The 267,813-nt window shown below is 39.6% G+C and overlaps 7 protein-coding genes across 15 annotated transcripts; 3 read left to right on the top strand and 4 right to left on the bottom strand.

The window, feature by feature from the left end:
* Positions 1-25,126: 25,126 nt before the first annotated feature.
* LOC100541182 (V-type proton ATPase subunit S1) lies at positions 25,127-80,299 on the bottom strand. Of its 2 annotated transcripts, XM_085218494.1 has the most exons (10): positions 80,092-80,299; positions 73,794-73,920; positions 73,622-73,690; positions 64,437-64,630; positions 63,447-63,490; positions 58,100-58,185; positions 36,039-36,280; positions 35,377-35,430; positions 31,527-31,764; positions 25,127-25,940 (listed from the first exon to the last, which is right to left on the bottom strand). In XM_085218494.1, exons 1-10 carry the CDS (start codon positions 80,181-80,183, stop codon positions 25,731-25,733), a joined length of 1,356 nt encoding a protein of 451 aa, XP_085074620.1. In that variant the 5' UTR covers positions 80,184-80,299; the 3' UTR covers positions 25,127-25,730. The 2 variants fall into 2 exon arrangements, with proteins under 2 accessions (XP_085074620.1, XP_085074623.1); XM_085218497.1 differs by lacking the exons at positions 25,127-25,940; positions 31,527-31,764; positions 35,377-35,430; ... (3 more) ...; positions 64,437-64,630; positions 80,092-80,299 and adding an exon at positions 64,642-73,171 and having other exon boundaries at positions 73,794-73,863.
* Positions 80,300-83,597: 3,298 nt separating this feature from the next.
* On the bottom strand, positions 83,598-109,601 carry IQUB (IQ motif and ubiquitin domain containing). Of its 6 annotated transcripts, none has more exons than XM_085218490.1 (13): positions 109,493-109,601; positions 108,509-108,982; positions 107,190-107,351; positions 106,867-107,042; positions 106,460-106,615; positions 104,137-104,347; positions 100,409-100,584; positions 96,741-96,911; positions 95,143-95,319; positions 94,260-94,508; positions 91,336-91,521; positions 88,851-89,004; positions 83,598-87,225 (listed from the first exon to the last, which is right to left on the bottom strand). In XM_085218490.1, the coding sequence occupies exons 2-12, from the start codon at positions 108,927-108,929 to the stop codon at positions 88,888-88,890; spliced, it is 2,202 nt and encodes a 733-aa protein (XP_085074616.1). In that variant the 5' UTR covers positions 108,930-108,982; positions 109,493-109,601; the 3' UTR covers positions 83,598-87,225; positions 88,851-88,887. The 6 variants fall into 6 exon arrangements, with proteins under 6 accessions (XP_085074616.1, XP_003202011.4, XP_085074600.1 ...); XM_003201963.5 differs by having other exon boundaries at positions 109,449-109,598; XM_085218474.1 differs by having other exon boundaries at positions 83,598-86,939; positions 109,449-109,598.
* Positions 109,602-113,407: 3,806 nt separating this feature from the next.
* On the bottom strand, positions 113,408-117,942 carry NDUFA5 (NADH:ubiquinone oxidoreductase subunit A5). The gene is made up of 5 exons (XM_085218502.1): positions 117,791-117,942; positions 117,375-117,419; positions 115,199-115,315; positions 114,254-114,319; positions 113,408-113,606 (listed from the first exon to the last, which is right to left on the bottom strand). Exons 1-5 carry the CDS (start codon positions 117,809-117,811, stop codon positions 113,505-113,507), a joined length of 351 nt encoding a protein of 116 aa, XP_085074628.1. The 5' UTR covers positions 117,812-117,942; the 3' UTR covers positions 113,408-113,504.
* Positions 117,943-121,369: 3,427 nt separating this feature from the next.
* On the top strand, positions 121,370-132,006 carry ASB15 (ankyrin repeat and SOCS box containing 15). 3 transcript variants are annotated; one of them, XM_010706314.2, is made up of 11 exons: positions 121,370-121,510; positions 122,946-123,084; positions 124,631-124,683; positions 124,774-124,905; positions 125,338-125,496; positions 127,614-127,859; positions 128,488-128,659; positions 129,032-129,602; positions 130,059-130,212; positions 131,117-131,187; positions 131,604-131,741. In XM_010706314.2, the coding sequence occupies exons 2-10, from the start codon at positions 122,972-122,974 to the stop codon at positions 131,179-131,181; spliced, it is 1,665 nt and encodes a 554-aa protein (XP_010704616.1). In that variant the 5' UTR covers positions 121,370-121,510; positions 122,946-122,971; the 3' UTR covers positions 131,182-131,187; positions 131,604-131,741. The 3 variants fall into 3 exon arrangements, with proteins under 3 accessions (XP_010704616.1, XP_010704624.1, XP_003202009.2); XM_010706322.4 differs by lacking the exon at positions 131,117-131,187 and having other exon boundaries at positions 129,032-129,347; positions 131,604-132,006; XM_003201961.5 differs by lacking the exon at positions 131,117-131,187 and having other exon boundaries at positions 131,604-132,006.
* An 8,835-nt stretch (positions 132,007-140,841) lies between these two features.
* On the top strand, positions 140,842-147,273 carry LMOD2 (leiomodin 2). The gene is made up of 3 exons (XM_003201953.5): positions 140,842-141,338; positions 145,156-146,505; positions 146,843-147,273. The coding sequence occupies exons 1-3, from the start codon at positions 141,066-141,068 to the stop codon at positions 146,867-146,869; spliced, it is 1,650 nt and encodes a 549-aa protein (XP_003202001.2). The 5' UTR covers positions 140,842-141,065; the 3' UTR covers positions 146,870-147,273.
* An 18,568-nt stretch (positions 147,274-165,841) lies between these two features.
* On the bottom strand, positions 165,842-216,544 carry WASL (WASP like actin nucleation promoting factor). The gene is given in 13 exon segments (XM_085218438.1): positions 165,842-168,541; positions 169,897-170,005; positions 170,594-170,919; positions 170,922-171,113; positions 174,165-174,182; positions 174,948-175,101; positions 175,385-175,427; positions 177,597-177,765; positions 182,670-182,693; positions 186,917-187,013; positions 187,553-187,639; positions 188,827-188,961; positions 215,935-216,544. Coding segments are annotated over 13 exon segments (1,533 nt in total). The 5' UTR covers positions 216,052-216,544; the 3' UTR covers positions 165,842-168,479.
* A 33,775-nt stretch (positions 216,545-250,319) lies between these two features.
* On the top strand, positions 250,320-258,626 carry LOC100541954 (hyaluronidase-1-like). The gene is made up of 3 exons (XM_031553143.2): positions 250,320-251,237; positions 257,343-257,432; positions 258,198-258,626. Exons 1-3 carry the CDS (start codon positions 250,320-250,322, stop codon positions 258,624-258,626), a joined length of 1,437 nt encoding a protein of 478 aa, XP_031409003.1.
* The last annotated feature ends 9,187 nt before the right edge of the window (positions 258,627-267,813 follow it).

Below are 267,813 nucleotides of genomic sequence, written 5' to 3'. Positions count from 1 at the left end.
AGAATATGTGTTCAGGAGCAATTGTGTCATGATGTGAAAACTTCACATGTAAGATAATTTTGCTGGACAGAATTAAGAATATTCACCTCCATGTCTGGAGGTTTTCAGAACTTGAGAGGACAAGGTCCTAAGCATCCTGACCTCACTTTGAACTTGGTTTTGCTTTGAAAAAATGCTTGGATTGTATGAGCCCCAGATGCACATTTCAGCCTTAATCTTTCTATTGATCCTATCGTTTCAGAATTTGAAATACATGAGAACAATAGCTTCTCTCTGTCTTGCCTGTCAAGAGGCATGTGATTGTTTGTTTTTTCATCTTCTTTTATTTGGGGAAAAATAGGATAAAACGTTCCATGTATATCACATAAAACTTTGAAGAATTCTGAGAATGGTAGAATTTTCAAGACAATAAAAAATGAATACAACCTATTACTTGGTTTTCCTGTTTTCAATAAAAGAAACATGGTACAGTGTTTGTTATACAACAGAATAACATCAAATATAGAAGAAAAGATAGGAAAGAGGTTTGCACACACTGTCTGTGGGTGAAGATCAAAAGGGGAAAAACACACTGTTTCATGCTCAGGATCTAAAGTGAAGTAGAAGACTGAAAGTGGAGGCATGAAGGAGTCCTTGAGCTACCTTCTGAAACACGAAAAGGCCAGTTAATAAGGTAGATTTTTGCTATCCATGTAACTTTTGATTATATGGATCTATTGTATCACATGCTGAGATTACTAGTGTTAGGGACAAAGTTTTAGTTTCTGAAAATAGGACTTTGTTTTTGCTAAGAAAGCAGTATTTCAAGCCCGGCGGTAAGAAATTGAAAACCCAAAGATGGAAAATAATTTGGAGGTGAAAGCAATCATGAAATGACAGCCTTTGCTAATTCACAGAAAGTAAAAATTGGGAAGATAGGCTTGGCACAACTCAAAGAACTGAGACTGAGACATCTTGAGAAGATAATGTAAGGGATAAAGAAGTTCTGGTAATCAGTAGTTCTTGAAAGGCTCTATTCTAAGTACATAGTTGTAAACTATCGTAATTTAAAGAGTTCAAAGACAGTGAGCACAGAGGTAAACTATGGTACCAGCATCACGAAACCTTAAAATATCCAGAAATTTAAAATGAATTGTTTGAGATTTGGGAAAAAAAATGATTTGTGTCTGAGAACAACTGTAACGGAACAACATAAATATGGGAGAATAAATTTGGGTAGATTGCGATATATTTCAATTGTAGATATCAAGGAAAAATTCTGTAGAAATGTCAGAAGAAGAAAACAGTGGAGAGGGATTTAGGAAAAAGAAGGGAAGGCAAACTGCAAAAAGTGCCGTTTTTTGTTTGAGTATCTGCAAAAGTAAATGACAGTCAATTCTTCCATGAAATTAATTTTGATATGGAAAAAGGAATGCACTATGAGTATGGTGCTGGTGAGAGAGCTGAACATTTAGACTTTAGATATGTATTTAAGTCAACAGTTCCAGAAAAAATTCACCCATAATTCATTGGTGAGAATTCATGCAGTAATCTGAGAACTGTTTTGGAATATATTTTAATACATTCTGAAGTGCCATATATTTGAAAAACTGTGGAGGTTTACAAGTTCCTAGAAAATTGGTCAGGCATACACGGAACTGAAATTTGGCTAAAATATGTCATGCAAAACTTTCTTCTCTTATGGGATAACTAGCTTAGCAATAAAACATCAAATATATGCATTTAATTTCATTTTAGTACGCTTTTTAGAGAAACCAAGAAATCCACAAACGAGCACAGAAAAAATGTTCAAGGGAAAATCACATTTGGGAGAACAACTGGTAAAAAAAAGTTCTTCTAGAAGAGTACTTAGGAGTGTACAAAAACTTTCCCTGTTGCCAGGATCCAGAAACAAATAAGGATGTTGAAAGCTGATTAAAAGGACTTTAAACATACATCTGTGCATAGGGTGAGGAAAGAGGTTCTAATGTGATCTGAGATATTATTGTTAGGAGCAATGAAAAAAAAAAAAAAAAGATGAACTTTGGGGAGAGAAAGAATATTTGTCATCACACCAGCCACACTATAATCTGTGTCGGTACTGATCCTTCACTCCCTATCCTTCTTGTATACTTTATTTACATCTGCTATGTGGACAATTTCCTTGTGTTTTCTCAGTAACCAGTTTGACTTTTGCAGTTTATCTTTCTACACTTTGAGAAGGCCTGTGAGGCTGATACTTTTATGCCAAAGCTTTGTCCAAGTTAGCTGTATTTGCAGCTCAGCTGAGGACCAATATTTCTCCTTCATTCTTAATGACACATTGTCTGAGGCAACACAGCAGATGAGGTTTTTGAAAAAGGGGAAAAGAGTAATCCAGATTTTTCTGAAAGCTGGTTTTGCCATAAAACAAAGTAGGGTCAAAGGACCTACATAACAAAGAGTTTGGGGAAAAAAAAACATATGGCAAAAATGGCATTTGCACTTTTCAATAGATATGATCAATAACATAATAACCAATTAACTAATTAACAAAAAAGAAACTCCAACTTTTCTAGACATTGTGGGATTCTGGAGAATGCATATTCTAGGTTACAGTCAGCTTGTGAGTCTTCTCTATCAAGTGAGTTGAAAAAGCTATTTGGCAAGAAATATCATCAAAATATATGCCCAAGTCATGGACTGCATAAAGTCAATGCACATATTAAGAAAATCTTAACCTTAGAGAGAGCAATATTTGCATACATATCAAAGGAAGACAGGAAAGAGAGTGGTTATTAACAAGGATTCACTGGATACTGTAGGATTCAATGCAGGTGATATGGAATAAGGAGTGTAGATTGTACTGGCTCTGATTGGGTTGGAGTTTTCTTTCTAGCAGTCTATATGGTGATGTGTTTTGGATTTGTGACTAAAACAGTGGTGATAGCATACCAGTGTTATAACTGAGAAGTACTTGTAGAGCATCAAGACTTTCTACCTCTTCCCACTCTGCCCCCACAGAGCATAGACTAGGGATGTGGAGGAAGTTGGGAAGGGACACAGCAAAAAGGACATTCCATGTTACAAGTTGTCATGCTCAGGAATAAAAACTGAGGAGAGGGATGTTTTGAGATATTGAGGTATTGCATTATATAGCTGGGGACAGGTCTGCTTATGGGAGGTAGACAACGATAGCCTTTGCATCACTTGGATTTTCTGTTCTTTCTTCCTCTTTCCTTTGCTTACTAACCTCTCTCCATGTATGAGTTTTCTCATTTTTGCTCTTCCTTTTCTCTCCTGTGGGTGGTAGAGTGAACAGGTGGGGGTGCTTAGCTGCTGAGTCAAGTCAATCAACTCTATCTTGTCAACAGCCTTGTAAGCTACACTGCTACTCTCTATCTTACTTTTGTCTTTGGGCATTACATACCTAATGGCAACACTACGAAACTAAGAGGAACACTCCAGTTACACGTTGATCCCAAAGATTTTCAAAACCATACAAAATTGTAGTACATGGTTCAGCAGGGCAGTATCCTTGGAAATGTGGGGATAGAAATCAGGAAAAAGATCAGCATCTCATTATTAAATGTTGACCATCTGGATTTAGCAGGATACCTCTATGGAATGAGATGGTAAGCAATATTTTTCAGCAGCACATCTAATATATGTATACGTATACATATATCTAGAAGCAAAGTATCTGTTATATTACTACATAACTCATCGTTGTAACAGGAATGCTATATAGCTTTACAACAGCTGTAAAGTGGGACAAAGTATGGGCCAAAGTGAAGTGGAAGAAAAACACAGGCAAAATAACATTAGAAAAACAACTTCTGAAAGATTTTGTGTGACTTATGCTTTTAAAAAAAATTATTGATAATCGTCAAGGTGATACTCATTGATGATAAAATCAAGAGGCACTGTCAACAAAGTAAACATTTTAATACAAGGAATTGAGAGCTTTAATTCTAAAGTTACCACATTCTGAGAAATTTAATGGGCAGAGAAGAAAGCTCTAGAAGTAGTCTGAGTTAGCACTGTGGTGGAATTCACTTCTAATTTTACATGGACCTGTCAATATTAGTTACAGTAACCTATTTTTTTCACAGTTTGCAGTGAGATATTAGTACTCTCAGCCTGCTTAACAGAGCTGCTTGCACCAGACTGAAGTGAATTGCACTCTAAAGATGGCTGTTTCTCCTCACTGATTATAAAAAGCCCTAGGCAAGTGCACTGCAAGCACAAAATTTAATATTTCTATGCTAGGACAGATATGTATTATTCTTTGCCTATTTGACAAAACAAAAAAACAACCTTTATGAAATCAAGAATGGCTGCAAGAGACCTGGGACATTGCAGAAAGTAATACTGTCTTTGGCTGGGTTTTCAGAGTTCTTGTAAACAGAATTTTGCACACCTCTACCAATTGTGTATTTATTCACTAACATCTGGGATCAAGGTGTTTCTTTTTTGCTGGAGAAATCTAACTACATTTAGTACAAACCCAATATCAATTGCCACCTTTTGAAAGATGCCATTGAGGATATATGTTTACTAAATGGAAAGCATGGAAATTAAATCACAAGAACTAATTTCCCAAAATCTTACATATTCAGCAAAACTATCAAAAGTCTCAGGAAATTTTGCCTAGCTGTTTCCTATTTTTACATCTCGTTAACTTTCCTCAAAAGCATAACAACTTCTGGGATTGAACATTTAATTCACATCCCCAGAAAGTACATTTGAGAGGAAAGAAACTCTCTTCCCTCCCTTTCTCCCTGTTAGAGAGGGGAAAGTAGGGAAGTGAAAACAATCAGTATTATGTCAAGGATCAGTGGCAGAATCGAGTATGCAGTTACAGATGTCTCCCACCACACAGGGCCTCCCATCAAATCAGTGGTGAGAAGAAATGACGATATGAATGTACTGGGCCTTGGTCAAGATTCCCTTTTATAAAAAACACTCAAGGGAATCAAAGCACCAGATGTTGGGGAAATGTAATAGTACATCTAAGATTTAGCACTTAGGTGTGATGGTAGGATGAAATTACATGCTGAAGTGCTCCCTTTTCCAAGTGAGCACCCAACATGATGGCAGACAACTGCTCCAACAAACTACGTGCCCTAAAAACTCTCAAATTTCATAAATCCTTCTGGAAATGTGATATGTTGCATGTAAAACTTTTTTTTTTTTTTTAAATTCTCCCATTGGTCTTTTTTTAAACTGTCTTCTAAGGAACATTATCTTTTAAGCTTAGCAGGATGCTATCAGGGACAATGATATTTGTATGGAAAAGGATGTAAACCAACATGCAGAGCGATGAGGGGAAAATATTTTCACAGAATTCTAACATTATGATATTCAACACTCTGGACAACATGTGACTTTATCTCCAGTCAGAGGATGGAAGCTTCTGAAATAATTTTGATAATGTATTCCTATGATCTCAGCTTGATTTGCAAAAGAGTAGCAGTTAAAAAATACCTACAAAGCACTGTTCTCCTTCCAATTTTCCGTGCATTTCTGCTCCAAAGTTACAGAACTGCTGGGAAAGTGAGAGCTGTTTGGAAGAGATTACTGACAACTTTTGGAGAAGCAGTTCATAGAAACCAAATGACATCTGTTTTCATCATGTGGTGAGAGAAGAAGAGACATTTCATATGTACATTCAGGCTGTACTTCTGAATGGATAGAATGTGATATGCGCTGAGTAGATTTTCAGATTCTTTACTCTGTAAAAGCAAACAAATAAGAAGAAGCAAAACCCAGTGACTTGAAACTTTTTGACTTTAAAAATTTTAAAGACTAAAACCTATTGAAACACTTTTCACTGTAAATCCAGTGTATCACTCCTTTTAGTTTTCAGTAGAAACCCACCGTGCCTAGAAGGACATTATTGCCATGATTTTGCAAAGTGACCTGTACTCACAGACTAGTTCCTTGAATCAATTTAAGTTCTTCAGCAATTCCTTATGAAGCTAAATCCTCTCTTCTAGTGATGCCAAATAGTGCTGAACTCTCTGCTATACTCATCCCAAGTAGGCTCTATTCCTGTGGACTCCAGGATTTGCACCAGAGTCACTGCCCAGGATCTAATATAGTGTCACAGAGTAGCATTTCTGAAATGCAATTTACATGTAAACTACATCCATATCTGCTTATAAAAAATGTAAAATACAAATGAATTAAATAAATGATTTTAAAGTAATAATGGGTTAAATAATGATCTCTCTCATACATAAAGAACACCCTAAGAGCTTAGCTGAAGCTCAAACAACTCAATAATGTGTCTCTTCACCTCTGAACTAGCAGCAGACAAGTTAGCTTCAGAACTGGAAGCAAATTAGCTTCATCGTGGCAATTCTGTGCCTCTGCTATATTAGTTTTGCTGAGAGTATTTCCTGGCTGCAGCATGACACTAACCAGGTGAGATCAATCCCACGTACTGGAACCCATTCTGGAAACCTGCCTGAGAAAACTGACATGCAACTTCCACATCATACAATATTTACTTGTTTAAGACCAATCTTTCGAGCTCAGTATTGTCCTTTTTATGAGGGAACCACGAGAAAATATGATGCCCATGTTTATTCTTGTTAAATGATGGCCATGTAGTTGATGATGTGTGAATCTAAGACTGTTGTGTGCATGAGACTCTTTAACATAGAGTGTATCTTCTTGGGCAAGTCTTTTTACCAGAACAGGCACTCCCGAAGTCGGGTCAAGACTCGGTATCACAGTGCAGCTGAGTGTGTTGTCTAATGCTCTGCTAGAATGTTTACAGACACATTTCAGGCTTCTCCTCACTCAAAGGTATACATTTCTTTTATATCAGTGTGCTACTGTAAATATAAATTTGGAAGCCCCTTCATCTCATTAATTGCTAATAAAACTCTCCTAACTTATACATAACAAGTTTGGCAATGAATTTCAAAATATGTTTGTGAAAATAGTTCACAATTTTTCAGCAGATAATCTGACCTATAAAAACTCAGGTTTCACCTAATTAAGCACGCTTTCAATCTATGTCATTTTGGAAGATGAATTTTACTTCAAAATTAATGGCATGTTATGACTCTCAGAAAAGGGCTTTCTCTTTTGGAAGTTTGCATGTTTCATCTCACTGAACTGCAAAATAAGCAGGAAAATAAGTCTGCCTAGCATGGTACTGCTGACTGTAAAATGTGGTCTTGTTTGCAGGGAGCTTTCCTTTATGACAGCAAAATCTACTTTATGTGGTCTTCCATCAACTAAAATTTGAGTCTATAATATTGTACCATAATGATATGTGTTGAGAAAGCAATATGAGAGGGGAAAATATTTAAATCATTTCATCAGTTGTTTGCTAGCTTAAGAGCTTTTTGTTGTTTAATTATTTCAAGAGATGACAGCTAACTAGAAGTGGTATAATTATACTTTCTGCAATTGATGTTGTCTGTGTGTTGATGGCAGGGTAATGTCATCAACCATGCTGACTTTTGTCTGAGATGATTGATCAGTTTGTGTTATTCTCGAGGAAAGAATTTAATCAGGCAAAATCATTGACTATTATGTTTGATTTATCCTCAAAAAAATGTTGAGCTTCCACTTCCTCGGAAGAACGGAGGATAAATTACTGCAAACAAGAGTACTACATTTATTCTGGTGAAACACAAAACAGGATCGAGATATTCTGTAAAAAGCAGTATAGAGGAAGTTTTAACCAATCAGTGTCACTGATTAATTTGCTTTGGTGGAGTGATTATTCTAAACTGATAATTCCTAAATTGTATCTATTTTTTTTTCATTTTATAGTCACTAATGATTTCAAGTTTGTCATTTTCTGAAAAAAGTACTTTTTTTATTCCATTCTTTAATATACTTTAAAAGGCATTAAATTTATTTAATATTTCTTCGTCATGTTTTCCCACTTGTGAGAAAAGAAATGTTGGTGGTTTTTTCAGATGATTGACTTTCCCAAGAGGTATTTCCTTGATCAGTTTTCATGTATCACTATATTACCTGCGTGCTCTCTACATTCAAGTCATAGGATTATAATACCATTTTCTCTTCTTAGTGCAGATTTTTTGAATTCTTCATTAGATCTTCTCCTGCCTTGGCCCCAGTCTTAAAACTAATACTTTATTCTTCATAAACTTTTACATGCAAAATCATGTGAAAAAAAAATACTTTTTATGTTATGGTTAGCTATGTATAAAGTTTGGACTTTATATTATTTCTGAATTTGGAAGTATATCTCTTGTCAATAATCTTATTTACTTTTCATTACAGTGCTTATAAAACTGCTACATGTGCTCATCCAAAATTTTCTCATTGACAAGCAGATATGTTAGCTAATCTTCAGTTCTCTTATTCTTTCCTTCAACTTTCAGTCATCCTTTGTCTTCCTGTGACTAGATTATAATCAATAAAATTGTAGCAGTCATTTAGTTTATACATCCTGAGAATATTTCTCTTTCATAGCTAGATCAAAGCTGGGTTTATCTTGATCAAGCTTTTACTTCCTAATCTTTCACTGATTTTGGACAATAACTGCAGACATATTTACTCAGGGATTCTCAGTAATCTAGAGTCTCTCAAAAAAAATCTAGTTGCAAAACAAAGTAGACAAGTACTCCCATCTTCCCATGCAAATTAGACTTTCAATAAAATTGGCATGTGCAGTCTCAGAGCTATCTGAATATATTTGTTTTTAAAATTTGCTCTGGGATCTCTGTCAATACACAGTAAGCTCCATAGAGGCTTGGCTTGGTGGAATTGGTGGAATTACCAACTTTTAACTCCAACTTCAAGTTTTAACTTAACTTAGATAAACAAAGTGTTTGCAATTTACTATTTCACTAAATCTGAGGCCAATCACCATAATGTGCATCAGGAGGCTTCTGTGCCATGCTCTAAGTGTTTTTTCCTTCCAAGAAAACCATTTCTTGAGGGATACAGGAGCAGTCATACAACAAGAGAGCACATTTATATCAATGTTATTTGAGCAACAAAGAAGAAAATCACGTTTCAATGGAAACATGTATTTCTAAGAAAACAAATTTCCATGATTAAAGATTAAAATCCAGATGCAAAAAAAAAAACGAAAAAACCTCCCCATAAGTCTCCCTCTGAATCCTGTAATGTGTTTATTAATGTAATCAGAAGAGAAAACTATCAATCAGTAATTGCTTAACCATTAATATTTTCTTCTAAAATAGCCCATATATAGAAATCAGGTCCAGAATGACATCAAACCATATCTTAAAGCTCTTCCAATTTTCATCATTTGAATTTGAATCGGTATTGAATTCTAACAGACGGAAAGATTGGGGAATACTAATCATGAGGTTTGGTTAACAACAATCCCTTTTCCCTTTTTCTGAAATAATTACTTATTTCAAGTTCAAACAAGCTGTAAATTAAGATTGCAAGGCCATGCTGTTTTTCTGGAAAGAATCAGAATTCTTCTTAATTATACCTAAGAGGATACATGAAAAACACAGAAAAATGCTATTACTTTGCTGTTAAAAGTAATTTTGAGCCTGTACTAAATATCTTAAGATATTTTATATGTTTCTCTTTCCCTAGGCTTGCATTTCACATCTTCAGCAATTGTTCATTTACAGCCTATCTGTATCATCCTTTGAAGCCAACAGGAGTTCTGAGTATACAGTGGGCACCTAAGAAATAAAAAATCTGTTCATCAATTATAGTACTACACTGAAGGGTATTCACAGTACCCCAGCAGTTCATTACGATGGAGGGAGGACAGAAGACATACTGATTCCCCTCATAAATGGCTAAGTGTAAGAAAAGCTATTTGAGCATGGTCAGGATGTTTGAAATGTGCTCTTTAATCAGACACCCTCCATCCAAAGACTAGAAACATTCTGCAGATGACTCTCAGTCCTGGTGATGAATTTTGGGGCTCCCAGCTCCCTCCAGCTCAGCCAGGTGAGACCAGGCCTCCGGAGCAGAGTCAATGGCCTCACAGATTTACCTCAGTGCTAGGCCAGACCCCTCCAAAAAGCTATTGCAACAAAGCCTAGAGGTGGCTATACACATCAGCTATTAGGCAATGGAAGGTGCCCATGCTAGATCTTGCAGTATCAATAACAGTAACACAGAAACTTGCTCAGGTAGCCAGGCTACAAACTTCTCCTATGAACTGGAAATATGTTGCCTTGGCCCACTCCAATGACCTGCTGGCCCAGAGGATCTGCTTGGGCCAGAAAATTCACATCAGATCATTCAGATCCAATGGCTGTGAATCAGGAAGGAAGGGATGCAAATTTCTTTCAAAATATATTTTTAATCAATAGTAATTTATTTATAATATGATGATAATATTATAATATAGTGTTTTAATATAATAATCAATATTTTATATGAATGACTTCCTTTGTCATATATTTTCTATTCCCAAGAAAATATGCAGGAGCAGGATTATATACAGCTTCAAATATATTTAAAATGTGGCACTCTGAAATTCCTTAATGAAATTAGTTATGGAGAGACATTAATCACTGTGCCCTCCACCTTGGCCTCAGGTCACTACCTTTATTCTTAATCTTTGCAAAGATTAACATTCTGCCAACTCACATGTAAAAGATTTACAGACTGAGGTTGTAGGAATGAGCTTCAGATATCCCTGCAAGCTTCCCGTCTTTCTGGCTCTTCCAAATTAAATTCTCAACTGTGTGTGCTCTCTTTCTCTTCGTACTCAACAAATTTTTCATCCAGCTATCACGGAATAACAATAACAAATTATCAGTAAGACTTTTTCAGAAGAGGGTCATTTTTTTCTATGGCATGTCCTGAGTGATTGCTACTTTACCTGTGAAGGGCCAGCAGCAAGTACTTCAGGAAAAAAGACTATAACTGTGTGTGCTGCTGGAGAGCACGTAGCAGCAGCCCTGGGCTCTCAAGGGCTATGCTCTTAAAAAGCAAACTGAAGAGTAGTAGCTTAAATGAAATTCTTGGCCAACTGTTGGATAAATTTTAAACACATTGTCAGTATTTCAATGAAATTAACTCTTTCTCTCCCTCTTTCCTATTTATGAGACAGTAATTTTCACGGGAAGAGAATACTATATTATCCCTGGTCAATTTCTCTTATATACAAAAAAATTTGTGTCCTACTTGAGTCAATAGTTCAAAGTCTCATTATAACACACTTATATGTTCAGTATACAAAAATGCTTCTGGAGAACAAGAATGACATTCCCAGCTCCGGCACTCTGCACCAGTCTGATGCTGTACCAACTATTCAGGCTCACCTGGTCCCATCCCTCAGCAGTCAATACACCTCCCATATATCTCCTCTACTGAGACTGGCACAGTTGTGCACTGGCTCATCTCACACATAGGTTTTTTCAATGAGAAACCTACCCTGGGCTTGCTGCTTTTACCAGAAGAGGAGAACTGCTGGTTAGCAGCAGTCAGTGCTTAAACAACAAAATTACTCCACCTGTAGGCACTCCTCCCAGCCAGGAGATTGTAGGGCAGCCTGAAACATGGTTTCCAAAAACAGATCCATCCCTTCTGACTTCTGAGGGTAGTGGTAGCAGCTCTCACTTACAGGATATATATGTAGTGTGTGCATGCAGACATGCACCCATTTCCCAAGGTATTCAAAAAACTGATAATGAGGTGTTCACAAGTGTTCTTGTCAGATTCTGGAAAACTCTCCTGGCAAATCAAGCAACCTGTAAATTCCTCTGTCACAAGGTCCAGTGCTTCCACATTCCTTTGCAAAGTGTCAGGGTGATCTAACAACAAGAAACCTGCTGCTGCTGGTTGCAGAGCAACCAGGGAGAGAAATACTGTCTATTTTACAACTTTGGTCTTCAGCTAAACTCAAATTTGTGTTGCTGGGGCTGAAGGAATAGCTGACTACGGCTGGGTGATGAGACTGAAAGCTGTCTGCTTTCAGTTCAGCTCTGCAGTCCTCTCCCTAGAGAATTCCATAGAATGGGAGCCTCAAAAGCAATCAAACCAAACAAAAAACAAACAAACAAAAAACCAGCTAGGTAAGACAATACTAAAATTAAATATATAATTAAATATATAAATATATATTCCTATATAATATATAACTAAATATATTGATTTAGAAATGTTCATGACTTCCTGACTATAGGAAGCTTTGCACGGACTCCAACGATCTGGAGGCTTCTCTCCAGCCTTGTAGGACTGGCTCCCTTTCCCACAGCAGTTTCCATCTCAGCTGCAGGTTCCCAGCTCTGCACCCAGCTCCCCAGTGACAATTCCCTGCCAGCTCTCCCTGTCCTGAAGCACATCTGCTTAGAAGCAGTTTCCCTACCTTTCTTTCTTTCCAATTGGCTGCAGCTGATCTAGTTTCTGTTTAAAAAAACAGCATGAAAACATTAGTACCAACAGTTCAAACCTCAAGTCTGTCTGAAGTTACCTTTTGTGCTTTTTGGTGTCCAGTACTCAGAAGATTAGCTAGATCCTGCTACTCAGCCTTAGAGGCAAAATCAATTGCACTGTGAACAGCCACAGCCCCATTAAAAGCCATACAGCCTGCTAATATCCCCTTCGTTAACAGGCCAAATAGTAAAGCCAGCTCTGAAGACAGTTGCACAGAAAGAGCAGGCAGCAACACTTGGGCTCATGCCTTGGTCCACTCAGTATCACCTGGGCTGTCCCATCACTACCATGCTTTGGTCACGATAGCAGTCTACTCCTGGATCAGGTCCTGCCCTGGCTCTGCAGGACTCAGCACAGACAGCAGGAGCTTAGGACATAGACTGCAGGGACATGTCCACGCAGGCAGGTGTACAGGACTCCCCACGCCTATGCATACACAGAGGTAATGCACTTCAGCCTTGTTCTCTGTGAATAAATTCCAAAAGGAGATATTTTACCCCAAATTAAATCCCAGATCTGAAAGGCATCACCATACTTTGGAGAGAGCCAGATGCAGACCTGCAGAATCATTCAGTGCTGCGGATTGAATCATTGCAAAACAATGTTCATCTTTCATCTGTGCCCTCTGATACCGATACTGAAAGCAGCACAATGATAGAAGTAATGATTAGGCACTAACACTCTCACCTAATACTAGTTAATGATGCCTAATCTCTGCAGCTGAACAGAGCTTTCACAAGGAATCAAACCCTCTGGGTCATTTGTCTCTAATATAGGTAACTTTTAAAAAAGTCCTATTAATCTTCATTCATTCCTTGGATAATGAGAAATAAAAGGTAACATCATGTTCCTGAGGTTTACTGGTTTAAGGGTTATTTCCTACCCAAAGGTGGGCTGAGAGAGGTCTGATTCTTCCTGCAGGAAGAGTAAGAAATTAAGAGGGGCTCACTTCTCCCACTTGCAGCTTTTAAAAATCCTCTGAATAAAAGATGGTTCATATAGATTCTCCTCACTTTTTTCCCCTCTCATTCACAATTAAAAAGTTGGAATGTTTCTCTTCTCTCAGCAAATCACGATGAAGCAGCGTGTGTTAGATATCCGATGATCTGGCACCATTACAGATAGTCGCTGACACAGGGGTTAAAAGGACAAGAAAAGCCAGGCAGACAGCGTTGAAGAAATTAAAATGCTCTGAAGATCTGACAGTATGAAAAATGTTCCCGATACCAAACCCAATTATATAACAGAGCAGATACTGAAGGAAGTTCATGGAAGTGCTGGGTGGAAGCAGTGACGCAAGGTCCAAGGACTGTCGAAGTGATGTAACTGTCAGTGACACAAGGAGCTGTTGTGGAGCTCAGTGCGCGACCGTGCCCAGCAAAGGCAGTGCTGCTGCATGGTTCCCAGGGCAGTACTTCTCATTTCCTCCAAGCAACAGCAAGTTGCTCAACTGCTGAGCATCAGCATCCAGAACAGCAGCTGGGTTCCCAAATTTCTATAAAACAGCTTATGTCTTTAACTGAATAAATACTGACTCAGAGCCTAGCTTTCCACAGCACTTTGTTTTGAGTCCAACACAATGAATGTATGCAATTAGCTTATGCCTAAGAGGACCTGGGCTCCTCAATAGGACTGCAGCTTGGTGTCCTTGTCTTTCTGCTGTGAAATCACATTCCTTTTTAGGAATTCCTAAAATTCCTGGAATTAACTGTAAAAGAAAACTGCACATGAACTGAAAGCAGAGAGAGACAACAGAAGAAAATGAATTTGGCATTTTTGTTTTAGGTTCAGTAAACTGTGCAATCATGATGCAAAATATACTGAAATTATAAAATAAGAGAATAAAACATTAGTATAGAATCATAGAATCATCAAGATTGAAAAAGACCTCTAAGATCTTATAAGACAACTGTGCACTTACCACCAGTGTTGTCCACTAAACCACGTCACTTAGTACCACATACAAATTTCTTGAACGCCTCCAGGGACGGTGACTCCAGCACCTCCCCAGGTAGCCTGTGTCAATACCTCACCACTCTTTCAGAAAAGAAGTTTTTCCCAACATCCAATCTGAACCTCCCCTGGTGCAACTTGAGGCCATTCCCTCTAGTTTTATCACTGGGTATGGGAGAAGAGGCCAAGCCCCACCTCTCCACAACCTTCCTTCAGGCAGTTGTAGACTGCGATAAGGTCTCTCCTGAGCCTCCAGACTGAATAATCCTTGTTCTCCTAGCTGTATTTGGCAAACATTGGGATGTCAGTGCACTTGGCCTTTCCTGATGCCTTCTAGGACCAGCTGGACACAAACTTTCATGAACAAAGGCAGACAGAATTGTAATTTTTTGAAGAACTGGCAACCCTTGCTCTGTTTCTCAGGAGCAGGTAAAATATGCTGGGGGAGGGGATGGCATCAACAGCAGAAACAATGAAGATCCATGACTTCCAAGTGCTTTCACATTGCTCCACTCTGAAACACAAACCAGGATGCAATTTGCTATAAATTCCTTTGAATTCTGGAAATCATTTCTTTTTTCTCAGTTATTTAATTTTCAACAGTGAAAGAGGCAGGAAAGCCTCATGCCTCCAGAGAAATGCTCAATTTACACTACAGAACAGGATATGTTATTAAATCATCTAAGTAAATGAACTTGGATCAAAGTTTCAGTTTGGGGGGCAGGGGTATGTTTTTGAAATCAGCCTTATCCTTGTGCTAAATTATTTATATTGCAGTCAGGCCTACAAGGCTCAATCCAAAAACTGAGGGTGCACTGCATTGAGAGTTTAATGCCTAATTTCTCTATAGCTTGTAAATTGCCTTTTTCTTCAAAAGAAAGGGGAAAAATGCAAGAAAATAACCAAAATAACATTAGATGTTCTTTTTTGTTGACTTAGACAAAACAAAACTGACTTTACCACTACACTAAGTGAAGGGAAAATTAGGACTGCTGTCAAGAGTCTAAGCACCATTTAATCTACAATGTAATCTGAACTAAAAATGTCTCCTTTTCCAATTTATTTTAAAAGAATGCTGTTTTTCTGACACAAAAGAAATAATTATTCAGGTCATTCACCTGCAAAAGTAGATGTTTGGCTATCAAAAGAAACATAAAATCTTTTGCAGTGGCGCAGTATCATCTACCTGAGCATCTCAAGGCACATCTCAGTGGTTCTGTTTTACTGAAGCAGAAATCATGGCACACAGAGAGGAAGGTCTGAATTTTCTAAAGCAGCCTGTCATTGGGAAAGCTCCTGTGTCACAGGCTCATCTTCAACAAGGCTCATTTCTAGTCAAAACCTGAAAGTTTAGGTTCAGCTGTCACAATATTCAGCCACATTGGGCAACTTCTGCTTGCATTAACCTGCCTGATGTCTGAGGCTTTCAGCTCAGCTCTTCATCGCTGTTCCAAGTGCAGATATTAAAAAATTGTGCCCAAAATTGGAGACTGAGGATTTAGCACAGAATGACATGTTGTAGATTATCAGTAGACCAAATGTCAGTCAGAAGACAACAGATTTCCTCAGTTCTAACCTCCAGGTAATTTCGCTTCCCTACTACAAGTCTTCCTGATGTGCTCACAGCATTCTGCTTTGAGGAACCGTATTTAGGAGCATAATGTTTCAAGACCTAAAGGGAAGTGAGAAGGAAGCATCTGACCTCAAGTGTCTGCTTTGTATCAAGTAAATATGAAAAACAATATGAAATAACAATGCAAAGGAATGAGCTTAAAACCATGCTGACAAATAAATATGTGACATACGAACCACGCTGCCAGGGACACCTACTTTCATGCTGGACCAAACACTACTCTGCAGTACAGACTTCTGCGATACTCTAGCAACCAGGATGAGATCACAGCTCCTACAATCACCTTATTGTGTCTTCTGCTGTATAAGCTGAAGTTACTGAAGGCAGAGTATAAAATTACATGTACTGAAAGCTTTGAGGAGCAGCAGGTTCCCTTCTCTACTCCCAAGGCTGCCTTAGACAAGGCTTGTGGCACGAGTACCCAGTGCATGCAAGGGCTGGGCAAGAGAAAGCAAGGAAGGGTAAACCTTTGAGCTGAGATGTCTGGCTGTCAGTCCTCTCCATTGATTTGCAGCCATCGAGTGAGAGAAAAACTGAAAATGATTAGGCTAACGGGGCTGACAAGCGCTTCATTTTTGCCAGCAGGTTCAAAAATTGAAAGTCACAGTGAAATCTGACAGTCCTCTCCATTGTTTGCTAAAAAATGACCAAACCTCACAGACTTTCTTGTGCTCCTCAGGGCGAAGGCTACACTGTCAGAGATATGACAGAAATACTCTTCACGAATAATTGGTTTATCGAAGTGGCACACTTCCAGCAATAGACTTAATTAAAGTTTTAAAAGTTCAGGCTTCACTTATGGAGCTACTTACCCATCATAATTGACTCAAATGCTATCATTTGTATTTGAAGTTAAACACAAACCCAGTTGCCTCTTGTGTCTTTTTATTATTATTACTATTATTAATATTAGGCACATCATCCTGTAGTAGCAATTTTTGATTTATTTACTGGAGGTGCATAACATAAGATTTTATTAATTAAAAAAATCTATTTTTTCCTTTAAAAAAAAAAAAAAAAAAAAAAAAGAGCCACTGGATACCTGGGCACTGTGCCCTTTTTGGTGCTACTTGCATGAGCGAGCCTAAAGAGATGAGAACACAGAACACAAAAACACAACAGTCACAATAGTAAATCAGTCCCTCAGTGCCTGTGGTGAGGGGTTTAAGAAGCCAGTGACTGGATCTGATTCGGTCTGGGAACATAAGGGGTTTGCCTTTATACACAACACGTGCACAATAATTCAGCCCCGTGTTTTGCAACCTCTGACTCAGTCTGCTCTGCAATGAGCCATGCCAGATTTTTAAGATAAGGACAAATCTGAGACCTACAGAAGGAAATGGAAAAATCCAATGCCTTTGAACCCTTGTTTCTAACTAGTGCTGCCCCTTAGGTACAGTTACTGCCGGGCATCTGCTGGAATTTGAGCATTGTCTCAGGGCAGTGTAAGGTGCGGGGCAAGGAAGGGCACTGTGCTGGGCTGGTACATCCCTACCCCCACAGAAACAAGGATGCCTGAGCACTGGGGAAGGCAACGCCATTTGTCCGTAATAGTTCAGCAGTGAATTACTATATCAGTTAATTAACAGAGGTAACATTCAAAAGTTAAAGGAAACTTCATAGTATTGCTATGTTTATTTTCCTCTATTCCATTTCCAAGCTATTACATGATCTGGTGAAGTCCTGCTTTGTTCTCTTGGAGTCTGTTGCCATGGAAGTGACTAAAATATCACAAGTTAAACATTATAGCCTCTATTTCCTAAACAAATAAGCAGCTTTTCTTTCTGCAAAGGATGGCAAATGGCACTTGTGTTGTTCTCAGACAGACATTGCACTTGCCAAATGTTTTTAAGTGCTGTGCTTTACTCCAAGCCAAACAGGTCACCAAACAGGAAGGGCCAGCGAGGAGGCGCAGCCCAGGTTGTGGGCAGGAGAGGATGTTTTGGAGTTACTGACATCCCAGCATTTCCAAATCAATCCTGGTTCACCCTTCTGCTGGGTACACACAAACAGACCCATTCCAAACATGAAGAGAAGGGGAGATGAGGTGAGCTTCAGCTCAGGTGAAGCTTCAAGTCAGATGGACACCATAACACCCTGAGTAAAAAAGATGAAGCAACATTAGGCTTAGTATTCAGCTGCCAACCCAGCTGTGCCTATGAGGAAGCAGGATGATGCCTTTATTTACTGGAGAGAAGGGCTAACATCACTCGATGAATTTTCCATAAATACTGAAGTTCAGCAGAGCATCAATACTGCTGCTGTGCTTGCTGCATGCAAGGACAGAGGAGGGAGGGAAGGACACCTTGCTTCTCTGCTTCCTAAATCACAAGAGGACATGAGGGATGCCAGCCCATCATCTGCGAGGGGTGGACCTGACTGGCACAGCACAGTGTTTTCTCTGCGTAATGCATCCAGCTAAGAGAAGGGCTGGGAGTAGTCTAACACCACAGGTTCTCCATCTTAGATTCTCTTTTCAAAAAGCAAATATAGCCATGCTCACCATTAAAAACAAACAAACAAACAAACACTCTTATATTTTGCATAGGTCTCTCAAACTCACTTTAGAGCTCCCAAATGTAAGGAGGATGGTTGGTTTTTTTTACATTATTTTATTTTTTAAGTTTCTACATAAATTCAGATACATACATATATATACATATACATATATATATACACATATACATACATATATACATATATATATACATATACATACACACACACACACACACACACATATATATATATATATATGGTTGTTAGCAACTTTTCATCAAAAAGAGACTTTGGGCCTGGCCCTTTATTCTTGATTCTTTCACCTATTTGACTAAATTGTTTTCAAGCAGATGTCAGTTTTGGATTGCTTGTGTAAACCTCCAAAAAATGAATTTTTGGAAAATTAGGCAGTGACTCAAGATCTCCAGTCCTTGCAGCATGATCCTGGAGATTCCAGTCTTTTGCTAGGAGTGATCACACTAAACAAAGCCAGACTCAGTTAATGGGATCACCAGACCAAGTGGCCGTACTGCTGAGTAGCACTGAGACGCAGTGTCTCAAAAAGGTGATGCTCCCAGACTGCAGAACAGGGAGATGTTAATCTGAACATTCTGCACATTAGTCTTTCAGGAGATGGAGGAAAAGTGCTAATTTCAATGTCTTTGTCAGAATGCATGCCCTATGCAGCCTGTGTTATCTGAGGTATAAGCTATGTTCTTCACTTAATAGACAATTTCACACAGTGCTGTAGCACAATAATAAATAAAGTCAGTCAATACATTCAGTCAGAAAGCTGCTGCCTTTCCATATAGTTGAAGCAACTTCCATCAGTACATTTTGATTTGGAGACCCTATCTGTATGAGAAGCACGCATTAGTATGACCACAGCACTGCCACTAAAGCAAGGTCACTATATTCCTTAACAGCATTATAAGGGCCTAATAACTGTTTAGCATTAGTCTTTTTGTTCAGAGGGAAAAGACCATCCTTCTTCCAAATGACTAAAAATATAATAATTAATGACAATAATAAAATGATTTCACTTGGAACACTAACAACAGACATTTCCTCTGCTGCGAGAGCTTCTGTCCCTTTCTTAACAAACGGTAAAAAAGGTGGAGAACAGATTATATTGCAGTTGAAGCTCTGCGTGGTTCACTTTAATATAGTGGGCCTCCTATCTCAAAGTATCAAAGAGGAACACCTGAGCTATAATTTTTGATTACATTTGCATGTACAGCAATAGTCTCACTATAAACAGCTTTTGGAATAAGTCACACTGCACAGCAGCTGAGTCCGATCCTGGGTTTGTAGCAGGCACAAACACTGCTGATTAGACAAGATGCAGACTTAATGAGTAACATGCAATCTTCCTTACTGAATCTTTGAGGTGAAACCTTTGGCTATCCCGGATGCCTTCACCTTTCTGATAAGGGGAAGTGGTAAAAGTAACCAGCTCATGTGCTAACCAAGAGTTTCACAACAAACAGAAGGTGGCTGTTATTATGCAAAATGTTGTCTCATTTAAGCCTTTGACACTAATTTTATTCCAGAACATGTTTCAAATATTACAATTCAGAAAACTATCGGTTAATCTTTAGCTCCTTTCACAGCTGCCAGAAGCATGCTTAGCCTGACAATCTATGACCACTAAGCTCTTTCTGCCCCCTTGAACTTGAAAGAGTGCTATAAAAGCTATTATAGCAGAAATGGGTTAAAATTATGTCAGAACCACAAACAAGCCCCAATTTCCCCCACACATTCAATAAATCATTGTTGTGCTATTTAAGGCAAACAAAGGCAAGGCCTGGCATTCTTTCTCCATTTAGGTACCCAGACATCACCACTAGGCCATGCAAGCTGGTAGTAGTAAGTCATTAAGGCTTTAAATTTTGGCAACAAAATCAGCCAGTACACTCCCAAAAATTTCTCTGAAAATCTAAATCAATGAAACATCATGCAACTATGCCACTCTTGCCATATAAGTATATATCCACAAAAGCTGTACAAGAAAAAGCAGGCCATCTGTTCTCTAATTGTAATACAAGCTAGTTACAAAGAGATAGATAAAGGCTCAGACTTTTCCATTCAAAATTCAACTGCCTGTTCAAACCCTCTGGGGACCAATTCTGTTGCTTCATGCGTGCGGTAAGACAAATGCAGAATAGCCTGGGCAGGGTTCCCCCTTCCATCTCCCTTTCAGACACCTTAGGCTCCTGGAGGCCTGCCAAGGCATGGGCTCTGGCCTCACCTGCAGGCAACCCTGGCTGCAGCTCTGGGAGCCAATGCTGAAGGCTTGGGAGCCTTCTGAGGTAGCCCAGCATCACACAGGCATGCACGCCCTCACCTGTAGCCGCAGGGCCCTTCATAGCCATCTGTTCTTGTCCACTGGGGTGTAGGACTGGTGGCCAATTGAATGGGTAAGGACTTCAATTCAGTCTTTTGAGGAAAACAGGAGGGCCCGTAGTGCCCCTTGTCTTTCCTCTTTTTGTTAAAGATAAGGGCTGAGACCTGGGACATCTTCATTCAACAAGTCCCTTTAGGACATATGTGAGGAGAGGGGTCATGCTAGGTGTGGTTTTGGTCTCTTCCAAGCCCCTGATGTGAACAGAAAGCTCTGCACAGACTCTGCTTGAGTGAAGAAATAGAGAGGTCCAGGCCACACCTGGACCACAGGGCCTTCTATGTATCTCCAGCTTTGGGTCTATGCAGCAGGATACAAGAGCATTCCTGACACTGCCCTCATATATGTGGTTAGCTGCATTGCGTTCAGGCAGGAAGTGGCAGAAAACAGTGCCTAGAACAGCCTCTCAGGCTGCCTGCAGTGTGGTTCCTGACCCTAACAAGTCACCTGGCTGCTTTGGTTTCCCCTTTCAACAAGTATGACAAAAATACTTCACCAATATCAATGTAATGTGTGAAGACATCAGTGTTTGCAGCTATCTGCTTTGCTCCTCAGCCAGAATTTTATTACTCAGCTGCAAGAATGACAGATCCAGACAGGCACCTGCGTCTCATCTACTCTGGTGCAAAATGATATATTACCTCCTTGGTGGAAAAGAGAGCACAGCAGTGTGAACTGAATGAACAGCTGAGGCACAGTTACACATGGATGAAAAACAAGGAGAGTAACATCTCAAATCATGTCAGTATGCTCCAGTGAATGATATTCATTAATTAGTGGAATTATCACTTCACTATATATATGTATCCATATTTACCTGGGATAAATATGATATATGAAATTACGATTTTAATATTACATCAGCACTTCCTTAACTTATCCATCCTCCAAAGGAACTTTTATGATTTTTTTTCAACATTTAAAACATCATTATTGCACAGTTTTTATTAACTAACAAAAACTGCATACGACGTCATGGTCACTATACTTCATTCTATGTGATGTCTACACAACTAGTTACAGGAATACTAAGATTGGAAGTGGGTTTCACACCCACATTGACATCTGCAAAGCTGAAAAGATATGTTCATTCATTCATGGTAGTAATAAATAACATATAAAACAGTCTAAAATTAATTATAATAATTCAAGAACATACCAGGTCCTGGGGTATAGAGAAATCCAGCTAATCTAGAGCAAGCAATCTTTGTTGAATCAGAACGTGTACAAAAAGTTGTGATGAAGAACAGGCAGCCTCTTCATTTGTGGTACATCAACAGCAGGTGATACGCTCTTGTCTTTCAGTCACCACAATAAGCCTTCCTTCTACCCACACAGGTAGGAAGACTAGGAAAGACACTGACCCACATTCTGGAAGTGAGAGACTAGTTACTTAGGGAACCACCCCTTGGCAAGATCTTGTTTTTTTTTTTTTCTTTCCCCCCTCCCCCCTACACTTCAATATTTTTATAAGCTTTTAGAAATCTGAGTTCTAAAGAAACAGTTCTTTCCTCTTTTATTTTACACTGCTAAATTTTGATAGGGAACAAACTAATCTGAGAGAACATTTACTAGCAAAAAGAATAAGACTGGTTTCCTTTACTCGAAGATTATATTTTGGCATAATTATTTTAAGCCAACTGAAAGTGTTTTGTTTCTCACTATCCCACTATTTCAAATGGCAATAAATTAATTTTCCCCAAGTCTGGTTTTGCCCATGACAGTGACTAGTTAAATGACTTCTACATCTTCATCTTGATCCATTATCTTTTCCATTCTGTTTTCCCCCCTGGCCTACTAAGGATAAGCAGTAAGAAAGCAGCTGGGTTGGCCTCTGACATTTGGCCACAGTCAACTCACCCCAAGATGCAGCAGAAACAACAGTGTGTAGGAGAAAAACTTCCAGCCCTCATGACTAAGTGCATATTATCTGCTTCCCTTGGGCAATACAAGGAGATTGTCACTATACTTGCTCCTACAGTCATCACCACCTGCTGAGACATTCTGCCAACAGTGACCAATACCCAATATTCAAAATTCCTCTTGTATCTTAGGTTAGTTTCTCTGGTTTATTTCCCTATGTTGAAAGAATTATGGAGCTCTCTAATTTTCAGATGCTCCCTAATTCAGCTGATACGTTTGCAAATTAATTATCTACCAGGCTCCAGAAGAAAGGGAGGGACCAAATAATAATCGAGTCTTACCTTCGCAGATGGAATGACTTAATTTCCTCTATGGTCTACACACAAATACTACTCTTAGAGTGTTTCCATTATCTTGTTTCACTGCAAATCATTTATGAGTTTCCACGTGGTTTGTGAAAGAAGCCATTTTACAAGTAGAGAAACCAATACAGCAAGCTAGTACCCATAGCATGAACAGGAGTCAGAACTGTTCTGACTCAGACTGTAGTTCCATCTCTGCTCTCCCCTCCAACAAGTGATCATTGTTGAGTTTTGAGATGAAATGCTTTAAATATCTTATGGCTTCAATACTGGTTTTAACCTTCTTGATTTCTCATAGATAAATTATTTTTTTCTCAAGTTGCACTATAGGTTTTGGGTGTTTTTGTTTTGTTCTGAGAGAAAAAAAAATCAGAAACTATCAGTAACGTTTCAAAGTTTCATTTATTTATGTTTTTGTTTTGTTTTGTTTGTTTGGTGTTTTTTTTTTTAGCTGTGCTCTTTGCCACCCTCCCCTCTTCATTATTTTGTATTCTGTAGAAAATGAGCTGGCACTCACAGAAGTCTTTGGAAATACTTCTGATAACTTCAATGAGCTCCAGGGTAAGTCACCATGGCTCACACCTTCCAGACACAGTTAATGTTCTCGCTGGAACTGTTCCTAAAGCAGGCATGTCTTAACAAGTGCACCTGTGATTAAGCTGAACTGTGAAAACAGAGGTACACAGAACTGAGCAGCCCTTGGCAGCTTTCTAACTTTATTCTGCAAAGTAGACAAACACAGGCAGGTGTAAAATCCTGCTAGAATTTCTTGAGGCCTAGCCCTGCTGAAATCAGTGTTTTGCTGCTGTCCATGGCTGCAGGGCAGCATAACATACCGCTGCAAGTGTTTCCCCCCTCCTTCCCCCCCAAGTATCTTCACTGTAACCTGGAAAGTGTAATATCAAACACAGCAGATAGTTTAGTCTGCCCTTTTTCTGAGGTGTCCACTTTTACTGATGATAATCCAACAAACCTATCTTCCAGCATCTCTTCCAACTTGATCTCTTCTGGAAGATGCCTTCCTTTTCACTAGGTGAGACTATTTTCTGCTCTTCTCCAAGTTCAGCCTAGGCAAGCAAGGGAGGGTATCCTCAGTGCCACACTTCAGTCAAGATACTGAGAATTCGAGGAGTCCATGGGTTGAAGGGGAAAACTGGACAAATTCAGGAATATAGATATACCGAGAGTTACTAAATACAGTCACCATCTCTGGCTGAGGAAGTCCCTGAATTTAAATGGTTGAGACCAGGCAAATGTCTGCAGGAAGCACCATTCTTGTACATGCTCACCATTCTCATAGTGCTGCTGGATACTGGATCCCTATCTAGGTGGCCTTGTATAGCTGTTCTTCAGTTCTCATATATCATCACCAGTGAACAAAATCTATTTTAAATTTTGGTGAATCTAGAAAAGAGGCATAGGAAAGCTGTCTTCTACAAACCATTCTTTGTGTGTTCTAGCTATCAGTTTCATGACTATTATGTCAATTTTCAAGGAAGACTAGTTCTTTAAAGAGGGAATTAATGAAGTCCAGTTCTCTCTTCTGGCAACTTGTTTTTGCAAAGTGCCTGTCTAACGCATTTTTGTGCAGATCAAATGCCAGCATTCCTCAAGGTTTTGCAAAACATCTGGGGAAAATACTACAGCAGTGGAGTCACCTTTCCTAGTTACACACCAGTTTCCTTTTTGTCTTCCAGTCAGGACTGAATGATTAAGAAGGAATAGCTTCAGATAGCATTTAACTTACTTCATTGGCTTAGGAGCAAAAATGTAGCATCCAGAAATGATGAGTATAAACTATTACTGGTTTAGTTAAATAGCTGATTCTAACCATCTTTCCTCTTAATCATATATGTCCTATGAGATGGACAAAGATTAAAAAAAAAATAGAATTTTTCTCATGTGACAAATATAACTTTGCTAAATTGTATCTTTTTGCTCTTTATCTAGTAACAGAACATGTGCAGTCTTAAAAATACATTCTAACAAAAGAATAAAAATATTATTTTACCTTTTTTCACCATTTTACCATTTACTGTCCCATAATATTTAGCAATTCCCACCACATTCAGATTGATCAATAAGAGGTTGTAGTATCTTTATTAATTGCAAAAGAATTAATCACACCGAGCTCTATCAGGCTTCTGGAAGCAGTGAGATGACCATAAACACATCCAGACTCAAACAGTACAGTACCACTATCTTTTCTGTACAACCTTCAGAATTACTCCAAAGATACCTGACAAAGGAAGAATGCTAGGAAAAATGCATTATTTCCATCTGCACTAGCACATTTAATCATACTTAGTATGATAATATTTCAGTTTCTTATTGAATTAGTTATTTATAAATCCTTCTCATTTCTCTCTGTTTTGATAGTCTTTCTTTCCCAAAAATATTTAATCTGAAGGCAGCTTGTTCTGGTCTTTTTAATAGCTAGAGTAATAATCTTGACAACCTCACCTTAGACCTTAATAATGAACATTATTAAAAAAATGAAAGTTAATAACAATTATTATTATTATTGCTAACCATAAGTATCCTTTTAATATGTCGTTTGATTATCCTCTTCTGCGATGACATCTTTTTAGGTTACATATGTCATGAAGTAGAAGGCTTATAAAAATCATAAATATCAACCCAGGAAAAGCTGAAGCAGTATTAAATAAATCCATGGCTATTCTGTCTGAGGAACTGACAGAGCTGGACCTTTGGGATCATCAAATCTGCTGTTTGTTGTGAGCTGCATGATCATATGGATTCCATAGGTCAGGATCCACAGTAAAATTATAGATATTACCAAGCCCATCCAGATTGCAGGACTGAAGAAACCTGTACAGTCACTGGCGTAGGAAAACTGGCCATTTTCCACATTGAATCCTTGAATCTGAGAATGAAGAAAGACAGATGAGTGAAATTAAATGTAAAATACAGACGTTACTTTCAGGATGTATGGCACTCTCACTCATACCATTAAAAAAGAGTGAGAAGAAATATTTTGCATAACAATTTTCCAGGTCTTCTTCCCACTTAAAAAGTTGCAGAAATTATATGTTTGGCAAGAGAGGTTGTGTTCCCACTTCACAAATTTGTGTTAGTTTTGAAAGTATGTGTGACCAGCCTAGCTTGATGACCACTTCAGAATCAGGAAATTCAATGGTGTGTGAGGCAAGGCTACCCAAATGATATGATTTGTCAAAATATCTTGAGATTTTTAGATAATAACTCCTTGATGAGTAGAACTTCTGGAGCCTACTTTAAAATACACTTAACGATACGTAATATTTTAGCTGAGTTTTAGTAAAAGTTTAAGAAAAGAGTTGGTAAGGTTTTTTATCCTCCATTGAGGTGTGGACTCAATGCTGTGTATTCACATACAAAAGCCCATATATGGAACTGGACTTGGTGAAGGATGTGAAAGAATAACAAGAAGGGATTCTACAGGTACACAGGACAGTGTACCTCCTCTGACTAATGAGAAGTGAAAGTTACCTTCAACAGGCATGAGAGGTAGTCAAAGACTTCTTTGCCTCAGCCTTCACCAGAAGTCAGGCTTCCCACATCCCTCAGATCCCTGAACCTCTCGGAGTAAGTCAGGGAAGCAAAATCTCTCTCAGTGTAAGAGAAGGGCAAATCCAAGACCACCTCATGAGGCTGAATGTGCACAAGTCTATTGGGACAGATGACATGCATCCCAGGGTTCTGAAGGAACTGGCTGATATGGGTGGCAAGCCACACTCCATCATATTTGAAGAGTCACAGCTGTCAGATGAAGTCCCTGGTGACTGGAAAAAGGGAAATATTGCTCTCATTTTTAAGAAATGGAGAAAGGAAGACCCAGGGAACTACAGGCTGGTGAGCCTCACCACTGTGCCTGGTAAGATCAGAGAGCAGATCCTATTGGAATACATGTTCAGGCGTGTGCGAGGTGAGGACGTGATCCATGACAGCCAGCATGACTTTATCAAGGGCAGATTGTGCTTGTCCAATCTGGTGACTTCTATGATGGAATGATGGCACTGGTGGCAAAGGAAGGGCAAACGATGTTGTCTACCTGGACTTCTGCAAGGCCTCTGGCATGGCCCCACACCACATCCCTATCTCTAAATTGGAGAAATTTGCACTTGAAGGCTGGACTATTTGGTAGATAAATAATTGGCTGGATGATTGCAGCCAGAAGGTTGTAGTCAACATCTCTACGTTCAAGTGGAGGCTGCTGACAAGCGATGCTCGAAAAGAGTCTGTCTTAGGACTGGTGCTCTTCAATGTCTTTATCAATGGCATAGACACGGGGATTGAGTGCACTGTCAGCAAGTTTGCTGATGACACCAAGCACAGTGGTGCAGTTGACACAACAGAAAGAAGGAATTCCAAAAAGGAGAGGACAATTAGATTGGATATTGGGAGGAAATTTTTTACTCAGAGGATGGTAGGGCACTGGAAGAGTTGCCCAGAGTACCTGTTGATGGGGCCACTGGCAGCCTGATCTAGGAGGTGGCAACCCTGACCACAGCAGGGGGATGGAACATGATGATCTTCAAGGTTCCTGCCAACCTCAGACATTTTATGATTCTCTGATAAGCTTTTCATGCGCTTAGGGAAACCTCTAATATTTCTCTTGTGATTGGTTTCTTGAGATCTGCTACTGGTTGAACTCACACTGTTATTATTATCCTCAGAAAAGTCAACTAATTTGGTGAGCTATCTGGGGATCTTTTATCTATCTATTCTGATAGATCTCCAAATTTTGCAAGAAGTATGAACAAACTGAATGCCTCTGAGACTGATACTATACTTAAGCTTTTGTTAAAACCAGTTAAAATTTTGAAAGATTAAAGGGAAGACAATTTGCTGTGTAGGAACAGGCACCTAATGACATAAGCACCCACTCCTTCAGAAGGAAGGGAAACTAGTGGAAGAAAATGGGAAAAGGAGATCACAGACTTTTAATTTCTGTGTTCCCATTCCATGATTATTCTATGCTTTAAGATAAATTAACATAAAAATTTTGTGTTAATAACTGATTTTGCACTGCCTATGAAAGATGCTGCACAAACTAAAGAAATTTGTCTGTAGCTTGTAGACAACGCTACTTCAGTAAGCACTCTGAGTTTGAGTTAATTCATGGTTCAGGCAACTGAAGTTAATGTGCATATAATATGTGTTTAAAGCAATGCCTGTACCTTGTGGAATGCTGATTAATAAAGCTATTATCATATGCAGGAGTAAGGTACCATGGTTGTGAAGATAATTTTAACATTGTGAGATTTTTTGGACCTTGTAGAAGAACCTTTCCAAGTGAGATCCCTGCCGCTACTTGCAAATCCTAAATGCTTTCACTATAGGCAGTCAGAGTTCTGATTAAAGCAGGATTACTGGCAGTAAGCTTTTGGGTTGGATAACTGTGCAGTTTCAGAGAATACAGGTGCTTACCAAAGCTGTTTCTTATTAAGCCTCTGCTTTGACAACAGATGAAAATGTAAATAGTAGTCATGAAATATAATCTGAAAAACTTATCTACAATAAAAAGCAGGTGATGATTTATGTTATTTCAGTAAAAAAAAGACTGAAATTCTGAAAAACGATGCATTCTCATTACCACATTTACAGGAAATCTAAAGCACTTAGCACCTATATGTGCTTTAGCAAGATATTACTACTTCTAGTTTAGAGCCAGAAATACTGTATTTTATTTTGTCAATCCTATTGGTGGTGGTTTTTTGTGGTTTTTTTTTCGGTGCTTTTTTTTTAAGAATGATTATGCTTATTGAACCTCTGAGATGAAAGCTTTAATTGTACATTCTTAAAATGTGATATCTACTTTCAAGAAAAATTATATGCAGGATTCTTTTATTGCTTTTCTGAAGCTTTATCATTCCTGTGGGGGTGTCACAATGCAGCTAAACGATAAAAATGTCATTTCTAGCAGCATTTCTACCAAGAAGAAATTAAAAATACTTAAAAATTTCTCTAATTTTTATGAACACAAAATACAGCATACAGGATCCAAAGCTCACTTTCTGTGGAAGTTTTGGTTTTACTGTTTGGACTAGTATTACTTGTCTTGTCCATACTAGCGAGATTTGCTGAGCATGTTTTAAATTATTTGTCCTGTATTGAGTCTCCTCATCGTCTGGCCTCTGACAAAGCCTTCAAGTAAGATCTCTTGTTTTCACTGATCTTAAACGTACACTGGACATCTAATTTTTGAACATAATAATATTTCAGCCATAAAGAACCCTAAAATTAGTAGCTTTAAAGTTTTTGGCAGTTTTTGTTAAGGGCAAAGTGGTTTGAAAACCAGAATGACACACAGTAAAGAAAAACAGTACTTGGTGGCTGCTTCCTCTTTAATTTCTTAGAAAACCTTGAGAGCCTCAAAAAGACGAGATTTATAATGGCAGAGTAACCTTTCTTGCCACAAAAAGCCATAACAGAGTGATATTAGTACAATTTACACCTGTGAGTGGTGACACTGTAGGCAAAGGCTTTGTCTAAATAGTATCCTACCGAGGTTCTTTATAGCTCCAGGATAAAGCAATACCTGCATCATTTCAGCCTGGTCCTGGAACATACTATGGAAACCTTCACTGTGCAGATGCCACAACCTCTTTAGTACGGTGATACTATTTTGACCATCCAAAGTAGTAAAGTGCAATTGCACCAGCTAGACTGGCACTGGGTCCTGATTTCTGATTCACTGCATAATACTGACAATGAAAATGATGTTCACCAGTGTCAGCAAGCAGATTCTGTGCTGTCTGCAGTCACTAAGCACATCCCATGTGCTTTCTTCATCTTGCAACACAGCTTGGGAGTTAGCAAATCTCATTCTTGGACAAAGACCAACAGTGATGCCATTCAGATTTCTTCACGTATCAGTAGATGATAACTGTGAAGGTATGATCTAGCTTAGAGAGAACTTAGACAGTGGTAAAAAATGGTGACATTCTGGCTTGAGCGAGAATCATATAACAAAAATGCTTAGAATAAGGCTTTCCAGGCTGTTTTTAAAAACAAAGACTTGATTAGAGAAGAAGGCCTTGTTCCAAAGGAAAGTTCTGTTATCTGAACAGTGGAAGCAGCTGTTGCTCCACAGGAGTAAAGAAGAAGGTAGGTAACCTATTACCTCTCCTCTTATTAAAGCTAGACGGAAAGGATTCCTGCTAAAGGAGGAAGAAGACCTCTTGTTATGCTTTGAGAAGGTAGAAGTTCTAGGAAAAGACAGGTTGTGGACCCTTTGTATTTTGACAGCCCATGTATTTTCACAGATCACAGACCAGTGATGTCAAAATCTGTGCTTTGCACTTCAAAGATTTGACTAGACAAGGTCCAGTTGCATGGACTCAGACATTTTCAAGCCTTTCCATAAAACACCACCATCAGGAGGAACCTTCACAGCAATGGTATGTACTGCTGTATTGCTTCTCAAAAGCTTTGGGACTTAATCTTAAAGCCTGCAAAGGGGAAGATAAAAAACAGTGATTAAAAAGGAAGGCTGCCAGAGATACTTAGGCCTAGTGTTTTTGTGTAGCTGAATAATGACTAAAGATATTAAATTTGCATTTCATCTTCTTTTAGAATCCGAATCTGCAATAGACCTAAGCAGCTCTGGGTAGTAGGAGGAAAGTAAATCTTACCACCAATGCTATTTTTTTGAGATTTCAGTTTTTAAACTGAAATGTCAAACGTGAATTCAGATCACTGAGATTTTTTGATAAATTATTAATATGTCTATATCAGTATTTGTATCCAGTTATGAGATTAGCTCATCTTTGACAAAGTGAGTCCAATTTGCTAATGTGCTTCTCTCTAAATGAAAATCAGTGCCCATCTACATCTATTCAAAATATAGGGAAGATCTGTATTTCATTAAAAAAAAAAAAAAAAAGCAGCAAAATGTTTTCCTTCTGGGCCATGTGGTACCTAGTATTTCTCCTGATTGTAATCCATGGCAAACCTTCCAACCTTCCATTACATTTAATTCCACTGGGCATTGTTTCTGTCTGTAGGAGTTTAGACTATCTATGTCATTGAAAGCTGTAACCACACTAAGCTGTACTTTTCTAGGTAAACAAAGAGGAAAGAAATCAAATAAAAACAAAGTAAGCAGCATAAAGCCACCTACCTAAGAGGTCTACATTTCCAGCAGCAGCCCAATTCATTAAACAGGCGTGGAGACTTAGTCATTCTTTGCCTGATTAAGCGCATTTGGTTTTATTGGTTTTTCTTTTCTGTGGACAACTTTGGAGGTTTTGTTTTTCACAGCTGCACTTCCATGTTCTTACTGTTCAGCAACTGCCATCTCTTTTACCCCTTTTTTGAATAGCTCACCTAGGGGGAACAGATTTTCTTTTACATTTTTCCTCAGGTCGAATTGAAAGTAAGGGCATTATGAATTTGTGTCGTTCGGCACCTACAATAGCAAGTAATAATTCTTGGAATTATCTCTGAAATAGCAATGTGTACTCACTTGGAACCTGAAAATGAAAACATCCCAGTTGATTGCTTCCATGTTGGATGGAATCAGCCTTGGCAGATAGAGACTACTTGTTCCCACCAGCTGACAATGAAATGAGTACTCTGCAGGAGCAGAGATGACAGATACATTATACTTAGCAAGTTTTTCTTCATCTTGTACAATCTCAACTGAATCCAAAGTGAACCAATTTCTAGCTGAGCCTCCATAGAACATATTGGTCATTAAAAACCTAGAAAGACAACAGAATAAAAAAAAAGTCCAAATGCCAGAAGGAAAAAATTAACATTCATTTGATAAAGCACTGGTGGCAAATAAAGGTACATCACAGCTGGCGTCTCACATCATTAGGACTGTTCATAAGTGAATAGCCTTTGTGAACATTTCTACTGCTTCTTGGGGTTTCATCTCACAAGCTGTGGCAGGCAAGGAGCAAGAAAATGTGATTTCATTCTTCAAGAGCCTATGCCAATGCAGTATCTCACCAGTTACCAGCAGTTTATAATGAGTGGACCAAAACTTAAGACACTATCAATAGGCCTGTAGTGGTTTCAATAAATAATTTATGGGATTTTTTGAAAAAAAAATGCTTTTATGACAGATACAGCCATGATAACTATTTTGATTTGTTGTAATTCTTCCTTGATTCAGATGCTTAAATGGCAATCTACCTTTGCAAATGTCTGAATTTACAGTAAAAGACAGTTTTCTCTACTAGATGGGAAGAAGGGTTGTCAGCCAACTTTCCTAATTTGTAGTTGTTTAGCCACAAATGAATATTTTCTCATTTTGCAAAAACGGTTCCCAGTAGTTTACAACCGTGGGATTTAAATAAGTGTTACTACCACTGCAGTATGAACAAATGTTCTGAAGAAAAATAACTGAGAATATACAGAAGTAAATTCTTACCTACAGATATCAGGACTATGACTTAATCTTTACCATTTTTACCCAGTAGCTTTTAGGTAATCAAATTATCTCTTCAGGAAATGATAAACTTTTCTCCTTATTATATTTTGCGTCATACTTAGTCCCCACTTGTTTTGCATATTTACCTCTCTCTTGTTTGCAGAGTCACATAACCACAAGGAGCTTATAAGAGTAATCCATTTATCAATAAGTCAGGCTTGATTCAAAATGAAATATTCTAATGTCTATCCACACCACTATGGGCATCACTACGTGTGGATTTTAAAATCTAGGGAAATATTTAGATGCGATTATGACATGTTTGAAAAATAAGCAGTCACCTATAAATGAGGCACGATACAGAGTAATAGTGTTCTCTATTGGTTGTTTAAATCAGTTGCTTTCAGTAGCATATCATCCATTCAAATTAAAGTCTAAACTCAATACAATCAATGTTCCTTAGGGGTAAAATAAAAAATTACTACACTGAGCTGTTTTCTTGTTTTCATTTTTTTGGTTTTTTTTTTGTTTGTTTGTTCGTTGGTTGGTTGTGGGTTTTTGTTGTTGTTGTTTTTTAACAATCAGTGGCTTTTGATTTATATAATTTTATAACCCTGAAGAGTTTTAAAATTCTCAGAAGAAATCATAGAACTCAAAGCGTCATTCAGGTGAGAAAAGGATGTTTTGTCTTTTGTCATTCCTGTCTTGAACTTAAACTGCTCTTTCCACACTATATTCAGCCATAAACATCAGTGAAAAATGAACATACCCTTTGAACTGCATCTAGTATACAAGTATATATGGAAAATTATCCCACTGTTATAATGATAAAGGTACAAAATTTAGAAATGTATTAGCATAGATACTAATTGTGAGAATCTTTTCCTGATATATAGCACAATTTGAACTGAATTTTCATCTGCAGGCACTAAAAGAACTTCTTCAACCTAAAGACATGGCCTTTTATAAATACACATAAATATGTAATATATACATAAACATACTTAAATCTTGTGCCAGCCACAAGTGCTGAGTGTGCTCTGTACTTTTGCTAAGAAGGCAAGAAAGCGAAAATAAGGAAGTTCTTTGGAAACACACTGTATGAACAAACAAGTTTTACAAGGCTTTTTTTATCTTGCCTTTTACAGGAAATGCTGTGCTCACACTGAACATTACAGCCAATGCAGGAAGCAAACTTTCATAAAGCCATTATACTCTTTAAGTATTGTGGCACAAACAGTTCTTGGCTGTATGCTAGACTCCCTTTGTGGCGGATAACCTTGTGAACTCTAACTGTCACTACTTGTTACTGATCACCATCTCACGTGGCTATTCATTGCAAGGAGAAATGTTTCTGAAAAGGAAGTTATCTGGAATTACTGTTGTTCCAAAAATTGTAAGAGAAGCATAATTGATATGCACCAGACTTTACACCACAGTTCTTGGAGCAATTCCATTTAATACATGCTGTACAACAGTCACATTCTTAGAAATCTAAGTAGGGAAAAGAGAAACGAAACTCTAGTCAGCTAATGCCAGACAGAGCATTAGCACTTCTGTCCAATTTGGTACCTCTCTCCAGAGAAGTAATACAGCCATAAAACCTGAACAGTTCACCCTTCTATGGGAAGTGCAGGAGGCTGAGCACTGCTCTTCCTAGAGGGAAGAGCGAGGCATGTTTCCACAAGAAGAGGCAGCTATTGCAGCTGCTTGTAGGAGGTGTGATATGCCTAGCTGCTCAGCATAATGTGGTAGGCTTGGGGTGGTAAGGGCACGCTCTGGATTGAGTTTACACTGCTGAGGTTAGAGTTTATTGAGCTTAGTGAGAAACAAATTGAGCTATTTAACCATGGTCCTGTCTGGTGCTATTTTATTTTATTAAATAACCTCTACCGAGAAAAAATAATGCAGTTATGGCTCTGTCTTCTGTTCCTTCTCACCTCTTTGCCCTGCTCATGTCCTGTCTATTGAGGCAGAATGTAATCTTCCCAAGAAGTAATCTTCAACAGCAAATGTAATTGAAATGAACCAGAAGGGGAAAACAGAAGTTATAATGTATCTCTGTGGGTTTTAGTTCTTGAGAACAGATACGCTGGGATGAGCAAAGTAAATAAAGTCTTCCCGAATCATGAAAAGATCAATGGACTGTTCTGGTTCTGTTAAGTACGTATTATATACTATGCAATACTGTATTATGGGAGCTAGTAGAGGCCTAAAACGACATGACTGTCTCTTTAAGCAGGAAATAAACTGAAATGAAAAGAGCAGGTCACATTGTCTTTGACAGAGCTTACGGAAAACATTTAACTGCTGTTCCTGCTGCTGAGGAAAGAACTGAGGTTAGTGGACCAGTAGCTGTATAGAAATTCTCACAGCAGTACAGATGCTATCCTGGAGTCCATCAGCAAAAGTAAAAGCAGCATGTTTTCTCTTTGAGTTTTCATCCCAAGTCTTCCTGTTTCCTTATTTTCTCCTCCCTATTCTTACAGTGGAAGGAGCTTGCTCTTGCCATCATCCACAGAGCAGAAAAATTATCAGTTTTTGCAGCCCTTGTTAGCCACAGGCTAACTCTGACAGAGTACACTGGTAATCCATATCAGGATGAAACACAAGTCTGGCAAGGCAAGCAGACTTCAACTCCTAGAATTATTTCCAAATTAAAGTTTGATTTCCCTAAGAAGGGAAATCCTGTTCTGATCCTACCATCAAAATAAGATGTTTCGTGTGCCACTGTCTTACAGAATGATTGTTTATACTATTTTTCAGAACTTTACCTGAGCATGCTTAGATATTCTTTACTATATGGTAACTCCTCAGCAATAAAAAACAAAACCGCGATTTTAATAACCTTTTCACCACTTTTTTTTCTTTGTCTTAACTTACAAATGAGTTTTGTACATCACAAAGATTTATTTAAGAATAAATCATAAGTTACCTTATCTCTAGGCTGTTGATTCCATTCACTGGCTTTGTGTATTTTAATGACAGTCTAAGAGTAAGAAAAAGATTTTTAATGTTAGAGTAGTCAGCCTTAATTAAATCACTGTGACATTTCAATCAGAAGAAATATTCTAAATCAATAGGCAATTACAAAAGTCATGTAGAAAAGGTTCACAGTACAGAAAGCACACAGAAAAATATGACAAAATATTTCTATAGCCTTTTTTTTTTTTTTAACCAAGAGGAGGTGCTTCAAAACAAATGAAAGCAGAGATCATGTTTCATTAATGTATTTTCAACTGAAGTACCACCTACCAAATGGCAATACTGCACTTCAAGAGAATTTTACAATGAAACAATCATCTCGTTAATGCTAGTGGAGATCTCTGAGATGGCAAGATTGGGCACAGAGAAACCGAACATAAACAAGCAAGCAACTAAATAATGCAGAAGGAAAAAACAGCAAATGTAGAAGAGGCATCTGAAAAATTGTGGTGGTCTTAATTCAATCTTCTTCATACAAGAATATTAAATTTAATATTTTTTTATTTTGTATGCTTTAGTAGAAGAAAATTAAGTTTTATTCTTTCCATTGCTTTATTTGTTAGCTTCCAGAACAATATGTAAGTGAAATTTAAAATTTTTTGTTCTACTCACGTTGTGTTGGCGTCTGAGCACGTAGAGGAAGAAATATCCACACTCCGGGTAACAAATGTCGCATTTGTCAATTCTATTAAAATTGAACCATTGACAACAAGGCTGAAATTACTAGCATAGAAAAGGATGCATGTTTTATTTCCAGTGGTCACATTCAGAGGTGGATATGACGAATCGTCTTCTTCTTCAGTAGCCATTAACTGTCGTCTTAATTTCCACATCACATCAGGTTTTCTAAAAATCTGGAATAAGAGCACATTAACACTTCATAACCTTTGAGAGAGAACTGAACACAGTGAACCTCTATTCTTAAATCTGCAGTTGAACTTAATATTTATAATTGTCTGCCTTTTTAATGGGCAGCATGGTGCCTAACTGGGTGGTATTAACTTTGGTTCCCATGTCAGGTGAGTAAAATGAGTACCCCTTATATGAGACAAATGAATATAAAACTATGCTAGTGCTGCCTTAAGATGGTAGCATAAATTTCTGTTAACATATAAATACATACAATTAGATTACAAACAATATAGTGAAATAATTTTATCTCTTCTGTGATAATAGCACAAGAAAATTTTAACTTAACAGTTCGGTGACCATGCTCCTTGATAACAGGAACAATTTTCACACTCTTCATTCCAATAAGCAGGCTAGTAAACCACTGCAGTTCTGTATTTAGGCTCTTCTGATGGCTTCTGGAAGAAGATTATGCTCACTTGGATGAGAAGGTGAACTTTTCTAAGAGACTTCACTGCAGATACATTTGCTTTAAGGAAGCTTCAAGGAATTCCTTTAATTGGTGCCTTCTTGCAAATGTGCCCAGGGCATCTTTGCTAAAAAGAGCCCCACTGATACCAAAAGTAAAAGCTATCTGGTTGTACTGGATAAAAACTTTATCTTTTTGTTCATGTCTTCACTTTTTACTCATACCTGTACTATGCCATTTATTTTTAACACATGCATCAGCTTTACAACTTGATATCCTGCTAGTGGCCTTTGCCTTTGGATAACTTTAGAATATAAGAAATGAGAAGTGTCACAGGAGTTACCAGAACTGTAATTATGTTGATCTACTGTCTCAAACCATATCTAACAAGTTTAAAGATAGGCAAGGACTTTTTTTCCAGTTTGAAAGAAGATATCGTATGACTTCATAACCTGATTGTAGAGAAGAGCCCCCCCCAAATTTTGTTATATTAACTGCTGCCCTCTAAACACTGTGGGACATCTGTTATTTACAATGTGTCTTTGCAGATAGCTATCTCATTGTAGGAACAAAGCAGAATGGGTTGAGTAAAAATCCTTTAACTAAACACTCAAATGAAGATTGCAATCTTCCTCTCTCATACATGCATACTTTATGAATTTCTTTTTAATGCAGAGTAGTGCCTTTTCAAATACATCAGAACATGCATTATTTTAAATGAATACCATTTCCTTTAAAAGAAGAGTGCACAACAAAAGAAAATATTCAACTTTTGATATAAAACTTTTAATCTTCCCTTAGGCTCTCCTGAAATGTAATCATTTTATTTCAAACTGAGAGGAAGAGCTGAAGTCTAAATTATATCCTGTCTAACAATTGACTTCACTATGTGGGCCCGGCATATCATCTAAGGAGGGCTTTAAAAACCACCTGGTAATAGCTGAAAACAATGCTGCATTGGAGACTGTGATTGGGCTGAGTTTGGGGATTAGTTTAAAGTATCTTAAAATAAAAAGAAAGCCATTAGGATATCATCATGAGACTGCAGCTTTATTTCTATTGCTCTGCTGCCAGTACTTTGACACGAAGCTTTCACATAAAGATTCCCTTTGGTGTCAGAAAAAGCATATAAACCAGAAGAGCATTTACCTGTAAAGTAGGGGTGTCAGGGACTAAGAAATCCATTCGTTTTCCCCGACTACACCTGTTTTAACCAATTTGCTCTTGCTGAAGAAGAGAGGCAACACAGCTTGCCAGGCACATTTCTAAAAGTGGGCATTGTGTCAGTCATATTTGTGACAGAAAACAGAGAAAGTTTCGGACCAATAGCAGTCCTTATGTGCACTGCTATTGGTAGGTAGCACAACATCACCAAACAGGAGCCTGAAAGTGTCCCCTCTCTAGAGGAATGTCCTCCGAGTATATCCATCCCGTCAGCCTGCAGGTGTACAAGGTACCCGTGGCTGAGGCAATTTAGCACATTCAAAATCAGAAAGTAGCAATTCAAGAAAAGCTCAGTCCTGAGGCTGGAAGGAGAGGATCTGAGATACACAGCCTAGGAGCTGCTGGAAGGTTGAGGACAGCAATGGCTCCTTGCAGTATCCTGCAGCTTGGGGCGGGCAGCTCTCCCCAAATGTCCCCATCTCTCTGTTTAAGAATAAGTTTCCTTTTGTGGCTGCAGAACCATTAGTTTACTGAATTAAAACTGTTCTCCCCATAACAGTTCCATAAATGAACAGATACTTCCTTGAGACATTGATTATATTTACACTAAATTTTTGTAAATCAATCAAATTTTTTAGAAACAATCCATAGTAGCAGAATTCTCAACCATTACACTGTATTTTGTTTGGTGCCCTCTTCAGCTTTACCTAATCTGAACTGTATGTACTGCAAGTCACTGTCTTCTTTGTCTGGATTTATCAATGGCATTTCTGACCTCAGATTTACAATGAGCAATCACAAGACAAGATCAAACAAGATACGGGGGAAAGAAATGGTGACATTGTCTTAGATCTCAATTGAACACTATTGAACCTGCAGTAGAAGCTTGGACAAGATTCTTCCCTTTGATCTGCTTTGTAATCATCTCTCTTGGAAAGGAGAAAGCTAGCCAAACTGGCTACATTTTGATGCACAGATATGCTGATTTTATTTCAAAGCAAACAGATCCAAAATTATTCATTTGTTTTGTTGTCATTGCTGGCTTATTGTTGGCTGTTCTGAAACAGAATGGCTACGGACAAGAAAAAAGATTTGGGGCCATTTTATATATCTGAAAATACAAACATATAGAAATTGAATGCTTGCAAATACATGTAAAAAAAACCCATAAAATACTGGGAAATAAAATTTAATTGGCTGAAATTATGAATGGTAATGAACCATAGAAAACAGGCTACATTTTGTACTAGTTCAAAAGCAAGATTTTTGGATAACAGTTCAACAGATGGTTATGCTTTTTTCAGTCTTGCACTTCTTGACTTGTTCATGGCTATATTTAAGTGTGAACATCAGTAAGAATACAAAGTGTCCTAATGGTGTCCATTGCTCCTTTTCATCTCTAACATTATGGCTCTGTAACCACAGCTCTATGGAGTTGCTGCTCTTCTTGTAACACTGACAGGAAACAAAAGGTCATTCTGTAGTGTCAGAGAAGGGAGGGAATGAGGAAGAAGGTTACACTTCCTTTCACTTTTTGGGTTGCATCCCAGTCCTTGGCTCCATACTGGTACTGTGAACTGTGATGCTGGAATCACAAAACTACATAAAATCTCAGCTTCCATTAAAAGCAAAACAAAATAAAATACAGAATATGCAGTATAAGAACCAGATCATAACTTACTATCTTATTATTAACTTATTCTGATACACAAAAAAAAGAGCCCAAAAATATTTAGGGGCTGTATTTCAAAGACAAAAACTCAAAATGCACTGTGAGAGGGGATATAAAAAATGCTTTTGGGTCACTTACAAATTTAAGCCTGAATCATGAGTTCAGTGTAAAATCAGAGGAGGGGAAGGCACTGCGACCATGTGATTGGAGCACTCCAAACACAAATACTTGGTATCTGGAGTAGAATTTGCCTCAACAGCTTGAACTGCATCTACATTTAATGTACCATCAGCAGAGCTCTTGACAGGACCCCACGCTGAATGCACAATTGCAATTTTTTAATATGAGAGACCATTACAATGTTTTCTCACAAGGCATCTTTCTAAAAATGATGCTAGAAAGCTGCTGCATGCCAAGAGCTGTGGTGCTGGTCCGAGGACAACAGCAGATAATGCTGCTTGCTGGGGTTTTGTTGTAGCATATCAGAGGTCACTCAGTATTCATGGCTCAGTCAAGAATAAGCACATTTCCATTCCTTTTTCTGAAATTTCCATTTCCCTTTTGTTCATGTGAAAAAGGTCAGTTTCTTATGTTTTTTTTAAATTGATCTAACATCACAGCCTCAACACAGACAGCAACATCACCGTTAGTCCAGCCCCAGCCCTGCCAGTACATCAGTTCGGCTAAAAGATACTGCATCAAAAATCTGAGCTGCAGGCTCATGGTAATGGTAACTATCGGAATTTAAGATCAGTGAACAAATATGTTATTTCCAGAATCAAGTTTAGAAAAATCACATACAAGCAGAAGGAATGTCTTTGCTCAAACTTATTTTGAGCAAACCTATAAACCATTGGCATAAACCTATAGCCTAACAATATTTGACCTCTAAAAAAGTAGAATGTCAAGCAGTTACCAGTTATCTCTGGTTCTGAGTTTGAACTTTTCAAGGTTTTTATGATTTCCATTTTGTTACTGTCTTTGTTGCTTTTTTTGTCCCTCTCTTTATTATTTTAAAATATAATCTCGCTTTTGGTGTTGCATTTGGCTAACTTTGTGTTTCATTTAAATCTCAAGCTATCTCTCCTTTTTTTCCTGAGCAGATTGGATGTACCTTGGATTCATTCCCTGATACACCAGTGGGTTGTGCTGCCATCCAGAGGAAATTTGACAGGCTGGAGAAATAATCTGACTACAACCTCAGCAAGTTCATCACAGTGAAGTACAAATTCTGCACCAGACACAGAACAACCCCAGACACCAGGTCACACTGGGAGTTGCCCAGCTGGAAGGCAAAAAAGAAGCTGGGAGTCAAGGTGGACACCAAGCTGAACATTGACAGCAATGGACCCTTGCCACAAAGAAGGCCAATCCTGGGCTGCATTAGGCAAAGTATCCCCAGAGGGTCAAGAGAGGGGATCTTTCCCTTCTGCTCAGCACTGCTGAGGCCATGCCTGGAGTGCTGCGTTCAGTTCTGCCCCTTCCCCAGATATGGAGACATGGAGTTACTGGAAAGAGATGCTGAAGGGACTGGAACAACTCTCCTGTAAAGAAAGACTGAGAGCACTGGGCCTGTCCAGTCTAGAGAAGTCTTGTGGTGATCTCATCAATGTGTATACATACCTGAAGGGGGCACACAAAGAGGACATTCTCTTTTCTGTGGTGTGCAGAGCCAGGACAAGAAGCAATGGGCATAAACAAAGACTGGAGGTTCTAACTGCATTTCTGTACCTTGTGGGTGATGGAGCACTGGCACAGGCTGCCCAAAGGCTGTGCAGTCTCCTTGTTGGAGATTTTCAAAAGCCACCTGGGCAATCTGCTCCATGTGTCCCTGATGGAGCAGCGGTTGGTGCAGGTGGACCCAGAGGTCCCTACCAGCCACAACCATTCTGTTCTGTGTGATTCTGTCCTAAGTCATCTAAAGATGTAAACATCATAAATACTAGACTAAGGGGCATGATGAGGAAGGCTTCCATCACAATGTTCAAAGCGTGGGTTCCTGTACTTCAAAAGATAGAGGCCCCACAATGTTAAGATGTAATTTCCTACCTACTAAACAAACTGCACATTTTTTCTACTGCTTTTTGCTATTCCTACTGTTTGAATTGGCCAAGAAGGCCAGTGGCATCCTGGGTTGCATTATAAAGGAGTGCAGCTAGCAGGAAGTGATCCTCCCCTATACTCTGTCCTGGTGAAGCATCTAAAATACTGCATCCAGTTCTGGGCTCCTAGGTTCAAGAAAGACAGGGAAATGCTAGAGAGAGCGTAGCAGAGGGCAACAAAGATGATAAAAGGCTTTGAAGCATCTTTGGTATGAGAAGAAGCTGAGAGACCTGGGGCTGTTCAGCCTGGAGAACAGAATAGCGAGAGTGGATCTGATAAATGTTTATAAATATCTAAAGTGCAAGAGGCAATTGGATGAGGCAAGAACAAGGAGCAATGGCCAAAAACTGGAACACATAAACTTCCCAACAAATATACGGAAGAACTTCTTTACAATGACAGTGACAGAGCACTGTAACAGGCTACCCAGAGAAGTTGTGGAGTCTCCTTTTATGGAGATATTCTGGACACTTTCCTGTGCAATCCACTGCAAGGAACCTGCTTTAGCAGAGCAGAGAGGTGGGACTCAATCATCTCTAGACATCCCTTCCAATTCCTAAAATTCTGTGATTCTGTATGAATTAACTTACCAATACAATGTGTGAACCCTAAGATCCATGTCTGTCCATCATCTATACAGACATTAAATCAGAAATAGTACTAAACAAAAAAAGAACCTGGTTCAAAGTAGCAAAAAATTTTGACTAAGTTCAAATGCGAACTTCAATGGAGTAACTACAGTCTTTCATACTCAGTTGCAAATTATCTCACCTATCTGCAACTAATTTTGACATTCATTCCTTATTATTAAGACTGACAGAGATAACATTTCTGTGCTGCTGCAGCTGAACTGATGTTTAAACTGCATTTTCCACCAAGAATGTTTGTAGGGTGACATGTCTGTTTTCAGAATCTTCTGAACATTTCCAGTAGAGATGCCTAGCTTATCAGGAATTACCAGAAGCTCATTTGAATGAACCTTTCTTGCTCCTTTAACTATCTCTTTTGAAGGCAGCAGGTTATCACAACTTCAAGGTGGTTTTTCAAATTTGAAGTTTCTATTCATGCTTAGATTACCTGATATTTTACAACTTGCATATTAATACAGTAAAACTTACATATCTTAAAACCGCACAAATCCCAAGTAATTGCATGTGCTGGTGTTATCAGAAACAAAACTAAATTTCCAAATTGTTCTTTCCTTTCACATTACATCTTTTCAGTGCCAACAGCATGAGGTAAAGACAAAATAGTTATCAACAGAACAAAACAGGTAAAAATGTGCACTGCGTAGATTTGGGAAAACTTAGAAACTTGGTTTAGAAAAATCCATTTCCATACATACATATATAAGCCAGAGTAAGCACTTTGGATTGAGAGATCCAAGTCCTTACATTTTTTACTCAGGCACACTTCCTGTCCACAATTTTTTTCCTAAATAAAAGCTTCAAACTGACCAGAATCATCAAAGCACACAGAACAAGCTAGCAGGCCAGTAACATGCTTCTCTTCAGGGAAACACTACATAGAAAAGTTGTTCTAGTAACAAGCAACAAGAGAAACATACTTTAAAAGAGATATCATCTAATTCAAAATCTAAGTGTAACTGAACAGTGACAATACATGGGGACTTGGTTGCCTGTAGTGTTCACATATGTATGTATGCAGAAAGAATTACACAAAGTAAGAAGATCCAAGTGCACTGTGTAGAAGGCTGGCTCATGGAAGAACGGGATTCAGCAGATCAAAAACATACTTTGAAGCAGACAATTCCTTAGCCAGAAATCTCATTCTTATGCCAGCTGGCTGCAAGGATCTTCAGTTGGATCTAGGTGTAGAACACAAAGCTAGTGTAGAACACAGATCTAGTGATGTTTGCAGAAGGACCAAAAGGAGCTTTAGGTGGTCATACTTAACAATGCACAGCAGGAATCCTGTTTCCAAAGCAAGTTTAATTAGCATTGCTGAAAATAGAATGGGCTCCTCACCAAAAAAAGAGAGAAGTGAAAATTCTTAGATATAATCATAGTTTCTCCTTTTCCTTTCCAGTTCAGCAGTTGGTATGAATTCATTAGACCACTAATGCTAGCACATTGAAGTGAATTGCATGCCATTTCACACCTTTGTAAAGCAGCTGTAAGCCTAATCAAGACATTTGAATAAAACTGAGTAGCATGTCCTTTTGCTCAGTGGAGTTCTTAGCTTCTTTTTCACATTTTTATTAATATTCTCACAGAGCAGGGGAAAAAAAAGAATGCACAGAAATGAGGTTATTATGTCAATGGCAATCATTTATTAACAATGATTACTAACACTTTAGTGCCTTGCAGGATATAAGACCAAGCTTACTGGTTCACATTATCAACTGATGCCTCCTTCACCAACCATGAATGCTTCTATTAGCAACCCAAACAGCTCAGGGACTGTGACCTGCCATTCTGCATCTCATCTCCCAGAATTCTTCACAAAACTGAGGCTGGGACACAGGAAAAGTGAAAATATAAACCTGACTCTAAGAGATAAGGCTCTCTTGTATAATTGATAGGACTGTTAAGAGGTTTTGAGATCTCTGGTTAGAAGGGACAGTAGAACTGCAATATAACTGCTCAGCTCGGTGGCCTGTACAAACATAATCTGCAGTGTTATTCTGTATGTTTATGGATAGATGTGTTTCTTCATAGGTCTGTCCTTTTGCAGCACTGGGCTGTACAAGATCTCTTACTTGTGTTTACCAAGTTCATGGCCAGCCTGTGCAGTTAAATATGGTGCAGAGGTGAATGAGCTAGTCTACCAGAACCATAGTTAGCCGTGGTTCTGGCCAACAGTGCACTTACCAGAACCCAGAGCAGGGAAATGCACTGAGATGCAGCACTTGAGATGATCATTACACTAACAGGGCCTTAAAATGAGGCATGGAACGTTTTGTGTGTATAGGCTAATAAGCATATCCACAAACACCAGAGTACTCTCAATTTTTCTGAAGGAAATTGCAATATTTCCTGTTATTTTATTGCTCCAACTTTGAAATGATTTTTACATTACACTTTTTCAGCTAACTCCTGGAAGAACAGGAACTGGTCCATAAAAAAACCTCTTGATTTTAGAAAGTAAAACACAGCATGTATAAAACAGTACAACAAAATATGTATAAAACAGAGTGTGTAGCACTGGAAATAATGGCCACACTTAAATTCACTACTTATATTTCACTTATGACAACCACCCCAAATACAATTATTCCAATGAAAACAATGTCCTGGTCATCTACCAAATTGTTAAAACTCACCTGAATCATTTTAGCTAACCAAGTTTTTTAACCTAGAATACAAAATAGGGGGAGAATGTCTATATAACCAAGATTTAATCCTGCAAAGAATCTTCCAGATTTATTATTCAAGCAATATGCCGATGCCAATATCTCCAGCTTTAACATTAGATGTTGGGCCTGATCTCAGGCAATTCTGCCATACAGATAAAAGAAGCTGCAGATTTTACATTAGTCTTAGACTGCTACGGGGAATACCCACTCCATCTAACTGTTTTCCCCACTTTCTTATATCTGTATATAGAATCCAAGTTGCCATGGGAGATGTGAAAAAGGATGAAGAGTCTCTGCTGCAGGAAGAAGAAAGAGATATGTAATGAAGGTTGGACTGAGATTAGACAGGGGTCTGGTGGGCTACATCACTGAAATATGGAGACAGGGTAAAGTGCATCACTCCTAGGGCTGGGAGAGTTGCCAACACTGTTTTTTTCTCCAGTGTCGAGTAGTCGCAGGAGAATTAGAAACATGAACATCCATAAGTACCTCTTTTCCTGCACTTAAAATTTTGATCCCATAGCACTTTGGATGACTAATCTGCAAAACAGGAAAGCCTGTCTCCTGACTGAAGTAAGAGATGCGGACAGTATGATGGTATTATATGCTACACTTACATTTTACTTAAACTTCAATGAAATTAATTTTTTGCTTTAAAATTTACATATTGTTCTTACTACTCCTTGGGTTTATCTGTAATGAATGAAAGTCCAAATACTGGTATGTTTTTCAGATGGTCCCTATAAAAATACTGTGTTCAATGTGACAATGACATTCTTTGCTTCCAGCATCTCCATCTGCTTGTCAGAACTCTTTCAGAGAAAGTCAGAACTTGCACTGAAGGAACTTGTGAGGGGAATCTGGCACTGTCTGTCTAGTTTTGATGAATCAAAGCAAAGGCCAATAATTCAAGCAAACTGCATTTTTTTGAACATGGAAGTTGAAACAAGGTTTTTTTTTAATAGAAAATCAATTAAAAAGTGCTTACTTTCTACTGTTTTCTTATACTCAGTAATCCACTTAATTTTTTCTGACAGTTGCGTGTAGCTGGAAGGTATATTTATATAAACAAAATCCACATCAGAAAGTCTAGAAAAAGCTTATCTTAGAACTAAGAGCCATGCATGTTGGAAGATTAGCACACTTTCTTTTTTTCTTGATAAACTTAAATGAAACATTACAGGTTTGCCTCAAAAAGCTGAATTTCCACCAAAACTTAGTTAATTTAGGGTGGATGGGGGAAGAGCAGTAGATGTAGTCTACCTTGATTTTAGAAAGACATTTGATACTGTCTCCCACGACATCCTTATAGCAAAGCTGAGGAAGTGTGGGATAGATGAGTGGACAGTGAGGTGGGTTGAGAACTGGCTGACTGGCAGAGCGCAGAGGGTCGTCGTTGGTGGTGCAGAGTCTGGCTGGAGACCTGTAACCAGTGGTGTCCCCCAGGGGTCTGTGCTGGGTCCGGTCTTGTTCAACATCTTCATCAGTGACCTTGATGAGGGGATAGTGGCCACCCTCAGCAAGTTTGCTGATGATACGAAGTTGGGAGGATTGGCTGACACGCCTGAAGGCTGTGCTGCCATTCAGCGAGACCTGGACAGGCTGGAGAGCTGGGCAGTAAGAAACCGGATGAGGTTCAACAAAAGCAAGTGTAGGGTCTTACACCTAGGGAGGAATAATTGCATGCACCAATACAGGCTGGGGGACGAGCTGCTGGAGAGGAGCTCTGCAGAGAGGGACCTGGGCGTCCTGGTGGATGACAGCTTGGCCATGAGCCAGCAGTGTGCCCTCGTGGCCAAAAAGGCCAATGGCATTCTGGGGTGCATTAAGAAGAGCGTGTCCAGCAGGTCGAGGGAGGCGATCCTCCCCCTCTACTCTGCCCTGGTAAGCCCTCATCTGGACTACTGTGCCCAGTTCTGGGCTCCCCAGTACAAAAAGACAGGGATCTCTTGGATAGAGTCCAGCGGAGGGCCACAAAGATGGTGAAGGGCCTGGAGCATCTCCCCTATGAAGAAAGGCTAAGTGAGCTGGGTCTGTTCAGCCTTGAGAAAAGACGACTGAGAGGGGACCTGATCCAGGTTTATAAATATCTGAGGTGTGGCGGCCATAGTGGTGAGGCCAGTCTCTTTTCAGTGGTACGTGGAGACAGGACGAGGGGAAACGGACATAAGCTGCAGCACAGGAAGTTTTGCACGAATGTGCGTAAGAACTTCTTCACGGTGAGGGTGACGGAGCACTGGAACAGGCTGCCCAGGGAGGTTGTGGAGTCTCCTTCTCTGGAGATATTCAAGTCTCGCCTGGATGCCTACCTGTGCGACCTGGTGTAGGGAACCTGCTTTGGCAGGGGGGTTGGTCTCGATGATCTCTAGAGGTCCCTTCCAACCCTTACAATTCTGTGATTCTGTGATTTACCCGATTAACACAACTAAGCCTGCATCATCAATCTCACCTTCATAATTTCCTTCATCTCCTGCCAGTTTCCAGCCCATGCAAGCACTGCCAGCAGTTGGTTGTAACTGCCACCTCTGGGGCTGTTAGTTACTGACCTTTGACATACCTTGATAAACTTTGAAAAACTGAACTTTGTAACGTGAGGTGTATCAGAAAACAAAAGACAGTGCCCTTCCAGCACTACAGAAAGGTCACTTTAGTAACCCCACGCTTAGCACTCTTCTTACCCCCTAGCCAGGCAATTCCCCTCTCTGGGGATTTGGTCCAATCACCAATTGCTCCTGATGGCAGTTCACACCCTGAGAAGAACTGTGGAGCAGTCAAAAGGAAGATAATTAGGTTCATAAAGAAAGCATACACTGAGAAGAAGGAAAGAGTTTTCAACAGTGAAGAGGCAAAGTAGGATCTAATATTCACCTCGCAATAGTTCTGCTCAACGTAATGCAAGAAATTCTCCTTATTCTATTCCAGGATTTTGTCAGTGTTTCATCTGAAAGCCCTAGAGGCAGAGCTATCTTGCTGTTAGAATACCAGGGGTTTAACTTTCATGCTGTACCACACTAAAACATAGGATGCTGTTGCTTATGAATCATTAAATATCTATCTGTGAAATGACTGAATCATTTGAGTTAAAACAGAAATCCCATCAGAGAAGAACAGCTGCAATGTGGTTAAAATTGTAAACATTGAGGTTTTAGAAAAATGACAAGGACAGAACAAAACATGCCATGTAATATTAAATCTGATGTCAGGTACCACTTTACAATAATGCCTCCATTAACAAATTAAACAAGATGCCTATGGCATTTTGGCAGAAAAAGTATGGGTTCCTTGTCCTTTTTTTGTTTGTTTTCCAAGTCTGACAACTTTCTAAGCCAAAACGGTAGCAAGAAAGATATCATTTATTATCTGACTGAAATTCTATCGAATCCAATGCTGTCAGCTACAAAGCACAAGTAAGCATGGTCCTCAGAAAGGAAAAACTTCTACTACACAAGCATTTCTATAACAGGCAGCATTTTATTACCGACCTAATCTAATTTGTAGCTTTGTCTGCTAAAGCTCTAATGTGCAATCGTTGTGAATAAAGGCTTGCATGCAGTTCCAGGTGAATAGATTTTTATGGAAAAGCCTGTAATATTTAATAAAAGTAACTTTTAGAGAGAACATTTCAGTAGAGCTATCCGTCAAAAGGAAGGACATACTTCTCTGGTAAAGTCATAAAAATGCTTCATTATTAATTATCATCTCCTACTCTAATTTTAGAGGCGTGCATGCTGAACTTAAGAAGTAATAGATGCATATGTAGAATGGTTATGCTTGAGTAATGATGGCCTATCCTTCTGCCTGCTTCTAATGGCAGAAAGTCATTAGCTGATGGCTTTAGATCAAATATAATACTTCAGTGGATCTCGGACAGGTAAGAAAGAAAACACAGCTAGTACATGCACGAATATCTAGAACTGCTCCACAAAATGCCTCCCTACCAAAAATTTTTAAAATTGTAACATTCTGTTGCACTATATAAAGTCAATAAATTAACTTCTAAAATGAAGGGAAAGATGAAATACAATATGCCAGATGAAATGAAAATGAAACAATTCAAATTTCTTCTAATTAGTTTTAACTGTGTTACAGATTGGATGCACTAAGATTTAGGGGTTTGTTAAACTGCCTCTAACCATTAGATCACAAACTCTTCCCAGGGATATCAGGGATATATGCATTTTACTGATCGTTGGCGAATTTTTCTCATGTGCTGGTAAAGGGTGTCTTTGTCTTTCTAATAGCTCTCTTTAGCAGACACAAGAGGCCACACTAGAAATCAAATGATGCAGGATATAAAAGCTTTTGCTTTAACTTTCTACAGAGGAAAGGAACATGAGAAGTGCTGGTTGGTGCTTCAACCACACGCATGAGCATCCTTGTCTCACAGCACAGAACTCCTTGCTCTTCAGACCCAGGAATATACTGGGAGGAGACACCAACATTGTGATTCTCATGGTGGATGGGATTGGCTTCCCATTTCTAATCTCACACTTCTTCAAAATAGGAATGCATGTTTACCTCTGAAGATCGTGCCTGTGAACCTCAATGTCCACAGGCAAGCATGAGGAGGAAAGTCCATAAACTTCCTTTTCCAGAGCTTTTTTTAGTCTGTTGGCTGCCTCTTCTGGCTAGTTAAATACGTTACATATTACCTTTTACATTCCTGTTACAGAAAAATGCTATGTCAATATCCCAACCTGCCATCACCAGGTAACAATACAAGACCAGCCACAGTCTGTGAGATCAAAGGTTCACCAATCTCCCTTCCAGTGCTACTGACCATAATGGACAATGAAAAATAAGAAAAAAGTACATAGAAACAATTATCCCAGTATATCCTCCTTGATTCCTTGACATCTTGGAATAGAGACTTCCAGAGTTGAAGGTTGCATTTCAAATGAACATGGGCTCTTCCTTCCATCCTTCCTTCCTTCCTGACTTTCTTCTGTTAGTTTACCAAATCACAGAAATCAATGTTCAAGTGCTGTTTTGAAAGCAATGCCTCTTATTTTATTATGTTGGTCAACAAAGTCAGAGGTGGATGTTGGTGGTACAGTAGTAGAGGCTGAACCTTTCTGCCAGTATTCCATTACATGCTGTTGCTGTGTGACAGATGGCAGCAGAGGGGCAGTATGACAAAATGGTGTCTGACATGGAAGTGCCAGTGGAACAGAGTTGTGTCATTGCATTCCTTCATGCCACTGACTTTAATTGATGCTTGCTGAATTTTTTTTGAGACCATACAGTGGATGTGAGCACAGTGAGGCAGTGGATGGTGCATTTCAGCAGCAGTGACAGTGGGTCACCTCCTCTGGTGCAGATTTTTACGAGCGTAGAATGCAGGCTCTTGTTCATCGCTGGCAAAAAAAATAGTGTTTTGTAGCTGAAAATTTGCTTGATCAAATTCTATTAGTGGGCTATTGTGCTCTTTTTATCTGTTGTAATTTCCATGGAAATAAATAGGAGGCATTACTTTCAGAGCGACCTACATACTTTTGTCATCCAAAGATAAGTAATGTGAAAATCAGTTTATTTTGTTTCTTTTAAGGAATTTGATGCTCCTGAATTTCTGATTGCAGTCTGTAAGTTCTGATCATCATCAACAGTGGCCAGAGAGAGTTAATATTTATTTCCTGTTTAACTTCTCCATGTTACTGGTGTTTTTATTTATTATTTCCCCTTGAACAGTTGCTTTTTCTAGATGAAATATTTATGTCTGGTACTGACTTCTAATGTATCCCTTTGGAGATGGGGTGGCCAGAATTTCACATGCTATGTCACTCACAGACTTGCACTCACCAAGGACTTATAAAATAAATGATGCTTACTGCTTTACTCTTTTCCTTTCCAAATAATTCCTAACTTTCTGCTTGCTATTCTTCACAGTGCTGAGCACTGTGATGCTCCAAGAGATGTGCCCATAGTCAAACCTCTCTTCTGAGTCAAATCTCTCTTCTGAGAAATAGCAGCCTCTCACCACAGTGAAATATGCATATTTAAGGTTTTTCTCATGTGTGTTACTTTCCAATACACTAGATTTCATTAGTCATTTTATCACACAGTAACACAACGCTGAGAGTTGTTTCTCTAACTCATCAGTACATCGACAAGGTACTGCAGTGCCTTCAGATTCTGGCCCCCTTCCATACTGATAGTGTCTCTGTGGAACAGCACATCTCTATGTAATTCTACTGATAATTACTCCCCATTGTAAATACTGATCCTTTATTTTTATCCATGATTCCTACCTTCAATTATTTTCTTTTTATTTCTGCTCTCAAGTAACCCCATTTTTTACTGCGGCAACAAGATTACTTCTCCTATGTATATTATGCATCTCAAAGAATGATGAAATCATTCTATATTTTCCTCTTGTAGCCACATAATTACTACTTTATTTTCAGCCAGCTTGACCATTACAGGAGATATGTTTCCTGGATGTATTCTCCAGAAATATGGAACCTCTTTTAAAAAACCATGCCATACCAAGCCGCTCTTATAGCATGTAAGTATATATATGTATTATATAAATTATAATTCATAATTTAGTCATTAGAAATCATAGTTCGGCGGTCCCTCATTTTGTTTTTCTTAGAACCTAGGTGAAAATTACCTTACCTTTCTGATACAAAACTATTTTATTGATTTATTCTGAAATCTATTCTACCAGCTCAGTAACTACAGAAGAGGCTGGATGATTACTGGAAAAGTCTTTGAAGTGAGAACTTCTTTGTATTCCATCACCAAGATTATCAACACAGAGATTCATTTGGCTTTATACTGTCACTTACTTTTCAGATTTCCTCATTCTGATTAGAACCAGTGCTCTCTGAAAGCATTCCTGTCTACACTACTTCCATATTTTTATGTCTTTTGTACATTATTTCTAAGAACATCTGCCTTATGACTTCACACTTATCACTACAGCAAGAATTTAAATTCCTTCCCATTCTCTGTACGCATACAAGATGTTCACTTTTTGAAGCACAGTTTTATTACCTTCAACAGCCTTATCACTTCCACTCTATGGTTAATCATGACCAAATTTGGGACATTTTTATTTGAGGAGAAGGGCAAGGGGAAAGAGGTGAAGTTTCAAAAACTATTTTATACATTTCGTTTGAACTTTTAATATGTTATCTTTGAACAGTTTGCATTCTAACTAAGAATCAGTCAACATAATTAGAAGATAACTGGACAACTGACTGTATCACAGATACATGAACTGTTCCAGTTTTAGGATTAAAACTTTACATTGAAATCACATCAACTGGATGCTATGTACAACCTGTCTTCTAAGACATTACAGGAAATCCCAAAATACTTATCTTTCTCTCTTGATTTCAAACTTTAAAAAGCTGTCCTTTGCCAATCTGTCATTCCAAAAACATCTCTATCTTGGTATTTTCCTTCTACAAAGTTTTTAACATGCTGCCAAAATGCTATATCAGTATGCTTGCTTGTTACTATGTATTCCATTTATCCTATTTTATTTTTGTATTAGACTTAATTTTTATTTGAATTATCATTTTGATGATCTCTAACTGTAGATTAATGTATTTTTAGGAGTTTTCTTGGCAGTTCTTATATCTACATTTTACCAATTTCTGGCTTTTCCTTTTCAGACATCCCAGTTTTCTTGGTCCTTAATTTCAAATGCCTGAAAGATTTCTAATATTGCTTCCATGGAATCCGCCTGTATCCTAAAAGTTAGACACTGAAAAGATAAAAGACTACTGTCATCAAATAAGAATAATAGTTTAGTTCTGTGATGCCTTTCATTTCTCAGTGAAGTCAATGTACATATATATATAAACATAAAAATAAAATGGAAGCAAAGCTTGCAAAATATGTTTAAATTCAGTTATTCTTAATGATGTCTACACAACAGTAGCACAAAGTCTAGGGTTAAAGGTAAAACACTACCTTGCAGTTCCCCTCTAACAAATGGAACAAATTATACAGAATTGCTGGCTAGAATTTTTCATATCCCTAGCACTGAATTTCACACTAATTTGGCTAAGTGTTTTTTTGGTTTTTTTTTTTTTTTTTTTTTTTTTTTGGTCTAAAGCAACACATAATTGGCTTCAACCAGCCTTAAGCAGTTCTTTTGTAATTATTTAAAAAGACTCTACCTCATCTAAGTTGAAAAAAACTGAGTTAGCTGGGAAATAATTAAGTGCATATTCTTCATCTATAAGTTAAAGTTTATTTTTTATTATAATGGAATTATAAAGAGAGGGAGAAGGCTTAAGGATGAAGAATTAATGTGTTTCTTCTTTTATGTTGGAAGCCTTGATGCTTTATTATACTGTGTCAATCTATAATTGCTCTTTCAAATGTGAAAAATACAAAAGTAAATGATTAAGATTCTTTCCCTATTTAATGATGCATGAGGGCATCTACCCTACAACCCCAACTTCAGTAAGTGGTATTATAAGCACTTTTCCAACATTTGGTTCACAGAAAAGCTCCCATTAAAATGTTTCATTATATTTAACAATTTAAAGCATTTCATTAATCAGAAGCTGTGAAGTCAGTGGGGTTGCAGTGCTTAGTCTCCTCAGCATGGTGAATGAAAGAGAAGAGCTGCATGCCAGTAGAAGATGCAGCACTGCAAAATGCACTTGAAAAAAAAATGCAGTAGGTAAAAAGCAGAAACAAAGAAAATACAACCACAGATACTTGCCAAAAAAAGATAAAACCTTTTCCAACTCTTTTTAAACCAAGGTTCATTTCTGTATCACCTGAAGATCTACACCTTCAAGAGACTTTCTGAAAAGTCAACCATTTGTGCTGCCCATGTTACTTATGGTTGATCTTGTTGTTCAGACTGCTTATCTCTTCCTGGGACCAAAGACGCAAGAAGCTTGGATGCTATCTACAGCTGACAGCTCATACAGTGAAGCAGTCAAAAGCCCACGGTAGATGCAACTCTCTGAAAATGTGGAGGCAGTAGAGGAGGTTTGAACAGCACTTCACAATGCATCTTTAAAAAGTGGTGTCAACAAAATGAGCATCAGCTGGGAAGTAGCCATAAACCTCCTTTTGGCAATATTCATCTCTTCAGAATCCAATCCAACTAGGAAACTATAAAACTGTCTTGCAGAAGTTTTAGGAGCAAACTTGTAAAAACCTGACATGGACAGCACAAAGACCTGAAGGATGGGAGACATCACGAGATTCACAATTTGAGGCATACCTATCTTTCAGTCACCACAGTCTTCTAACCATTCCAGTTACAACAGAACAAGCAATGTCATGTTTACACAAGCTGAAAAAACTTGCTAGAAGTCAGCACAAGGAGGAGGGGTGACTTTGACCACAGCTCCCACAACCACTAAAATTCATACATTCAAGATTCAAAATGAGCTAAATCTGATCATAGCCCCTTTATGATACTGGCATGAGGATTCTGTAAGCTTTCACGAGAGAACATGGAAGTCATTTCCTTGGTGAACAAGATTTGGTGGTGACAAACCAGCAGAAATATGCGGCACAGTCTATCAACAGATAGAGTGAATCCCAGCTCTTCCTGTCCTTCTCCGCTACAATTCTAAGGGAGTTGAGAAACAAGAAAGAACTTCCTGCTCCAACAGGAGACACCAGTGCATGGCAGTTTATGCCAGCACATCTCCTTCTCCTGATTCTCCAGACAAGAGCACTCCACCATTCCCAGAATCTCAGTCTTCGCAGGAACTGAGGAAGAAAGGAAATGCTCCCTCTGGAGGGAAGATGACTTCCTGACGCAAGAGTGGAACTGGGACTGTGGAGGGGGATTCTGATGATTCTCCCAAAGAAACTAAGCTACCAAATGAGTTTTAAGGACAAGAAAGATCTCGGGAAGAGACCCCTCAAGTCTTGAAACAAGCTTCTCTTTTTTAATGGAAAACAATACTAAAGCTATTGCTCAACAAATGCTGCCTAACTAAACACCTACGTTGAAACTTGACCTAAGCATGTTGATTGTCATTATGCTTGTCAGAGACAAAGTGTGCATCTCCTCTCATCCTATAACAATCATCTATAAGAGGCAAAGAAACACACCCTAAGAAGACATTTCAGTCAGTCCTTTGACTGTAAAAAGAGCCTTGGTTGATGACATTTACATTTCACTTGCCCAGAATTAGATGACACAAACCCGTCTCTCAGTGCCAGCCCAACTCAGCCAGATCTCAAGGGCCTCAAGATGTGGCACTTGCATTGTTGGAGGAAGGCAGCTCAGTTATACCACTGCTTCTGAATGGTGGAACCATTCCATGTTTCAAACAGACTGTTTCAAGGTCTTAATTCTGTCTCCCAGCTTCAAGTTCTGAAACTGGAAGAGAACAGGAACCAGGTGGAATAAATCTCCTTCATGCACTGGGGTTATTAACTGATAGCTAAGATAGCCCAAAGGGATCTGTGGCTACTGACTGAACTGAACAGCTCTTCCTCATCAAATTAGAATAGGGATTAGTCATCAGAGAGTTTTGCTTCCTTTCTCACTAATTCACTTTCTGCAAAGCCAATACCAGTCTGGAATCTTTTCCAATATATGCATTTTTCACATTTATTTTTCTTTGCTTTAGGCAATGGAAGAAGGAATGAATGAAACAAAAAGATGCCATGAAGCCAGTAACCGTCCAGCAGCAGCGGTATAGCTGTCAAGACAGAACTATCTCACAACCTCAGAGTTTGGAAGCTTCATTGCATAAAATTAATTTAATCCATCAGAATGAGATCTTTTTTTTTTTTCCTTCATTCTTGAGAATGTCATGCGTAAAGCTCATTTTCCTCATCCACAGGAAAAAGAAAAGCCCACTTGGCAAACGCAAATCTTTTATAGGAAATGATTGGTATTGATTTTCAAATGTACTGAGTAATGTCAAATCTTTTCCCACACAATAAAAGCCTTTTACTTCTCATATTGAGTTTTCAGTTATCACTCGGGAGTGACCCTGTAATTGCTAGATCACTGAATATGGTGCCTACAGTTTAAGCGGACGGAATCAGTCCTCTAACATATGGCTGCAAAACAGTTCACATCTTCCACAGTTCAAACACACCAAAGATACATAATACATACTAAGAAGAGGTTACATGCAAATGCAGACAGATGAACCCTGAAAGGCACTTTCCATTTTGACTGTCCTAGCCCTGAACAGAAGTTGATGACTGTGAATGCACTGCAATAACTTAAAGTAATTGTATAAAGAATGCTTCCAATGGTTTTACATGGTATTAAATTCACAGGATTAAGAAAAGTTTGAATTGCTTACTTTTTAAAATGCAGAACATCTAAAATACATTGCTTTAATTATTTAAAAGTCCTTCAGTTGCTCAAACTAAGTCACTTTAATTTAGAAAGTCTTTTGAAATCTGCATAGTTTTAAAATTCAACGAACTTTTAAAATTACTCTAAAAATTCCTTCTCTAGATACCAATTCTTTCATTAATTAAAAGTATATTTCATTCTAATTGTTCTAAATGCAGTTTTCAGCTAAGAATGCCTGTTGCCCATGCCCCTTTTGATTTCAAGAGTAAAAAGACATAATAACTGAATAATTTTTGTTATAACTTCATTAAAAGAAAAAATGCAGTATTTGGAAAAAAAAAAAAAAAGAAGAAAAAAAGGAGTTTGGAAGTCCAGAACTCCTACCCTCTCCTATCCACAAGAAATGCACATCACGAGAGTATCAGCGTGAGCTTCCCCATGCTGCTCTGTCTGATGTTTATGCATTCTAACCCTGTTCTTGAAAACTAAGCCTCTGGAAGTGAAGTTTACAGGATGGATGATTGAGGAAAGTTCTGTTTTTCTTCAATAGCATTAGCTTTTTGCTTGTAGTCTGAAGGGACTATTCTGACTACCTAGCTAGAGGTTTAATATGCTACTTCCTTGCAAAAACACAGGTTATTTCTGATCAAATCCAGGATGCCTTTGAGAAATCCTTCCAATTTTGGCTTTAAAAAAAGAGTATTTATGAAGTACAGTCAAGTTCCCACTTACTCCTCTTTTGGGTGAGTTGAATAGACTTCAGACCTATTTAAAGCAGGTTTTCTAGGTATTCTTGAGCTGCAAACAATTCATAGTGTTTGTAGCATTCCCTTCTGAAAACCCTCCATCTTCTCAAGATCCTGCCTGCAGGGCTCACTTTAGATCTAGACAATCTCAGTAATTAGTTTCCTGTTCCCAAACCCAAGAAAATTATAACTTCTGTATTTCCAACTGGCACTATCTTGAGCTTGAATTAAAAAACTAAACTCAGCATTATATTAGCAGCTCAGTTGTATTATCCACTGGATCAGATAATTTTCATTCACAGTGGCTACATTATGGGATACAGCACATCCCTCCTATGCCTCTCTTGAGAGGGAACTGCATTCTGTTTTCCTCAAGTCATTTAATTACATTAAAATGTAAATATTGCTTCAAGACAACCTGTATGTCATACAAAAAAGATAATGTAAGTAACTACTCTGCACTGCTACTTACTGTTAACATGATAGAACAATCTGTACACGATGTACTGACTATCAACAATGGTGGTGGAAACTTTGTGTTCCAGTTGTAACTATAAATATTGACTAAAGGGAATTAAACCAGTTACTTTAAAAATGACTAAATTAGCAGCCTTCAGTTAATTAAATACGTTCTATCTTTGCTGACCTGAAAAAGCCTAATAAAGCTCCACATAAAACTTACTATAGAACTACTAAAAAACTGTTAAACATTACAGTCACTAAAAGTAAGTTGTAAGGACTACTAAAGACAATGCAAACATATAGTCTCCTAGATCTTTTTTTTTGCTCAGAGACATGATTTAGTATAGGGTTGCTAGAGTTAGGGTAGTATGGTTAGATCTTGATTGGACTTAATGATCTTTAAGGTCTTTTCCAACCTGAGTGATTCTATGATTCTATAATTCTATGATTTTAGTAGTTTTGTGATACAGCTATTGCATATGAAAACTCATAGAGTCATTTCTGGTCAAAACCTCATATAATACAGATTGCTTGCATGTGTAATCTTGAAAATCAGCTACATCATTCTTCTGTAAACATTAAGTTGTTAGATGACAACCACTTGACAGTTCTAGGCTCTGAAGATTACTCACCCTTGAAGGTCTCAATGCAGTATAAATTACTGAAAAATGAATCCCTCGTTCCTGCAGATCCCTGGTCAGTCTTCCAATTATTTTGTCTATAAATAGAAACATGTATAATTTAACAAACGCTGTATGCTGAGGAAGATATAATCCTACATTAGTCAGCAAAATAATGAGCTAGATGTTTAAGCTTATTTAGTTTATTTATGTAATTTAGTTTCTAGTACCATTCATGTGTCAATAGGTACAAATGGGATAAGGCGTATTCAGTGTCCTGAAAAATGAACAACTCAGTGAGACAATACAAAAACAAATACGTTAAAGCTGTTCAGAAAAAAAGATATGTAGCTTTGAAGCTGACAAGTAAATACAAGGAAAATAATACCTGAAACATAGAAGTTTGAGAAATTCAATGCAAGAGAAGAATAAATCCATCAAAAGATGAGAGCACAATGCATATCCTGTCAGTCAAATGGCCAGTTAATAAATAAATAATTAATAAAGCTGAACTAGTACCAGGCTGTGAATTACAAAGCACACAGAACAACAGATCACTGAGAAGCAATACTCAAAATAGCAGCAGTACTTAGTCTGGGACATGATATGTATAATATTGGCAGTGACATTCTTTTTTCTTCAATGGATTTAAAGCCTGATTCTGTACTCTCAACAGAGAGAAAACATTCTCAACAGAATGGAAAATTTTGCTGTTGACTACAGTGGATAGCAAGATAGAAATGCACTGACATATTTCTGAAAAAGGAAGGAAAATCAAATAAGGAAGAGAGGACCTTTCAGTGTGGTCCAAGAAACTGCGCAGAAAATTCACTTTTAGCTCTGAAATGACAAGTAGCTGTGACAAATACTTAGAATTAGTAAATGTTTTCAACTTGCATGCAGAAATATTAACATCTACTTATCATGAGGAACATAACAATTGTGATTCAAGAACTGATATTACAATTGCCATTAGAACTCAGAAAGAAATAAGCCAACAGACTGACACAGACTGTTTCTGTGCCATTCCACTACTCATCCACGTAATATTCTAGTGAATGGCTATTACACAGCCTCTACAAGCAGGTTTCTCAGATTACAACATTACACTTTACAGAAATTATATTTTATTTTCACATATTGGAAGTGAAGCTTATATTATTAGCCTTTTAAACCTCTTTAACTTACAGAATCACATAGACTCCATAATTGCAGGGTTTGGAAGAGCTTTCTGGAGATCATCTAGTCTAACAAGCTACTAAAGGAGGTTCTCTAGAGTAAGTCACACAGAAAAGCGTCCAGGTAGGTTTTGAGTATCTCCAGAGAAACAGATTCCACAATCTCCATGGACAGCTTGTTCCAGTGCTCTATCAGCCTCAAAGTGAAGAAGTTTTTCTCATGCTCAGATGTGCCCTTTGTGTCTTGTCCTGTCGCTGAGCACCACTGCTGGCCCCATGCACTTGAATTCTGCTCTTCAGATATTTGTAAGTGTTGACAAGGTCCTCTCTCAGCCTTCTCTTTTTTAAGCTGAACAGCCTCACATCACAAGTCACTCAGCTTTTTCTCATACGGGAGATGCTCCAGGCCCAACATCATCTTTGTAGCCTTCCATGGACTCACTCTAGTAGTTCCCCTTCTTTCTTGACCCAAGGAGCCCAGAACTGGACACAGTACTCCAGATGAGGCCTCATCAAGACAGAGAAGAGGGGAGAATCACCTCTGCTGACCTGCTGGCCACGCTTTTTTAATGCATTCCAGGATACCACTGGCCTTCTTGGCCATAAGGGCACGCTGCTGGCTCACGGAAAACCTGTTGTCCCCCAGCAAACTCAGGCCATACTCTGCTGAGCTACTTTCCAGTAGGTCAGCCCCCAAAATGTACTGACGCATGGCGGTTATTCCTACACAGGTGTGAGGCTCTACACTTGCCCATGTTGAACCTCATCAGGCTCCTCTTGTGGCCTTCTTGTGTGTTAACCACTCATCTTGGATTTGTCTCATCAGTAAATCTTCTAAGGGTGCATTCTATCCCTTCATTCAGCCAACAAAGAAGAAACTGAACAAGATGGGACCCAGTACTGACCCCTGGGGAACACCTCCAGCTACCAGCCTCTAACTGGAAATCATGCCACTGATCACAACCATCTGAGTTGTGAATATGGCTTCCTGGCTGAGTAAAATGCCTAGCTTTTGTGAAAATGTAAGTATTACTTTTTATGTAAGGTTGCATAACAGCTTGGTTGCACGCTGATTTCCTCATGTCAGTCAAGAATCATACCTGTGTAAAGTTTCCTATCTAAAAAATTATCATTAAAAACATCTACTATTAAATAAGAAGCAGACTTGGTCAGAAAATCAAATGCCTATACACTAATAGTGAAATTATACTGGGTGTAGTTGTCCAAGGAATTACATAATGTAGATCAGTATGCAAATCTACATGCACTGAGGGTAGTTCATCAGAAATTCTCAGCAGCCTCAGCCAGAACTTACAGGAAGAAAAATACTGCATTGAGAAATGCACAGATTGTGGGGCTTTTTCTTCCATTAAAACAACTGATTGCCTTATGAAATAACACACTATTTACATTTTGCTTCACTAAGGAGCTACATGTAACTATAGTTACTGCTAAAATCTACAACTTTGGCCTTTGGGAAGATTCTAGATGAAATTTCTTCATTCATTCACAGGAAAATTGAAATAGATCTTTGGTTTTATGTGATCAAGATTTTTCCAAGCCAGATACCTTGCTAATGAAGTATTTGCAGATCTCCCAAGAAAATGGTCAAGATTTGTCCATCCTATCTTGAAGTACTGAAACTGCTTGCCTACATGGGAACATTGGTTAATCCAGCCTCCTTCTGTAGTGGAAAAAGAGGCATCTCCAGATGATGATATTAATGTTAGAGGCATTTTAGAGTGATATTATTGCAGGTATGCCAGTATGAATCAAATAAACACTATGTAGGTCTATGAATGTGAAACAGTTTGTCCAGGATAACTCTCTGCAGTTAGCTTAATTGCATGCTATGCTCTGGTGGAAGGATTAAACCTTTCCATCTTATTGAAGACATGTCCCCTGAATTTCACCAGGGACAGGATTAATGCTGTTATTAATTTCTAATCTACTTTACTTTCGTTGCATGCTTTTATACATGGATGGAAAGGATAGAGGAACTGAGAAGCAATGTTCTGGAAGGAGAAAAGGAAAAAGAAATAAAGAATATACACTGTGGATAAGAGGGAAAGAAAAGAATAGAGCAAGATGGAGGGAGAACGGGAGAGGAGAGAGTGGAAAAAGGGATAAACTAAGAATCAGAGCAGAAAGAAGAATACACACAAAAGAATTAAAGAGCCACATCTTACACACAGAGTCACAAGCAGCTTTGACATTAATTCTGAGGTACGCTGCACACAACAGGTAAGACTGATAAGGCTTAGTTCAACCTTCTCCTGAGCAGAGAAACATTTAGGAGAACTGGCAAAACCTGAGTAACAATCTCAAACTATTTCGTGCAAATGAAAGAAAGAAATACTGAAAAGCAGCACACACATGCACACACACACACAAAAAAAAAAACAGAGCCAAAAGCGAGAAGAAATGTACAGTCTGGCTGAGAAAGGATTCATTCTCTAAAAACCTTGTTACAATAAAAAAAGAAAAAAGGCAGAAAGAAATAGTATTTCTAGCAACTGTTTTATAGAAATTACCCAATATCTCTCTATCTGTGCATGTATGAAGGGACAGACTGGAAATAATTCTGAATCTGCAGTACTTTAAGCAGGTTTGAATTCTGAATTCCAGTTTGGATTTTGTAATGAGTCTCATTTTAATGATGTGTTAAAACTCCTGCTTATTCTAGCTTCTAGAGTGCTCAGAACCGCACATTTCCTTTGGGCAGAATCTGAGCCCATTTGCTCTGTCTGACAGAGATTGCTGTCTGCAGTGAGTAAAACAGCAGGAGAGATTTCTCTGACGTCTTATTACAGCAGATTTTAAAACCCTCTATAGCAGAAAGGAATTAAGTTGATGTGACAAACACAAGAGTCTTTGTGAACTTCCAGGCAGCATAATAGAGATCTGCCCTCATTTACTATGGGTTTACAGTTAACACTGTTCAAAAATTACAAGCAGCATTGTACCAGTTAACAATTCTCTTGTCATATTACAGGCATGTGACACACAGTATTTTTGGTTGCTTATCCAGATAGTGTTAGCAGCACTCACTCCATAACAAACACCAATAACTCACGGCCTTGCAAGCCCTTATGACCTTGACACATGTCCTGGCAACAGTATTCTGCAAATGGCTATGCTCAAGCTGCAGCAAGTGCTTGGACACCCACACCTGCCTGACCACACGATTTGGGACCCTTCTCTGGCAGTTTTGCAATGACCCACCCGAGTCTGTCCTTTCCACTGCATAGACTTCAAGTAGGATAACTTAAAGGAACTACAGGTCAGCAACTTGCACGTCAATTAAAACTTACTGCTGATGATATCTGCAGGTTCTACTCAGCAATGTTCAATGGCCGATTTGGCAGATGTGACAGAACGTGAGTATTTAGCCAACACTATCACTTTTCTAGAGCATAACTGCAACTCTGAACACAGTGTGAAGATTTTGCACTTGGCCATATGAAGCAGCACATCTTCCACAATCCACACACCTTTTTCCTGACAGCAGGTAGTTGACACTAACCACAAAGCTGGTACAGCCTGTCCTGCATCATTCCAAAGGTCTCCCATTAACTTTACTGTTCCGAAACAAAAGCAGCCTGAAGCCGGGGCTGGGAGGCCTGTTCTTGTGCTTTTACAGCTGATGAAGAAAATGTCCCATAAAAAAGAAGGTAATGTTTAGCCAAGGCCAACATTAAGCCAAAACTTTTGGAGACAAGAAGGAAGAATTGAACAGTAATGGTTTTAAACTGAAAGTGGGTAGATTTAAAATATTCTGAAGACATTCCTTACTTAGAGGCTGGTGATGCACAGAAATACGTTGTCCAGAGAAGCTGTGCATGCCTCATCCCTGGAGGTGTTCAGTGCTGGGTTGAATGGGGCCCTGAGCAGGCTGATCTGGTGGGAGGTGCCATGCCCATTGCAGGGATTTGGGATGCCTATGGCAGAGGTGAATCATCACCACATTTCAGGGCACAGAGATGTATCCATTTCAGTGGATTTTGAATTACTCAGTACTTCAACAGGATGATAATTGGCTGCTTATAGGTACGTAGATGGCAGAAAAAGCTTTAAGCAGTATTACAACAAAATCTGGAAAAACCAGGAAATACAATCTGTTCAAGCAAAAACAGGCTTAAGTGGTGAAATGTTTGCTATGTCCTGGCTATATTGCTTACCATTTTCAGCAATTGCTTCCAGGGTGGAAATCTCATTTAAATCACTACAAAGAAGTGGGAGAAAGATAATTAAATTTTTTTGCTATACAACAGTGTGAATCAGAAATGTATACAGGTACATACTAATCAGCATGTCACTTTCGGCAGACTACAATGTTTTTTCATCTTTTTCTCATATCCTCCTTATGAACTTCTCCTTCTGCAAAGCAGTTCATACGAGGACCACATCTTTAGCTGATTCCTCCAAAACCTCAGACTTCTTTAGCTGCAGAGAAGACAGATTACTGATCTTCCTTTGACCATTCTCTCCCCAGATTTCCTTATATTTGATGGTGTTAATCTAGATCAGCTCCATGACCCACACCCAGTGACCAGGAGTGCTCTATACCAAACAGCCCCAGCGGTGTAAAAGCCCCGCAGGTAACAGCCAGGCACTAGCACTCACCTGAAGGGACAGACTCTACCTCCATTAGGCAGCAGTTGTTACAGGTCAGGAAACAGGAAGCTTTATAGCCTTCCTATTCCTTTAAGATTGATGAAAACTAGTTTCATTATTCATATTAAATTCTAGGATGCTTGGATGTTTATTTGTTTATCTTTCCTGCCAGTTCTTTGACCTCTGGAATGTCTTCTAGCAATTAATTCAGCAGGTTAATCACATGTTGCATAAAATAATTCAGCTTTTCTGCTTAAAGAGTGCTGCCATTTAGTTTATTAGTTGTCCCTTAGTTTATTAGTTGTCCCTTTGTTCTCATATAATGAAGCAGACAAAACAGTAACGCCTGACTGACTTTCTCAATGTAATTCAGTTATTATACCTCATCAGAGGACATTAAAAAACACTGAATTCACATTTGCTGGAAAAATAACTTTGTTAACTCTGTAAACTACTCTTTGAATTTTTTAATTTCCTGAACACAACAGATATTTTCAAAAAGCAATAAAAATCTTGCATACATTTGGGTCAATGTGTTTGTGACAAGGTCCTACCTGGTAAGTGGTTGTAGCTGAATTACAAGTAAGTTTGGTTTAGATGTATTCACTTCCAGATGAGAGATATCAAGATTTGTCAAGTTTTTCAAATTCCAATCTCCTGATGCCTGAAGAAAGCTCAAAAGATCCCTGGTAGCCTTGCAATCAACAGCAGGCAAAACTAAAGATGAAGGAGAAGACTGAAGAATTTCCTGTAACAAATTTATGGACAGTTTATTTCATAAGTTAATACTAAACACAAACTACTTCTTTTCTCTATCATTCATTTAATACTCAAGGTGAGAAAACAGTGTGGTAAACACTAAGTGAGCTCTCACCAGCTTGATGCTGGCTGCAGGCTGCTCCTGGAAAGGTGCAATGAACAGACATCTCTATCACTCTTATTCCTGCACTGTTTTGGAGCAAGCTTAAGACACACTGTGACCTCAAAATCTTACTGTCTTTTCCGTGAGTGTAATGGAATAGGAGAGGCAGCTGGTGTAGAAGTTCTCAAGCTGAAGAAGGTGGAGAGTGTACTGGAGAATACGAGGCAAAAAGATGAGGCATCAGAGGACCATCACACAGGAACTAAATGGCCACTTAGGTGAAAAACATCAATGTTGGAAACTTCACATTCCATCAGCTCTAGTTAGTAGGGAGTCATACTTCACTTAACAAATTACCTTCCTTTGTGTACGTGCTAGTGGTATAGCACACATTACAGATAGAGGCCAAACCCCTCTTCACCCCAACCTCCCTTCAGGAAGTTGTAGAGTGCAATTAGGTCTCCCTTGAGCTTCCTCTTCTCCAGACAGACCAATCCCAGCTCCCTCAGCTGCTCCTCATAAGACTTATGCTCCAGACCCCTCACCACTTTCACTGCCCTTCTCTGGACACGTTCCAGGGCCTCAACATCTTTCCTGTAATGAGGGGCCCAAAACTGAATACAATACTTGAGGTGCAGCCTCACCTGTGCTGAGTAGAGGGGGATGATCACCTCCCTGCTCCTGCTGGCCATGCTATTTCTAATGCAGGCCAGGATGCCATTGTCCCTCTTGGCCACCCGGGCACACTGTTGGCTCATGTTCAGCCGAGCATCAACCAACACCCGTAGGTCCTTTTCTTCTTCACAATCATCCAGCCGCTCATCCCCAAGCCTATAACGCTGTTTGGGGTTATTGTGGCCAAAGTGCAGGACTCGACACTTGGCTTTGTTGAACCTCATCCCATTCATCTCAGCCCAGCTATTCAGCTTATCTAGATCCCTCTGTAGGGCCTCCCTACCCTCAGGCAGATCCACACCACCTCCCAACTTGGTGTCATCTGCAAACTTACTGAGGGTGCACTCAACCCCCTCATCCAAGTCATCAATAAATATATTAAACAAGATGGGCCCCAGTACCGACCCCTGGGGGACACCACTTGTAACGGGTCGCCAGCTGGACTGAACTCCATTAATCATTACCCGTTGGGCATGGCCCTCTAGCCAGTTCCTTATCCAAAGAAGTGTATACCTGTACAGACCATGGGCAGCCAGTTTTCCCAGAAGAGGCCTGTGAGAGACCGTGTCAAAGGCTTTGCTGAAGTCTAGGTAGACTACATCAATAGCCTGTCCCTCATCCACAAGACTTGTCACCCAGTCATAGAAGGAGATGAGGTTGGTCAAGCATGACCTGCCCTTCATGAACCCATGCTGGCTGGGCCTGATCCCCTGGACACCACTCACGTGCCATGCGATCTCACCCGAGATGATTTGCTCCATTACTTTCCCCGGTATCGAGGTCAGGCTAACAGGCCTATAGTTCTCCGGATCCTCCTTATGGCCTTTCTTGAAGATGGGAATCACATCAGCAAGCCTCCAATCCCCCGGGACCTCTCCAGTTAACCAGGAGCGCTGATAGATGGCTGAGAGGGGCTTGGCAATCACCCCCGCCAGCTCCCTCAGCACCCAAGGGTGTAGCCCATCCGGTCCCATGGACTTGTGACAGTCCAGATGGAGGAGAAGCTCTCTGATTGTATCCACCTGAATCGACGGGGGTATATTCTGAGTAGGGTCCCACACTTCCAGATCAGGGCATAAAATGCTCAGCGATTAACTGGTCTGGCTATTAAAGGCAGTCATAAAGAAGGCATTGAGGACCTCAGCCTTCTCCTTGTCCTCAGTGGACACATTCCCTGCTGCATCAAGTATAGGATGAGAAATATTCTTGGTTCTTCTTTTGACGCTGATATATTTATAAAAGGATTTTTTTATTGTCTTTTACTGCAGTGGCCAATCTGAGTTCAAGTTGGGCTTTTGCCTTCCTAACTTCCTCTCTGCATACCTTAGCTACTCCCTTGTAATCCCCCCCAAGTAGCCTGCCCCTTCTTCCAGAGGACATAGACTCTCTTTTTCTCCCTGAGTCTCAACAGTAGTTCCCGGCTCATCCACGCCGGTCATCTTCCCCTACGGCTTGTCTTACGGTACTCAGAGACAGCCTGTTCTTGTGCCTTTAAGATTTCAACCACTTCTTAAAAGTCCACAAGCATGTAATCTCATTGTATCACAAGTCAAGAAAGTGGAGCAGAAGACTGGCTTAGCTAAACAAGGAACTCTGCCTGAAACTACTTTGAGTACTGTGTCCAGGCCTGGGGCCCCCAGCACAAGAAAGATGCAGAGCTCTTGGAAAAGTCCCAGAGGAGGGCCACTAAGATGATCAGAGGGCTGGAGCACCTCTCCTATGAAGAAAGGTTGAGGGAACTGGGTTTATTTAGCTTGGAGAAGAGAAGGCTACAGGGATTCCTCATTGTGGCCTTCCAGTACTTGAAGGCAGCATATAAACAGGAGGGGGAATGGCTGTTTACAAGGATGGATAGTAATAGGACAAGGGGGAATGGTTTAAAACTGAGAAAGGGGAGGTTTAAATTAGATATTAAGAGGAAGTTTTTCACAAAGAGGGTGGTGACACACTAGAACAGGTTGCCCAAGGAGGTTGTGGTTGCCCCATCCCTGGAGGCATTCAAGGCTGGATGTGGCTCTGGGCAGCCTGGTCTAGTGGTTGGCGACCCTGCCCATAGCCAGGGGGCTGAAACTAGATGATCTTTGAGGTCCATTTCGACCTAGGCCATTCTATATTTCTATGATTCTATGAACTAGGTCTGAAAAAGAAAATGTATGACCTCTGAAAGAAAGATCTAGCTTCACAGAGAGAGTACAGAGCTACGGTTCGCATTTGCAGGGGAAAAACAAGAAAAACCAAAGCTCAGCTTCAGTTGACATTGCCACTGTGGAGGCAGACAAATTAGGCTTTTTCAAGTATCCCAACAGAAAATGGAGGTCAAAGGAAAACACTGGACTGATTCTTGGATCTGATGGTCACCTAAGAACGAGAAGGAAAATGAGGAGGCATTTAATGCCTTTTTTTGCTTCAGTATTTAACAGTAACAACAAATCTTGGGCTGCCCAGACCTCAGAGTTGGAGTACTGTGACTTGGGGAGAAGTGACTTTGTAAAGGATCGGCTCTCACAGTGCAGTGTTTACAAGTTCATGGGGTCTGACAGGATTCACCTAGAGTGATGAAGGAATTAGCAGATCATATAAGGTCATAGGAATTTGGTGAGGTCCTCACTGACTGGAAGCTAGTCAATACCAGTGCCATACCCATCTACAGAAGGAATATGAGAGAAGATCCAGGAAGGCAAAGACCTGTTAATCTTATCTCAATGCCTGGAAAAGTTATGGGGAAAATTAACCTGGGAGTTAAAGAAAGGCAACTACAGAACAAAGCTACTACCAGGTACAGTCAGCATGGTTCAGGAAAGAAAAGTCCTGCCCTCTATGGTAAGGTTATCTGTCTGGTGACGAAGGGAAGTTCATGGACACTTCTAGATTTTAGGAAAACCTTTAATACTATCCTTCATGGCATTCTTCTGCCTATTATCCAACTGTGAGATAAGCAGATTTGCACTATGCTGGTGATGAACTGTTCCAACAGTAATGCTCAATGTGTTGTAGTGAATGGGCTGGCAGTTGGTCACTAGTGGTATACCCCAGGTCTCAATTCCAGGGCCAGTTCTGTTCAATATTTTTATCAATGGTGTGGACGCAGGAGTAGAATGCATTCTCAGTATGTTTGCTGATGACACTGAACTAGGAGATGCTGCTGGCTCCCTGGAGGGACGAGAGGCCTTGTAGAGGGATCTGACAGATTGAAGCATTGAGTGATCAGCAGTGATATGAAGTTATTTCATCAAAGGAAAAATGTCAGATTCTGCACGTGGGACAGAGCAGGACTCAGCAGGAAGGGATCTAGGGATTCTGATAACAGCAGATTCAGCAAGAGCCTGCAGTGTGCCCAACAGCCAAGATGGCAAAACACATTTTGGGAAGCATTAAACAAGCATATCCAGCTGGTCCAAAGAGATTATTCTCCCACTATATTTAGAGTTGGCATTACTTCACCTCAAATACTGTGTGCAGTTCTGGGCTGCACAATCTAGAAAAGATATTAAGGTCCTTGAAATTATCTAGAGGTGTGCAACAAAGCCGGTGACAGGGCTGGAAGGCATGTCCAATGAGAAGAGAGGCTGAGGACACCTGGGCTGTCTAGACTGAAGAAGAGGAGGCCAAGAGGCGACCTCATTGCTCTCTGCAGCTCCCTGAGGAAGGGAACTGGAGAGGATGGTGCCAAGTTCTGCTTCTGGGATCCAATGACAGGATGCATAGGGAACAGAACAAAGATGCACCAGGGAAGATTCAGAGATGACAGTATGAAAAATTTCCTCACATTAGAAACTGGAACAGACTTCCTATAGTGGCAGATGATGCCCGTGAGTGTTAAAGGGATATCTGGACAATACCTCACTTTAAATCCTCACTGGCCCTGAAGAAGTCAGGCAGTTGGACTTTTGAAAGTCCCTCCCAGCTGAACTGAACTATTCTTGGTATGGAGGCATACACAGACTTCATACTGTGTGCTTTCTGTCTATTCATTCAAAACACAAATTATAAGGCTCACGCCGAGCCGGCTCAGATAATGAAACGTCAGGATATCTATTACTTATAATTCTCATAGTTGAGTTTCTGATGAAAACACGTAAGTTGTTGTGAATTTTAGTCATTCTCGTTCTATAAATTTCAGGCCTGCATAGCTGAAAAACACCTTCCCAAAGATTTTTCTGAATGGTAAAAAACACTTGGAAAATTCTGGATAAGAACATAAATGATAGAGACTTGAAAAGGAACAAAATTGATGTATGCAAAATTTCACATGAAGATTTGAAGATTTTTTTCCTGAGTTCTAGTTTACAACTTGTTAACTTTGCTTTCACATTTTTTATATTTAACTCCTAGATCAAGTCTGTCACTTGATCCAACATTCAAATATCTGAGTTGAGACTATTTTTCTCCCACTTAGTGATAGAAGTGTTGTGGTGTTGCTAACACTTTTCTCCTCCTACTCTTTTTTCTTTTTGTCTGTTCTCTGACTGCCTACCACTTTTCTGGCCTCCTCAGTTCCTTTCTAAATGCTCGCACGTTTTCCTTCCTAAGTAAAGGTTAGTTATTTCCACATTTCTATAGATGCTCATACAGGAGGATTATGTAGTATTGTCTGATTTGCCATACTGATAGAAAAATAAGTACAGAAATTAAAATAGACCAGAAAACACTGATCTCATTTACAAATCTTTGAGCAGGGTGCTTAGCACCTCCTAGAAGGAAAGGATGATATATTCCCTTTTTGTTTGTTTTGCATATATGAATTCATAGCTAAAATCCTGAGCAACAGTCCAATTGTCCATTATGTATTTATTTTTATTTTTATTATTTAAAATATTTTAATCCTCCACTGCTTAGCAGCAGCCAGTTCTACCAAGGATATATTAAGCAGTTAACTCATTTATTATAGAATAAGAGAGAAAATGCATAATTACTGAGTAATGTCTGAACTGTGCCTCTGCTCCTAACCAATCCTGCAGTGCCATCTGTCTCAGCTTCCAGCCACTTGTATTCAACCATTTTTCATTCAAAGAGCACACACAGCTGGATATTTCCTCATTAGCATCAGACAGACATTTTGATCACATGCATCTTGACATTTGACCACTGCACGCTTGTTCTTAAAATACCAGTACGTTGCTTCAGGCATTCTGGCATTTCAAGTACCACGAGCGTTCAGAATACCAAGCCTCCAGAAGAAAACAGAGAATGAAGAGGACTACTGAGAAACACCTGGCACTGCATTTTGCAAAACGTCTAAACAAAAAGGTGTAACCACATAGGAGCTGGGAAGGGAAAAGGGGAAAAAAAATCCTCTGATTGACCTGATGATTGATAGCACAAATTCCTAAACACTGACAAAAGAATTTTTAATGTACCTATGGCTAAATCGCTCATTAATTTGCCTTCTGTAATGTCCCTTGAAGGACCTCTCGTGAGTGAAATACTGCAAGAAGCACCACGACTTGTTTACAGATCTCACTGTTCAGGTTTTTTTGAAGGTAGGTGTGAGAATTGAAAACTGAGTGTCATTCTTCACACAGGAAACTAAATGTCAGATCAGTGGCTGACAGTCATCAAAACAAAATAAAATACAAGGGGGTTTTATGGAAAACACTAAGGACTGAACAGAACAAATCATCTTGAGACTGAATAAATTATGACGCACTTATATCTTGATGCATATGCACTTCTGCATGTTCCTTTGTCAACAGAAATAACCCAGAAAATGAACAAAACCATAAAACTAAAAGAGGTACATGGAATGGCACAAAGACAGTCAAAACTACAGTTAGGGCCTTTATGCTGAATGTGACTGAATAGTACTCCACGGTCTAGAAAAATAACTACTGAATGATGATATGATGGAGATTCAGAACCACAGTAGGCAATGACTTACAATAATAATTAAGCAGCCACCCAGCTGGCAACTAATTGTAGTTTGCTACTGTACACTGCAGTTCTAAGAAGTTCAGTTATTGCCTGGGGAAAACCAATGCAAATATTAAAGAAAAACAGTTTATAGAATAGGTGACTACTTAACACACAAAAAAAATCCCCAAATGATAATCTTTGTACTTTATTATTTAATTAAGAAGTTATTGGATGTTTAAGATAAATGATCTATCTACAAGATTCCTTTCTATATTAACTGGAAATAGAATTATTTTATTGCATACAAAACCACCGATTTCGAAAGTTCAAAACAGCGTTAATGTAGCTGAACAAATCTAATATCTGCAAATGTGGTTTACATGTCTATAACTCTTACAAATATTATACTCTTTTTGTAGTACACTGTACTGCTACATGCACATACACTCTCTAAATGAGATCTCTGGTTTAAGTTTGTGAATAAATTTGAATTGCTGAAGTTTAAAAGGAAGATGCTGGAGTAGTACAGGACATCTATAACAGTTCAATGAATCACTTGTGTAGCTTAGATTGTGAAGGTATAAAACTTTCAGATTATGCAACATGAAAGATTCTAATTTCCCCAGTGAGAAAATCCAGATCTGACCTTTTCTTTGTCCACTGTGCTGTGAATATTACCGTATAGTCTTCTATAGCATGATTAAGAAGGGATTTCTTTCCCAAAGTAAAGTAACTCCACTGGAGCACAACCAATGTGATAGCTACTGATATTTTTGTAGTCTTTGTTGCACTCAGGATGGAACTGGGTGATTAGATGATCTTTAAGCTTGCTGAGAATGTGAATTCAAAACTTTCTTCTGCCAGATACAGACCAAAGACTTACTTAAATGTGATCACTGGATGTAGACCATTACATCATTAGGGACTTGCAGCAGTCACATACACACAGCTTCTTAACTATAAAATCAAACCAGCTTTACAGCTATGTAAACACAAAATAGTTCAGACACCGTTGTGCATAGATTTGAAACCCAGAGAAAGTACAGCATTCCAGAGAAGTACCAATACATCTGCTTGAGGATGGAGTCACTAATCCTAATGCTACATATAAATATTACCCCCATTCATTCCTCAAAAAAGCCATGTACATACACTGAATAGTTGTTTTTGTTCCAGCATCATTGTTAAAATGCTGTCATATGGCAAAGAGATGAAGGTTAGTATTAGGGATACAATGAAGATGTGAGGTTCCTACACAGTATAGATAAAGAGACAGGTAATATGTGAATATTTGTGTATTTGATGGTACATACAGCTTGCTGTGTGGTGCCTAGGAATTAACACTTTGTGTGCTTCGATATAAGTTATATTACTAATAGCTCTGTTCCTCTTGCACTGCCCACAGGAATGCCTTAATGATTTTCAGGTGTGAACACTTCCCTTTTCCAATTACAATTCAATAAATTGTCAAGCAAGTACAACCAGATACTGAGCAAAAAATCTGTAAACCTCTTCACTGGGAACAGAAGTTTATACTCATGACCAGCTCAAATTCTGTGCCTGGAGTTTATTTTGGATTACTGAAGTAGCACAAATATTAAAGCAATCCAGTATCTAGGTATATATTCACACTATTCAAACAGGGAATGACATGGAGCTGCGACAGGGGAAATCCAAGCTAGCAATCAGTACAAAATTCTTCACCAAGAGGGTGCTCAGAAACTTTTCCTCAGAGAAGTGGTCATGGCACTGAGCTTTCCAGAGTTCAAGAAGCATTTGGACAATGCTTTCACATATCTTTTTCTCTGATCCTGTGTGGAGCCAGGAGCTGGACTTGACAATTCTTATGGGTTCCTTCCAGCTCAGTATATTCTATGATTCTTGGAATAAATTAGCTGTCTGGATGAGATAAGTCAGCTTTACTTCGCATGAAAATAAAATAAGTATTCAGTTTTGAAAATCTGGAGTACATACTTGACTCCTCACTTCTTTGTATGGTTTCAAAACACTATTTTGGGGTGTCAGTCTGGGAATTATGTCTATGTCTAGACACAGTTTCTCATTATTCAAAATTGCAACATGCTTAGAAACATTTTTTTTCAGTTAAGATAATTCTGAAAACCTGTTTTTTGAAATAAAATAGCCGCAAAAGACATTTCTGCGTACTCGGTTGTTTTTCTTTAGCCCATATGCTGAAACTGAAATAATCTCAATAAATCTCAATAAATAAATTGGCAAACTGCTGCAGTGCAGTTTAATATTGCCAGATATTGTCTGTTTGCATTCTTCTTACATAATTTTCAATTAAAAAAACATGCATATAAGGAAGTAAAAGAGAGAAATGCTTGCCTGAACATTTTGAAATGGATTCTTGTTACCATAGGATTCACTGTAGTAGGTGAAATCGTCTATGCTAAGCTGAAAAACAGAGAGCAGATTGGTGAGAAGGAGCCATATTATCTCATTCAGATACAGACTTACACTTGGCACTGCTAAAGGAAAAGAAATTAATGTTACATACCCTCTCTTGAAGGAACAAAACAAGGTTGCTGGGATTTGGAGTAAAAACAGGTTGCAGAAGTACAGCCAGCTCCTGTGCTGAGACAATGTGTCCTTCATGCAAAGCAGAGTCTGGATTCCACTGGGATCTGCAAAAAAATTATTTTTTAAACATTAAATTTGCTGCCAGTGATGACACAGCTTCTTTCTTCAAACGTCCAGAACTGATTCATGATATCATCACCTTTGGATTAAGATCAAGGTTACAGTTCAGTTTACTTTTATTCCACTTAAGAGGAAAAGAATTTGCTCATTTACATCCCTATGCTATTAACTGGATTACAGCAGGAATAAAATTTGTCCAGAAAAGATACAATTATTCTCTACAATTACTAACTTTTCTTGTTAGCATACAACATCACGCCTACATCTTTCAAAAAATTAGCTATAAAATAGAATGAAGGATATGTTGAAAATCTCCAGGGAGAGGTCCCAAGGGGAATCTCAACTCCCAGTATTATTTCCAGTGCTATCAGTCACCTCGACTGCTAAGGAGCAACACAGGTCAGGCCAGACCAGAAGGTATCACATTTTTTTCAAAAATCTTCCATTAAGTTAATGATTATCATTCAAAATATGCCTCTCTCGTAAGGCTTTCATGGTGAAACAACCATCTCTGCAGAGGCAGCTCAGAGTAAAACACCCTCCCAGAAGCAGGAGCTCTTCTGAACAGAATGGCAAATGATACTGAGAAAAGCCTACAGCAGTTTTGCTAATCTATCTTTAGGAGGACTGCACAGAGAAATAACCTGGCTACTTAGTTTTATTACAAAAAAAGAGCAGTTATGGGCAAAACCAGAGCTGGCATTATTCTTTCAGTACCTGACTGGGATTTTAGGATAAAATTTAGTACAAAAAATTTTGTCCCGGTGACTTGAAAAGGTAGTATCGTTGTGTTGCAGAAAACTCAGACCGAGAAGCTTCAGCTCCCCTCTTCCACAAGCACATATGATTTGCTAAGGCCTGAAAATCTGGTACTTCGGTCCCTCTGGATGGAGCTATTTGCAAACAGAATATAGCATCAGCTATTACGATGGTCACAACTTAGTGAACTTGACATGCCGATGGTATTTTCTAACCCAAAAGCGACTCCAAAATGTTTCAGTTCACTTATGAATAAAAACAGTCTTTGTTTTCATCATGTTTTCTGCTTTCATCTTGAGATGGAGGCAGAGTAGGGACAATGAACATAGAGGGGTGTTCTGTGTCATTTCTCAGATAGGGAAAACCCATATTGCACTTCAAGGCTTGCTGATGGTTCGAATGAAGACTGCAGGGAGGGAATCAAAAGCCTTCCACTGCACCTACAGCAGAGATAAAAAAGATGTAATTGTGCAGCAGAAGATATCTAACTCTCTTCAGATTTGGGAAAGTACTAAAGCCCATGCTATTTCTGGGGGACTTTTCCAAGACAAGGTACTGCAGGTGTTCAAACTGGATTCTAGAATGCCTCTTGCCTGTTTTTCAGCTTTAGATGTAAACTTTGCTATAAAGGAAGGAAATTTCTTCTTATTCAACAGAAATTGTCTCTCAACGTTTTCTTAGTTTTTCTCAGCTCCTTCATTTCTATGTTCATTTGTGCTCAGCAATACACATTAATTTGTATTTCTGAACACCATGAGCTTAGGAATGGCAATAGACGTGTTAACTTCTCAAGAAAGCTGACCTCAGGATGTCAGAGATTTAAATACAAACTTTAAGAATAAAGTATTTGAAGAAAAAAGAAAAACTCTTGAAGATCCTGAATTCAGTAACTGAGTGACGCTTTAGAGAGACATTAAAGGAGTGCATGGCCACACCAAAATACTAGTAATACTGAAGGAAAAAAAGATAGATTCAATGGGAAATGTTAAAGAATGGTTTGTATGAAGGGAAATTATAGCGAATGCCTTGTTATACTTATTTTTGCAAATCAGGTAACTGATCTTTTACATGCCTAGCATAGAAAAGACTTTGAGAACCCTCTGGATTTGCAATTAAGTAAAAAAAGTAACAGAGAGAACATGAAACAAAACTAATTCATTTGCAGCAGCACAACAGCAAAGGCTTTTGTCTTAAAACCCTCAGAAATTTAATGATCCTGTTTTAAAACATTCTTTGCTTCTAAGGCTTCCTTGTTCCTTAGAGCAGCCCTTGCTAGCTTTACAACCTGGAAAAGCACCTTTTGTGAGACCTTGTAGCTTTCAGACATCAACTTTAAGAGCTCCGGTGGCATCATTAGAAAAATAAATCTCCATCAGCTGGCTAATAACTCTATTATAATACAGTGTTTGCCTAAACCTCCTATTCCCCATAAGATACACGTATTTTGTTTCCCTTTGCTAGCCTGCTAGGTGCTGCACAGTGTGCCTCACCTAACAAGCCCATATTGTGGTGCAAAAGAACTCTCACCATGGGTAAGATGGGAAATGTCAGATGTGTTCTGCTGGCTGCTTACCGTTAAGTGCAGAATGAAACAGAGATATGTACCCACGTGGTGGATATGCCGAGGGTGTGCATTACTGCCTGCAATGAACCCAACGATTCCTTTGAACTCTTCACCTCCAGCAGCATCTGAGTGTGGGATGGCAGAGGATGAGGTAGGCAGTAGGCCAACACACGTATCGATTGCTGCTATTTATTGATGGCTCACACAAAATGTGATGCCAAAAGCAGCACAGCTGTCCGCAGCCCCAGCAGGCCCTGCCTCCTGCAGTACAGTCATGTCTCAGCCACGGGGACCTCTGCTAACACTCACGCTCTCCTCGGGCTAGAAATGCAGAAGCTCAACGCTCAGTTGCATTCTGTAGCCAGACAATGTGGCAAAGAAAGGAAGTAGTTTCGCTTTGGAGTTTTTTGCTTCCTTCTTGCTCTTAACTACTTGGGCAGAAAAGAAGTCTACAAAAGACTAGAAGTAGAAGACTACTACTAAGCTGGGATACATTTTCAGATTTGTCTTCCTCCTAGGTAGAAGAGGGAGCAAAGATTTAAAGAATTCTTCTATCTGGATCTTTAAGAGGACAGATGGTAAACAAGCAGGGCTTCCTCACTCAGGCCTGTTGTCACCGGTACGCACTTACTCAGCACCTGCATTCTGAACTCCCGCCTACAAGTTACTCCTGTCAGTTGTCTCTTTCAGTCACTATTACCACATCAGATTACTACATAAGAAATAACATTTTCCCCTGCATGGAAGAAGTCAGTAAGCTCATTAATAAAATTCTGGAAATGATCTTCTACACAAAAAGCTCACCATTCCTAGCAGCACCAGTACAGTGACAACTGGTAACTACAGGAAAAAAATAATCCAAAGGACTTCTCAAGCAAACAAATAGGCTCAGAGCATCTGCACAGAAGACCGGAAAACTTACAGCTGAAATCATTTTCTGTTTTCACGTCTCCTTTCTAAACTACACCTCCTCCCAGCAAGATTTTTCAGTAAATTCCTTGCAGCTTTAGGAAACATGGCATATGTCCCATTTGGCACTAACACTTTCTCAAAATCACTTGTAATCTGGATTTACCAGAAAAAGATTCACAGCACAGCATAAATGAAGGTAGTAAGAAATTCTCAGTGACTACAAGCAAAAAACGGTCTAAAAGAGACACATGAAGGGCAATCACAGAAGCTACTTCTAATGAGTTTGTTTCCTCGGGCTCTCTAATCTGTGGAGAGAAAGAAATTCGTTTGAATATTGTTTCAAAACGGCTAAATCATGTTTCCGTTCTGAATCACATGTAAGAGGAACCTCCCCCCATCCCTCCTGCTCTGGTAAGCAGCAACATTAACGGCTTCAGCTTAAAGTCTGATTTAAGATAACGCTAATTTTCCCAGGGCAAAGTTATTTTGGAAAATGTCCACTGATAATTTGGTATCTCTTTGTGAAAAGCAGGACACTGCGACCTACTGTCTTATTCCCTTCATCTTCCTGGGTGCAATGGGGAAAGATTGCTGTTTGGTACAAAAAAAAACAACAAAAAAACCTCTGCATCTGTTATCTAATATTAACCTTGAGTAGCATGATCAGAGTACAATAACACATGAGAGATTTTAAAATGTCACATTCTCCTAATGGAGCTCTTCAAAGATACCATTTTACAAACACTGTATTATCCCTCAAGGATTCAGTATGGTATCCAGACAGTTAACCCAGGAGGTGGTGGTGGAACAGATGGGTGCATCTCAACTCCTGTCTGGCAATGAATGAAACTGAAGTTTTAAATTGGAGGGATTTTTTCACAAAGTGAAAAGAAATCCACTGATAATTACTGTACTTCTACACAGTCACCCCTCCTGAAACTCTCAACAGTAGTTCCCACACTGCAGAACAGCCACTGAAAACATTGCCACAAACACCAAGATGCAAACAGAAGTTCCTGTTGCTGTCTCTTTATTTTATAAAGTAGCATAAATCTCCTTTCCTGTAGTTTCAGAGGATTTCACAAGAACGATTTTTTCCCTCACAAAAATTTCCCCTTTTATGACAAAGGTCATAGGACAAGGAGCGCTTCTTCTATTTTGATGGAAACACAAAACTGGTTTAAACAGTCCACCATCCTGATTTTCTTGCTCTATATTTGTATATACCTGAACAATCCGCAGTAGAGCAAGTTGTTAATTGCATCTTGGTGGAAAGTTTGTTTTATGACCTCCCTGGGACACTGCTTATACTGACAACATGTGTACTATTTATACAAACTAGGCCAAAGGCAGCACTTGTCTTTTCTCAGACTCTCAAGATCACTTTTATCCTAAGAACAACTCCAACACTTACTTTGTTTTTAAATATAGAGGTAGCTCACGTTACTCAGTTATATCAGGTGGACAGATTAAGTATTTTGAATACAAAAGACCTTAATGTGGAAATATCTGTTTATTTCTTTTGAGGGTGTGGGATATGGAACGGGTCAGTTACCTAATTAAACTCATTGAAAAGATAACGTTTCTGGGTTCTTGTATGCTGTGGCTGTCTGGAGCCAGAGGAAGTGCTCTGGAAACTTTTAAGAGACAGGCAGACATATATCAAAGTTGGTATTCATTATCGCTGAGAAAGAATACAATGCCCAGATACATATAAAAGAAACCCAACAAGCACCTTCTACCTATGTCTTCAAATGCAATTTATCAGCATCTCTCAGCATGAAAAAACAAGGGTACCATGCTTGTCTATATGGCACTGTATGGCACGTAGAGAAGAATCCCCTGAAGAACTTAAACAGCATAACTGCTCATGGTCATAAGATTTCTCTTTTTGCTGTCTTAAAACTACGGCATTAAGAACTAGAAAACAACGGCAGCAACAAAACCACAAGACAGCAGGATTTAGCTCTGAGACCTTAATTTCAGTAATCTTGCCCAAAGACATGAGATGTACGCTGAGATGAATAACGGCAGCATTCAGCCCATCTGCCTGGTGGCACTTAGATAGATCACCGCGCTTAAACATCTTCATCAGCTCAAAGTCTCCTGAAAGGCAGTGAGTGCGGCCCCAGCAGCTGAAAGGGCGCTTATCACCAATAAACCATTGATGGATTCCCTTCTTGCTTTACAGAAGGGTAAATCCAAAGTGTACATAGGGTTGAACCCCTGGCTGGAGTGTGCCAAATTCTGACTGTGCATATTAGAGAAATGAGTAAGAACCCAGCTGTGAGAAGGCCTGCTGCTGAACTGGGTATAATACACATCGTGCAAAGCACAGGAGCTCTCCATTGGAGGGCTTGCAAATTAGATAACGCTCACTTATTCCTAATAAGTGAAGCCTATGCACAAAGAAGTTCCTCCTATTAAAAGAAAGAACTGCATTTAAAATTAAAAAAGAAAGGAAGAAAGAGAGAAAGAGAGAAACAGAGGAAGGAAGGAAAAGGAAGGAAAAGAAAGAAGGAGAACAACAGTGAATAGAAAAACCATGGTGGAGGAGCCGGAGGAGTGAGCCCAGCCCGCAGCTCCTGGCCAGCTCCTCCGCGAGGCTGCCCCGCGCTACGCCTTTAAGCCAGCAGAGCTGCAGCAGCGCGCTCGGGGTGCCTCGGGGTGAACAGAGCCCAGCCACTTCAGAGCTGAGTAACGTGGGTCCTACCGCCTGGTTCAGAACACCAACACCACGAACAAAAACGGGCAAACCGTCCCGTTAGGCAGCGTGTCCGGAGGCAAACTGATTCCCTCGGCTCAGCTCCCTCGGCTCGGTTCGCTGCCGGCGGTTCTCACCCGCAGGCGGTCGCGCAGAAACGCTTCCCCCACGGCCGCACGCACGCAGAGCGGCAGGGTCCCTCGCTCGCTCTCCTACCTGCCCGTGGACCACAGCAGCGCGGGGACGTGCTCCGCGGGCAGGCCGGGCAGCAGCAGCAGCAGCAGCGCGGCGGGCCCGAGCCCAGCCATGCTGCCGCGCCCGGCGGAACTGGCCGGCCCTGGGGAGGCAGGGCGCGCGGCGGCACCGGCACGCAGCACTTCCTGCTCGGAGGCCGCTTTGGGCCGCCCGTCACGCGGCGGGCGTCTGCTGCGCGCGGGCTGCCTCGGCGCGAGGCTGTCACGGCTGTGCTGGGCCGCGCTATGCGCGCTGGTCCCTCTAATGCTCTGACACCTCATGGCTTCGCGGCAAGCTCGTGAAGTCCGAATCCCTGTCGCCTTGTTTTTTAGCTCTTTGATAACAGCTTTGCTCAACTTCAGAGTGGAGTTTACAGAAAAGTTTTCTGTGCTGCAGCAAACGTATTCTGCAACACTTCTCCCCCTGCTGTGTGTTACCGTGCCCCTCAGCTCCTTCACATGTGCTGAGAGCTGGCGTCCCACATTCGAGTGTTGACAGGTTTGAAATTTGCAGGAAATCTCTGCTGCGGTTTCAGCAAAGGAAGAGAGAGTGAGAAAATTGAATCATAAGAATGGTTTGGGTTGGAAAGGACCCTTAAGATCATCAAGTTCCAACCCCTGCTATAGGCAGGGACGCCTCCCTCTAGACCAGGTTGCTCAAAGCCTGACCTTGAATGCTTCCAGGAAAGGGGCATCCACAGCCTCACTGGGCAACCTATTCCAACGTCTCACCACCCTCACAGTAAAGAATTTCTTCCTGATATCTAGTCTAAATCTACCCTCTTCCAGTTTACAGCCATTTCCCCTCATGCTGTCACTAAGCACCCTTATAAAAAGTCTCTCCCCAGCTTTCCGGTAGACCCCTTCAGGTACTGGAAGGCTGCTATAAGGTCTCCTTGGAGCTTTCTCTTCTCCAAGCTGAAGAGCCGCAGCTCTTTCAGCCTGTCCCTGTAATGGAGGTGCTGCAATGCTTGGAACACTTGGAGTGTATCCACTAAAAACATGGGACTGTTCAGCTACCTTCTGAGTGATACTGTCCAAAAATACTAAATTGCAAAAGTCAGGAGCAAACTATGCTCACTGCAGAACTTGGCTAGACTATTTCACAAGTTTCATGCATGAAGAAAATTGACCTAGAGGTACTCTTGCTGCCAGGAAGTGGGTCCCTCTGCAGTTCTCCTTCATCCCTGCCGGTGCTGAGCTGTCTCTGCCATCACCTGACAGCATGAGACAGCAGGAGTCATGCAGCACATGGTGAGCACGTGGGTACCTCATCCCAGCAAAATAGTAAGGATGTTACACAAAAGGAACGGTTAGCTGTGCTAAAACAAGTTAGAACAAGGGAGAAATAAGGAAGCACAATGAAAATTGTAAGGGAGGTTGTAAACACCAGCTGAAGACATGCAGTTCTGAATCAGAGCACACATAGCTTGACTCATCAAGTCCATTTGCCTTAATTCAGTGTATTATTCCAGCACTGTTGTCTAATAAGAGACAATTTGTTTAATTTAAATCTCAAATCAGATTTCAGTTACAAAAATAATATTAACGAGGAAAGTAATGAAGCCGATCTTCCATACGTACCTTTCCATAACACTGAAGTTAACCCTTTTATTGCACTTTCCCCTCCTAAGAAATATTTCATAAATCCTTCATCTCCCTTTTCACTGCATGTCTGAGGGAGCACACACGTAAGGACAGTCAGATCACTGAAGATAGATGTAGAACTGGAGCGCCCTTGAGAGAATTTAGTATAGATTGGAATCATTCAGCCAACGTAAGCAAAATTCTTTGTAGTTCTAGAAGTGGTTGACTTATCCATAGTATCTTCCACAATGTGAGATACCTGTTTTCTTATAACTGTCCAGAACAGCACTGACAACTTCTGCACGCACCTCCTGCCCACAAAGTCATGAGCTGTAACTCCTCCTGTCTGCTTCTTTCCTTTAATCTTCATATCAAAATCAAGATTGAGTGTCAGCATTATATAAATCAAGAGTGCACAATGTGGTTGCCCACAGAATACTAAAGGAGTCACAGAATTTGTAGCAAATCTTTCCATTTTGCAGAACAAACTAGATCTGCACTGCAGTTGGCAGTCTAGAGAAATAGCATGGTAATGCTCCTACCCTTGTTTTTATCCCACTAACCCACGCCTTCTGAGGTTGACTCCAGTCATTCTGCAGCTCTCACAATACAGAGATCTTTGTTTTGTGAAGCAGAGAAGTAAAGCAGCCTATTTCACTATTTTTCGAACAGCCAATGAAAAGTAGGCTCTACTGGCTCTCCTCCATTCCTAATACAGCTGATAAACATGACCAACACTGCCAGGGCCTTCGTACCTGAATAAGACTTTAACAGTCTGACCTGAATGTGTGGAATTCAGGGCTAACAAATACACAGACAGATAATGTATTATAACCTGACAGGAACCTAACCGTGAGAGCAAATGATTCATTAGTATTTGAAGATTCCATACTTTTTTTTTTTTTAATGGGTGACTACTGCATTTTCATAGGGCTAAAAAATTACAGAATCATAGAAAATCCTGAGTTGAAAAGGACCCACAAGGATCATTAAATCCAAGTACTGCCTCCACATAGCACTTGCACCATTTCAAAACTCCACTGCTGACACGTGAAACTTCTTTTGCAAATCCTCACATTGCTACCAGCATGAATTAAGAGCCCAAGTCAAGAGATTCCTGGCTTCTGAAATAGTTCCTGAAATGGTTGACGTAAAGTAGACTGTTGAAGACCAAAGAGAAGCTGATACAGGGGAGAGAATTGTAAAATAAAGGTGTAATGTCCTTGTTTCTGGCTGATATCTTAAGAACTGTTCATCTCTTGGTTTGAGTGGGATCTTTCAGAGGGCATTTGCACACTCTACCCAGATCATACACAAGTGAAATGAAGCACAGCAGGTGGATATACTGACTTACATATTCTGACTTACAGAAACAATCTTAAATTTTTTTGAAACAAAAACAGATTGTTTTCTCTAAGGTTACCACATCACTTATGATCAAGCTTCCAACTGAAAACAAACTGAAATTTCCTTTTTAATAACTCTCCACAAACCACACTCTGGGAATGACTGAAGTGAAGAAAGTTCTAAAAAAAGGAATGAGAAGAACCCATTGAGTTGGATCTTCATCTGCCTCCCCCAGAAAATTTGGCTCTTGAATACTTCTGCATATATTTACTCCTTTTTTTTTTTTTTTTCACTTCTAAAAATAAAAATTTCTTGCCAAATGATAGAAAAGAAACTTAGCTCCTGCAAAGAGAGATTTTTCAAAAGATTCCTTTCTCTGAATTAATTAAAATGAGACGAAATTGCAGAAGTTCTTTTATCCGTGAGCAGGAACCTAAATACAATATAGACTGATATATTTCAATATACACAAAAGCACACTCGATTCACTCATGCATTTTCCATACAGGTTTCTCCTTGAAAACCCATAGGTGTTCTTGAATACAAGTTTAAAACTGCTTGTACATGAAGATTTATTTTTTTTTTAAATCTAGTACAACTCCAAAAACCTGAAACACAAAATGCGCTGAAATAGTTATAAAACTGCAATAAAGAAAAAAATAATTTAATCACTATTTATCTCAATTAAAATAATTTTTTTAAAGAAACGGTAATATTGACATTCTTTGTGTTTGCCTTCTACTCATACTCATTCTTCTGAATTTATGCATGCTTTCTTTTACAACTGTATTCATATCACATATCCCAGATATTTCTCATCCTGTCAGCAATGAAATATGGAACTCAAAAATAATGGGAAGAAATGGGATGAACAAAATGAAGTAGGCTTAATTATAATAGAATCATAGATGGCTTGGGTTGAAAAGGACCTCAAAGATCATCTAGTTTCAACCCCCTGCTATGTGCAGGGTCGCCAACCAGCAGACCAGGCTGCCCAGAGCCACATCCAGCCTGGCCTTGAATGCCTGCAGGGATGGGGCATCCACAACCTCCTTGGGCAACCTGTTCCAGTGCATCACCACACTCTGTGTGAAAAACTTCCTCCTAATATCTAACCTAAACCTCCCCTGCCTCAGTTTAAAACCATTCCCCCTTGTCCTATTACTATCCACCCTCGTAATCAACTGTTCCCCTCCTGTTTATATGCTCGCTTCAAGTACTGGAAGGCCACAATGAAGTCACCCTGTAGCCTTCTCTTCTCCAAGCTAAACAAGACCAGTTCACTCAGCCTTTCTTCATAGGAGAGGTGCTCCAGCCCTCTGATCATCTTAGTGGCTTTCCTCTGGACCCCTTCCAAGAGTTCCTGAAAGCTTTTCTTTAGAAAAAAAAAAAAAACTAATTCTCTCAGCTTCATAATTCAACATTTCTGATGTAAGAACTGCTGAATATAAAGAAGTGTGAATGCCAGATCTCTGTGGGATGACAGTAAAGTTAGGATTGTAAATCAGACTAGAATCACTCTTGTAACAAGGACAATTTACAGTGCAAGATAAGCTAAAAAAATGATCTACAGACCAGTGATATCTACAGGCCAGTCATTTTATATACAAATACGATTCTGTAGCCATAGGTTTGGGAGCTAAGATGGTACTGCAGCAGTATATTAAAGAATCTTTTCACCTAGCTCAGACAGCAAGCCTATTCAAATTTAGGCTCTTAAGAAAAATAAATCAAGATTTAGATGATATATATACATACATAAAAGTTACCATTAGAAAATACATTTTCAGTAAGAAATAATATTGTGCCAAATACTGGCTAGCAAGTACTTTGCTACCCTCAAATATTTTGTCTATAATACCATTTTATCAGTGTTTGCAATCACATTATAATACAAGAAGGGAATTAATGCTTTATTAATTGGGAGATCTTTTGGGGTCAAGGAGGTGGAAAGAGTGATTACTTTGAGTTCCTCTTCCTTTGGGAAATAAATAGGGAAATTTACATCATGAAAAAAGCAGTTTTCTCTTGGAGTGGGTAGGAAAAATGCCTGTTCTTTGCCAAACTCACATCTTATCCACTTCTGTACGTGGGAGGAAGGCTGGAACTTTTTCTTCTGGAAATGCTTCTGGTAGGTAGTGAGAAGGCAAATTTTTCTTTATTCTTGAAAAGTCCTGCTCACAACAGAGTCCTGCAAAGTAAACTTCAGGTGTTAACAGTCCAGGTGTCTTTCCTAGTGCAGAATGAGAAATGCAAGCCATATGGGCCAATCCCCTTTCTTGTTAGTATCTACAGGTGAGAAAGAACTGAGGCAAAGCCAGTATTTCTCACCAGCATTTCTTGAGTCCTCATGGACTCAGCCTTTAAGGTAGAATTTAAGATAGTTTCATAAGCCACGTTCCCAAAGCGAAAGGGGGTCAGAATTTCATCTTAGTCTGTTATCCTTTGAAGAGGCACTGATGTTTTACAATAATTTGTTCTCATTATCTACTCTATCATTATCTCTATTTCTCTATTTCTCTATTAATCTACGCTCCAAAGCAGGGACTATTACACAAATAGATTCCAAAATCATCTTTTGTGTAACTCTGAAATTCAAGAAATGATGATCAGCTGTGCTTTTAAAGTATTTATTCAGTTCTAATAGAATCTGGCAGATCTGACCCTCTATCTGAACAGTTTTCTTCTCCTGATGAAATGCAATGACAATTGAAGGTAAATGAGCCCAGGAAGATTTCCCAGAAAACATTTCCTAGAAATAGAATGTCTCTGATCTGACTCTGATCTCCTGAATTGGAATCTCCATTCTTTACCTCTGTCTGATGCAGAGAAAACTTACATCTTTCTTACCTGTCCAGCGCCTTTTTTAACCTATATAAACAAGTGAACCCACACAGTAACTATTATAGAAAAGTTTCAAATTAATGCATTTTCAAAGCATAATACAATCATAAATGCTATGAACAAGTAATGCTAAAAATCTTTTTTAAAAAATTCAGTAATATAAAAACCTTATGTAAGATGACAAAAGTAGCAGTCAGAGAAGACTATTAGGGTTGTTCCAGAAGTAATGCCTCCTGCTTTATTATGTTGGCCCACAACATCAGAGGCAGATGTTGGTGGTACAGCAGTAGAGACTGGACCTTCCCACCAATATGCTGTTATATTTTGTTAACGTACAGTGGATGGCAGCAAAGGAGTAGTCTGATAAATGGTACATGAAACAAAGTTGTATCACTGGCTTCCTCCATGTGGAAAAAAATGGCATCCACTGACAATCTTTGACATTTGCTGAACATTGATGGAGAACAAGAATGAGGCAGTGCATGGTGCATTTCAGCAGCGATGACAGCAGATTTTTTACAAGCATAGCATGCAGGCTCTTGTTCATCACTGATGGAAATGCATAGCTAATAGTGGTGACTATGTTGAAAAACAGTATCTTACAGCTGAGAATTTGTTCTATTAAGTACTGTTACTGTGTTTTTTGTAATTACTCTCAGAGCAACATACGTAACATGAAATATTGTATGATAATTTCAATCATGTTAGATTTTAAAAGTTATTCTATTTTAGAATTGAGGTGACAGTATTTGGCTTTCATCAAACAAAGAGTTTCAACAAGATAACCAATAAATTGCTAATTTTAATATTTTTAAATTTTAAATGTGCTTTTCAATATACCATATTCTTCAAAACACTCAACTTCTATGCTTTCAAAAGCCATTTTTGGACACCATCTTGAAGGAAGACATGAGTTTTCACTCTATGTTCTGTATGCAGGTAGTTCTATGAGAACTATGAGAATCATTCTATGATTCTGTGACAGTTTTTTCCTTCCCCTGAATGTTCAAAATCACAAGACAGCCATGTCCCAGATAACAGTCAAGTGGACTTCTGCATAAACAAACAAAAAAAAACTGTTTGTGAGCAATTCTTTAGGAGGCTAAAACAGGCTTGGTTGCTAATGCTCAACTGATGCAGAATCTAGAGCTCTTTAAGCATGAATTCATAACTATGCATCTAATTTCATGTCCCTCAAATCAAGAGGACTATGATAAATGGAGCAAGTTCCACAGCATTCCACTGAGAAGCAAAGGAGGCAGAAGCACTTGATGTAGGAGGAGAGGCTGTACTTGTTCAGCCTAGACAACAGGCTTAGGAAAATCCTGGTAGAAGTTTTCTGAAATTTACAAAGAGATTATGAAAATTAAGGGAGGTGTGCACAGTAAAAGAGACAGCAGACTTCACTGAAAGAAAGCAGCTTTCAACTGGATAAGAGCATAAATTGCTTTTTAAGCTGAGGACAGTCAGTCACCAGACCAGATTGCTGCTAGAACTTGTTCACGGATGGAGAATGAACATTTTGAAGGTACGAATGGATAAAGCCCTAAGCAATTCACAGAATCATAGAATGACTTGGGTTGGAAGGCGCCTTAAAGACTATCTGGTTCCATCTCCTCTGCCATGGGCAGAGTTGCCACCCACCAGCTCAGACTGCCCAGGTCCCCATCTAACCTGGTCTTGAGCACCTGCAGGGATGGGGAATCCACAGCTTCTCTGGGCGCCGTGCCAGCACCTCACCACTCTCTGAGTAAAAAATTTCCTCCTAATACATAATCTACATCTCTCCTCTTTTAGTTTAAAAATGCTCCCCCTTGCCCTATCAACATCTGCCTATGTAAAAAGTCGATCTCTTTCCTGTTTTTAAGCTCACTTTAAGTACTGCAAGGCTGAAACAGAAAAGGTCCAACAGCTCCACAAATTTTTCTAAGGGCATGTAGTGACATCATGAGGGGAAATGGCTTTAAAGTGGAAGAGGGTAGAGTTAGACTAGATATCAGGAGGAAATTCTTTACTGTGAGGGTTGTGAGACACTGGAACAGGTTGCCCAATGAGACTGTGGATGTTCCCTTCCTGGAAGCATTCAGTGCCTGGCCAGAGGGATCCTAGAGGGAGGTGTTCCCTGCCTATAGCAGGGGGTTGAAACTAGATGATCTTAAAGGCCCCTTCCAACTCAAACCATTCTATGATTCTTTGAATATACACCATAAAATATTTTCCTCTCTAACTATAATCAAACATAAATGTAACTGCGTAAGTTTAGGGAGGCAATTAACTTTTAGTTTAAATAACGCAAGCCTCTCAAAAAATAAACAAGTTCTGAACAGTCTGCACTGTGTATTTTCAAATGTTAAGCCTGATTCACAGTAACTTCAAGATCTTGGATCTGATAACTGTGTGCTGGCAGTTCCATTATGACCAACAGGATGAGCCACAAAAAGATTGCTGACTTTTTTACGCCAATGTTTCCAAGGCATAATTGCTTCTTTTGGAAGAGAATATCAATTTTGGGTTTTGATAGGTTATGATTTGATGGGTTTTTGATGGGTTTTCTGCCTAATGTTTAAAATCAGAGAAATAAATTTCATATATTAAGTGTTACTTTTAAGTAACTTTTAAGTAAAAGACAACAAAGATTTAGCTTAATTACCTCATCAAAAATATTAGTTTGCAAACAAAATATTCCAAGTAACACAGGCATACATAGCCAAACAGTCATGACTCATGAATGTAAGTAGCTCATCATCAATTATCTACCTTTTAAATAATGAGGTTACAAAGCACAAAATGCAGTTACACGGACTGGTCAGGATCAAATTATTTTATACTCAGAATTTTATTTTGATCTATGCAATACAGTTAAGGTGTTGGGAAAACAACATATTTCTTTAAAAGCAGAGGAATTGTATTAATAAATAATTCAGTGAACTTCTTTGACACCTGTTATCTTAGCTGAGGAGTTACCTTTCATATCAGTAGGAATATGGGTAGCTATTAAAAATTAACTTGCATTAGCCCTCGTGTGGAAAAGTGATGTCATCACTGGGATCTGAGCAAAGTACTTTTTTGCCCGGATATGCTTATGCTTTATTCCATGAATAAATGATGCTTCATAAGCCTGAAAGGAGAGAAAATCCAAATCCTATTAAATACAATTAAAATATTCAGCAATAAACTTGTTGCTTTATATTTTAGACAAGAGAAATAGCAACTCTCTACTGAAGTAAACCATATAATGTATTCATATCTAATATAGAATGAAATAAAACATTTTGTAGTTCTATACTGCTACCTTATGGTGAAAATCACTAACCACTCCTGGTGAAATTTTAATCATCTGTTAAAAACGGTTTTTTATCCATCCGAGGTAAGTTTCATTTATTTCTTTTCAAGTAAGAAAATTTCAAAAATGGAAATGGTTAAATATCAGCACTTGCAAGGTAATTAACACATGAAATTTCCTTGGTAAGAATCAGAATGATTATTTATAAATAACCATGGCAGCAAGCACTTCACTGTGTTATAGTCAGCATATTTTCCTGATTTCTCATGATCAGTACTAGCTCAGAAGATGATGTATGTAGCCAGAATATTTAGTTGAAAAAAAATTTTCTTTGCTATCTCTTTAGCCATAGTTATGAAGTAGAATCACTTCTAAATAAAGTGCTTAAGAGGCCACTTTCTTTGTTTCAACAAATGACAAACAACGATTCAACTTATGGCATTTTAACTTTGCCTCATTTTCTCTTATTTCACAAACATTTTTTGAAACAAAGCTTTGGCCATTTCCACTGAAGCAAAGCAACTCCTTGCTGGCCCACTTCCATTTTTGCATCAAGAGATAACTGAAAGTAACATGCAGCTTTAGAATAGATTATATACCTTATCTGCTGCTCTTCTGGCCTGTCTCCCACCTCCACTAAAGCAGGAGATGTGGAGGCCTTTCCCTGTTAGCCTGCTGCCCATTATCAGTCATACAGAAGACTGAATAGTTCAAAAATTTTCATTTTTTATTTTGTACCTTAGAATGAAAGCATTTGGAATAGGAAAATTAATGGTTCTTTTCAAGAGTCTATAATTGGCTTCAAGCTGCTCCAGGGGAGATTCAGGCTGGACGTTAGGAAATACTACTTATACTACTTCTCTGAAAGAGTGGTCAGGCACTGAATGGGCTGCCCAGGGAGGTGGTGGAGTCACTGACCCTGGAGGTGTTCAAGGAACATTTGGATGTTGTGATGAGGGACGTGGTTTAATGAGAACTTTGGTGATTGGTGGATGGTTGGACTGCGTGATCCTGTGGGTCTTTTCCAGCCTTGGAGATTCTATGATTCTATGATAATTGCAGAGTGCATACCAGCTTAGAACACATTTAATAACACATGAAATTCAAGACTGTTACTTGTTGTCATAGATGAAGTTTGTTTACTTTCATTGTACAGGAAAAATGTAAAAATGCAGAAAAAATTCACTCTGTACACTATCTCTCTGTAGGTCCAGTTTCATTATTTGGAATAAATCCAGTTACAGAGAAAGTATAAGTCCAAATCAGAAAATATTTCTATTTCTACTGGGTAAAAGTAACAAAATATTTTTTAGTAGAATTTATCATTCATATTAAAATCTCAAATCTAAGCTTTGGACCTAATCAAATTAATAGCATATCTGACAATGACAATCCAGTCTTAAGAAGTTAAACCAGGAAAGTTTAACTTGTTTAAAGAACATTTGCCTGCCATCATGCCAGGAAGATAGATTTATGGATGCAAAGGTGTATTATTAGATTCAGACCGTGTGGACAGCACTGTTGACTGGAAGTGAGACAGAGGAGTTAATATAGGAATTTCCGTCATTAAACTGATTTTAACTTCTAAAGGTAATGCTCATGTATGTGTCTGCTTGAAGATCCAAGCTGTGCATGCACAGAAAACATATGGACTGTGGAATTCCCGTTACATTTCAAATTCCCGACTGTATTTTGAATTCCCTATTGTATTTTGTTCCCAAAACAAAACTTTCTTTGAGAGAGTCATTTATTTGCTTTGTCAATTTAGCTCTCAGATAATCTCAAAATTTCCAAAATGAGTACCATCTGAAGTCCATGCTAGATCAAAAGTACGCAACTGTCACAACATTTACAGTTAATCCCTAGTAGGTTCTTCCTCTAGGCGGACTACGCATGAGCAGAAATGAGGGAGCATCACAGGTATGGAACTGTTCTCATTAAGCAGCACTGCCAAGGCTACTACGCTTCTTGCATTTCAGGTGGGAGAACCAAAGCAGCTGTCCTCTGGAGTACTCCCTTATCTACTTAATAGCACAATCATTTAAATAGTCACAGTGGGCCAATTTAAACATGAATGAGTGTAAGGACTTTGGCCAAACGTCATTACTCACAAGATATTACTAAAACAGTAGAATTACTGGAAAAAAATAAGCCATCAGATATTACCTCTTGAAGGTTATGCAGCTTAAGATGTGCATCAGCTTCATCTTTAGTGAGGAGAATAGTGTTCCATGGAGACCACTCTTGCTGCTTATCCCATCTGACCATAACCAAATCATAGAGGTCATTGCAAGAACTAAGAGCTGACTGACAGCCCCATATGTTCTCAATCATGTACTGCAGATGCTGCTGCTGAAATGGAAAACAAGAGTAAGAAAGGTGAAGCATATTTCATTCTACAGCAAAAATGGTAACCATTTAAGAGTCCAAACTTTTGAGTAAAATACTTCTATGCATGTCATAGAATCACTTGGTTGAAGAATACCTAGACTTGCATCTTCCTTTAGCAGGGCATGGCAACTATTAATTAAGTTTTTCTTACATCATTGCTAAAATGCTACATTCTTACTTGGATTATTTCTGCCAGTGGAAATTTCTTATCTTCCTTTGACATCCTAATTGCTTGAATGCTCTTATAAAGCTTCTTAGGTCTCATTTTCTTTCTCTTGTAGCATGCTTTAACATGTTCGGACTTCTTTGGTTGATGACAATAATCCATCCCTGTTATCCCCCATTCAAGAGTTCAGAACTACTCTTATTGAATAAATAAGATATTATACTACTAAATTACTTAAAGTTTACATGTAATCAGAATAATCTGGCCTGAAAAATGTGGAAGATTATAACAATGAGAAGTCCTACCTTTCATTTAAGTGACAGACCTTAAATTACGGCCCACTCAGCTTTCTTGCTCTCAGTCTGTTATTGGCATACTAAGAGTTTACTGTGTTCATGATACTGTTATTCATTTTACCAGATGTTGTCACCTAAGATCAGGTAGCTATGCTACAACATTAACAAAAAATAATGGAAGGGCTGTATGTAAAGGTTCTCTAGTACAGAAAGGTCTTTAGGTATACTTTTCAAGTTAATTTATATTGATCTTAATTTGTTTAATTTTTTACTAGCCATCTGAAATAACTACAAATTCTTGATTAAAAAAAAATCATACATAACAAAAAAAAATTAGGAGAGCAGTTGCCACTGAACTTGGTGAGTTTTTCAGTCACCCAGTGTTGATTCTTCTCTGTCTCAGTCGTGGAAACGTTATTAGAAGATCATTATCTACAGGAGCCTGTATTCAGCAGAATTTAAACAGGTTTTCCCCCAGCAAGTCATTTGAAAAAGGCTTGCTCCTCTAAGGAGAAATCATTACTTATTTAAATTAGTGTTTCCATGTTACTTATTAGATCCCTGGCAAAATATGGATGGAAGTATATCAACACAATGCTTTAGTGAAATGAAGTCTCATGTATTCTCAACTACCTTGCTTCCAAAATCCAGGAACCCACCTAATTGTTGCCAGGAAAAAAATATATGATAAAAGATGGGCTTAGAACATCCAATATAATAACTATATGCTTACTGGTTCCAAGAACGTAAGACTGCTGCTACATCTGGTCTTAAATCTGGTCCTCCTTTATTAGCTTTCATTAATTGGTGTATATTTTTAGTATTTCCTCCTTTTCACCACATTTTGAATAACATTTTGAATAACTGTATCTTCTTTTAAGAAGCCAGACATTTGAAAGTAGATACACTGGCATATACTTTTTTTTTTTTTTTTTTTTTTTTTGGTGCTAAGCTGTGAATCTCAAATAATTGGCTACAACTTATGTTAAAGTATATGAAGTACCATCTAAAACAGACCCACAACCTAATTTGCCATTTTTCTTGGATAACAATTTTTTTCTGCCTGAAAATTAGACGAAAGCCTGTTCTGTGTGAAAACTTTTCCGGTTATGGAGAAAATCTGATTTAAGAGACAACTTCTGCACTTTGTTAAGGTAGATATGCATTTTGCTGTGAAAATTCACAATTCATATCACATGACACTCTGTCCCTCCCTTCTGGTAACCTGTTCTACTCTCACAAAGAAACAGAAAAGTCTTTCAACCACTACCATCTGACAAGTTGGGAGCAAGCATCATAGAATACTTAGCAACGGAGACTGGGAAATGAGTGAAGGCAAAGAATGGATAAAGAAGTTCATCATATTCATTAGTTGAAAGGAACACTCCCATCAGCCTCAGGACTTGACACAATTGCTGAACTAGTTCATTTTGATAGCAAAAAGCAGGTTTTTAGCTACAGTAAACTGAATTTAGTGGAGCTTCCATAACACACACCAACTGCTTTTTTGCCTTAGTAGCACTCATGGTGTTCAGCCCAAGTATAGTTAGAATCAGCATGCAAGAAACCTGAAGAAAAATCTTTTGTCACAAAATTCTTACATCTATCCATGGACAATACAACCAGAGCCTATTTTGGCATTGAGCTGGGCAATGAATAAATTCGTAGCTGCTGCAAGACTTCTGGTTGTGACAGTCATTTCTGGATGAACGACAGCTGTTTTCTGAATAGAAGTAGAGGACAGACAGTTGTTGGGAGATGAATAAAAAAGCAAATAGCTCAGAAAAAATGAAACAGTTTAAGTAAATGTTAGGAAAAAAAAAAAGGAAATTAGTAGCTGAATATACAAATCTTAGCTGTTTAGATATTTATAGCTTGAAACAGAAGAGCTTGAAATTAATTTGGCTAAAAGTGACAGAGTCCCAGCGACAGTCATTATTGAGATTATGCCAGTATCTTTAAGCAACAGGATGGCCAGGATAGTGCCAGAGAATTTGGATCATCTGATTCTGTTAGCTGGACATCCTGTTTCTTTTAATGTATTGTTTGTAACCACTTTCAAAAGTACAGGTATCCTTAAGGAGCTTAAGTGCTTTCTCTTAATAGTACTGAACATCACAGGAAGAAGTTTTCATAGCTTTTAGCCTACTTCTCTTCCTGACAGCTACATCCTCAAAACAAAAATTATAATCAAAGCCGCCAGTTTCCATTATTAGCAATGCTCTTGCAGACATTACCTGAACTAAGAAAACAATTCTAGCACCATCCTTATAATCAGCTTCAGATTTTCTGAGATTTTCTAGAATAAGTCTGTACTTCAGAAATGATTCTCGTTGCCGAGCCACATTATCAAGCTTGCAACACAAGTGACATCTGCCAATGGTGCGGGAATTAGCAGGAATAGGAAACTCAGTAGCTGGTAAGTAATTTTCACAACTGCGACAGAAGTGAATGTTTTTATAAAGCTTCAAGGGATCTGGTGGAACCTAAAAGATGAAATTAAAGAAAGAAGTTATTTTCTCACAACTTATCTTACTGTTACTTGTGTGCAACCCAAATTTTGTAAGGAATAGATTTTAAATATGTTTATGAAAATAATATTTAAAAGCCAATAATTTATTTCAAAATACTTAACAGGATTTTTATTTTATTTTTTTAACAGAAGACTTAAAAGAGATGTCTACCACTATTTTTACTTCCTCTCTGTTTCTGCTTTTCAGGAAGTAAATATTCTTCCTTTCTGGACTCATGGGGACTGTCTTACAGTGGAAGAAAAAAATGCTTTCAAATCTCTCTACTGGTTCCCTACTTGCTATTAAAATTTACTGTTAACATTTTTAAGATATGTAAGGCCACTTAAAATGCTTACATTTTTCAGTTCATACCTGGAGCTCTTGGCTCGCTCTCTACTCCCTCCTACCTGACAAATTGTTAAAAACATGTCTATGCTTCATAAGTGACTGTGTAAGTTTATTCATGTGATACTTGTATATGGAATACTCACAGCAATTCTACAGCAAAAGGTTATAGGAAGTAAAAGAGCATTCATGGCTTTCAATTCCCCTTCTCTATCTTTAGTTTCATAGCCATTTAAGTCAGATTGCAGGCTAGGAATACTACCTTAAGTATCCTTGCAACTTCAGGGTTAAACTTTGGAATTTTAATATACTGAAGAAATAGTGTACAAATTCTTTTCCTCAGTCCTTCTAAGTTGCATTCTTTTACTTCTCTTGACATAAGATCAACTTCCCTGTCAATTAATTCCACTATTTCCTGTGTTAATTTACATTCATGTTCCTGAAAGAAAACAGAATTAAAAAGGAAAACTTTATTGTTATAAAGAAGCAAACAAAATAACTCTTAACAAAGGTATGAAAGCAAATTATAGCTGATGTAATTCATCAGTCACAGCTCTGTATGTTCACAATAAAAGAACCCTCAGTGTCTTAGGAAAATAACCTCCAAGCACACTAATGTAAGATGTTAAAAAAACAACAACAACAAAACCCATGAATACATACAGATTTTGCTTCAATAAGCCTGTATATATACTGAAGCTAGGAAGAACTGTAAATCTGGAGACACTAAATAACGCTAATCATCGAAAATGAGGCTGAAAACTGTTCTGTTCCTCCAAAAGCTCAAAGAAGCATCTCAATAAGAAGCTTCCTTTGGTTCTGTGATAGGAAATGTACATACACTGGTAGAAAGGAAAGGGGAAAAGGAAGGAAAAAAAAAATGATACAAAAGGCCTAAGGGACTTACAACCATGCTTGAAATTAGTCCTTTCAGTGCTTCAAATACTTAGAGATGCTCCAGAGATAGAAATCAAGTGACTTAGGTCAATGTTTCTTCACCTGAAACACGAGTGCTAATCTGCAGAAATTCTAGAATTTGTTTACTACACGATATTGAATTGTATTAAGATGAACAGAAGTTTATAAATTAGCAATGCTCCCAACGTCATATTGACTTTAAATCAAATTCTGCTATTACCAAAACCAAGAGCAGGACATTAATTTCATTCAGTAAGAACCAGGAAAGAGCATTCTATTCTACCTCGCTGTCAATGCTGTCATCTCAAAAGTACTTGAAAACTTATTTTGGTATTCTTTTTGTACATTAATATGAAAAAAAGGAGAGAAAGAAAGAGATTAAAAGAAAGGCAGACAAGTTTTTATTCCACTGGGAATAGTGGCAGCATCTAGCAGGGATGCGGAGTGGAAGAGAAAAGAATATCAGTATTTGCCAGCCATAGGAAGTGGCAACAAACCTACAGAGGTGACAAGGTTCTAAACAGATATGTCAAGCAATTGAGAAAAACAGAAGTACAGTAATAGCCATTTACATTTCTGTCATGATTTGTATCAGTTTGTTACAAATATTAAGCTAAACTTTGTACTAAATTTGTATTGTGTATTAATACAAACACACACAAAGACTAAAGCCATGGAGTTAAAATCCTAATGCATCCTGAAGAAAAATGTGTACATCACAAAGTGCAACATGAATTTTAAGTACATGTGGAATACAAATCATTCTGTCACGCCAGTTGGTAGACTAGGCTTTCTCTTGCTGCCAACTGATCTCCCTGGCACCTATTTGCCAGAAGAAGCATTGCTTATGTATCAACGCAATTAAATCATAGAATCATAAATGATCACGTCTTTTGAAAGTGCAGCTTAAATCCAAACATAAATAGAAAAGTAAAAACATACCTTCACTGTACCTCTGAGTGTTAACAGCACATCTCTTCTCTCATCTTTCGGGATGTCATTCATGCTAACACTGCGGTAAATTTCAAGTAGTTCTCTGGCACGGAGTGTGTATTCTGTATCCATTTCAGTGATTTTTCCATCACATGCTTTCCATCTCTTAGGTTGTGCACACTTCAGAAACAATTTGTACGACTGAGCTATTATAAACTGATCACCAGCTGAACAACTGTATTGTTACATAAAGTTTCACCAGAGCAAATTGGGACATGACTTTAATGCTTAACTAACACCAAAATCTAATTCTATTGCCGATACTTTACAGTACCTTTTCCACCAGAGCAAGCAGTCAATTGCACACTTTATTTAAAATTGCAGGTCGTGAAATTTCAGAGTAAATTAATAGTACGTAATACTCTCCTACAAGGATACGTTCTACTCTTTAGAACAAATTTACTGATGGTGGTGTTAGAATACATTTGCTCTGTATTTCATCCTGCAGTCATAAATCCCTCTAAAGTATCAGTAAGATCTATGGGACTGTTGACTGTGTAAAGATCGCAAATTTAAGCCCTCAAAGTCAGCAGCAGTACAGAACATCTCCAGGGAACTGCTCTATTTATGCTAGCTACACAGACAACTTAGAAGGCATAGACTTTGGTGAACTAAATTACAAGATGACTTTACAGCTTATTGGATACTTGGGCTAGCTCCCTGCTTGCTAACTTAACTACATAACATATGCCTACTACTTCAATTCTCTTTGCACGTCTTTATCTTCTAAAGACAGTGAGAACTTACATGGTATTGGTTGCACTACTCAGTTGGAAAAGTCCAAACATTGTCTTCTTTCTACAAGACTGGCTCTGAGGGCTAATTGCCCATGGAGGTAGATATCTAAATCCAACAGAAATATAGCATTCAAAACCCTCTCCCCTTCACTGCCCAATTCCACTCCCTGTCCTTAGTCATACTTTGAACTTCATTCTCTGTGTTAATTATTCGCTGTTACTGTATCTTCAACTTGAGTATTCACAAATATCTGTGAACTTCACCTTGTGATTTTAGTGGAAGTTAGCTGCAGAAACACAACATGAAGCCTTCAGATACTTGAGCAGTTTTGTGGAAAACGCCCCAGTATCTCTGTGATCATTATTATGATCAAATATATAGGCCTTCTGTGGTGATGTCATAAAAACAGCAAGAATATTAGATAGAACATATATGAACAGTCTACGTTGGGTTTTCCTCTTTTTAAAATAAATTATCAAAATAGGTAAGCAAAAGAAAAACAAAGCAACTGAAAAGGGAGTCCAATATTGAATAACATTTGATTATGTTATCAGTGGAGATGGAATTATAATTAAACTGCTGTTTATCAATAGTAACAATCTTGAGCAAAAACTGATTACAGAACACAACAGCAGAACAGGTATTAGTGAAAAATAAAACTCTTAGCTCGTTTATTAAATCTTTGAACTTATGCAAAATTAGAAAGAAGTCATTTTCTGTCTTAAAAAAGGAGCACTCCAGCATATCTTCATTACTTTCCTACACTAACACTGCACACTAACAGAAATGCTTAAAAAAAAAAAAAAGAAGAAAGAAAAAAAGAAAACAAGCAAACAACACCACCCAACAGATTAGGAGCAGTATCATGCTGCAGCTTTCTCGCACAGCAGGTAAGCAACAATCCCTGTTTTCCAAGGGGTACTTGAATTCATTACCTTCATTTGGTGCTCCTAATGAAACCACTCTTTTTAAGACAGAAGGGTCATTTGCTTACACTATGAGCACAATGAATCAATGAGCACAACTTTGCCTAGGAAATGGCCATTAAAGCTGGGTTCCTCTCATCAGTTTACACAACCCATATATAAGCTAGCAGTCTCGCTGTTCTACACTGAATACAGTCTGTAACACGGGCCAACTATATTATGACCACATTTAAATTATCCAACTCGAGATATTATATCTGTAAATTCTGTTACTTTTTCCTCACTAATTCACCAAAACTGAATATTATGTAAATTTTAAACAAAGAAAGTAAACAACTTTCTATTGAAAACAAAACAGGAGTCTCATCATTGCGAACAATATTGCCAGTGTTTCAGAAGAATTCCAAGTTAAGAAATATATTCGTTTTCAACTGTTCCAAGCTTCTTTTTCTGAGATGACAGAAGAATGTCAAATAGTAGAAGCAAATATTTAACAACGAAATGATTTATAGTTTTGGTATCATTTCTAAATATTTAGTTTCCTGGCATTTTTCACTCCTGAAAGCAGTAATAGAGAATTCAACCGCATCAAAGCAATAAACCTCGTAACAGTTCCACCAATATTTCAGATAAGTAATTTATATTCATTATGAAGAAAGATGATATATTTTACCAAATCAGTTTTTGTGAACCTGTTCCCATACATCAATAATAAAAACAATGAAGTTTCCTTTGTACCAAAGAGTCGCTTTTTTGAGAACTAAGTAGTCAAAGTTGAAAAAAGACAATGAACTTAGATACTTAAAAACTCTTGCTGTTGCTGTATATTTTTTCATAGTTATTTCACAACTATGAAAGCAGACAACAAAAATCTTTTTTCTTAAAGCATGGATTGTTGAGACATTGTTTTAACTTAAAAGGACTTCCCGTATTTTACATTAAAGAGCCATTGAATCTAACGTCACTCTTAACTGTCTCTGTGGGAATGAATTGAATGAATTCTCTCTTTTTTTTTCCTTTAATAAGTTTTATCCTGAAGATTATACAAAAATAAATTCTCGTGTAAAATTTGTTGTTCATCTAAGAGCAGTCAATTAATCACTAAGATCAGTAAGATTCAATTAAAGCTCTCCTGGCTTTCTCATCCTGTACATGAACGCTGAATAAATACTTCCTTTAAAGTCCAACAGAAATGATGACTTAGGAACAAAGGCCTATCCTAAATGGAGAAATGAACAATAAATCTAATTATTGAAGGATAACTTTTTTGAGAGAAGAAAAAAGAAAAAATAATCACATAATTAATTCGGTGGGATTTAAGATTTTATAATCTTTTATCTTTTTTTGTCTCTCTATAATCTTTTTATAATTATATAAATACTAAATATATGCTTAAATTTTGCATTTAACTGCAATAGCAAACATTTCATTCTAGAAAGCAATGAATGAAGATAGCAGAGGGAAGGTCACCTAGTCATTAGTTTTGTTTAGAGAAACAGAATGTTTTTGAAAGAGAAGTTTATAGGCAGATTTCTAAAGATTCAAAACCTGATTAAGACAGATCACAGTTTCATGCATGAATTATTATAGCATTCTAATTCACAGAATGCAAAATACAGAATGATTTGCAATGTTCTTATGTTTCATAACCTCAAATTAGCCTTCTGAATTCTGTCAGAATGATCTTAGCAGTGCTGTCAGAATTCCATCCTTGATGCAGGATAGTTAAAGGATAAAACATTCATCCGCTCTGTGCTAATTGTTTAGATTACATACACTGGTTGTGTCTATGGTAAATCTCCCAATCTCCCAATCTTGATGTTGCACTGTTTGTCTTTTGATAATCAGTCAGAGAGCTACAAAAGTTACTTCTGGCAAATGGTTTGCAGATGCCTTCCCTGTTCTTGTACTCTGGAACTTTCTTTATATTCAGTCTAAAATTATTTCACTGACCTTTTCCAGAAAGTGCAGTATTGCTTTTTGTTGATTGTCCTCATCTGCATTTAGCTTGTGTCTCCCAATGGAAGCAATCAGCTCTGTCTCTTGTTCTAGAAGTCCACAAAGTGCTGCCTTTCTTTCAGCTCCAGTAAGAGTTCTGTTAATCCGTTCCGTCTCTTCCTGCCTCCATGCTACAGATACAAATATTCTGGGTAGTTTTTTAGAAGATGCTTTCCAGTGAGATTTCTACTCTCATATCAAGAAATAACATATTTTCTATAATAATAATAATAATGAAAAAGCTTTTGTATTAGCAAATTGATTATTATGCAAAATAGACATAAAAACAGCACAGAAAATAATGCCGAGGATAAAGATGTTCTGAGAGTAGCAAGTATACATCAATACCACACTGCCAGGAAAATCAATGAGAATTTAGCTTCTGTGGAAGTGTGTGGTGCAGTGATTTCTTTAGGATTTTGCATCTAAAAAGTACTCCAAACAATATGAACTCTAGGAACTTTTTAACCAAACATCGATCACCATGATCTTCTCAACAGATTAAGAACAGAATCTTACTGTGGTCCCACTAGTATTCGGTGCTACAGCTTCTCCCTGCAGAAATGAGTAAAGATCAAACAAGACTGACTGACAAACAAGTTTAGCACTTCAGGACTTAACAGTGAATACTGAGTGGTATCATCTTTTGCCACCGAAGGCTGATGGATGCACATATATTAGACAATCATTATTTTACTCTCTTCTGCAGCAGAACCCTTCCAGTGGAGGGAAGTGATATACAAACATGCTGATGACAGCAGCAAGTAAATGAGTGGATGCTATAAAAACATCTGACCTCCTGACTCAGGGGCAAATCACCAAACCACAAGTACCTGCTGCACTTTGAAGTAGAAGCCAAATGGAATGACTAACACGCAGACACATCTCTCGTGGCTTATTTTGCAGTACCCATTTCTTGACTATAATTGCTGACATCCAGCTTGTATGCCCTTACAGAAATCTCTCAGTAAAATCACCATTTACATAATACTGCTTTCCTTTGCATCCATCATAACAATTCCTATTTTGAAGGGCATGCTCCATTTCAAATGCATCCAAAGATTTTTGCAGGGAGTTCTGTGAGATCCAAAATTTCCACATTCCTGAATGATATCTCAAAGTTACTGTTTCAGAATATTTATGCAAAAGAAAAACAATCCTGTATGTGATGAACAGCTACTGAAAAAAAGGCTATAACGTCCTGTATCAGGTAAGATTAAAGGCAGGAGGAGGGAAGGGAGGAAAGTTTATTTTCTGCCTGTGGCTTCCTTATCTACAATGCCTTATGTTTTATACTTTAAAATATTTCATTCATTTCCTTAAGGCTTTCCAAGCTTTGGTATTAATGTGACAGCTGTCTGACAAGTTCTGAGTATCCAAAGATACATTTTTAAATAAAGCCATTTCAGCAAATAAAAGCTCCACACGGAATTAATTTACATGAGGCTTTATATGCCTGAAGGGGGCAGCAACTTCAAAGGTGGAGTTAATAAATACACTAAGCAACTTTGTACTTGCAGAAATGAAGGGCCTGTCAAACAGTTACCCATACTCATCTACAAATTCACCACGTACATTTTATCAAGTCAGACATTCCTCTTAGACTATCTATTTTACCTATTTTACTTGCATTTTTTATTCCAGTGTTTATAAAGCAAATGAAGTAGTTCATGCTTTTCAAATAAATAGTGAATGTGTCTATATACAGGCACACAGAATGTTTAGATGCATCTCATTTGCACCATACAGTCAACAGGTAAGTTTTTGTACCAAAAGGAATTGCTTCTCCTGGCTGACGCTGTAATAGTATCCCTATGTTGTGATCAGCAGCAATAACCTTCACAGATCTGTAGAGGACAATAACCTCATTCTATTACTGTCACAATGATTTAGCTTGTGTAGACTGTTGACACTGTAAGAATGTAAAAGTAGTTTCAGATGCAGGTAGGAAAAAAAAGACTTCCTAGAACTACTAAGCTCTATTATAATAAAGAGCATGACTGCAAGTCTCCAGAGAAGCAATGAGTCAACAGTGGTAAACAAAGACCAAGCAATATGATTGATACTAGACAATTATCTCCAACAAAATGTTAAAAAGACATTTCAAATATCAGTGTTTAGTTTATTCCTTCACAGCTCTTGAAATGGCAAATATTTCTCAGATTTCCTCAATATGCAAAGCTGGACTTTTTTATTGTTTGTGAAACCAACCATACCAAATTAGGCAAAAGAGATGCATGTAACCACACATTTTAAATCTAAGAATATTAGAAAAAAAAAAAAAAAAAGAGAGTGTGCTTATTCAAAACAACAAATTCCAGGAAGATATAATCCCCCAAATTTAAAAGCTTAAGACTGGAAATAATTTTTACATTTGTCACAACAGTAATATATAGTAATATATAAAACAGAACAGTAATATTTATGTCATTTATACATTGAGACAAAGCAATTTGTTCAATGCCACACAAAGTATGACAGAATTAAAAGATAAGTGTACAACTTGGGGGTTCTTGAATCATGAGATTAGGCTCTATGAATAACACATACTGCCAAATTTATGCTCAGTTTACCATAGGAAAAATAGCTAGGATGGTTTAAGGTAGGTCCAGTAGCTTTGCAATGAATCAGGGAATCCATTCCGTCGGTTCTGTAAGGGACAGCAATGTAAAAACTGCCAGAGTTAAACCATAAGCAAGCACTTAAGCTTAGATAAAACGAGCTGTCCAAAGTGACAATGCAAGTATTTTGCTTAAAAGGGGTCATTTTAAAAGAACTACTGCAATTTTGGTGATTTTTATAGGCCATCACATTGCTTTCTATTGTTTTCATTTTTCCAAAAGGGCATGTTTAATTTTTTGTTATACTTAGAAGATCATTCTTGTATAAGATTTTATGCCAATTATTTGCAGTATTCATCTTATTTTGCCACGGAAGTTCACAAGTGCTTGTCTGCAGACACCAATCCACTCTGCTAGGAGAAAGATTTCATGATGCCCTTTAGGAACTTAAAAAAAATGTTCTTAAGATTTAATATTTTTATTTTTAAAAAGATTTTTAAAATATTTTAAAATATTTGTAAATTTTTGACTGCAGTTACAGCAGTTCTGCAAATAAAATACATTAGAAAGGAGAAGAAACAGCAGCAGAAGAGGACATGGATGAAATGAAGAACCTCATTTACCTTTCATAATTCTGGGTGGAATTTAATCCATTATGAAAATTAAATGACAAATGATGGATCTTAATTGCAATTTCTTCACGACATTATTTTCAGTGACTTAAATACATCAGAACTAAGTTAGTCTTTTGATCCTTAAATGAAAACAATAGAAGAATCTCATTCTTCTCGTTGACCTCTATCAGGTCGTCTTGTTCCTGTAGCTGACCTTGCATCATTACAGATGAATGGGAAAACAAACAAAAATACCTCCAAAATAACACAACTACTAGCATCATTTTAGGAGCTAGGGTTTTTTTTCCTTAAAAAAAGCTTCTAGAAATATATAAAAGGCAAGAAAATCTTTAAAAATGAAATAAATTCCACTCCATAGAAAAAGGAAAAGGAGATGGAAAAGGAGATGATCAGAAAGGAAAAGAAGCCAGCCAAAACCAGAAACCTTGGTTCTAAACTACTCTTTTTTTTTTGCTGACTTAAGAGGGCTCCCTTAAGAAAAACTTACATTCTAAAGCGTGGTAAAGCAGGTCGAAGTCTTCTTTGGTTTTAGGGTTCAGTTTTCTCTCCTGCTCCATTCTCAGTTTGTCTTCTTTCTCTTTTTTCCTTTGTAACTCTTCTTGTGCTTCCCATGCCAGCCTTAATCTCTTTTTTTCCTTCAGATTTTGTACTATATTTCTAGCATGCCAACGACGAAAATATTTCTGCAATACTATTACCTATATATGATACAATATCACAGAACCATCAATTTAAAATGAAACAGCACAGCATTTGTTCTTAACTGTTATTTTTTTTAAGCATTTTAACTACATTTTCTAAGATTTGACTTGTACTTAGACTAATTTAAATGCTTTAAAGCCAGTTATGTACTATTAGTCTAAATACTAGCCTGCTTACTCTTTTAGTTAACTGCAAGAGCATAATCAGTGGAAGAGTTCATTTTTCTTTTTCAAGGCCCCCTTAAAAATTGCCTTTTGCCATCTATTCTTTTAATCTTTTCCCTTCAGCTGTGTAGGCAGAGGTCTTCATTTTAGTACCAATTTATGCTTTGTCAAAATTGGGAAATTAGACTCATATTTGCAAATTTAATTGTCTTACTGAAAATAATTTAAAAAAAAAAGCACAGCCACAAAATTAACTATATTTTATTTGTGAACAAAGAATAAAAATGAAATTAACACTGCTGTTATGACAAAACTTTAAAAAATATATATCCACCACCCAAAAATGTCGTTATTAAAGACTACGGAGCTAGCCTAGAAATATCACATTAGGAAGGACAATACACAGGCCTGAACTTCTTCTACCAGCTGAGTTAGCACCTGCACCAAAAGCACCTGAGCCAGGTTAATTTAATGCCATTTTGAGTTTATTAAGCATCATTCAATGTAGAAGGCCATCAAACACAAAACCATGTTGATACAGCTAAACAGCCTCCAGAGAGATATCTTAATCTAACATTTCCCTTGATACGTCTCCAGTTAGTACTTCAGAACACAACTACAGTATGCTGTGCAAATCCACCAAATTGAATCAGCACCAAGCTTATGTCTCCACTGTGCTCTATTCCTTGACACAGCTGCACTCTAAAAAATAACTTCAGAATGTTATATATCAACAATAAAAATACTCCTGTGTTTTTCCTCTGTTTTCCTGTGTACTGTGAAAAAATACATAGAAAAAACGAACCAATACCCATGGTATTAAAACCTGAAGGCCAGTTTTGGTTATAAGATGCTGCTGTGAAGGGAGAAAGTATTTTGGAATACATTTGCAAAGTGTTTGCTTTTGAAGTGAAAACCAAAGAAAATCATTCTGTGGTAACACTTATAGCAGCATTATAGGTTACTTACAGATACATTACAGATTTCAGAGAGTAGCACTAAAGATCACAGTAAAACTTGCTCATAGTCCTGGGGAAACGGTTAACTACTTGGGTTCCATTCCAATAAGATGCTTATTGCTGTCAGCTGATGCTGACCAAATAAGAATTTCTTACAGAAAATTTGAACAAGATTTAAAAAGCATCTTGTCAACCACATTAATACAATGATCCCACTCAGACACTTGGGGAAACCAACTTTTCATCCACTTAGTAAGACTCAGACTGCTTATTTTAAGCAGTTAAATTAGGAATTAGAGCATTTACAAAGCAGCGTCCAAGCTAACATGATGACAGGGAGTAATAAGAATAAGATAGGTGTGCAGTCACTGATCAGGTGGTTTGCAAAGAAAAGTTCAGAATGCCTAAAGAGACATTCTCTGTACAACAACTACACAGCATCTGTTGTCAGAATCGGCTACACTGAGCATCTCAGTGCACCAAAAGACTCTGAACCAAAAAACCCACAAGGCCACAGCATATATCTAGTCTGCTCTTAATAAATAAATATAGGGGGGAAAAAAGCCATAAAATCCAGAAGTTGAATGTAAGTCACATAAACCCTAATCCGATATTCTAGCTATTATGTCATACATGGCATTAGGCATGTATTCGGGTCCTTCTAAAAGAGATCAAGAGAACGGGAGTGAGGCAGACCTATTGTAATAACTAACAGTATGTATGAAAGTTTAACTTAAGACAGAAAATAGTAAATTCACAATGATTAATATTTAATGTCTCAAATGTTGCTGAAAACATCAATACTGTAAATGTGCACACGCACACTTATCCTATATCAGAAAGATAAGGAAATGTGAGCATTCTAAAGTTCACTGTTAAAATCACTCTTTGAATACTCTGAAGACTCATTAAATATTCAGATAACCTTTTTGCTACTTGTCTTTGTTGCTTTACTTTTCTATGTTGCAAACATAAGAGAACTTACTGCTTCAAGTCGACGCTTATGGAATTCCTCTGCTGTAAGGTACTTTCCAGGGGTTATTAGTTTGTCACTTATGTTTGACACATACAGGCCATTTTTAGTCATCTGTGTAGATGTTGGACTTGTTGTTTGTTGATATCTATTTCTTTCAAAAACTGTCTAGGAAAAAATACATGTCAAATTATCAGAAAATACATAGATTGTTTTCTCATTTCAAGAAATAAAGAACAAAAACTTAGCTATTTATAAACCCAAATCACAAGACCTATTATATAAATTCATTAAATATATTCAATTGCATACTTACTATTGATTTATTTACTTCCTCATTCCTGTTTGAAATAATTGTGTCAACATTCTATTGTTTGACAAAATAAATATATCTTAAAAAGACACTATTGGACCATTACCTGTGTTTCTCTACAAAATAATGTAGTTCCTTTTTGAGGTCTTTTTTTGGGTACCGTTTGTGACCCTGCATTATGAAATTCCACTCCTGTTACTCTGTTCTTAAATCCACCCAGAAATGGCTTACGAAAAGTAGGTCTTTCAATTTTCACAGCTACATCGTGGAATGAATCAGAATCTGTTAAAATGAAAGTTACAGGATAGAAATATTGTTTCTTTCGGTAACAGATTGAGATTACAGAAGGTTTGTCTATTTATCTATCTTTATGTAGATATCCAAATATACAAATATAGCTACAGATACGTATTTAAAGGTGCTATTTACCCATTTGTACTCTGACAGTGATGACATCTGGCATGTGGTAACCCTGTTGAGCTGCTTTACTAGGTAAAAGTTCCAGGTCAAGACACAACTTCTCAGACTGGATAGTTTCATGAAATTCAGCCCTACTCCACATGACAGTTTGAGTACCTTCAATTATGCTTCCTAAAAGATAAAAGACAATTTATGATATTGTTCTCAAGTAACAACAACAAAAAGCTTTTCAAATTAATCCCCAGATGATTTTACTGAAACACTGCAAGAGAGAACAATCATAGATTTTTGAGCTGAAAAAGTTTTCTTCAACAAAAATTTGAAACATTATGACACACTTTAAGAGAGATCTAACATGCTACTGTCATGACATAAAAATTCATTAATATCAGAAAAGATACAGTAAGCAAATATCTTTATTTGCAAATAGGGAACTTTAAATCAAAGTTACCCCCATATGCAGTGAACTTTTATTGAAAATCTTACCAAAGCCTGTTCCAACTTAGAACCAAGCATACAATGGCTGAATTGGTGTGTTTTTTTCCACACAGAATTTGACTATGTGGTGTTTATTCAAAGACTACATTCTGAACCAGATTTACTTATCTTGATGCTCCAGAAATTAATTTGGTTTGACTTAGAGATACGACATACCATCTGGCTTTGGTACAGAGCATTTCCCAGGAAGGGAAAGCCAGCTACTCGAGAATAAGAGCATCTGAACACAACTCAGGCAAGAGAAGGCAGTCAGCAACTCCATATTCTGAAGGGTCAGCCATTGTGCTCACATGTGGAACGGGATGTATTGCCTTCAGCTCTGAAGGCCTAAGGAAGGCACTGAATTGAAAAGGGGAAGCAAGACAGGACATCCAGAAGAGAGAAGAACAAAGTGCAGGAAATGCTGGACTGTTTCAGGGACTGCAGGAGAAAGGCATGGAGGGTGGCTGGTAAGTCACAGGAGACCTAGGAGGTAAAACAGTAAGGTAATTGCTATGGTCTAGTCTAAATTGAAACCAGGTCATGTTGTATTTGGAATATGCACTGCTAATTTAAAAATACCTCTACAAAAGGCATATGCATTTCTTGATATGAGAATCACTCGATAAAATGTCATATTAATCCATAAATTGCTATCACAATGTGAGATAAACAATATATCCTTTGTTTTTCAATCATATTTCATTTAAGAATTTTAAAAGTCACCTCAAAACCAAGAACCTGCAAATGTAAACAGAATAAGAGTGCAGGGAGCACAAGAAGGCATAATCAGATTGAAGAAAAGAATTCCTTTAGAGCAGTAATGTCCAACATTTTAACAACTTCTTTACCTGTCCCTGTTGAACTTGTCACATTCTCTGACAGCGATGCATTTTGAGATGTTTCTTTTTCTCTTTCTGAACTTCTTAATTCAGGTAATGTAGAGGACTTTCTAATGACATCAGGAGATGCATTCTCAGGTGACGCACTGAACAGGTTCTCTGGCTCAAGCACGCCTTGGTTGCCATCTCCCATCATCTCCTGATGACGGAGTCCTTCTCCAGGTGCCTCCCGCAGAGCTGCCCCTGCCTGCTCCCAGGAGTCCGGCAGCTTGCAGCCCTCATCTGCCTGCATCGCGCCGGCAGCAGGGTGAAGCAGGGCCTCGCCAGACGGCTCCGTGCTGTCAGACTCTCTGGGCTCTGCAGGAGGCTGCTCTGCTGCCGGTGCTCCTGCTGGAACAGCTGAGGGGCAGCTCTCCGAGGCACCTTCCATCTTCAAAGGGCGAGCTCAACTTTTTAACCTTTCTGCAGGAATGCCCGCAGTACCTATTAAAAACACATGCAGGTTTGTTGTTATCACAGAAGCAGCAATATCCTGAAAAGCTTCTCCTGAATTCTTTTCCAAGCAGCCTATTTAGAATAGCTTCAGGTCTTAGTTTTCGCTCAATGCAAAACACTCAACATCTTACTGCTCTGTGACAGCCATAATGTGCCAGCTAGCAGCCAGCAGAGCCTTTATATATATATATATATATATAAAACATATATATATGTATGAATATACATGAGAAGGAACGCACAGGTACGAATGTTTTATATACACTGATAGATACAGATAGGGGAGATTCGGGAATCCGCAGAAGAGTAGAACCCCGCCCGGCCCGGCGTAGTGCCGGTGGGACGCTGACGCCGCCCACAGCCCCGCGCCCCCATGGAGGTGCATCCGCGCGGCTCTCCTAGCACGGCCCGCGTCAGCGCCCTCGCATCGGCCGTCGCGCCAGGTGCTGGGTACCGCTCAGCGCCGCGGGGCGCTCCCCGCCCCGGTGCCATCCCTACAGGGCTCTCGCAGGACGTCCCGACTCGGGCGGTTCTCCATGGTGGCGCTGCACGCAGGGGCAGCGCGTTGCGGTAGCCACGGCAACGCAGGGCGGGGCTGGAGGAGCACTTGCGCATGCGCGGTGAAGCCAGGCAGGAGACGGCGGCGCCATCTCCGCGGCTGCTCGGGGGGGCTGTCGGTGCCGGGGCGCCGCTGAGCGCTCGCCTCCTCAGTGCGCGCCGTCCCGCACTCGGTGTGAGGCTCCGTTAGGCTCGTGTACACAGGCCTGCTGCCTTCTCTCTAAATCCTGAGCTGAGCCTGAGCTCAGAGGAGAACCAGATGGGAAGTGACTTACTCCATGGAAAGAGCTCTGCTTTATCACTTCAGCACTCCAACTCAGCTTCAGTTTGAAAAACGCTTTCTCCTCCTCCCCAGTTACTTTGTTCTTCCTCTTGGCAAAGAATTAAACTAGTCAGGATCACTGCCCACACACTGATCTCTCTCAGCACTTCAATCTGCTATCTTCCCTCCCTTTGTTCTGTTTGTTAACCTATAACTTGCTAATTATTAATTTAATAATCTTGGATAGCATAAATGGAGTTAATTCCTGCTTTCTAAAATAGTAGAGCAAAATTTAGCCAGCAATAAAGCATAAAAATAATTTATAATGTGTGCTGAAAATTTGACAAAAATCTGAAAAATCGTTCTTAGTGATTTCTAGACTTTGGTTTCACAGTAGAACCTTTCTAATACTTAGGATAATGGATTCCTAAATTAAAGTATGAGTGAAAGCTAATTCAGTGTTCTGGATAGATAAAAAAAGTGATCCTATTTTGAGAGATTTGAAAGAACCACTTAGAGAGCAGCCAAAGCACTGTGGCTATAAATAGGAAACATAGCTGTAAAAATACCCATCAAGGCAGTAAGTTAGTCTGTTGCAAGGATTTATTTCTGCCTTTGAGAAAGGGTGCCCTGTAGTGCCAGGGAATGTTATGGAGCAGAGGGAGATCACACGGCATGCGTGGGACAACCAGGGATCAGGCCTAGCCAGCATGGGCTCACGAAGGGCAGATCCTGCTTGACCAACCTGATCTCCTGTCATCTAGTGACCTGTCTGGTAGACGAGGGAAAGGCTGTTGATGTAGTCTACCTAGACTTCAGCAAAGCCTTTGACACTGTCTCCCACATTATTCTTCTGCAGAAGCTGGCAGCCTGTGGCTTGGACAGGTACAGTCATGGCTGGATAAGGAACTGACTTGAAGGCAGGACCCAGAGAGTGGTAGTGAATGGAGCTAAATCCAGCTGGCAGCCGGTCACAAGTGACGTTCTCCAGGAATCATGGTGGAGCCTGTCCTCTTCAATATCTTTATTGATGACCTGAATGAGGGCATTGAGTGCACCCTCACTAAGTTTGCAGATGACACCAAGTTGGCTGGAAGTGTAGATCTGCCTGGGGATAGCGAGGCCCTGCAGATGATCTGGACAGATTGGATAGCTGGGCTGAAGACAATGGGATGAGGTTCAACAAGACCAAAATGCCGGGTCCTGCACTTTAGCCACAATAACCCCAAACAACACTACAGGTTGGGGGCAGAGTGGCTGGAAGACTGTGTAGAAAAAAGGGACCCGGGGGTATTGATTGATGCTCAGCTGAACATTAGCCAGCAGTGTGCCCAAGTGGCCAAGAAGGCCAATGGCATCCTGGCTTGCATCAGGAACGGTGTTGCCAGCAGGAACAGGGAAGTGACTGTCCTCCTGTACTCAGCTCTGGTGAGGCCGCAGCTCGAGTACTGTGTCCAGTTTTGGGCCCCTCACTGCAAGAAAGACACTGAGGCCCTGGAGCGGATTCAGAGAAGGGCAACAAAGCTGGTGAGGGGTCTGGAGCACAGGTCTTATGAAGAGCAGCTGAAGGAGCTGGGATTGTTCAGCCTGGAGAAGAGGAGGCTCAGGGGAGACCTTATTGCTCTCTATAACTACCTGTACGGAGACTTTAGTGCGCTGGAGTCAGCCTCTTCTCTCATGTATCAGTGATAGAACTAGAGGGAACATCTTCAAGTTGTGCCAGAGGAGATTCAGGCTGGACGTTAGGAAATAGTACTTCTCTGAAAGAGTGGTCAGGCACTGGAATGGGCTGCCCAGGGAGGTGGCGGAGTTACAGATCCTGGAGGTGTTAAGGAACATCTGGACGTTGTGTTGAGGGACATGGTTTAGTGAGAACTATTGATGATCAGCAGATGGTTGGACTGGGTGATCTTGTGGGTCTTTTCCAACTTTGGTGATTCTAGGATTGTTTTTAATGCTGGCTATCAAATTTCATCACTAGTGGGACAGTAAGAGACTTCTGCCCTGCAACATAATTCACAAGCTTGTATCAGAGATAATTCATATGACAATACAGTTTTAGAAGCAGAGTATGTAATGGAATGAGAGCTCAGCTATCTCTGTCATGAAAGAATAGAAAAAAATTGTACTAGCTGTTACTGCATTTTGCCAGTGTTTCCATCTCAAGAAATACTAGCCAAAATACTTTGTTTTGGGGTCCCCCCCTTCCTTCTAATCACATGAGTTCAATAGTTACTAGCTAAAACTGTTTGTCTTCATTTCTCATCTGACATCATTCACGCTCATTCAGGTTTACAATCCTTTAGTATTTCTCATGTGGAAGTCCTTTTCTATAATGCCACCTAGTGGCTTTATCTTAGAAGAAACTAGCTTTTACTTTTCACAAGGCTGAAATAGCTGTCAAAATCTACCAATGAAGTATAATGTTTTCAACTTTTTAAATTGTGGAGAGTTTAAGACTTCTGTGATTTCACCAATAATCAGTGGGAAAAATCCCTCTAAAGTTGTTGTGGAATTAATTACTCAGGTCCACGCAAGCAATACATAGCTTGTACTGGCTATACCCAGTAGGTTCTCTTCCACTTGCCTAATGCCCTAATACCTTACCTATACTCATATCTAAGATATAATTAGTCACAGGTAATTAGACAGAGGTAAACTGATGGTTCTAAAGTCTGTATGCCTATTACAAAGTACAAAGTATGTAACATAATGCACTGGAACAGTCAACCTTGAACAAGCTGCACATTTTTGTCATACAGTTCATCTTTAAACTTGCATCAACTTCATTAATAGTACTGAGAAACTGTGAGCAAAGACAAACTTGCACACTGACCTCGGATCTAATCTGCCAAACTTAGATTTCTAAAGTAGTTTTGAGAGTGGAGATGTGTGGCTACGTTCTTCTTTCAAGCATTTAGATGTAAAGAGCACACGTCAACAAAAATCCATTATTTTTTCTTAACAGTAATATTCCAGGTCTGAATCAGTAATATACAAAAAAACCTATTAAGTACATGCTTATATACAAAACCAAATTCTATACATACAAAATTAGAACGATATTGAAGTTTTGTGCCATGTATATCATGCTAACTATGGTAAGTTATCTGCAAATCAAGAAACCCATTCCTGCTTCTCAGCACCTCCCTGAGCCAGAATTATTGCTTATATGGCCAGTGGAGTCAGCTAGTTTGGGACAGTGATTCAGCTGAAAACTAAAAAATGTTATTTTTGGTAAGCCTGACTTGCATTACATCAGATCCCTCATACTGGTATCTGCGTGGTCATACATTGGTATTGGCTTTACAAAGATGGCAAAAACACACACCCATCAATGGCAGAAAAAGGCAGAATCATGCTTTTCTACAACTTTGATTTTGATTTCAAATGAAATACCTGTATCTGCTAATATACACATACAGATTCTAACATTATCATGCACAAATAAATACCCCGTTAATCAGCAAATGACAAAAAGAATCAACGGTTGTAAATGGTTGTAAAGAAGCTGACTATTCTTAAAGCCATTTCTGCAAGAAACTGGTAGCAATCTTTAGATTGCTATATATAGTGGACATTAAGACAAAACATGGTTTTATGAAGTCACTTTTTTAATTTAAAGGTACTGTCAGTAATAGATTATATTTTAACTTTTTTGACTTTCAAGAGGTTACACCATTTTCAGTATTATATTGGCCATTTCCACTGGTCAGTAGGAGGTTCTTCAACTAGAGGCTCCCATGGTTTCCACTGTAACATTTTTCTTGCCAGGGAAAGCTCATTTTCAGCCTGTTAATAAAGACCATACAATAAACAAGTTCTTAAATGCTATACAACTGCCAGAATATTAAACTACCTTTAGTTCAGTTCATCATCTCAATGATGTGCCACTACCTGTCGTAGTCAGGGACAATCTCAAATTTTATGTTTAACTCTGGTATTTCTTTTCCCCCAAAAGTAGCTGTGTGAATTTAAGATGTGCCAAGTCACCCCCAAATGCCTGTCGTCTGTTCACCCACTCATTCCTAATGACTACTTTATGATAAGTTCATCCCTGACATTTTCCAGTCTATTTGGATTAACCTCCCATATCATCCTGCCATTTTCTGGCCTCTTTTTTTGGTTGATTCAGACTCTGCAAGGTAAATATGTGTGGTATATATATTAGGCATTATATGGTAAATGTGAATTATCACGTTCATTTTTAATATGGTCATCCCATTCACTATATGATGATTCAGACTCTTTTATATGCATATATATATATATATATATATATATGTATGTATGTATGTATGTATATACACACACATTTATATGCTGTTTGTTTTGCAGCAGAGGAAAAACGTGGAAAAACTGTCCATTTTCTGAACAGCCAAAGAAACACTAAAAATTACTAACTCAACTTGCACTGATCTTAAGTTTCCCTCTTTTACCTGTACAATGACTTCTTCTATTTGACCGCCATTCAGTTTGTCCTGTAGTTTCTGCACATCAGTTTCCTGAGTATTCAAACAAATAAAGATTTAGCTTTACTGAAAAGTAGAAAGAACAGACACATCACAAAAATACTAATTTGGGCAAAACATACTCCAGCCTTCCTTTAAGTTTTTTTACAGAGAGAGTGGTGAGGTGCTGGAACAGGCTGCCCAGAGAGGTTGTGGATGCCCCATCCCTGGAGGTGTTCAAGGCCAGGTTGGATGGGGCCCTGGGCAGCCTGGTCCAGTATTAAATGTAGAGGTTGGTGGCCCTGCATGTGGCAGGGGGGTTGGAGATTCATGATCCTGAGATCCCTTCCAACCCGGGCCATTCTGTCATTCTGTAATTCCACAAACATACCATCTAGTTAGCTGGTCTTTGTCATTTACTTCATTTAAAAAAAAAATCCCTCACAGGTTTCTTATTAGAAACCAAACATCAACCTCTCCATGAGAAATACTAAAATAGAGTACTATTTAATGACACCCAAACAGGCATTAAAAACTAAGGGCTGCAGTATATAACCTTCAAAGAAGATTTTGATCTTCAGTTTTATAGAGAATGTTATGCGACCTCCTAATAGTTACCTGCTTTCAGATGTCCAAGACAAAGACTGTATTAATGTAACACACCAGTAAGAGGGCACAGTTTTTGTGCAAACATGAAAAGTACATGCCACTTTCATCAATCTTAAAAAGTACTTCTTCTAATTTTCACAGGCAATATGATTAAGAAAGCAATTATTTCTGATGTACCATCGAAATATTCAAGACTGTGATTATTTCTGAATTGATATTTCAAAGTTACTTATACCCCTGGAAAACAGCAACTCATTTGAAAACCTTTTTGTCATCCTACAAATCTTTCCATGTGTAACACTCATGAAACAGCACTGTACTTACTGTTTGCACCAAATTATATCTCTGATTTACAATCTGCTCTGTGTACTTCCTATACGCTGCATCTTTGGGAATGTTCTGCAGGACAGCAAGGATTTTGGAGTACAGTATCTGCAGGCGCTGAAACAATCATAACACATGGTTAAAATTTGCAACCAGAATTATACAATTACTTGTCCCACTAAGTCTGACAGCACTCTATGTTTTGTGTTATAGTTAGGGTATTCAAATGTAAGATTAACAAAATGACCAGGCCTGAAACACAGAATTCTGTTTTAGATGGAACTGGGATTTGTCAGAACAAGAAGTTACCACTAGCAGATTCCTTAACTGCAATTTTAAGCATATTTAATGCAAAGTTGAAACAACAAAAGCTGCAGGTCTAGTACTAACCATACTTTTCACATATCAGGCAAACTCACATTTAAACCAGTTTCTGAGAAATTACCTGAGAAAGATATAAAGAAGCACATAATTTTCCAGAGCATAACTTGTTTTTTTTGTTTGGTGGTGGCATTTAGCACTTTTTCTTACGCTGGTACAAAGTTCTGAGTGATAACCAGATCTCAATAAAGACAAAACCTGAAACTTCTATTGCTGAACTTAAACGTAGTGATGAAGGCCACATGAGGAGCATGAATAAATTACACTTTTGCCCCTTTTGCTGGGTAGCTATCTACCCAAAGAAGAATGGATATCCTATAGGAACAAAAACTGGAATACTGCAGTGATAAATACAAAGAAAACACAGAAAATGAAAGGGGAAATGGCAGAGAACCTGCACTTCTAAGCAAGCACTATTGGTTTCTCTGCTCTAAAACTGAATCACTGGGGAAAAAACAGCAAAATTTATCAACTCCACCTAAAAGGTACCTGACAAAACTGTAAACTGCAGTCATTTGTTTCTAACAATATTGTTTGCCACAATTGTTGTTTGTTACACTGCTCCTAAATATTGGTAGCATTTCTGAAATAGAATTGTTGCATAGTTGGGAATTTCAAAGCAGAGATAAATGAAAGAATTACTCAAGTCCTTTCAAAGCTCACGACTCCACAATTAAGATGTGGCAAACATACTTTCATTACTGACCCCAGGGAGCAAAAAGCAAGCACCAAACTGCTACACAAATCCCTGACTGTACTTCCTGAGAATCACTGAGGAATTGCAGTGCATGCCATCACAAAGCCCTGAGCCAGCTTTGCAACAAATGGTGCCTATTTAGGATGAAATCAGCCTTCTCCCTTGGCACAGATAGAGTTTATTCCAGCACTTTTTGGAAACACAGCAGAACGGGGTGGGAAAACACCTGTATGCTTCTGCATTCTGTAAGTGCCATGAGCCAGCAGTGTGCCTTGGTGACCAAGAAAGCAATGGGATCCTGGGGTGCATTAAAAGGAGTGTGGTCAGCTGGGAGAGGGAGGTGATCCTCCCCCTCTACTCTGCCCTGGTGATGCCTCATCTGGAGTACTGTGTCCAGTTCTGAGCTCCCCAGTACAAAAAGGACATGGCCCTCCTGGAAAGAATCCAGCAGAGGGCCACAGAGATGATAAAAAGCCTGGAGCACCTCTCTCATGAGGAAAGGCTGAGCGACCTGGGCCTGTTCAGCCTTGAGAAAAGAAGACTGAGAGGGGATCTGATCAATGTACATAAATATGTGAGGTGTGGGAGGCAAAGGGATGAGGCAAAACTCTTTTCAGCAGTGCGTGGTGATAGGACATGGGGAAACAACAAACTGAAGTATAGGAAGTTCTGCACAAATGTGTGTAAGAACTTCTTCACAGTAACGGTGATGGAGCACTGGCACAGGCTGCCCAGAGAGGCTGTGGAGTCTCCTTCTCTGGAGATGTTTAAGACCCACCTGGACACCTACCTGTGTAACCTGGTCTAGGGAGCCTGCTTTGGCAGGGGAGTTGCACTAGATGATCTCTAGATGTCCCTCCCAGCCCCTACAATTCTGGGAACTGGATGTTACATTTATGAATGACTGCATTTAAAAAGTTCTTCACTTTTACTTCGGAGATGAAAGATAAGTGAAGCACTGGTTCATAACAGCACTTATGACAGAAAGGTTTTGAAATCAGCATTTACAGCACACACGGCACCTGCATGCACAAACCCTTCACACAAACGCTCTCACTGACGGCACGCACCGCGCTGGGAATAGGACACACAACGTACCTCATGGGGGTTTTCAGCCACGGCCAATCCCACGAGCCCAGTGGTCTGCACAAAGCACACAGAACCATTTACTACACCAAAGCCATCGCTTCCACACCGTTCCGCACCGGTGCGCCGCCCCGACCCAGCCCTTCCCGTGACACGAGCCTCCCTCCCGCCCGACGCTCCCACGAACCCGCAGCGTTCCGAACGCCGCGCTCATTACAGGCCGGCAGCCGCGGCGGCTCTCAGCGCGGTGACCTCGGCGCAGCGCCGCGCTCCGGGCCCACCGCCACGCACAGGGGCACGCAGTCCTGACCTCCGCAGCCCTTCCTCCCAAAATGCCCGCTCGTCCCCAGCCCTTCGCTCCGGCGTCCCTGTTTCCTCTCAGGAAAGTGGCCGTAGCCCAGCTAAAAGCCTCATAACTCCCAGCTCACCTTCCTCAGCGCCCCCGCCATAGCCGCGCTGCTCCGCACCACCGGGCGCCGCGGGCTCCGCCGCCGACTGGGCCGCCAGGCGCATGCGCGACAACGCGCGGGCGTCTGAGGTCACCAGTTAGAGGACATGGCGAAGGGCGCTGGACTGCGCATGCGCCGTAGTCGCACTCATCCGAGAGCGGAGCCGCCAGGTCCGTACGCGTATGGCTTTGCGCATGCGCCGTTCGAACACGGTGCGGCTGTGCGTGTGCGCCGTGAGCTAAGCCACGTGGTGCACGTGTGCGGAGTTGAACGGAGGGGAGGCGGGAGCGCGTCGGGGCTGGGGGGCTGCCGGGTCTGGCACTTGCGTTAGTGTGCTGCCTGTCTGCCGGGCGGCAGGTCCTCCGAGCTGTGCTTCTTCTCGAGCACAGCGTTCGCCTGGGGCGGAGCGCGGTCCGAGGGCGGGTCCATGGGATGGCTGTGCACCAGTGGTTGGTGTGCTCTGCACGGCTGGTGGGAGCAGCTGATCTGTACGGAGCAGTAGCTGGCTGTAGATGCTAGTAATGGGCTCTCTGCACTGTCGTGTGTTTGTAGCCTTCACTTTGTTTCCCCACATGGTTTGCAGTGGTCTTTCAGCATACAAGCTCCAGAGCTGATTCCAAAGCTCCTTTTGTGAGTCTAACACCTATATGAATCCTTAAAGCTTCAAAAGCGTGTTTGGTCGCAGCTGAGAGTACTCTTCATAAAATCATAGAATGGCCTGGGTTGAAAAGGACCACAGTGATCATCTAGTGTCAACCACCCTGCTGTGTGCAGGGTCGCCAACCACCAGACCAGGCTGCCCAGAGCCACATCCAGCCTGGCCTTGAATGCCTCCAGGAATGGGGCACCCACAACCTCCTTGGGCAACCTGTTCCAGTGCATCACCATCCTCTGTGTGAAAAACTCCCTCCTAATATCTAACCTAAATGTTTCCTGTCTCAGTTTAAAACTATTCCCCCTTGTTCTATCACTATCCACTCTCGTAAACAATTGCTCCCCTCCTGTTTATACACTCCCTTCTAGTATTGGAAGGTCACAGTGGAAGGTCTCCCTGGAGCCTTCTCCAAGCTAAACAAGCCCAGTTTATGTGATTCTTGTGTCATTCTTCTCTTTGAAATAAAAATGATTTTGTCTACTAAACATGAGATTTTAGTATAGTGGCTGTCTTTTAAATACATGTCAACTTCTGCTATTCTTTCATGAAATGCTTCAGTACCAAGGCTTTGGAGAAATTTCCAGTATATCAACACTGTTTTCCTACAGCAGACGTTAAAAAAATACCAAAGTGGTACGTGTGCATTGAGTAATCAGGTCTTACTAAGGTCAGAAACTTTCTACCTCGCAAATACTCATAAAGTTGGGTAAATATTCCAGAATTTGCTTCATAATACAAAGTGTGCATATACCTCTTGTGAAATTGCTCCATGGAATTGGTTGGCTAGGAGCTGCAGAATCAAAAGTAAGATTCACTGGAGTAGAATGTGGTAAACAGGTAATTGCTGAGTTAATGTGTGTGAGGACAGAAGTAAAACACTTCAAAAAACCCACTACATTAAGAGACTTGTGATAGAAGAAGATAAATTGGCAAGAAAAAGGCATTTTAAGTTATCAGTGGATGTTGGACAAAATAGTATTAATAACAGACTGAAAAGCAAAACAATGCCATGTGTGTCATATTGATATGTGTTAGTTGTGATAGTGCCCTAGTTACATAAAGGAAATGACTCAACGTGAGCATTTAAAATTTTTATGTTCTTTATAGATATTATAAATCTGTATATTTAAAATATTTTTAATGTATAAGGATACATTCCTGTTCTTGTCAGCTGTTAGCCAGCAGTTGAGCAGGACACTGGCACTGTTCATGCCTATTTCTATTGCACTATATTTTGAAGGCTCACCACACTTGTCTGTATCACACTAGCAGAAATTGCATTTATTATTATTTAACATCATTAAATTACTTTCTTGATCTTGCGTCCAAAGATTAGGTGCATGTCACACATGGGTTAAGTTCACAGTTTTACAGTTCTATGCGCATGAATGAGTTATGGGGCACAGAAGAGCAATGGAGTTCTGATATTTTGTTCTATCAGGAGTTCCCAGTGTAAAATTTGATTGTATCAGATAGATATATTAACAACACCTTGGACATTTATTGTTTCACCTTGTTTTCCCTTCTTGTGTATTCATTTTGGAAAAGATAGTAACAGATCTGATTAAAACAAAAACAAGACTGAGGTATCAGTGATATGACTGAGGAAAAAAAATGAGCTGGAGGGAAAAAAAAAATCCAACTTCTTCCACTTTCTGGGTACAGCTGTTCTTCTTGTTACTCCTGGGTTACTGTGTTTTTATATCACTTCTACTTGCACTGTAGAATGACAGAATCATAGAATGGTTTGGGTTGAAAAGGGCACTTAAGATCATCTAGTTCCAATCCCTGCTATAAGGCAGGGACACCTCCCTGTAGACCAGGTTGCTTGGAGCCCTATCCAGCCTGGCCTTGAATGCTTCAAGGGAGGGGGCATCCACAACCTCTCTGGGGAACCTGTTCCAGTGTCTCATCACTCTCACACTAAAGAATTTCTTCCTGATATCTAATGTATATTTACTCTCTTCCAGTTTAAAGCCATTACCCCTCATGCTGTCACTACATGCCCTTGTAAAAAGTTCATCCCCAACTTTCCTGTAGGCCCCTTCAGGTACTGGAAGACCGGTGTAAGGTCTCCCTGTAGCCTTCTGTTCTTCAAGCAGAAGAGCTCCAGCTCTCTCAGCCTGTCCCCAAGTAGAGGTGTTCCAGCCCTCTGATCATCTTTGTGGCCTTCCTCTGGACCCACTTAAACAGCCCAATGTCCTCCTTGTGCTGGGCCCCAGAGCTGGGCACAGTACTCCAGGTTGGTTCTCATGAAAGCAGAGTAGAGATACAGAATCTGCTCCTTCTTTCTGCTGGTCACAGTTCTCTTGATCCAACCCAGGATACAATTGGCCTTCTGGGCTGCAGGCACACATTGCTAACTCATGTTGAGTCTTCTATCAACTGACATCCCCAAGTCCTCCTCAGGGCTGCTCTCGAGCCATTTTTTGCCCAACCTGTATGTGCTTGGGATTGCCCCGACCAACGGTTAGTGCAGGACCTTGCGTTTGTGTTCTGTACTGTGTCTCCTGCTTCTTTGACCAATTTCAAATTATTGAATCTAGACAAGTAAGTGCTATAACTGACTGTCATCAAATCTATAAAGCTTTGCATCATATCAGTTTCAGGTATAGTGATTACTATTTGGCCATATAATTTGTCAGAATTTACAAATCTAAAAATAGTTAAATGCAAAACCTTCCCAGATTCCTTTTAATTTATGTTAATATGTTACAGGATGTTAATGTTATCCTTGAGCCAAGTTGGCAATTACTTTATGTTCTTAATGAGAGTTGTTGAACCAATGAGGGCACAGATAATCTTACTATACCATCTAGACCTCATGTTACAGTTGATGAGATTTTAGAGAAGTCATGTGTAATACTTTCCTGTGGGTTGAGTCTGCTTGTGTTACAGTTGTACAAGGTCAGACCTTAATTTATCAAGCAACTGCGTATTTAATTTTAGAAATATCACAGGACACATTAGCTTGCAGGTCTCTATTCCTGGCTGTTCAAAATGCAGGCCCCAGACTAACAGTGGCAAGATAATGGGTTGAAAAGGTGAGGCTATACGTTGTGCTCGCCAATTAGACTAACGGTGAAATCGTTTAAAACTGTAATATTTAATAGACTGAGTCCAAGTTTAGACTGCTGTTATTTTATTGCTGTGAATAACCTCTTTGCATGCCTAAGGGCCTTCTATTTCTAGAGAGAAAAGCTAAGTTTGTCTGGTTTATTTTAAGGATAAGAAATGAGAATAACATGAACACACGTTATTAACTTTATGTGTTTAAAAATGATAAGCGCTTATCTGTGTGTTTAAAAATGATAAGTTCTTGATATGCTTCTTCCAGGGAAACTCAGAACTCATTATTTGCAGATTGTTCAGGTGTTTTGGAGTAAAAACAATGACTTTAAGACGGCAAAACTTTTTAATTGTTTTTTTGTACGCAAAACAATTGTAAGTAATCCCTTTTTTCAGGTAGAAATAGAAAAAAAATATCAGAAGGGTATCAGATTACTCCAAATGTTATTTAAGTAAAATATTCAATATAAAGCAACTAAAATGTAGAGTAGGCATTTGTAATTGTTTCTTGTGATCTAATGCCGGGTTCTAGTCACTGCCATAGTTGACTGCTGAGCTTTTTAGCCTTTTCACTGCTGCATTGCATAAGAGGGACATTGCTGCTGCTGCTCGGCGTGCTGGCTATGCTCTTATACTCCTGTGTGATCCCAGTGGAACAACCACACTTCTCTCGGACCTCGTCACTTTAGCACAGCGTATTACCAGCAGTGATATAGCAAATCAGGCTCTCAAGGCATGTATAGACCTCTAGCTATGCGTCCAGCACTTGTGCTGTGGTGAGCCATTTACATTCTACTTATTCTGCCATGTCAGTCAGTTGCTACCTTACTAAATTTATCATTTTACAATATACTATTAATTTTTGTGTGATAATTTGAAAATGGCACACACAACAATTTTAAAACATTGCTTACTTAACACCTTCCTGGCTAAGTCTGTGTTGAAGCAGAGCTCTGGGTTGCCTGTGGCATTATCAGTTCTAGGGATTACAACAAAGCAGGGGATAGCTGGCAAAACGGGCATGAGAGTTGTATGACCAGAAAAGAGCCACACATTTAGGTGATGACTAATTTCTTCCCCTAATTGTCTGGAGATAAGGTGGAGGTAGAAAAGCAGTATATATATATTTAAAATAAAATAATTTTCTTGCTGTCCTGCATTTGACTATCCTACAAGCTGGTCTGTGCTCTTAATCCCTCTTGGAATAAATGAAATTGGATGGTATGATCAACTTGCAGGATTAAACCATTTGTGAACATTTGTGAACAATAGAAGCAAAACTCAATAAGATGTTGTGAAATTAAAATAAATTGATGGAAACAATTTTATTATTTAAAACAAAAACAAAAACAACGATCTTAAGTAGTGTACAGTCCTAACCAGTATATTTTTGTGTGTATTTCAAAACAGCATATGAGTATGATTTACCATTAAAAATGATGGATGAAAGTGAAGATGTGGTTGAAGATCTGCTCACTGAGTATGCGATACGGCTTAGCATTCAAGAATCAAATGCAGCCAAACCACGAATGTCCAGCTTTAGTGACAGGTACTGTAAATTCAGAGGTTGTGCCATAATTTTAGTGTTTTGAGATACTGACATTTAGTACTTGATACTGTCCTTAAAGCAATTGGTTTGGCTGTTACGTGTTTTGCTCAGTGAAACACTGCCTGAAAGAATAAACAAAACTGAAATTTGTTAGAGAACTTCTCTGTGCTCACTCAATATTCCCCTGTGCGCTCGGGTATGTAGGTGTACAAGAGAAATGCAAACGAGAAAACCAAAAGATCCTACAGAAGTGTTCAGCAAGAGTTCAGATGTGACATTAAGTTAGACTGATTGAGTCCTTTGATTAGTAAATGCGGGATTCACCTGAACTGTGTGGGATGATGGAAATCATCTCCCTGGCATCACTTGGGACTCTGTGCTGGAGGCAAAGCTGAGATCTAGAGCAGGCTTCTGCTCTGCTTTGGAGCAACCCATCTTCTGGAGTTGCAGAGAGGCTAAGGGAGACGGGACTCACTTGGCTAAAGTAATACTTCCCAGAGCTTTTTAGGCCATTCTTATGAAAAGGTACACATGAAACAAAAATGAATTTTTTCTTAGCAGAGAGGTTCTTTGGCAGTAATCCCATAAATACATATATTGTAGGTTGATTTATCTTGGGACTGAAAGGGATATCGTAGAATCATAGAATGGCCTGGGTTGAAAAGGACCACAATGATCATCCAGTTTCAACCCCCCCTGCTATGTGCAGGGTCGCAAACCACCAGATTAGGCTGCACAGAGTCACATCCAGCCTGGTCTTGAATGCCTGCAGGGGTGGGGCATCCACAGCCTCCTTGGGCAACCTGTTCCAGTGTGTCACCACCTGAGATGTAGAACTGTAAGTCTGGGAGCACTGTCAGCCTTAATTTCCTGTGGGATCTCATGAGAATTTGACTCTTGATCACTGGCATTTGCGTGAATCTTCCTTTTCACTTGGCTGCTCCTCTTTTTTTTTTCTTTTTAATCTAATCTAGTTTTTAAGATAGTCAATGTACTAGCAAAAAGCAGCATTTAACTTCTGTTTTATGGAGGTTTGAATAATACTGTTAAATAAAACCGACAGTTGTTTTTCAGGGAGCACTACAGAATTGACATAATCAAACTCATTCATTAACAAATACTGACATTCTGATGCCATCATGTTTTCATCCGCTGCATAAAGTTTCTGAGTCTGAGGGGCTCATTTCTGTACTGTGTGGCAAATACGCCTTTTAAGTCCACACGAGAATTCTTTACCAAATTAAGAGCTTTGTCAGAGCAGTTCACAGCTCCTCCTGGAAACTGCCACACCAGGAGAGGATAGGGGAAGTGACACAAGGCTGCTCAAGAAGCCAGTCAGGACCTGCACCTCCCTTGAGAACTTTGGCTACTCTGAAGGTCCTTGGTACAGGTGTAACTTAAAAGATCACAAGGCTAAAGGGAACTATAGATGATATATTCAAAGGAAAGTTGGCTCAGATGAGAAGCTCATGGAAAATATTGAATAAATAATGTTTTGTATTTACTACATGTTTGTATTTTCTATTTTCTGTTCTCTTTTGGGTAGTTTTGTGCCACCTAGTGAAGAAAATAGGAAAATTGTAACAGCCATAAAGGAAGGTAAAACCCCTTCTGTCCCTTTGTGAAACTGAGCTCTCCTCATAATATTTTTCAATTGCTGCATCTCATTTATGTATTGGGTTTCTTAAGGTCAGATATTTGGACTCCAAGACCTTGTGAAATGGAAATATGCTTTGGATGAAGCTGATGAAAGAGGGTGGTTTCCTCTGCATGAGGCTGCAGCTCAACCAATTCAGCAAATACTGGAAATTATTTTAGATGGTGAGTAAATGAGGATGTCTCATGGGACAGAGGAACTAGCAAAGAAATACAGAACAAAAAGCCAGAGATGGACAACAACAGGCTAGAACTGATTACTAAAGAAGCATGAAGAAATCCTCTATGAAGCATCTTAACAGATGTCATTTACATCTCAGGCAAAATTTATTTTTGGGATGTTACTTCAATTTACACTAGCAAAGAGCTTGAAGTCTTATTTAATGCTTTGTTCAGAATCGTACAGAATTAACAGAGCTAAAATGAATATTCAGTATTCAGTCTGGAAGTACAAGTTAGATTAAGATAAATGTAATTACAAGCAATTTTCATAAAGATTAAAGACTTAAAGCATTTAAGGACTGCTGGTTTACACGTGTGCATTAACAGCATTGTGCTTTAATTTAGTTTTATGTTTCCTCACTTTCTTACTTCTAGCGTCGTATAAAACAATGTGGGAATACAAAACATCTGATGGAGAAACACCGCTAACTTTGGCAGCCAAAGCTGGCTTTGTGGAAAACGTCCGAGCGTTGCTGGAAAAAGGTGTATGGCCCAACACCACAAATGACAAAGGCGAGACTCCGCTCCTGATTGGTAACTGCCTCCTTTCCCTGTGCTGCAGCCCATCCGCTCCGCTAAACTGGCACATCTGTCTCATCAGACTTGAAAGCTAACTCTGACAAGGGGAATTTAGCTCCACTTCTGTGAATCCTTATCACTGTGTGTAATTCTTACTCACTCCGATACTCTGTTGGGCTGTTTTGCTGGCTGTTGGTAGATGAAGTGAAACGTACCCAGAGTTCACTTCAGCGTTAATTTTACTTAAGTCATTCCTGAGATGCATTTAAAGATAATCCTGAGAATGTGACCTTTGTTCTGTTTGAGACATCTTCTCTGTGTCTTCAAATGCGGTCAGGCCATTAGCAAGCTGTCCATCTTAAGGTTTAACTCAGGTACGAGAATAAGCCGTTACTTTAGCTTGAATGTACTTTCTGTGGAGGTCTGGAGGTTACTGAGGATTTTTATATTTTTTGGATGGTTTCTTCAAGAGTAGAAAGGCATTTTCGATTTCAAAATCTCCCATCTCATCTCCCTTCCTTCTTGCATTGAAAGCAAGCTTCTACTGCATTCCTAAATAACACCTCAATCTCAAGAAAGCTGATTTCTTTGGAACATTTTATGCTATTGGTAGACTTAAATGAACATCGCTATACGTGGGTAGCTTAGCAAATATCAGCTTCTAGTTGCTGTTGAAAGCCAAATATCTCCATTCTTCTGAAGAGAATAAATCTCTGAAGTTAATACAATTCTTATATATACAGCAGAGTACCATTATACTGCATAATAAACTGCAATATATACTACAATTGCCAGTATTAAAATCTTAAGTTCTATGAATTTTTGTTAACTCGATAAGTAACATTTTAAGGCTCTGAGGTTTCTCTAAAGTTTTTCTTTGGGGTGTCTTGCTTTCTGTCGTTTCAGCTCTTTTCAGTAAATTTAAGTCTATAACTTTTAAGCTATTTTCCATTTTTGTTTTAATGAAATTTGGAAAGAATAACTAGAGCAGATGTAAAAAGAATTCCCCTTATATTTATTTTCCTAAATATTTCTCTATACTAACTCCTGAAAATGAGGCTTGCCAGATGTGAACTGTTTATGTGATGCTTTTTGTGTTTTTGTGCCACTTAAAGCTGAGAACGTGGACGTAGATATTGCTGTGCATCACACATTTTAGCCTTAGTAAAACAGAGAATCAGATGTTTAACACTTAATAGATGATGTTGAGAGCTGAAAATCACCTAGCTTCCCTTTTTAATTCTAAAATTCTGAATTGAAGGGCTCTTCAGTGTAAAGATAAATGCTGAAAAAAAAATCTAGTGTGATAATTTCTACTTCCCACTGTGTTCAGGAATGCTTCTCTTCAAAGGAAATGTAAGTAATTATGAAGGCTTTTGCTTCATAAAAACCTTCTTACATGTTTAAAAGGGCATTCACTGAAGTTAAATTTGCTAACACTGACCTTTTTCACCTGCCTTGCCAGTCAGAGAAGAGATCTGCTATTCCAAAAGATAGTTCAGATGTGAGATTAGACTCCTATCTGGATTACTGTTTTATATGTGAATAATTTGCAGGTGTAGTTATATATGGAAATTTCAAACTTAGAACGTCAGAAGGTCAGAATATGGGATGGCAGATGTCAATGTTGTTTTGGCTGACAACAGCCACTGAGTACATGCTAGGATTAAAGTTACCAGATGACTAAATCACAACTGAGATTTTCAGTGGACGTTGTAATGTTGGCATCAATTTTACAAGTAAGGACTATTGTACTTCATTGTTTTTATTGTTGCATTTCCTTACAATTGATCCAATGCTGCTTTTGTCTTCCATATTCCTAACTGATATTTTTTACAGATTAAGATGGTTTAGGCAAAGAATCTGATAAGGACTGCTTCTTATACACAAAACAGTATATGAGAGGCATGACCTGTGACTACGAGCTTGAATTTCCCATGCAGCTCACATCATCATTTATTTACCATTGAATTGGACCCTCAGATTCCTAGGACTGGAGGTCTTTTGAATTTCCTCATATCATACAAAAGAAAAAAATTCTCTAAACTTACTAGATATCTTTAAATTTCAAGACAACATACTTGAAAATATAATTGTATTTTTTTTTCCTTTTTTTAATATCTTCATTCAAGCTGTAAGAAGTGGCTCTTTTGAAATGGTATCTACTCTGATTAAACACAACTGCAGGATCCACCAGCCATGTGTAAAACGTTGGTCTGCAATGCATGAAGCTGCAAAACAGGGACGCAAAGATATTGTTTCTCTTCTTCTGAAGAACGGTGGAAATGTGAACCTTAAGGATGGATATGGAGTAACACCATTAGGTGTTGCTGCTGAATATGGTCACTGTGATGTGCTGGAGCATCTCATTCATAAAGGTATGTAGCCAGGTAAAAAAGAATTGAGCCTCTGCTCTGGCATGCATCCTGCCTGGTTGCTGGGGTGTTTTAGAGTGGTAATGGAAAAGGAGAGAAGCAATGGAAGCAATGAATGATTAGATTTGGTTTCTTGAAAAGAAAGGAAGCATATGTGAGCATTCCTACACTTCCATAATCAGTGTCAAAGGAATGATAGAGTTGATACCAATCAGTTTCAATCAAGGAGGGACCTATAGCTACTGTCCTATTTTGCCTTCTTCTATTTGCTCCTGTCCCATTTTGTTCATCCGTTTCATTCCTTTCTACAGTGTACAGAATTATATTGGTACTAATTGATGCAATTAAATATTTATTTAAATAGGCCAGAATTTTGAAAATCCTCGGTTATAAGCCTTACGGCCTAAGCAGACCCCACTCAAGTGAGTGTTTTCATACATCTGGACTTGTATCTATACAAGATTTCTTTTTGCCTTTAAAGGCTAAATTTGTCACAAGAAACATTTCTTGTTTACGTAAAGTTTTAATAGAAATACATTTAAAAATATGAGGGAGAGTATTCTGGACTTGTTTTTATGTTGATCTGCAAATCAATTTGGATGTAATTCTAAAATCTCTATCCTTCTTCAAGGTGGTGATGTCCAGGCCTTAGCAGATGATGGTTCATCAATACTATTTGAAGCGGCAGGAGGAGGAAATCCAGACTGCATAGCACTTCTTCTGGAATATGGAGGAAGTGGCAATGTGCCCAATAAGGCAGGACTACTTCCCATACATAAGGCAGCTTATGAGGGGCATTACCTGTGAGTGTGAGTTTGAACTTCACATTTTCTTTAAGATATAGTATGGCTTAGGGTCACACTGAAGAACACTGTTAAACATGAAAATGTAGAGACCACCTATATTTCATAAATGGCTATGTTGCATCAACTTGAATCAACTTCTAAGAGCTACTTTAGCAGAAACAAAAGAAAATGTAAAATATACTGCTTTGGAGCTAAGTGAAAAGCACTGAAACATCTTAAAGGCAATTTGATACTTCCCGAACAGGTGATTCTGTGTTAGGATTTTCCTGTGTGAAGAGTGTATTTGGTAAATTAACGTATAGCTGTGTGATGGTCATTTTCTTCATGCAGAGGAGTGATGCCTTATTAATTGTCTTCACTGTTTTTTAGGGTCCTGAAGTATCTCATTCCAGTCACATCCCAAACTGCAATCCAGAAAAGTGGGATAAGCCCTGTTCACTCAGCTGCAGATGGCCAAAATTCGCAGTGTCTAGAGCTCCTTATTGAAAGTGATTTTGATGTCAATACTGTCTTGGATGATCACATTTCAAATAGCTATGATGATGAAAGGAAAACTGCACTCTATTTTGCTGTTTCTAACAATGACATTCTTTGCACTGAAATATTACTGAAAGCTGGTGCAAATCCAAACAAGGATCCTTTAAACTGTCTTCTTGTGGCAGTGAGAGGTGGTAACCATGAAATAGTAAGGCTGCTTCTATCTTATGGAGCAAATGTCAATTGTTACTTTATGATGGTTAATGATACGCATTTTCCCAGTGCCATCCAGTATGCCTTGAATGATGAGGTGATGCTAAGGCTGTTACTGAATCATGGATATAATGTGGAGTTGTGTTTTGATTGTATGCATCAAGATGTCTTCGGAAATTCTTTTGTGTGGTCAACTCCAGAGGAAGAGATTCTCCCAGGGTGGACTTCTTCTGTAATAAGGGATAATCCAGTAAATACATACCTTCCTTCTTTTCACTGTCTTCTTTCCATTAGCCAGCTTAAAAAATTCCATATTATTGTGCAGAATTAAGCATATACTCGGAAAATCCTTTTAAAACAACCTAAAAAACTAAAACAGCTATTTTTCATTTTTTATTCTGAGATAGGGAAAATTATTTCTGTAGAGTGATTTAGTTTGATGCCTGTACATTAGACATTTAGTAAGGAAGATTTGAGAAACTGCAAATCAGGATATTGTTATTTCAGTTCCTGTCCAAACAAAGACTAGATCACAAAGACTAAGCATGGAAGCAAATGTAATTTACATAGGCATCCATTTATAGCTGTTGAAGCTCATTCCTAATACTTTGTTTTAATTACCTTTTGTAATTGCTTTACAATGTGTTATTTTGGCATTCCACTGCGCATATTTTGAAATTATTCTTTGATATGTTTTCTCTTTCAGTTCTGTGACTTTATCGCTGTTCCGTGGTTGAAACACTTAGCAGGAAAAGTTGTTCGTATTTTTATAGATTACATGGATTATGTTCCACTATGCACAAAAATTAAGTTTGTTCTAGAAACACAGAAGGAATGGACAGAGATACGTCAGATATTGGGTAAATATCTAACTTCCAATTAATTATGTTATGTTTTATTATAGGAGACTTTAATTGCTTTTATCAGGTCATATTAGTTTAAAATGCAATAGCAATACAAGTGTGCACTACCTTAAGAGCCAGGTTGTATCTGTCATCCATTTCTCAGATAGAGACAGATCGTCTCGGTGTTGCCACTGGTCATAGTTAATTGGACTGGAATATGGTAAGTGTGAATGAACCTGGTATGCACCTTACCAGTCTCCTAAGGAATGTCAGTGTTGTGTGGGAAGCCTCTTCAATTGTGCAAGACCATTGGGGTACTTCTCATACTCCACATGAAGCATTACAATGCCAATCATTGCACAGCTATGAAACACATTTTTTATGGAGGAATATTGCTGATACTTCATCTTCTTTTCCTCCCTTGATCGGCCAGGTCTATTAGTCATTTAAGGATTATCATCAGAGCATGTTTCAGATGCTATTATGTTCAAGATGAGAGATGTTGACAATGAGTGTACCATCACAGTGTACCATCGTTTCCTGATTTACAAGATATACATTTAGAGTTGCCATTTAGTAATTAATACTTCTATGTATGCTTTCTCTTTTGAAGCTCTACAACCTAGTTTAGATATTTTACAGCGAGTGGCACCAGAAATAGGTTTCATCCACCTTACCTTTAAAAAGTTGAGAAATAGAGGAAAAGCTCTTTTTACAGGAACTAATTTTATTTGACTGTTGCTTTCAGTTTTTTAATATAATTTTGTTCAACATTTTCAACAGTTAATCAGCATTAAATTTTAATCTGGTATTTAATTTTTTTTTTTGATGTTTTATACTGGCATGCAGAGGAAGTTTTTTTATTTAGTTTTAATGTCATAGGCACATCAAAATAATTTCTTTGTCTTAACTATAACAGGTATGTTGAAAATTGTTGAAGTGTTCAGGAAAGCTAAGTCAAACCAAAATCTTCCAGTGATGTAAAGTCTGGTAAGAAGTTTTGGTTTAGATCCAAGCATGGTTCGGTCTGGTCCCAGTGCCTTATTTCTGCTCTGTTGAGCAGAAATGGGAGTGCCAGGTCATTTGCACAGCTGGTTTTAACCTGCAATTATTTTTCAATATACATATAGAGAAAGGAGAGATCATTTATCAGTTACCACTGATTACATTAAATAATGTCCAGCTTTGGTGACATAGCACATGTGCATATTTCTAAAAAGGAGGAATATAGTGTTAGGAGAAATCCAAAATAAGTTTGATTAGTATCAACAGCATGTAACATCACATATTCAGAAGTGGCAAAATTATGCCCCAAGGTAGATTTTGATATTAATTTTATTAGGGCAATCAATCATTGTTAATGACATTGTTTTTTTGCACTATTTATCTCTCACTATTATTTTTAGACAATCCTCGCCCATTGAAACATCTGTGTCGCCTGAAGATACGTAAACTCATGGGGTTGTGGAGACTGCAGAAATTGTCATCCATGAAGAAGTTTCCACTTCCACCAGTTCTCAAGAACTACATTCTATATAAAGAATATGATCTGTATGGAAAAGAGATACATTTAGAATAGTTTTTAATAATAACTCTGCACTATTTGTAATTTCTTTTCTATTTTTTACTGTCTGAAGATTTGCTTGATGATTCTATGGTTCTATGTTTTATATATGTTCACAACATTCTGCTATGTATTGTAATTAGTTCTTTTATGGGCACAATTTTTTTTTCAAACCTAGTATGTTTTAACACAAGATTGTACTATTCAAATCTAGGCTAAAATCACAGTAAGGACACTATAATAATTATGTAGAAAAGAATCACTCTAAATGGGAATGTAGATGAATAAAAGACAAAAGATTTTCCTGGTAGCATTCCCAATGAGGATGATAAATGCACGCTTTTCTTAGCTTGTGGCATGAGTTTATCTAGAAAAGAGAAGAAATGCCTAATTTAACTTGATAAGGAAAACTAACCCTCTAAATGCAGTTCTCTGACATGTAACTGGCAGGAAATACAGCACATTTTGTATCTGGAAAATCATTATTCTATTATAAAATTCTCCAAACACTTCAAAGAGTCTTTTTAGCTATTTTTACTAATCAGTGTTCCCAGGTACATCTACTTGTCAGTACAGTGTGTCAGCGTGGAAAGTTTTAATGCCCAGCAAAGATTTAGGGACGTCAGGCTTCTTTAAAAAAAGAGTAGATTTTTACTGGCAAACCAAGCAAGAAATCAAGTAGCTTTTCCCCTTTGTTGAGAAATGGTGCAATATCATAATTTAGTCATGATTCCTGCAGAGATTTGTCAGTTCATTTCTCAACCAGACTAAACAAGACCCTTAGTCACATACTGTGATATACTTGGCAGCATGTTTCTGTGCATGCCCGGAATAAAACACATCTCATTAAATAGCCTTTATATAATTCCACTAAAAGTGGATTGCACTTATCCTTTTGCCACACACACACACACACACACACACACACACACACAAATGCATCCTTCTGCTGAAGCATCCTTCTGCCCCGTTCCTTAGGCTGGCATTCCATGTTCTCCAGAGTGTGTGTGCTTGGCATATATACCTCAGTAAGAATTGTGAATTCCACTTCCAAAAGCAGATGTATCAGTCATTTGTGGGTCTGTCCTTTCTCACAATATATTTACAGGATAAAATGAAAGAAGTGAAGATTATTGGTAAAGGACACAAAGAGTGTTTTAAAAGAAGGCTTAGTTGTTACTTCTGCTCTCACTAGAGCTAATACTCATCTGAGTTTCCAAGACACATCCTCTGTTGCTTTGCCAGACATTTTTACTAGGACAAAGAGAAAGAATTTAGTGATTTGTACGAAATCTCTAGGTATCTGGCAGACAGACTGGGTCACTGCTAGCAGAATGTCCCAGGTGATGGATGGCTCCACACATGGCCTGAGGCCGAGTGCGCAATGAAACCAACGTGGCTGTCCGCAGGCAAGGCTCCCCAGGCCAACTCATCTTAGGCACACCAATCTATGAGCTGGTTTCACTGTGTGGGGATTTCTAAACAGAAATATGGGCTTAATAATAGTGGTAAATAGTGGTAGTTTCTGTGAATCCAGTGACCACAACATGCGGATCTGAACAGTCACATATTTGATACTGTACACTGCAACCAATGAAGGAAACATGATCAAATAGGCTTTAGATAGGAGGCTTAAAACCCCTTCTGTGGCTAGAGCCAAATTCCATTAGTAATTCTAGTTCATAGACCAAGGTTTATATTTAGGGCTCTATACACGCCTCAGGCAACAGTTACATCGCCTCTGGCATCAAAGCATTCAGATCTAGGGCAAAGTATTGCCTGAAATGTTTAAAATATCATGGACTGCTCCCTAAAATATCATTAGGTAAGTTAAAAGGCCTTATTGTGCTTATCTTTTTAACAGTGCATCTGGGCCATTTTTGTTATTTGTCATCCTGTTGCCACAATACTGTGGCATAATCCTGTGTTAAAGTTTTTCTTTTCCTCAACATTCAAGATGCTAATTTATCAAAGACTTCCCCCTCCCCTCAGCCCTTAAAGGAGATATAACATTATAGCAAAGCATCTGGAATGCCTCCAAGGCTCTTGTGGTCTGAATGGAGAAGCAAGGGGCAGAACTGTGTTTTAAATGGAATATGAGAAGAGATATATGGATACAGAAAGGAAACTATTTAGTTTGTGCCATGCTTTTGGCAAGTTAGGAATTGAACACAAGCCTTTTGATTCCCATGTTTTAGATCGAGATCATTGAATATGTTTGTGGGGTTGAATATGTGCTAGTGAGAGCAGGAAATGTATGAAGAGAAGTGAGGGCAGCAGCCCCAGGTGAGAGAAGAGATTGCTAAGAAAAAACAACTTCTTTTTCTCTCTATTTGGATACTGATTGAACCTTTGTAATGCTGGATTTTCATTTTCTCAGCTATTTGGGTGTGTCTCATTGGGTGTTCCATCCCAATCCAATTTCTACCAAATTCTACCCGATGGGTGACACTGGCTAGACGTAAATAAATGTCCTGGCTTTGATTCAGGCATGCTCTGGGGAGAGACTCTGATCAGTTAGGGGGTAATGCTTGAAAGCAGTGATATCATTTGGTCTCTGTTTCTCTTAAAATCTGACAGAAACAGCTGCACCAGGCTGCTCAGATCTCTGAGGAGCCAGGCATTCAACTGTGGTTACATCAGCCTTTCCAGCACCAGTGAGATGGATTTTGTAGCTGTGCTTTCATAGCTTGGTGTAAGACCAAACCACAACCATGAGTTATAGGACCAGCTATTCCTTATAGAGCCCATAATGTTGTTTGTGCCTTCTGTAGAATTTTCATGCACTGGCTACCATCTAATCTTGGATGCTGGCAGAGCAGATTCTTGCTCTGGGTATCAAGTGGGGGACAGTTTTACTGTTTCTCTGCAGGTGTCAGTGTTCTGTCTTGGGCTCTTCATGCCTGAGCTGCCTTTTCTCAGATCATTTCTGATAGCATGTGAGCCATGCATGGAGAAACTGTCACAATGTAGTGCTCTTCTGTGTCTACCTTTGGTTAGGTAAAGGGATTTTCCTAACATTTATTTGAGGTAGAAAAAGCCTTCTAAAATAGCCAACCATTTAGCTATGGTTTGCATGGGAGAAAAGTACCGTAAACTCATGAGCACTTATCTCTGTAGTAGAACGGGTCTCACCGCCTTAGGTTTTTCCAGAACTCCCTTTAATATGAGCCTGGTCATCAGTTTCTTTACCTCTGTCTTCTTCTGTGTAGCCAGCTTTACCTCTCTGCTGTTCTCGGCCACAACTATTGTCTGCCTGTTGAGTCAGTCCATTTAAAGCCTTCTTCCCACCTTCTTACTTTTGTTATTCATATGAACCTTAGCTCTGATAGGTCTTTGCTCAAGAAGTTGATATTAAGAAAAGTAATACCAGCCAAAGTAAATTTCAGCCTTAATGGCTCTATTCTGTCTTGTTCTCTGCCTTCCTTTCCACTGGAAATCATTTGCTTAGGATGCAGGAATTAAAATTGGAATGTTGTCATCCAAGTTTTCTACTCTTCAGAGTCTTTTTTTGCACCTAGAGATAATGATCTTGATTAAAAAACACACCCTCTGTCTCCAAATGCTCAGAACCGTCTTCAAATAAATCCATTCTAATCCTTTACCAGTACAAACGCTGAACAGATCAGAAAGAAGTAAACTGCACCAAATTACTGTTTAAATATTTAAAGGTATATATTGCAATGGGAAACATTTTCTCTCTGAAGTGTTCCCTTAAGTGTCACTCACATCAGCAAAAGAAGTACTTAGATTAGGAGGAATATTCCCTTGGTAACTTACGTTTTGTGATTTTCCTGAAAAGATGGAAAAATGCATTTTTAGTATGTTTTAGCATGTTAGTAGCTAAAAGGCTGATATGTAGTGTAGCTCTGGTGACATGTACAAAGTATTTAATTTCATTTTCAAAGTTCACATTTTCATTAGAAATCTCTACAGTTGATCAAGTCTTAATGCAAAGCCAATGACTTCTCAGTGACACTGCATATTGTGTGCATGGTAGATACAGTGCCCAGAACTCCTATCGTCATTAATATGGCCTATTTAAAAATAGACATAAATAAAGAGAATTAAAATGAGAATTTACTTCCTACTGTTGCTTGTATTTCATTCCTTATTATTTACATCATTTGTTTATGCTGCTAACACTGTTAAAAATACTCTGACATAAAAATAAGGAAATGCTAATTATAGAAGTACATGTGTTGCTCCTTGAGTGTAAAGAAATAGAGGTGTTTTGTTTTTTTCATCTGAAAGGCAAATGGTAGGTTTGGCTAAGCTACACGGGAGAACTGGGCCTTTGGCATTCCACAAAGATTAAATCCATGCACTTTCTATAATTACTTAAAATGTAATAGCTGCATACTCTCTCTGGACATATGACTTATGGTATATTTACAATTGCTGTAAGTATTGTGAGGCTTACATTGACAGATGTTATATATTTTATCATGCTTTTGGGGGAAGAATAACCTGACTACAGCTGCCTAAATAGTGTCCCATGGAAATTAAAAACTGCTTTATATGTTCATGTGCACCTCTGCTCCTTTCTCTGCAGTACAGCGCCCTCTACTTCCTGCCCCAAACCACTGAGCAGTATTGCCTTGTAATTCTACACAGCCAGAATGTCTGTACATCAGTAGTGAGTGAAATGATTTCTATATATAGCTTGTAAATCTGTTGGCAATGTTTGTAAAGCACACCAAGATTCTTTGGAAAGATAGGAGCAGCTATATGAAAGCAAGAGCATTACGATCATCACTGTGTAAAAAGCAATTTCTCTTTTTGGGGTGGCTGAAACTGGCATTGGGGGAATGGACACTCTTTAGAGATGCGGAGAAGAGCTTACACTGAGCAAAACCGTGGCAAGAATAGTTTGTGCTGACAGAGATAAGCAGGTTCATCACGCCTTTTCCTTTTTTTTTAATCAAAGGCTGGGGAATTTGTTAGTCTGAAAATGTTTTTATTTGCACCCAGATGAATTTTTTTCCCTGATGCTTTCCAGCAGTCAGATTCACCTCTTGAGTCCCCTTCCAAGATACATTCTTGCATGTTTCTTATCATCAGCACTATCAGAACCTATTCATTTATTTTCTGTGACATGTATTTCTATGACTGTTCTGTCTTCTGGATAAGCACAAGGCAACCCAACACTCCTGCCATCAAAATACATTAGATTAGGGGTTGCCCTGTGGCTTGGTGGTATGTGATGTTCTCCAGACTTCTGGTTGCCTTCCCAGCAGCTGATATTTCCACCTGCTGTTTTCAAAACGAATCTGAGCAGCAAGGCAGTCCACGTGCACACATTTTTGAGTGAAAGCTGATCATTGTTTGTGATGGGTCTGAGTTGTTAAGATACAATCAGGACCTGGAATCTGCCCTCCTATTGGCCTTAGGGTGTGCTGCCAGGGGTCAGCAGGAAAAATCTGTCACTGAATTAGGTTGTGGAGCCTGACTCCTGAGCAAACGTTGCTTTTGGTTCACAGACATCTTTGAATTCATCCCACATTTATTCTTTTCCCCAGCAGAGCTAAAGGGAAAGGTCTTTTTCTCTACATAGACTCCCTGTTTACAACAACACCAGTAGAGATGATGGACATCTGAATAATTTGGCATAGAGAAGATCAGCTGAAAAATTGTTCTTTTAAATACCTTCAAGTGCATACTTTATCCCATTTGCAATGCACTGTTAAATGTAGGTGATGACACATCCTTTTCAATAACAGTACGGTGTGCACACTTTTCAAAAGTAACACTGGTCTCTCAATAGAAAGGACTACAGCTTGTCCCATCAGTCTGCCAGTCTGGCAGTCCTGCTTGGATGCCAGGTGGCTGACCCTTTGTCTTTTCTGGCCATTTGACTCTGCATTCTACCTGGGCCTGTAGAAGCAGTGTACGGAAATTGAGATAGATAACTCTATATACATATATATAGGGGGAGGATGGAGAAAGGAATGTGAGGCAGGAGAGGGGGGTGGGAATAGGTGAGGGAAGGAGAGGCCAGGGAAAGGAGGCATGGAAGGCCAGAGCAGTGAGGAGATTGGGAATGGAGCCTGGGGGCCTGGAGGAGGGCTGTACGCCGGGGAAGGCACTAGGTAAGGAATAGGGGTGCAAAGGAGGTGGGGAAAGGCAAGAATGCACAATGGGAGGGAGCAGGAAAGCCCAGACGTGCTGTGACTGCATTGTTTTTAACGTGCTCTATGGCAATTGGACCCACTCCTGCAGCGTGGGCTGGCGTTTTGATACAAGCCAACGCATCTGTCTGACAGGCTGTCCTCAGGAGCTGTGACTGAAATAGCCAGTGTCCTGGGGACAGGCCACGTCCCACGCCTGAGGACAAGGTTGTACAACACTCACTGTGCTTTCCTATCTTTTGCCCTGTGCTCACCAGACTAGAAGTGAAGTTTAAGCTGTGGATTTTGCCTTGGTTGAGAATGCATACTGCCTGTCTGATGTTGCTCTCTTCCTTTTAACAGCTGGGCCAACAAGTTATGGAAACTTGTGAAAAGCAGAACAATTCCAAAGCCATTGCTTGAAATACAAAGATCACTAAAAAAGTAATGCCTCCTATTTATTTCGACAGAAACTACAACAGATACAGAGAGTACAATAATACTCTTTGACAGAGAAAACTCTCAGCTACAAAACTATTTTGCAATGTAGTCACCACCAGTAGCTTATGCATTTACTCCAGCAATGAGCAGAAGCCTGTATGCTGTTCTCATAAAAATCTGCACCAGCAAAGGTTACCTACTGTTTCACAGCAGTTGTGGTGGCGTCATTACTAGAAAAATGTTATCCACACTGTTTGTCTTCCATCGGCCTGAGAAGATGAAAGTCAGGAGGTGCCAAATCTAGACCATAAGATACGACAGCCCAGCCAAGATTAGCAATGTGCTCCACAGTCTTCAGATCACTATGGGGCCTGTCTTGTGATGCAAGAGAAAGGTTTTCTTCTCTGGCCTGAGTCTGGAAGTTTGAGCCGCAATGTAGCAGTCAGAGTTGATGGTTTCCTGGTATTCCAGAAAATCGAGAAGGATTGCCCTTTTCATATCCCAATAGACAATGCATATCACTTAACCCAATGAGGTCTGTGTCTTGAATATTCCTTTTCTTCAATGGGGAATTCACATATCACTACTCCATGGGCTGCTGTTTTGACTCTGGCTTGTAGTGATGACACCATGTCTCATCCAGGAACATGTCACCTTCAGGCTTGTAATGCTTCAGTAGATCCTGACAAACTTGGTGTTCTTTGTGTTCCTATGTGAGCATTTGTGGGTCCTACCTGGCACAAACTTTGCAGTATATCAACATTGCCACCACCATTTCCAACAGCACTGAAGCCGATATTTAGCTCCGTACACAATTCCAGGTCATAATCCACTGATTGCCTGGATCAAGACACTCTTCATTTCAGGTGTGACAGCTGAGCATGGATGTCCAGAACATGGCTTGTCTTTCATGTCACTGTCACCACTACTGAAATGCACCATCCACAGCCTCACTGTGTTCACATCCAATGTTTGGCCTCTATAAATGTTCACCAAGCGTCAATTTTTGTCAGTTGGTGTAATTTTGTCAGTGGGGGAATGGTTTCAAATTAAAGGATGGGAGATATAGATTAGATGTCAGGGGGGAGTTTTTTTACTGAGAGAGTGGTGAGGAACAGGCTCCTCACCTGGAGAGGCTGTGGATACCCTCTACCCTGCATGTTTAAGGCCAGGTTGGATGGGGCCTTGGGCAATCTGGTCAAGTATTTGATGTAGTGGTTAGCAACCCTGCCTGTGGTGGGGGCACTGGAATTTGATGATCCTTGAGATCCCTTCCAATTTTATGATTCTGTGATTCTGTGTTCGATTCATGAAAATCAAACTCACTCTCCCCATACTATTTCCAGTGGGGCAATATGAATCATAATTAAATTGAATAAACAATTTGGCTATACACCGCGCATCAATTCTAGTGCCCAATCCATACTAACCATAAAGAGGCAATACTGGACAAGAGCATAGTTCAAATTATTTTCAGTTACATTAAATACTGACTTTACCAACTAAAAATTAAAAAAAAAAATGTTCTATCATTTCATTATGTTAACATTTATCATTATATGCTGTCTTCCTTCCTTGTACCAAAACCAACTGTGTCTTTCTTTCTCCATTTCTCTGCTAGAGCACTGGTTTGCAGATATTGCTGGGCTGGGTGTTTCAAAAAACCTCACTTGCTCTATGTTAATAAAGAGAAAAATGACAGTGAGAAGTTTAAACTTTCATTCTGTGGTTCCTTATATTGGAATATACTTCTCTCTAAAAATAATGTCAGAATAATACAGTAGAATATGTGACAATATGCATATATATACATTGTTCCCAAATATTTATGTTTGTGTGTGAGAACATTATCATATACCTATATCGGAAAAATGTAGACATAGATAAATATATACAGATATTTAAATGCAGATATGAATGTGAGGGTGTTCTCCAGCTGCCATCTGTCACCTCTAGTGAGCCACGGCTGTTGACCAAAATGCCCACTAGAGGCCTTCATTTGCTAGTCTGTCCAGTCAACTGAAGCCAGAGCCACGAGGGCCCAGCAGCCCCAAACCCCAGTGAGATACCACAGCACGCAGCCCACTCCACTAACAACATCTGGGCAACAGCTGCAAAGGAATGACTTGATACCCACATCACTGGAGCAAGGTGAATTGACTGGCACTCCACTGAGCGATGTGCGGTGTGTGAGGCATGGGCTGCGATGTGCGGTGTGTGAGGCATGGGCTGCCACCTTCTCCAGCTGCCACCTCACCGCTGTGGCTGCCTCGCTGTGAAGGCAGTGCCACCAGAGTGCTGGCAAGGCTGTGGGGCCCCACTGGGCCCCAGTGAGCCTGTTCCACTCGCAGCCCTGCGGCAGCCTGGGATTATGTGGATTTTCACGGCTCTTCCCTCCTGTTGTTAGAGGCGAGGCCGGCGCAAGGCCGGCAGTGTTCTCCCCACCCCCTGCAAGCCCGCTGCTCTAAATAAGGCAATGGTCACTGTGTCAGTAATCCCCTCTTCCAAGGACCTGCAAACACCAGTGGAGGGACATTCTTTCTGTTCAGATGTCTGGCTGACGTCTGATGCTTAAAACGGAGCATGCTTTCATCCCTCCATGCATTGTCGCAAGCTCCCGGTGCTTACTCTTAAAAGGGTGCCTCAGCTACGCAGGGAAACAGTTGCTGACCAAACGGGACGTGGTGTGCTCGATCCAGCCCTTGTGAATGCCTGATCCTTCCAGTTCCGTACCAGCCTGACCCAACGGGACCATGTCTACCTTTGGCTACAGAAGAGAGCTTAGCAAATATGAGGACATTGATGAGGATGAGCTCCTCGCTTCTCTCACAGAAGAGGAGCTGAAGGAGCTGGAGCGGGAACTGGAGGACATCGAGCCCGACCGCAACCTCCCAGTAGGACAACGGCAAAAGAGTCTGACAGAGAAAACACCCACGGGGACTTTCAGCAGGGAAGCGCTGATGGCCTACTGGGAGCAGGAGACCAGAAAGCTCTTGGAAAAAGAGAGACTGGGCGCGTGTGAGAAGGTAAGGCAGCAGGCATTCTGTTCCTGGAACCATCAGAGCTTGTTCCTCCCTGGCGTGATCTTTCTGTCTCTTGCAGCATTTGTAAGGCTATTGTCAGCGATATGTTTATGTCTGCTAAAGCACTGCCTATAAGCTTGGAGAGTTCTTGCACCCTCCCTGGAAATACTTAAAATCTTAGCTGAGAGCAGAAGAACTTCCTGTAAAAAAGCATGGGTAGTGATTTAAAAAATGATAGGAACGCAATTTTAGGGGTCAGGTGAAAAATTTTTGCCAGCAAAAAATTATTAGACTGTGTTTAACTTTTGTCTAAAGCTTAATTGCTTTAAATATATATATGTTCATGTTGACTCCTGGAATATATGAAAATGAGGATTTTGAATATAATGCATGTCAGAAGTTGAGTGAGCGGCCGAGAGGCTCCATATTCGCTGGAAGGAAGCAGCATTGCAGCCAGCAGGATTGTCATGCCTTGGTGCTGCTGAGCATCCTTGGCCCCGAACTCTGCTGGCTGTGATGGTCGGAGGGTGGCTGTAAGGTATTCAAAAGTTGGCCTTCAGCAGGGAACTGGTCAAACACCTGTGTTCCCTACGGAACAACTCACTGCTTGCCAGGCAATTCGTTCCCCAAATAAAAATTGTCATAATGAAAGCTGATTCATGAGCTACAAAGTAACAGGACAGCTAGGACTTGGTTTTAGCAGGTGATGAGCACCCTCAGTCTAAGTTAATGGTCAAATTGGCATCCTCTAAGCCCTTGCAAAAACAGACTGTGAGCTGGGGCACATTCAGAAAGCAGTTTTCGTCTTCATAAAGGCTCTGTGTAATTTCCAAGCAAAGCAAGGATTTGGGGATGTGAGTAAGTTTTTTATTCGTAAGCACTGCTCCATACCAAATCCTGACTTACAAGGACATGTTTTCCTATGTTTAAATAATAAAAAAATAAAAAGATAAAAACCAAGAAGATAAAGAAAGCAAAACTGTACTTTTAACTTCAAACAGCCTTGATTCAGGAGTTCAGTTCATTTCCAAGGAAATAATTACAGTCAGTGCATTAGATAAAATACTTCCTTAGAGAAATATCACTTGGACCTCAATTAGCTTGCAATAATAATAATAGTCACGATTGCTTTCAATGTTTCTTTAAATTAAGTGTTCTTTCCTGCTAGTGAATGGTGCTGTAGTGATTTTGCAGGCAAGCACACAGAGCAGTAGCTGTCATCAGACCGTTAGTATCAGCTTGCAGACGTGGGCTTCGCTCCCTGTTTGTCAAGTCCCAGGAAGGCAATGGCAAGATTAATGCTTTTTTTTCAGCTGAGCCTGGAATTCGAAACCTGGACGGTTCCAAAAACTCTGTTCCATGTCGTATAAAGCTTTTCCATGTCTATATAGCATTAACAGTGTGTACTGGCTAAACTTTATAGCAATCAGAAAAGCCTTTATATTTTCAGATCTGAGAAATGTATTTCTAAATATGTTCATAAATAGGAAAATGTTCACATGCTGATGTAGAAGGCACAAATGCTCACTCTACTAAAGGCAATAAGAAACACCTTCTGAGTCTCTTGAAAGCAATCTTCTTGCCCTCAACTGTCTGAAAGTTAGACACCTTACTTAAGATAGCTCTTTGTGCCCTATCTATAGTTAGTGGTGAGACATCAGCCCCTCCAGAAGGCAAAATCCTGTAGATAACCATGTAGGGGGAATGCCTTGCCCTCCAGAGGTATTTCTCTCTCTGTATTGACTATCTCAGGCCTAACTTTTCATCGAGCTGCTACCAAGGAGTAAGATGAAGCCCTGCAGGCTGCCAGCAGCAGTCCTTTACTGAAATGCTGCCACAGTACCAGGGCATGCCTCCAGAGATCTGCAAAGAAAATAACTCAATTTCAAAATTATTTTTCAGATTGCTGTGAGACACAGCACCTCACAATGTACGCTATGGAAAAATAAACACCTTTACTCCTAGAAGCGCCATTCCAAAAATTCAAGTATTTCTTTTTTATCATTAATCTGGTGTCATCAGAATATACCAGCAGTCTTCTCAGAGGCACAAGCTTCTGCTCACATGTAGCTGTGCTGAAGGCTGCAGGTGTATGTGTCTGGGTAGATAAAAGCATACCATAAAAATGGCTTCCTGGATAACTGGTGTTTTCAGCTTTTAAAAGGCTGCATACATGCGCAGAAGCTGCAGATACAAATTTCAGTGTCATAATAAACCCAGCCCTGTTTCCATATACAGTGCAGTGCCTTCCTGCTCAGAATCTGCAGGCCAATGAGGCTGGACCCTGCAAGCCCTCCAAGCACTGAACTGTCAGGGACAGTGGATTGGAACAGTTTGATGTCTTGTTTCATTTGAGTCAAATTTATCTGAACGTTAACAAGTACTGTATGTTTTGCATGCATCTCAACACAGAAATCTGCTCAAGACTGTGAAACAATACCATGCAATCTGTCATCACTATTATTTTAATCTTTCTATGTTTTTAGAACTGGATAATTAAGCAAACTTAAAGCTGCCCGTGTTTTCTAGAAATAAGCTACCACATTAGTAACAATCATGTTTTCCAAAAACATAAAAGCCAGTCACTGTGTTCCCACAAGGTGTACCCATTCTGCCTTTAGTATTTTACAAAGACTAAAACATGGATGTTGATAAGGTGGTTTATGCAACCACTATTCGACCTCTAAAATTGTATGAGCATTTACCAATGTAAATAAAAAGGGTTACACTGTGGCTTGTCCAGTAGACTACAAAGCACATGAGCGATTTTTCTGGGCAGGAGGTTGAGGGCTGGTTATACCTTGAGGGCTCGGTCAGGGCCCAAAACCACACGGCCATGCTTCTGGAGCTCTCCATGAGCAGAGGGGGGCATTCCTGGGGCACAGGTCTTGCTGATCCTGCATGTGAAGTACTGTCCTCTGCAGCCAAAACTGCTGAGTGCCCCTGACAGAACTTTGAGAAGTGGATCCAAAACTGGTGTTTTGGTGCTCACAAAACACACTGAAATAACATTGGAGTTTAGAAAAGAAAGGATTGCTTGGGCAATGAGTTATGACATGTTGCAGTGTTAGAGCTGACCTGACAGCTATTTGGGAGCAATATCCGATCTCTTGGCAAACAGGAAGTGATCTGTGGTTTATTGAGATGATTACTTGTTAGCTGTGGGGATGTGCCTGAGTCTTTTCTTCACAAATAGCTTTGAAGTGTGTTCTGAATCTTTAATTCATCCAGACTACTTTCTGAGTAACTGCTGCAATTCTATATTATTTTGCACATCAATACACATGCAGACACATGCAGACACTATTTGTATTCTAAATCATGGTGTTCTTTAGCTTTTTGGCTAATAAATGAAAGGGAGACTGAGCGCTGATACAGCAATATTTATGAATCAGGAAATTTGTTGCTCACAGATCATATGCATTCTGAAATTGCAGTCTTGTGTTTCTGCTGGCAAGGACGGTTCCATAACAGCCCCTTGTAGACATGCCAAATCATAGACAGCATGAAGTTCTTCCATATCACAATATCTTGTATCAAGTTTTTTCTTGGGAGTAATCTTTGACATCGGGAAAGCTAAGCCAATTTACATTAAGCATATGTATTTTAAAGAAAATTAAAGAAATAATGATAATAATGTATTAGGTGCTGAAATAGTTTTTCTGCTCACTTAACTGGCTTTGTTTGTGGGGATTTATTTTTAGCTTTCAGCATTAACTTACGTAGTTTCAAGATAATCATTTTTGAAAAAAAAAAAAAAAAGGCAGTAGCTACATTACTGCAATCATTTTAACACCCACACCTACCTATTCCTGTTCAGAATTCAGAGCAAGAAGAAGACAATTCAGAAGACATTCAAGAAGAATGTTTCACAGAAAGCAATAGTGAAGTATCTGAGGAGGCATATACTGAAGAGGATGATGAAGAGGAAGAAGAAGAGGAGGAGGAAGAGGAAGATGAAGATGACAGTGATGACGAGGATGAGAAAAAGCAAAATTCTGCGGCTAGTGAAAGACCTGTGAATTGTGAGGATGGCAGGAGTTCTGACCACATCAGACACAAGAAGTGTAGCAATACGAAGAACAGTGAAAACTTGTCCAATGGCCATGATGACACTGAAAATCTGAGCTTTAAAAGCAGTGCCATCCACCCGTGTGGAAATCCAACAGTTATTGAGGATGCTCTGGAAAAAGTTCGGAGCAATGACCCTGAGACCACAGAGGTTAATCTAAATAACATTGAAAATATTACTTCACAGATGCTTATACATTTCTCCCAAGCCCTGAGGGACAACACTGTAGTTAAGTCATTCAGCTTGGCTAACACACATGCTGATGACAACGTCGCAATAGCCATTGCTGGTATGTTAAAAGTAAATCAACATATCACTAGTCTGAATATTGAGTCGAATTTTATCACAGGCAAAGGAGTACTGGCCATCATGAGAGCTCTGCAGCATAACAAGGTTCTAACGGAGTTACGGTTCCACAACCAAAGGCATATCATGGGCAGTCAGGTGGAAATGGACATAGTTAAACTGTTAAAAGAGAACACTACTCTGGTCAAACTGGGGTACCACTTTGACCTTGCTGGCCCAAGAATGAGCATGACAAGTATCCTGACAAGAAATATGGATAAACAAAGGCAAAAGCGCATGCAGGAGCAACGGCAACAAGAGTATGGTTGTGATGGAGCTATCAACCCAAAGACCAAAGTCTTGCAGAAAGGCACTCCTCGTTCCTCACCATACACGTCACCTAAGAGCTCACCTTGGTCCTCTCCAAAGCTCCCTAGGAAATCAGCACCAGCAAAAAGTCAGCCTCCAGCTCCCGCACTGCCTCCACCCCCACCTCCACCCCCACCCCCTCCTCCTCCCCCTCCCGTTATTCCAGACAAGAAAGCACCGACCAGGAACATAGCTGAGGTTATCAAACAGCAAGAACGTTCAAAAAAAGCTTTACAGAATGGACAGAAAAAGAAAAAAGGCAAAAAAAGCAAAAAACATGAGAACAGTATATTGAAAGAAATTAAAGATTCTCTAAAATCCGTCTCAGACAGAAAATCGGAAGAAGGTTCACAGCCCTCCACCCGACCCTCCACCCCACAAAGGTCCCTCCATGACAACCTTATGGAAGCAATTCGAGCCAGCAGCATAAAACAACTAAGGCGGGTAAGTAAGAGATCTTATTTCAGTAACTGGCTGTGGATTGAGCTGTAGAACAAGCTCAATAAATTTTAGAACAAAGAGATTTAATAAAAACACTCCTAGAAGTGTGAACATAAAATGCCTAGGAGGCTGTTTTCCTCTGATTGGGCTTTTCTCAGCTCACTGATTTCTATTTAATAGGGACTATGACAGAAAGTGGGTCACTTTCCTAGTTTCAGGCTTGTTACAGAACATGCATTAGCAGAAAGATCTTGGAAGAGGGCCAGCAATTCAGGAAGGAATTTTGAGATATAGAATGCACAACAAATGTAACAGGATTCCCTCATTCCCCGTTTTGTAGGTGGAGGTACCAGAAGCCCTTCGGTGAAAGCCTGGATGAAGGAAGAAGCAGAGCACTGCAGTGGCCAAGGGAAGGCTGTTGGGCTGTTCACCGGTGGTAAAATAGACTGTGTAGCAAGCTGCTTCTAAAGTGCTCTCTTAGATTCAAACAATTTATCTTTTCCTTTCAAAGAAATAAACCCACTAACTACTAAACAATGCTTTAAAGATACATTTAATCTGTAAATATGGAAATAATTTTTTATTTAATGAGATTTCTATTGGGAAATTGCTGCTTATTTAGATATTCTTTTCAATATCTGATTGCAAATGATTCTTCACAATGAAATGTAATAGTTTACCAATCTCTGGTTTCTTCCTCCTTTTTTTCTTTTTCTTTTTTTTTTTTCCATGAATTTACAATAAATGCAGTTTGAAGCTTATAAGCAGAAACGTAGTCCCGAGTTTTTGTGTGTGAAAACCTGCTGGAAGTTTGTGTCCAATTCATGAACATCAGGAACTTCTCTCAAAAGAACAGAAGATCTTTCTCAACAACATCCATGAAGCTTGTTTGGAGGATTGTACCTGAGCCTGGATTAGTGCAATTTCATTCTGACATAGAAAAGAATATGGTTCACAATGCTGCGTACAACTCAAATTAAGTGGTGGGCTGTGTCAGGCCACTGGCATTGTGTACCAGGTCCTAAATGTTGATTTAACAGAAAAGTAAGGGTGAGTGATCAATAGAGCTGCAGTTCGTGGTAACTTAGGGTTTAAACCTTCATGGATACTTTAAGGTTACAGCAAAATTGTTCAACTGAAATTCATTTTGTACAAGTGCAAACTGCTGTATCCAGGCAGAACTAAGCCCAGAGCAGAGATTCTATCAGGCAGAAACTTAAAGAGGAGACTAGCAGCCAGGTAGAAGAGGACTTTTATAAGATACCAGTTGAGCAATGAGCTGAGTGAATTGCCAGTATGATATGGTGGAAGCAGAGCGATTTAGGGATGCACAGCTGAAGGCATCTCATTGCAAGCAATTCTCTTCTTCATGTAGTCTTGCTCTGTCCAATTAAACACTGTTCTTGGGTGCTTCAGCTAATGTGAAGGCTGTGTTAACAAGAAGAAAACCAAGCAGTGGCCAAGATATTGAAGATCAAGAAAGCATACCTGTTTTTAAAAAACAAATGAATACTAATTAGTTTACTTACTGCAGCAATAAGTAACAGAATTAATATCTCTTCTACATGAAACCACACAGAAGAGATCATTTTTGGTTACCCAACATTGCAGTGATTCTCAAAAAATGAAAGTAAAATTTTATCTGGGAATATTCACCAGACAGATCTCCCCAGAAAGAAGGCAATGAAGTGTATCAGAGAAAGAATGCAGTAGTGAATTGCCAGAGAAGTCACAGCAAGGAAATAATGAAGATTTGTTCCCTAAATTTTAAATTTCTTTGCTTTGGTAGTCATTGAGTAGAACCAACCAAAAGCAACATACAACCAGCTGAAACAACATTATTTCTCTTCTCTCAGGGTCAAAACCTACTGTTACAGGAAATATGGCACTCACAAGTAGTCTTTAGGTGCCTTTATAATGGCATAGTCTCCCATAGCATAAAAACCAATCATCTGTGGTCAGTATCCCATGGCCAAACAGAAGCTGGAACTTGGGATCTTTTGAGGATGGAAACAATGCTAGAATGCAGTTATGGTTTAGAGAGGACTTGCAACCTTGGACAGCTTTGTGAAGGATGAGAAGCAGCAAAATGTTTAGTGAAATGACATAAGCAACTAAATAGTTGAAAAGGCAATGAAAGAAAGAAATCAGGGAAAGCGCAGTGGAGACTACTTGGAGGAAGGCAAGGAAATGGAAAAAAAAGACTTTATGGAAAGAGAGAAGAGTGAAAAGTGAGGAAAGTAATTGCACAGGAGGTTAAAACTGGTATCAAAAAGGAGGGTAATTCAGAGAAAAGGAATACTGAAAAGTGGCAGATGAGGAAAGAGATTAAAACCTAGAAAAAGTAAAAGAAGATAGAATTCAAGTTTCAGGTTAGCGACAGCCTGAGTTACTCCTTTATAGTTCATATATTTGGGAAGGGGAAGAGGAGTAAACACAGTCCAAGCTGCAGCCTGCAGTTGCTGACACCTTGTTCATCAGTCCTGTCTCCACCACTGCTCTGCTGATGGAGATTAATGTTTCACCTAAAAAGTAAAGTATCAGAAGCGCCAATCACTTGTGGTTATTTAAGCTCCTGAGGCACACTCCTTCCTGAAGTGTCAGTTCTGTGTCCTGGCCAAATTCTAATCTGGGTAATTACCTTCTGCCTACATAAACTTCACAGCACTTTCAGTTGGAGGCATTTCAAAGCCTGTTTCCTAGCAGAGCTGGGAGACAGGGCTCCTAAATACACCTTGTTAACATTTGATGCCCCACTGAAGGGGAAGGCAGCCTCTTCCCTCCCTGGGTGGGCAGCAGTCCTGCACCCTCTCCTCCCCGGGGCATAAATAACTTCCAAGAAGCCATTTGTTTTCTTTTCAAATAGGTGATGGAGCACCATATGACAAGCACACAGCACTGCTCTGGGAGATACGGTGTTGCCTCCCAGTTTAGCACTAGCCAGGAGTGGAGGGCAGCCAAGTCGTGCTCCTGCTGAGTTTCAGGTCCCCTGGGTGCAAATACCCTGTAGTTGTGCATCTCTCTGGAGCCTGGGGCCTGCTGCTGAGCTCACATCACTCTTTACACCCCTCCCTTCAGGCACAGGAAGGAAAACAACCTCCTTTGAAGGTTTGGCTGCCTTTTGTTCGGCCTATTCGGTAAGTGTGTCAGCTCCTGCACATCCCTATGTTTTTATTGGGGCTGAGTGCCTCAACAAAGAGGCTCTGGGATGCAGGAAGTTCCTCGAGTGAATTTGAAGTATTCTTTGTCCACTCTCTGTCAAAGACCAGTCAGAGAAATCATACACACAAAAATCTCTCCAAGTGAATTGGTCAGCAATGGAAGAGATAAAGAGCTACAAAAGATAACCAAGTCCTTGCTGTCACTGAAGAGGTGAAGAGGCAGGCGAATATAGCAGATTAGTGTCTTTAGGAAAAGCCCACATGTTCTTAGAACTTTGTCTCATTGTGAATGGCAGAAATGGTGACCTCCTCCGAAAAGCAGAAATACTTATCTTCCTGATAAAGAAAAAAGCAAAACCTGCCTCCCCTGAGCTGAATCTCTCCTCTGAGTGTTCTCCAAATACAGGCTGGTGAGGGACTGGGGGACCCTACAGACCATTGAGGCCACACTCTTGTTGAGACTGACCCTGAGTCTTCCTGCTGCCCAGCTGCTCTTCACCATGTGACACGAAGGCCGGCTGTCACCTGCTGCTGACATAGCAAAGCATCAGAAAGAAATCAGAGCTTAATTTTTAAGTGTAATTGCAGTCCTTTAGTCAGTGCTTTATCACCTGGAAAAGTGCCTGAGTTTATAGAAGGAAAACTAACTTGAAGAAGTCCAAGAGATTCTGTTTCCATGTCTTCTGAAATGTTATGCTCACCTGCTGAGCCCCTTGTTAAAAGTTTTGGATAGTGACCCCTGTTCCCCTGCAGCTGGGGACTCAGTGGAGGGTAGATATTCTGGTCCAGCAACGCACTCTGTTCACCCCTCCTGCCCTATGGGGGTTACTCCTTCCCACTGAGCAGGGCAGGTGGTCAGCAGACATCCATCTGGGTGAAGCCACCTGCATTTCTGGAACCTGAATCTGTGCTATATGCAGATGGGAAGCCAGAGGAGCTTATGCACACAGTTCTAGCAAGATTTTTTGAAGGATGAATGACCTGGGACCTGGAAGGATGCAAGGCAGAGGGGAGTAGGAGGTTATTGCCAAGGACCTTCCCTCACCTGCACACCAGCCACCTCAGCATAGAAGAGAAGCTGTGAGTATTAAAAACTTCCACTCCCCAACTCATATGGTCTCCTCAGAAGTTCATCGGATAGATGAAAGTAATGTAGAAAAATGTAAGGTGAATAATGTAGAGCAGCTCCCTAGCCAAAAGAGAAAACTTTTCCATAGGTTAATAAGAGAATAACTCCTAACTACCTTAAGGTACCTGCAGTTGGTGGATGTAATGGGAGAAGTAGATCCAAGAACTATTCCTGGGTGTAAGCCTAAGTGAAACATCATCTGGGAGAGTGTGTACAATTCTGGTAACTAACAGTCATGACAAATTGTTTTGAATTGGAAGCGAGACAGAAAATGGCTAGGATAATTGGGAAGCTGAAGAAGCTATCCGATGAGAAGAAATGGGAACAGGTGGTGGGATCAGTCTAACCAAACAAAGGCTCAAAAGGATTTTGGCTTATGTCTATAAATACTGCAAAGGGGAAAGAGCTATTCAACCACAGGACACTATTAGCAGTAGAAAAACAATAGATGTAAACTGTGCATGGCTACTCTTGTATAAGAAATCAAAAGAAAATTCTTAGCAGAACATGAGAGTTGTTAAAAGAGCTTTCTTATCAAAAAAAGAATGGGCAAATTTGATGTTAAAATAATGCAGGAAACTTATAAGAAGGATAGTTTGGTATGGTACTTTCAGGAGCAGAAGCTTGAAGCTGATGACACAGAAGGTCCTGCCATTGTTGTTTTAATGCTATTAAATGTGATAACTCCACAAGATCTGCAAATGGTAATAGTACTGAAAGTTGAAGTTGTAAAAAGCTCCTACAATTTGCAGTAAGATGTCTTATTTTCAAATCTGTGCAAGTCAGCTGCAGCTTTATAAAAGGATTATGACAGGGAAGCCCAAGTCTTTCACTAGATGCTGGCTTTATACCATCTGAACTTGAAACCAACAGGAACCAAGTGCAAGAAGGAACAAAATGTAGTTCACATATTGCTAAGTCCAGCTGTTTTTGTCTGATCTTTGTTTTCAAAACCCTGCAGTTAAGACAGAATTCATTTTTAGATGCATTCATCTAATGTCACAAATTGAACTATCAGATTGATGTCTTCATTTTGTATTTTCAGCTCTTGTCTAGGACCGTGATTCTGGTGGCTTACTCAGAATCACTGAATCACCAAGGTTGGAAAAGACCTTCAAGATCATCCAGTCCAACCATCCACCTATCACCAATAGTACTCACTAAACCATGTCCCTCAACACAACATCCAAACATTCCTTGAACTCCTCCAGGGTTGGTGACTCCACCACCTCCCTGGACAGCCCATTCCAGTGCCTGACCACTCTTTCAGAAAAGTAGTATTTTCAGAAAAGTAATATTTCCTGCTCACAAGCAGGAAACCTGCAACCAAGAGACCTTGATGGGGAGAATGAAGCCTTGCACTGAAATTTGGAGGTGAAGGAGTGAACTGCAGCTAGTGTACAGCTAACCTCACAGTTAGAGGTCTTACTTTATTGTGATGGTGGTGGCAAACACCACCAAGCAGCTGTGTGTAACTACTCAGTGTGGAAAGGAAAAGGATGGATTGGTCCTAAAGAAAAATGGAAATATTGAAAAATTCTGGCCTTATTGAAACCATGGCAACAGCCTCCTTCTCAGGTGTATTTATTTCTATCTGTAACATTCTACCTTTTCAGTTCAAAATGAATATGAATTTTAATAAGCCTTTTTAATAGCACAAGTGAATCATTTTCTACAGAACTCTGACACATGGAAACTTGCTTATCATTAAAATATTGTCAGAGCAGAAATTATTTGGGATTTTGGTAAGAACTAAAACATTTATCTCAGAGCCAAGTCTGGGGGCTATGTTCTGGGCTTTGCTTCTACTATTTATATACTCTTGGGTGAACTGCTTAATTTCTTATGCCTCTACTTTGCCTTGGAGATAGAAATGTTGATATGCCTAACAGTCTTGTAGGGTTATGACCATACAAGTCTCAAACACTGACTCATACAGTGACTCAAATTTGCTCGAAAATCTCCAGATTCTGGGATCTATAAGACAGGGCATTTTTTTTTTAACATTTAGAAACATTTAGAAACATTTAGAGCTATGACTTTATTTTGTAATGAATGTTCTTCAGGCCTGCAAATGAGCTACATGTCCAGCAGTGAATTTCACAAGCACCTGAAGGAAGTGTTTATGTGTACACAAAATGAGATCACTCCTCTTGCTAGGTCTCAGTTTACTTCTCTTTAAATTTGTGATACATGCATATGTTCCTGTGTTTCACAAACAAGTTGAAAGGCAACTGTGCTCATGTTTCAAACACTGCTGAACACTTCCTTCCAGCTTTCCATTTTCACCTTCGCTTACCACAGCAGGCTGGTCTTGGTTGCACAGGGCAGGCAGATACCAGCAAATGTTGTCCATGTTGTAAGCCAGTGGGACAGACAGCAACACTGGTCCAAAAGGTGTGTGACTTCCCAGGTAGAACTCAGCCAGTGCAAAGTTTTCTGCCTTTCATCCAGGTTTATCACACAGACTTGGGTGCCTGGCTGGACAATGTTACTTGACTTTCAGTCAACTCTCTGTTGTCCCAAGTGGCTCTGTGGGCTGCATCTCGTGTAGACTACATCTAATGACAGGCTTAACTTCTATGTATTTATTCATGATCTCAACTTCAGTTTCTTTAGAGTGATAGAAAATAACCTGAGTTCCAGACGCTGCAAACACCCTGAGTGCTGAATTTTAGATGCAACAGCAGCACAACCCCAGGAGAATTTTACAGTTCTGAAACAGCACTGTGGCGGTCCCCATTGTCCCTTGTTTGCCTCCCTGGTTGCATACTACTGTCCCTCCCTTGCTTCAAACCTGCAAATACTTAGGGGAGCTAAGTACAAAACTAATCTAGAAACAAAAAACAGAGCACTGTTCTGCTGGTTTGGCTCCCTGACCACTCATTGCAGGTTCTGTGCTGTGCTGCTGGTGCAGGGAGGAGACTCTTTAGGCAGAAACAGGGAGATGATGGTATCTGGGCAGCATGCATTTAGATTGGCTTAGGTTGTTCTGGATCCATACCCTCTGCTCTTTGTGATCCTTGTGACAACAGAACTCTGGATGTTGATAGCATGGCACAGCTGAGCAGCCTGCATCACTCTGCTGTGCCACTGGCTCCTGGTCTCAGGTTCCCGCTGTGATGAATCCTATGGATCACATGGAGAACTGAGCTCACAGCTGGGTGTCAAACAATCCCTGGCTCTAATTCCACTCCACTGGCTTGCTTCTCTCAGACACGGTGTGTCTCAAGGGCACTGAGCAAGTCGTGCCAGCTCCCTACTTCTGCAGAACATAGAAGTTATTTCTAGAAAGTCCTTCCAGGGATACCATTGCTCCAAGGCAAGATCAAACATAATTGAATCCGTCATTAAAAATACACTGTAGATGGAGCTCCTAGTCTCCCTCAACAATCATTCATTATATTTATCACTGGAAAGTTTTCTTAGCGCTTAGTCTTCCCGACTGGAACATTGAGTCCATTACTTTTGGTGTCATCTATCCTAGATCCATAAAATCATTTAAAATGGATAATTCTGGTTTGTCAACCTCAAGGAGCAGCCACGAAGAGACTAGGGGTTCTTGTTGTTGGCAAGTTGAACATGAGCCAGTAGTGTGCCCCTGCATCCCAAAGGGTCAGTCGTACCCTGGGGTGCACCAAGCTCAGCACTACCAGCTGGGTGAGAGGAGACCCTGTCCTGCTCTACTCTGTGCTGTGTGGCCTCACCTCCTGCACTGGGTGCAGTTTGGGACACCACATTATGAGAAGGATATAAAGATATTAGAAAGAGTCCAAAGGAGTGGGAAGATGGGGAAGGGCCTAGAGGGCAAGGTGTATGAGAAGCAGCTGAGAACCCTTGGTTTGCTCAGCACAGAGCAGAGGAGCTGAAGGGAGGCCTCATGGCGGCTGCAGCTCCTCACAGGGAGCGGAGGGCAGCACTGAGCTCTGCTCTGTGTGACAGCGACTGGGCCCGAGGGAACGGCATGGAGCTGTGTCAAGGAGGGTCTGGTCTATGGTTCTGTGGTTCTATGATCACAGTGAGCGACTGTACAGCACATTAATATTACAAAAATGCTGTATCTCATCCTGCCATTTACATGCAGGGAAGTCAGTGCTAAGGGTACTGGGCCCTTTGACGTTCATCCATTCAAAAATTAATAGGCTTATTGCACAGTATCTAGCTGTGACCTAGGCAAGATCACAGCAACTGAATCACTGCTTAATCCTGAAGAGACAAGTACCCCCCTGCAGCATGCTACTCCGCAGCCCCTCAGCTGTATTTCCAACATACTCAGGCAGCAGTGCCAGAGGAGGAGATCTGGTGGTAATTTGGAATGTGGATTTGTTATCTGAGCATCTGAGCGACCCAAGCTTGTTTTCCCCTTCACTCATCTTGCCCATCAGTATTCTGACATTGTCCTGTCATGATGACATTAAGTAGTACTGCCTGGGATAAAGTGACAGTGAAGTCGCATGTGGTTCTTTTAACAGGAAAGGGACAATTCATCACTTCCAAGGTGGAATATATCTTAGAATGAGAGTATCAGCCTGACTCTGCATGTCTTGTGTGCTGTTTCTGTAATAGGACTCCCATAGAAGGGACTGCCCAAAACACACTCCTGGACTTCACTCCTTTGTATTTTAATGGATATTTAAACATCTGATTTTAAAATCAACTTATTTTCAAGCTGACAAAATGCTTATAACTCTCTCTACGTAGATTAGAATCACAGAGTCATAGAATATCCTAAGCTGGGAGTGATCCCCATAGAATCACAAAATCATAGAATTGCTTGGGTTAGGAAGGACCTTATAAACCATCTGGTTCAAACCCCTCTGCAATGAACAGGGTTGCCACACACAAGGATCATTGTGTCCAACTCCTGGCTCCACACAATACCACTCAAACATCAGACCGTTGTCTGAAAACACTGTCCATATGACTCTTGAACTCTGTCAGCTTTGTACCATGCCCAATGCTCTCTGGTGCTTCTCCTAACATCCAAACTGATCCTCCTGTAACATAGCTCCATGCCATTCCTTCAGGTCCTAACCACCTTCAAGATAATTTCAGTTTGACTGTAACATTATTTCCTTATGTGAATTTTGACGTTAATGCATTTCTTGAGCTAATTCAGGTCCTTTCTCTCACTTTCTTTTTGATGAAGAATGAAGAGTTCCTTTCTTCCTGAGGAGACTGGTGAAACTGTTAAGGTCTACAAATAGTCATGGGATGGAAAACCTCTGCAGGGTCATTCAGTCCTCTGTCTGGGGCTGGGAGAACTGCAGTGATCTCCCTGAAAAGGAGAAAGAAGATGAAAAGTGTGTCCACTCAGTTCTAGCCTTTCTGCTTCAGGAAAAGACACTGAGATCCACCCCACTCTGATGGGTTATGGATGTTTATTGCAGCCTTGTCTTCCCAGCCTGCTGTCCTGAGATCACAGGACCAGGGTCTCAGGGCCATTGCTAGCATTTAGAAGCAAATAATGGACTTGGACATGTCAATTCAGATACATTGTTATACCTTAAAAGCAGTGCATCTGATTTAGTTGAAACAGGCTGGGAATTACCTGAAAGTAGATCAGGAGTTGCATAATTTATTACAGACAACTTTTACATGAAAATATGGATTTAGTCTGGAAATGCTGCTGAGGCTGTAGCTTTACTCTGTCTTCCCATCTCTTAAAACAGATATTTTGTAATGCTTTAAAATGTGAGCACCTGGGCTGACAGGTGGCAGAATTTCCTGCATGATATCAGCACAGACTCTTTTGAAAAGGATTCCCACCGCAGCAGGAGAGGACTGCTTCATAAAACAAATCAGGAACTAAAGATGCTATAGTCTTTACACTGTTCCTGCAAGCACTTCAGTGTTTTGCATAGGCAAAGCTTGCTTTTTCCACGCTTGCCTTGGGACATGTTTCTGTTTAGTAACTCCTCTCAGAGAACGATCAGCATGATCAAAGTATTATCAGCTTGGGCTCAGATTGCTCTCATCAGTGCCAGTCCTTCCCTAACGAGTACATGTTCTGGGATCTGTGTTGTCATTGTCGTGTAAAAAGACACCATGCAATCTTTTCTTTCCCCTTTAATCCTCATCTAGCATTGCTTAGGTCATGGGAGATGTAAATCCATGAGGTAAAGAAAAGCCAGCACAACACCATCAAGGCAGAGCAAATCAAAGCTCCATCAAGCTGCCTTTTCCTCCCTACCAGCTCTGAACCAGAACAAAGAATAAAACACCTTTTCATCTTATGTCTCGCGACAGATGAAGAAAGCACTTCCCAGCAGACATCAAACTACAGAAAGGCTTTTAAATCTCTGGGAATGTTTCAGATAGAGGTTTTGTCCCGGCGGCTGGAAGTCTGATAGGCAGAATGGAGAGGCTTCTCTGGCAGATGAAGAAAAATAAAACACTTCCAATATGAGTCTAAATGAATGTTGTCGTTTGGCATGAATGTCTTCAAAACAATCTACAAAGCATTTTCATATATATTTAGTGTTTTTCTCTGTTCTAAAAAAAATCTTTTACATATTTTATTGGAAACCAGATACCGACAGCTACATAAGCGCCTGCACCACACATGAAATGTGTATTTACAACTTGGAGGATAAAGTAAGTTTGTTCTAGTGTTAAAAATTCTCTATCTAAGGAATTTGATAAAATAATGTTGTGCACAGAATTAGCCTGATTTTTATTCCAAATGACTTCTCTAGACACTACAGGGCCATGGCCTTTCTAGAGCTTAAGTCTCTGCTTGCAAGAATTGCCAAAACTGTAATGTGAACTGGTAGATCTCTTGATATATTCTTGTACATGCTGTTATCTTTCTGTGCAATGGGTCACTGCCTCAGATAGCCTCACAAATCTCTCCTCCTGCGATTCCAGGCTTTGTTTCTGCTCGAAGAATTCTGTCAAAAGCTCATGTGCCCTGGGGGTGTTTCAGGGCTTTGATCATAGATGCTGCAAAATTGCTTCAGACGCTCCCATCTCTGGTATAACTGTGTGTTTGTACACCAGGTGTGTTCTCCTCTGGATATAGCGAATGTTTAAGAGGAACCAGTGATGAAATGCAGAGAGAACCTCATAGCATGTTTCCCCAGCAGGTAGCTATGATATACATGAGAGCTGCTCAATGAAGATAATAAACTCTCCCTCTCAGCAGCCTATTTCCATTCCTCACCACACCTGTGGCTGAACCATCACACACCAATTGAACCACAGACTCTGCTGCTACTAAGCAAGCCACACACTGTGTTTCCTGTCGCAGCCCCCCACCCTTTCTACTCCCAGAGCACGCCAAGAATTTGACTGACTAGTCCCTACCAGGATCTCACTCCAGTTTAATACTTCCACATAAAGCATAGTTGAAAGGCTTTTGTGATTGGATAAAACACAGTGCTTGATATAAGGAGCAAAACGTGAAGGAAGTACCTCAGTCACAAACTTCTGTGAAAGCTGTGGTGAATCCTCTCTTGCAACTTGAGCAGCAATGTTCTATTGCCTGAACCCTTCACTCAACCTCTTCTAGTCTGATCTGGATAGTGTTGGAAAAGTGCTTACAGGACCTGAATAAAACACTCACTCATGGACAAAGAAAATATCTAAACTGAATGAAAATCTTTGGAGTTAAAACTATGTCTGAGATTTGTTTAGTGAGCCCTTCAGAAGTTGCCCTGGACAGGAATATCTTGCCAGTTTTGATTAAATGAGCAACATGAAAAACAAAGCTTTTGTTTCTTTTTTCCTTTTTTAATACTGCAGAAGTGATGCTACTAAATTAAAGTCCAACTGTTTGCATAGTAATAAAAACAGGAGGTCAGATTTAAAGAGCTGCATTTGCTCTTGTGTTTTTTGGAAGACCTCTCTGCCCCTAAACTGACAGCACAGCTGTTCATTCAAAATTATGCAGAAAGATTAAGAAATTCTTCGTTTGGATCCCAAAATATATGGCAAACACAGCACTTGGAACAAAGCGTGGAGCTCATCCTTCAGCTGAAACAGGGAGCTGACACATTGCTACCACATGGCTGCAGTACTTGATTTGTTAAGTAAAAACAGTAAAGCTATAAAAGAGGAAAATAAAGCAATCTGACTTCAACCACAATGGTTTCTCTTAACGTGCCATGATGGTCTGCATGCCTGATGATGTAGTGTGACTGTCAACCAGCAGCAAAAAATATTATCACACACTTCAAAGCTATTGGCTGCCTTTCCTCAAATTAAGTCAGAGCTGTAATGTGCACCATGATGAAAACAGGATGGCCCCTTTCAAACCGCAGTGATAGAGGCAGATGAGACAGTAGGGCAAAACCTGCAGAAGCCAGCAAGACACAGAGCCATAAACAGAATGCCTTCTCTGCTTCAAGTCTTCAGAGCCCCTGAGCTTTCTAGAAGCGTGGCAATTGCACTGCTGCACTCGTTGGTCTTGCAAATGTGCAATTCAGTGTACTGACCCATTCCTGTGATTATATAACTCACACCTGCAAAATCAGTGCTTTTTTCATCTTCAGGAGGAAACACGTGGCTGCTCACGGCCAACCTAGCAAAGCCTGCTGCATTACACAGGCAGAGCTCTGTGGCCACCTGATAAGGGAGAGCTGCTGCAGCTCATACAGGCACTGCCTGCAGCCCTCCTGGACTGGGGCAGCTCAGCAGCCAGGACTCGATGTTCTGATCAGTTAAGCTTCTGACACTGTCCATCACAGTGAGGTTCTCCTGAGGGGACCTGCTGTGATGGGATGTGCTGCTGAACCTGGGGAGGGCATTTCACTTGTATTCCACGGGATTAGCACCTGCTCTTTAAGTTCCAAATGCTGTTCCAACTCACATCTTTCGTATGTAGTTTATTAAAGCTAAATCCATAGAGAACCGCATGCTGCAGCTGGGTTTCCAATGCTGTAATTGCACAGGAGATTATATTCAAAAGCATTGTTTAATGCAACACCAGAGTATGACCCAGCATTTACACCCACAAACAACCAAACTGCTCAGATTAACTCTGGGATGTGGCTGTGATTCAGGTGGTGGGGATTTTGCATTTTTCTGAACACTTAACAGTGGCACCCACTTCTGAAAATCAGGCTTCATAGAAAAACAATTCTTAGCATTTTTGTTTTGTGAACAGAAAGAATTAAATTTTAACAAGGCATTTAAAATACTTTAAATGTCCCTTCTTTGGACTGCAGCACCTTGTTCTAATGCTGCCTTCCTTGAGCAGGGCAGTTGGACCAGATGACCTCCTAAGTCTCTCCCAACCTCAACCGCACTGCGAAACATTCTACATTACCTTTGATGGGCTGTTACCACCCTTATGCAGAAGTGTCACTGAGGCACAGAGAAGGCTGGGTTGAGATTTGGCTTCAGACACCTAAAGTCCAAAGTGTACATGCCTGCCTGCTCACTGGGGTCAATGCTCTTTGCAGCCAGTGGAGATCGAGTACCGTGTCAGAACAGTGGGACAAATGGAGGCAAATCCCATCCTGATTTCTTGGTAAAACATCTGTAAGCCAAACCTCTTCAATTCTCAAGCAAAATGAACTGCAAATCAGCCTTGCTGTAGAATTCACTGTGGTGCTTTGGGATCTGAATAGCAGGGCCTGCTGAGTGGGGATACAGCTCACACAGTGCTCCTTTAAGGGGCTCATGGATGCACTGCTGAGCTCTCCCACATCAACAGTTACACCATGGAATCTCCTCTGTAAAGCACTGAGGGAATCTGCTTGGCGTTAAATAAATAAGAGACATCTGAAGTGTGGGACAAAGGCAAGGGGCCCAGCACTGAAAATGCTTTGGGAAGGATGTAAGGGAGGTTTTAAGGAACTTAGTATCGTTGGAAAATCAGGAACTATGAAGATGTGCAGTGATCACACAGAATCACAGAATGGCCAGGGTCGGAAGGGACCTCGAAGATCATGAATCTCCAACCCCCCTGCCACATGCAGGGCAACCAACCTCCCTATCTAATACTGGACCAGGCTGCCCAGGGCCCCATCCAACCTGGCCTTGAACACCTCCAGGGACGGGGCATCCACAACCTCTCTGGGCAGCCTGTTCCAGCACCTCACCACTCTCTCTGTAAAGAACTTCCCCCTGACATCCAACCTAAATCTTCCCTCCCTCAAACCCAATTCCCCTTGTCCTGCTGTTATCTACCCTTTCTAAGAGTTGAGTCCCCTCCTGCTTGTGATCTTACATTGCATCTAAATTGTTCTCCTCAACTTCAGGTCTAATGGAAGGGCTGTTCTGACAGTGAAAATACAAAGAACATGAAAAGCAACAACCGCAGCATTTGGTTACATAAGATACCTTATGCTTACAGGTAGCATAAAAGACTGAGGCTAGTCTTTGGATGTTGGCAGAATACAGGTCTCACTAAATTTTGTGCTGTGGTGTAGCCGAATTTGTCTCATTAACCGGGGTCTGTGGTAATGAGGAACAAGGAATGCTGCTCTAAGTCAACTTCAAATCCAGATACCACCTCTAGACTGGACAGGCGGCTTGACTGAGGCAGACTCCCCAGCAGAACAGTGGCAATGACTGTCACTGCCTGAGGTCCATGTGAGAGGCACCTGAGCTCCAAAGTCAGCACACATAATGAGGCAGGCAATGTGCCCAGCAAAGAAAGGTTCCAGTATTTGCTCTTCTTTTATTTTCTGTGCCAGCAGAGATCTCCTTCAGGTTGACTCCTTGAAAAATACGTCTCAGACTGAAACTATGCCCTTACCAGCCAGCAATCTCTCATGTTCCTCACCAACACAGAGCTCTCTCTACTGGGCATTAAATACCTCTTCAGATACGTATGTAGATAAAACCATTTTTCCTCCAGTAGGAATCCACACCAGGATGACTTGTTTGCTTTGAAACAGCTCAGGTACTGCAGTAGCTGCATGCCGTAGACTACGTGTTTTTCAGGCAAGTGACCTATTTTTGAGATGAGGTTAGGAGATATGTCCTATAAGGAATAAGACATTTGTAGTGAAGACCACAATGACTGAGAGCATTAAGAGCTGAGACATGACAGGGTATCTGCAAGAAAAAATAACTGAATTATCTGGGCAGGACACTGGCTCAGCAGGAGATGCAAGAGCATCCTGGATCCTGCAAGCTCAGCGCAGAAAACATTGTACCACAAAAAGAATCATTTTTAAAAACTACAGACTGGTTTTATACAACATTTGTCTTGCTCTACTGGACTCTATTGCTTTTTCTGCAGACTTGTAGTCATTTTAAATTATTTTTTTCAGATCTCTGAACACTATATATAGTGAATATATTTATTTCAGTTTTAATCACTAAAACACAGTAGGGTTGTGCCTGCTTCCCAGACATCTTGCTAAGGACTTAATTTTATTGGCAGCTTTCCTATATTCCTAGCCTGATAAGAATTCTGCTTTATCCCATAGTTTGTATTAGAATAGAAGTAATTCATAAAGAACTAAGTTAATATATTCATTATAGATTATTATGAATTATTCTCTCCATAAGCAGTAACCCACATGTGACAGATCATCTGGCCAAGGAACACCTCACCAGCATAACATGCTATATTCAAATACTTTTCTAAGAACAGAGAGCATGCATGGAGACCTTCTGCCAAGAAAATCATTAGTTCCCTCCCCTCTCTAAACCACAATATGCCTTTCAGATATGGATGCCAGTTTTTGAAAGGTCATCTGGAAATATCTAAAGATGTGTTCTTTGTTTAAGGCCCAGTGACCATATATAATACTTTTCATCGAAGAATTATATTGATTCACACGTGAATGGAGCAATACGTTACATAATAGGACTTGGATGTGATGCTGAGCACTAATCGATATTATCTTCATTTCAAAAGCACACTGAACATCAGAATACATGGTTATATTTTCTCTTCCATGTGATCTTGGCATCAATTTTGGTGGATCACTGAAAGTAATGCTTTCTCTTTATGTCTATGGAAAGTACAACAGAGGCAAAGAGCATAGTAACACTATTTCATGGAGCAAATTCTCAGCTACGAAACACTCCTTTTCGATGTAGTCATCACCATAAGCCAATTCTCATGGATGAGCTGATTGAGATGCTCTTTGTAGTGCGATAGCTGTGGATGGCTGTCCAGAAGGTGGCTTGTCTTTCACATCACTGTTACAACTGCTAAAACACACCAGCCACTGCCTCAACTGTGCTCTCTTCTACAGTTTGGTCTCCACATTCAGTGTTGATGAATGTCAGTGGGTGCCATTTTTTCTACATGGAGGAATTCAACAACATGTTTTTGCTTCATACATACTTCCACCACATCAGACACCATTCTGTCAGACTGCCCCTCTGCTGCCATCAGTCACACGGCAACAAAACATCACAGAATATTGGTGGAAAGGTTCAACCTCTACTGCCATACCAACAGTATCTTCCTCTGATGTTGTGGGCCAACATAATAAAGCAGGAAGCATTTCTTTTGGAGCAGCCCTCACATTTGTTTTCATACCAGATACTCCACTATTAACATGGTTTAAGATGCCAAAATCAGGCACAACTAGTGTTTGATGTAATTGATATCAGAGTAGCTCAGCTGGTCTCCAGAAGTACCCTTAAACATCCTGGGAACAGTAACTAAGTTTCAGTAATGCCTACTGGGGTGTTAGAGCACCTGCAGATAAAAACTTAATTCTTGATGCACTCCTTGAAAGAGAACACACATAGCCAGTATATTTCTGCTTTGGGCACATGCCTTTTGTCCTAACACAAACAAGAGAATGACCAAGGTTGGAAAAGACCTCCAAGATCATCCAGTCCAATCATCCACCTACCACCACCAATATTTCCCACTAAACCAGGTTCCTTAGTACCACATCTAAATGTTTCTTGAACGCCTGCAGGGTCGGTAACCCCACCTCCCTGGGCAGCCCATTACAGTGCCTGACCATTCTTTTGGAGAAGAAATTTTTCCAACCTGAATCTCCTGAAATTATCCTCCAGAGACTAAAAAAAAAAAATCATTCCGTGGTTAATGTAAACTGGGTCTAGACTGCTTTTTCCATTTCATTTTGAACACAAAAAGACATTCTCTGCTGACAATTCAACAGGCATAACCCTGACAAAGGACTACACATGCCGAGGGTCATTTCTTGCCTCAATCAAACAGGCACTGTTTTCATTCAAGGGGCTATTCTAACCAGAAAATCACATAGCTTTCATTATCCAGTGAAATGGGGGTGAGGAGTTAAGGAAACGATACAAGCATTCGAGCAGTCTGTGTACCTGGTACCCCGACCATCCAGGAAAGGGCCAACTCTCAACAGAGGGCTTCAAATCCAGCTCAGCTGTTCTGGTAGTTGCCTGGTTTTTAGCATCAACATTCAGAAGAGCCAGCTGCTGACTCTAAGTGCCTGCCAACTGCATTTAAGCAAACGCTTCATGTCTGATATATGAGACAAGCATTATATTTCTTATTGTCAAGCTTTAAACTTAGCTACTATTGTGTCCCTCAGCCTTCCCATAAAAACCTTCCCATCCAATCCTCAAGTAACAAGTTTAAATAGGTACTGCCTGAATAACAAACTCAGAAGAAACAATTAAAGTTCGTGGAGGAAAAAACAAAATAACAGCTTAGGAGTTACACTCAAAGATACTGAAAACTCAGAGCACCAGCAAAACAGTCTTTAAGCATGCATGTTTGTCAGCACTAATAAGTCGACAAAATAAATGCAAAATATCAAGCTTCTCCATTGAGAGTACGTATGAAGTTGTTTAGAATTACCTGTCCTGCAAGTATTAGCCAAAACTACACCAGAGTATGAACCTGAATACTGGATAAATCCCTGCTCTCATAAATCACTCTACATTTTGCTCTGCAAATAATGTGAAATGCAGCACAAAATAAAGTTTGTAAAAAAATTATTTTAATACTGATACACTGACGCTATTTTAACATTCCCTCAATGTGTTCACACTTCCAAATCTGTGATTTCCAACTAATAGTTTATTTTTTCGAGCAAAAACTAGATGTGTTGTAACACTTTGTTGATATAAAGTCTCCTCTGTACAGACATTTTCACACTTTCAAACAGCAGAGAAAGGTTCACACTGCTCTGCCCTTTTTGCTCACAAGAAAACTGTAGGCAATAGATAAAACACAGAGCAAGAGGCGTTCCCACTGCAGTGCGAGAGGACAGCGCTGGTCCTTTTCAGAGAGGTTTGATATCGTCTAAGCTTCCCTAACCCATTTACACTTTTCTATAAATAAAGCTGCTTATCGCTGTACTTGAGCTTCAGGAGCTTTAATTAGACCAGGAATTCCTCTAACGATTAGATAGAGGCAGTTGCAATGGATCAGTAACAGCCTTAAAAACAAAAGAGCATCTCCTTTCTCCTCTTCAACTACGTCTCACTTAGGAAAGTAAACCACTGTCAAATAAAATCATTAAAAAAATAACAGCCTCTTTTCAAAAGCATTTTTAAAGTTCGTTTACCGAACTAAGAGAAAATCAGAAAGTGTTGAATTAATAAGTAACAGTTTCAAATTGCTCTCCACTTACAGGCTGAACATCAGAGCAGCAATAAGCTTCAGAATACAGCACACACCAGGTAAAAAATGTGAAATGCCAGGTGCCCTTCAGGTGCTTTAGAAGAGGAAGCAGGCTGAAGCACCTCGAGCCCAAGCACTGCAGCATACTAGCTGAGGATTGACATCTGTAAAAACCTTATAAGTCACAGTCACAACACTGAGAAGAGTTAACCAGTTAGTACTCATGCTGGATTAACAAAGCCAAGTTTGTTTGACCTTGAAATATTGCTGTATTATTGCACTTGCCCCCAGCAGTAGCTGCTTCCAGAGGAGCTGTGAGCAGCTGTGAGATCTGCCAGGAGGAGAGGGTGCCACATTCTTATTCATTGTGTTTACTCACTAGCACAATCCAACTTTCCAGACACGAAAACTACTGCAATTTGACAGTCGCTATTTACTGCTTTGTGAACTTGACTAGGCAACCCAAACTACTTTTAAAGTGGATAAGCAAGATGTACATCTATTTTAAAAGCTGTGCCATAGTTAGCACTTACAAACCACACAGTTTTACACTAGTTGGGTCAAATTAATTTTATTATGCTCCATGATGAATTGCCACCAGTGCAACATCCTATTCACTGTACATTTCAAAAATTCACATACTAAAAATTTCAGTTTGATAAATGGAGAACTGAATGATTGAGAAGTTCTTACGGATTCCATACATACAAGTGGCTAGCTGAAATTGTCTATGCACATAGAGTGTTGAAATACAAAGCCTCATGCTAGTTGGTTAATTGCTAAGGCTATCTGGACAGTCATTTAACCAGAATATATAGAAGAGAGGCCTTCATTACAATGTTTAGCAACAATGCACCAGCATCGTGAAATGTTATCTTCTGCTCACAGTGCAAGTAGCAGAGTGCTGAAGCATGCAGTTATGACTAACTTAACTGCCACTGCAGTCTGTATGCCTGAAATTTATCATGTACATACACTATTTTAAAGTAAGTATTAGCCTGGACACCACAGAATGTGAGTGTACTTTTCGCATGAAGAGAAAGAAATGAAAAACCAAAAGCTTTCTTTGGCCAGTATCTACAAATTAAAGTTTTACTCAGTAACATAACTTCAGAGCTCCCAAAACCTGGAAGAGAAAATTGATAAATGAACTGTGACGCTTAATTACCAACTATATTACATAAATTCCAGCTCTGGGAACATAACAGCTAAACATGTCTAGTAAGTAACATGTTAGGAAATCCTCTAGGCCTCATCCGCTTAATTTAAAATGCCCTATATGCAGTTAGAACATGAAGGAGCAGTGCCAGAAGTTATATAGAAGCCATCCAAGTACTTTCCTCCTCCTACACAGGTTCTTAACTCCACTGCCATTAGCTACCTCCAGCTACGATCCAACATTCAAGCCACTAGAGCAGCAAAGCTAGTAGAAAGTGTTTCCAGCAGCAGAGGGCATTGAGAAAGCTACTGCAAGAAAATCAGACCACTTGGATTTTTTTTCCTCATGTTATATGCTTAAATTACTCTCAGAAGGAAGTTAGCATCCTCTGAATAATTTAACTACAACCTTACTTCTCCCACTACTTTTAAGCAACTTTCCTTTCTTCTCATATGACTAAATTAATTCACTAGAGACTAGGCTATCACTGGGTTAGAAATCCAAGCCATATCGTGCAGGTCCAGCCTGCCAACATCAGGTCATCACTGGGTTTCAGTCAATACAATTCTGATAACTTAAATCGAGTTTGATACCTTGACTACAGTCAAGGACCCAAGACACTATGCATTAACTATGTTCCAAATATGACCGACTTAACTAAACATTCTGTGTCAGATGTATATTTAAAAAAAAAAATTCTACCTGAAAATTACAGTAAGTACAGTAATTAATGCTGCAGATATTAAATACCCACTTAGCCAAGATTAGTATTTTATAATAGGCAGATATGCCGATACTCACTGCACTACAAAGTACAACGTATAAATGTTCAAGCTGTGAAATAAGAATTTTTTGTCCATCCACTTATTCAAATACTACTCCTGTGAGTAGGGGTCTTGATCTTCATCACAACCCTTGGTCTTAAAGCCAAGTCTGTATGAAAACAGAATATTGCCATGAAGTTTCAGTATGTCGTCAAACCATATGTTGTGAGTTAATGGCTTACCAGCTTTTTGGATGTAGGACTGGTGTTTCAGTATTTGCCATGTACCATAACACAAAGACTGCAAAGTAATCCCGCTTATGTTTGCTTTATTAGTACACCAATGCCCTACAAATTTTTAAAAGTAATTAAACATTATTGAAGCAAGCATTAAACGCAGCCCTTCAGCTTGAAAACCACATAAAAATGATTTTAAAAATAAATCAAACTGTAGCAATTGTGAGCCTTCAGTACAGCCCCCAGTAATTTACATTTCTTCATTCTGAAAAGTCAAGAACTAGGAAAAAAAAAAAGGACTGAACCGGTCTGCATCAAAGATGCCTGTATCACAACAGAAAGCCATCCTGTTTAATTCTGATGGAGAGTTCCCTAATTGAAGTATTCAGCTACTCCTGCTATTCGGCAGCAGTCAGTATTGCTACAGTTAGGGCAAGGCAATCTTCACAACTAGCTGTGCACTTCTGTGGTGATTTTGTTTTACAAAAAGTATACTGCTAAGATTTGAACTGCAATGTTGTGATGTATCTGAAACCATGCAATAGTATTAAAACAGCCTCAACATTCAAGTAGCATTGCATTTGAAATGAAGGGGCTAAATAAACTAAGAGCTGCATCACTTAAAGAACATAGTGCTATACTAGGTTTTAATAAGAAAATTTAGATACAGAAAAAGTAGGGTATGAAAATAGTGTTTTCCTTCTTGCATTATAACTAAATTACATTAAGGTTTTTGTCAGTCTCACATGTTACATTTAAACTCCCTTACTGATGGAATGGAAAGTATTCACATGTACATGATCATTCAGGTGTAAACTTGCACACATTAACAGGGAGTAGCTTTGTAGAGGATTATGACAAACCTTTACAGATTAAATGAGGTATTGCACAGATTAATAAAAAAGCAAAAGGCAACAAAAATATACAGCAAATTGGTAGAACATTTACATAATAATTTTACAGAATCCATAGACAGAAAGTAGTGTTTAGTATATCATTCACCTTAAAAAATATATATATAATATAATATATGATCAATCATCCCATTCGTCATCATCTTCAAAGTCTTCTTCATCATCTTCATCCTCATCTTCATCTAAAAAACAGGAAAAACAAGATGCTTGCATGCATCAAATTCTCATCACAGAAGTGCTATTGATTGTTCCCAGAGCCTTCTGACAAAAGAACAAGCAGTTTGAGGAGGTCAGGACAAGACATTTGATAATATAATATTTTAAGGTTGCTAGACGTGGCATTCAGTTTAGACTGATAATGGATGAAAGTTAAATCTTTATCCTTTCTATAGGAAAAAAATATTGTTTTCGGATACAAGAGGAAATAGTCAAATTCTCACTGCATACTCTACTACTTCTTTTTAGAGAACGCGAGAGCCAGCCAGCTTGTTCCAGATTGAATTTTAAATTTAAGACAGATTAATTTCTAGAACCTAAGAACCACTATCTCAGGGTTATTCTGTAACAGGATATCATCTGTTTACTATAGAAGCAGATAAAAATATTTTTGTGAGCTTCGGACTGTTGTGGTTACTGGAATATTCTAAATTGTGTAATGCACAACTTCAATGTCAGACTTGTTAGCTTTATTCAGCCTTCCAATCATAGTTTTTGCACGCTGCAAATTTTTAATGATATAAACAAGTGATGCCTTTGCAAGAGCATTTTCCCTTCCAGGAAATGCTGTATGTAGCATTTCCAGGATTTAATTAGCATGAAGAACCAATGTAGATTACAACACTGGGCACCAAACCACTAAACTACATTTAATGGTCAAATGGTACACAGACAGCAAGGGTAGATCTGGTACTAACGCCAGCTCTAAAGAAAAACATGTAGCAAAGTCCAAAGGGAAGAGATGCACCTCAATGGTAGTTGCACTGCAGCTACTGAACTGCATTTATTACAAACTGGTATTACAAGGAGAAGTGCAAATCATCTTCCAGCCTTACGTTTTCCAAGCACTAAAGATTGAAAAAGTGATTCAGTACTCGGATGGGACTGGTCAAGAGTCATGAGTTATCTGCTTGTTACCCAGCAGGTGGCATCCAAAGCACACAGGAAGCCACAGTTTTAAGCGTGTAGGTTTCTGCAACGGCCCTGGGTTCTACAAACACATCGTGAGAAACCTTTTCAAAACATTTTGGGAAAGTATTTTAGATAACTCCAAAAAAACTCAGCTGTAAGAAATTTTTTATATAGGACCCTAACTTTGATTAGTGGTTTTAAATTCAATATAGCTGCAAGCTACTATACACCAGTAATTGAAAGTAGCACAAAGCACTCACTCAAATCATCAGCAGTGGTCTGCCTAGAGCATTCTGTATTTAATTGCATGCTGGAAATCCATGCCTTTTCCCCAAATTTTGTCTTCACTAGAGATGTTAACACTTGAAAAACTGATGCCCAGAGGTGAGAAGAATTCCATCAGGCTTACCTGAAGAATGAATGGCTTTGCTCCTTTTCTGCATAACTTCCATTAATGCACCCACAATTCCTGAGGTGGGTGCAGGTGTAGGTGGTGCACTCTCCTGGCCATCAGATACCTTGGAAGAAGAGACTCGTTAGATTGTTACTATTAGCAAAACAGAATCTGTGTGCTTCTCAAAAAACCTTATAAAATCAATGAGTTCACTGTCAGCCACAAAGAAGACTGAAACTACAACTTCTTTTATGAGTTAAAAGTGTACCTCGAAATATGAAGTTTAATTATATTCTTTTACCATACTATAAGTTTAGTTAGTCTATATTGAAGTATTACAAAAACAACATCTAGTGTTGCCTTCCAGTACTGTTACTGCCTAACTGATCCCCTGCAGATGTTTAGAAGATTTGACTGAAGTATTCATGACATCAGCAATCTTTGATAGTTCTTGCAAAAGTTCTTCACAGCCATGGCACTGTGGAATCAAACATTACTGGATGCCTAAAGCTTTACTGAAAAGTGAGAAATTTCTAAACAAGAATAATGTCGTGCATCAGTACTCATTCATAGTAAATTAACCTTCTAATCATTTATACAGTAGTACTGTTTAAAGCATCATTTCAAAAACGGCCAGAAGTCATTATTCATATTGCAATACTGCAGCCATCTGCAAGTCCCAGGGGGACTTAAACGAGAAACATTTACTTACAGATTTGAGCTGTATCCCCTGTCTTATCTGGTCTAACAATGCATCTCTTCCTGAGCAAGACACCGGTCGACTGTTCTGTTCTACTTTCTTTAACTGGGCTCCTTCTCTGATTTGATCTAGGAGCGCCGCTTTGTTTCCTGCAGGAACTGGAAGCTGGTGATCGACCTCTGAAGGAAGGCCTGGCGGTGGAGGAGGACCAGGAGGCGGCGGAGGAGGAGGTGGTGGTGGGGGAGCAGATGAGCCACTGACCGGTGGTGGCGGTGGCGGAGGAGGACCGGATGGCGCAGAGGATGAATGCACCGGTGGTGGAGGAGGATACATCCTGTTGGGGGAGGCGGGGGCACGGCGGCACCTGGTCTAGATGGAGGCGGGGGTGGAGGTGCTGCTGTTGGGGCTCTTGAGGGAGGCGGAGGTGGTGCCCCTCGGCCTCTAGCAGGGGGAGGAGGAGGGCCCGAGCTGTGGGGAGGTGGTGGTGGAGGCGGAGGGGGTCCTCCTCTGCACGGTGGTGGTGGTGGTGGAGCTGAAACAGAAGATAATTTAACAATCACGTTACTTAATACTCTCAAGTCTTTCAGAGACTGGCAAAAGAAGGAAAAAAGGGTTTGACTTGGTTTTTTGCAAGGATCTCTGTGCATGTACAAGTTTTACCAACCCTGGAATAAGCGGAAGATCACTGAATATAAGCTGTGCTTATATGAATCCAAATTAAGTTGAATACAGCTCGCCTCTGTCATTTATTTTGCAAACTCTTGTAAAAGCAGTAACACTGCAGGGAGCAAGTGCAGTACAGAAAAAGATTGAAGTCACTATACTATCCAGGTCATTCATTTTAGTTTGGTACTATGTTAGTAATTTCCTTCATGGAACAAGTGCACTTGAAAGTCAAGGTTTCAATTCCCCACTAAAGGATGTAGAAAAAAATTCAAAACAATACTCTAAGATAATGTTGAGGACAGAAGGCAAGGGGAATGGATTTTAGAAAACACACTTAAAATCAATACAGCATTTCCACTCTACGAAGAATTCATTATTTGATTAGGGAATAAGATGTAAAGTTTTTGCTACTGGAAGATGAAGCTCTAAAAAATATGAATGCATTACAATTAGGAATAGGTGGGACACAAAGATGAACATACTGCATTACTGTGTTTAACAGCATGCCTTCATATCCTTAAACACCATGTGGCAGCCTCTACAAAGACAAACAATGAGGTAGTACTGTTGATACAGCATTTCAAGTTCAAGGTGACAGGTCAGGGCAAAACTTCAATCTAATGAAGCAGTTTCCTCTTGCAGGCAACAGGATAGAGGAGCCATTGCAAAGCTCTCCATTGACTGCTTCACCATAACAAAGGTACCTTTACGGCTACTGAGAGTTATCCTCTTTTCTGCCACCATCTACAGATTGGCAAATCAGCCTATTTTTAAGAGCAAAGTAACTAAATGATCTAATACTCATTTAGAAGTATTATCCTAATAATATGAGTTTCTCCTGCTTTGTAACAATGAAGTAATGAAACGTGATGGCTGTAAAAACAGTTTTTTACATTTTAAAGTATAAAACTATCATCTGGGAATGATCTTTCTTATAGTTCTCTAACTGTATGAGAATTCTGGGTATATGGACAAACTGACCTTGAAAAAACTGGCAACCGCTGGCAAATATATTTTTGCTGAATCTTTATTTGCCAATAGCAGAAACTCTGAGCCCATCCTTCAGATAGGCTTGAAAAATGAGCGAATGATATGAAATCCTTCCACTCCTCCCCAAAAGTTCAAAACCTCTGTAAATAAACTCTTAATCCCTTTAATTCAAAATTAGTTTCAACATCTTTGTGGAAAGGACTTTAGAAAGTAACAACTACAGGGCTACTTCAACATATTGTATCATTTGGCCTTGAAATGTACTTCGATAATGGCATTTTAAATAACAGCTTTATTTCCCTTTCCGTCAAGTCATTACCACAATACCATTGTGGTAATGTAAGTTGTGGTTGCTGCTCATTACCACTGAGTCATATGACAGCACCTGGATTATTAAGAAAGTTCTCATTTGATTTTATATGCCTGATAGCAAAAAGGGTGTTATCCTTAAGATGATGCTTCTTTACTTCTTCTGTCCTGTTGCATGCTCAGAGAACAGAACAGGCTGCCCGCACTGTAGTACAGAGGGCAAAGGCCAAAAAAGGGGATTTTGAAGGAGTACAAGGCACTGGTACCTTAGTGCTCATCCCTCTTTCTCTGCTCATCTCACAGACTTATCCACTCTAAATTCACACATTACGTCCCAAATTCCACAAACTTCTCTATGCTTCCCATCCCCTAAAAAAAGAAACAGCAAGGAGAAAATCTCCTCTCGAATTTCATGTATTTTACAAGAGAAATACTGCCAACATTCTTGATTTAAAAACAAAATAAACAAAAAAGACACTGCCTTCCTCTTTTTTGTTACCCTGACTGTAGCTTCCTTTCTGGCCATCGGAGGGCAATATTTTCAAACGCAACTTACTTTGCAAGCACTACAGAGAGCTTTTCTGCAACTCACACACGATGCACAACACAGCCATGCTTCAGTCTGTGGTGCCTGCAGATTTTGAATTCACAGCTCAAGTTTTCCTGTGGCAAAATATCTCACTTACATCATATCTAAAGCAATATGCCACCTCCCAGTCCTGGAAACACAGTTCAGGAAGTTTAGCTTTGTTTTCTGAAGGCTTGCCTGGACTCAACTGAAGTGAAGAGGGAGGAGTAGCAAGGAGAGAGCACCATGACCTCATCCTCTCTCCCTTCCCCCCAAACAGATGAGAGAAGCAAAACAGAACAACTTAGTTTTTATAAATGCTACATGGCTGTTAACACGGAAGTCTGGAAAATCTTCTGCTGACAGTACTGCCCCCAAAAAACCCCAAACCAAACAATCAATATCAGAACTAGAGAAAGTAAGTTCTATCTTAGCAGAATGAAGTGTGGGCAACTCTCTGCACAGCATCCTAGTGGTGTGAGCAGTTAAGCACAGAAATTCTTGCAGTAAAACAGGAAAATGTGTTTCAGTTGAGAAAAAAACACTTCAAACGTCAGTCAAGTCTACACGTTACGTCACTGGATACAACCACTGAAATATTTTTATCTACCTCTATCAAAAAGCACAGAGGCAGATTATTATCATGCATGTTAAAGATAAGACAGCATTTCTTTCAATTGTATACATGCAAGTGGACGTAACTTGAATAGACACAGCAAAAATGGCACTTTAAAAGTATTTCAAGCTAGTTACAAGATTCCAAGCCGAGTCTTCTCAATTGAATCTCAAGATCAGCAGTTTGGGATCAAGAACTGTACACATTTTAATAGAATTAATTTAATAGAGTTAAGATTGTATAAAGAAATTGAAGATTTGTTGCTGAAAAAAATTATAATTGAATTTTGCTTGCAATTTATGTACAACATTTGATCATAATTCATAGCACTGCAGTCAAACAGATGTGGATTAAGGTTTCTTGTCCAGGAAAGAAATCACACAGCAGCATGAGTACTTCAAAGCATATACTCAGATGCCAGCTCAAGTACATACCACTCCAACGTGGGGGCCCTAGAAATAAATGTAACAAAGTCACTGTACCCTGAACTTTTAACTACTCCGCCACTCAAACTATTTATCCAGACTGCTATCATTTCAATGGCATTATTATTCCATTTTCTGTTTTTCCTGAGAAGTGTTGTAGGCAAATATTTAAAACTTTTATACTGACAGCCTAATATTCAGATTAACTTGCTATACTGTAGTAGATAATGCATCAGCTGAGATCACATACAAAGACTAGGAAAGAAAAAGCTTATTTCAGAATTTCCTTGCATCAGAAAGTTAAATCAGATCTTCCTGATCAAAAACTTACACTTTTTACCCTAAATAACAAGTCTCTAGCTTTTGTGGTGCTGGCAGGGCAGACATGCTTGGCACCACACACACCTCTCACGTACTTCCACTATAACTGACAACAGGAATATAGCTTCTAAAGTTTAAATTGATGGAGATGAAAATTATAAACAAACAAGCAAATTTGCAGTTTTGCAGTGAAAACCCTGTATGAAATACGTATGCAGTCACCTGTTACAAGCCATTATTTAACTGACATAGATACATTCGTACCCTTAAGGAGAAAGTACTCTCATGGGTCACACATGGACATTTTTACATGGAGCATGGCATAAAGAAACATGAAACCCAATACATCCGAGGCAATACGAAGTTCAAAGAATAAAAAAATAATCAAGTTTCTCATCAACAGCTTCTATTTCAGTCCCGAGGGTAAAAAACACCATACAAAGTTTTGTATGGAAATAAAAGAAAGCCTACCTTGTCTGCGCAGTTCATTTTTAACTGCCTCCACACCTCCTGTTTTTTCAATGAAATCATATATGGCCTTGGAAGTTTCTTTGTCTTTCAGTTGAGCCTCTGAAATTCCACATAGATCAAACAAGTTTTTCAGTTCTGGGTCCAAGTTGTTCACCTGCAAGTCAGATACATTTAGGAGCTTGACAGAGAAGTTTCTAAAGTATCCTTTGTAGTGAGGAAAAAAACCTATAATGTTATTGCGTTCTTTGCATCTCTTGTAGTTTCCATGGAAATAAATAAAAGGCATTATTTTGGAGTGACTTATTATAGAATCATACAATTTGTAATTATTTTGATGTGCAGTTAACTTATTTGATGCCTAATCCACAATTTGCATTACAAAGCCTCTACAGCCTTCCATCATTCAGTAGCTTGAACAACATACTAACATTACTTACATCAAAACCTGTGTTTGGATCCCAACCAACATGTCCAATGTGTCTGAAAAAAAAAAAAAAAAAAAAAGGAGAAAAGTCCACTTAATCAGAGTAAAAAGGACCTTGTTATCTAAGATAAACAGGACACTCAATTAACTGCATTATTACTAGTTTCTGCCTTCAGTCTATTAAGACACTAAAGTATTTTTAACTCTTTAGCACCGTATTTGAGAAGAGAATAAAGCTTCCTTTATTTTATTTTATTCTCCACTTTTATCAAGTGGAAAACCAGATTCCTCTGCTAGTTTATAGTCTGTGGCAGAATATTAGAGGTCTGGAGCATTTCCCTTTTGAGGAAAGGCTGAGAGATCTGGGCCTGCTCAATCTGGAGAGAAGAAAAAGAGATGTCATTCACTGCTTGTAAATACCTAAAGAGTGGATATCAATCTATATTAACATTAAGCATAAGCATAATTTCATTCTTTTGCTTGTTTCTCAAAAACTAGATGTCCACATCTGACTAGCAGAAGCAATTCAATCATTTTATCTACTGGCTGCAACTTCATCCTGCCCAGGGCAGTAGTGAATGTTGGTCTTCACCAGTATCACAGCTCAAGTTGCATACAACTCATTCTAATAGTTTATTCAATGAACACCACCAAGAGTTGATTTGTACATATCTACAAAAAAGCAGCAATTGCAAGTATTTAACATAGCATGATGGCACTTTGGTGCATGCTACCCAAAACTGAGCTAGATTTAACATGGAACGAAAGAGACTTCCCAGCTTCTTTTTCAAAAGTTTACCACATAAAATTTGAAATTACACTTAATGTTATCCTGTAGACAAATACTGACATAAAATAGAATTTATCTTTTGTTTGAACTTCATTAAATATTTTATCATCTTATTCTCAGCTTTTCTATGACTATTTCATGAGTGCACATGAAGTGCTCCACCATTGTCAGAACCCAACAAACATAAACAAAAGCATCAAATTCTGTTTGTCTTCACTTCTGCACAGCCTTCCACAAATTCTCATCAGAGCTAAGTGAAACTAATACAAATCATTAACTACAATCCGTCTGCATATGCTGAAGTCTGCATCAGTACAGCTACTACAGTGACCAGCTACCAATCACTGTTCACATTTCCTTATGTCTCACTCTTTCTCATTCTTCATTTTTCAGTATTAAGTGACATTAGCAGACACAGGACTTCAATATTCATATCAAAAAAAATATGGTCGAAGTCTGAATTGTTTAAGCACAGTCTGAACAGGGATGCATTTTAGCTTCTCTCCTTTTGCTTCTGTCCACTGTGTAACAGGAGTCTCTTGATACACTGCAAAAACATCACTGTAACTGTTAACACTGGCATTACTTATATGGAATTTTATCCGGGGAAAACATGTCAGTGGAAGCAATGCAAGATAATGGCTTGAAAAAACAAGATGTTCATTTGGCATATAAACCTCACACTGGTTTTCCGACACTTCATCGAGGCTGGCACTCCTGGACTAACTCAAGCTTTTCAAATTGCTGTTGCTTCAGCACAGCAAACAAATGCACAAAATAACTGCACTTATTTTAAAAGGCAGAAGCTTAAATTATAATTTAAGAAGAACAACAGTCAACTCAGTAAACTGACCAAAACAAACTTTCAAAATGAAGCTTAAAACAACAGATAACTATTCTAGAAGAACAAAGATATCTATGAAATACTAGAAAAAACAACCTGTTCCTAAAAAAGCATATACACACAGCATACTTTCATCACCAGACATGGGGTGTGAGCTCACATACCCGAGCTTACAAAGTCAGGTATCACACAGCTATGCCATTTCTGCAGTTATGGAAAGTAAGGACCTATGCATGTATTTTTTTTATTTTTATTTTTTTTACACAGAACAGCTACGAGTGCACAGCCATAGGAATAATGAGTTTAAGAGTCAACTGTTGAAGTTGAAAGAAATAGGAATCTACTCTGAGCTGACCACTTAAGCAAGCCATCTTAATACAGCTTAATAAAATTACTTTAAGACAGTAAGTTACTTTTTATTGCAGATAAACTCCCATGTGTTTAAGTTAACTTGCTTTTAAATCCCACAGAATGCCAGTTAGCATTCACTTGAGTTCAGGTTACACGTAAGCACGTGTAAGTGTAAGTCACACATGTAAGTCCTGCGTATTCGCATGCATAACTGACAAAACCCCCAAAATAAGTCCTTACTGGAAGTTAGATGGTGTTCCAATATCTGCCTTTGTCAATCTTCTCTTTTTAGTTTTTCCTTTCTTCTTTTCTTTGGTATATGAAATATTGTTAACTTGTGGAGTGTAAAATCTGTTAGTTGTAATTTCTGGGTTTTTGATATCAACAGTTGCCATTGGTAGATTTGGACCTGTGAAGACAAAGAACAGGACTTTTACTACTGGTTCCATAAAACTATATTTAACTTCTAATTAAGAACACATTTTTATGCATACATATAGCTAAATGCTCATACTGCACCCACAACTGTATGTGTTACATGCATCTGACTGGGTCCTGGATGTCAGAATCATGATGAACAATGCCATTTGCTGAAGAAAAAAAGCATGTTCCTAGAGCAGAGCAATGGCAGGAAAATGTCTTAAGCTAGAACTTAATTTCTGCAAAATTGGCAAATAAATTAATTCTAAATTAAAGGGTTTTCACACACATTCACAGAACACTTGAAATGAGGGATTAAGTTACAGCCATTCACTGTGCCAACATAACTACCATCGTCCTAGACAAGATTTGAAAAAGTGTATGCCACAAACAGCAATACTCAGTGTGCAATTACCTGGAAACACAGTACATGTTTTTGTTTTTTTTTTTTTTTAACAGAGAAGGAACCTTTGCTTATTAAGCATCAGGTGGGAATATTGTCATCTTCAAAGGTATGGCAGTATTGACAGAGCTTACAGGATTTCTTATTCTTTGATGGGTTTGAAAAATAATCAAAGTCTCAGATGAAAAACAAAGCTCATGACAGCGAAAGCAACACCAGAAACAAAGTAAACAAACACTCAGATGGCCAATTTTAACATTCCAGAATTGTGTTACTTTTGGAATAGTAGCGTATAAACATCCCTAGGGCATTTTCCACACAGGTTTTTTTTTTTTTTACAGAAGGTAACTTTTCTTAATAAGTGACAGTGGTATTTAAACACGATGAGGCAATTTATTCCTTTCTCATGTATGTGTGTATGTGCATATATGTGTATATTCAAAGAAACCTACTAAAAGAATAAATCTCATTCTCCCATAAATGAAATCAAGCAAGTCTACTTAAGAGCAGTTTGGCCAGGGCTAGTTTGAAAAGCATACTCTAACTTAGTATGGTTAGCCAATCAATGAGAACACGATTCACACATCCAGCTTTACTGGGCACGTGATAAAAAACACCCCTTAGAGTTAAAACAATCAGAACCTTATTTTGGTATTATTTATTTCTAAGTGTGTTTTGTACGGATTACTCAGTTATCCTAGGCATTCCAGAAAGACCAATAAGCTGTTTTCACAGCCTGAAAAGAGAAGCAGACAATATGACAGATAAATTATCTGCCATTTGCAACGTAACACTTCAAGGGGAAGCATCTAGTAATGGCCAGACTATGGAACACAAACAAGATACTGGGATAGACAAAACTCATTTTAAAGCATATGACAACTCCTACATTCCTCTGGCAGTCTTGGAGGACAAGTTTGTGAAATTGCATGTGAAATGCAGAACAAAATTTCTCAAGTCTTCTCTGTTATGCAGAAATGCTTTGAGAGAGCTCTGATCTAACAGCTGTCCTGTGACAGAATGCAAAACTACTAACTGACCACTCACACCTATGCACCACTTTGTTGAAAAAGTTACACTTAAAGTTTGCACTAACTTAATCAACTGCGAAATATTATCAAGCCAAAACTTCACATTAGGTTAAGTAAACCCGCAAGATAACTGCAAAATTAGGGTTTAAATTTCATTTAAATTCAAAAAGAAAAAAAATACTGTAGGAGTTCATATTCACTTTATTTACCAATATCAAACCTTCTCCTTAAGACAACGATATTTATAGTTTTTCAAAGGCTATACTGACATTCAAGAAGAAATACATACCCTTGCACTGAAAACTGCTTGCAATTTTTTTTATATCCTTCTCAACTCAGTCCTTGTTTAGCCCTTGAAAATATACCTTTATCCATGTAAAACTCAAAACTAAATGGAACTGGTTCTGAATGGAACTGGTTCTAACAAGTGCAAAGCAGCATCCATTTGCAAAATGAAATTTTATTCAGCTGAGCTCAAATTAAGGACTGATACCTAACTCTCTGATATTAACATTCACACCAGAGATCATAGTAAATTCCTCTAGATGAAAGTTATTCTTACCATCAGGCTTAGACCTTAGATTCCCACGAGGGATAAAAGAACTCTGGAAAGAACTGTCTTCTTCTAGAACTGCCATATTTATATCCAACAAAATTTTTCCCATCAAAACACATGCACTTTCCCCGTCAGGTGTAGATAGCTCAATAAGTGAAGATGAGAGAGGCATATAGAGCTCATCATTAGGAAGTACTTGACAGTACAGTGGCCTCAGGCATCCAATGACATCAGCATCTGTGACATCTTCAGAAGGGGCTCCCGAAAACGTGGTACAGAACATTTTGAAATAGAATTTCTAAGAAATTCTTCTGATTTCAGAACCTCCCTGGACATCCGTCTCAGACTACAGACAGCTCTACAATAAATGCAAACTACTCAACAGCTGAAACAAAATTTTTCCACACGGTTCTTAAAGATCCTCTCAAAACCTGATCTCTGACAAATGCTTATTTCATCCAGAACTTCACTGCGAGGTCGGTTCAACCACAATAAGTCCTCTTTATTTGCATGAAGAGACCTAGCTATAACAAATGAGTAGAACATAAATCCCAGGAAATTACAGACTAATACATTTTACGTAACTCTTAATGCCAATTTGATTTTAATCCTGCAATTCTAAAAAAAAAAAAAAAAAAAAAAGTCTTAAATCTGTACCATTGAGAACATCATACAAAAAATAAGAGTGCTTTTTCTGGGCAACTCTCCATTTCTTTCAGCATATACAGAAAATCCAGGCAAAAAAGCACCGTGAGAATAAAATTTTCCACAGCACTTCAAAGCATGGATTATAGGAGTACACAAATGTGACTGTTTTTTTTGTTCAGTTTTAACTGCTATACTCATACTGATATACAGAACAAAAGCAGACTCTTCAATTTTTTTTTTTTCCCCTAGTAGAATTTCATTGCATATGGAGAATAAAAGAAAAAACATCTGACCTTATAACAGTTGGGCTTTTTTTCCCCCCCTCCAGTTACACGTGGATAGTACATATCTCTGTAACCTGGTCCAAATGCTGAAATGAGCTGTCTGTAGGCCAGAACCAACTGAGGCTATGACCTGTGCCCCCAGCATGTCTCACCTGAGACTACAGAGGCCATGAGCACCAAGTGAAGTGCCAGCACAGAAGCCTGGCATTAGAGCACTTCATAGCATCAGAAAAGGAAGGTAGGCAGATCATAAAAGGGTAGAGAATGCCCCAGCAAGAACACTCTACTAAAACACAGAGAGCTTTGAGTAGTGATTACAAACCTGAAACACCAAGCAAACTTGTGAATATTCTGTGTCTTTCAAAAAATATTCAGGATAAACGGGGAAAATCAATGAATGCAAGTTGAGTAGTGAATTTTTTTATTCAAGAACATTTTGCTGCCAAAATGTTGTTTGTCTGACTGGATGAATTACTGAGAATGTTTTAGGCATGGAATTTTTACAAGTTTAGTTTCCTTTATTCCAATCACTACCAGAAAACTAAGCAAATAAACTGCTTGCATTACTGATGGTCAGCTTTTAGAATAGAGACTCCAAGGCTAAATTTGCTGTGGTATGTGGCACTATATCATCACCATCACTGTTTTTCTTCCTTAATGCTGCTATCAGGAAAGAACTTTTTTAAGTGAGAGAAAACAGATGTTGCTCAAGACAGTGAACAATTAAAACATTCCCATACCTCAGAGTAGCTATTACATAATCACAGGTTGGTATTAGTACGATTGTTTCAAAACCAAGCAAGCCAGTCTTTGTTGAATGAAGGGACACACAAAAAAAATGCCTGGACTAAACTGATTACTGACTGAACTTCCTCAAAATGTAATATGTATGAAAAAGGCATGTTCATTTTTTGAGAGGTATTCTGCATGAGGGATATATAGAGCACATCTGTATTTCCCATAATTCAGGATTAGTTCAGGATTATCTATTTCGGCGACTGACTGAGATGTTTGGATGTCTCGGTTAGAACAAACCCAAGACTAGAATCACAGAATCACAGAAAATCCCAAGTTGGAAGAGACACATAAGATCATTGATTCACCTCCTGGCTCCACACAGGACCACCCAAAAAGCAGGTCTCCTCAGGCAGTACAGGGTTCTGGGTCCCTACATGATTAGTTGGTGATATCCCTGCTCAAACAGCAATCTATCAGGCATTGGTTGAAATACCATGAGAGAAATCTCTTTTTAGTTTCAGGCTGGAAGCATAATTAGATCAAAGATTCCAATATTCATTGATGAGCATCTCTCGCTTGTTCTTAAGAAAAGATGGTAAAATTTTGGAATCACACCAATACATTCTTTTTACTTCTGTAAATTTCACCAGGATGTCCTGAGAAATCTGTTTCTTCATGTCAGTGAAATGCAAGGCAAATACATTCAAATATTCTCTCATGGAAAAAAGATCAACATTTACAAGCGTACGACATATTACCAGAAGGCTATGTTATAAGGTCAGTCAGAATCAGTAGTTAAAATTTTATAGATATTTTATGAAAACTGTCATGACCATGACTACCTTTAGAAAAAACAGCCTAACTTTTAATTTCAGCTAAATTTTGTATAGTTACCCTTTACAGGTATATTTTGAAGACCAAGCAGCAAATGAAAGGTACAAAGCCTTCTTCACAGCTTCAGCTGAAAGGCCTCTGTCCTATTCACAGAAAATCATAACCTTCTCCAAAAACATTCTTTACAAACGCCAGCTAAAAAGCCACAAATCTTCCAACTACAACTAAACAAACACCAAAGAACAGAAACAAAACAAATATAGTAACCTCCAGAATATGAGTTTACTGCTTCTGCTACCACATGACTATCCTGAACAAGTCCAAAACAAAACTACATACAAACCATAATTGACAGTAGCAGGAAAAATTAAAATGCAGTGGTTCATGCAAAAAACTTACCATTGGGTGGGTCTCTTCTTTTTTCTGTTGAAAAAGAAAAAGAGTTATTATTCATAGACATCACAACACAAATACATTCTAGACTTTGCTTTCCCTTGACACTTTCAGTGATCCTGAACCTATAAACATATAGGATTTAACCTATCAACATCTTTAAAGCCTACCTGTTGAACACTTGAAAAAACATGTTAAGATTTAGAGACCCCTAAAAACCCATTTTAGATCATGTGCCTTGATGTGAAGTAGGAAATAGTTTGTTTCATATACTTTGACTCCAAACTAAGGTGAAGTATTCAAAAAGAAGCTGTTTTGGTACAAGCCAGCAAAGAAAGATTTTTGTTTATTTTTTTAAAAGTGTTATGCTTTATGATTTTACTTTATTTGCTTTATGTGGAAATACAATGAACATTTTGATACACAAAAGCATATGTACTTCATAATTATTTTTGTTAGTGTGAAGACATTAGGACACAGAGGAGCAAAACACTTCGCCTGTTACTGAAAAGTAACAACATGGAACAGAACTCAAATATCCTTACACTGATATTTTATTCACAAAGCCACACCATTTCAAAGACCATGAAGAATTTGGCTTGACAATTTAAGATGTATCTGTAGGCATTTCATACCTCAGCGCACTCAGCCTGTAACAGTAAATTCTTCTTTGAAGGAGCCTTCCCTCACTTAATATTCATTTCTATCCACTTCAAACAGGACTTACTAATCCTGCAATCTTTCTTCAAAGCACAGTCTAGAGCAAAAACTAGTACACAGCTGAACAAAACCCAGCCCACAGCTGCACATACACTATTTGTGTACCTACACAGATATTCAGAAGACTTTTGACAGTTTATCACCTCGTCTCATCAAAAAACACAGCTCTATACAGAAGACACTACATTCCTTTCAGGTCTTGAATCTAGTAGAGCCTCCCCTAAGAGCTTAAAATGAATTTGTAACAGATTCCTCTTCACAAGTTTCAGAAAAACTGCTAACCCATAGTGTTTTCCAGACACATTCTCTTCTTTGAATATTCAAGCTAAGAAACCACTTTTGTTGGAATTCGAAAAAGCCTGCTCAGCTTCTGGAGCCCAATCACAGTCCTATCCAAGAAGTACCAACAGCAGAAAAGGAAAGCACAGGATTGATGGCAAGTCATTTAGTAAAGAACGGGAAACTGGCAAAAGCAGTAGGCATTCGTAGGAAATGTTGAGTGGCTTAGCGCCAAGTCATGGTAATTATTATAGTTTTCATGAGGAGAAAGAGCTCAAGAGATAAAACACTGGAGAACAAAACAAGACATTTTAAACACTTCCTGCAATTTTTGCTGGGTACAGATAAGAATAATCCGTGGCCAAAGGACACTAGATTTGTTTTTCTGCAGTTTCCACTGCAGACTAGAAAATAACAGCTCCTCTTCCAAAATGCTGATAACCTGTCAAGAGGTCTGACCGAAGATGGAGATATCTACTGATCAACTTCACCAGCTGCCCATGTCTAAGAAAATGCTCTCATCTGCCTGTAAAAAATAAGCAAACAAGTAAAAACTTGTTTGCATTCAGTTTTCAGTTTGAAGTGCACTAGGAGGGGCATCAGGAACTAAAAGCTTGTTGGAGAAGCAGATTCTTTCAGAGGGCTGGAAAAAGCTCCCAGCCATGAACTACAAGCTTGTAAAAATTAGACAAAAATTGAAACCTCTTTTGAATGGCATTTAGCATCAGGCAAAGTTATCTCAGTACGTGGAGAGGATACTTGTGTGTTTACGTACATCAGCATTTATAAAGCAAGATGATAAACATAAAATTAATGCTATTAACATTAAGGTATACCAGAAGTATGAATGTACTATGCTCGCAGAGAGGAGAAACATTGCTCACCCTGCTATTTGGGGTCTGATGAAGTAGTAAATGGAGTGACTCACTTAAGTAAGTATACAAGAGAAATTAACTAATTATTCTAATTTCTTCCTAATCTAAGGCTAAGAACTTGATTTTATTTTAATCAGAACTTCACTAGATGAAAATCAGTCTGATATTAAAAAGATGAGGACCTTGCATTAAGAATTCTTTCTCTGCCCTTTCTCCCTCATTCTACCCTTCTATAGAATATTTAGTATTTGTAAAGTCTTACACATTCTATTTGAAGCCATATTTTCACCTCTAGAGGTCCAGATACACTTACTCAGGAGTTTCTGTATACCGGAACATATTTCATTCCAAGCGAGGAAGAGCAGAATATTGCTGCCTCCTCTTACAGCTGTTTGATGATCTTTGGTACACTCGTGTCAGCACAAAGACACGGCTTCCTGAGCCAGAATTGCTGTTCTTGTTACCTTCCAATAACATGAGCTTTCCATAAGACTCCTGGAAAAGCCTCCTAGCAGCCTGTTAACCATTCAGGGCTTGCAAAGCGATGCCACAGAATACTTATTTCACTAGAAAGCATGTCAGGTGTCACTACCACAACATGACACATTTTGGAAGGAATGGGAGTAAAAATCCCATTAAACAGGAAAAAAAAAAAAAAGTTAGAAAACCAAATTACTACCTCAGTTTTAGAAGTTATGATGTGTTAGATACATGCACACAATTTATATTTAATAAAAATAATTTATATGAAAATGTGCACAGCGTAAATGATATATGTTATACATATTATCTATTTTTATATGGGCATTTAGATAAAACTAAATACATACACTGCAACAACAAATCAGTTTTGATTCAGGCAAATGCAAAGTCTGTTATTACATAAGCACAACCAGATATCGTCCAATCAATGACAAATACACAACTCCATCTGCTGGCTTAACTAAAAAAAAATCAGTTGTGATATATATATTTTTTTAAATTAAAATTGTCTTCAAGTTATAAGCTTTTGGGGATAAAGTTATTTACCTTCTAAGAAACACTAAAGAGAGAAGGGAGTAAACTCATCCTATGGCATGAACTTGAGCACACAAGCCAATACTGCTTGCTCAAAGATGAAACAAAATCTCCATGCAGAACCTCTTGTGAACAGGAGGTTTGACTGAACCACTGTTCTCAAACAAACTTTGCTGTGGCCAAGAATGCAAGTATGTATTTGCCTTCTCCCAAGTCATAGGTGCACTGCAGCACTGTGTTTTAGAAGTGTAGTAGCATGAAATTTCAAGAACAGGAGATGCAAGCTAATACAAGATTACTTTTACTCGAGTAATGTCACACACTAATGCCACTTCTTGAAAAATCCTCTAAACATATTCTAAGCAGAGGTGGTCTTAAACAAGCCAACCAAGATTTGGAACAAATGCTCTGTGCTTGAGCCACTTCACCTGAATGAAATACTTGCAGGGATGCTACTCCAAGGGATTCCTCCCTTTACAAAAGTCTATGCTGCACTGCTAGCACAATTCAATCCTAAAATAGACAACAGGAAAGTATCTTGTAGCTGAGACAAGTCCATGCTACAGCTTTTTGCAAGCCTGATCACATCCATGTGCATCCAACCTGTGTTTTTTATCACCTCACTCTTCATGGTCATATGAATGTCAGACAAGCAAGTTGTTTATGAGTTCAATGGAAATCAACCAAGAGAAGATCTGGAGGAAGCCTGAGCTCTCTATGAAACACTGATTATGTTCCTGAGGCATCCTGAAGCTGGCAAAATGCACACTGTGCTTCTGACTGTTTGGTGCTGCTAAGGAGAATTTAGGTACACTATGTCTTATGCACTTGTCCTCTGTCAAGATTATTAGTTTTGAATAAAAGATATTTCTCTACTGAGCACTGGACCAATGCCAATAACTCATTCACATGAACTACTGAACATACCAGATGGTAAAAATCTTTGTTACAATCCACTTGGGCTGAATTTAAACAAATTCACTGCAAACAGCCCAGAGCTAAAGTAGGGTTTAGTCAAATGTGAAAACAGCTTACGGGAAGATTTCTTGTTTTCCCACTGATAGGTTACCCTTTCTTTCTTTCTGCTCTGTATGTTCAAACACCACATTCTTCAAGCCTCAGCTTACTAGGAAACTCACAGCAAGAAGGAGCAAAAGCTATTTCAGAAAAGATTTTTTCCCACAACAGAGATGAAGTATACTTTTGTAACACAATTATATATTGTATATATATTGTTATATTTTGTAACACTTCTAAATATAAATATAGCAGGAAAATCTTCCAGCCATTTTCAGACAATTTCTTGCCTCCCCTCAGAAAAACAGAAACAGTCCCAAATTTAAGATTAATCTGAATATTTACCAGATTTTCTCTGCCGTCGTCCAAGTAAATCTGTTACTGTTTTGCGGAATAGTTTAGCCTCTTCTTCATTAGCAAAGTTAAGACCAACTTGACATGTCTGAAAAAAAAAAAAATACACCCCCCCCACCCATGACTAAGAAAGTGCTACAAAGACTTTCTTCTTACACGTTTTCTTATACTTCTGAAGATATAATCAGAAAAAAAAATATATCACCATTGTAAATCTGGAAAAACACAGCTTACTGTGAAACATTCTAAACTAAGAAAGTCCACCTCCTAATCAGATTTCTACAGCTCATAACACATTTGAGGAAAATCCTGTAGCTTGAAATCAAACGTGAAGGAAGGAAAATTTATTTTAAGAAATAAATGATGATCGTGAAATATTATCTAAGTCAAAACAATTTCACTATTAATGGGAGTTGAAATAAAACAGAAATGTAAAATGTACTTCTTTAATGGATTGATTTTTCTAACTGAAATCCAAAGTTCTTTCAATAAGTAAGTATAAAAGGACAAGTGATATTGCACTTAAATAATTTACAGAATGAAATGGAAATCTTGATTATATTAGAAGAAGGTACCATTCAAATAAAAGGCATTCTAAGGTAGGTATTCAAAGATGCTGAGACTCACATCTCCAGCGAAGGTATGAAAATATCCTCTAGGACTATTATATACAAAGTTATTGTACAGCTCCTGCTCCCACAATAATTTTCCATCCTGGAAAAAAATAGACAAAGCAACGTAAGTTTGAAACACTCGGAGACAAACTGTAGTTTAGCTTTTTTCATAATAGAACCTATCAAGAGTTTGAAGCTGCATATTGTTAAGCATTTGCTATTTACCCAAGAGTGAGCTCAGTCCAAGTATATTGGAACGTGTGGAGAAATTAGACTATTTCATCATTCTACCTTCTGTTCTAATTCTTGTATATTTTAAAAAATATACCTGAAGTTCCATAATCCTGCAATAGTTACACTGGTAGCATTAGTACTGACCAGTGATAGCAGTGAAATAGTGTTAATAGTAGTAAAAACAAAGGAGACTTCCACCAGCGTTATCTTTTCAAGATTGACTTGAAAAACAGTTAATTTCAAGGGAGCAAAAACCTCACTTTAAGATCTAGATATTTAAATGGCATTATAGCCTAGCACCCAAGTAACAGGTTTCTCACCAAGTCTAATAAACTGACCAAATCACAAATGCAACTGCCAATTGGCTTTCCTGAATGTATCTGTGACTTCACAGAGTGGATGCTGACAGGTACTGAGTTGCTCTTAGCTAAAAAAGGAATGGGAAGCTTCCATAGTTAAAGTCAGTAGGACTTCACAGTGTTATTATTTTATTAAGGAAATGCATCTTGGAACACTTAAGCTCCTAGCTCCTATTGTCCTGAGAGAAATAACAGAATAGTACAGAGGTCTCCAGTATGAAACTACATATTGTGGGAAATTATATTAAATAAATGTTTACTCTGTAGTTTTCATATGCACAAACATGTTAGCCATAAAAAAAAAATTCTTGTTTTCATCCCTACAGAATACAGCATCTTTTTATTACTACAAGCCAAAGTACTACTACCTGCTAAAATAATCACACCTAACTGTACCAGTGACAATATGTGAATTTTCACTAGTCTCACAAATCTGATTAGCAGAGAACTACTTCTGCAAGCTGTAAGAAAATTGTATCTGACCTTTATTTGATCTGTAAGAGCTAATATCTATGAAATAATTCAAATTTAGACTATAATAAAGCTGTGCAGCCTATTAATAAGCAGTCAATGCTCTGCTCACAACACCCATTTATTTGAGGATTTCTGTACGAGAGTGCAACTGCAATCACCTAAAATCATTCAATTCAAAATGGAGAACGAATATAACAAAGTCTGAAAAGGAAAAACTTACCTTAATGTCATATATTCTGATAAAATATGACCTCTGCGGATTGTCCTTTACAAGGCAAGCTACACCACAGCATTTCTTTGACCACATGCCATTGCGATCTGCTGCATATATTTGAACAACAGCTGAAGACATCGTCTAGAAAAGAAAACAAGTGATTATTTCTAAGGTAAAAACCACACATTTTACATTTCATCTTTTAGCAAAGCAATTTTTAACTTTGTTCCTCATTCTAGGCAGCAACTGTGACGATGTTCCCAGTAATAAGACAGGCAAGTTCAAATGAACCCAAACTACTTCCGTGCTATCCTCCCTCCCCTCCAAGATTTAGATGGCTTAGAAATCTAATGGAACATTTTGTCCTTGATCATAAAAATCAGTAAAAAGAGTTTGCCTGTAAGAGGCAGAGCTCAAACTATGGCTGTCACACAGAAGTCCTACTGTGCTACTAAATTTTTCTGTTCAGTACTTCAAACTGAATAGGAATGCAATATTCAAGCTGGAACTACAAATTGCAGTGCCTGGAAACACTCCTAGGTATTGGAATGCAACTGTTTATATTGCTTAATTGTTAAAATGGTCTCTGGCATGGTTCTGGCCTATGCCAACAAGCATCCTAACATTCTTGGACATGATTTGAGAATGCATAAGGACAAGAATCTTTCCCAGCTGGCAATATGAAATAACCCTGTTTTTAAATTGAGAGATTTTATTAAGCGACTAAGATTATTCTATACCAGATTCCTTCAGTGCCTTGGGAACGTTCCTGAACTTACTTTCTAGTATTAACATGACTTGTGTTCTACTGTTATAGGGTAAGGAGGGAATGAAAATTGGAGCCTCTGAAGAGCAGTATTTTTTCTGTAGCCAGTTCTCATCCCAAAGGATGAGAAGTTACTGCCTCTGTAATGCTACAGAGGCCAGAGGCTATCTAACCCAGGTCCTACATTCTAACAGTAGCAGAGGCCTAGAAAAGAATACAACAGTATACCACTACACAAGGGGAATGTACTCTCACAGCAAGGCAGGCTGAAGCTCAAAGCCGTCCTAAACCAGCATGTTTTCCCTTAATGGATTTCTCACCACTCTTTGAATCCATGTGAACTTCTGGACATTGCAATGGTGTATAGGGCTGTAATTTTCACTGTTCACTCCTGTACTTTGTGAAGAACCAGCTCCTTTGATTTAAAAAGACCACCACCTGCTAGTTTTAGTTGACTGTCCCTCTTAGTTCTACTACCAGGAGACAGTGCCAGTGTTCCTTATTTGACTCTTCACGCTGCAAATGCTTTTCTAACTATTCTGTCATAGTGTTTATTTCCCTGTTTTATAGAATTAATATTAAAGTTGGTCTTATAACAACAACAAAAAATTCATAACAGAAAAATCAATCTCTACTTTCATTACTCTTGACTTTCACATGCATCCTACTACATACATCCTTCTTAGTAGTGATGAGTCTTACAATGTATGCACCTAGTTTCTTTATCTGTTCAACAAAATGTCACAGCAATATTGCCTCCTATTTTCCCTGTAAATCAAAGCGTTTTATTTCTTTTCAACTAAGGGACAGTAAGATGATGTTCTCATGCATCTATTTCAGTTCCCAGAACTTTCCTGGAAGATAGTATCTGGTCTGAATCATATAATTGCCAAGATTGGAAAAGACCTCCAAGATCATCCACTCCAACCATCCACATACTACCAATATTTCCCACTAAACCAAGTCCCTTTGTACACCACCTAAATGTTTCTTGAACACCTCCGGGGATGGTGACTCCCCCATCTACTTGGGCAGCCCATTCCAGCACCTGACCATTCTTTCAGAGAATAATTTTTTCCTAATATCCACCTTGAGTAACAGGCTCCATATTAGGTTTTCCTTAACTCCTCTAACGAGCGTTAATTCACCCTCATCAACATTAACTACGTGCCAAAACAGCTTGCTCATTCAGAATGCACATCTTGTGCTATATCAGTATCTGTTGACACCTACTAAGTATCAGCATCATCCATGTCAAACTTTTCCAGTGGTTTACAACAATTCACAGAATCCATTAATCTACACGGGATTTCCTTACCAAAAAGCTTTCAGTTTCATTCAGATAGAGTCAAAATAACTGGCCAAACTGACAGCTACTTGCTAGGGAAGCTCTATAACCTTTGGCAAAGAACGGTGATGTAATTTTCACAAGTCAAAACAAAATTCTGTTCCTCTGCACAGCCTCTTCTTCAGAAGTATGTTATAAGACTGAATATCATGCATCATGATATTCATTCTGATATCCATCTGGAAAACGAATCACTTTTCAGTCACCTCTTTGGCTGTAAAGCATGGCTTATTTACCCTAGAGTCTACAGAGTAATAAAAACTAATCATGACTTGCCAGGTAAGGAAAAAGGAAACCTGAATCAGCCATGATACTGCACCAAACCAGTATGATGGCAGATGTCGCAGGTATAACAGATGTTACTTTTACCTTAAACTGCAACTGACAAAGGCTTCATTTTGGGCACAGCTGGCAAGATTTTGTACAGATACAACAGCCTTTCCTCCCATTTCCAAAATTTCATCTAATTTTTTAACTGATAGTGTTGGAGGCTCAAAAGAACAAAAAGGAGTGAAAGTTGGCTGATTTATAGCTGCGATCACGAAGGCATCACATTCCACCAAAGGAATTATCCCAGAGCCCCTACAAGAAGCATTCTCAAACCTCACAAACAAACGTGACTCCACTAGCCTCCTCCCAACAAGACTATCCGGGGAAATAGGTGGCTTCGGCAGCAATTTATGCACCTTAATTCAAAGTGCAGAAGAACAATCTGTTTCAGAAAAGGGTTCAGGACATTTTTATTCTATTTATCTGGCAGCAAAAGCACCAACTGGATTATCTCGGTGAACCCGCCATTGTGGTGACTCCACAAGATCTGCGTATAAAGCCTTGAGTCAGCAGGCTCCTGTTAACAGACAGAGTATTACCCAAAAACACTGTCTTCTCATTCTGCACAATCGTAATGGGTTTAATTTACACATGTAAACTCTAGGAGTAGAGCTTAATTTGCAAGTTACAGAACAATTTCACTCAATCTAACAAAGTTGTTCTTTCAGGGCCTACCAAGTGTAGTGTTCAATTACATTTAAACTTTACCAAAATTAGTGTTGTGCAAATTCCTGCAAATTCCTCATTGCAGTTGACGGTCTGCAATGAGGTTTTCACATGTTAGAACACAGTCATGAATTCCAATTTTATTTATTTATATTACAATTTTATTTTTTTTAATTAAATGAATAATATAGCAAAAAACAAAAGTTGCATTTTAGGTAGTAAGAAGATGACAAAATTTAATTCATTTTACTTCAGTCCCTACTCTTCTATCCATTGATACTCGTGAATCCAAGCCTCATAAATCGGATTTTTTTCAATTTTAACTGCAGAACTGCAGCATCTGAAAATATTTATGCAAATATTATAATTTAAACATTCAACAGCATTTTCTGAATTCACATTCAATGCGTGTTGAAGCCAACTAACATACATAGCTTGGTTTTGCACATCACTCTTGAAGATAATGTTGCATTTTAAAGGATGGGTTCTTTAAAGCAGTACATAAATATTTCTTCACAGTAAGTCATGCCACTGACTTCACAGATAGAACCGAATGGGAGTGCCACTAAATCTTCAAAGTAATTAATACTATTTTTTTTTTCTGAGTTTCAGTAAGCATCTGTTACTTAATACCCAAAGTTACTACTGTATTTTTAGTAGAAAGACCCTGAAGCTGATATTACTGCTGTGCTCAACACTTTTGGTGAGGACTCTGTCTTTTTTATATACCTACATATTTGGAAAAGGTGCACAGGAAACAAGAAGTTAGCCGACCAACTGAACACACACGAGAAGACTGTCAACCTTCCTTGGTTCCCTTTACTTATTCCACAGCCAACACTCCGCAGGAGGACATGCCATTGATTCCAGATAGCTGTCACACCCCAACAACTAATTAGCTCTGAAGCAGTAAGCCTGGTGGTGTCGGCTGTACGCTGGTTGTGGCAGAGCTGGTCTCATCCCTGGACACGCTGCAGGATATGCGGCACCTGCCCAAGGCTCATGAAAGCACCTGCTGCCTGCAAAAGATGGCCACAACTAGTCACTGCGCACCTGCAGAATGTGATCACACCAGCTACTGAGGGCTTCCAACTGGGCAACAGCTATCTGTGCACTTTGATCAGCTTCTGGTATGAACACTTGCTGCAGCAGCCTGTCAGATTAATGACTCAGAGTAACTCAGTGTGTCTCAAAAACTGCAAAGCAAGCCAACAGCCAGCGGCACATCAGATAACAAGACAGAACCATCATGCTAGGTAGCTCTTCAGAATCCCCTGTCGAGGTAACAATCTCCAAATCTTCACATACAGCTAACAACTGCTTGTGCTGCTCAAATCAAGGAACCACAGGGAAACTTTGGTTTGCCTGTGACCTCTGTAAGTCTTCCAGTCCAGCCTCCGGCTCACAGCAAGGGTAATTACAGAGCCTCAAGTTGTTCAAGGTCTTGTCCAGTTAAGCTTGAAGTTAATTATCTCTGGGGGAGCTTGTTCCAGCACTCAATCATTCCCATTTTAGTGCCTGAAAAAATGCAACTAACTATAATGTATTATTCTAATGATTCACTACTGTTGTGTTACATGCTGATGATGCTACTGAAAACATTTGATTTTCAGACTCAAGATTTTTCTAATAAAAGTGAAGACCCATATAAAAAGAAGTAATTAAATCCCATGTGACAGATTTTCTTTTCTCAGTTCCCCTTCCCAGCTCCTGGAAGTATCTTGCAAATAGAACTGAAAGATAACCTTACCCTATAATGCAAGAATAAAACTAGCTGTGGTTTGTTTCCAAGCACAGTAACTTCTTGGAAAAGAGTGCTGGTATGACGCCCTTAGCTTCCTCAGGAGGCTAGTCAAAAGACTTCCAGCTTGAGTCATAGTGCACACAACTTGCTACTTTAAGATTTCCATGAGAAGTGCTATAGTGAACTTTGCAATTCAGACATAGCTACCCAATCCTCTAATAATAGAAATGTTTGGATTCCTTCCCCCCAGTAAAATAGGTATCTGGAGAAGTCATCCTGATCAATAACACTACTGGTGAGCAGGTACTGAAGCCAGCATTTTAAGACCCGCTTTGGTGGCAATCCCTACTATACCTAAGCCAACACACTGAAGCCTGACCAGATAATGCCAGATGCTCCCATGTCACTCATTTCTTCTTTGATGCTAGATCAGTGAGGCAGTATTCAGTTTGCTTCTAGAGCACCTGTTTAAGAATAAAGATATGCTGTTATGCTGTGCCCTTAACACAGTGGGAAGTGACAGGCTTCCCCAGATGGCAGTGTTCCAGAACAGAGATGTGCTAAGTCAAGTACCACTTCAAAGTGGAAAATGCTTAGTGAGGTGTAACTTCAATCTTGACCACGGCAAGGACAGGAAGCTTCACTACTGAGGAAATTGCTACTAGCCAAGTATTATTCAAGTCATGAAGAAGGAGGACAAAACTCACCAAGAGTCATAAAAGAGAAAGAAGAAGAAGCCAGAATGCAGGTTAGCTAATTACAAGAAATCAGACTAATCTACAGAAAATTTGGCAATTAGGTAGAACTCAGGGGTTGACATTTCTTTCCCCAGGATACAAGTACTCTGCAGGAAAAAAAATCAATCTGAAACATTGCTTGAAATCTTAGATTACCTCAAAAATGTAATGGTTAAGCAATTACACATTTAAATGTCAACACCCTAATAAGCTCATGCTATTCAAAACGAAGAAAACTGGAATTAGACAGTGGTAATACCTTCATGTTGATCTGTAATTAGCTCATCTTTAGTGACAGAAATAGCTGGAGCTTCCAGAAGCATTATGCTCCACATGGCTCACGCATTATTTCGTCACTCTTAACACAAAGTATAAACAACACCTGCTGATACCTCCTTCCTTCTCAACGGAAGGCCCTTGGTGCCACAGAGAGCACAGTTCTGCTGGTACTCCCTGGCAGTTCCACTTCTTGTGTTAAGAGAAAATGTTGCTATTTTCTTGGCACCATGGATGTCCCCTGCCATATGAGATCAGTGTGTTCCCTTCGTGCTAGGAAGAGCTGATATCCCACTTCCAGGATGAATGCACTCATCACTGAGTAATCCTACAGACGGCATGCACCACAAAATCCTCCAACTACTCTTTTAAATGAACTGAATGAGCCCCTCTATTAAGATGATCTCTAATTAGGCCACTTAGATGACATGCAAGAATGTAATTTCTACATTGTCAGTAGGCGAGGCATTTGCCATACTGGACAAAAATACTTCCTGGCTCTTCCACAGAAACACTAAGAACTTGACCTCAGCTAAGTTCAGAAAGAAGCCCGCTGTGTTCATCAGCCCTGGACAGTATGTGATCCACTTCTCAAACAGGTGGGACTACTAGGATGGTTTAGGTCCACTTCAGGCAGCACAAGATGTTGAGGCTTCTAAAATTTGGGGTTGTCTTTAATACTCACAACTGGCAGCTGCACCTTCTGCAGTTTTTATAAACAGGATGATGGAACAAGTAAAACAGATGCAGTCTGACTACCTGTTTAGTCTATTCCTTAACAGTCATGGATCAAGCTACTTAAGGTTCCTACACCTCACAGAATAACTGTGTGCGATACTGCCTTGACAGTCCACACATAAACTTCTCCGTAGATAAAAATATCCTTCAAGACCTCTACAATATTTTGACTGAGAAATTAAATTTTAGTAAAGTAGATTTATGCAACTCCGAGACCGACTTAGAATTTACATCTTAGCGGCTCCTGAACAAACGCATCTTGCACTTGACAACGTTCACTCACTGGGGATTTGGATACTACGTTCTGAGCAATCTGAATAAAAGGCAATCATTTAAACTTTCAAAGCTACTAGAGTTCGTAAAAACACATTTAAAGAAATACTTATAAACTTATTTCTGAAGGCAATTGTTTATTGCCAAAAGTCAACTTCAGATGCTACAGACATGATTTTATACCCTTTTCCCATAGAAATGAATACAGAACTTCTGGAGTTTGTCGGCAGATCCTTCACTTGTAATACTTGGTCAGCCAGTTACAGACAACTCATCTTCAAGCATCTTCAACCCCCTGCGTTTCCAGCACTTCCCAGATCCCCTGAGTTCAGCCAGAGCCAGCCAGTGACTTCCCATACACTCACTGTCCAGCTGTGGGTTGCAGGAGAGACCAAAACTCAAGCAATGTAGCATACAAAGCCAAAGAAAACAGGAAAAAAAAAAAAAAAAAAAAAGAGATGGTTTTACCAGACACAATAAAGATACTTTTTATATCCTACAACTTATGTTCAAGCAGCACATGCAAGATTTCAGCCTTCCAGAGGCGTGACATAACCGCAACCACACCGCACGGGCCGGCCCATCTCAGCTGAGCACCGATGACCCAGATGACGTACAACCTGGAGTTTCCACTGCTGAGCCACCACAACACTGACACTTCCTGTTTGCCTGCACAGCCTTATTACTGGCTTACTCAGCTGCGGCCTGCATCTCAACTCCACTAAAACCTTGGCCTGTCAGCAAGCAGCAGGCACTCAACAAAACAGTTATTTATGTTCTGTTGTCAAAACTGTGCATTCAGTTATTTTCAGAACAAATGAAAGCATGCTGTACACAGACCTTTCACCACTTGGTCCCTGTATTACCTCTCACTGCAGAAGGCAGACATTTACCTTTCAGTTTTGGTTCACTAGACAACTAAATAGCAAGGCCATATATCAATCAAAGTTCAGGGAAATTTTAAGATTAAACGTTTAAGTCCACCTTTTGAGACACTAAATTAATAAAGACTTCCAAGACTATAGTGATCCTTACACAAATAAAACATTGCACAGATATGTACAAAGAACGTTTCATACTCTTGCACAGAAACTGCAAGTTGGCTTTATAAGTCCAAGGCAAGAATCAAGAGTTTCAAGCAGTCTATGACAGACAACTGTAGCTCAAACCCATTTTGCCCTGTACTACAGCCTATCCAGCTATGAAGTAAACTAGCTGCTCTAAGCCAACATTTTCTTCTCTGCTACCAGCTACTGTGCTCATGCACTCACGTCCTCTTTCTTCAGCACTCAACAATTTCATTTCTAAATAATAACATTTTTCCAGATGATACACACACAGTTTCGTATTAATGCGGGCTGTCAGAAGGAGATCTTCATACCTACTTAGAAAATATGTCAATGTCTTCAAGGGAGATTAGAATTCCAGCCTTTATTCATAAAAAGGAAAATAGGCAGCTTTAAAAAAATGTTAGATCTACTGAAGTTCTTTACAGACACACTCAAGGTACATGCATCATCCCTTCCATGAAGGAGAGTCTTCAAAGCAACAGCTACACTGACTGAAGAACGGATACAGAACATGCCTCAGAATCTCCTGAATTATCCTAGCTCAGGAATGCTCACTTATAAGCCCTTGAAAATTTTCTTTAACATCTACTAAATGTAATGTTCATGTTTAGATTTAAAAAAAAAAAAAAAAAAAAAAAAAAAGAAGCTTGCTTTGCAGAGTAAGATTCAGGTGAATTCTCCTTATGACCTTTACAACTGAAGGCAGAACAAGTATCTGTTTGAGATGCTTAGAGAACAAAAACAAAATAGTTTAAATTGTAAAATAAAGTCTCTTACATAAGAAAACCACTTAATGCTACACAGAACAAAGGACTCCCTTCAAAATACAAACAAATACATACAAATTTGAGAAAAGGCTATTAAAAGTAAAACCTCTTTAAATAATAGCCAGCAACTGGTCTTGCAACTGGGTATACACAACCGGAGTCCTGCCTCCTAAAACACACACAATCCACTTAATATAAGGGTATGTACTCTCCTTCCATTTTCTTCATGCCATAAAAATATGTTTTAGTTGCTCCTTTAGCAGTCCACATTTCAACAGAACAGTTACGATAATACAAGTTAGATAAGGAAACTCAACCGTGTAACTGTGCATAAGATTTCTTTTTTTTTTTTTTTTACATCAATAATCATAGAACGGTTTGGGTTGGAAGGGGAGTTTAAAATCACCTAGTTCCAGCCCCCTGCTATAGGCAGGGATACCTCCCTCTAGACCAGGTTGCTCAAAGCACACTCAAGCCTGGCCTTGAATGCTTCCAAAGAAGGGGCATCCACAGCCTCATGAGCAACCTGTTCCAGTGTCCCACCACCCTCACAGTAAATAATTTCTTCCTAATATCTAGTCTAAATCTACCATCTTCCAGTTTACAGCCATGCTGTCACTAAGTGCCCTTATAAAAAGTCCCTTCCCAGCTTTCCTGTAGGCCCCTTCAGGTACTGGAAGGCTGCTATAAGGTCTCCTTGGAGCTTTCTCTTCTCCAGGCTGAAATGCCCCAGCTTTCTCAGCCTGTCCTTGCAGGGCAGGTGTTCAGCCCTCTGATCATCTTGTGGTCCTCTTCTGGACCTGCTTCAATAGCTCCATGTCCTTCTTGTGTTAAGGGCTCCAGAACAGGACATAATAGTCCAGGTCTCACAAGACAATAGAGGGACAGAATCACCTCCCTCGACCAGCTGGTCACACTTCTCTTGATGCAAACAAGGATAACGTTGGCCTCCTGGGCTGCAAGCGCAAGCGCAAGCTGCCAACTCATGTTGAATCTTTCATAAACCAATACTCCCAAACCCTTCTCCTCAGGGCTGCTCTCAAGCCATTCTCTACCCAACCTGTATCTGCGTGTGAGATTGCCTCAACCCACATGCACGACTTTGCATTTGGCCTTGCAGAATTTCATGAGGTTGGCATGGGCCCAATAGTAAAATTACTATAAAGACATTATTCCCACTCCAGAGTCTTCAAAAGTAGGTATGCTACTAGGAAGAAAAAAAACATGAAGACTGAATGGTTGCAGGATGCCTAGCCAAATTTGAAGCTGCATCCGGGGATACAATGCTAAAGTTTCTTTCACATTAGAGGACGTGCCTAATAATGAAAGCATCCAGTAAGTGTTTGGGAGACTGCTATTTTAATTTTAGTTTTGCCAATAGCCAGTAGTGTGACATTTGTCTTCATTTCTCCCCTGTGAGAAATGCTTCATTTTCCTCAGTTGTATTATGGAAGAGATGGTGACCTCCACCTCTGTAGGGTGCACTAAGAACTACTGATGAAGAAAACAGCATTATGTTGCCAGGTAAAAATCTGTTACTTGGGGTGAGGAGGAGGGAAGGAAGCTACATTATCTCATTTGCTAATAGCAAGGGTTAAAACAGGTTAATACTAGTAATGTGGAACTTCTCTCCAAAGTCTGTGAATATCAATTACTATTTGAACATCAATTACTATCTGATAGGCTGTTCACGGTTTCAGAAAATCTCAGATACGCTACAACCACGAAGATAAGGAAATGGAGATATCCTTTCACCATACAGGACACCCTTGATTAAAATGACATTTATTACAGCTAACACTTACAACTGTCATTACTTAAAAGAGTTTCTTCTTTGCAGGTTCAAAGCACTGCATTTGCCAATGCATCGTGAAGCACAAAATTAGTCTGAATTGACTTGAATGAAAACAAATTCTAGTAGTTTGGAATTGGTTATCACAAAATAGTAGTCTCATGTGGCAATTCTACACAAACCTCATCCTGAATGCAAATCATCTATTTCCATCTATTTCTAGTCAGCCGCCTGATAGCAGCAGTTTCAAAAACTGAGCAGGCTAATTCCAATACAGCTCTTCAATACAAATAATCATTTTCTCCATACACCTAAGTTCCTCCTCTTAAGAAAGAAGGCTACATGAAACGTACAGGGATATTTTAGTTTGGATTTGGGCATTACTATTAATACCTCTTAGAAACTGCATTAAGAGCTTAACCTCAGCCATCTGCTATAGTATGGGCTCTGCAGCTGAAGATTTTCTTTGCAATTCTCACGGGTATTATAAACCCTAAATTTCTACCATGTAAGAAAGGCCCCCCTGCTAAGGGTTCCCTTCGGACAACCTAAATGAACCTAAGGGTAACAGCTGAGTGCAGTTTATTGATTGAAAAAACTTAGGGAAAGATAAACTGCTGACCTTGCAATATTCAATTTTCAAGGCAGGGGAGAAATGGATGAAAGTGACGCTGCCAAGTCAGGACTTCAAAAAAACAGTTGCAAATAGAAACCTGCTGACCATGGAGTTGACAATTTCCTTCCTAAACTTACTACCTACTATCCAAAAACAAATGCACAGATGACTGTTGAATGGGAAAGCTCCTTCTCAGAAGCTTCAACTCTTCCTCTGCCCAGATCCCAAGAGTATTCCTCTGGGTGCCAGATGACTTCTCAGGAGCCTGCTCTGCTCGGCAAAACCAGAACTGCAAAACAGTAAAGAATCTACTCATTTACAACTAATGAGATATGCTTATTCAGACAACAAAAACTTTGTAGAAAGGGCAGCAGGATGGATTTCTCCTCTGCACTCAACAATTCTCCTTGAAGGAAATCCACCAATTGCCAGTTTAAATCCATAGGACAGGGTCAGCAGTACAACTTCACACAGAGCAGCTATATTTAGCAACTATAGGCAGAACTGAGGAATAGAGGCAGTGATATTGTGATTTTTATTCTTAAGTACTCACGTTTGACTGGGCCAGAAGAGCAACTCCACAAGAACTGAGGATAATTTTCCCTCCACTATTGTTGCTTCCCCATTCTTAAGTATAACTTGTAAATGTTGTTCAATAGCAGTAACATACTAAGTCACTATTAGAACTATGTACCTGTCTGAATGAACAGATAATCCAAACAATTTGACTCTACCTAAAATGGTAAGCAGTGCTGCATGTAGCTTCAGAAGCAAAGCTTACACATGACTGACAATCACCATTAGATTAGATCAATACAAGAGTTTGTGGATTCTAAAGTCACCAACACAATTTACATTAAAACAGTAGTTTAAGACATTTTGAAAAATCTGGGGGTAGAAAATCTGTTTTGAAGAACATTTAGAAAAAAAAAAAATTAGTAGGACTGAAACTGACCATTAGCCTTCTTAGTGAGCGTTCTCTGAATTAATGAAATACAGTCAGTAGAAACAAAAGAATGTTTTAATAAAAAGATCTTAACACAGCTTTGCTTTTGATCCTAACGAAAATGAAATGCTGAGACAACCAGTCTGTATAGCACTGGTAGGCCAGTCAGCCAGTATCACCAATGCAATCAAGCCTCAGATTGGAAGTGCTACATACTTCAGTTTTTGAACTATTTTTTCCACAAGTCTTTCCGCCTGTTCCGGGATCACTGACAATAAGGTGAAGCTGCACAACATCACTAGCTCTTGCTGCCTCAAACAACTGGCGGCAGCTTTTCTGTCAGGTCAAACATTTGACACTTTTCTGAAAGCTTCCATTCATGTAATAACTTACAGTGCTTTTACGATAGCATAAAGACAGCGTAGTGCAGTGATACGGCTGCTAACAATAAAAATGTTCATTAATACAGGTTGTAACCAATTAACAGAAAAAAAAGGCTACTAATGACAGGGACTTTTTTCCAGAAGTATAACACATTTTGAAATGCAATAATCCTTCATTATGGCACTGATACAACTTAAGATCCAGAGACTAAAAGCAGCTCCCCGTGCCAGAGCTGACACTGGATTGCCAGTTTTTGCATTAATATTCCTTTCCTTCGTGTTCAGCTAACTATATCAGTGGCTCTCAGTACTCGAACAGCCACAATCTGTTAGCACAGAAACAGAATGCTCTTGATAGTTATGAAAAATAACATCAGCCTCAGGAGTACACAGGTTTGAGAATATCAGATAATCAGCTTGTTTTAAGATAGAGCTCAAAATTGGAGCCTACCCAAAATATTTGGTATAGGCATAGAAATAGGATCTCCCTTCCAGTTTGCTAGAAGAAATAATTACAAGAGTGGCTCCTACATATTATCAAAGCATTAAGAAGTTGCTAGAGGTTCAAAATTGCAAACTTTTGCAATTGCAGATTATGTTTGTCAGAAACACTGTAGTAAAAACACTGATCTTCCTATAAAAAGCTGGCAATGGGACTACGCTGCCAAAGGGCTAGAGTTTAACAAAATTTGAGGGGGAAAAACCCTCCTTTCTTGCTAGACCAAATCACACTCCTGGGCAGATGGACTACTGATAGAAGATAAAGCAGATTCACACAATGAACTGGAGCCAAGTTCACTAATAAATGTGTCCTGCAGAACAGCTTTGTTAACCAAAGGTGCATCCTTCAGAAGGCTTCTGCCACCCACAATGAGATGTGCAATGTCAACACAGAACTTCAGAGCTCTACAGGGCTGATCTGGAACACAGACTGCTACCTCTGTTGATCCCCACGCACAAGCCTCTGCTCTGCAACAGACATTTTGCAGACATCTCTGAAGAATTCCAGAGTCAGTGACATGTCAGCTACTTTTGGACCAGAATACTCAAACAGTGCACACACCATGCTGCACTTCAACAAAGTATTCAATCCATCTGACATGAGAAACAGCCTTGATGACACACAGCAAGCAATCTCATTTATGGCTGGTCCGTTTATTAGGTTCAAACCAACTACAGAACACCCTTTGCTATTTCAGACCTGCATCTGTGTTTGCCTGTGTGTGGTGACCACAGAGAAGTTATTTCTAGTGAGATGCAACAGTGGCATTGTACCGATACCTTTACACATTTAATTTCTACAGCAATTACTGCAGCCAGAATTGACATGCAAGTCAGCACTGTAACATAAAGACAAAAAGCATTCAGCTTCTAAACGATGGGTTATTACCTTTATTACTTCCCTTCCACTCTGAAGCAAAGACGGCCTGCTGCTGCAGAACTGCCTGTACAGCACCAAGCATCACCAGGGGGCTGGCGCCTGCCAGCACGGACGTAGCAGCAGGCACTGGGTTGGGGATGGGGGAGGGAAGTGAGGGGAGAGAAGGAAAGAGCAACCACAGGAATCACAGGACAGTAGAGAAAAATTACCAGCTTCAAGCGTTTCGGTGCTTCAGCTTTAATGTTGTCTAACATCAGACCTAGTGGATATAGAAGCCACACACACATTCACAACCCTGTCAGAACCAAAAGATTAAGGTGGAACACAAAGACAGAATGCAATGATTTAGCTGTCATTAATGATGCTACTTCCTTCCCTAGCACGGTCTCTGGATCTCAAGGAGAGAATAAGTTCCAGAAAACTGCACAAACTCTTTAAAATGCAGCCACAATGAAGATTAAGAGACCTCAGCACAGATCTCCAGAGTCTCTGAAGACACATGGAACTTTCCTCTTGAATTACTTGTAACTATACGTATCAGAAAATCATGGAATGGATTAGGTTGGAGGGGACCTTAAAGATCACTTAGTTCCAGCTTCCCTGCCATAAGAAGAGCTGCCAACCACTACATCAGGCTGCCCAGGATCCCATCCAACCTGGCCTGAAATGCCTCCAAAGATGGGGCACACACAACCTCCATGGACAGCCTGTTCCAGCCTCACCATGCTTCAAGCAAAAAATTTCTTCCTAATGTCTAAGTTTTCCCTCCTTCAGTTTAAAGCCCTTACCCCTTCCCCTCCTGCTGTCAGACTGTGTAAAAAGTTAGTCTGCCTTTTGCTTATAAGCTTCCTTCAAGTACAGGAAGGCCACAATGAAGTCCCCCAGAGCCTACTCTTCTCTAAGCTGAACAAGCCCAACTCCCTCAATCTACCCTCACACTGCTCCAGCCCTCTGATCATTTCTGTGACCCTCTTCTGGACCTGCTACAACTGCTCTGTATCCCTCCTGTACTAGGGGTCCTAGGCTTGGACACAGTACTCTAAGGGCAGAGCAGAGGGAAACAATCACCTTTCTCACCCTGCTGGCCACCTCTCCTTTGATGCAGCCCAGCATACTCTTGATCTTCCTGGTTTCAGAACACACTGGTAGCTCACATCCAGCTTTTCATTCACCAGGACCTTCAAGTCCTTCTCTGCAGGGCTGCTTGTAAGTTCTCCCATCCTGTACTCATAATTGGCATTGCCCTGATCCTTCTGTTGTGTCAACAGCAAACTTTCTGAGGGTACGCTCAATCCCACTGTCTACATCATTGACAACAATGATGAAGAGCACCAGTCTCAAGACAAATCCCTGGGGGACACAACTCATGACCAGCCTCCACCTGGACATACAGCTGATGACAACAACCCTTTTGCTATGACCATCCAAGTACAACCTTCAAATTCATATCTCTCCAATTTAGAGATAAGGATGCAGTATGGGACCACTTCAAAGGCCTTGCACAAATCCAGGCAGACAACATCATTTGTCCTTCCTTTGTTCACCGATGCCGTCACTCCACCATAGGCCACCAGACTGGTCAGGCACAACCTGCCCTTGGTGAAGCTGCGTTGGTTATCTCTGATCACCTCCTCATCTCACATGTGCCTAAGCATCTTTTCCAGTAGGATCCACCCCACGATCTTCCCAGGCACAGATGTGAGGCTCACCAACCTGTATTTCCCTGACTGAAGATGAAGATCAAGGTAAAGAACTCATTAAGTATTTCCACGTCTGGTGAGACCAGTTCTCCCTTTTTATTTATCAGAGGGGGCATATTCTCTTTTGCCTCTTCTATCTCTTCTGTCCACTGTATCTTAAGAATCCCTTCCTGTTGTTTTTCACATCCCTCCCCAAATTCAATTCCATCTGTACCTTGGCTTTCCTGAGTCCAACTCTTCACATCCACACAGCATCTCTACATTCTTCCCAGGAAACCCACCCTCAGTTCCACTACTTGTACTTACCCTTTTTTTCCCCTGCCCAATCAGCCATGCTGATTTGCTGCCTCATCTGCCTGATTTCTTATTCTAGGGGATGGAGAACACTTTACTCTCAGAAAGGCATCTTTAAATGCTGCCAGCCCTGTTCTGTTTCACTGTCTCTAAGGACAGTTTTCCAGTGGATCTCATCCAACAACTCCTTAAACAGCCTGAAGTTTGCTATCCTGAAGCTCAGGGTCCTGACTCCACTCTTTGCCAGGCCTGTGTTCCTCGAGATCACAAACTCAAGCACGACATGGTTGCTGCAGCTCAGGCTGCCACTTTTACAATCTCTTCGGCTTTGGTGAGCACCATGTCCAGTAATGCTTCAACTCTGACGGGTCTGTCCAATACCCAAACCAGGAATTTGTCACCAATTGACTCAAAGAGTCTCCTGAACTGTTTGGAGCTCACCATTTTGTTTTCCTAGCAGATATCTGGGTGGTTGAAACCCCCCATCAGGATGAAAGCCTGCGAGCGTGATGACTGCATCGTGGTTTCCAATTTCTCCTGCTATTGGTTTAGAGGTACTTCAACTGTTTTTTCAGGTGCATTACTTTCTTGGAGAAGTCCTCCCAAAAATCTCTGGAAGAAATCTGAGGTTTCTCTCCACTGCTTCCTAGAGTGACAGTGAAACTCATCTGTTTCTAAGCAGTACAACCTCTTCTTCCATGAAATCTAATTTTAAGCCCTGAAAAGAAATTTTTGGGAATTTGTTTTCTTGATAAGCCTGTGCTCTGTAATCAAGAAGTACAGTAAGTGAAATGCAGCAGCCCTTAAGGTCATCCCCGCTGTATCTAATGTAGTCTACAGAACAGCTACAAGTTAGACAGATCTTATTACAAGAAGCAAAATATTTATTTTTTTCCTCCCTGAAATCAGAGAACAAGATCAGAAGCCTTACGAGCTTCTGTTCACAGTATGTCAGATGCACCTGATAGTCTAGCCACTCCAGTCAGTTGCTACGTGCAAAGGCAAGCTTTCACCTGCTGGAAACTTCCAGCCACCTGCATTTTCTCAGGTTTCTAAAAGCAGTCTCAGAGAGCAAAGAGAAGATTGAATTTTGTTGCTCACAGTACTCTGTCAAAGCAGGACAGTTACGAGAGCAGCAGAGCTGGCCATTACAATACAATGCTAATAGAAGTGCTAGAACTGACGTGACATTATATTCTCCTGATCATCGCTGCTTTTGCCTCCTGGTAGCTTCTGGAGTTTGCACCAACTAGGATCAGAGATACTTTCTGGACCTGATGGCAGATGGTAGAGCAGAATTCACCTCTGTACAGACGAACTCCACTACTCCCAACACAATGCAAATTGGCTACAGATTGCTCTATGCATACCACCTATTAGAAACTGTATTTACACCACCATTCCTTTCCTAAAACCATGCTCATTAATTTGGGTGAGCACTAGCTAGCATTACCTAAATCTATGCCAGGAAGCATGCCAACAAATTAAACACAACAGACAATCACAGGACAGTGCCTGAGTTTATGTTACTGCCCTACTTAGGTTTGGTTAGCATCAATAAAAGCAGCACGGCTGACTGACAGACCAGAAGTGAGGGAAAGGACAGGATGCATTTTCCTTGCACAAAGCTCCTGCGTATCCTGTGTGGATATCTCACATCTGAGCTTGCCAGTTCTGGCTCCCAGGGATACAAAAGTATGGATCACATACCATACATATGGCCAGTATGAGGGATGCACCCTCTGGTTACACTGGGTCAAATCTGAGGCCACAGCCAGAACATCTGTTTAATAATCAAACCTCACCTGAATGCTATAAATAGAGGGCAGAGGAACAGACCAGATATATTGTCTACAGGCAGCAGATGGCACAGATATTCCAATAATAATTTCCAATAAGGAAATGTCTCAATGAAGAATTAAAGCACTGAGAAATCTCCTAAATGACATAAAAAGATGAAGTGAAAGCTCCATAACTTAGGGAAACATTCAGCACGAAACTCATCAAAGAACTGAAATGCATCTAGGTGGGCTGCACTTGTACAGCCTTGAACTAAGGCAAGAAGGGCAGGATCTCTGCAGTTAGAAGCTGCAAGTCTCTCCAGTATGTAAATATTGGCACCTGAACATAACAAATCTCTCAACTTATTTTTTTTTTAAAGAACAGACAGATGGTTTGTTGAATCACTCCTGAGTTCTAGAGATTAAAAGCTATAAGCACTTTCACTTGTGATGACACTTTAAAACCATATACAGTTTTAAATTTGAAGTTCCAGCTACCCAAACTGAAAACAACTTACAGTGCAACACAGTCAACTTCTTTATGAAAGATACAAATGACAATGACATTGTGTGGGCCAAAAAATACTGGTTGATAAAAAGGAGCATAAAATTAAGCACCAAATCTTTAAGTTTTTAGAAACTTGGCAGTTAACTGTTTCAAAAAACATATTTAACAGCTACTAATCATCCTGTGTACCCAGTTATACAAGTTTCATACCTGAGATGCTAATAACTAAAGACAAACAAAGAAAAAAACAACTCTATATTTAATTTATTAGAAACTACAGCTTCTTGCTTTGCAGACACTTGCAGAAGCCCTTGGCTGCAGCACTGCACAGAACACACTACCACAGGATGTTCATCGTTTTCCCCTCTCTTGTCTGAGAACCACAAAAATCAAATACAGTTTTACAGAGACGAGTATATTTGGATGCCTTTGTGTATATCTGGAGTCATAAACCAAGTGATGTTTCTGTGTGCTTTGGCTGACTGAGGGGGAGTAAGAGAGAAAAATGTCTACTTGCAAAGAATGACCACATCTTAGCTGTGCTCAGAGAGAGCTGTCACATGCTAAAGGAGCAGGAAATAACTGAGAGTCCACTCAGAGCAGCACTAAGCAATTCTGTGGTTTCAAATCTGAGCCTGTAGAGTTGCTGAAGCCGTATCTTCCAGCATTCAGTTTCCTAATACAGCAGCATCCAAACTGGAGAGCTTGGCCCTCCCTGGAGAAACAGCAATGGAGGGTGGGGTAGTACAAGCTGAGGAATATCACACTTACGTTTTGCTTTTCCTTCTCTCACCCAAAAGTTCTCTTTTCTACAGTAATGCTAACAATGACTTTGGGCCAGCAATGAGAAATAGGAGGAAAAATGTCTAATGGGCATATCTCAGGCTGAAGTGCATTGTACACAAGCAGCAGAGAACAGCTGGTTAGCATCGACTGCCTCCTCTTCCCATGCAACGCTCTGCTGAGCTTGGAGAATACAAACTGTGTCCAGCCCAGCACTGGGTATGGCTTGGGCTACATGCCAGATGAGACAACAGTTCATCAGCAAGAACAAAGCGGTTGTGCAATAAAGAACAGAGTGATAAGGGAGTGGAGGGAAGAACAGTGAGGAAGAGACACTCTCCTTTATTTATCGGGATGCCTTTGTGCACATCCTGGATGCAGGGGCTGGAGGGAGAAAGGGGAACTCTCACAAAGCAGCTGAGGTACCAAGGGAAAAGAAGAAACGGGGAGGAAATCTTCCTGCTGGTACAGAAGGGCAGAAATCTAGTTAAAGAGAAGAATGTCCTAATGAGGGGATGGAAGGAGACCCTGATGCAAACATACCAAATTCAGGGGACAAAGGTCACAGCACAGGACGTTGAAGCAAACCAGCAGAACAGAGCTTACAAGAGCAACAGTCACCACATCGATGTCCCAAGTATCATCAACAACTTCACAATTATCTGCTATATAAAAATCTTAACAGAGTTTGATTTCCTCCACAGAAAAACATACTTTAAGAAGGCCATTGGTAGTACATGTTACAACAGAAGCAGTCTTAAGTTAGAAAGCATTTTACACTTTTCTTTATCCCTTAGAAAGATACTAATACAGAAATTAGTACTCTGTTCTTTTCTTATCTATGTATCACATATGGATAAATAAATCTCTTGGTAGTCACTTCAAGCATTTATATTTAGGGATGAATTCCCATATTCTAATATTCTTGCTAGACAGAAAGATAAGTATTAGGTTTTGTTACTTAATATCCAGAGTATGTAATTTAGGAATCCATATTTTAATTTAATCTTTCTTGTAAATACTCCCAGTTGTCTTGGGTAACTTTGGGAAAGCCATCATCAATGACATTAGAAGCAAACGTGTTTTCAAAGTGTTTGCAAACTCAGAGGCAACAGTTATCCTTCCACAGCTAAGAGTTCAGATAATGAAATACAGTTTTCTTATCTGTTTGAAGAGCAGAAAACTGTATTTTCTTTGAGTAGGTTGGTGTTACTCATACTGCAGGCACAGTACCCTCAGCATATAAATCATGCTTAATGAGCACAAATAGGCTCCTGTATGACTATATTGCTCTTATGCTGCACAGTGGTTAATCAAAAAAGGGGAGAAAAAGGCAAAATAACACATTCACTTTGAAGGGAAATGAGATGAACGCAGGGGAATTCTGAATTACACATAACGTTCTGAAGGGGAAAATAATGTGTGAAATCTTACAGAAATGAAAACGCTTATGACCTTGATTAGCAAGCCTCAGTGTGATCTTTCAGCTTTAAACTAGACACAATGGAGAAATGGAAAACCCATTAACACTTTCTCAGAAAAGTTAAAAAGAAAAAAAGCTGCCAGGAATAAGGATTTTAAAGATAGCTGATTAAACATTAGAGAGAAAACTGTTTCACCAACATGTGGATGCATGTATGAAAGCAAGTGCCTAAGGTGAGCTGAAATCTGCAGATCTGTCAGCATGTCATGGAGTTCTGCAGCAGCTGTTTCTTTGCCAGCAACATATCTTCTCTGAACATTAAGTCTACAGGAACTGAGTGATTTGTAAGAAGTTCTGTTAAGAATATATCGTTATGGAAGAAGTTCAACATTGGAATTCTAATCTGAGATCCCTAAAGTGTGATGCACTGCATAAACATGAAGAGGTATCAGAAATTACCTACCTTTAACTCAAAGGTAGATGAAAATACCAACTGAATTTGAAGAATTAAGAAAGGGAGCAGTTCTCTGTAAAAGCATCTCCACGACTACCTGCATTACATCTTTCTACACCTGGCCCTTCTGCTCCTGTCACACAAAGATCACAGCCCACTGGAGAGTTTTAGAATGTAACTGGGAAAGTTCAGGAAGGTAACTGTATAGCTACTTTGCCCATTTTATTGGTTATCCAGGCATAAACAACACGTCTGGAAGCCACAGAATTTAGTGTGGCAGCACACCCACAATAATAGTGAGAAAAAAACCCATCTACAGCATCTGACAGTGTTCCTGTTTAAAACCACCCATGAAGATACACTTCAAATTCCCCTAAATCCACTTTGTATGATTTACTGTTACAAGGAAAAACTGGTCAACCAAGAAAATTCCTCCGTGCACAAGGAACACAATGCCAACTGTTCTTGAGGAAATCCTTCCCTGACCAACTAATAAGCACTCTGTCTAGTGCTCATGGCACATTTCTGCTACTTCCTTTATATTATCTAGGTATTAGGTCATGAAATCACGAGTGCTCTGCACTATATTGAGTCTTATTTCTGTACTGCAAAGATTCCTCAAGAGACAAGTCTACGAAACACGCTCTCTAGAAGAGAGGACACTGTAAATCTTACCACACTCCTTTAAGAGAATTGCAAACATTCTCAAATAAAACATTGAAAAGCTCACCCAAACTATCACCGCTGCAGGCAGCTCTGCCTATAGATCAACATAAAAATCAAGCCCTTTGTCCTTCTAGTTACTGAACTACTACAAGGTTTCTCAGTGACAATCACTCATCAGATGCAAACCACTTCAACACCTCAGTGCTGAGCTACCAGTGGCTGCTGCCATGTGCAGCTGCTGCCAATCAGCAATAACAGTGGCAAACAAACTCTTAATTCCTGCAGTTTGTGGAGACACCAACAGCCAAGCAATAAAGGTCATGAGAAGGTCTAAAAAAAGACAGGGAATTACCAAACTCCACTAAAGGAAGTTTGAGATCTCAAGTCCAAACAGCCTCCAGGAGTATCAGGAATACTTCTCCAATCCTGACAAGAGATTTTTTTAGAAGGACACTATACACTCTGCCTATGACAAATCCAGCTTATGTTAGACTCCTGAAAATTCCAGAAGAAAGAGTCCCAGAGGAATCACTCTAAAATGAGAAGATTCAAATCAATATTTATGATCAGATAAAGCAGAGAAATCACAAATTCATCATTCAGGGAGCAACAAAGTAGTCTTCCAATTTACGTATTTGCATGAAATAATAAATTCAATCTTATCTTCTAAGAACTACCTCATCCTCAGGTGTTCTCCTAAACAAGCAGTTTTTGGCCATCCTGGTGGATATCTTGTAGTCAAAACATCTTACGAATGTTCATCCAAATTCTTCTACCTGATTCTTAGCTGCAAAGTACAGCTAAGTTACAACACAACTGCTTATGACTACAAATCGCTCCCATCCTGTTGCGCCTGGGTCCTACAGGATTCCAGAGCACATTATCAGCAGCACGCCTGGTATCTGTGACCTGCTGAGTAATCACGAAGACTTCTGGTACTCAACTACCTGTGAAAGGTAAAAGGTTTACAAAGTAGTTCAGAAGAGAATGCAAGAGTTCTGAAGCCTTAATGGATTGAGGTACTTATTCCAGTCAAACCTTACTAGATTTCCTTCTTTATGCTTACAAACACAACACTTCCTAACAAAGTAGGACTCACTTCACACATCAAGACACCTAATATTTGGTGTCTAGCATGAGTTAACAGACATTTATAGTGCCTACAGCCAAACAAATTCAGATCATAACTGTAAATTATTTTCTTGAGTTTAGGTAAGAGCCAGTGACAACTGTGGAACTCAAACACTGGAACTTCTCTTATCCTGAATTAAATCGTACTTTTTATGAACTGGTTCTTTCTCTCAAATACATTCAGACATAAGACACAACATCTTGTAGAGCATTCACGTGTAGTCTCAAAACATTTCTCAGCCATGAGTAAAATTATTTGTTTGCTACATAGTTCACTGTCCTTGTTTAATAGCAGGCTGTAAGGAAAATAAGATCGAGAAACACTTAACGATAAACATCTCTGCTGTAGATATAAGGAGGCAGTCTGAGGACAATGACCTGCTCTGAAAAAGTCCCACCTGACACAATCCTGTGAAAATCACTTTCGTAGGCCCAAATTTGGTTCAGAGGGAACAGCCAAAAAACAGTGCAATTCTCTCTAGAAGGTCAGCCCTGACATGCTGCTTAGGGATATGACTACAGTGGATACTAATGAGGCATCTGAAGAAGTTGCATGGTTTTTGATAGAATAGGACTGACACACAGAAATTCAGGTTCAACTCAATCTTGTGTTTCACAGGCCCCTACCCTTTTACCCTCTGTATTCTCCTTCCGCATCTCACTTAAGACCAGATGCAAACATGAAGTAATCAGCACATCTAAACAGATGACTAACTTCCTCCCATCTCTTTAAGAGATAACTCCTTTTCAAACTATAGCCTCAGCTTTTCTGCTACCCTCGCAGACGCGCAGCCTGCAGCATAAACTCAAAGTGACAGAGCCCCAATACTTCTCTGCCACACGAGGCCTCCCATTACTCCGACCTGTAGTCTGCTGTCAAGTCTGAGTTCATGCTATCATAAGCACAAGTAATCTTACAAGTCCCTTCTTGGAGAAATCTAATTCTTATCAATCAAGAGCTAAAACTTCCATTTACATTTTAATTGTTTTATCTGAAGCATTACTGAAACTTGTCCTTTGGCTCTGACATACAATCTCATTCTGGTCACATGCATTTTAAAAGCAGCCAAAATAGTTCTCTTGGTTTACTGCTGTGTCACTTCACTTTCTGCATTCTTTACCAGTTCCTGTTTACCACATTAGCTACAGAAAGATCTTAGCAATTAGCTATCCCTAGCCTTGCTTTCTTATCCGAGTGTTCAGTGCCATTCCTAAGCACTATAAGATATCCAGACTCCATCAACTGCTTCCAGTGTTATCAACTACACAATTGTCATGTGGTTTTTTTCTTTTCTGAGGTCTCTAACAAGCATAACTGTTTCTGCAGAAAAAGTAATTCTATATCAGTGATGTTACTAATCACTATTAATCATGCAAATTAATGAAGTGTCGTCTTTATTAGAAAGAATTAATTGGACACCTACTATTTTATCCTTAAACTCATTCCTTAGGTCAAAACTAAAGCAAATTCAGCAAAACCATACAAGCTTAGCATAGCTATTAAAATATTTTGATAATATATACAAGAATCTCATAGCTCAGATTAGGATAAGTTTACATAGACTTAATTTTACATTATGATACAAATAAGATAAAGAAGTACTATAGGTTTACTACAGTAAACTTCACACCTGACAGATAACAAACGTCACGTGCCTGAATGAAAATTAGTCAAATGCTTTTCATGTACAATGATGGAAGTCCTGGCTGGCTACTTGCTTGACACCTACTGTAAGCAGTTCTACATTTGGCTTAGTATCTAAACTAAATTAGCTACAGCTAACTTAAAACGGCTTGTTTTAGCCCCTGACAAATTAGGCTTTCAAAGATACTGCATCTGCTTACCAATTCAGACAAGGATTTTATATCTCAGCAAATTAAAAAAAAAAAAAGCCAAGATCAGTAACCTTTACACGGATTTGCCTACTAAATCATGAGATTCTCAAAGTACCAGTAGTCTTCCATATAAGAGTATCAGCCCCACCAACACAAACACAATTACGGCTCTGCACCCACTTGTGTCACATCTATCAGTCATAATTACTTAAGATGTCACTGAAATTATGTCAATACTGAATTTCATAGGTTGCGAACACTCAATCAGTATGATTAATTCCATTGCTTTTCCACAGAATAAAATCTGAGTAGTGCAATCTCAATCTGGGTGCCTTGTAACCAGTCCAAGGCAACCAAAGGCAGGACTGTTGAAGTAGATCAGGTCCAGAGAGCCACATGCTTTCTTAACCAAGACCCTCGAGCCTGTTTACAGCACTATGCCCTCCACAAGAGCACCAGAAGTTATTACTATAAAAAGAGTATCTAGGATCACAGTCTCGTGTCTCCACTGCTCCTCTGGCACTCGTTGCCTCAGTCACATAAACATAAGGTTATATAAAACATAACCTGAAGTGATACTGGGATGACAGAAACATCACGCACAGCATCAAACCCATGCACCACCAGCAGCAGTCTGGGAACACAGCCGGACCAGCCTGTGCGAAAGCAAACTTGTAGCATCCCAAGAAACTCGCAAGATTTTTCCTCCCCTACCATATATTAAGTTTTGCTAATGAATAATTCAAGCATGGATATTAAGAGATCAGATATCATGCATATTACAGCAAGAGGGCTCTCATCAGCACAGCATGCTAACACTGAGTTACAGTCAAGCTAGAAGGTCAACAGTGCCAGGAGTGCACTTAGGCTCTGATCTGACATTCCGGATTCAAACCAAATAGCAGAGGTGGTGACCATCCCCAGGTGCCCATTCCACTCTTCTGATAGAGGCTGCCATCCTTACGACAGAGATGCTAGATTTGCTCATGAATCAGTTTCCAAACTGCCACCTTTTTGGCTCAGCCCAACAAGTCCGGTTTATTTCTGGAACTTCTGGACTCGAGCCCTCAGGGATATAGCAGAGATGAATTACAATGTGAGCTTATGCTTAACCTGGAGACTACACGGGACAGGGGTCAAAAGGGAAGTGGCTGGGACAACTAGGAAAGCTTTAACTGGAATGGTATCCAAAATTCAGTGAAAACCTTAAGAATGCATAAATTCAAGAAAAACACGAAGCGAGTCACATCTATAAAGCTATCAACCCGCCACAAATCACATCACCCAGATACTATACAGATATTTGTCTCTAAAGTCTGCCTTAAGTGGTATTTACGCAGAAAAGCTGAGAACGTGAGTAGGTGAGTGTTAGAGCTGAGCATAACGTGTTTCCTTGACAAGAAAATCTGACTTGCAGAAAAACAAACTCACACAATTTCATGTGCTTTTTTAATTTAGAGTTTTACTTTTTCCTTTTTTTTTTTTTTTTTGGCAAAGGAATCAAACACATGAACTGTGTGCCTGAAAAATAGCTTGATTACAGATTTCTTACAGATTTATTACTTTATAAAAACTCTCCTCTTGATGTGTTTCACGATCACATCTTTTGATCCATTCCAGTGTAATTACTATGACAGCATCCTACTTAACTCACCCAACGTCAACATCACCTACTTCCTGCTCAGTTACTGCATCTCCTGCTTTCCTGCAGGAGTCAGTTTGATCAACAACACCATCTCAAAGTCCGGAGTTATGTAGAAGCATTGAGACTGCGTTGATATCCTACTTCAAGGCACAAGCTCATGCTCATGACAAACCGTCACTGCATGACAGCAGGACATCAGGTACCTGGCATTAGTAACCCAGCATTGCACACAAAGCATCGGAAGACATTCAGGTGACAGTCCTGAATGGCTTCAAGTGGCCATTTGAAAAAAAAAGAAAAAAAAAAAAAAGGAGCATTTATTCAAAAATACAGAAAAGAAAGTTTAAGATAAGCTGTACTTCTCCTAAAGAACAGAGCTAACTTTTAAAGGCAGTTTCTACCGCCGTTTTTAAAACACAGATGAGTACAACTCTACATTGAAATGCAAGATGGTATTCTAAAAACGCAGAACTTGGCGACATACTCGGGGAACGCGTTCACCAGAAGCTTTTTCTCCTTAAATTGCCTCGTTGCCTCATTTTTGAGCCGAGAGCTGGAGGTGCAGCACCTGAGCACACGGACCTGCCTTTCGGGCCAAGTACGGAGCAGGGCAGGCCCGGCGCGGACACGGGCCTTCCACCGCCCCGCAGCGCCGCTTTGTCGTGCCGCAGGTTCACCCGGGGCCGCGCGGAGCCCCCAGCCCCCCCGGCCAGTTCCCCCGCGGAGCTCAGCTCCTCACAGCGCCCGCAGCCCCGGCCCAAGCGGCTCGGGTCCCCGCGGAGAGACGAGGCCGGGCCGAGGGTTCGCGAGGGCGGTCCCGCCGCCATTCATCGCGTCCCCCTACGCTCCGGGCAGCGGCCGGGGACCGCCGCCAAGCCCCCTCCGGGCAGCGAGCCGAGCCGGACAAACTTCCGGGCGAGAGCCGCGTACGGGGCAGGGAGGGGAGCGGCGCCCGGCCGCGGCCCTCCGCCGTCCTCAGGCGGCCCCAGCCCTCCGCGCGCGGGGTGGGAAGGACCGGGGCCGGGCAGTGCCGCCGCCCCTCGGCTCGGCGGACACTCACCACGCATTTCTTGCCGAGGAAGCTGAAGAGGCTCTCGTTCTCCTGCGGGGTGAGCAGCAGCGAGCCGACGTTGGTGACCCGCCGCGGCTGCGGGGGCTGCTGCGGGGCGCCGCTCATGGCCGGGCCGGCACAGCGCTGCCCTGCGACCGTTGGAGCCCGCGGCCCCCTACTCCTCCTCCTCCTCCTCCTCCGCTGCGGCCTCGCTCACAGCAGCCGCATCGCGGAGCCTCCCTCTCGGGGCTGGGGAAGGAGGGAGGCGGAGGGGTAGGGGGGCCCGGAGAGCGGCCCGCGGAGGGGGCGCCTGGCAGGAGGCAGCCCCGGCGCTGCAGCCGATGGCGCCCGCCCCTCCGAGCGGCACTAAACTTCCAACTTCGGCCCGGCTCCGGCGGCCGCACAATCCAACATGGCAGCGGGGGCGGGCGAGACCACAGCGCGCGGCAGCCAGAGGGGAGGCCGTGAGAGAGAGAGAGAGAGAGAGAGAGGGAGCGCGCCGCCGCCGCGACCATGCGCCGTGCGGGCCGCCGCCGCCTTCCGCTCACGCCCCTCCTCGCCCCGCCAGCTGGCGGGGAGCGTTCCGCCCAGCCCTGCCCTCAGTACCTGCCCGGCCGGCCCGGCTGCTGCTGCGGGGCGGGGAGTGTGGCGAGTGGAGGAGGAAGGAGCCAGGAATGAGGAAGGGGCGCGGAGGGATGTGGTGCTCCCGAGGCTGCGGGGACAGCCGGCCGGGTCCCTCGCTGCTGCAAAGCTCTCAGCCCCGGGTCTGAAAGAACGAACGGGGCCGCGGTGTGTCCGCTTGGGAAGTAAGGAGGTCTGTACTAAGAGCCGTCAGCAAACGCCATTAATGTTAAGTGAAGTTCGACAGCACAGCGAGCGGCCCGACTTCATGCAGTGCGGCACCTCGGGAGCTGAGCTCCTGTCCAGTTTTGAGTCAAGCGTGGTTTAACTTGTAACTTAAAAACCTTTGTGACCTTTTGTCATTGGAAGGGGAATGTTTCCTCTTGTGGTTCACCATGCAAATTATCAATTGCATTACCGCACACTGTGTTACATTGGAAGTTAATGATGCGTTCTTGCTGTGCAGAAGCAATTCCCTCTCTTTACACAGTCACGGGGAGGGGAGGAGTGGGTGTCAGCCATCGCACTGCCGTGCAGCTGGAGGTAAAACACTGCAAGCGGCGGTGGGAACTGCGAGCTCCCAGGGGAAGCTGCTGGGAAGAAACACCGCGTACAGGCAGTGCCTGTTGGCAGCAGAGCTCTTGCCCTGCTTCACCCCACGTGTCTGTATCCAGCACAGATGGAGGCTGAAGGCATTCAAAGCTCAAAGACACTGAGCTCAGCTGCTGTGTGCCTAGGCTGGCTTTGGCTGTGTGGAAGAACTGCTCACTCTTCTTGAGGACAAAGTTGAACACCAGTGGGATTTTGGGGTGCATTAAAAAGAGCGTGGCCAGCAGGTCGAAGAAGGTGATCCTCTCCCTCTCCCCTGGTGAGGCCAGATCTGGAGTATTGTGTCCAGTTCTGGGCTCCTCAGTTCAAGTACGACAGGGAACTTCTAAAGAAAGAACATGATGAAGAGCCTGGAACATCTTCCATATGAGGAAAGGCTGAATGACCAGGAACTATTCAGCCCAGAGAAGACTGAGAGGGGATCTCATCACTGTTTATAAATATCTAAAGTGTGGGATTCAAATGGATGAGACTTTTTTTCAGTGTTTTGCAGAAACTGGACAAGGGGCAATAGGCACAAAGTGGAACCTGGGAAGTACCATATAAATGTGAGGGAACTTGCTTTAGCAGAGGGTTGGACTTGGTGATCCCCAGAGGTCCCTTCCTACAGCTACAATTCTGTGTTACGTTGGCTTTACGTCCTCTGATAAATCAATTGTCCATCTGGAAGACAAAGCAACGCCCCCATGGTGATATGCTTTGTATTAAAAGAACTGAAGTAGCACAGGAGGAAGGAAACTAGAGAAGCACCAGGGGAAAACCTGCGAACACAAATCTTTGTATGAAGCTTTGTTGACTTATCTTTATATCTTCCAAAAGGTCTCGTAGAAACAGATGGCAGCCCCTTCTGCTTACAGACCCTTTCCCCCTACTTAAAAGAGCTTGTAACTATGTCTGAAAACATGAGGAAGAATGAGTAGTGAAAAATCCCAATCTTTCAGAAAGAAATAATATATATATATATATATGTGTGTGTGTGTGTGTGTGTATGTGTATACAGGACTCCTCAGCATGAAAGTTCCACAGAAGTGGCATGGGTCTTTACTGTAAAGGAAAAGCAAACAGTAGGAATCAATACTTTCAAAGTATTTTTATTAGTCATAGGCTCTTCGGTCTTCATTTCTTTACTGTGTAAGTATGTGCATATTTTAGTAGAAGGGGAAATATTTTAGCTAAGGAATATTGGCAGCATTCCATTTGTTGAAGATATATGTAAAGAGATAAAACACATGGAAGCACTTTACAAGGCACTTTTTTTCCCCTTGCAAAACAATTATTTTATAGCCAGAGCCTGTTTCAGGGAAATGTAAGTACCTGTCTCTTGGTGGTTACAGTCTAAATAGCTAAGAATGTAATACACTTTTCACCAGTAAATGCTGGTACTCTCCTCATGTCTGTGCCCCACTGCATTTGTTGCTCTTTTCCTCATTTCTGGTAACTTTTACTTTTTGTTCCTCACTGTGTAGATCCTTCCGTTCAAAGAGAGTCCTGATTTTAGTTGTGATGCTTTTTGCTTCGTGCTGTTCTTCTGACACCAGCTAGTTTGTAGATATTCTTAAGGGCCTTCAACTTTCAGGCTCTATTGTTTGGGTTTTGTTTGCTTTTTTAATGGAGTAGACAGGAAAGAGAAGAAAAAAGAACTATTTTCAGATCCTGTGTTTCATTAATTATGCAAAAGCTGTTTCTGTTTTTGTATCACAGCAGAGCAGTGAGTCCTGAGGTGAAATGGAAATATCAGTATGTGGTGATGAGTACGAGGGACCTAAAGAAAAATAGATTTATGCCTTTGGTATTAACATTTACAGTAATATCAGCAAAAAGCTGCTATTACTGCATAAAACATCCAATTTCAAGTAAAATTCTGTTGAGCAAAGCCACCAAACAGAATTATCTGACTATATTTTGAAGAAATTGCAATATTCTTTCTGACCTCTCTTAGAGAAATTGCTGTCTGTTTATCCTAAGCTTTCCTCTGAATTTCCTACCTAGTACGAAGCTTCAAACTGTGTTGCCCACTTCTGATGCCTCTAAACTTGTGGGGGGCAGCTATTAATTTGTATTTTTCTATTCCTCAGTGATGCCAGTTCATAACAAGTACATTGGAAGTGACATACTAATATCAATATAAACAAGTGTCATGATTTTACAGGTTTGTAATATAGATACATATTTAATAAACAGATTTTATGATCCTTGGCAGACTTTTACAGAAATTTTGTCTCTCTGAAGTTTGTCTTTAAATGTGGACTTTTACAATTCTCAATAATTTTTTTGCGAGCTGAAAATTGAATTCCATAACTAGTCTAAAGTTACACATTTTGAGTTTCAGAGCTTAAATATTATCCCAATTTCAGGAATAATGTTCTGCAATAGAAAATGAAGTAAAAAAGGTAAGGAAGTTTCTATTTCTTTCCCTAGAGCCACAAATTGTAGTATATTTCAAATTTCTGAATTGTCTGAATGCAATAAGTTAGTTCTCTGAGGATTTATGTATGGTTTATTTGTTTGCTTGTTTGTTTTAGCAGCACTGTGTCTCTCAAATCTTTATTTTTTTCCTCAGGTCATACAGTGTGGTTCTCTTATTTTCCAAGGTGAAGCGACAATTGATTACACTTGAAGAGCAAGATTAAAGGGAAATGAAATTTAAAAATGAAAAATAAATCCTAACTAACTTCTATCTACAATCTCATATTCAGTGGCAAGTGAAACAGTATAAAACAGGCACAAATATCACTGCAGCAACCACATAAACATGTCTGGGGGAGATCACAATTGTGAATGTATAATTAGCGTCACCACACTCAGGGAGCATGTCAACAGGGTGGCAGAAGAACAGACCAAAATAAAGGAAAGGCTCCTTTCCCTCAGCACCCTTTCTGACTGGGCCTGTAGAAATCACTAATCCATTTACTGCGAAACCACTTGTGGTAACCAAAAAAAGAGAAGTGTCATTGTGGTTGAAAATGATGTTTGAACCGTGAAGATACAAGTTCTCTTTTTCAGTAAGCCACATTATTTTTTTCTACATAGACCTCATTAAAGAGAATTGGGTTTAAATTATTACTGAAGCAGTGACGAATAACATATTAGCTATTTTACTCAGAAGGCGTTCCTTCGCTTCTACTGCCTATATACTGAACCAAGAAGCATTCAGGAATCCTAGCCTGCTCTGAAGGGAACTGGATCATCAAGTTACAGGTTGTTTCAGGTCCAGTCACTGTATATCATTTTTCTCTGAGATTTTATATCATTTGTTTCAGGTGTGTAACAGCCTGGAATAAAGAGGATCTGAAGTGTATCATGTCTTTTTTCTCTATCTTGAATGTATATCCTATAATTTTCGGTCACAGAAGGACATGAAGCAGCCACAGATGTTGCGAAGTCGACAATTGAGTTTGAAAGTTGACAATTAAGTTTGATTTTGATTAGTAAAGCTTCTGCTAACTTATTGTAAATGTGAAACTGTTGTGTCAGTAGAAGAATCCTCCATTTGAGGGCCAGCCAGCAGAAGAGATCCTTGCCGCTAGAGTGAGCAGACTGAAGCCTGAGAACCCATGCAGTAGGACAATATGTTCTTTCATTTTTTGCACGAATGCAGGCGTGTCAGCTAGAATTTTTTCTCCACTTGTAGTGCCTGCTACTTGAGTCCTTGTTTCTTGTATCTTCTCTAGATCTCTTTTTCATCTGTAAATTACTTACTTAAGTATGAAGGAAAGTCATTTGTACTCTTCTGTTTTGCTCAGCAAAATATATCATTAATTTTGCTTTGGATGTAGAATTTTATTTTGAATATACTGGTGTCAGATACTGATTAAAAAAAAACAAAAAACCCAGGAAAAAAAACAAAAACAAAACCCTTTGAAATCATTTACAGGTCTCTAGCTCTTCCTGAGCCTATTTACAATTCCTTAATGGCCTGAGAGATAGGAAAGTATTGCTGTCCTTTTCAGGGCTGTGTAAAAGAAGGACCAAAGTAGAACATGAGGCATCTTCTCTTTCCTTTTAATACTTCTTTGTTATGCAAGTATATTGATCATTGTCTGCAGAAACAGTGGAACAGTTCTGTGGCTGCTCTGAAAATTAGAAGAAAACATTTTCTCTTCCCCAGCCTAGCTATCATAATAGCTCATCTTCAAAACGGTATGCCACAGGGTTTGTTGAAACACTCTTTAGTCTTCTTGCTTGGCTTATACCTTAGGAGAGATACGTCCTGAATTTTACACCCAACAATAAACATGTTTATTTTGATTTATCTGCAGGTATTAAAAAGAACTTTCACTCTTTCCTCTCAGTTTTCTGGTAGCTTTTAAATTCAGTGTAATGAGATCTCTTTCCAGCCATTAACCAGCCTCTGTACAGCTCAAGAACTTCAACAGTTAAAAAAAAAAAAAAAAAAAAAGGAAAATGTTTTCTTTCCTTACTGTTGTACAGTCATGCTGTACATTTCCTTAACAACAGAAATCTTGGTCTGGCTTTGAAATGTCAGCTTGTTTGCAGCGTGACTGACCTTCCACCCTGACCAGCATGGCTGTGATCAGGAAGACTCATCCTTTCTGAGCTGAGGGTAGAACAAGACAAGTACATTTGAAATCCATCCTTTTTACTGGCACTGACAGTGCTAAATATGTTCACGTTTGCCCTCTGATAGCTAGCTCAAGATCAGTGCTCTAAACCCGGTATGTCACTGAACGACTGTCAAATATGCAATGCAACTCAGCAACAGTTGCAATTTGTATCCTGGTGGATGATTTATTTGCTTTTTGTAGCTTTTTTTAAAAATTCCTTTAATTCCGTATCCTGCACTGAACAGCCCTACAGAATAGGCATGAACTTTACCTTTGTTCCTTATGGTGTTGTATTGGGCCTTGTAAAACCAGATCCTCCCTGCAGCTCTGGGATACACCATGTTATTCTTCTGCTGCCCTCCAGTAAGGTCAAAGAGCCAGATCCCGTCAAGGATCAGCCTTCATCTGGCGGAAAAATTAAGACCTAGGTTTTCACTTCTGTTTCAAACTGTCTCTTATGTGTTAGAGCTTTTCTAATCATCTTATCTGCGTGGTTTTGCTTGTTAATGCAAATGCTGAAAGGGGAAAAAAGAAAAAAGGAAAGGAAAGGAAAGGAAAGGAAAGGAAAGGAAAGGAAAGGAAAGGAAAGGAAAGGAAAGGAAAGGAAAGGAAAGGAAAGGAAAGGAAAGGAAAGGAAAGGAAAGGAAAGGAAAGGAAAGGAAAGGAAAGGAAAGGAAAGGAAAGGAAAGAAAAAAAAAGAAAAGAAAAGAAAAGAAAAGAAAAAAAATAAAAGAAAGAAAAGAAAAGAACAGCAGTCTTTGCGTATGATCATTTTTGAAGGCTTTTTGCTCGACCTCATAAAGCAAAACTGAGAACATGCATATCTTGATCAGCCTGATTTTTTTCCAGATTATTTATGTCAGCTCCAGGCCAACTACAGCCTCTGGTTTGGTGACCCAAATTGTTTTTAGAGGAAAAAGAGAACACACTTAACAGACAGAGAAGCTTAACAATATATAAGCAAAATGAAACGGAAAGTATAGCGAACTGACATGAGAAGAAGGATGAAAACCATCAAATTATTTTTCAAAACTATGTGCTGCTGCTTATGTATATGGTGCACCAGCAGGACAACCTGCAGTCTGCCTAGTTTTTCACCACAGAAGTAAAAAGTCTAAAAATCTTTATGTTTGAATGCATCCTGGTAAGTAAAGCTAATCAAATTTCTATAACAACCAAGGAATATCTAGAATTTAGCATATGCAGACAAGTTACTCTGATTGGTATTTTTCTGTCTACCCTATTGTTTCATTCAATTAAGAACTCTTTCCATGCTATATTAAGATGGTATATTAACATGGTATCAGTGCATCACATGAATATCTTCCACTTTATTCGTGCTTGCCAACAAAGTCGTGCTCCTTGCAAAGGAGCAGAAGTTACTAGTTTGTCTGATGAGAACTACTCATTTTTTTCTTTTCATGAGTACTAAATAAAATATTGCTGTGTCTGTAGCACAGTAGTGCCTGAATCCCTGCCTTGGTCTGGTGCCTCGCAAATACCTCTGAGAACCCAGAGGCTGTGTCAAGGGAGGAGGCATTAAACTTTGAGGGGAACATCTGCATCTTGCCTCTTAAAACTAACCAGTGTGGATAAATGCTGACTCTGTAGGCTATGAACTGAAATAGAGACATGTATTTAAGTTCCTTTAATTGAATTTTTTTTCTATATTGTTTGCAACAAATGCGTTTTGGAAGATATGTATGTACCACTTTTTGCAGGCACCACAGTGCTTCAAGCCAACCTTCAATTTTGTTAAGAAATATCTATCTGTTTCAGACCAGTAATTTTTCATCTGATGAGGTAATTTTTGTGGATTTTAAGAAGGCTGGAACTGCATGTGTTAGAAATTGTAACTTTGGACTTACTTTTCAGTGTTTGCTCAAACTTCATAACATGCAATGCTGACCTGCTCCATCCTGTCAGGTTTCTTGGCCTCGAATTCACTTGTATCAGTTTAAAAATGCAACCAAGCATCTTCATTTAAAACACTTTCACAATAATTGCAATAAGACCAAGAACTATTTGAGAACTAGAAGCCACAGTGCAGTTAATGAGGCTTTCTGGGAAAATACTTGCTACTGCTGTAGCAGCTCTTTCACAGAGGTCATGGCGTGGAGCCAGGGGAGGTTGGTAGACAACTAGGCAACCAGAAAAGAACAAGTGTGTCAGCATGTACAGCTGATTACTGTGAGAATGATCTTCCATAAGCATAGCCTGCACAGTGTTTGTTTCAGAGGAGTTTAATTTTGCTCTCAACTCACTAGCAACTAAGTTCTTTTTAACTGTGGTAGAAAGTCATTTGTTCAAATTAGAAGGAATAAATCAGTATCATTTTTAATATTACCTCATTGCAGTTGGCTTTGTTTTGATTTCTGTTAGCTACAGTGATCGTTTCTAAATTGTCTCAAAGCTAGAAAATATGAGAAATCTTACCCTAAGTGTGAGAGGAGAAGGCAGCCTTTAGTCACTACATTTTCCCGCTTGTGAATGCCAGCTGGATTTCAGCGTATAATCACAAAAATTAAGAACACTTTCTTTTTTAGGGTCATGGTTACAACCACAGCATAACTCAGTTGGGTCAGTTTTGTGGTGCTCTATCACCCATAATGTCTAACCAAGTATTCCTGAATGACAGTGTCTGAAGCAGGTGTAAGTGTGTTTGGCTGCTGCACTGTGTCTGTGCTTCCTTCTCTGGCTACATTTGCATGCAAGGTCAGGATTGAAAGAGTGCATTGCACAGATCTCTGTTGTATGCAGGTGTCTTTCACGCTAATCCCTTGTTAGCTGGTTGCCTAAGGTATGGTATAAAGTAGACTGACTGGAATAAATGCATTCAAAAGAAAAGACAAAATCAATTTGTACTTACAGTGAAACATGTTTTCGACAAAATAATGACACATTCAGTTTTTAATGTTGTTCTTGAATATATAGAACGTTTGCCAAAATCTCTATAATCACATGTGTTTTATTTCAGAAGTGCTGTAATCCGTAACCTCAAGCCTGCTTAATTTTGCAACATTAGCTGTCTTTATCTATTATTTATTGTCTTCATGTATGAGGAGAATCTGAATATCAGACAGAAAGAACACCTTGGCTCCGAGGATGAGTCATAGGAGCGAGATGAAATTTGGTAGGAAGAAGTGCTGTGGTTAAGTGTCTCAGCTGAGGAAAGTGAGCATGGTGCAGAGCTGTCAGCATGGAGACTTGGGTGGGCAAATGCAAGCCGTGTGGACTTCAAAGGAAGAGATTGCTGCTAAAGCCAGGCGGGTGTTATTACAGTTATAAAGGCCCTAATGTACCTGACTGGAAATAATGCATATGATTCTGTCTGCCCCTTTTCAAGAAGATGAATTTTGTAGCTGAGAATGTGCTCTATGAAATAGTCTTATCATCCTCTTTGTAGCTGTTGTAGTTTCCATGGATATAAATAGGAGGCATTACTTTTGGAGTGATATACTCCAAAAGTATATCCATTCTATGGATACATGTAATTATTAAATGATCCACACTGATTGCATCCTTGTATATTGCATGAGAGTCTTTATGAGAAATATCTCAGGGAAGAAAAGCCTTCTTGAAAGAAAAGGCAGCATTGGTTGAAAAGAAAATGTTTAGAAATTAATACTGAATACATTTAGGCAGAAATGTATAGATTCCTAATTTGAGGACAGTCTGTACCATTTCTCCAGCAGGGTTAAGTGGGTGCAAAAGAATGAAACCACCTTTTACCTGGAGCTCGAGGCATTTATCAAAGGGTTTCTATAGAGTTGCTTTTAACACCGTAGGATGGGACCCAGTAACTCAGAAAATCTCTTTACATTTTCTGTTCTTATGAGTTCTGCAGGCATCTAAGAAGTAATAATAAAAGCAGTCACTGGATGAATTCACAGTCCCCCATCTTAAGTTGTACAAAAGTAATAAACGATTCAGTGTCTGTTGGAGAGCAATGGACAGTAGCTACTAAACAAGTCTGCCCAATATTAATTTAAGTCTTTGTTTAGTCTGCAGTGGTAAAACCACTCTGAATAGAAAATGGATGACAAAATACATCTAACAGTACTTGACAAAAAGTTTTTTCATTCTATTTAGCACTTTCCAATAATAGAAAATCTCTACTGCATTTTGTAAAAGCTAAGAAGACTGTTGCAGCCAGGTTAGCTTAAAAAATTATAACCTCTCTTTAGTGTTCTGCTCACACTCTGTATCTGCAGGTCAATGGTTAAATGAAGTCTTTCTCAGAGGAATTTTCCACTGTGAGTCATAAGCGTTGGATTGACAACCTTTATAGAAATTTAAATGTAATCCTATTAAACAATACACTTCTGTAAATGCTGAAGGGCAGATTTCTTCCACTGGCTGTGGGGGCAGTAAGCTGCAGTATCTCAGAGGACAGCTGGTAGAGAATCCATGTAGCTGTGCAAATGGAATAAGGCTGGGCATTGCTAGGCTAGGACTTCCAGCATCTCATCAGAAAGACAGGATATCTAATGGTACAGAACCCACCAGCCAGCAGCAATTATCTGCATGGTGTTTGCCCACAGGAATAGAGCAACTGTTACATCAGTAAAAATGGTGTTTGGTTTTTTTCAGTATCTCATTTGAGCAAGGTACTTTTCTTGCAAGCTTCATTTGAAATAAGAGTATCAGTAAAATGCAAATATCTGTCACAATATCTGCCTGGCGTTTATTTTAAACATACAAAAGTTAGAAATACCATTTCCTCTAAATTAACTTTGTGGATTCATTAACATTTGCTATATCTCCTGTAGCTATAAATTTGGGTTTATGCTGAGTTTACTCTCACGTAACTGCAGAATTTGGCCATATATACCCTTATAACCTCTGGCTAACTTATTAGTGAAAAATGCAAATGTATTACAAATGATTTAAAAATGCAGACACCCGTCTTGTCACAGAAAAATAAGGCACATATATTGGAAAATACTTTTTCCAATATTAGAAATAATAGTTTAACATATGTAAGGGCCAGACATCCAACTCAGCATACACAGAGGGGAAAATTAGAGAGATCACAGATGATGTTGTAATGATTCAAAGGAGGAATGCTGAAAAAATGGGGGATGTGGAGGCGATAGACAGGGTGCTGGAGCAGCAGAGAGCTGAGCACCAGCCATCTGGGAGCACTCAAGTCCTGATGCTCTGCTACATTCCTGTGTATGTGCCCCGAGCACTGTGTGGGCTGAACACCTGGTGAGCTTTCTGGATACCTCGGTGGTGGGCAACTCTCAGTGCAGCTCTCAAGGCATTCAGTTATGTGATCATGAAGCTCCACTCCTGGTGTAATCCTTCTGCCCATGGCTGCCCATGCACAAGAAGTCATTTTTTATTTTCACCCTTCCACTATCACGACCTCTAGATGGCTTCAGATGGGGCACTATTGTTAGCTGCCTGGGGGAGGGCATCTGGCATCTCAAGGTGACTGTGAGCTGTACTTGTGGGCACTCCAAACCTATACAGTTTGGAGTGGCACCTATCAGGAGAGAGGAGAGCAGGCAGAAAAGTGAACTGAAGCTCTACCACCATTAGAAAATACTGCTATTGGAATTACGTATCCTAAGTGCATACTTCCTAATATCGACAGTCAACAATGACTTTGTTCACAGTTTCCATTTCTGCATGTGATTCCTTCTCTGTTAGTTTAGAGCACTGGCTGCTTGCTGTGTGTTGTTGGCTGCTCTGACTTTCCCTTCTACCTCAAAGGCACAGTCACTAAGAAAAGAACAGTTTGTGTTTTGCTGAACTTCCTCTGCACTGAGTGAAACTGCCTAGCTAAAATTATGCCAAAAGTTATGACAAGCAAACAATCAAAAAGCAATAAATGTTCTACACAAGTGAATTGCATTTCAACACGTGCTTCTGAGCAAGCAATGAGAGATTTAAAATATTTGGAAACAGAATCTGCCCGTAGCCAATGCAGACCTTAAAGATAATCAGCCACGATAACCTCTACAGAACTAAGACTCCAACTGGACTTCTAATGAAGCTGTACTCTCTGGGTCTGCTATTATTGCCTGAGGACAGATAGGATTTCCAAGAGGTATGGCTTTTTCTTAGAAAGTTTTGAATAGCTTTGCTTTCTCACATGAATTTTTGAAGTTGCTGCTAGTCATACAAGATGAGTTGAATCTAAAATCATGTGGAAAAACATCCTGCTGCTAAAGTGCAGTTGGCGTATAATCTCCTCCCATGGTAAACATTTACAATACATCAAATAGATCTGTAGTGGGTGCAAGGTGAATTCAGTAGACCTATGATAATTGAAATACATTGAGTACCTGACTGGTTCTCCAGTATGTAATCTTATCTGCAGTGTTATCTTCATATTGCATTTTTACTAATGAGTGGTATGGGAACACTTTTGCATGCTCGAACAGCTATGTTATGGTTCAGCGCTCAGCAGTACTTCTCATTTCAGTCTCACTCTGAATTTTCCTCAAATTTTAAAGTTGAAATGATTTTATGTGCTCTCTGGAAGTTGCAACCACAGGCTGCAGCTGGCACAAGGAGAGGTTCAGGGGGAGGTTCCAATTGCACTATGCTCACTGTTGGGCCTGGGGAGCCACAGGAACAGCTTCTGTTCTCTGTGTTGTTCTCAACTCAGAAACACAGCAGGAGATGGAAAGCTGGATGGGGTGGCTAGCACCTGAATGAGACAGACCGAAGAACAGGCCAAAGGGTCAGCCAGATTCCTGCTTTGCCTAAGGCAGTATTTCTGCAATTATTTTGGTCTATTCAAATGTTTCCTACAAACGCAGAGCCAGGGAGCCTAGGCAAAGTCCTATATTCGCCAAGAACTTTGTGTTGGAGAGGGGATTGTTCTTTCCTTGCACACTGGACATTTAACTTCTAGACAGTGCATCTTACCCAAATTATACTGTGATTCTCATTGATGTTCTCAGTTTATTGCATAAAATCTGGTGTCTTTCCACACTGAGTGAATAACTGGGTTGCTGTCAATATGCACATTTACTATGACTTGCTTAATCTCATGTAGCTCACAGGTGGCTAATTACTGCCTTGCTAAGTAACATTTTGAGGAACCATTTGTTAATATCTGGCCCTCACAACTTTTTATATATTTCAATTTTTGGTAATCTTTATATTTGTTCTTGAATAAATGCTGCCGTTATTTTACAGCATGCATCCATTCAGTGCCTTGTAATAACCCCTCTGAAGAGAAGATAATGGGAAGCAGACCTTCAAGAAAACAGACCTCATCAAAAATCCCTGCAGATATTTCTTGTGTCAACATTTCTGAAATGGAGACCTTATCTCCTTGAAGGTGAAGTGCAGCATAAAGCCCAGATGAACAACTCCCCTAGCAGTATAACCTGTATGAATAACATCTGTAACAGTTTAACCTTCAAGAATGGGGAGAACCAAGAGCTGTGTCCAGAAACATATGAGTGCCAGCTGCATCCAGCCAGACTCCTGTCTCCATCAGGAAGGAGAAGCAGAACCTGTGACAACGGAGTGAGGGTCTTAGGCCCCTGAGTCCTGTGGCAGAGTCAGAAGGAAGAGATGAGTCCCACGGGCACTGAGAAATTCATCCTTCTGCTCATTGATGAGGAACCAGTCTCTGAGCTTTTCTCACAAGGGAAAACACCAATTCTTTGTAGAACTGTCTGATTTTGGAAGGAGAAAGCTCTCATGCTAGGTTTTGCTTTACAGCCTAACTTCTATTCTGGGACTTAAATTGAAGCTGCAATTAACAACAAATATCTGAGGGTTAGCTACTATTTCAGTGTTTAAATAGAACAGTTATTGTTACTTTGCACACAGTTAATGTCACTTTGTACATACACTTACCAAAGGCAAGAAATGAAAAAAATCTCTGAATGAAAACCAACTAGTGCTGTAATATACAGTTCCTCTCACAGGCTCACCACAAAGGATCATGCCAACCTCTTGATGCAGCATGTACAGTCCTATATTAAGCCATTTCAGTTACTCTTTATTCAGTTTTAATCTTTAGAACTCGTTCTTGAAATCCATATTTAAGATATTTTTTATTAAGTCATTTGGAGTACTAAATTAAATATCATCCACAGGTCTCAAAAAATCTTGATAATTAGACACAAGGGGTGGGACTCATTTGACTGTATGCAAATTGCTCCAGGAGCTATCTGCGTCTACTCTAATCACACCGTGTTCTCTTTATAACCAAAGAGAAATAAGCACTTCAAGGGTATGAGTCAACTGATCTATTTCAGATATTTGGTATTTTATGAACTGCACCCTAAAAGCAACTATTTCTCCTCAGTCACTGAAAAAGAGCCTTAGTGACCAGTTTAGAGATCTCCACTGGTGGTATTGTAGAGTGATAACCCCATTGAGATAAGTGATGGTGATAATGGGCATGCCTTTAAGTAAGTGAGCCCAAGCAATACACAGTTACTATTAGCCCTACAGCTATCTGCATACCAAATCCATACAGGCAGCCTACAATACTCTATCATCAACAACCTTCTTAGTCTTTTTTTACCTCCTCAGTATGTTTCTAACAAGTTTGATCAGTCCTTTAAAAGTGGAAGAAATCAAGGTATTGAAAAGAAAAGGGTAGGGAAAGGATAGGGAAGTTAAGGGAAGTGAAAAGGGAAGAGAAGGGAAGGGAAGGGGTAAAATGAGAAGCCAAAATGGCTGGAGTTGCTTCCACACTGGGTTTGTCCTGCTTGGGGCCAGGGCAGAGGACTTGGGTCTGACTCAGAATTTCCACCTGTGAGCTCTGCTTGCTTCTTTCCATGTGGATGCAATACAAGGGCCATGTTCTTCTCTCTGAGTTTTGGTCCTGGCCACATTCCAATCCACAGAAGACCACATTGCATGCCAGATCTTGATATCCTCAAAGGCACTCCACTCTACTGTTTAGCCAACTGAAATGCTCTACGTATATGGACTTGAGTAATTTTGAGTTACTTTTGGGAGAAAGACATTGCAATAGCAAACATAGCCATTATTTCTTTGACAGCTATACTTCAGATGTTTTTGTTTGTTTGTTTGTTTGTTTGTTTAATAAAGGATTTCGTAATTTTTATTTCTGGAAAGTTTGGGGCCAACCTTAACATGGATTTTCAAAAGTCGTTCGTAGATACTGCCTGATGTCTCAGAAATCTGTGCAGCATGGTAAGTAATCAAAATACTGTGCTCCTGTTGCATAAATTAGCAGGGCTTCGCTCTACAGTCAAGTATCCAAAATGGTTATTTTCTGGACTCAAGGGGCTTCTCTGCAGAGATATGGGAACAAAAAAGAAAAATAGATAAAAGTGAAAAAGCCCATTATATTCACCAGAGAAAAACATTTTCATTTCCACCCACAAGATGGTGCCACTTGCTCAATTTAAAGCCCAATTTTCCCTTGAAAACGACATTAAGAAATTATATTTACGAAATTAATCCCCGTGAAAAATGTGATGGAGTGAGATAGTCCTACCAGTGCCTTTAAAATGGGATTTCATTGGGATTTCAATGACATATGGTCGTTTCTCTGTCCCTCTGCACAAATTATATCCTGTTCGGGGATGTGTTTGCCAATCTGAGTGACAGAAATAACCTTCTAGAGCATATTGTTCCTGCTAGTTCCTCAGAGCCATGCAGCTCACTCTGAGTGGGTTTTTGTTTCTTTCTGTGCATCGTGAAAATAAACGTTTACCAAATTTGAAAGCATTATACTTAAGGAAATGTACCAAAAATGGGCAATCTGCACAGATCTGAGTGTACAATGTGAAAAGATTGGGGTTGCCAATGTGTGACTGCGACACATCTGAGAGTGCTCTTTGCTGGGGATGATTAATTGGGTGGAAAGCTACCAGCTTTCCTTTAGGTTGCTGTCTCATTTGTCTAGCTGGCAATTAGGGAAGAAAAAAAAATCACACACTTTTTTCTTTTAAACTAAATGTATAAAAAGAGTAAAAAAGTAGAACACTCACACTCAGTTAGAATATCTTTTGGGGTGACAACTGCTGCTTAATATTATTGTCACCTGATGAAAGCTGAAAACCCAAAAGATTGAGAAATAAATGTAGGGTTTTATACAGAAATTCATCTGTAAAAATATCTTCAAATCAAATACTGAAAGGATAGGGGATAGTAAAGGAGGCAGGGAGACAGTCTCTTGGCAATTCTGTGTCTCCTCACTCAGTTCTCCTTTGGGTGTCCCCCCCAGTCCCTCTGGCTGCCCTCCTACCCACACTGCAGTAGCTCTCCTCCAGATCTGCTCATTTAGGAACTGCTTTCTCTGTGGGGTACAGAGAGAAGTGAAGAGGAGTAAAACCATGTAGAGGGGCTACCTGCATTTATTTGAGTTTTAAATACCCCTAAAATTGTGCTTCGTGATAGGAAAACATTGGGCAGCCTAGACTATGTGCATCACTCCTATGACAACACATGGTGGGAATGAATTTCAGTAAGCATAGAGGAGAGGTTTTGTGTTTTATGATGGCAATCCTTATCCGTATTTAAACCAAGAGGAAGAAAAGTCAGCCTTTTATTCAGATGACATGCTGAAAGGCAAAACACAGCTACAGGAACTCCTACATCTCTTATACAGTCTCAAGAGTTTTATTTGAGAGTCCAAAGCTGCTTCCATTCACACGGTTAGGACAGCAGTGCAAATGACTAACATGGTTTCAGTCTTTTTATTGCCCAATTAATTCTTCTTAAATGTAGAAACCTCAATATAAGCAGCTGACATCAAAACACGTACACGCCTCCAAGCCATGGAGCCAGTCATTGTCTCAGCGTAATTCCCCCTCTCAACATCCTGGTGTCTTCTGGCCCTGGTAACATTGTCATCCATATGGTAACCTCTAATTCCAGATAAAACAGCCGAAACATGTTACTATCCTGCATGTCATAGCTTACTTCACATTGCATAAGTATGAGATCTTGCATGACTCATGGAGTTATGACAGCTCCGTACCTGTTTTTTCAGGTTAGCTGCAGGCCAAACAATGTCACCCAGCCCAAGTTACACAGTCTGTTTCTCAGATGCCTGAGTAATCCAGTTTCTTATGAGAGTTGCCCATGTGCATGTGCTGCCTGTTGTTGAAAAAGAAAAATTAGTTTAGACATCGGACACAAACTCTTGTGGAAAATGATTCCTTGATTGGCACAAAAATCTGGATGTTGCAAGGCCCTTGGTTTTTACTGGCTGTATAAGAAGGAAAGTTATATTTCATTCTTTTTAAGTGCCAAAAGAAAGGAAGAAGAATACAGAGAAAGGAAACTAAATCTTCAAAATTAGGGTAATATTTTCAAAGAAGATAATATTATTTGAGTTATATTTATTGGCAACCTCAATGCATCACATTTCTAAATTGTCCCCCCTACATTCAACCATATACATTTTTAGAGGAAAAAATGCTCTCATTTTTCTCCCAAATGCTCTCATAGTCCTTAAAGTCATAATAACTCTTCTGTGAAGAAAGGTGCTGATTTCAGTGGCTTTTGTGTTTCAAAGTTAAAACTGAATCACATTTCCTTGTAAAGAAAAACAAAGCACTCTGGTAGGAAGGGGAAGGAGGAAGGAATAGCAAAAGCAGGAAAATATAGCTTCTGTATCTGGGTAGCTTTTGGAGCACATGATCCTGGATGTGCACTTCAGGCCAGGAAAAACATTTGCCTTTTTGCTCTTATTTTCCTCTCTACAATTCATGGAAAACTTTTTTTTTAGAACTAGATGTGACCGTGTGGGACCAGTTTTCAGCTTGCTGAGTTGAACAAAGTGTATAGCAGGGCGAAGGCAGTCTGCCTTGCTAAGATGGGTTCTTACACAGACAGAAGACAGGAATGATTGAGAAAAAGTAATGTGGAGGGGAAAGAAGGTGTAGGGGAAGTTTGTGCATTAGAAGGATAGTTATTAGGAATGGCTTGTATCAGAGGTGTGAGATGGCTGCCCCACCACCACTGATGGCAGCTCTGAGGGCTGCTGAGCATGACATGACCTGCAGCACAGCATCTTAAGGGACTGTGAGCTCCAAACAGTGCTGGTTTGCTCTGTTTCAGTGTTTGCTCTGTATTTTAGAGTTTGCTGTGTGCTTCAGTGCGGCATCATGGAGTTGTGCAGTGATGATGACTTCTGGGTTTGAAAGTGGCTCTGTTCTGCTGGTTATGTCAACAACTTCTGGGCAAAACTTTGTGAATCTGAGTGTTGATGAGGAAAAGGGATGAAAAATTTCAGGAAAACAAAACAAAACAGAACAGAACAAAACAAAAAGAAATCTCTTGGTTTTATCAGTAGCTTACTGATAGCCTTCACATAATGAGTGTAACATATGACAGAGCTTTTGTGAGCAGTAGGTTTCTGACTGTGAGTTCTACGTATGGCAAGATAGCTTTTAGATAAGCAAAGATTTATTTCTCACAAAAAGTGTTTTCTCAGGTGTTGCCTAATTTTCATTTAGCATCCAGAAAATGAATTTTTATTGTGGAAGTGAAAAATATTCTTTTTCATCAGGCGGTTACAAGTTGATCTCACGAGTTTCCTGCAGTCCTCCTTTTTGTCAGATGGTGATAGAACACCTACAGAAATCACGGAGATACAATTTATCCACAGGACCCAGCATCTTCTTTCTGGCTGTACACGAGAAACAGAAGAGAGCTACTCTGCAGAAGTATGTGGGAAGTCATGGCAATTCTTAAGCTTTCTCTTCAGTAAGCATACACTGACATTATTTTCTCTTTATTCATTTATCTCCTGCTGTTGTTTGAAAGTACCATCAGCCAGCCAGGCCTGTGAGTCAGCACCCTCCCTGTGTGAAGCTGAACAATAAATTCCATTTCTTCCTCCTTACACTTTAGATATAACTTCATTGCCCTGTTCAGCTAGGAGCGAGATCTGTTAGTTATTCTCTTCTCATGTGATGAGATTACCAGCCTCCTCTGGTGTGCCAACAAAAACTCATCTAAGTTCAGAAAAATAGTGAAGGCACCACATTTTTTTCTGAAGGAGTGCTGCAATTATGACAGTATCACAGAAAAAGTAGAAAAAGGTCTTTGAGTAAAGCTTCTCAGACGTGAAGGCTCTTCAGAGAAATGTACTCAGTGAGCCAGCCCAACTTGTCTCTATTTGACAGATGTACTGAGAGCTGGGGAGCCGCAGACCTGAATTTGTAAGAGTGGCTACAAAAGAACTTCTTTCTCCAAAATTATGTTCTGAATATGACAAGCTTACAAATGTTTGCAGATTTTGAGCTTTAAGCATACTTTCCATCTCTATATTGTAAACATAACCACCAGCAGAGCAAGATCTCTGCCATCTCAGTGCAAAGGCTTGGTATGCATAGTGCATTGTCAGGAGCTTCTTGCAAGATTACATAAAACTTAAGATCAACCAAGACACTGGATACATTCAGAGAATGTTAGTGAAGTGAGTAATTTTTGCATCCACAGAATTAAATATTTACAGAAATACTGAGGCTTTGTTAGAAATTGAGGTTTCTAAAATGGATTTTTAGGCTCTTTAGAAAGCATAATGAAATGTAAAATCTTAGCTTTATTTCCTTATATTCTGTATTGGGTTAAGAGAGAACATTTAGTGTTCCTTGGATAGAACCTCTTACCTTGTTACAAAATTGCTTTGTTGTACTGTTAAATCTTGATCGTTCTCCAGACAAAATCAGCTAACTAGCCCAAGTTTTATTTGGTGTTGACTGATATGCAGTTGCCTTTTAGTGAGTACTATTGGTGATAGGTGGATGGTTGGACTGATGATCTCGAAGATCTTTTCCAACCTCGATGATTCTGTGATTCTGTGATATTCACAAGCCTGGGTTTCATTCTGCCCTAAGGCAGCGTGCATTAGCTGTCCATTCCAGAATTGCCGTTCACACACAGTTTGTAGATACATTATCATAGATAATTCTACCTGAAAGGATTTTTATACAGTCTGGCAATCACAGGCGGGCAACGCAACAGCAGACAGTCTGGTATCCTCCAGGTGAGATGTTAGTGTGATGTTAGCAGCCAGTACAGGAAGAGCCAAAGCTCTCATATTTTCACTGAAACTGTAACAACAGGATGGTGTTCCCCAAAAACCAATCAAGGATGAGTATTAACAAAAAACAGAAGGGAGCACTTCTGCTATGAGGACAGGCTGAGAGAGCTGGGGTTCTTCAGCCTGGAGAAGAGAAGGCTCTAAGGAGACCTTAGAGTGGCCTTCCAGAACCTGAAGGGGCCTACAGGAAAGCTGGAGAGGGACTCTTTAGAAGGGGAGGAAGCAGCAGGAGGAGGGGAAATGGCTTTAAACTGGAAGAGGGTAGACTAGATATTAGGTAGAAATTATTTCCTGTGAGAGTGGTGAGACACTGGAACAGGTTGCTCAGTGAGGCTGTAGATGTCCCCTCCCTGGAAGCATTTGAGGCCAGGCTGAATGGGGCTTTGAACAACCTGGTCTAGAGGGAGGTGTCCCTGTCTATAGGCAGGGGTTGGAACTAGATTATCTTAAAGGTTCTTTCCAATCCAAACCATTCTCTGATTCTATGATTCTATGACAGGCATCCTAATGCAAACTAGTCCTGAAAGAGACAGTTTATTCTGTCTCACAGTTATCTAGTGCTTTACCTTTAGTTTATATAGCAATAAAATCAAAGGCCTGGTATTTATGAAAAAATGTGTACAAAGATGCAAGATAGAGACCTAATCCTTTAACCTCTAGTACTTGAAGGATTTATAAAATCATACATTGGATTAAAAGGCAGATAAATATATAATAACTGTAATTTCAAAAGTAACAATGTTGGTTCAATGTCCAAATGCCCAAAGATATTTAGATGCTTGATTGCACTGAAATCAGTAATAAACAAGAACTAAGCACTTAAGTTTGCAGATTTGAGCACTTAGTCCTGTGAGGCCAATCAATGTAACAGCTTTTGGCAAAGCCAGTAGGTGCCCATTACATCTTTGGGGATGAGTTTCATGTTGAATTTGTTGGAAACTCTTCAAATAAATTTTGATATTAAATGCATGTTATTCATAGAATTACTATGTTATTCCAATTATATAATAAGCTGTGAGTGTTTTAGAAGCATTTATTGTTTATAATACATTTGTGACATGGAATGGGACCTAGTTTACAATGTATAGCAAGACTTCATATTTTTCTTGTAGTCTTTAAACACTAAAATCAGTAACTACATAATTAATGAGGAAGCACACATTCTAATTATTCTGCCAGTTACCTGAAAAAAATAAAAACCAACAATCCAAGTCTTGCATTTAAAAGTAGACAGCAATTTTATTCAAGTGACAATGCATGTTCATACTGTGATTTCCCAAGGTATTTCTTGATTCATATGAAGCTGGATTATATTTATAGGATACACAGAATATATGTAAGATATTTAAAATAAGAATGTCATTATCCTTAGACATATAATAATAGCCTGGGAACAGCTAAGCTCTAAACAAATACCTCTTCATAAAGCACAGAATTCTTCCTCTAATTTCATCTGTTAAAGGTCTTGGTTTCATTTGTAATTCAAATAAAAGCAAAGAAGCAGTCTTTCTGAATTACTCCCCCAGCAGTCTGTCCCTACATTTTTCTGCCTCCTGATCCGGCCATCCTTCCTTCTGTCCCAGGGAACACATTCTGTCTCTTCCACAGCAGGGGCTGAGGTCCATCTGCCACCAGCGAGAAAGAGAGTTGGTGGTGGATTCCACTGTGACTCCCAGCACCTGTATTTGGGAAGACCCTGTGAAAGTAAGGCATTGCCTAAATAAGTGTCTCAAGCTAATCCACGCTTTCAGGCTTAGTAAAGGCTTTGTATAGTGCACAGGGACGCTGGCAAAGCTAGGCTGCAAATCTTAGCGTCATTCTCTGCCAGAATTAGATCTATATATGTATATACACTCACATCTCCCTTTGTCAAATTACAGGAATCAAGAACTGCTGAGTCATAGAGATTTTTACAGCTCTCTCATGATCTCCATTCCTCAAATATCAAAGGTAACTGTAATATCAAATAAAAATAACATCAGCAAAGAAAGTTTGTTAGAGTTGAGTTGTTAGTGCCCACACAAGTGGAGGTAGAAAGAAAATAAAAAATCTGAAACCTTTGTGGGATTATTATTGATTTTTATTAATTATCAGTATTCCTCTCAAGTAGTACTGTGAAACAGAAACTAATTATTACCAAATTTACTTCTACTACTCTAGGATATTTGTGGTTGTTTCATTGCTCTGCAGACACACCTCTAGCTCTTTGCCAGCCCTTTTCCCTCAATGGTTAGAGGGATTCTCTTACTCCAGCAGTTCAGAGCACTGCCCATATGAATTATTATGCCCCAAAGAAGTTTTTTAGTTCTCTCTGTCTCCTGTTTATCCTTCAGGATTCACTTTTGTGCGCACTTCTGAGGAAAACCCTGGAGTGGGTGGTACTTTGGTAGGCTGCCAACCATTTATATGAAATTTGTTCTTCTTTCCCACTGTAATAAACAAAGAAATGAGATAGTTTTTAGTTATTAATCTGTTTCTTTTTCCCACGCTGCCACTCAATTTTAAACATGCTTATGTCTATTTTTCATCTATTCCAAAGGTTTTATGTATTTATCATTTGATAGAACAAAGGGAAATGGACTCAAACTAAAAGAGGGGAGATTTAGATTGGATCTAAGGAAATATCTTTTACAGTAAGAGTTATGAGGCACTGGAACAGGTTGCCCAGAGAGATGGTGGAAGCCCCATCCATGAAGACATTCAAGTTAAGCCTGGACAAGGCTCTGGGCAACCTGATCTAGCTGTGGTGTCCCTGTTAACTGCAGGGGAGTTGGAGCAGATGACCTTTAAGGTCAACTCAAATGATTCTGTGATTCTATGATTTTATCTCCATAGTCCAAGCACATGTGCACAGCATGTATACATTTGACTCTGACATAATAACTTATGTAATAATATTTAATTGAAAGTTATTCTTCATATGATACATTTGAACTGATTGAACAAAGTGAATCATTTGCATCATCTGTCTGCCTGTCTGTCTTTCTGTCAGTGTAATTATCTGTTCTTCCTCAAAGAAAATATCAGCCAGGCATACAAGAGGGGCTCAGATCTCAAAGGTCATCACGTATCTACCCAGCGATGGAAATAGCCTGCTGATTAAATACAAGAGAGCAACCCAAAGGCTGAGGTGCACAATGGTCACCCTGTGAGCCAGTGCAACAAGGTTCTGTAAATGACTTAACCTTGGAAAAATTTAAACTGGTGTCACAGTCAGTGATGAGACATGGGTCCATGGGAAGCTTCCCTTTATTATTTCCAGGGCTCAGGGAGCTACTTGTTTCCTATTTAATAAAACAGTTGTGCAAAGTCAGAACCAAGTATGGCAACAACAATAACATCTGTAGTTGTTCCAATAGTTCTTTGTACTTGTTTCCTGTATTTATTGCACATTTAATACTCAAATGGCAACACAATCATGCTTGATAAGATTAGGAAATGCAGAGTTTCCTTCTTTTACACTTCACAGTTCCCACGTGGGGATGTGGACCTCTCTGAGCTCCCTCTCCAGAATGCTAGAATACCCTAATAACTTTGAGCATCACACTGTATGTAGCAACTCCCTCTGTACAACTCTATATATCCAGTAGCTTTTTAACTGGTCCATCAATGAGCCATTGCAAGGCTGATCCACTGCAAAGCATCTCTGAGGAGCACGCATGGGTGCTGTGGGGTGCTGCTATTTCCTGCCCTGTGCTGATTGGTGCCCACACCAGTGCTCCTTGGTTGTAGATGTCATGGTCATAGAATGGTGAAGACTGAACAATCTATGGAGGTTGATGCCAAACAGTCTCTATAAAAAAGGCTCTTCCTGAACTGTTTTGTTGGCTCTCTTTTTTCCAAGCAGCCTTGCTTTTCCCTGCCCCACAGTCACTGCTGTCAGTGCTTGTCACTAGTGAGCGTGAGGCTCTCAAAAATTCATTCTTCCCAAACATTAATCGGGTCATTCCCTTATCAGGCCATAAAAGTTGGTTATACAAAATTATCACGACAAGAGCCAGGCTGCTTACAAGTATTACGTCCAACTTTTTTTTGTGCACTTATTTACTTACTTTACAATGACATGGCGAGTGTTTAAATAAAAATCTACACATATCTTCAGACCCTCTCAGTTTCTCATTAGTTAAAAACCCACTCATTAGGAAGAGCAAATTCCCCAAACAAACACATCAGCTGTTGTAATTTGTTCTGCCAAAGTTTACTGCTGTTCACTGGTTTCACAGAGGTAAGTGCCATGTTATTTACTCAATTAATACTCTGTAAAGACAAAGTTTTCTCTTCTGGTTATAGTCTACCACTTGTAGAGGCTTTCTGAGTTATCTTCTGTAGCACATCACTTCTGAACTATATTTTCTTTCTGTTTTCTCTTGTTAAATAGCTTCTTGGTGATTTACACTCCGTAATGTATAACAGCTATTTTAGATGAGAAAACTGATGTTGAAAAGCTGTCTGTGAATAAAATTCACATTTGAAAAGCAGGATAAATGCTTTGACTTTAAAGGCATTTTAGCATATGATTAACTATTTTAATATGTAAAGTGGTGCACTAGGTTACGCATAGAATGCTACAGATCAAGAAGGCAGCTAATTATATGTTGGCCATGTATTTAATTCCATATGAAAGAATAAAAATATGCCTTTTTCATTAGAAGCAAACTATGAAGTTTAATTGTTTCAAGATAACTCACAGATTTGAATTAAGGCATTCCATCACAACAATCAGTGTATTTTAAACTAAAGACAAAAGCAGTCTCAAAGAGGATGCTGTTAGTTGCATGACAATGACTTTTGTCCATTAATGGTTTGTGTTAAGATATGCTGGGTATTAGCAGAGAGAGAGATGCTTTTACCCAGATGAGCTGAATACCGGCACGCAAATAAGTCTGAATTTAATGCTACCTCAAGTACTTCATTTATATTTTCAAATTGCCCTGAGTTTCTGTTTGGTAAAGTGTAATATTTCATTTTGTGTTGTCCAAAGAATAGGACTTATAAGCAGAGATTTACAGTGGAATATACAAATATTTTAAGCATTTGTCCACATATTAGTAATTTTTAGATAATTGAAGAATACATTTTTCCACTCACAAGATTATAAATGCTTAAAACTCCATTAATTCAACTGGAACATTTCCAGATTTACACCCCTCAATTATTTTCAATTGAATTTTCTTGAATTACACCATCTGAGAGCGGAATTTATCTCTGATAGAGCAAAAGTTAATTTAGTTTACAGCATTTTCTCAGGATTAAGCCAAAGCCTTGTTGTAGGAATTCCCCATGTTATCAATTTGACTTAATTTTCTCTTTTATCAGTGACTCTAATAACAACAAACCCCTCAAAAAGTGAATGTTTAAGCAGACGGTGAGAAGGAAGTGAAACTATTTTAAACGCTTCACAACAATGTAAACTCATCTATTATTTAATATACATTCATAAATTCTTTTAAGCTACTACCATTGTGTTCCAGAAGGTAGAGTGTATTCTGTTAGTGCCAATTAATGCTCATGATCTCCAGCTAAAAGTAGTCAGTAATAAATTTAAAGGAAAATCTATAAACCATTAAGAACTTTCATTCAAAATACTGTTGCTAGGCACTTTTGTTTTCACCCATCAAAGGCCACAACCAGAAGAACAGTCTACTGAGCAATGCTGAGGACATTAGTCTTAATTATTCAGGGGATTAAAACTTTAACATCTCCTACAATCAATATAGCTTCTCACTAAGGCAAAAAAGTACAACTGCTTTTTTCCCTTTTATCCTTTGCAAGATATTTCAACGGAGAGGAAAAAAATATCCTAAAGTAGCTTATGAAAACTTAGGCTTTTAATATAACATTTGCAACTTGCGAATTTTAAATACTGAGAATTCTTTCTTTCTAAGATATGTTTGTGTCCAGTTTGTAATTCAATAGAAGCGGGTGGAAAATAACAAAGACAATACATCAAGCTTTTTCTTAAAACAATGACTTGATCGGTGCTTCATACATTAATTAATAGATAACTTCTATTGATAACTTCTAGATATGTATTTTTTATCTAGTGTCATCCACTTAAAAAATACTCTTTGCTTTACTTTAAGCAATTGAAAAATCATTTGTAGTGCATGCATATTTAATCTCCTTCTACAGCATGGACAGATTGAAAACATATTAATTTGTCTTTACTTGATATTCAAACTGTCATCTATAATCTGTGATGACTTAAGATGACAGGAAGTTTTTTAACTAAAACACAGGGCCAATAACCGTGATCTGCATATTATTTTTCCTTCATCAAATGATTTTCTACTAAATCACTTAGAAGTTTTTTATGCAAGCATTCAGATACAAGTTGTTTCCCTTTTAAGGAGGAAGTTAACACAATTTGAAGTTCATGTGGTTAAAAAAAAAAAAAAAAAGATACTGGCTCCAAAAATGTGATCAGAAGTCATTTGGGACTGTGACAAAGGGCTGATTTGGCAGCACTGTGTAGGTTACTCTGAAAGTAATACCTCTATTTATTTCCATGGACTGTTTGATAGAGCAAATTCTCAGCTACAAAACACTGCTTTTTTCAACATAGTCACCACCAGTAGCTGTGCATTTTTGCCAGCAATGAACAAGAGCCTGCATGCTGTGCTTGCAATAATCTGCATGGCCATTCGGACCACGGTTTGTCTTTCACAGCACTGTCACCACTGCTGAAACACACCACCCACCACCTCACTGTGCTCACATCCACTGCTTGGTCTCCATAATGGATGGACATTTACCAGTGAGGCTTTGGTGACAACACACAGATGCAGATCCTTCCTTTAGTGCCTGTAAGGTCTGGAGGTGACCACAGTGGCCTTACATCACCCAGGCCTGACTGCGTGGCCTATCCCCATCACGGTTTGATGTTAAAATAAGACTGAAGAGAACATTCAGAGGTGAGGAGCTGGAGGGGCCACAGTGTTCTCGCAGACACTTGGTCCTGTGCTACTCAAGGCTCCCTCCTTTGGAGAGGCACAACTGTGGAGACCGCAGCTGCAGCTCTCAGGTCAGAGACCCAATTCTGCCTTCCTCTGTGCAGGCCAGGAGCCCAAGCCTTAATTTCAAAGCCAAAAGAACACTCCTGATGGCAAAACCTAAAGGAATGATTGCATCTCATGGAGGTGCACAAAGGGCTTGATACAGATACTGGGGAACAAGGAAACCCTGATTTTTCTGCCCTTTGCTAACCTATGCTATTGTTTCTTGCTTTTAAACATGATCTAAACTGCAGTCATTCCACATTCCAAAAATTACAACTAGAAATTAAAAGTTCACCTGGTTATAGTGAGGCATATTGTGGTGTGAAAGCAGTTTAAGGAATGATATGTAGTTCTATGAAATGTGTTCCACGATGAAGGCTACAGTGATGGCAGCATCTAGCAACCCAAGCAGCCCTCAGGCAGTTTTGGTACTAATGCATAGACTTTGCAGATGATAAGATGTGAGTAAAGATATGTGTCTGCCTCTAATGAAGGTAGATAATGGCAGGACAAGGGGAAATGGCTTTAAGTTGAGGGAGGAAAGATTTAGGTTGGATGTCAGGGGGAAGTTCTTTACCGAGACAGTGGTGAGGTGCTGGAACAGACTGCCCAGAGAGGTTGTAGATGCCCCGTCCCTGGAGGTGTTCAAGGCCAGGTTGGATGGGGCTGGTCTGCCTGGTCTAGTATTAAATGTGGAAGTTGGTGGCCTTGACTGTGGCAGGGGGTTGGAACTTGTTGACCCTTGAGGTTCCTTCCAACCCAAGCCATTCTATGATCCTATGATTCTACAATTCTATGATTCTACGACTCTATGAAATGAATGATGGGTTCCAGGGGAAGAAAACCTTTTGAATACCAGTTATTTTAGCTTTCAGTCCCATGCTTCTGTACATTCTTTTCTCTCAACTGAAGGCATGACATGAGCGGCAAATAACAGAAACAATGAAGCTAAACAGGAAATGCCTGAGCAGATCTTTGGTCTAAATCTGACTGCCTGTAAAACTCTGATACGCACGAAAGAATGTCTTCTGGAGTTTTCCATTTGCCTTGACATGAACAAATCACTGTTTACAAAAGGTCAGCAGTTATAACAAGGATAGCAAAGGTCTGAGTCCCCATCTCCTTGCTCTTTGAATTTCTTTTCACACATTTTGCACAAAAATCGAAGGATGCTACTTCACACCTTGTAGCCTCATCTCTCTGTTCACCTATGAGAAGTGAACTTTAACACAAATTGCAAAGAAAAAGACATGTTCCTTTTGGTACTTCTATTGCTCCGTAAGGAAGACTGCAAAAATTTTAGTGTTAACTGTTATCTGTTAACGTTTCAACTTTACATCTTACCTGACAAAGAAAGCTGTAGAAGTAGGATGATGTGAGCTGGCAGACTGAAAACTGGTGTGTGAGAGGATACAGTCAACACTAATCATTTCTAAAAAATGATGCTAGTGCATATTTAAAACATTCAGACAATACAGTTTTTCACTTTTGAAGCATAAACATATTCCCTATAAGTTTGCAGTCTGTGTGTACCTTACCACCTCATCAGCACAAGAAATTTTCCCACAGCACCAAGCAAGACTTCTGACACAGTTTGGATCAGAAGAATAGCAGTAGAGAGGGAGCAAGACAAGGACAGAAAAACACAGAGAATTACCCATAAATGTATAGATAAATACATGATATTTTGTAAATGCACATTGTGTGCATATACATCGTATCTCAGAGAATACTGTACTGATGCACATGATTTTTACGTTACTTACATGCTACTTTTGAATGTGATTCTATTATCATTTTTATTAAATACAGTTGAAATGTCCTTATGTCCTTGTCCTGCCACAATATTTATTTTACTCCAAATGTGGTCAGATTCAAAAAAGGACATTTCTTTTAGCTGCCAATTTTGCACATTCCTTAGTGTAATACAAATAATACAACTGCTTTAAATTTCTTTGTAAGTGTTGTCATATTTTAGATAAAATTCTGAGAAAAATGTCTCACTACAGATACGAGATGCATTAGTTAAAATGAAGGTGTATTAACAGTGAAAAACACTATTGTGCTATACTTGCAGTTGCAAGACAAGGAGAATTGTACACAGTTTAGAAAAAAAAAAAGAGGAAAAATTTTAAGGTTACTACAGTAAGAGCCTCAGATTTCCTCATTAACCCCCACCAGGCTAATATAATTTAAAAGCCAGTATATTTTTTAAAGATGTATAGTTAAATCATGACAGAAAGGTGATTTTTCCAACTTTTAACAGGAAAGAGTTATATGGCTTAAACTATATTTGCAGTGTTTCACAGAGCTTCCTTTTAGACTCTCACATGCATTACTGAGTCTTGAAATGTCAACTATAACACCTTTAAATCCTATCTGAAATATGTCTAAATCTACATAAGATCTCTGCTTCACTGCAACTTCTGCTTGAAACTTCTTTCCACTTATGCCATTTTTTGTCATTATAGCTCTGGAGAAATTATGTCTATTTCTTCAGAAAGAGTACAAAAACTGACATAAATCTCTCAGTAGTTTATTACCTTACAAGTGAAGAAAGATAACAAAATGAAATCTACAGAACGTAAATTTTTCATTCAGAGCGTGGTCAGACACTGAAATGGCCTGCAAAGGGAGATGGTGGAGTCACCGCCCCTGGCAGTGTTCAAGAGCATCTGGATGAGGAGCTACAAGATACAGTTTGGTAGCTTGTGGTAGAAATGGTGATGGAAGGACAGTTGGACTAGATGATCTTGTAGATCCTTTCCAATCTTGTGATTCTATGATTCTATGAGTCTATAAATATATGGATTATACTGCTCTGAAATTTCGTCATATGGAGAAGTATAGTGAGAGGATGCGCTTGCCAACTATTACAAAGTTGCGTTGGCTGGCTATCATATGGCCAACATGTGAATCATAATACAAAACGCAAGTGGTAATGTAGTGTGTTATGGTGCAAAGAACCCTGTCATAATTAATACACGTTAGAAAAGAAGAACTTGCCATCTGGAAAGCACCACTGCACTGTATTGTAATCTGTGTTGTGCAGATAAGTTTTTTCAGGGTGCAGATCTACATCTTTATAAATTTCAAGCCGTGTATTTTGAAATCAAAGTGTTCAATTGAGATGTTTGGTTCAGCAGCAGTCAGATATGTGGAAATGGAAATGTACAGGAATTCTGGCCAGTAATCATGGTGATAATAAAAGTTGGGCTACATTAAGAAAATTTGCTTGGAAAAAGCAATTTTTTTTGTTTCTTTTTAAGGGAATGTGGAAAGAAGTATGCAGAAAAGTACTCACTTGTTTTATGAAACAGTAAATTTCAAGGCACCTATTAAAGGATATACTAAAAATCAGCCATAACCTGCAGCATACTGAACTGCATAGAGGAAGCTCATGCAAGTAGAAAAAGTCATGTTATAAAGAGTGAGAGCATGATCCAAACGTTACTGCAATAAAAAATCTCATCAGCTTCAATGATTTCTTGTCAGACTTTCATTTGCGAGGAATTCATTTTTGTTTTTAGAATATAGAGCAGAAAAGTTGGGAACAGATTCTGCTCTGAAAATATTACAGTGCCTCAGAAAGTTGTGTGCATCTGTAGGAAGTTAAATTAACCATAACAATATGTCATTGAATCAGAAAAATGGGAGGATTTGAATCAAGATTTATAATGAGCTTCAAGAAGGAATTGTTAGTGTCTGCACTCATTAAAATATTAGGGTTTAAAATAGTCCAATTAGTGGCCTTGCTTGAGAATAAAAAGGTCATAGTCCAAAACATAGCAATGGAAATTGCAATAAAAAGATATTTTGCTCTTGTTTAGAGGTTCTTTTCTGTGAAACAAGAGATAATTTATTTCCCCATTCTTTTTCAAAATTAAAGGCCTACATGTTCCTTTGAAAAACTGCTTCACTTGGTTTCAAATGACTTTTTGATGAAAAAAAAAAAGCATCTGTAGTTAAATTCCCTTGTGTCAGTAATATCTGAATTAATTGCTGATTAATGCAACTGGATTGGAATTTTTTCACTGGATCTATTTTTTAGGAATCATCTCCCCTTTAAGAAATTGTGCATACAGGATTGTCTATTGTGTGTAATTAAGAGTAGCAGGAAAACTGAGATGCTTTCCAGTTTTAGCCGTCTAAAAAGGCAAGCATGTTATCTTGGTAGTTATCAATGCCTTCTAGGCTAACAGAGATAGCAAACTGGGTGACTAATTCCACACAGCTCTAAATAAAGAATTCATAGTAATCATGGGAGGTGTTCGTTATTCACTTGAGGAGCCTGAATTACTGTTCTTAAACAGATTCCTGACTTCTAAAAAGCTTCATCAGGATTACACAGATTCCCCCTCCCTACTTTATCTAGGGATTCAGGTTGTAGATGCAGACACCTGCACATCTGCATTTGAGCAAAGCATTCAGGCTCCTCCACTTCATTGAAGATTTGATCAATGCAGTCAACAGACCCCTGAGAATTATTCAACACATCCTGAGATGAGCAGATTTGTTCTGTTACCTGTAGTCATATCATTCTGGGCAACCCGCTCACAGTGATCCTGCTAGAGCAGGAGCAGGTTGCCCCAGGTCACCTCCAACAATCCTTCTTAGTTTCCATGATTCTGTTGTTCTGAGATTTAAAGCCATGTCAAGGACAATGACACAAAGTAGCATAGAATTAAAAATTAACTTAATTTTTAACTTAATTACTAATCTTGCAATATTAAACATTTCCTGGCCCTTCTAGTGGGCTCAGTGTCTAGTGTCATATCTAGACAAAAACTGTAATATATGACAGAAATACCCAGTTATACACACATAACAACAAAAGATTAAACAATGCTAGCATTGGGACTGTGGGATAAAGCATCTGGGACTTCTTCCTGTACCTTTTCTTCCATAGAAATTCACTCATGTTGCTCTTCCTACTTCATGTGATGTATTGCTTCTCAAGAAAAACCTTGCTTATATTATGGGCAGTCCCAATCATGAAAAGGCACCTAAGTGTACTGTGTCAGTTTGCTGCATCAAAAGAGTGCCTTCCAGGAAAAGAGTGGAGTGAAAATAACCTAGCATCCTTTGCCAGTACACACACGTGTACTCAGTGCCAGCCTGATGGTCTATAGCAGTGGGCAAGTTCACTCAAGGACATTGTCGTTAATAGGATCTAAAGGATTGTGAGCATAGTTTTAAAATTTGGGTGCTAAATCTATACTTGAGCATGCAAAGCCATCAGCTGGAGAGGAAATAAAGAGAGAATAAATCTTTAGCTTGCTAATGAGAGTTTGCTCCTGGGAACTCTGGCACTGTGGATTTTTTGCAGTGCTGCTTTTTGTGCACTACTTCTAGCTATCACTTAGTGCAAATTGCCTTCTTCCACCTCTTAGGAATATTGACCAATGGACAGAATGACTCAACCCTTTTCAGGGAATAAGGATGGAAAAATTCAAGGTTAGGGATAGAGGAAAGAAAGATTGTCCTATAGGAAATAAAAGGACAAAGTAGAGACTGAAGAGAAAGGCAGAGAATATCAGGAGAACAGTGGCAGATAGAAAAAAGAAGTATCAGACACAGAGGACAGAAGAACTGGGGAAGGAAGGAGAAATGGCAGGGAGACTAATCCTGTATTACATCACTTCTAAAAGCCAGCAGTTTTTCAAACAGTGGAAAAAGTTTTGTCTTTAATAAATCTGCTGGTGTACTTGGACAGGAATACTTGAAGCCCCCCTTTTTGCTTTGTTATTCCATCACAGTTTAAAAGTTGGTATCCAAGGAGTACTACCACATTTGACACTTAGAGTGGTGCATTTGAAAATCTGGAAAGCAAGAAATCTAGATATCTCAGCTGTGAGCAAATGATTTATTAATAGATGGGTAGGTGTGAAGAGCTTCCATTTTCTAGGAGATAAGTGATTAACTGATTACAACTGAATGAACAAATGCTAGGGGCAAGTGAAGCTAGTCTAATTAATGTAGGATAACTTGGGGCTGACTTCACAGTGAAGAAGAATCATTAAAAATGAATGTAAAAATAGGGAAATATCCAGATTTGTGTAATTTCTCTTAAAGGTTGAAATAGTTGGGTTTGTCAAGTTTGGAGAAGGCTCCAGAAAGACCTCAGTGGAGCCTTCCAGTACTTGAAGGGAACTTACAAGCAGGAGGGGGGAACTGACATTTTTCACGACCTGATAGTGATAGGACAAGAGGGAATGGCTTTAAACTAAAAGAGCGCAGATTTTGGTTAGATGTTAGGAAGAAATCTTTTATTCAGAGGGTGTTGAGGTGGTGGAACAAGTTGACCAGAGAGGATGCCCCATCTCTGGAGGCATTTGAGTCCTGGTTAGATGGGATCCTGGGCAGCCTGATCTAGTGGTTGGCAACCCTGCCAAGGGCAGGAGGGTTGGAATTAGATGATCTTGAAAATCCCCTCCAAGCGAATTCATTCTACAATTTTCTGATTGTATGACCCCTCTGTGAAGTGTTTGGACACCAGTACAAACAATAGGTACTGTACTTCCCAGCAAAGACATTGGATCACCCTGCACAGAGCAGAGTTGTGCCTCTTGAGGAAGATCCAGGAGCGCGGAGAGGTTCTGGAGCAGCCAGCAGGTGAACATCTGCACCATGCAATGCCAAGCATGGATATGGGTGCTATGGACAACAGCAGCCCCAGAGAACTTAGTCTGTAAGCCAGTGTACTTACCAGCCAGGGGAAACAGCAGACCTAGAAAGGAAAACAATAACACTAATATGCCCCCCTATCTTTAGGTTAGTTCCCTTTTTATCCAAGAAAGGTCATACTTTCTGTCTGGTTCAGATTTGCTTGATATAATTATTTCTTTCACATATTGATATTTAATTTACTTCGAGTATAATAACCACTAAATCATTAAGCCATTAACAGTATCACCCTTCCAGACTGCAGATTGATTATCGTTCTTGCAACCACTCATTTAGAAAATGAAGTTAACTCAGGGGTAGGTAACAAAATTTTTTTTTCAGTTGTGCTGAAAATTGCCATTTCTAATTTCTTTTGATTAATCCTTTTGACACAGATGTGTCCGGTTTTTGTTTATACTACCCTTAATGTGACCATTAGTGTATACAAACAATAAAGATGCCCTTAGCCCATTATAATGAAGTTCTAAGCAAGTCAGAATGGTTGTAGCAGAACTTGCTTCCAAGCTGACATTTGAAATGAGTAGCATAATCCTTTCTATACTGTGTTTTAAATTATTCGGTTTTTAACTCATTTGTTGTAGACATGAAGGAGAAAATAAGTGCTAAGGTCTGAATCAAGTGTATGAGGTTTGTGGGTGAAGAGGAAAGCAGGATAAACCGAATATCAGACCATGCTTCCAGAAGGGGAAGGCTATAAAAAGTCTTTCTGAACATTTGAAATTAGATTTATTTCAGTTTTTGTGTCTTCCTCTTTTTGCAAGAAATATTACATTAACAAAATAAAATGGAGCCTAAAGATATCCCTTTGTCATCTTATCTGTCAGACATTGTAAAACGTCATCTCTAATTTTTGTATTCAAGGACACACCACAACAATTTCCCAGTAAACAACACATCATGGATCTTTGGATCAGGTGGCTGGCAGTCACAGTGCTGCTTACAACGTGTGATGCGCAGCTTCCAAAGCAGGCACAGGCTCCCCTGCTTCTGCACAAGCCCTTCGTCGTGGTTTGGAATGCACCCACTGAGCAATGCCGGCTGCGGTACAAGGTAGACTTGGATCTCAGCATCTTTGACATCGCATCAAACACCAACGAGACTCTGAGTGGATCCAATGTGACAATATTCTATCACACTCATTTGGGATACTATCCCTACTACTCAGATAATGGCAACCCCGTGAATGGAGGAGTGCCTCAAAATGAAAGTCTTATCAAGCACCTTAATAAAGCAAAGTCTGACATTGACTATTGCATACCCACGAAGAAATTTCACGGACTTGCGGTCATTGACTGGGAAAACTGGAGACCACAGTGGGATAGGAACTGGGGCAATAAAAGCATTTATAGAAATAAATCTCTTGAGATGGTTAGGCAACGGCATCCACAGTGGTCAGAGGATAAAATTAGGAAAGTAGCTAAAGAGGAATTTGAAAACGCTGGCAAGAGTTTTATGAACAACACTATCCTTCTGGCTGAACACATGAGGCCAAATGGTTTGTGGGGTTACTATCTTTACCCAGACTGCTACAATTACGATTACAAAGAGCACTGGCAAACATACACAGGAAAATGCCCAGCCATTGAATCTTCTCGCAATGATCTCCTTCTTTGGCTGTGGAAGGAAAGTACGGCTCTCTACCCTTCAATATATCTGGATTATATACTGAAGTCAAGTCCAAACGCATTAAAGTTTGTTCACTATCGGGTTAAAGAGGCAATACGTGTTGCCTCGATTGCTAGAAAAGACTATGTTTTGCCTGTTTTTGTTTACTCCAGACCATTTTATGCCTACACTTTTCATGTTTTAACAGAGGTAAGCACACAGATGTCTTTAGAAATGTAGAGATTAGAAACAACCTCTTAGAAAAGAAATACTTACATAAAAGCATTTATGCATATTTTTCAATTTTTAACTCAGAAAGTAAATGAAGCACAGGAACAGGTTGCCCAGAGAAGCTGTGGCTGCCCCATCCCTGGAGGTATTCATGGCCACCTTGGATGAGGCCTTGGGCAGCCTGAGCTGGTGAGAGGTAGTCCTGCCTACAGTAGTGGGTTGGAACTAGATCACCTTTAAGGTCCCTTCCAATCCAAGCCATTCTAGAACTCTTCAGTTACTCCTCTACCAAGAGTAGGGTACTGCTATACTCACAGTATAAAACACTGTACCTTTCAATAGTTAATCCTGCAGTGTTTTGGTATATTTCTGTAGGATAACATTGTATATTTTCAGTGAGGGTAATTTAGAATGAAAGTACAAAAAAAAAAAAATCATTTCCTTGAGGAAATAATTCATCCTGATATTTTAATTCTTCAGGACAGCTTGTAAAATTAACTTGACAATTTTTGTGAAGTTTAAAACTAATTTGTATAATGGAAAGACAAACTTACATGAGAAAGGAACCTCAGGGCTTTTTTGTTTCCTTATCCAAGTGGAAATTCATTTAGTTTAGAAATAAAGTAGTCAAATAAACTGGTCTGGCATGGAGTTCTTAACTCCTGTCTGATGAGCATGCACTTTTCAGAGGTACAACACATTCACTGATCTTCATGATCCAACACTTAATGTTTAATGTCTTTCCAATAAAGAAACCAAGTTTTTGAGTCAAGCAATGTTCCCTCAACCAATGAAATGGCAATAAGTATATAGATGCCACCACAAGAAGGGACAAGTTAAAAAAGCAGCAGTCAGCCCAGCAGGCTGTGAGATGCACGTGACTTTAGCCTGGCACTGGGAAGGTGGAAAAGCCCCAGCAGCCTGAGAGGTGTTTCAGAGTGCTCCTACGAGCAAAATGGTGCATAGGAGCAATTAAGAATTTGGTTTGCCTTGTTTTTAGCTACTGTTTTCTATGTGACGTGGAAGATATAGGTCCTAGCTGTCTCAGAAATCATGTACAGGCACATGAAGCTGGATTGCACTGAAGGCAATGAGCTACTGGGGTCAGCACAGGAAGGCTTTCACCCTAAATGCCTTTGCTGAAGAACTCAAAACAGGCCATGAAATTGATGAGCATTCTGCAAATGCAGACTGTAATAATACATTTTTATAATACAAACCATCCTTTTGGCAGATATAAAAATGCCAGGAATGTTACTGAAAGCTATGAAAACTATCATGCTGTTAGCAATTATACACAAGTTAAAATCTGTGGTGCTATAAAGCTATATTGTTTTACCTTACACTTTTCTGAACAGTACAGTGATACTGCAATATTCCTGGTATGTTACCCTCTTTAACTCAGTTTTTCAATTGCATACAGGCATTTCCTGCTGGATGCTTGAAAGATCATTTTACAAATCACCAGCCAGTGATGATCTATGCACAGAGAGAAAAACATCTTTGGGTTGTGCTCTACTCCATACCTTCTAACAAGGACATCACCCAGCTCTGCAGGCAGGGGACAGGGCTTGCAGTATCCTCAAATAGTACACATCGTACTGCAAAGAACAGCTTGGGGACTGCCTGAAACCTGTGCAGGGCTGCACTTAAGAAAACTCTAAATAAAAATGACTGAGAAAATAAACTTGTTTTTCTTGGCACTGAAGCCACTAAGGCATTTTAAGTATGTTTATTTGTGTTCATATTTTAGCTTAGGTTGGAGCTTGTCATTTGACCCATGCATGCCCTTACATGAAGCTCACAAACCAAGCAACTCCTGAGTTCTAGTAATGGTGGGTGAGAGTGTAACTACAAATGGAAACAATGTTTACAGTGGAAAAATGGGGCAGCAGGTTTAGGGACACCAGAGCTCTGACAAGTCTGGGCCGTGACAACCACCATCCTGTCCCATCAAGCCAAGCAAGAGTTGTGTTATTGTAGCTCAACAGAAGGAACTGGTGACAGAGTCAAGGCTTGGGCATAAGGCTTTCTGTACACAGTATGATAAATTCAATAAATATCATAATGGGAGAAAGTAAAAACTGTAGTTGTGAGTCAAAGCTACTAAGGTGGCACAGGTCTAGCAGACTTCAGAAAGACAAAAGGCACAGGTCCCAAACTGCTGCTGTAGCGATGCCTGCTGTACCTTTCCCTCTAACTGTACACAGAAGTCAGCTGAGCTATGCATAATATAGCTGAGAAATTCATCCTGATTTTCTTCATCAAAGCAGTGTATAAGTTATCATTTGAGATCCCAGTCATTATGAAAGGTTTCTGTACCTGCTAAAAATGCATACAAGCAATTTGCTATCTGCAAGGCATTTAGAAACTATTCGCCTTGACAATTCACTATTAGTGTGTGTGGGAGAGAGGAGTTACACAGCGACATCTGTGTTTCTGACCAGAAGACTAAAGTCATGAATAAAGGAGGATGACTACCAAAAAATGATGAAAAATGGACAACTTCTCTCATCCACATACAGGTAGTTTTAATAACAGTCTCTGATGCCAAGCTGTGCGTCAGTGTGCAGATACCATTGCCCGCAACCACTCAAGGCTTGCCTTGCTATTTCTGAATACAGAAAAAGCATGTCTCAACCGAGATCATTCACAATTGTGAAGAACGATTACAGATATACTTATTTTCCTTTTCTCAGCATGTAGGCAAGAAAACTGTCCTGCTTCTTCTCAGGCTGCAAAGTGAAACAACTCACCTCTTACTTTTTTAGTGTGCAGGGCAGTGACTTGCCTGATCAACATATGGAGAAGCCTTGATAGGAACTGTGCTTCTGGGGCCTCTTGGAATGTGCGGGCCTTGCACAGTGCTTCAGTGAGGAACCTCCCGATCATGCTTCCAATTTGCCACTCTCAGCAGTTATGAGAGTCAGTTATGATTCCATTTTTCTCCAAAATATCCAAATAGGAAATAAGAGTTTTATTTTCTGACCAGCTGTGTGGTAGTGGAGGGTAGTGGTGCTGTAGCTGAGCAGGGGTGGGAGTACCTACCTACCTGTGAGACAGGAGCCCCCAGTTCAGGTCTGTTCCCAACCTACTAGACTGGATCCAGAACCCTCTCAGTCCATGTCAGACACCAGGAAAGACCAAAAAGAACAAGCATAAAGAAGAGAAAGGGAAATAGATAATGTCACCTTGTGTTCATAGATTATTCAAAGAAAAGCCATTTTCTGCTGAAGGCTTTTGAAATTCTTCATATGAATCAGTCTTTCAGCAAGAGACATGGCTATGCCTAGAAATGTCAGACAGAAACTTTATTTCTTTCCTTGTGGGCAAGCTATGTAATTATTACTCTGAATTAATCATAATCTGTAGTCAGGTTCACACTTGTCTCTCTTGTTCTCCTTTGAGCCATTATTTAATTGGTGCAATATAGAATGGCATAGAAAGAGAAATACTTTCTTCTGTCTGTAACTCCCCATTGAAGATAATCCCCACAGAGCTGGAGATGACACTTTTTTTAAGCATGAAGAAGATAGAAAAATTTAGCTTACATTTTCCTAATTCTCCTCCAGGGGAGGACTTTTACCACTTAACCTTTGTTTTAAAGAAAACAAGAAGAGGAAGGAAATATAAAGAAGTATTTGTTTAAATAAAATCCCACGTGGTGTGGATTTTTTCATTTTTTTTCCCCAGGAAAAATCTAATAGCTATGGAGGTGCTGTGACTGTCCTTCAAGCATCTCTAGGCGAGTGTACCTTCCAATCAAATGACAAATCTTGACCTTAATCTGAAAAAAGTGCTAAGTTTCTCAGCACTGGCAAAGTGGTGATTCTAGGTGTGAACTGCAGGTGGAAGGATGAAGTTGCTTCAGGAGTTTCATTTCTGAAATTACATGGTAGTGGCAGTGGAGTTCGTGCTTTTGGATTTAATTATTTTGTATTCATATGAATCATACATGAAGTGCTGAAATATTTTTGTGGTTCTCAATCTAAAAAAAATACAACAAATAACAAAGAAAGCTGTGAAACACAAGGGAGTAAAAACTGGATTTATTGACTTGAGGTCAAGCACCCTAATCCCAAGGTGCTCTACTTAAAGTCTTTATTTTGGGTTTTTCTCAAGTCTTAGTCCATCCAGCAATGCTAGCTATCTATTGATTACTTATTTTGACTGATCTAAAAGGTTTCATTGATTTGTTCATGAGATCTGAACCATGCTGGTGCTAAATCACTGAACAAACATCTGGCAAACATCTAGCCTTTGTACTGAGTAATCTTCATAAAATGTTTTCTAGATGAGAACAGCTTACAAATCTTCATTACCAAGAGCTCAGACTATATTTTATATTGTTTTTACATTTAATATCTCACTTTTTAAATTCACACAAACATCAGAAGAGGAAAGAAGAAGAAAATCACAATTTCCTACTTAAAACACCTGCAGCACTCACCACCCTCCTTTTATATAGCTAGCACTGGACTATATCCTTTTATGAGTAATATTCTCTAAAAGACTGCTTGCATGATCATCACAATCATGATCCTCTGACAAGATTAATTATACTCTATATCATTTTTGAACCCTACACTAAGAGCCAGAGGGCTAACTCTGCTCTTTCAAACTTTTGCAGGTTTCCCTGTACTGTCTGACCTCCAGTTAATGGTCAAAATCACTTACTCTGACTCTATACCAATCTTCAGCATTTCAGAAGAATCTCCTGTTTTCAGTGCATTTATTTATGCCTTCTTTTACGTCTCTTAAGCCTTACAAGTTTCAGGAATGAGAACTCCGTGCCATGCACTGGTAAATCAATGTGCCCACTTACTGAGAAAAATAAATTGTTTAGTAGCAATTTACAATAATAACACAGTTCTTCCATTCTCTGAGTTTGCATTTCTAATACTTCATCATGCTGTGATAATACGTCTGCTCTCTTAAATTGTTTTTTTCCCAGAAAAGATTAAAAGACTGCATTAAAGACCATCTGTAACTTTTAAAATGGAATTAATTGTTTCTTTTTTCTACTGTTTCTTCCAAATCAAGGAAGAGTAGTTTCAGATGTGATTGGTCATTCCTTGAAATGTGGCAATGGAAGAAGAACCTCACTCCCTAATTTGTAAGGTCCAGTTGCATTTCTCTAGACATACTATTCACAGTCTCAGGGAATGCATTTAAAATATCTAGAAGATATATTGCTATGTTGTTGGAAAGTGACTCCTGTTCTGTACACAGTCTGTGTTCTGGTACAGCTGCATTACTGGTAATTACTACAACTTGACTGTGTATTGGTGCAGGTCTAATAATGGACATGGATACGTCAGTATATACAAGTATGCTTTCCCCAGATTGGCATTATGAAGAACAGGGAGAGGCTTGTGTTTCAGTGGTATGTTTCCCAGCATAATGGCATTCATGCTGCTAGGAACAGCAGCTCTGTGGTTATATTGATATGGCTAAAGCAGCACAATTAGGCACCTGCCTAAAGCCTATCAAATGCAGCAAGGCTCCATGGGGGCATCCAATCACATGATCATGCTTAACATCACTTACTAAGTATGGTGCCTATGTATCTATGCTAATCATTCGAAGACGGGTAGATAAAGCATAGCTTTTAATTCCTACCCCCACCAGCTTGGTTGGAGGACCCCTTGGCAATAAACTGTAATGATTTTATTGTTTCTTATTTCTTCCTGTGAATAAAACCCTGTATATGCCTTTGGAGGTACAAATGAAACCTTTATAATATGAACTGTGATCATAGAATCCTAGAATCATAAATTACCAAGGTTGGAAAAGACCTCTAAGATCATCCAGTCCAACCATCAACCTATCACCCATATTTCCCACTAAACCATGTCCCTCAGTAAAACATCTAAATGTTTCTTGAAGACCTCCAGGGATGGTGATTCCACCACCTCCCTGGGCAGCGCATTCCAGAGCCTGACTGCTCTTTTGGAGAAGTATTTCTTAATGTTCAACCTGATTTTCTCTAAGGGGGAAAAAAGTGATGACAATATCCTAGTACTTTTTTAGTTTTAGTTATATATCTTTGGTTTTCTGATATCTGCTTTGGTCTTCTTTCAGATTGATCTGGTTAACACCATTGGTGAAAGTGCGGCTTTGGGAGCAGCTGGAGTTGTTCTCTGGGGCAGTATGCAATATGCCAGCTCAAAGGTAGATTCTGTTGATCTATTATATTTAGAAATCACCTCAATACCTCTTCTGTGCCACCAGACCCATCATAGCACTTGACTATCTTTATTGATGGTGGTTCAAGATTACTTTCAACTCTTAGATCTATACTTCAGTTATGCTGAGAAGTCCTATTGTTGAGAGCACACTGATTCAAACAGGTTTTTTGTACCAGCTTGTAATAATGACTCTGAACCTGGGCTGGGCTCTGGTTCTCTCCCTTTCACATAATCTACTCTCTTCCTCCTGAAGCCTCTGGCAAAGCACCACTGACTTCAGCAGGGGAATAAGGGATCCATATAGAAATTTCTAATTGCAACTTCTCTGCTGGTTTCTGAGAATGATGTAGTTCCCAGTAAGCTGAAGCAGTTGGAGAAATCAGGACCAAAGCAGTGGCTCAATAACTGCTTTAAAACCCATTAGTCACACACTGGTCCTTGTCAGCAGTTGCTTACCAGAAATCTTTACTTAATGAACTAGTGAGTCTCAGGTCAGAATGTAAGCTCTCTTTCTGTTTGCTAGGACTCATTCCTAGTCTAATCCTGTATGCTGCTACCAAGCTCCCAAACAGAGGATATGGTAAAGGTTACTTCCAGTTGTTTCCAATGGAGGCATGCAAATCCAACCTGTTTATCTCAACAGATATTTCAGCTGAGTACAGTTTTGCTCTAGTGTCTTCTTAAACACAAGAAATTTAGACTCAATGCTAGTTACTTAGTAGTGTGTGATGTCTTTTACTTCCTGTAGGAGAGCTGTTCCACTGTGAAGAGATACATTGATGGACCCTTAGGACATTATGTCATTAATGTGACCTCAGCAGCCAAACTCTGTAGCAAAGTCCTGTGTAAGAAGAATGGAAGATGCATACGCAAAAACAGTGACTCTTCTGTGTACCTACATCTGCCACCCAGTGATTTTAAGATTCGAGCCCATGGCTCAGGAAGGGGCCCACGATTGCAGGTGACTGGTGAACTCAGCTTGGAAAACATAGAAGTCATGAGGCAGAGGTTCATGTGCCAGTGTTATCAAGGATGGACAGGAATATTTTGTGAATTGCCTGACCAAAGTGTAATGGAGCACTGGGTTCATGTTGTGTTCAGCAGATCAAGAAAACAGAAGCTTTATGTCTTCCTCTTAGGAGCCATGCAGCTTCTTCTCCTTTATATAGCATATTAAACTCTTCTAAGGCATGCAAAGAAATCAGAAATGTTGCCACTTGGACTTACATGTTTTAGCAAGTCTTTATTACAAAGAGGAAAGATGTTGTTGATTAAATTGCTTTATTCAGTCTTGTTCATGTCCCAGTCCTTCTAAAAGAGCTCCAGGCATTAAAAATTTTTCGAGTAGCCCCTTCTTTTTGATTTCATTCATTTCAAGTAAGTTCATTTATTTACTTTTTAAGCAGATAAACTTTTTGCTCTACAGTGGAAATTTTAACTGAGTAAAACTGTTGAATAACATGGTACCAGGATTCATCCATGTAGAAACTTAAAAAAGGACCCAGAACTTCTTTGCTCTGGGGTTGGATGATTTAATATAGTTTGACAAGGAAGAGTTTTCATACAGACCAAGGAGCCCAAACCATGCTCTGCAGCTCTTGCTGAAGTCAAACGGCATTTTGCATGAGCAGCATCACAGTGCCTAAATTCAGATCCATCACAACATACTGATCCCAATATTTCTGCACAGAATGTATATTTTGGTGTTGTAAGGCCTGATTTGCATCTTGTTACTTTGAGAAATATCAGTATTTCCAGTGGTAGTTTTGTGCCCTCAGTTACAAAGGTACTGTTTAACTTAAAATCTCTGCAATTAACAGTCATTGGGTCAAATGGTCATTTCCTATAGCACCAGGCAGCCATCAGTACATACACATCTTTAGGTCAGGGGTTGCTGAGCATGGAGAGATGCTGGCACACTGCAGCATTCCTACAAAGGCAGAACTTTCCTCTGAGCCCTTGGAAACAGGCTCTGCCTTGCTGCTTAGTGACACTGCTCCCCTGGGCTGCTTCCTGTTCTACTGTTGATATGGACATTAGAGATAGTTATAGTGTTGCTCTGTAATGACTTGTGCTAAGAAGCCACAGGAGAGGTGTGCCACAGAGCTTTTAATTTTCAGCAAGTTCAGTGGATAACAGAAAAATGAAGGTAAAATCTTTCTTGTTTTAGTGTTAGAGAAGATGGATTAAAGTTTAGAAGAAAAAAAGCTAGGATGCATTTTACCTTAAGACAACCAGGTGAATAAGCCTTAGGTCACATATATGGTCACCTGTAAGAGCTTTCCATTTTTGTATACTATCTCCTTTCCATGTCTGGAAATGCAAAAAACAAAACAAAACAACAAAAACAAAAACCAACCTTTGAATTACAAAGCTTAAATGATCAGTAGGAAAGCCATATAACAAGAAAGACATAGAGCTACGTCAGCTGGGTATTATACCCTATAAAATGTGGCTGTATGTTCTGAGCAACTAAAGAAAATGTTGGGATTCATTTTGTTCTGCTCTATTCTGATGGGCCAATGAGTGGGCCTGCAGTCTCAGTTTGACATCAATATCAGCTGTAGGTGCCACTGACATCTTCTTCCCACTCACAACCTTTTCTTTCCCTCTCATGTCTGTATCATTGTGTGTTCTCCCCTTACTTCTGTTTGGGTGCCTCCAGTGGTCTGGGATGGGAAGCCATCCAGCTCAAAAACTGAAAAATAAAGATAGCTCCACAGCGCATGTTTTTAAAGCTGGGTTAATTCCTCAATCTGACTCACATCGTGACTGAGCCCAGGCTAAGGAAGTGGGTAAAACCCATAGGGAAGTGGTAGTAATGCTGCAAATAGAGTATTGCCACTTAAGACAATATACCATGAGTAATTACCCCTGATAGGAAGGCGGCAGCATCAGTTGTGGCTCACCCAGCCCATCTCATGGAGGTCCGCATCACATTGTCAGCTCCTGGAGCAGCTCAGGCACTCTGTGTGGGACATGGGGTAGCACATGGCCCAAGGAAGGTGCACTGGGAAGCTGGGGCACCCGCTGGGCTCACAGAACAGCTGGATCCCCATGACCAGCCCAGATGTGGGTGCCTCATCAGATCCAAAAGTCAGGGCATGAACCTCACCTGGAACAGGGAAATTCAGAGAATGTGAATGTTACATTTAATAACATTAAAAATTTTAATCTAATTTATGCTTTCTGAAGTCCCATTTTGCCACTTACTCTTTAAGATGAAAATAGAAGAGAAAGTCTTGCTGGCTGAATGTAACCGTCCCAGCATTTCTGTGTTTCATTGGCTTTTTCCTAATGCAGCACTCTCCTGGACTCAGAGGATCTATAAAAGCAGGAAGGATAATGCTAGAGGAAAAAACATTAAAGGCCCTCACCGATAAAGGTGCCAGAATGAAATCTCAGTTTTGGAAAGCTGTGCCTGAATAAATGTGTATGTATATTTTTTTCTCCTTCTTAAAACAAAGTTAAAAAAAGAAAAAAAAAAAAAGACTTAAAAATTGCTTCAGTTTGGCAGTGGAAGAAGTTAGTGCGAGTAGTGCACTGAAATTGCACATCGTGTACAATAAGAAAATGTATGAAAAGATTTTGCCAAAGAAACGTTGATACACTTACGGCACTGTGGCAGGCACAGCTCCTCCTGTGTTTACGTTTCAGGAAAAGTAATTTCCCGTCAATCTGTGCCAGAGCGGGAGCATTTGCAAACACAGGTTACTCTAAAAATAAGTTGGAAGTGATGTAGTTTTGTACTCTTCGAAGAATGATACAGCCCGGGAACCATACAGCTTCTCAAAGATGAAAATCCCGTCTTAAAAAATAATCAGAGCAAAACAATGTCACACACTGCTTAATGAGCTTAAAACCACGAGCTTGTTCTCGCTCAGCAGTGGCAGCGCACGTTCTCCACATACCACTGCATGCAACAATAAGGAGCATTTGGAGGTCAAATTAGGAAAGGGGAAACTTTTGGGGAGCTTCAGAAAGTCAGTGTGAGTTTGGGATTTAACTCTGCTGCTTTTAATAGCTGCGGCACACCTGTATATCCCCTGTTGGGATTGCCAAGAGAGTTCCAGTGCAGCATTTCTATGATTCAGTGAATATACCTTTTAACAGGTAATAAGAAAGCAAGGGGTATGTGTGTGTAAATATACACGTGTGCATGTATGAATGAACATCTGCGTGTGCCTGCTGTGACACGTGTCTGTCCGTGGCTGTACATCTGACTTTGCCCCAGAAGAAGGAGCAGAGCTGTGAGAAGAGGCACAAGGCTTTGCGTTCTGTCTCGTGGGAAGGAGCTGGAGGCTGTTGCGTAACCTTATAGCTTGGCACGTATGGCCCCGCTGAGGTGCAGATTATGTCCATTATGTAACCACGTTTATACAGGAAGCTGACAGCATCTAAAGAGCTAAAAATAAGCAGATCTCTGTAATTTCAAGGGACAATATCTTAAACTTCTCACATACGGCGGCTTCTCTTTCAACAACAAAAATGTTCTTTTTAGACCTTTAATTTTTAGTTTAGGATGATATTTTATCATGTTGGCAGCCTGTTTTCTCCGAGAGAGGCAGAGCTCCTTTCTCATTTTTCCATTACAGCATAGATTCTTCTGGTTTTTATTTAAGGCAATGTCTTCTGTCTGTGAGAAGCAAAGCAGCCCAGAGTATTGGTTCTGCTTTTTCTCCCCAGACAGCCAAGCAGTCTGACATTTTTGGGCAGCTTGTGGAAAAATGACATTTGTTTGCATGATAGTAATAAACTTCCCAGTAGATTAGACAATAGATTATTCAGAGCATTTTTTACATTGCTCCTTCAAATGCTGGGCTCTGAGACAGAAAAAAAAAAAAAGAACATTTTCTTTAGACCTTAATGAAGTTGCTTCTTACTTTGTCTGTGGGTTCATTTGCTCAACATTTCCCTCAGGTAGGAGAGTGTTATGCTATGGAAACCCCATGGAACCAAAATGTCAGTTTCTGACTGAAGTAGGGCAGTGATGTACAAGGAGGGCAGCTCATTTTCCCATACTGACATTTGCTTTCTAGTCCTGTTCCTAATCTGTTTCCCCTTCCCCCTACTTCCCCACCTTATACAGCTGTGTATATTTCACCATGTAGAATGAAAGTGAACTGCAAAATATTTGCGGATGCCAGGGAAGTCCAGCGTTTCTTTTCTGCCCAGGGTTTCTGCAGGACATGGTAAAACAGTTACCTCTGACCTTCTTCCTGCCTCTCATCACCCTCACCAGGCTGCACTGGGAGCCAGGTATGGAGGCAGAGCCAGCATGTTCCACCTTACTGCTCTATCACACGTGCCTCCAAGCTTGGTGGAACTGAGCAATGCACAAAGGTCCCACAAAGTCATTGAGCCAGTGATGATGGCCACATTGGGTTTAATTTGTACAAGCATGAACTGAAGGCCTGTGAAAACTCCACAGAAATGAACTCTTCTTAAGTATCTGCACTGAACTTTTTGTGGAATTTAGACAAGTTACAGTTGTTTTTAACCTAGAAGGAGGGAGCAATAAGTCAAACTCTTCCTGGGCCCCTGTAGCAATTCAGGTAGTGACGTATCTTGGTCTGGAAGTAACTTACATGTTGCTGCATTCATACCTGAGCAGCAATACTCAGCTTTGAGTACACTTGGTTCAAATCCTGATATTAAATTGACCTGATTGTAGTGAAGGTGCTAACTGGAGTGGTTGTTACCCTGCTTTTGATTGCAAGTACTTGATCTGTGATTTTCCAGAATGCAGTCTCCTATTTATCTTGTGCTTCTACAGGGACACAACCCCATCTGATTTAAGATGGTGTTTGATCATTGATTTGCAGTAGCTGAAAATGAGACATTAAATATTCATGCGTGCTTTGTGCATCATCAGATTTTTCCTTTCAGGCTGGCACTGGTCCATTTGTTCCTAGCACCCACCAGCTGCTAGAAGGATGGTCTGCAGTAATTCCTTAAAATAGCAAGTATCTTAAAATACTCTAAAAAGCAGCAGGTCATATGGCTGCAGATGATGGATAGGCTGCACTGGAGCATCATCACAGAGTGAGGCTCATTAGATTTCTTCAAAGTCCCCTGTTCGAATCCAACCCCTACACGAGGCTTACCAAGGTTTACATGACTCCTGTCTTCAAATAATTGCAATAATCCCTTGCACTGGCAACACTGAATTGTTGTGTTTCCTCCAACAATAACATTTAGTTCTAACAAAATACTCAGCTGGGGGGGCTGGGAATGAATCAAATGCCTTTTAAAATTCTTGCTGTTGCATTACAGTTATTCTGTAGGAGTGGGAAGAAAGGAATGTCGCCTGAACCTGCGGGTGCTGGGTACAATCTGGAATCACTGCTGTGTGTACGGGGTGTTCTGCACAGCCCAGGGCTCTGATCTTACCCCAGTGTAAATGCAAAGAAACTCTGCTGGGCTTCCAGGAAACTTGGTGGGAGGAAAAGTAGCTCCCTCCCATTGTGCAGGGTAACCTTTTGTTTTATTTCTGTAAGAATGATCAGAACATCAAGTGCTATTTATTTTTGTCTTTCAGTTATTACTTTACAATTGAATTAGGAAAATAGACTGAGAGGAAAACTATTTCATAATAGAACCAGTTCAAATTAGCAGTCATCTTTTGGTATTTGTTATTAGTGTTAGAAATACAAGAAAAAGGATGACAACATGCCAAGAAGACCACATCTAGTCCATAAACGAGCAGTGTTGCAGGAAACCCAGGTGTCCCAGGAGTTAGAGTTTAAGCTCCCTTGTGACCACAGTCTTCACAGAGGCTGATGTATCCTCAAAGAATGTGAGACTCCTTTGCTTCGCACATGGTATGATCTTTATAATATTCTAATGCACTATCACATGAAGACGATGTGATAGAAACGCGGACCACTCAGGCTATTCTAGGATTCAGGCCATAATATTAATTCTATAACATCAGCATCCAAAATATAGCTCTGAGTGCAAAGGCTATCCTCTTTGGCAAAGGGAGGTACTGAAAACCTTTAGACTTGAAGCAGAGGGGAGCTTAGCCAGGCTGGACCTAGGCCAGAAAAGTATTTTGATTATTTCAGTATGTGCCAGAAATGGATCCAGTTACTGGCATCAAGAGGATCATGGAACACAGAGCTAAGCATAAAGACTGATTATATGGATGTTTCAGAGGGCCATTAAATCAAGCCATCAAACCAGCTGCCTCTTTGCTAGGGCTATAACCCTCATTTCCCAGGCTGGAATACTGTCAGGTGTAATTGTCTACAGATGAGAGACATCTATGCAGCACAGAGTGGACAAAAAGTAAATGACATGAGGGCACTTGATCAGTTTTCTTTATATTTGATATTCAGGACTCCATCTGTCTAGCAGACCACCAGAATGCAAACACTCTCACAGTAGACAATAACAAAGTTCCACTGTGGTGGCAAAATGAGCTGAGATATCAAGGCAGACAAATCCTGAGCCACACAAAGGCTGGTGGCTTGCTTGCTAAGCTCTGCTCCCCTCTGTCTAACAGTCCCAAACTTTCCTCTTAATAGATTAAACTTTACTGCAAAATTGCTACCGGTACCTATATTCCAATGTGCCATAGGTATTTTACAATGCTGACTTAGAGCTTTTGATGCTTTATTCAGCTTATTCCTCAAATGTGCTGTGGGAAATAGCTCTGCTGCAATATTCATACTGGAAGGTACCCTATCAAGGCTTCAAAACACTATAAAATATCCCATGGCTATTCACAATGCTCAGGATTCAGCACCTTCATCAGGATCAGTGAAGTACTGTGCTAAAGTGGTTTGAATCTCAGCTACAACCAGTCACCAGTGCCACTGAGTCAGTCAGATAATGAGATCCTGCTCCATTTTTATTAATAACTATGCTGCATATTCTCCTGCCTTTACTGACCAGAGATACTCTGCAAAATCTCATCTAGGCAAATAGCCAAAGGACACACTCAGTGGTCTAATGAGCCCCCACCCTTATTAAGGAAGGAAGAGCTGGAAGCAGTGCATCCTCCTGTTCTGTTCTCCTTGAGGCTGCTGCAAGCTCTGGAGTTTTCAGGGTCATCTCCCTCATTTCCTTCATCACTGACCTCTGGGCATCTCCGAGCATATCACTTCCAAATCCAGATCAGGCACAGCAAGCAAGGCTCACTTCTGTCAGCATAACTTAAAGCAGGCAAAATTTGTTCCAGCTCATCAGACTTCTGAGTGCATCAGCTTGAGCTTTGTTGATAAAAAGTCAACAGAAGGATTATTCAGTAAAAAAACAGGGAGTGAATTGGATCTCAGGCGCATGAAAATACTTGTTTTATAAACTATGCATGTCTTTGATAAGGTTGTTTAGTGACTGGTGGCCTGTTGAGACAGCCTGCTGTAGGCCATCAAGGTTGTGCTGAGTGAATGTCATCCTGAGTAACAATATTAACCAGAAAGGAGAAAAGATCAGTGTCTTTTGTCATCGTTTGTACTTTTTCTAATCCCTTGATATGAATAGCATAATGTCACTTGTAAAGTTTCTGTTACAAGACAAATGCCAAGGTTTGGAAGCATATCTCTCTGCCCTAGATTAAGTGAGGTAGAGAGATATGGAGTTTATTTAATTTGATGAACGCTTTTCTTTATCACTAAGTCAGTTCTTTATTTTCAGCAGTCTTTTGTGATCTGGTTCAATTAATACCCTGTATGTCCATCCAGTTCTGAACCATCTTTTTTAAGGCATTTTCACTAGTCCTAGTGAGAGCTGCGTGCTGTCCAATAAAGACATATATCTCCTACTTTCTGCTCTCTTCTGGGAATGGCTGCTCACTGGGCACTCAGTCAACTGGACACCAGGACAGGCTGCCTCTGTACTGGCATATTTTACAGAAGAAAATATTATCAGCAGAAGAGGTATAACTGGGTACACTTGTCCTGCTTTTTGTCAGTTAGGATAGATAGAAATGAAAGCATAAACAGAAATGTTTCAGTGTGTGATGCTGTTCTGGACAAGTAAAAGCAGATCTGAAAAGCCTGGGTGAAGGAAGAAATACTGAGAAGATCCTGGGCATGGGGCTTCCTTTCTGCATGCTCAAAACAATGACTGGAGCGCCTGCTCCTGCTGGAGTGTGTGTGTGCCTGTGGTGGCTGAATGCTGCCAGCGGGATGGGGTCAGAAGCCAACCATGTGCTCACACAGGAATATGAAATGGCAATGGCTTCCTCCTTAACAATGCAGCAGCCACAAATATCTTTCCGTTAAAGTCTCCCACGGCAAATGATTCTTCTGCTTGTCGTGACTTTGCCTGTCAACACGTAGAGGCCCTGTGCGGGAAGGCCTCGCTGAAACCTGCGATACATCTCCCAGGGCTGTGCCCAGCCCTGCTGCCCACATCTACCACTGCAGACAGGGACAGGAGTGGAGCAGAAGGGCAGGAGGTGACAGAGCGCTCACAGGGCAGACTTAATATTGCAGTTTAAAATTGCATGCTGCAATTCATGAAAAAACAATTGTAGGGTTTTGCTGCCCTCTGGCAGGATTTTCTTGCAGCTCTGATTCTCTGTGAAATCCAAGCGCAGCGCTTAGTGATGGTGCTGAGCAGGAAGGTTTCTGCTCACAGAGGGCAGCACTTGGGCACTGTGGAGACTTGAAGGCTTCCCTGCCTTTCCTAGCTGCTTGGAGGCACAGCAAAGCAAACTAGATGCTGCTGGGCAATACTGCTACAGCTTCCCTCCTGGAAAGCCAGAAGCACTTGCTGTTCCCAGACAGAGGCTGGGGTACAGGGCAGAGCTGTTGTGTTGGCAGGAGCCCCTTGTCCCTTCTCTCCATTTTTCTAGGGCAGCAAGGCTGTCCCTAAGGCTGGTAGTTCTGTTGGTTGCAAGAACAACTCCATAATTTTCCAGCTTTTGCCATTCATCCTTCTAGACAGAAAATTCCTTTTGACCTCTAGTGTTGAGAGTCCCTGAATGGCTGTGCTGAATATGGTTTTTGGTATGATATATGCTTTCAGAGAGATACTGTGCAAATTAGACTGATTTTCATTAAAGCCATTTTCCAAAAGGCCCATTAATGTCAATATGCCTTTTGTGGATATATGAATAGTTGTTTTGAACACCTCTTCACTAAATGCACAGCAAATCTCAAGAGGGGGGATTTCTTTAATGAAAGCTGAATTCTGCTCCACGTTGGTTCTGGTGACTGCCTGCATACTCAGCAGAAGGAACAGAAGGAAAAGGCATAACTAGGACATCAGATGACTGTCCTCCATCCATGGCATATTAAAAGTACCTAGGTTGCCTTAGATGTTGATGCTTTTTTTTTTTGCAGGTACCTGAAATTAAGTTGTGCTAGTCCTAGCCTAAAATTGCAAGGAAATAGGAGTGTGGAGATGTC

This window comes from Meleagris gallopavo, chromosome 1, assembly GCF_905368555.1.
Source record: "Meleagris gallopavo chromosome 1, MGAL_WU_HG_1.1, whole genome shotgun sequence".
NCBI classification, from domain to species: domain Eukaryota; kingdom Metazoa; phylum Chordata; class Aves; order Galliformes; family Phasianidae; genus Meleagris; species Meleagris gallopavo.
This window is presented reverse-complemented; position numbering and strand designations above follow the sequence as displayed.

Excerpts from the sequence above, each read along its gene's own strand:
- NDUFA5 (XM_085218502.1), bottom strand. The coding sequence starts at position 117,811 with ATGGCGGGGGCGCTGAGGAAG. Across the intron at positions 115,316-117,374 it reads TGGCTGAAAACCCCCATGAG|CGCCTGCAGATACTGTACTC; the intron begins GTACGTTGTGTG and ends TGATTGTTTCAG. Across the intron at positions 113,607-114,253 it reads TAGAAGAAGTCATTGTACAG|GCTGAAAATGAGCTTTCCCT; the intron begins GTAAAAGAGGGA and ends CTTTATTAACAG.
- LOC100541954 (XM_031553143.2), top strand. The coding sequence starts at position 250,320 with ATGGATCTTTGGATCAGGTGGCTGGCAGTCACAGTGCTGCTTACAACG. Across the intron at positions 251,238-257,342 it reads CTTTTCATGTTTTAACAGAG|ATTGATCTGGTTAACACCAT; the intron begins GTAAGCACACAG and ends GTCTTCTTTCAG. Across the intron at positions 257,433-258,197 it reads TGCAATATGCCAGCTCAAAG|GAGAGCTGTTCCACTGTGAA; the intron begins GTAGATTCTGTT and ends TACTTCCTGTAG.
- LMOD2 (XM_003201953.5), top strand. The coding sequence starts at position 141,066 with ATGTCTACCTTTGGCTACAGAAGAGAGCTTAGCAAATATGAGGACATT. Across the intron at positions 141,339-145,155 it reads GACTGGGCGCGTGTGAGAAG|AATTCAGAGCAAGAAGAAGA; the intron begins GTAAGGCAGCAG and ends ATTCCTGTTCAG. Across the intron at positions 146,506-146,842 it reads GCATAAAACAACTAAGGCGG|GTGGAGGTACCAGAAGCCCT; the intron begins GTAAGTAAGAGA and ends CCCGTTTTGTAG.
- LOC100541182 (XM_085218494.1), bottom strand. The coding sequence starts at position 80,183 with ATGGCTGGGCTCGGGCCCGCCGCGCTGCTGCTGCTGCTGCTGCCCGGC. Across the intron at positions 64,631-73,621 it reads ATCCATTTCAAAATGTTCAG|GAAATTCTTCAGTCTTCTCC; the intron begins GCAAGCATTTCT and ends AATTTGTTACAG. Across the intron at positions 63,491-64,436 it reads CAGCTACAACCACTTACCAG|TGATTTAAATGAGATTTCCA; the intron begins GTAGGACCTTGT and ends ACTTCTTTGTAG.
- ASB15 (XM_003201961.5), top strand. The coding sequence starts at position 122,972 with ATGATGGATGAAAGTGAAGATGTGGTTGAAGATCTGCTCACTGAGTAT. Across the intron at positions 124,906-125,337 it reads ACTGGAAATTATTTTAGATG|CGTCGTATAAAACAATGTGG; the intron begins GTGAGTAAATGA and ends TCTTACTTCTAG. Across the intron at positions 125,497-127,613 it reads CGAGACTCCGCTCCTGATTG|CTGTAAGAAGTGGCTCTTTT; the intron begins GTAACTGCCTCC and ends TCTTCATTCAAG.
- IQUB (XM_085218490.1), bottom strand. The coding sequence starts at position 108,929 with ATGGAAGGTGCCTCGGAGAGCTGCCCCTCAGCTGTTCCAGCAGGAGCA. Across the intron at positions 95,320-96,740 it reads CACTCAGAGGTACAGTGAAG|GAACATGAATGTAAATTAAC; the intron begins GTATGTTTTTAC and ends GTTTTCTTTCAG. Across the intron at positions 94,509-95,142 it reads AAGTTGCAAGGATACTTAAG|GTTCCACCAGATCCCTTGAA; the intron begins GTAGTATTCCTA and ends TTCATCTTTTAG.